The 288358-nt window shown below is 42.3% G+C and overlaps 1 protein-coding gene across 6 annotated transcripts; it reads left to right on the forward strand.

Annotated features, from left to right (window-relative positions):
- Positions 1-529: 529 nt before the first annotated feature.
- On the forward strand, positions 530-137978 carry CYLD (CYLD lysine 63 deubiquitinase). 6 transcript variants are annotated; one of them, XM_033941991.1, is made up of 18 exons: positions 14857-14928; positions 24312-24472; positions 26904-27561; positions 28839-29141; positions 32616-32721; positions 46470-46568; positions 63609-63725; positions 67522-67901; positions 73561-73726; positions 81887-82028; positions 82608-82730; positions 99797-99888; positions 102711-102777; positions 106248-106380; positions 110124-110232; positions 119816-119934; positions 127174-127390; positions 136560-137974. In XM_033941991.1, the coding sequence occupies exons 3-18, from the start codon at positions 27055-27057 to the stop codon at positions 136742-136744; spliced, it is 2865 nt and encodes a 954-aa protein (XP_033797882.1). In that variant the 5' UTR covers positions 14857-14928; positions 24312-24472; positions 26904-27054; the 3' UTR covers positions 136745-137974. The 6 variants fall into 6 exon arrangements, with proteins under 6 accessions (XP_033797884.1, XP_033797886.1, XP_033797887.1 ...); XM_033941993.1 differs by lacking the exons at positions 14857-14928; positions 24312-24472 and adding an exon at positions 530-641; XM_033941995.1 differs by lacking the exon at positions 24312-24472 and having other exon boundaries at positions 14782-14928; positions 67522-67871; positions 136560-137978.
- The last annotated feature ends 150380 nt before the right edge of the window (positions 137979-288358 follow it).

The raw sequence follows: 288358 nt of genomic DNA on the forward strand, positions 1-288358 counted from the left end.
ACATTTTTTTTTTTTTAGAAGTGTAGCTTTCAGAAGATCAAACAAACAGATCTTGCTGCAAAGAAAGACACAAAGATTTGAAAGACAGCCTGTGCCCCACCCTTTTATGTCACACATAACACTTAAATTGTGTCATTATGCTTTCTCCAAGGAGTTATCCCACTGTGCTGTACAGTCACTGAGCAAAGGAGAATTGGGAGGCAGACTGCCATCACACAAAACCAAAATGTTCTTTATGCTTTTTCTGCCCACTCACTTCAGCTCTACCAAGCTCTCTGGAAAGTCCCACAAATTTAAAGTGAGCCAGCTGGACTTTCCCTTGCCAAGGGCCAATGGCAACTGAGTCTACAGTTGGCACCTTTCTTACTAGATGGAATCTGGACTAGGGGTAGGTATTCTTAAGCAAGAAAGATAGGTTGAGTCAGGGATTGTCTTTCTGGCTGTAAATATGAGACAATTATTTATTTATAGTACCATCTTAAATTAGCAGAAGGGTTGTGCCTTTGTGAAGGGGAGAAGTGTTTACAGAGAAATGTGAAACAGCTGAGAAGGAAGAGTGATGGGCAGTTCTATGAAGGGCAAGAAGAGGATTAGTTTTAGACCTACCGGTAGAACGGAGCAGCAATGGTAAAAGACACAAGGTGAGCCACACTTTTCAAAACTCACTCTTGGATCAGTTACACCCACTCTTCTCCCCTCTCTCCCCCTCTTAGGATCCTCCCTTCAAAATGTGATTTAGACCTAACGCCTTTAACTGTATTCCTCTTCCTGAAAACGTCCAGCTATCGTTTTGATGTATTAGGCCCAACGTCTTTAATTGTATTCCTCTTCCTGGAAATGTCCAGTTATCTTTTTGTTGTAATCCGCTTAGAACTGCAAGGTACAGGCGGAATAGAAGTCATTAATGTAATGTAATGTAACATATTTGGGAAAGGAACAGGAGTGGTGGATCTCAGCCACCGTTGGCTAGAAATGAACAGATGTGGAGGACTAGCCAGAAAAAAAAATGTCCAAATTGCAGGAATGAATATCTCATTAGTTGGGTCTGACAGGGATGTTTAATTACACAGCATGGACTACTTTGTTGTCCTATTTTACTACTGGTTATGTGTAAATATATGTAATTCCTGGTGCCATGGTTCATTTTGCTTTAATGGTAATTAATTTTATATGAGTTTCTTTGAAAAGGAAGGTGTGCTCATTTTATACAGCATCATTGAGTAAGATTGTGATAAAATGTGAAACATCAGAGACAGTGAAATGCCAATAACCCAAACCCCCTACCCTCAGATTCCAATCCAGATTTCTGTTGATCAAAATTTAGAAGGGACCATGTACAGAAACTGTCAAATTTAGGCCATTAGTTACTGATCTACATCCCATGTTTGTGTGCTGTTTTACTGCATTAAAAACTTACTTGCAGATTAGTAAATCCCACCATACATGTTTTTGGTTTTGTAGGGATCAGAACATCACATTCTTGGCTGTGGCAGCACAAAGGATAGTGGGTCCAGATTGGGCCACTATCCTTTACTGGAGCTTGTGATTTTCCAAAAGTACCATCTATCTCCCTGTCTCCATTCCCTGTACAAAATAAGTTAACTTGAGTTCCCTTCACTCACACAAATCAAGGTATTCCTTATGTTCAGTAGAAATAATAATAATAATTTTTATTCTTATATACCGCCATACCCAGCGAGTTCTAGGCGGTTTACATTAACTAGATTAGGATCCGCATAGACATGTAGATTTACAACAAATTTATCGGATTTACAACAAATTTAGCCAAACTTGGCAGATGAAAATGGAAAATTTACAACAAATTTAGCCAAACTTGGCAGATGAAGAGGGAAGAATTACAACAAATTTATCGGATTTACAACAGATTTGGCCAGACTTGGTAGATGAAGAAGGAAGTGGGTAGAAGAAGCAGGGGGGGATAGGAGCTATCATGAAGGAGGAGAAGAGCCGGGTAAGGGGCCCTGAGATTATCTGAAGGGTTGGTTAAGGGTCTTGTTTGCTGAAAAGGTAGGTTTTGAGTGATTTTCTGAAGTCGAGGTAGGTGGGGGGGGGGGAGAGGGGAGGGGGAAGAAATACAGCTCCATGGTACCAGCAGGCCCCCAGTGGTAGTTGTATAGCACTACTTACTAGAGGCCTGACATTGCTATTTTAAAAAATTGAACTCCTGGAATAAGAGTAACTGTCACTTAGTAGACATAAGGATGTAGAGCAGGGGGTGTCAAAGTCCCTCCTCGAGGGCCGCAATCCAGACGGGTTTACAGGATTTCCCCCATGAATATGCAAGAGATCTATCTGCATGCACTGCTTCCATTTGATGCTAATAGATCTCATGCATATTCATGGGGAAATCCTGAAAGCCTTTCTGGATTGCGGCCCTCCAGGAGGAACTTTGACACCCCTGATGTAGAGGGTTGGAGGTTCCAGGCACAGACACTTTTTTAAAAGAAAGGATTGGGAAGTATAAGGTCCAGAGGAATCCCATTTTATTCAGACAGATGGAGCAGGCACAGACAACCTGGAATCTGGTTAGATTCTGACTTGTAGTACAGATTGCAAATTACAGCCTTAGGACACTCATATTTAAAACTTAAAATGATGGGTTAATTTTGTCCATATTCACCCAGCACTGATCTAGTGACAGTTACTCACACACTGGTATAATCTAATTTAAACTACTTGACATCATTAGCTATTTAGTCTTGCCACAAAAATTGCTTTGGTGGGTACAACTGTGGCCAGAATAGGAAAGTTGCAAGTGTGTCCTGTTTCATCCTTGAGAGAATCATTGCATGTGTGTAAGTGAGCTAACGTATTAATTTAAAATGATTATGTTGACATTTACATCATTAAATGGATATGTTCCCATGTGTTATCAACGCATGTGTCACTAAGGGCACATTTTAACACAGTTAACATGCACACTATTTTTTTTAATGTTTGTCTTCTTTGGCTGCTCTCACTGAAAAGTCTGGAATAAGATGCTTTGCATTTGCTAAGGACATCCATCTGTTAGCCAAATTAGGAGTAGAGAAAGCAAACAAACAATAAAAAACCCAAATTAGTGTATGGATTTATACAGATCCACACATTAATTTGAATTGTTGACTGTAGTAGAATGGTTTAACAATATTTGTTTGAATTAAGTTCACTAGAAAAAAGAATCTGGACAAGTTGAAGAAACGAGCCTTTAGATATATTACCAACAATAGATGCTACAATGATTGTGAATGTAATGGAAAATCTAGATATTTTGGTGGAAGCTGGAGGTGATTTTGCAGGCATCCTCAATAGATCAAGTGTCTTTTTCTGGTTATGGCATTCACAAACCATGCACATTTATTTTTAGAAAATCTTAGCACAGAAATGCACAATTTTGACAAAGACTGACCTCTGCTATTTATTCAAGGATCTTCTGAAGCAGTGATACATAAGACTACTCGCTCTTTTACAAATTTCACAATGAAGGAGCACCAACATAAGATTTTACCAGGTAACAGTGCGGTGCTTATGAACTATTTTGGCTAGTCTGCCCTGCAACAGAAAAAGGAAGCAAGTGACTATATTTACTGAAGCATTTGCTTCTTTTTGCCATTGCAGGGCAGTAGCATGATTCCCAAGGCTTGGTCTCATACTACAATTTTGTTTTTTGTATATACCCCTGATTTTGGCCCTTACTTATGCAAATGAGGTCTCACAATGAGTGCCTGCATCTCTTATGGGCTGTCCTTGTTGCAGTCTTTAGGATTATCTCGTATATTAGAGCCCTACCAAACCAGTCCAAGTGCATGAGAAACTACCTACCCGCATACGCTTATAGAGCAGACCTTGCTCTACAGATGCACAATGCAGCTTGTAGCAGTCCAGTGTTGTAACAAAGCAATACTTAAGTACATAAGTAGTCGCCTCCGCTGGGGCAGACCAGAGGTCCATCCTGCCCAGCGGTCTGCTCACGTGGCGGCCCATCAGGCATATTGCCTGAGCAGCGGTCCCTGACTAATTTTATACCTACCTCTACACTTATCTCTAAACCTTCCACTGCTCTTATCTGTACCCCTCAATCCCTTTGTCCTCCAGGAACCTATCCAGGTCTTCCTTGAAACCCTGTACTGTGCTATTTCCTATCACGGCTTCCGGAAGGGTGTTCCATGTGTCCACCACCCTCTGTGTGAAAAAGAATTTCCTTGCATTTGTTCTAAACCTGTCCCCCTTCAATTTCATCGAGTGACCCCTTGTTCTTGTGGTTTCTTTCAAATTGAAAAATCTGTCCTTGTCAACCTTTTCGATGCCCCTCAGGATCTTGAAGGTCTCTATCATATCTCCTCTGAGTCTCCGCTTTTCCAGGGAGAACAGCCCCAGCTTCTTCAGTCTGTCAGCGTATATAAGGTTTTCCATACCCTTAATCAGTTTAGTTGCTCTTCTCTGGACTCCCTCAAGCATTGCCATGTCCTTTTTGAGGTACGGTGACCAGTACTGTACACAGTATTCCAAATGCGGGCGCACCATAGCCCAGTACAGTGGCAGGATGACTTCCTTCGTTCTGGTCGAGATACCCTTCTTAATGATACCTAACATTTGGTTTGCTTTCCTCGAGGCTGTGGCGCACTGTGCCGACGCCTTCAATGTCGTGTCTACCATCACTCCCAGGTCTCTTTCCAGCTTACTGACCCCTAGCATTGATCCCCCCATTTTGTAAGTGAACATCGGGTTCCTTCTCCCTATATGCATGACCTTGCATTTCCCTACGTTGAAGCTCATTTGCCACTTTTTCGCCCATTCTTCCAGTGTCGTAAGATCCCTTTGGAGATCCTCGCAATCTACCGTGGTTTCAACCTTGCTGAATAGTTTGGTGTCATCTGCGAATTTGATGACCTCACATTTTGTTCCCGCCTCCAGGTCGTCAATGAATATGTTAAACAGGAGCGGTCCCAGCACTGACCCTTGAGGAACCCCGCTCGTGACCCCTTGCCAGTCCGAGTAGTGGCCCTTTACACCAACCCTCTGCTTCCTGTCTGCCAGCCAGTTTTTGATCCATCGGTGGACCTCCCCTCGCACCCCGTGATTCCATAGCTTCTTGAGCAACCGCTCATGTGGTACCTTATCGAAGGCTTTCTGGAAGTCTAGGTAAATTATGTCTATGGGTTCACCTTTGTCCACCTGGCTATTTACCCCCTCAAAGAGTACAACAAGTTTGTGAGGCACGACCTACCCTTGCAGAACCCATGCTGGCTCGACCTTAACTGTCCATTTTTTTCGATATGATCAAAGATGCTGTCCTTAATCAGCGCCTCCATCATCTTTCCTGGGACCGATGTGAGGCTCACTGGCCTATAGTTTCCAGGGTCGCCCCTTGAACCCTTCTTGAAGATGGGCGTGACATTAGCTATTTTCCAGTCCTCCGGGATCTCTCCAGTTTTTAGGGATAGGTTGCATATTTGCTGAAGTGTCTCTGCTATTTCATTCCTTAATTCCTTGAGCACCCTTGGGTGAATGCCGTCCGGACCTGGCGACTTGTCGCTCTTTAGCTTGTCTATCTGCCTGAGGACATCCTCCTGGCTCACCTCTAGTTGGACCAGCTTGCTATCTTGATCTCCATTTTCTATTTCCTCTGGTTCCGGAATGTTGGATGTGTCCTCCCTCGTGAAGACCGACGTAAAGAAGTCATTTAACTTGTCAGCTATTTCTTTTTCCTCCCTCACTACTCCCTTTCTATCCCCATCATCCATCATCATACTTGAATCACTTTGATCCCCTTAAAGCAGTGGTGTCAAACTCGCGGTCCAGGAGCCACATGTGGCCCACCAGGTACTATTTTGAGGCCTTCGGTATATTTATCATAATCACAAAAGTAAATAAAACTGTTTCTTGATCATATGTCTCTTTAGCTATAAATTACAATATTATTATTAATAATAATAATAAGTTTATATACTGCAATACCGTGAAGTTCTATGCGGTTTACAAAAGATTACAAGAGGTACAAATGAGTGACCTAAAGAGAGAAGAGAGTGAGAAATAGGTCAAGAAAATTGTTGTTGAGAGTGGAGTGCGGGTCAGTTGTCTAGGTACTTCAGGAATAGGTATGTTTTTAGTCACTTCCTGAATTCCTCGTAAGTGGAGGGCGAGAGCAATTGTTTTAGGTCTTTGCCCCATAATGCTGCTTGATGTGTGAGAAGGTGTTCGTAGTGTTTTTTTTAATTTGCAACCTCTGACTGGGAGGGAAACGAAGTTCAGGTGTGAGATTATCTTGTGTTTGTTGGTGGAGAAGGTGAAAAGGTCTGTTATGTATTTAGGGACTAGACCATATAGTACTTTGAAGCAGATGCAGGCGAACTTAAACTTTACGCGTGCTTCTGTCGGTAGCCAGTGCAACTGCCGGTAATAAGGAGTTACGTGATCAAACTTCTTTAATCCGAAGATAAGTCTGACTGCTGCATTTTGCACAAGCTGCAGACGTCGCATATTCTTTTGGGAAGTTGCTAAATAGACGATGTTGCAGTAGTCGAGTTGACTTAGTACGAGGGATTGTACCAGGATTCTGAATGCTGACGTATCAAAATATGACTTAACGGATCTCAGTTTCCAGAGAGTGAAAAAACCCCTTCTGATTAAGGAGTCCACCTGGTCTTTCATGGTTAGGCACTGATCTAGAGTTACACCCAGTATCTTCATGGTGGACTGAATAGGGCAACTAAGATCGTTGATGCTTAATGGGGTTTTGGTGTCAAACGGGTGAGGGGAAGCAATGAAGAATTTCGTTTTTTCTGAATTAAGTTTGAGCTTGAAGTCTGTCATCCATTGTTCCATCACGTTTATTGCTTCTGTTGTCTTGGGAATGGTTTCCGAGATAGTTAGCAAATGGGATGATAAGCATAAAGTCATCTGCGTAAATGAATAGTTTTATCCCTAGCTGGGTCAATTGCATGCCCAGTGAGGACATGTAGACATTGAAAAGCAATGGGGATAGCGGTGACCCTTATTAAGACTTAGCCAAAAGGAAAGATTTATAAACTTTAGAGTTTTACCTCATGCAAAATTGTCATTTCTTTAATAAGACATTAACTATTTTTTCTGAGGCCCTCTAAGTACCTACAAATCCAAAATGTGGCCCTGCAAAGGGTTTGAGTTTGAGACCACTGCCTTAAAGGGAATCCACCTCAGCTCTCCCAAAGGCAGGGATTCACAGCAGGAAAATACTACATAAATCTTTACATTAATTCATAAACTCTAAATTAAACCTGCCCAATCTAACACAACAGAGTACAGGTTGGGCAGGAGGAACTGGTTATGGTAGGATTCAAACAGTGCACCATCTATCACCATGTTCATCTTATAAGAACATAAGCATTGCCTCTGCCGGGTCAGACCAGGGGTCCATCATGCCCAGCAATCCGCTCCCACGGCGGCCCCCCAGGTCCATGACCTGTAAGTGATCCTTTACCTAAACCTTTTATTCCCTAATCATTTAATATTTTGTATAGTAACCCTCTATCTATACCCTTCAATCCCCTTCTCCTTCAGGAAATCATCCAAACCCTTTTTGAAACCCAATATCGTACTCTGTCCTACCACCTCTGGAAGCACATTCCAGGTGTTCATCACCCTCTGAGTGAAGAACTTCCTAGCATTTGTTCTGAATCTGTCTCCTTTCAATTTTTCTGAATGCCCTCTTGGTTTTGTTTTCCCCGCTAGTCTGAAGAATCTGTCCCTCTCCACCTTCTCTATGCCTTTCATGATCTTATAAGTCTCTATCATGTCCCCTCTAAGTCTCCTCTTTTCCAGGGAAAAGAGCCCTAGCTTCTCTAGCCTTTCAGCATATGAAAGGTTTTCCATGCCTTTTATCATCCTTGTTGCTCTTTTCTGGACCCTCTCGAGCATCGCCATATCCTTCTTAAGGTATGGCGACCAATATTGGATGCAGTACTCCAGATGCGGGCGCACCATCGCCCAATACAGTGGCAGGATAACTTCCTTCGCTCTGGTAGTGATACCTTTATTGATAATACCCAACATTCTGTTCGCCTTCTTTGAGGCCGCTGCGCATTGTGCCACCGCCTTTATTGTTTTATCCACCAAAACCCCCAAGTCCTTTTCTAGGTTGCCTTCCCCAAGTACCATCCCTCCCATTGTATAGTTATACATCGGGTTCCCTTTCCCTATGTGCAAGACTTTACATTTCTCTACATTGAAGCTCATCTGCCATTTATTTGCCCACTCACTCAGTTTGGTCAGGTCCCTTTGTAGTTCTTTACATTCCTCAACAGTTCTAACCCTACTTGGGGGAGATGATGGCAACTAAAGAGTACAGCTTACCTATGCCTTTATCCACTCTAATTCCAGCTGTTGGATAATCCCACTACACCAGGCCTTCTCAGCCCAGCCCCCTTGAGTTTTCAGGATATCTACAATGAATATGCATGAGATAGATTTGCATACATATTCATTGTGAATATCCAGAAACTTGATGGGACTTAGTGTGCCCCAAGGACTGGATTAAGAAGGCCTGTACTACACTTATCGAGGCCCTGATTGCCTGTTGCATGAGAAGATTTTGTGGACTTCCACCGGCCCTCCAAAACAAGAGCCCTGGTGAATTCTGACTTATAGGCTCCTCCCACTATGCTGCCTCCAGTGCTTGTAAATTAATGGAGGACGTTCTTCCCTCGGAAAAGTTTCACCCACATCAAATCACCCCTTCATCCTCTGGAAGCTCACTTTATTCCAGGTCCCATTTCCTGGTGGAGCTCCCCAACCTCCCTGGCTGGCAGAAGCCATTTGAAGAGTGTCCAAATCTAAGAAAAGACTGGTTCTCCTATGCAGTTGCAAGAATCTACGATGGTATCCATTTTCATGCTGAACTGTCCCTTAGACTGCACAGGAAACAATGACTCCTGCCTTGGGAACCTCCTTTTCCTGTTACTGACTGCTGCAGGGAATTTCTTTCATGCTCCCTGAGGTTTGTTACTGCTACTCTAAGCAGCTGTGGCAAAACTTGCATCTACTGGAGCTCCTCTAGTGGCCTCCACACAGAAAAAAAATGCTTCTTCATGATCTGGAAGAGAAACCATCTGCATGCTGCACCACAGTTCCTTATAAATGTCAAAATGTACAGCGCTGCGTACGTCTTTCAGCGTCATGTAAGTGATAAGTAGAAATAGAAGTAGTACTGGTAACTTCTAGTACACATAAGTGATGCTGACTTACCTCATGGCTTCCTACATCTGTTTCCTTTACTTTAGTTTTTCCCCTCTGAACTTTATTACTGCCAAGAAAAGAAAATTGAAACCCAATTCCTCCATTCTCCATTTCCTTCCTCTCTCACTTTGTTTGTTTTTTTAAATTTTTCTTTCAGGAGAGTTTGAGTGGGAAAAAAGGAATACAAACCTGTACTCTTCTGGGAATCAGTTTTTAATGCTGAAAGGCAGCAGCCTACCAGTCAGGAGCATGGCCCTCTCCTCATCCACTCTGTTGTGTTCCATTGGGAAGGAAATTCACACTCAGAAGTCCAGTCTAAACCAGTGCTACCTGATTCAGCGAAAAATATTTCGATTCGATTGGCCCTATTGAATCAATTTTTCAATTCGATTTCAATGACAAAGCTTTTTAAGTTTAAATATTTTATTTAACAAAGGCAATATGAATTCAGGTGTCAGAAGACTGCCTTCAGCTGTTGGGTCCCTCTGCTATCTCTGTATTGTTCCTCTCTTCTTCTCCCCATTTTGCTGTCCTCCACCAAGTCCATCCCTCCCCTCTCCATCATCTCCCCCAAGTCCATCTCTTCCTCCCCCTCCCCCTTAATTTTGTTGTAAAATTTGTTACTGGTGGCGGTAGCAAAATCTAGCAATCCACTGAGCTCTCCTGCCGCTCCTCATGGCATCTTCTCTCTACTGCGGCCCATCCTTAGTGACAACTCCCTGTTTCCCCTGGGGCGACCGCAATGGAGTGAAGACGCCTGGACTAGCAGTAGGGTAGCTGTGAATTACATTCACTACCGCCGCTTGGCAACAACTTTTGCATCGAATTAAAGGTAGATGTGGGACGGAGAATTAGATATGCGTTGTTGGGGGAGAAGGGTGACGGGATTGATTCTGGGAATGAGTAACCAGTAAAAAATAAAAGGCAAAAGAAAAGAAGCCAGGGAGATGCGAGTTCAACTTTCTGCCGATCAGTTCACACAGGCCTGCTCAGGTGTTCCCTTTATCAAAGTCCTTTTTTCTGATTAACTTCCGGTTTCACAAAACAGGAAGTTACATTAGATGGAAGGACTCCAGCAGAGGGAAAGCCCGAATGGGCCTCTGCAAAATAGATTGGCGGCAAGGGGCTGATGCTACTGCTCATGAATCAGCAAGTCCGTTTTTTTCTGGAAACAAATAGATTCAAATCAATTTACCTGAAGTGAATCAGTGAATCGAGTCAAATAAGGAATCGGGCACCTCCAGTCTCTCTGCTACTGCAGAGGCTGTTCATCTACCATTTACTGTAGAGAATGGTGGAAAACCTGCAGGTCCTATATATATGCATGGGGCAGATCTGCACTCCTATCATCTTCATTACATGCATATCTCTTTCATGCCATTCTAATTCATTGAGCGATCGAGGACTTGGACGCTGGCCTACCACATTGAGGCGCCACAGTGAACAAAAAAGTGATCAGACAGCTTGAACTCAATAGTCCTTTCCAAATAAAGGAGCAAGACCCTCCGGACACTGGAGCATGTGCTCATAAAAGTTGTGAACACCTAGCATATATAATCAGGAAGGGACATAACAGAACTGACATTCCAGTAGGGAGCAGGTGGGGTTGTGGACACGGGCGTCTCTCGCTTGAGAGGGAAGAAACACTAGCTGACGTTCCAGTGGGATTGCGGCATATACGCAGGCATGCGCTGATCACAGCAACAAAAGCCTGCCGGTTTGGGGGAGGCTTGAAATGGTGGCAGGACTAATCAGAGGGAGAGTGGTAGGACATCACAAGGGAGGAATGGTAGACTACAAAGCCTTGGTTTATATTTGAGTTACCATTTTCCCCTAAAAAGTGGGACAAAAATGGTACCCTGGTTTATATTCGAATATATACGGTACTTGTTTATTTATAATCCACTTTGAATTTAAAGCGGAGAACAAAAAAAGAGTAAAATTAAAATACACAGTACTGACTACACATATACAAAGGCTATCAACACAAACAACATACCATTCTAAAAGCATCATATAACAGACCTAAGTAAGACTTTAACGCAGCCACATAACCACATCACTATAAAACAATTTCATCTCGGGTATTTCATTTGATAAAATAGATGATGTTTCAATAGTTCTCATTTAGTTCCTCTTCACTCCTGAATTCCCCTCCCCTGTTCCTTCTCTATTCTCATGTACTGCTACTGAATTCTTCTCATTCTGACTATCCTTTCCCTCATTTATTCAATTTCTTACTCCATTTTTGAATTTTATAAGCAACCCAATTGACTTTATGTATACTGTGTATATATATGTAGGCTATCAAATGTAACTAACCTTGTGGGCCTAACCCTATACAGTGTTCTTCAACTACTGGTCCATGGACCAGTGCCGGTCCACAGAAATTTCCTGCCGGTCCACAGGACCAGCACGTGCATCAGGCCCAAAACAGTGTTCTTCAACCATCGGTCCACGGTGTGATCAATGCGGCGTTATCTTCAAGCCAGCTCCCTCTTCCTAAATGATTCAGTGCACAAAGCCATGGGCAGTGGCTCCTACAGGCATCCTGCGCCTGAACCGAAAGCCTTCTCTCTGACGTTGCAACGTCAGAGGGAAGGCTTCCAGATGAGGCACAGGACGTGCAAGGTGCAATTAGTACTATTATGGGGGTGGGGTCTGGCCCATGACTTAGCCTAGTGTTCTTCAACCGCCGGTCCACAGAATAATTATTTTATTTCTGCCGGTCCATAGGTGTAAAAAGGTTGAAAAACACTGCTATACAGAACATGTACAACCTGCAAGTTTTCCACCGTTCTTCAGTAAATGATAGACACACTGAGCTGCAACTGTGTATGAATAACCTTGAGATATGTCACAACATGCAGTTTTGTTTCACCACGCTTGCTCCTTTCATACTCAGGTAAATTAATGAACACCCCTCAGGTCTCCCAAATTTTGGCGCTTATCCCACATCTGTGCACAAACTAATTAGTTAGTGAGCTGTTAATAATTGTTTATTGGCACTCATTTGAAGTTATACATGGATCTACCTGCCCTGTCCTCTATCCTAACAGAGTTTCACCTACATTTTGGAGTACATAACTCAAATAATGGCATGGCCACAGGAAAGGCATAGGTGGGTCAGGGTCACTCCCAGAAATTAAGCAGAATGTTAAAAATAGGGTCATTTATGCACCCAACTACCATTAGCTGTGTGCCAGTATTTACACCAAGGGCTCCTTTTACATTAGGGCCTTAACGCCAGGGCTGTGAAGTCGGTAGATAAATGTTCCGACTCCGACTCCTCAGTTTTTTGTACTTCTGACTCCGACTCCGCGTGAAACAAGATCTTCATCCGCGTAAAAAGATGTTGTGCGTATGGTGGGAGAGCTTGGTTGGATGAATTTTTCGAGTCTACACCAGGTGATTTCTACGAACGAGGTATTGAAAACCTTGTTGAACATTGGAAATAAGTTGTAAACAACAAGGGAGAATATATTTATAAGTATTGGTGTTCTGAATTGTGCGTTGCGTGCCATATAGTGAAGCACGTGTTCATTTTGCGGTTACGTGAGGCACTGCATGCATTGGTCTTTATTCTTACAGTAGAGAAGTCATTAATTATAACTTTTTGTGAATTGGGACATTTAAACTTGCTTTTTTTTTAATTCCAATCTAAATTTAGTCGGAGTCGGTGCATTGTATGGCAACTCCGACTCCAGGTACCCGAAATTTCCTCCGACTCCTCGACTCCGACTCCACAGCTCTGCTTAACGCGCGGAATAGCGCACGCTAAATTGCCATGCGCGCGCTAGACCTTAATGCCAGCATTGAGCTGGCGTTAGTTCTAGAAGCGTAACGCGGGTTTAGCATGCGCTAAAAACGCTAGTGCACTTTAGTAAAAGAAGCCCCAAGTTTCAGCAGTGAAGTTGGTATGCCAAAATTAGGGGCAAAATCTATGCAGCTAAACTAGTATTCTGTAAAGAGTGCTCCACATAGCGAGCACATGCAAAATACTAGTTTAGAATGAATCTTCCTGGTGCCTACCTTTGGGTGCCATTTATAGAGCTCTCCCCATCACCAGAAACAAAAATTAAGGTTTTAATGTATTATAAACTAGACTTTAAGCCCGTTACATTAACAGGTGCTAGAGATGTCTGTCTGGGTTTTTTTCTTTGTCTCTCTCTCCTTGGACGCTGTCTGTCTGTCATTCGTTCTGTCTGTGTCTCTCCCTGGCCCCCTGCCTACCTGTATTTCTCTGTTGCGCCATGCCTGCCTGTATTTCCGTGGCCCCCTTCTGTGTCCCCCCCTTCCCAGAGCAAAGCATGATTGTTTTGAGCCCCCCCAGCACACCCCTTTCCCTCTCCCCTTATTGTGCCATGCCTGCATGCTCCGTGGCCCCCTTCTGTTCCCCCCACCGATGATTGCTGTCTGCCCCCAGCACACCCCTCCCCCAAAGCAGCCCCCTTTCCCTCTCCCCTGTTCTACCATGCCTGCGTGCTCCGTGACCCCCTTTCCCCCAAAGCAGCCCCCTTTCCCTCTCCCCCTGGTCCCCTGTTGTGCAATGCCTGCCTTCTCCATGGCCCCCTTTTGTTTCCACCCCCCCTCCCATTCTTTCTTCTCTCCATCTGGAGCTGGTCCTTTCGGCCCAGATCGTCGTGCAGCAGGCCCGGCATCCTGCCCCGGTACTGCTCGCTGTCGGGAAGGTGGAGAGCGGCCTTGCTCGCCGTCAGGAAGGTGGAGAGCAGCCTGCAAGGTTCGCTACAGCAGCTGGCGAACCTCAGCAGGCCGGTTTGAAGGGGAGCGGGAGGGAGGAGTCGCTGGCACATGCGCCTCCAGCTAGTGCAGGCGCCGTGAGGACTGCCACAGAAGCACACCTCACGGCACCAGGAATCACGCAGTTTCAACAGCGCATGCGCGCTTAGGGTTTTATATATAGAGATTGTTTCCTCAGACACAAACCAATAGTCCAAATATAGTCCATTTATGTGAAAAAAAAAATTACATAAATTCAAACATGCAAATTTTCAAACTGCTTATATGGACCCATAACACACAAAAAAAAGAAAAAACAGCCATTCTCAACGTGTTGGAAATAAATCGTTAATCACATTTTCCCAGAGGTGGTCACGAATTACCTTCAGTGCTGCTGAAACAGAAATTTCTTTGTCAAATGTGCAGGGACAACAAAAATAAAACGACAAGGCCTATTTACAGATTTAAAGACAGTAAACGTGGAGTCCGTGTAGGCGCACGTAAACTTGGGTGCAATGCAGGAGTCTAGAAAAACCTTTACAGGCACTGGTAATAATACCCTTTTCTGGCCACGCAAGGCCTATTGCGAACTGCGAGTCTGGACGAGCTTGCTCTTAGGGGGATTCCCCTTCCTCCGGATAGGCCTGGCCAGCCTGAACAAGAAACAAAATCAACTGATCGAAGGTCCTCTCTCTCATCAAACCTTGTTCTCAATCCCCACCTTCAAACTTGTCTCTGAGAGGCTATCGACTGCGGTTACCATTCACACAACTTGCCTTCCGCCTGCCCCCAGAGCTGTTTTTTATCACGTTCCGTCCCCCCCGACGCATTTTTTTCCTCTCTTTAACCGCCTCCCGTGACGCAATTTCCTTTTCCGGCGGGGCGGGACACGCCACGGGAAAGCTTGTTGGGTCGTCGCAGGCAACCTGCGTGAATTGCTACCGCCGCCGGCAACCTTAAAACATAAGTTCGAAGGTAGGACTTGGGGGGGTCTTGTTTGAAAAGGAGGGAGAGATGCCGGGCGGGGAGAGCGAAAGGGAGGGAGGCATGCCAGACCGCGGGGGATGGGGGTCTCGGGTCAGGGGGTCCTTTGGATGCGTATGAAGAGAGGCGCTCGGCGTGTGAAGGTAGAGGTAGCCAAGGGGTAGGGAACTCCGGTCCTCGAGAGCGGTATCCAGTCGGGTTTTCAGGATTTCCTCAATGAATATGCATGAGATCTATGTGCATGCACTGCTTTCAGTGCATATTCATTGGGGAAATCCTGAAAACCCGACTGGAATACGGCTCTCGAGGACCGGAGTTCCCTACCCCTGAGGTAGCCAAATGCGGGGGGCTTGGTATCTCTGGGGTTTTTGAGGGGCTGCGTGGGGGCCAGTTTTATAACACTCGGATTTCATTTATCTGCCTTCTGGGGGGAAATAAGTGCCACTTCTCCTAACTTGATGTCATTGTGGCTTTCCTTCTTGGCATTGATCTGGTCCCCCTTTTGGACTCTCCGTTTCTATGGACCTCACTGATCTTTATCATGGGGTTACTGCATTTTTGTTTCATTTTCTGTTTGCAGTTGTCTGTTCAACCATAGGAAAATTATCGTGTCACATAAAAAGATTACAAAATTTCTGGGTTTTGTTTCTTTACAGTGTGCTAGGCTGTGCCACTTCAGATTGACAGGTGACCCAGTCTGTGAATGGAGGTTTTTGACCATGTCTTGCTTTTTGCATTTTTTTTGTTTTGTTTTAAATGCACTGTTGTACTGTGTTTTTCTGTTTGAAAACAACACTACACCTGGAATGATTTAGTAGAAATTAGCAGGAAGCTGTTTCTAGCTTGAAACTGGGAAGGTTGGAAGCTAACCTTTTGGTCTAATCTTACTGTGGGTTTAGCACCTTGTGATTTTTTTTGGTTGTTTTTTTTCCATAAATTCATCTACATTTTCATTGGAGTTTTTATTTGAAAATTCTTACAAAATATTGCAGTTAAACATAAAAGGAAATAAAGTTGTTCCCTGATGTAGGGTGTTTCCTGTTTAGGAAGTAAACTTGCTGTGTAAAAATTTGGGGTAGTCCCTAGCTACGAAAATAAGCACCAACTGGGAAGCAGAAATTACTGTAACTTTCGAAAGGTAGGACTAATAGGTTAGTGATGGCTCTTCATTTGTGCTGTTTTAATAAACTCATATTCGGAAGTGGTGCTTTGTTAGGGCACTCAATTGATTGTCTAGGAATACAATGAGACAGAGAAAAAAAAAGAGTAAGGAGGATGTTGTTGGTCATTTGCAAGGATTCCACTGAATTAAACCGGAACATTAGTTTTCTGAGATAGTGTCACTAAAACCAATGCTGACAGCTTATCGGGACCTAGTGGTTAGAGCAACAAGCAGAGAACCATAGATGAAATTCTACTGATGTTCTTTCCGACCTTAGATAAATCATTTTAATTTATGTTTCTCTTTTGCCTTAAAGAGCAAGGGTCAAGATGGTTTACAATTCTAATATACATACACCCAATAAAAATTTAAATGTTGTAATGTTATGTGTGAAGTTTTCCTTGGTTCCTTTTCAGATGGTTTCCATTCAGTAACAAAAAGCCTAAGAAAAATCTAGTCTTCAACTCCAGCCTCCTATATGCTCACTAGCTTTCAAGTCCTGAACTAACAATGAGAAGACATGAGCTAAATAAATAATAAACATACTTCAACCTTCTGAGGTGCTGTTGCTTTATATTATGTGGAATCCAATGATCTGAATGAAGCACAGTTTTGGAAACGATGCTCAATTTTACTAAGGGCTCCTTTTACTAAGCTGCGTTAGGGCATTAATGCGTGGAATAGCGGGCGCTAGACCTTAACGCCAGCATTGAGCTGGCGTTAGTTCTAGCCTTGTAGCGCACAGTAATATCCTGCGTGCGCTAAAAATGCTAGCGCACCTTAGTAAAAGGAGCCCTAAACTGAAATGAGCGCCAAAGATTAAGGAGATACCCTGAAGAGGACAAAATTTATTTAAAATGATGTCACAGTTTATGTTTAGAGATAATAAACCATTAAATTATACCGTATTTGTAAAAATTCTGTATGATTAGAAGATACCATATGAACTCTACTCTTCACGAAATGTCAACAGGTCTGCATCTCCCTTTTGCTTTAAGTAACATGTTTTAAATACAGTATTAGTGTATATTGATAATTTTTTGCTAAATTTTCAATTTGTATACATCTAATACTACCCTTTCGCCCCCCTTGCTACTTGCACTTCTGAATCCTTGTCTATAACTTCAGGCTGTTTACTTACTTGGATTTGTTCATATTAAGTTATCATGTATCTGACGCTGACCTTGTCTTGCTCCTAGCTATTTTACGTCTTTTAGTTAATTTTTTGTTAACCACATTGAACTTCATGGTGTATCGTGGTATACAAATAAAAGTTTATATTTTGCATGAGTATTTCTTTGGCAAAATAACCCATACTTTTTTGTTTCTTGCTATTTCTCAGAGATGATAGATAAATTCCACCTAAAATAGTCAAGCATGATGCCCAGAGAATTTCTTTAAATATGTATCTACATCTGTTACTGAAAATTTATATAAATTTGAGCAGAAAGATATATGAAAATATATAGGAGTAGAAGAAAATAATTTAATTCAAATCATTGAGACAAGATCAATCTTAAAGAGCACTATATGAGATGGAAACTACACTAAATAAGGTACAAGCTGTCAATAATCTTACAGTCTCCTTGGTTTTAATACGAGACTAGGTTCATAAATAGATCAGTTGGATATAAGAACAAGAAAATACCTCCAGGTCCATGATATATTCTGTAAGAACCACTATGTTTGGTTGTTTATGAGATTCTTGATATATCGCCTTTCTGTGGTACAATCAAAAGAAGTTATCCAAATGAAATCAGGAAATGTCCCAATGAAAAGTCCAATCCAGTCAAAGGAGAAGGGACAGAAGGATGCTGGCACTCTTAATGTACAGGTACACATCTTGCCATAACCCCTGGTGAGGCCTCTAAAACACTCCCAAAACCTACTGTACCCATCAATCACCCCAATAGCCCTTTTCCTATAGGTGTCACCTGTATGGCAGTATAGTGGGTTTTTTTTGTGGGCTCACCCTTTCCACCACAAGTGTACTAGTTAGGGTGGCAAATGGGCTTGGTTCTCCTACTCTGTAGTCTACTGCACTGCCCACCAGGCTACTCCAGAGCCCTGCTTGCAGCTCTGCTAGTACTGGCCATAGTATCTGCTGCAGTTGTCATAGAGACAGATATGTATTTTTAATTGCCTCTTCCATAAAAGTATACAAAATGGCTATCATTCCCCTCAAGCTTTGCTTTTGTGACCAGGAAATTGATATTTTGAATTTTTTTGCAGGCGATTGGTGCCTACTGAACTAATAAGGGCCCCTTAGAGAAACTTCAAGAACTTTCTAGAACTTTTCATCAGTATAACTATAGAGATCTTAAGCCCACTGGTTCAGTTCAGTTCCAACTGTCTTAAGTGGTAATATATCAGTCTGCATTATTTTAGGTGGCATCCAGAGGCTGCAAACATCCGACAGATGCATTTCACTATGTATTTGGCCAAATTATCAAGACGAGGGAAAAAGTACTCCATAGGAGCATCTGCTAAGGCATATTTCGACATGCCTGTTGGGATCAAGACAAACTTTGGGCACCTCTCTTCACATGCAAGCACTCCCCTCCCCCCCACAAAAAAAACCCCAAACAAACTCTGGAAGGTAAGACAATTTTATTTCCCACTAGGATGGTGGAATTTTCTGCTATAAAATTTCTTAGAATGTTTAATTTTTGTAAGTATTTAAATTTTAAAATTTTCAATGTTATTGAAAATATATGTGACATATGTTGTGAGAATCTCGTGTATATTAGTCATAGGTGAAATAAATTGTTTTCATTAGCACAATTTCATTTTATTCCACAGGATGGTACAGAGGAGAAAAGAAGTTTGCTGCCCCAAGAATTTGGCGGAAACCTACTGACCACTCAAGCAACTGCTATGTCTGCATGATGGACCTTTTCAAACGTCGAACTGGCAAACATGCAATCATATATCTGGACATTGCCCTAAGCTCCTCATACCTACTTCCCCAGAGAGAGAGCCGCGGTCTTCAGAAGAGAGCAGCAAGTTAGAGTGAGGGAGACATAGATCCAGTTTACAATATTAGTGGTGCAGCCGATGAGAGAAACCAAAAAGACCTCAATGACTTGATAAGAGATCTTGGTCTCTCCAAGTCCAATGCCGAGCTTTTCCCATCTAGGCTCAAGCGGTGGAACTTGTTGGATGAAAGTGTGCAAGTCACAGATAGAGGAAGTGTCACCAAGCTTTTTCCACCTTCTTCCCATCAAGATGGGCTTTGCTTTTGCCACAATGTGACCAATCTGTTTGAGGCAATTGGATTTGCCTTTAACCCAAAAAAGTGGCATTTCTTCATTGACAGTTCATCCAGGAACCTGAAAGCCATGCTGCTCCATGATGAGAACAAGTACTCATCTGCTCATTAAGTGCACCTCACAGAGTATTATGATAGCATCAAGACCTTACTAGGTCTTGAAGTACGATGAGTAAGGCTGGGAGGCCTTCAGAGACTTCATAATGGTGGCATTCTTTATCTCCAAGGCGGTTTTACCAAATGTCTCTACTCTCTCTGCCTTTGCGACAGCAGGGACACAAAGACATACTACCAAGGGTGGGACTGGCCACAGCGAACCGAGTTCTCTATGGGGAGAAACAATGTCAAATGGGAACCACTGGTGGACCTCCAGAAGGTGCTGATACCACCACTGCACATCAAATTGGGCCTAATCAAACAATTTGTCAGCTCTAGATAAGGAGTCAGCAGCCTTCAAGTAACTTCAACATCTTCCCTAATTTGTCTGAGGCAAAGGTCAAAACTGGTGTCTTCATCGGACCGCAGATGAAGAAGATAATGGAGTGTAAGGAATTTCCCAAGAAGCTAACTAGGAAGGAGAAAGTGGCTTGGAACAGCTTTGTCACAGTGGTTTGGGGCTTCCCGGACAATCACAAGGCCGAGAACAACGTGAAGTTGGTTGAGAATCTGGTGAAGAATTACAGTAAAATGGGCTGTTGGATGTCTCTCAAAGTCCATGTCCTTGATGTTCATCTTGAGACATTCGAAGAGAACATGGGAGTATACTCAAAGGAGCAATGCAAGTGCTTCCACCAGGATATACTGGACTTCAAACGCTGCTACCAAGGACAATATAATGAGAATATGAAGGGAAACTACAATATAATCAGAAATCTTGAAAAACTACTCACTTCTTATGTGGTCATCTTTGTATAATTTCCATAAAAATACTTGTTAATTGTGATTTCATATATGTTGCTTTTTATAAATTTATAAGAATGAAAAGAAAAAAATTCACCCCTTGTTTTATTAAGGTACGCTAACCAATTTAGAACGCGCTAAACGCTAACGTGCTAGTCAGCGCACCTTAGTAAAACAGGGCCTCAGTGTTTTTACGTTTTAAATAGGTAAATTGCAAAGTTTTATGGAAATAACACATTTTCTAAACTTTTTAGACATGAGCAATTAGGAAATTAAACTTACTGCCCAGGAACAAAAATTGTGTTAATAGTGTTATTTGAAAAGGAACGGACAGCATAATTAAGAATATCACAATGTCTTTGTATGGGTTTGTGGTGTGATTCACCTTGAAAATTATGTCCTGTTCTGGTGATCCCTTCTCTAGAAGGATAGAACTCAAAAATGTTCAGAGAAGGACAACAAAAATAACCAAATTGAACAGAGTAACTTCTTATGGAAAAAAAAAGGCAGTTTAGGACCGTTCAGCTGGCAAAGGAGATGGCACTGAGAGAGGTTATGATAGAATGTTAAGTCATGAGTGGGGCAGAATGGTTAGAGGACAGGACTTTTGACCTTCAAACAATATTAAAATAAGAGACTGCTCCTTTTAATCTAGCAACCAGTAGAGCGAAAACAAATAGTGAAAAGTAGTTAGTGTGTTTTTTGTTGTTTTCATGAAGCTTGTGAAATCTGTTACCAGGAGGTGGTGTCAAAACTGACTGGGCAAGGTTCAAAAGACTTTGGACAAGTTCCTGGAGGAAACTTCTATAAAATATTATTAGCCAGGTAGATGGGGAAAGCCAGTGCTTATCACTAGAAAATGAGTTATAAGACATAGATCTACTTTTTTGGGGATCTGTGGGTCACTCTTGACCTGGACTTGATGGATCTTGGTTTCACGTGGCATGGCTTATCTTTAATTTCTATGTAAAAAGCAATACTGTATTTAATAGTGTCGTATGTTCCTTCATCCGCTTGTTTATCATCATTCTTGACATGTTTTAAAATCTATTGGATATGATATAAAAATTAGCCATACTAGCATTTTTGTGATTATGGTCAGACAGAAACTATTTAACCCCTTGTTATATTAATTTACTTTTACTATACTTAATAAAGCTGATATGTGTAGGGAGATATTGTAATGTTCTGTATGAGTGTACCTTACGGTGATTTGATTTCTGTAATGAATAATTGTGTGCAGAGTTTACCTCTCACCATCTACTAGAAAGATAAGGGCAAGCAATTCTTGACTGTGCAAGTGTCTTAGATTTTTATCTCAAGATAAAATTTGATACATTGTAGAACATAGTGCTTAAATTTTAATGAAAGATTGCCATGTAGAATAGCATTGTTTGAGTGTGTTTGTGTTTTTAAATGCAAAAAAGTAGGCACTGCCTAAAAGAGAAATCACTTCAAAATGAATTAAAGCAGCACTTTGTTCCATGGTATTCTGTTGTGTTTTATTAATCATGGGCTCCTTTTACTAAATGGCACTAGAGGTTTTAATGCAGGCCAGCAAGGTAAATGCTCAGATACTCATAGAATTCCTATATTGGACTATTTACCTTGCCGGACTGCACTAAAAACCTCTAGCTCAGTTTAGTAAAACCCAGTACTTAAATTGAAATTGTTGCTTTAGTGAGAAAAGATTTTGGGGTCCTTTTACTAAGGCGCGCTAGCTGTTTTAGTGCACGCTAATACATCCATAGACTATAATGGATGTGTTAGCGTTTAGCGCGCCTTACTAAAAAGACCCCTTTGTGCACTATGATATATAATATGATATATATATGATATGTAATATATATCATAACTTCCCCATTTGCTATTTAACATCTCCTTTCCATATTCTGCAGTTGCACTATGAAGTTAAAAAATATATATATAAAACTAATTTAAAAGAAGTTTGGTCCACCAGTCTGCACAGCATACTATACACATTCAGTTTAAAAGAACAATGAAATCCCCCCTTTTATTAAACCGCAATAGGGGTTATTAGTTCAGGGAGTCACACTGAATGCTTCTTACTGCTTCCGACGTTCAGAGTTCCTATGCGTGCCGGGAGCAGCGCGGAGCATTCAGCATGGCTCCCTGAACTAATAACCACTATCACGGTTTAGTAAAAGGGTAGAAGTGTCCAAAAAAAGTAATTAAAAATGAAACCAAAAAGTCTCAATTGCATGTCCTTGGACCCTTTGTCATAGTAAACCCAAATTAGCTCAATTTTTGTGTGTGTGTGTTTCACTGGTACCGTACCATGCTCAGCTTAGATTTAGAGCCTCTTTTAAAAAGCTGTGGTAGCAATGTTGCCATGATAAATACACAGAAGTCCATTCAATTCCTATGGACTTTAGTGTATTTACTATGGCAGCATCACCACCATGGCTTTGTAAAAGGGACCCTTAGGCCCGGATTCTGTATAGGATGCCCAACCCCTCCTGCTGGACTCCCCCAACGAACTTCCCACCACTACCGAAGATCGCTGGCAGGAGGGTGCCCAACCCCTCCTGCCGGCCCCCTCCCAACGAAACCCCCCCTCTGGGTTCACCTTGAAAGTTGGCCGGCCGGCAGGCCTGCCTCTGTCAAAATGAGGCCTCTGTCTGACCTATCCCAGAGGAGCCTAAGGTATGATTGCCCCTCTCTAGCCCATCCCAGAGGAGCCTAAGGCCTGATTGGCCCAGACACCTAAGGCCCTTCCTATGGTCGGGGCTTAGGCACATGGGCCAACCGGATTCCGCAGCTGATTTGTTTCAGTTTGCCATTGCTGCCATCCTCAGCTGCTCACACAGGGTCCAATTGCTCTGCGGGATCCAAAATGCTTTGGTTATACAGTATGGCTGTTGAGCGCATGGCGCTATCATGTAAAACCTATTTGGATGGAGTGGTCTCCACCCTTCTAAGATGTAGGAAAAAGGCAACTATAGCAGCATATGCAAAAGCCTGGAAGTGCTTCCAAACTTGGTGTGCTGAGAGGAGTGAGGACCCAAGCTCAGCACCAGTTTCTGTGGTTCTCACTTTCCTGCAGGAAGATTTGGAAAAAGCCTAGGCGGTTGGCTCCCTAAAGTTCAGATTACAGGGCTCTCCTGGTTTGGGCCTAGGATTAATAAGAGCACCATAGCTGCACATCCAGATGTGGCCAGGTTTTTGAAAGGCGCGTTGCGTTGTGCCTCTGCCCTCTGATGTGACAGCCTTTTCTGGCATGGAGTCTTAATCTAGTCCTCTGGGTACTATGAACCTCTGGAGCAAGCTTCTCTGATGGACCTCACCATCAAGACAGTGTTTTTAGTGGCAATTACCTCTACCTGATGAGTGTCGGAACTTCAGGCTTTGTCATGCATAGATCTATTCCTCAGAATTTCAGATTCAAGTGTAGTCTTATGCGCAGTCCCATCTTTCTTACCGAAAGTGGTTTCCAGCTTCCACATCAAACATTCTTGAAGCCCCTCTGTCAGATGCTCATTTGCCTGTTTACTTTCTCAAAGATGCTGGGAATTCCATACATCTTGTTTCTTTGCTTTATACCGCCTTGACAAGGAGAGAGGACACGATTGCCGCATTGAAGGAGCTAGGGGATCCATAAAATCTCCCATACGTTTAGTGCAGGTTGCATTCAAGTTGGTGACTTGTTTGTTTTTCACCTTATGTTTTGTAAATGGTTAAATTTTGTTTATTTGTTATATGTTTAATGTTTTGAGCAAAACAGACTTTCTGAAGGAGTGTGTGGCGCAGTGGTTGAAGCTACAGCCTCAGCACCCTGGGGTTGTGGGTTCAAACCGCGCGCTGCTCCTTGTGATCCTGGGCAAGTCACTTAATCCTCCATAGCCCCAGGTACGTTAGCTAGATTGTGAGCCCACCGGGACAGACAGGGAAAATGCTTGAGTACCTGATTGTAAAACCACTTAGATAACCTTAATAGGCGGTATATAAAATCCTAATAAAACTTGAAACTTGAAAAACTTGTGTGTCCCCGTACCTTTCCATATTCTGTTTCCTTTCCAGGGTTTACCAGCCTCTTTGGTACAAACTGAGACATTGGAGTACAGCCCAGAAAAATGGGAAGTGGAGCAAAACACTGCTAATGAAGTTCCCTACAAGAATTCTCGCGAGAAGGAATTGACTGCTCCACAGGTTCAGGAGTGGAGTGTAAGAAGATTACAGAGGTAAGAACCTAATCTTTCAGACAATTGTATGTGAAATCAGAAAGGTACATAAAAATGGTCAAATTTATAAAGGAAACTCCCACAACACTAGACTAAGTCAGACCTAAATCTAATGGAAAATCTATGGTAAGACTTATTTGCAGTCTACAAATGGTTCCCAGCGAACCTGAAAGAGCTTGAGTATTCTACCAAGAAAAATGGGCAATAAATGCACAATTCTGCTATGCAAAACTGGTAGAAGCTTAATCCTAAACAACTCAACTGTTATTATTACAAAGGCATATGCAATCAAAAGAACAAGATGGCGGCGGCGTGACCAGTCAGAATCAGATCTCCATCTTACCTTGCTATTTTCTGCTGGAAATACTTTTTCTGAGAGGATTTTGAAAATGCCCCATACTAAACGCAAGGGCGTTCTCCAGATGGACACTTCTATGCCTAGGCAATCGTTGATGGACCGATTTCTGATGAGATCGCCGATTATTACAAGAGGAGGGGGGACTCTGGCTGCTGTGGCTTTGTCAGAAGGAGCCACTGGAGCCTTGGGTCTTGAAATATCTTTGTCCCCCCTGCAGCTCGATCACTGCCAAATCCAGCGCAGGATGACATGGGACGTGAGAGTGCCGAGGTTGTGATGAGCCCAGTGTTAACATGTCGAGGGGGTTCCCGTGCAGACCAGGATGCCGAGTTAACATCAGAAGGAGCAGAGGGATTCGGCTCCTCGGCAGTGACTCTGGAAAATATTTGGAAGGCAATGCAGAGAATGGAAATCACGGTGACAAAATCAGCCAAAGATTTATCTAAAATTGTAAGTAAATTGGATGATTTATCCACATTCAGTACAAAAATTTAAACTTGAAACTAATACAAAATTTGAACAAGTTAATAAAGATATTTCTTCTAATCTTGAAAACCCTCTAAACCAGTGGTTCCCAACTCTGTCCTGGAGGACCACCAGGCCAATCGGGTTTTAAGGCTATGGAGCAGATTTGCAAGCCTATCACTTCCATAATATGCAAATCTCTCTCATGCATATTCATTAGGGCTAGCCTGAAAACCCGATTGGCCTGGTGGTCCTCCAGGACAGGATTGGGAACTACTGCTCTAGACAAACAATTGGATAAATCACAAGAACTAGATTTAAATAATATAACTGGAATTCTTGAAAATTCCCAGGTAGAAATTCAATATCGAGGCACCATGATGGTATCATTGGTTTTAGAGCAGGATTTAAACATGATTATGAGAACTTTTTTCCATTTCTCCCAAAGTTTATTTTTGGGAAGAAAAAATCTGGATATTTCCTGATGTTACTAAATCCACCCAGGAACAGAAGAAGTTGTTTCTGAGTATGAGGGAAGAAAATAAAAATGAGAGCCACTTTTCTTCTAAGCTATCCCTGCAAATGCTTGGTTAGACATGCTGGAATTAAATATGTATATTTTGTTCTGGAACAGCTCCACAGCTTTCTAGATACAAAAAAGTTTACCTAAAGGGCTGCAATGAAAAAATTTAAACCGGTATTACCACATTAAGCCTGTTTCTTTAAGTTGATAAATTAACATTGTTTGAGACCTCCTTGTCATTTCTATCTTGTTCCTCAAAGGGTAAATTATGGTGGTCTAAGGAAGAGTTATATATGATATTTCTTTAATCATATACTGCATATTTAGTCTGAAGGTTGTATTATTTACTTGCTTAATGTCTATTTTGCAATATATGTATTTTGTTTCTTCTCATTATTTCTCTGATTTTCTGTAACAAGAGGATTCTTGTGTTTGTATTTGAAAAAAGCATAAATAATGGAAAAAAGTTTTAAAATAATTATCTTTCATGGTGAAAGTGGAGGAGTAGCCTAATTGGGTTTGATTCCCACTGCAGCTCCTTATGACTTAAGGCAAATCACTTAACCCTCCATTGTTCCAGGTACAAAAATTAAATAGCTATCCCCCCCTTTTACAAAACCACAATAGTGGTTTTTAGTGTAGGCCGGTGCGCTTAATGCTCTGCGCTGCTCCCGACACTCGTAGAGTTCCTATGAGCATCGGGAGCATTCAGTGCGCCGGCCTGCGCTAAAAACTGCTATTGCGGTTTTGTAAAAGGGGGGCTATGTAAACTGCTTTGATTGTAACTTCCCTTTCCTAGTATAGGTTGCATAGATATGTGAAATCAACTCCTACTTTAATGCATTTTAGAATTTTATTTTTCAGACTGGAAAATGTACAAGGGTGTGAAGACCTATGCAAGTTATTGCTTATTATTTTTATTGTGTCACAGTCATTTTGTGCTCTGAATTAAGTTTTGTCCATTGATTAGGAAGAGATTTTAGAAACCAAAAAGCTGCTTGTCATTTTATAAAATTTCTAGAGAAACACCTGAGGAGAATGTGTTGTGTTTGGACTCATGCTGTGTTTTCAATTTCGCTTATTAGGCTGTCTGCTCTGATTCATCTCCCTACACAATGGGTGCAGAAGCTTCAGATTCAAATTCCAGATCTTCTGGCAGAATTAACTTTGGTCACTACCGCATCATTTTACAATTATCTCAAGTTTGTTGAATGATTCTTTTGAAGCAACAGCACAATGAATTCTGGCTTATGGAGTCAGGAAAAAAACAGTTCAGCCTATTGGGATGAGCGTATTTTTTACTTGCTTACACAAGAATGTAGTGTCATAGACAAACAAACTCAGAAGCTGGTGAAAGTGCCGAAAGGCAGCATAGGACAGTATTTCCAAGACCGTTCTCCTATGGGACATACAAGAAGTATCTCGTCTAAAGGCAAGAAAATTCAGATTGGACTGAAGCTTTTGGACCAGCCGCATGCTCTCTTATTAGTGGATGAGAAGGACATTATAGAGATCGGTGAAAAACTAGCAGAATTGCTTCTGGCTATTACTAATTGTGAAGAAAGATACAGTCTATTTAAAAATAAAGGGCGATTAAGTAAAGGGCTTCAAATAGAAGTAGGTTCCCCAGTCAGAGTTCTACTGAGACCTGGAGATGAGCAGTTTCCTGGAATTGTGCGTTACAAAGGACCTCTGTTACAAGAAAGATCCCTGTCTGGGATGTGGTTTGGTGTGGAGTTGCTGGTAAGAATATTTTTTTTATTCTTTGCCCTCATTTTGAAATATCTGCCAAAGGCCATTACATTTGCATTAATGAAGTCCATGGATCTATGCCTACAAATGGTTGAATCAACACAAGTTTGACGCTGCTGTTTAGTACTACCATTGCAGATGCATCTTTCATAAGCACATGATTAAAATCAATCAGGTTAATATTCAAATGGTGCATTCTGTGTGTTTAAAATGCTGGCTGTCCGTGTACATTCAGTGCTGCTATCCACAGAAGTGGTGATACTGAAGGTAGACATTCATTGGTGACTGGCACTAAATATATGGATAGTGCCAATATTCAGCTATCTGGATTGCTAAAAGGTTTACGTTAGGCAGCTTTTTTGCAGTCCTAACTTTATTTGCATAGCTATCTGGATAGTGGCTGAATAATACCAATTATTTGTAGGAGTGAAAAAGGTAAAATGTGAATCTCTTGTTCACTCTTCTCAAAAATACTAGGACTAGGGGACATGCAATAAGTTACTAAGTAGTAGATTTAAAACAAAGGGGAGAAAATATTTCTTCACACAATGTGTAATTAAACTGTGGAATTCGTTGCCGGAGAATGTGGTGAGATCAGTTAGCTTAGTCCATAGAAGTCCATAGGCCATTATTGAGATGGCTTGGGGAAATCCACTGCTTATTCCTAGGATAAGCAACATAGAATCTGTTTTACTACTTGGGATCTAGCTAGGTACTTGGGACCTGGTTTGGATACTGGGCTTGATGGATCTTTGGTCTGTCCCAGTATGGCAATTCTTATGTCCATGTACTGCCCTTACTCCATCCTTGCTTTGCCCCAGCACTATTTGGATCAGTCTAAGAATTTTCTGGGACATTTTATCTATATAAATAATTTTGAATACTGGGTCAAATGTGTATTGAATTTTACTTAAAATTTCCCTCCATTCATATCCCAGTAGTGGTGACTGAGACATGTCTGTATCTAGAACAGGGGATACTTTTGGTGTATTGATGCATTAATTCTTTTCTTTGGCCTATCTCTTTCTCCTCCTCCCACTGGACATATGCTTTGGTCATACAGACTTTTTCCAGGACTGAGGATAGAATGGAAAAAGAGGCTGAATCTTTAAGCACTTAGTTTAAGTAAGCAAGGGCTCCTCATACATGGATGACTCCTTATTTTTAATCCTTCACAATGGAAGTTTAGTAGCCATCCTTTGGTACTCAAAATAATTTGTTTGATTTCTAATGAGCCTTTTTATGTGCTTGTTTTTTGTTTAAAACAGGAAGAAGGTCGTGGTCAGGGCTTCACTGATGGATCATATCAAGGGAAGCAACTATTCAGGTGTGATGAGGAATGTGGAGTGTTCGTTGGCTTGGACAAACTTGAGCTGTGTGACGAAGAAGATGAGGATTTGGAGAATGATTATGCATCTCCTCTAGACGCAACACAGGTAGAAATACCACCATTAGACATTAACTCCAGGGTGTCTTTGAAAATTGGAGAAGGCATGGAATTCGGGACAGTTATATTCTGTGATGTCTTGCCGGGGAAAGAAAGCCTTGGATACTTTGTTGGCGTGGATATGGTAAGACATTATTTGTCTCACTGATATTTTTTGGTGCACAAGTTGCATATTCATTATGGATAAGAATGTGTATTTTGGCTTGATAGTGTGCCTTAAATTGATTTAGCATACACAACCATTTTACATATCGACTCCATCCTCCAATGATTTAGCCAAATTCTTCAGTTCAAAGGTAGTAAAATGAAGATCATCTTGCTCCTTTAAGCAAGACATAGTAATCCATGAACCACCACTTCAACAAAACAATATCCATGCAGATCAAGATCTTGCTCCTTTAAGAAAGACATCTTCACAATTTATTCAGTAAAGGCATCAATGCACTTATATTACAGTTTGATTTAAGCAGTGCCTTTGATCTGTTTGACCATAAAAAACTTCTGGAATGCCTAGATGGCATTGGTATCCATGATAATGTCTATTCATGGTTTCAGGGACTTTTGGAATCGCACACCTATCAAGTCCGAGTTAATGATGTCAACTCAGTAACATGGAAAAACCCTTACGGAGTTCCTCAGGGATCACCCCTGTCCCCGAAGCTTTTCAACATTTATCTCCTCTCGGACCAAGATTGTCTAAATTTGGAGTAAAATTGTTTTGTTATGCCGACAATATCACTATTATAGTTCCTTGTAAAATATCATTGAGTAACATAACTCATACTATCGAGGCTATTTTTGACACCATAGAGGCTTGGATGTCAGAATTCAAACTGAAGTTGAATTCTGACAAGACAAAATTTTTCTTTGCCTCTCCTCGGCACTCGTCTTATGATCCATTCATAACCATCCTATATAATAAAAGGCTAACTCACGCATGCGCACTCCTATTTGTGTGCTTCCGTGATTAGTAGTTCCGTGGCCACATGAGTGCGCATGCGCGAATCCCCAGCACTTCCCTACACTCGCCGGAAGGACTGGACTGTACGAGTCCCCAGCACAAGCGTGTGGCCGACCCAGGATCGTGAGAGGATGCACCGTGCAAAGTGCTGCACACTACTGGAGGGGGAGGGACATACTGGCACAAACCTCCCGCCAGAGAGGAAGGGCTGAAGCCAGCAACAGCAACGAATTGTAAACGCTGCTGTTGCCTGAAGCACCCGAGGCAGACGCTTCTCTCCCAGCGAGATGACTTTAATATCAAACCTCCCTCCAGCGTTGGTAGCCGCAACACGCTAAACAGGCTGCTTCGGGCTTTCTCCTGCAGTTGAGTCCCTCTGCTGCGTCACTGATGACATCATCAATGACGCGACAGAGGGACTCAACGGCAGAAGAAAGCCGCGAAGCAGCCTGTTTAGCGTGCTGCGGCTGCCAACACTGGAGGGAGGTTTGATATTAAAGTCATCTCCCTGGGAGAGAAGCGTCTGCCTCGGGTGCTTCAGGCAACAGCAGCGTTTACAATTCGCTGCTGTTGCTGGCTTCAGCTCTTCCTCTCTGGCCGGTCCTGCCTACTTCCTGTTTTCATGAAGACAGGACCGGCCAGAGAGAAAGACCAGAAGCCAGCAACAGCAATGAATTGTGAATGCTGCTGCTGACCAATGAAGTAGTTAAATGAGGAAAGGGAGCAGAGGGGGAGAGAATGGCTTGGAGGGAAGGAGGAAGGTATGCCAGACCAAGGGAAAAGGAAGGAGGAGATGGAGAGAGGCCATATGGAACAGAGAGAGAGAGGGCGGACACTGGATGGAAAGAGAAGAGAGGGGCAAGACAGAGGGTGAACAGTAGATGGAAGGGGTAGAGAGAGGGAGACACACCAAATGAAAGTGTGGAGGACAGGGGGAGCAGACGTTGGAAGGAAGTGGGGAGGAGAAAGAAAAAAGGCCACATGCAGGATTGAGGGAAGAGGATAGAGTTAGAAATAAAGATAGACGGGGCCAGGGAAAGACACAGACAGAAAGAATGACAGCGTCCAAGGAGAGAGAGACAAATTAAAAAAAACAAAACAGACAGACAGACATCTACTCTAGCACCCGTTAATGTAACGGGCTAAAACACTAGTAAATTCTATAAAATACACAATCCATTCCACTATTAAAATACTGGATGTTACTCTAGATCACAATTTAATTATGAAACATCAAGTTGATGCTGTGGTCCGAAAGGGTTTCTTCATGTTGTAGAAATTGCGCACACTTAGATCTTATTTCAATGCTTCAGCATTTCGATCTATGGTTCAGTTTCTGGTTTTGAGCCAGCTCAACTACTGCAATATAGTATATCCAGCGGGCTTCAAGAGAAACATTTCAAGATTATGTATTATTCAGAATGCTGCAATTAAACTAATACACAGCCAAAAGAAATATGATCATGCCACTCCTTTATATCAAAATTTACACTGGCTCCCTGTAGAAGCGCGCATTATTTTTAAATTGGGCTATTCCTACTACAAAGTCGCTACTGGACAAGCATCACAATATTTGACAGATCTATTTGGTTTTTCTTTCCAGAAGAACCCCAGAAAAATTCATGTTTTTTTTTTGTATTCCTACCAGCTAATGGCTGCAAATATAAAAAATTTCATGAGCGTCTACTCTCTTTTCAAACTGCTATGTATGATAGTGACGTCAGGCACTTGTTTTCCATGTCTCTTTCATATTTTCACTTTAGAAGGCAACAAAAACCTTATCTCTTTAATAAGTTTATAGGTAATTAGGGCTCCTTTTACAAAGGTGCGCTAGCGTTTTTAGTGCATGCACCGGATTAGTGCGTGTTATAGCATGCGCTACCTGAAAAACTACCGCCTGCTCGAGAGGAGGCGGTAGCGGCTAGCGCGCGGCATTTTAACACGCACTATTCTGTGTGTTAAGGCCCTGACGCACCTTTGTAAAAGGAGCCCTTAGTTTCTTTTCCATCTGCTTATTCCTTTATATTTTTTTATTGCTCCTTTTGTGAACCGCATTGAACTACCTGGTTATACGGTCTAGAAATTGGCTTATTGTATTGTATAACACTTATTGTTTGGCTACATACAGAAGGAGACCTTGGCTGTATCTGAATGGATTTAGTGATTTTGAAGCAAAGTATTGAGCGCTTATAATAGCTGGTACTGTTTATTTTTATTTCCATCTTTCCATGTGTCATGTTTTTACTTTCTCACACCAGATGGCATAACCAGTGAGTAAAGTTTCAAAGATTAATCCATAATGCTAGTCATTGGTCAGGGGAATGAGGGTTGCCACTTTTCCTTCCTGCCTTGGAGCTTATAGTATGTTGGTCCTGTAGGAGAGAAGAGACTTTAACTTTGAATCTTTTGCACCTTGATGGATTGCATTGTGGGTAAACCATGGAGCCAGCCTAAACTTGTTAACTTTGTGTTTTTCTAGATGTGTCAAAGTTGTTTTTTTCTGCAGGCATCTTCACTGCCAACAATGGTAGCTCTATGCATTTATTCATGTGGGTGTTTTTAAATTGTAATTGGGACAGTATATATGACAAAGCTTACTGTGTATGAGTTTTGTAAATGTACTTTATAAATCTGCAGGATAATCCTATTGGAAACTGGGATGGAAGATACAGTGGAATACAGCTCTGTAGCTTTGCCAGTGTTGAAAGTACCCTTCTTCTCCATATCAATGATATCATCCCAGGTATGAGTCTTTTAATTATTATTTAAATGTGTTGTGACCTGGGAGCCTATGGTTATTCTGGGCCAAGGACCATTTCTGGGGGCCTTTTGGAACTAGGGCTGTACAATTAATGTGTTAATATTTAATGCTGTTAATGCACCCCCCATCCCCCACACTCATCAGGAAGGGGCCAAAAGTTCTGATTGACCCGGATGCCCCATAGGAGGGTCTTCAGGCATCCGGGCCAATCAGAGCCTTAGGCCCCTTTCCGATGCATCTGGGGAGGGGCCTAAGGCTCCGATTGGCCCAAGTTTAAGGCCCCTCCCATCCCCGTAAGGAATTACCTCCATCCCCGCCCGTCCCCATAAAAAGCAGCAATTACTTCTGACAGGATCATCAATTCCACAGTTTCTTTTGTGTTTGCGCTGCTGTTTTCCTTGTGGAATCTCTGGTGGAACCCTTTTTTTGTTTTCTGTTCAGGTAATTAACTTATAAACCCCCTCTTTTACTAAGGCTTACGTGTCCATTATATTATATGGACGAACCCTGCTTCCAAAGCCTTCCATCCCCGTGGGAGTCCCGTTGGCTAGAAGGGGGTCCCTGTGGGAGTCCCGTGGGCCAGAGGGTTAGGGTCCCGTGGTAGTTCCGTGGGTTAGGGGGGTCCCCCGCGGGACCCACGGGATTCCTGCGATCCACGTTCCCATGCAGACCTCTACTCTGAACCTCTTTGTAGCTTGTTCGTAGCTGTGTAGAAACACCTTCTGCATTGTACAGTGGGGCTTTTCTTCCCTTTTATTCTAGATGTATTTTCTGTGAGTGTGAGGTATTCCCTTAGGTTTCTAGACTAGCTTAAATAGCTACCTTTCTTGTCTCCCTACCCCAAAGTGAACAATTGTGCTCCTAAAATGTGTGGTTTTATATAGCTGAAAACTGAAGCCCCCAGTTTATCCACAAAACAAATCTGGTATGGACACTAGCATATTTGAAGCCTTCCTCCGCAATGACTCATGTTCAGATTTCATTGTTTTTTGAAGAAACCTTCTCTATGGGCGAGGGAGTAATTTGCTTTCCATTCTCTTTCATATCTTAACTTCCCTCCTGGGACTGAAAATGAAGGCACCAATTACTGCCTACTTCAAATCAAAATGCATTTTTTAAAATAAAGTAATAAACCTATTTTAATACAAGCTATAACCCCACAGTTTAGATACTAAAATGTGCCTTGTTGTTTCTAACTGCCCTTTTTTTTCCAACAATAAAGAAAAATGTAAGGCATGGATGAAATGGAGCTTTTCAGGGACAGTAATCAATCAACCTCCTAAAGATTGAGCCTTTGTATTTAGTCTATGTACAGCAGGACTGCTTCTTTATAAATCGTTAGGTACTTACGAGCTTTATTTCAAAAAATTCTACAAAGAGAGCCAGCCAAATGGACTACTGAGAACTCTGTGCATAGTTCCTGAAATTGGCTCCTGCTCCATGGGCAGACAGGATCAAAGGGAGTGTTAATGCAATATTCACAGCCTCTGCCACCCACACCCCAGTCGAAGAAGAGGGATAGGAAGAAGGCAGTGTCAGCCAACTATCACAGTAATGACATCTACCATGTAACTTGAGAGCACACACACATGCCATGCCCTTCATTGAAGCATTGTCTCTGCAGTGGCTGGGGAATTGGGAGTGCAATAGGAGGGGAATTGGGCTTGCAAGTCTAGCAAAAGAAAACTAGGTATGTAAATTAAGGCACGTGGTGCATCATTCTTGTACATGAACTCCTCTGGCTTACATGACAATAAGCAACAGAAAGTTCTGCAAATCCAGGAAGTGGAAGACTGTTTTCAGATTTTCAATTATGACTAGCCCTGTTGATTATAACTGTTGATGATAGCGTTAAAAAGAAATAAATTTCCTGAGGCATGGATTCTCTCATGTATCTGTATAGCGTTGGGTATATCTAATAGTGCTATGCAAGTTAGTTGTGGATTGCCTGGGTAGGGAGAAAAACAGAATGTAGTAAATCGTTTTCATTGAATATTTCTCTATAAATACTCTCTAAACGTTGCACAAGATAAGTATACCGAATATACTTGAATATAAACAGGTAATCTTTTTCCACAAAAATAGGAGGAAAAAAGGTTGACTCGAAAATAAACCGAGGTTAGAAATTTGGGTATGTGAGTGCCATTTGTCATCCCCATCAGAACACCTGGCCTCAGTCACACATGCAGAAAACAGAAAAAAAACAACCCCTTTTCAGATACAAACCCACAAACTAAAAGTACTATTGTACACAAACGAAACCCTAATATGCCAGACTCTACACATAGTACACCACAAGAGAAATAGAAAGAAATGCATTTCTTCCTGAACAGTCCAAAATATAAAAACAACAGATGTAAATATTCAAAGTTGACATATTTCAATTACTAAATTGAAAGTAAAAAAACATTTTCCTACCTTTGTTATCTGGCGATTTTATTTTCTGATCATCTAGTTCCTTCTGTGCTCCTAACTCTGTTTCTAAGGCCTTCTTATACATTTGCTGTTTCTTTCTTCTCCTTCACTTTTTGCACTAAACAGTACTGATTATCATATTCAGTTTTCTTCCATTTTTTTTCCTCCATCTCAAATTTATCTTTTCAACTCTTCCCCTTCCCTTTGTCCATGTGCACCATCTCTTCTCTCTCTTCCCCTTCACGCCATCCATGTGCCACCATCTCCTTCCTCTTGCTTCCCACGGCCTCCCCTGTTCCTTTGCTGTGATCCACCCAAGAGGAATCAGGAAGTTGCTTCAGATGAGGGTGGACCGCGGCAAAAGAAAAGTACAGAGGAAGCCACTGTCTTAAGTACTCCTATCCTCCACTATCCGCTCTACCCTGCCCCAGTCTGACATTGCTCTTACAACCAGATTCTCCAGAAACCGACGCCGATGTTCTGTACTGGGCTGGTGAAGGGCCTTGAGCGTCTGCGCATAATCAAGGCTTGCTGGACTCCCTTTGAGAATCCCAGAGAGAGCGGGAGCCAGCAGGCCTTGAGAATGCGTAGACACTCAAGAGCCCAGCCTAGCCTAGCAAAGAGCGTCTGCTTCTGGAGCATCAGGACTGTAAGTGCAATATTGGTCTGTGACAGGGGGGAGTGGGTAGTGGAGGATAGGAGTGCCTTTCAACAGGAGTGCCGGTCATTGGTGAGATCTTAGTATAATGATTGTGGTTAAATTCCTATTTTGGTGTCATTTTTTGTTTCTTTTCACGGTTTGTCTACCTCTGTTTAAATTGATACACCTCAAAATACTCTCAGTAGCAGTGTTCAAACACTGGCACACCTTACTAGCCTGTTGCTTTCCATCAGATTACCTTGAGTGATGTCACAGAGCTGGCAAACATGTGACTCTAATGTCACAAACAATAGATTGTGGATTCCTTGAATGAATTATGCAGGAATCTCAACCTGGCAGCCAAGCAGAGTGCTTCTCATTTGAACTTCTCTCTGACCAGCAGTGTTTGGAATGCAGTGACCCCTTCCCTCAAATATCTCAGTATTTTTGAATGTGCTGTTGGCTTCTTAAAAAAAAAAAAAGGTAAAGTAGCTTTGTAAGGGAATAGCTCATCTTCTGTTATACATTTTTTAAAAGTTTATTTTTATGTCTGACATTGAGTAAGACTGGAAAGACTAATGCTGCATCAAGAAGGAGCATTACCACTATTTTTTATTTCAGGTCATGCGTTAACATTTAGATGAACTCAAGTTGCCTGCTCCCAGTTAACATAGAAGCAATTAGGGAGGAATTCATCAAGGGACGCTAAATGATTTAGTGCTTGCTAATGATTAGCACATGCTAAATGTTAAGACACCCATGGGAATATAATGGATGTCTTTGCATTTAGTGCTAAATTGGTTGGTGCCCCTTGATAAATTCCCCCCTTAGTACGAGAAGTATAATGTGCTAGTTGGCTAACACTTCCACAACCGTGCTATGTCTCCAGAGAAAAATTCAGTAATGTGCAGTCTAATGCATGGAAACGCTTAAAAGCAGCTGCACTGTAGCTTGAAGGGCTCCATGGTCTCATTGGTCGACTCTACCGGGCCATGGTACGCCCCATCTGGAATACTGCGTCCAGCACTGGTTGCCGTACATGAAGAAGGACACGGTATTACTTGAAAGGGTCCAGTGAAGAGCGACTAAAATGGTTAAAAGGCTGGAGGACCTACAGTGAGAGATTAGAGAAACTGGGCCTCTTCTCCCTTGAAAAGCGGAGACTGAAAAGGGGACATGATCGAAACATTCAAGATAATGAAGGCAATAGACTTAGTTGATAGAGACAGGTTGTTCACCCTCTCTAAGGTAGGAAGAACGAGAGGGCACACTCTAAAGTTAAAAGGGAATAAATTCCGTACAAATGTAAAAAAGTTCTTCACTCAGAGAGTGGTGGAAAACTGGAATGCTCTTTCGGAGGCTGTCATAGGAGAAAATATGCTCCAAGGATTCAAGATAAAGTTAGACAAGTTCCTGCTGAACCAGAAAGTACGTAGGTAAAGCTAGGCTCAGTTAAGGCACTGGTCTTTAAACCAAGGGCTGCCTCGTTTGCGGACTGCTGGGCACGATGGACCACTGGTCTGACCCAGCAGCGGCGATTCTTATGTTCTTATTTTTCTGGCTTGGGTTGATGGCTTACTGAATTAGATGAATACTTCTACAAAATATGTTAACTTTTTTGGTGTGTTATTCAAAACAGTTTAGAGCCAGGTTTTCTATATGCTTACCTACTTTTTTCTCATGTTCACATATGTGCAAAGTCCAGATACTTTTTACCTATGGACTTCATGTACATTTTCAGCATAAAATTCAGATGCTATCTTGCAGAGAGAGGGGGGACATGATCGAGACGTTCAAGTATCTTACGGGCCGCATCGAGGCGGAGGAAGATATCTTCTTTTTCAAGGGTCCCACGACAACAAGAGGGCATCCGTTGAAAATCAGGGGCGGGAAACTACGAGGTGACACCAGGAAATTCTTTTTCACTGAAAGAGTGGTTGATCGCTGGAATAGTCTTCCACTACAGGTGATTGAGGCCAGCAGCGTGCCTGATTTTAAGGCCAAATGGGATCGGCACATGGGATCTATTCACAGGGCAAAGGTAGGGGAGGGACATTAAGGTGGGCAGACTAGATGGGCCGTGGGCCCTTATCTGCCGTCTATTTCTATGTTTCTATGCCTTGAAAATTGGTAAGAAAAGTATCTGCATGTGATTGCCACTTCTTGTGCTGTGAATACCTTTTTTTTAATTGAAAAAAAATGCATGTACTTTTGAAAATAGAAAAGTACATGTTTATTTTAGTCTCCACCCAGACCCCACTTGCTGGGAACAAATAAAATATGGCTAGAAAGTATTTGCATAGCTATAGTTTGTGAATAATTCTTATCTACACATAGTTGGACAATTTTCTCAAAATGCCTTTCAGTGCATAAAGAACTATTATCTCCAAGGATGAGCAGGATTAATTTTTTTCATACTGATGGGAGATGTTACTGATGGCATCTCGGCTTTGGAGATGCTTCCCAGTGTTCTTTTCTCAAAGTGTTGGAAGTGCCTCATTGCACATCTACATATTTTCCTGCTGTCATTGAGTGGGGCCAGGTCAGTCTTTGTTTTTCCACAGAACAGTGAGGACACTGTGTCGGTGTCTCTTCTCACTTTGCGTGTCTTTTTTTTCTTCCTATAGCAGAAATCTCTTCATTATATTTTTTTAAATCAGCTTTTTGATATTTTATGTATTTTTTTCTTTATTTTTCATGGCTCACCAGGCCCTTTGCTTCTCAAAGAAGTTTTGCAAAAGCCATATTTGTTATTTTGATACAGAAGATCCCTGAAGCACCAAATGGCGAAACAGGGAATCCCTGTCAAATCTTGGAATGTGTACTAGTATGTTTGAGATTGGAGGAGTAAGCCATAATAAGAGTGAAGTCTGTGACACGTAAGAAGTACCAATAAAGCAAATTTCAATGGTAGGAGGTCCTAAATGCGGCAACTAAGAAGAATCAGGAATGTAAGCTAAGTACTGATTTTGAATTTTGGAGGACTGTGCACTATGTTCTGTCAGCCATCTGCATTTATTTATAGATTGAACCTGTAGATTTATGAACAGTAAATTATGGACCAGTACAGTGAAACCTTCTAATTAGTGAAATTAATGAAAAGAAGAGTGTTAGGAATAGGATTTTTCTGACCTATGAAGAACATCTGAGCTCTCTTTCTTCCATTTTTTTTCTTTGTCTTATTATTTTTGTGTGAATGTGTTTGCATCTTTGAAGATATTGATATAAGAGAATATGGAGTATGGCTGTTTAGTATTTACATATGAGTGATTTTGAAGAATCCTTGATATTAAAACTCATTAATTTTCCTGTGAAGTTTTGAATAATTTCAATTGCCCCAACACTGGATATATGTTACATCAGGGAGTGCTAGGGAGGTAAAATTCCTAGACGTCATAAATGACTGCTTCTTGGAACAACTGGTCCAGAAAACGACAAGAAGGGAAGCTATTTTAGATTTGGTCCTTAGTGGAATGCAGGGCATAGTACGGGAGGTAACTGTGTTGGATCCACTGGGAAACAGTGATCATAACGTGATCAGATTTGAGCTGATATCTGGAGTGACATTGCTAAAAAAATCTACTTTAGCAGCATTTAAATTTTCAAAAGAGGAAAATGGTTAAAAAGAAGCTAAAATAATCAGTGGCAAGGCATTTGTGTTATTTAAAAATACCATTGTGGAAGCTCAGACCAGATGTATTCCATGTGTCAACAAAGGTGACAAGAAGAGGAAATGAGAGCCAGCACGGCTAAACAGTGAAGTGAAGAGGCTATTGGAGCCAAAAAACATCCTTAAAAAAGGATCCAGATGAAGAAAAGAAGAGACATAAACACTGACAAGTTAGATGCAAAGCTTTGATAAAGAAAGCTAAAAAAAGAATATGAAGAGAAACTTGCTAAAGAGACAAAACTCATAGTAACAATTTTTTTAGGTATATCAGAAGCAGAAAACCTATGACGAACCTGTTGGATGATCAAGGAACAAAAGAGGCTCTCAGGGAGGATAAGGCCAAAGCGGAGAGACTAAGAATTATTTGCTTCAGTTTTTATGGAAAAAGATGTAAGGGATCTACCTGAACTGGAAATATTTTTCAAGGGTGATGATGCAGAGAAACTGAAATAAATTTCTGTGAACCAGGAAGAGTGATAAATCATCTAAACCGAATGGCCAGGGTACTGGAAGAACTCAAACATGAAATTGCTGACCTCTGTTAGTGATCTGTAACCTGTCGCTAAAATTGTCTGTAGTACCTGGAGATTGGAGGTGGAGATCCGGAAATTTGAAAACTTGTTAGCTTGACTTCAGTGCCGGGCAAAATAGTGGAAATAATTAGAAAAAATAAAATTTTGGAAAATGTCTTCCACTTCAGGTCACTGAGGCCAGCTGCATGCAGGATTTTAAGGCCAAATGGGATAGACACGTGGGATCTATTCACTGAGTTAGGTGGGGGAGGGTCATTGCGGTGGGCAGACTAGATGGGCCATGGCCCTTATCTACCGTCTATTTCTATGTGTCTATGTTTCTATGTAAACATGATGTATTGCAGTGTGGAGGGATCTTTTCTGGGGCCAATGCTATTTAACTTATTTTTAAATGATCTGGAAATTGGAATGATGAGTTAGGTGATTAAATTTGCAGATGATACTAAACTGTTCAAAATTATTAAAATTCATGTGGACTGTAAAAAAAAATTGCATGGAACTCCTCTCGTATGAGGAAAGACTAAAAAAGTTAGGGCTCTTCAGCTTGGAAAAGAGATGGCTGAGGGGAGTTATGATTGAAGTCTCAAAATCTTGAGTGGAGTAGAACAGGTACAAGTGGATCAATTTTTCACTCCATCAAAAATTACAAAGACTAGGGGACACTCGGTGAAGTTACAAGGAAATACTTTTAAAACCAATAGGAGGAAATATTTTTTCACTCAGGGAATAGTTAAGTTCTGGAATGCATTGCCAGAGGTTGTGATAAGAGTGGATAATGTAGCTGATCGTAAGAGAAGTTTGGACAATTTCCTGGAGGAAAAGTCCATAGTCTGTTATTGAGAAAGACATGGGGGAAGCCACTGCTTGTCCTGGATCGATAGCATGGAATATTACTACTATTTGGGTTTTGGCCAGATGCTTGTGACCTGGATTGGCCACTGTGAAGATGGGATACTGGGCTAAATGGACCATTAGTCTGACCCAGTAAAACTATTCTTATGTTCTTTTAAGTGTAGGAAGCACATGGTCTGGACAACCTTGGATGCTTTCAAAACAACATCTAGGACTTCTACCATAAATATAGAGTTGTGCAGACTTACCTTGATACATGCCTCAGATTTGGAATTTGTGATTTGGCAGAAGTTGGCAGACATTCTGTGCTGGGGTGATAATCTTTTCGGTGATGAGATAGAGGAGATTATGGGCTTTGTAAAAAATGTTCTGGTACCTTCAAATCGCTGTGCCAACCAACTCTTGACTCAGCCTCCACATAAAGGAGGACAGTGAAGAACCCACTACTCTCAAGTATCCCTCTCTTGACTGCTAAAAAACAACCCGGGGTCTCATTCCCACTCAAGGCAGTACAAGGACCCAGAAGTCCCTGCAAGCTCTCCAATCAAATCAACAGACAAGCTTTTGAATGGCTCCATGAGAGCATAGCTGCAATCCTAGTAAGTGTTCTGGCCAACCTTCTGGTAGGAGGGATGCTGAATTTTTTCCAAGAAAATTGGCACTTAGACCAGTAGGTTCTCAAAATAGTCCGAACAGGTTACACCCTACAATTGAAATCTGTCCCTCCAAATTGTCCTCCAAGAACATCAAAGTTAAGCTCTCAACACCAGGAATTACTTACAAAGGAGCTTTCATCCCTCTTAACAGGCCAATGCAGTCAAACCCATTCCACCAGCAGAGAGGGGGCAGAAATTTATTTCAAGTATTGTTCTGGTTACCAAGAAAACTGGGGGATTTCATTACGTCCTTGACCCTAAGGGCCCTGAGCAAATATCTGGCAAAGCAAAATTTCAGGATGGGTTCCCTGGGTACCCTACTCCCCATTATACTTTCTGGACTTAAAGGGTACATACATCCCAGTCACAGGAGATATCTATATCTTATTTACTGCCTTTTTGTTTTGCATCAGTATTCAAGTGTTCACAAAGGGCTAGATTCTATAAATGGCGCCTACATTGAGGATGCCTAGTGATACCTAACTAAAATCCACCTGCAACCCTAAATGTCTTAAATTAGTTTAAATGATGTGGTAATTGAGCACACCATTGAAGTTAATTGAAAAAACAAAAACAAATATGAGTTCTGTGCAGAACTCAGAGCAGCGCCTAGCAACACCTAAGTCCAATCCAGTCCAAGTCCTCCGACATCTAATGACGCCTACCTGAAAAGTAGCCATGGTTAAAGGCGGAGAATATGCGTGATAGATTTAAGTGAGTAAAACCTGGCCTAATATACTGACACCTACCCCTAGAATGCTTAACGATGCCTAAGTCTGCTTGACTTGTCGATCATAACTCCCAAGTCTCTTTCCTGGGAGGTCTCTCCAAGTACCTCCTCAGACATCCTGTATTCGTGCATGAGATTTTTGTTACCTACATGCATCACTTTACACTTTTCCATGTTGAACCTCATCTGCCATGTTGATGCCCATTCCTCGAGCCTGATTATGTCACATTGTAGATCTTCGCAATCCCCCTGTGTCTTCGCTACTCTGAATAACTTTGTATCGTCTGCAAATTTAATCACCTCACTCGTCGTACCAATGTCTAGATCATTTATAAAGATGTTGAAGAGCACGGGTCCAAGCACCGATCCCTGGAGCACCCCACTGGTGACACTTTTCCAGTCCAAGTATTGTCCATTTACCCCCACTCTCTGTTTCCTATGATTCAGCCAGTTTTTAATCCACGTGAGTATTTCACCCTCGATTCCATGGCTCGCAATTTTCCGAAGTAGTCGTTCATGCGGAACCTTGTTAAACGCCTTCTGAAAATCCAGATATACAATGTCGACCGGGTCACCCTTGTCTAGCTGTCTGTTTACTCCCTCAAAGAAGTGCAGCAAGTTCATCAAACACGATCTGCCTTTGCTAAAACTGTGCTGACTGGTTCTGACTGTGCTGACTGTGTCCATCAAGGTGATCAATGATGCGGTCCTTTATCAGCGACTCTACAATCTTTCCCGGATCCAATTTCCCCTCGAACCTTTCTTGAAGATCAGCGTACCATTTGCCACCTTCCAGTCTTCCAGAATTTTTCCCGATTTGATTGACAGATTGGCTATTAGTTGAAGCAGTTCAGCTATGGTCCCTTTCAGTTCCTTGATGACCCTCAGATGGATCTTTCTTGCTTCTAGGAGAGATTCCTCTAAGAGGTCCTATGGTTTCAAGTGGAGAAGGTTCGCTGTCTGGTGTAAGGGGAGGGCCTGTGATCCTTTTTTCCATCCTGCACAAAACCTGCTTGAAATCCTTCTACACTTGTCCGAGTCAGGTCTCAAGACCAATTCTCCCTAGTGCAATTGGAGCTTGTCATTTTTGTAAAAAAGATAAGTCCTTCTCTGCTCAGCCTTTAGTTGTTTATTTCATGAAGGGCTTGCCATTAATAAAAACTCCTATCAGCCCCCAAACCCCCCACCCCCGGGTCATGGGATCTTAATGTCCTTATCCAGCTGATGATAGCTCCTTTTTGAGTCACTTGATACATGACCTGAATTACATAAATGAAAGATCATCTTTTTGGTGGTGGTCAGTGAACTCCAGGTCCTAGTAACTGATATACCTTACAACAAGTTTCATTACAACAGAGTTGTACTGTGCACACATCCTAATTTCTTTCCTAAGGTAGTGTCAGAATGCCATCTTAATCAGTAAATTATTCTGCCATCATTTTTCCCTAAAGCACATTGCACACTCTGAACTGCAAGTTGACTTTGTCCTTCTACCTGGAGAGGATTAAAGCCCTTGGAGCTTTTTTGTTTCTTTTGACCCCAGTAGGATGGGAGGGCTGCTATCAATAAACATACTTTCCAGTTGGCTCTCAGATTGCACCTTCTTTACTTATGCCAAGGCTGAACTGACTCTAGAGGGTCATGTCATGGTTCACATCATTGCAACGATGGCTTTATCAGTTGCCACCTGAGACTGGCCTCCATAGATTTTTAGCGCTGCAGTATACTCTTCAGCCTTCACATTCACATTGCACTACTTTCCAGAACAAAATTCCCAGCGTGATAGTCAGTTTGGTCAGATAGTCTTTCAGAATTTATTTGAGTTCTAGAATCCAACTCCAAATCCTTAGGTGTGTTTATTTCCATTTCAGGCTGTTCCCCCCAAAATAAATGAAGAGAAATTTGAAAACAAAACAAAAAACCAGATAACCCCAAAATACTGCCAATTGCAGTTCTCATTTTGTCAATGTTCTTTGTCAATTGCAGGCCTCCTTTTCTTTCCCCTTTTTATTTCAGACAGCCTGGTAGCTAGGGATTCTGGTAAGTTTCAAGTTTCAAGTTTATTAAATTTTGATTTTACGCAATATCAAATATTTCAATGCGTATTACATAATTGAAATGTACAATAAAAAAAACTAGGGTGACAAATACAAATAAGACAAAATTATGCAGACTAATCATTATGTATTATTAATACAAACTGAAATAAGTGGGTAAAAAAAATGGAATTACAATTAAAAAAAAAAAAAAAAAAATTTAACAATTAAGGTTTATACATAAGGGTAGGGTAGGTGAGAAAAGTAATGAAGGAAAGAAAGAGAGAAAGAAAGGAAAAAAAAAAAAAAGATGTTTTGATCGAAAAGAAAGAAATGTAAGATTAAAAGAACTGTTATAATTTCTATGTTGATGTTCTGCATATTTGATTCCTAAAGGATAAATATTGTGTTTATTATCATTATCTATTTATGTATTGAATGTATCTCTATAAAGAATGCTTTTCAAACCATGTTTAAATTTGTCTAGTGATGTTTCGTTACGTAAATAAATAGGTAGATTATTCCACAGTTGAGGTGCTTGCACTGAAAATATAGTTGTTCTTCTTGTCCCAATTATTTTTAATGAAGGAATAGTTAGTAAATTTTGTTGTGTTGATCTTAGCGTCCTTAACGAAGAATAAGGGATTAATAGTCTATCTAGAAATAATGGCGCGTGTACTTGTTGGATTTTAAATGTTAGTAATGCAATTTTAAATGTAATTCTATGTATAATTGGTAACCAGTGTGCATCCTGTAAAAGCGGAGTAACATGGTCATATTTCTTTGAGTTTGTTATAATTTTAATGGCTGTATTTTGTATTATTTGTAGTCTTCTTATTTCTTTGAGTTATTCCACAGTATAAGGAGTTACAATAATCTAGCCTAGAAATGATCAGAGAGTGGATGAGAATATTAAGTGCTTCTGGTTTGAGAACTTTTGCAATTGATCTAATAAGTCGCAGTTTATTAAAACAGTTTTTGACAACTGTACTGATTTGATTATGATAATTTAGTTCTTGGTCCAAGGTTACTCCCAATATTTTTGTTTTATCTACATGTTGAAGGGGGATATTATTTAATAGTATCTGAGATGAAAATTGTTCTTTTAAATCCTTTTTCCAAGGGAAAAATATCACTGAAGATTTTGTTGGATTTAACATTAACATATTATCTTTAAGCCACTGACTTATTTGCATTAACTTGTTATTTATGATTGTTATTTCGTTTGAATCTAATGGATTTAAAGGATGAAGCAGTTGTATGTCATCTGCATATGCAAATGTTGAAAATCCAATAGATTGACTAAGTGTCAGTAGAGGGGCTAAAAAGATATTAAATAAAAGTGGTGAAAGAATCGAGCCTTGTGGAATTCCAAATGAATTGGTAAAATTATTAGATGTTGAATTATTAAACACTACTTTTGCTAAGCGATCTTGAAAATATGATTTAAGCCAATTAAGAACTTGTCCTGAAATGCCGATTGAAGAGAGTCTATTAATTAGTAAATGATGATCTATAGTATCGAATGCTGCCGATAAATCAAGTGAGATTAGAATTATTGATTTATGGTGATCTAAATCATTCTAGAACATTCTTTATCCAGCTTGTCCTTGAAGAAGACACTTACTTACTTGTAACATGTGTTCTTTGAGGATAGCAGGATGAATTAGTCTTACTATACCGCCTACCTCTCCTTTGGCATTGCATTCTATGAGCTATTGTACTAGACTGATCTGGTCTTGCAAGATAATGGCCAGGAAGAAGCATGCATGGGCGATGAGATGCTTCTAGAAAAGAACTCTGGGGAATGTCTTTGCACTGGGATCTGCCAGTAACGTCTTCCATTGGTAAAAATATTCATCCTGCTGGTCTTGGGCAGCACTTGCTACAGGTGAGCAACTTTGCTTTGCATGCAAGGCCCTCTAAAAGTTCAACAGGTAGACATTTTGGTTTTCTTTTCCTTCCCTTCATTTATATATTTCTTCCTAAACATTTTATTTATCACTTGTACTCTCATTTAATTATTGGAGGATTTTCTGATTTATATTTTGGAATTAACTTTGTAGCCAGTATTGATTCTCTTTCTTTACAGAGCTAGAATGGGTGGAAAAGAGGAAGGGGCTGGACTGATTTTCATTTCTATTCCTTACAAAACTGTTGCACCTTTTTTTTTTTTTTTTTTAAATCAAATATTCCAGAGGCTGTGTCACAAGAGCGGAGACCCCTGAAGCTTGCCTTTGCCTCAAGAGGTGGCAGTGACAAAGGTTTATCCAATCATAGTAAACCAAAAGCTACAGGTACTGGTTATTGCTAATAGTTATAACACTATTAAAAGATGTACAATGGCATTATGCAGTTTTTGTATGATCTATGCTCATAGGTGGAAGCAATTACATCTTTTTGAGAGCTGGTGTAAATGTCTGTGTCTATATTAAGTATACAGGCAGTCCCCGGGTTAAGAATGAGTTACATTTATAAAGCTGTTCTTGTCAGATTTGAATGTAACTCAGACCTTGTAGATTTTAAGATTCTTGCTGCTTGCTGACAAAAGGGCCAACTGTCCCTACCAGTGTTCCCTCTTAAGTTACAGCATGCACAACCACACACTGTTCTTAATGTGGCCATGCATCATTCCGGAATCTGCTGCAGGAGAACTGTAGGAGTCTATGCCACTGAAAATAATGCTCTGTGAAATCAAATGAAGCTGCAACCATGTTCGTAAGTATGAGTTGTACTTAAATCGGGCGTCTGTAACTTGGGGACTGCCTGTATATGCAAATTACACATTTTATAATCTACAGAGGTACTTGTGAATTAAGCCTGCTCTTGACTCATACTCTGCCCCTGTACATGCCTACCGGGAACATATGTCCCATCATGTTAACACGTGAATTTTACAACAGGCCATAAAAATTACTTTATAAAATTCCCTCTTTAAGGGGTAATTTTATAAGCTGCTCCTAGTTAAAGCTAATTTTAAGCCTACTATGGTAAAATTCTTCACTTCCTTTCATTTTAAAGAACAGAATGTCTGACATAAAAAAAATCTTTATTTTACATACACTTTACCTGATTTTCATATCCCAGATGGAAGGAGATGAAGACGCATGTTTTTGTTTTAAAATTATGTATGTAAATTATGTTAAACGTATAGTTTTAAATAGTATAAAAAAATTTTAAATAAATAAATCTGGTTTAACTAAATTCATGATCATTAGTATCTAGTTAAACTAGATTCATACATCTTCATCTGCTTCCATCTAGACATTGATTCCTCTTGACTGCTGATATTTTGAGATTTTGTATGTAATTGCTCGTGTAGGCCTTTTCTGGTATCGATTTTCTTGCTGCTGATACTTTGAGAATTTGTTTACCTATGTTTGTGTTTTTATTTTGTTTGTTAAACTTATGTATGTGATATCATGTAAACCGTTTAGGTTTTAAACGGTATATAAATTTTTAAAATAAATAGATTGATAAAATACCAGCAACTACTGTACAGACCTGGCACCTCTCCTTTGCTAAAGTTTAATTTGATAACAATGTAAAAACTACTGTTGCTACGTTAAATGACTGGCACTGAGATGCTCAATTCACATCTAATCAACTGGCAATTAAAAAAAAAAATGTCTTTACCTTCAAGTTAACTTTTCAGAGAATATGAGGAGCCTCAAACTAAAAAAAAGTGTGCTGCCTGTGAAAAATAGTGCAAAATTCTTGTTTTTCACATGAAGTGTACACTTGAGCATTCACTTCACAGTAGTAAATGTTCATGTGATGTTTGTTTCATATAAGCAAACTTTGCCATTAATTTGGATGTAACTCATGCCCTTATAAATAATTCAAAGTGGATAGCATTGAGATAGATTAGATATGTTTCTGTACACAAAAGCCAGTGGAGAGTTAGATCATTTAAAATCACAGAGATTTTTCTCTGGTTCTCAGACACCGCTCTATTAGGCTATTTCACCATGCCCATTAATGAGCTGCTGTAATGCAAAATCATGCAAAACAGCTAGTTTAATGCAAAAAAATCATAAACAAGTACACACAAAAAAGTCTTTGTGGACTCATGTTCACACACAAAAAAAATCTTTTGGAGGTGTAGTTACTTTTTCAGAGCTGCACCAAAACAATTAGAAGTCCTTTACTTAGGGGTCACTGCCATTTAAGTGGACCCGGCAGCCTTCCACTTTCTGTCAGACCCTATGAGTGAGTTAAGGTCAGGGGAAAGAAGGTGGGTCTTGCCCTCAGAATTATTGATGTAGAACAGGGGTGTCATACTCAATCATATATGGGGCCGAAATCTAAAACACAGACTAAGTCGTGAGCCAAATTTTTTATTAAGATACTTAGGTCCTCTTTTACAAAGGCGCGCTAAGCGTTTTAGCGCTGAATCAACACGTGCGCTAACCACTAATGCGTCCATAGGATAACATGCACACGTTAGCGTGTGATATTTACCATGCGCTAAAAAGCATAGCGCACCTTTGTAAAAGAGAGGGTTAGTCTTAGTAGAAGTATAGATCCTTCCTCACCCTGAGACACCATATCACACGCCATCCTCGTGCATTAATTATGTTCTGAAAATAACAACAAGCATAGTCAGGCACTTGTATGGAGAGCCCTAGCTTTTAAACTAGGACTGGGTCCTTCTGCCTACCAATGGGTACTGAGGCAGCACGGTGAAGCGCTTGGAGTGCTGCTGGGACTGGGGTAGCACATTCAGGCGCTTGGAATGCCGCTGGGACTGGAGCTGCATGGTCAGGCGTTTAGATGCGTCACAGCACCATGGGCCACATAAAACGGCCAGGCAGGCCTTGTGTTTGACATGTGTGATGTAGAAGATGGGGCTTCAAAAGGCAGCATCTTAGATTTTAGCCCTGCATTTGTACTGGGAGTGCAAATTATGGGGCTCCTGAGGGTATATATGAAGGCCACCTTGGATGGAGCTGGGCAGCTTCCAAATCAGACCATAAGGGACCTTTAAATAGGAGACACTACTATGTTTAAAGCCTCCCTTTTTTTTGGTACATTTTCACTTAAAGTGTAGCAATTTTTTTCAAAATGTTTTTTTCTAAACTTTAGCTGTTGGATATAGATGAACCATGTATTTGCAACATTTTAATAAAAGTGGATACTAACCCATGAACATTATTGTGGATTTATACACGTGGCATGAAATATGGACTGTAGGGCTCATATATCATGTAATAATTTTCTACCCAAGATCTACTTCAATTAATTACTTGATTAAATGGCAAATTATATTACAATTTTCAGCCTTTAAGTGCCTTAATAGTTATTTTTTATTTGATATTACCACCTTTCCTCCGTGGATATCAAAGTGGTTTACAGTATATTGAATAGTAATCAGGTATTCTAGGTATTTTCCCTTAAGTACTGTGCATCAGAAAATTAAAAAGTTGTTTTGGAACGTGGTGCTCGATGTATACATTAAAAAGAAATTAAATCTTTTGCCATTGAAGCATATACTACTACTACTAGTCATTCAGTCATGTCTGACCCTTAGATACTCTGTAGGCCAGTCCTCACCATGCTTCCCTGTTTTCCGTGGCTTCTTTCAATTACTTGATTTTCATTCCCGTGTCATTCTTGATGGTATCCAGCCAATGGGCCTTTTATCTCCCCTGCTTCCTTTTACCACTGACCATTCTGACTAGCAACTCCTTTTCTAGTGAATTCACCCTCATCACATGTCCAAAATAGGTCAGTTTCTGTCTGGTAATCTTGCCTTTCAGGGACAACTCTGGGTTTATATGATCAAGTACATCTTTGTTGGTGATCCTAGCTGTCCATGGGATTCGTAAGAGTCTTTTCCAGCACCACAACTCGAAGGCATCAATTTTTCTTCTATCTGCTTTCGTGAGTGCCTATGTCTTGCAGCCATATGTCGTGATTGGGAACACAACACAGTGGCAGTGATCAGTCTTTCTTTGATGGTGATTGAGACATCCTTTGACTTCCATATTTGGTCCATGCTTACCAAGGCTGTACGTCCCAGTGCTAATCGACGCTTGATCTCTGCTGTCGTTCTGCCACGGTTATTAATGAGGGACCCAAGGAAAATGAAACTGTCAACCACTTCTATTTCTTCATTGTTGATCTTTATGTGAACTTTCTTGTTGGTGGTAGTCATGATTTTGGTCTTCTTGATGTTCAGGTAAAGTCCCATCTTCTCGCTTTCTTCTTTGAGCTTCAGGATCAGCTTCTCAATGTCCTTCTTAGTCTCTGCCATCAGGGTAGTATCATCTGCGTGTATCAGATTGCTGATGGTTCTTCTGCCTATTTTCACCCCAACTCTTGAATCATCTAAGTTCAGCTTTCTCATGATTACTTCTGCATAGAGGTTGAAAAGAAAAGGAGAGAGTATGCATTCTTGTCTTGTACCCTTTTTGATCTTAAACCATTTTGTATCTCCATACCTGGTTCGCACTGTAGCTTCTTGATCGTAGTAGAGCAATGTGATTAACCTGATCAGGCGCGCTGGCACTCTTACCTCACTAAGTGCTTTCCAAAGCTTGTCGTGCTCAACACAGTCAAAAGCCTGGATATAATAATGAAGCACAGGTAGAGCTTCTTCTGGTACTCTCTCGCCTTTTCTATGATCCATCTCAAGTTTATGATTTGATCATGGGTTCCTCTGCCCTTATTGAACTATGTAAGAAACTCCTGAAAGTAAAGCCGGATGAAAAAATCAAGCACTCAGTTTGAATATACCCCAGGCCACCACCTAAAACTGCCACTGCCATTCAGTTAAATTTAAATTGATGAGTCAGTGAAGACATGTTCCAAATATATGACCCAAACAACTACATGACAAATTCTATTTAAAACTCTTGTGTAAACATTGTAATAATGAGCTGTCACTTGTAATACAAGCCTTATGTTAGGGAATTAGTAAAACTAGCTGACACTTACAAAACATTTGCTAGCCCTCCCATTTTGCCCCATCTCAAGCACTTTCTTCCGTTTTTAAAAAAAATCCCCTGCTCATTAAGTTCTGGCAGATTGTTTGAACTGGCTGGTCTCTCTGCCTCCCTGCAACATCCTCTTTTCTCCCATTCTTTGAGTCCTAAGGACATAAGAATAGCCATACTAAGTCAGACCAATGGTCCATCTAGCCCAGTATCCTTTTTCGAGCAGTGGCCAGTCCAGGTCACAGGAACCTGGCAGAAACCCAAATAGTAGCAACGTTCCATGCTGCTGATCCCAGAGCAAGCAGTAGCTTTCCCCCATATCTGACTCAGTTGGTTCCTCTAATTCTCTGTGGTTTCCACACACTACTTTTTCACTTTTTATCGCTAATTTATGTTATTTACTTAAACTTGCTCAATTATAAAGCTCCAAGCAATTTAAAAGAAAGATTATAAAACATTGTAAAAAAAAAAAAAAAAAGGATACAGTTTTCTCAAACATAAATGTGTCTCTCTTCTTTCTATTCACATGCAAAAATCTTCAGCATTGCAGAATCCCATCTCCTTTATTCTGAAAAAGTGCAAAACTTCCAATAGTGTAAGTTGAGATAGCTACTCTCTCTCAGAGCCAATACTTGTAATAAACCCTGCACATCAGTAGCTTTCACTAATGTTTAAGCGAAGATCAAAAAGGTTGAAGGCGAGCTGACAAATACCTTCCTACTTGGGGCCATAATGCCAATAGTGCTTCTCAACATTCATTCCTATCTGAACACCTGGCCTTAGTTATACTATGCAGAATATAGATGAACCCTATACAGGACCACAAATTAAAAGTCCTAATATACACAGCTGAAACCTATGATGCCAGACTCTGTATACACTACAGCTCTAGAGAAATAGAGAGAAATGCATTTCTTCCTGAGCAGTGCAAAATATAGACAGCAGATGTAAATTATCAAAACTTACACATTTCAATCACTGAATTGAAATTTAAAATCATTTTACCTATCTTTGTTGTCTGGTGATTTTATTTTTCTAATCATCTTTTCCCAAGCTCTGGCTGTACTGCCTTCTGTCTGTGCTCTTAACTGCTTCCAGGACCTTCTTATCTATTTGCTGTTTTTCTTTCCTTTGCTTACATCCATCCATCTTTCGCATTAACTTTTAACATTCAACTTTCTTCCATTTTTCTACTTCCTTCTCAATCTGTCTGCTTTTTCCATTTCTTCCTCTCATCTCCAACCTCGTCCCCCGCTCTCTCTCCTTCCCCAGAGATCTGGCATCTTCTTCCTCTTTCCTACCCATCTTTCTTCTTGCAGAGATCTGTCATCTTCTTTCCCTTTTCTCCCCATCTTTCTTCCCACAGAGGTTTGTCATGTTCTTACCACCCCCACCTCCATCAGAACCAGCATTTTTTGTTTCCGGCACTGCAATCCTTCACTTCTTGTACTGTGAGCAGTGTGAATGAAGTAAACACGCTGCCTTCGGTGGCCCCAGAAGCTTGCACAAGGACAAGAAGCAGTATCAGAGGGAAAGCTTCCTGGACTGCTGAAGGCAGCGTGTTTACTTAATTCACGCTGCCTGCAGCCCGAACAGTACAGGACTGCAGTGCTGGAAACAAAAAGTGCCAGATCCCAGTGGGGTGGAATTGGGGTGTAATATTCTGCACTGGCTGCCCCAGAGGTCTCGGAGGGCCGACATTGGCTTCTGGACCTTGCAATGAAGACCATTGCTTTACATTAATGGTATGCTAAAAACCATGCATTTTTAACCTATTAGGAAATAAGAGAATACCGTATTTTCACGCATATAATGCGCGCGTTATACGCGTTTTTACCTACCGCGCATACCCCTCGCGCGTTATATGCGTGAGCGCGGTATACAAAAGTTTTAAAACATAGTTCCCACCCCGCCCGACGCCCGATTCACCCTCCCAGCAGGACCACTCGCACCCCCACCCCGAACGACCACTCGCACGCGCTCCCACCCGCACCCGCATCCACGATCGGAGCAAGAGGGAGCCCAAGCCCTCTTGCCCGGCCGACTCCCCGACGTCCGATACATCCCCCCCCCCGGCAGGACCACTCGCACCCCCACCCCGAACGACCGCTCGCACGCGCTCCCACCCGCACCCGCATCCACGATCGGAGCAAGAGGGAGCCCAAGCCCTCTTGCCCGGCCGCCTCCCCGACGTCCGATACACCCCCCCCCCGGCAGGACCACTCGCACCCCCACCCCGAAGGACCGCCGACTTCCCGACAATATCGGGCCAGAAGGGAGCCCAAACCCTCCTGGCCACGGCGACCCCCTAACCCCACCCCGCACTACATTACGGGCAGGAGGGATCCCAGGCCCTCCTGCCCTCGACGCAAACCCCCCTCCCCCCCAACGACCGTCCCCCCCCAAGAACCTCCGACCGCCCCCCAGCCGACCCGCGATCCCCCTGGCGACCCCCACGACCCCCCCACCCCCCTTCCCCGTACCTTTGGTAGTTGGCCGGACAGACGGGAGCCAAACCCGCCTGTCCGGCAGGCAGCCAACGAAGGAATGAGGCCGGATTGGCCCATCCATCCTAAAGCTCCGCCTACTGGTGGGGCCTAAGGCGCGTGGGCCAATCAGAATAGGCCCTGGAGCCTTAGGTCCCACCTGGGGGCGCGGCCTGAGGCACATGGGCCCAACCCGACCATGTGCCTCAGGCCGCGCCCCCAGGTGGGACCTAAGGCTCCAGGGCCTATTCTGATTGGCCCACGCGCCTTAGGCCCCACCAGTAGGCGGAGCTTTAGGATGGATGGGCCAATCCGGCCTCATTCCTTCGTTGGCTGCCTGCCGGACAGGCGGGTTTGGCTCCCGTCTGTCCGGCCAACTACCAAAGGTACGGGGAAGGGGGGTGGGGGAGTCGTGGGGGTCGCCAGGGGGGTCGCGGGTCGGCTGGGGGGGCGGTCGGAGGTTCTTGGGGGGGGCGGTCGTTGGGGGGGAGGGGGGTTTGCGTCGAGGGCAGGAGGGCCTGGGATCCCTCCTGCCCGTAATGTAGTGCGGGGTGGGGTTAGGGGGTCGCCGTGGCCAGGAGGATTTGGGCTCCCTCCTGGCCCGATATTGTTGGGGAATCGGCGGTCCTTCGGGGGGAGGGATGTATCGGACGTCGGGGGGGGGGCATCAGGCTTTCAGGATGGGGACAGACCTTCAAGGGGGGACAGTGCACGGAAGTCAGGGGGGGTGAACGGAGAGTCGGGACAGCGCACGGAAAGTCAGGGCAGTGCACGGAAGTCAGGGGGGGGTGAACGGAGAGTCGGGACAGCGCACGGAAAGTCGGGGCAGTGCACGGAAGTCAGGGGGGGTGAACGGAGAGTCGGGACAGCGCACGGAGAGGCGGGGCAGTGCACGGAAGTCAGGGGGGTGAACGGAGAGTCGGGCAGCATGCGCGGTATAATCGTGAGCGCGTTATACCAAAGTTTTTGTGCTTATCATCGTGATTTCTGCGCGCTATACACGTGTGCGCGTTTTATACGTGTGCGTGTTATTTGCGTGAAAATACGGTAAGTGAGGAAGATGAATAATTTGTGGTTCACCTGCTTACTAGTGTTACACAAAGCAAAATCTGGTAAAGAGCTGACAAAAAAAGAGAAAAATATAAAGCCGAGTTCTCATCAAATGTATTAGATTTGTTACAACCAATGGATGTCAACTCTGTAGGCTCCAGAATGCTGATTGCTAAAGTAAGACCTCCTTTACAAACATGACACTAGAATCTGACAGTGCCAGAAGCATCCAGCTTTTGCTTTAATCACTTACTTGCAAATAACAGCCTGGTTCAGTAAGGCTTTTCTCTCATAGACAGAGGATGGGAGAAATGTCTTAGTGACTCATGCCCTTAATGTTCTTACTCATGAAAGCTAAAATGTGGTGGCTTATTTCTACTGGAGATCAGACCTAAATACAGAATCTTATCTTTCACTAATGCTCTTGGGACAGTTCTGCTCAAGGGAAAACCAAGATATTCAAATCAGACTGATGAAAGACTAAATGGGAAACTATGTGAGCTTGAATAGTAAATGTGCATAACTATTTATGCTTCTGTTTAATAAAAGTAACCTCAAATGCCCACAATCCAGGTTTCATTGGACAAGCATAGCTACATCCCTTTTGTGACTACAGCAGTAGCAGATGACTAGCCTTTATAAAAAAAAAGTAGTGTAGTTAGATTGTATGGACCTTTGGACCACCATCAGGGTAGAAACCTCCGACTGTTTTTACTTTTCGTCGGTCCAACCTTTATTATTATTATTATTAGTTTTTATCAAAATTTTTAACTAAATTTTTCTTAAAACAGTCAGAAAAATTTAGTTAAAAATTTTGATAAAAACTAATAATAATAATAATAAAGGTTGGACCGACGAAGAGTGAAAACAGTCGGAGGTTTATACCCTGATGGTGATCTGAAGGTCCATACAATCTAACTACACTATGATATGAGTATTTACTATAATTATTGTGAGAGTGCTTACTATAGTTGAAGAATGTCTACTACACCATGGAGTGTGAGTCCTTAATGTGAAATCAACTTAGACAATCACATTACATGAAACATCTGCATCAAGACATGCATCATCATTGAGGGAGCACAGTTCATCATCTCATTCTTGACGCTCCTCTCGACATTCATCGAACTCGTATCAATGATCGTCTCGGCGCTCGATGCTCTCATTGAAGTTCTCAGTTTGCAAAACCTGATGTTGAGTATGACTGACTTTTCTCTCTGCTCTTCCAACAACTATCCAGAGCTATCAGTGAATGAGTCTTAAGGCATATCCTTAGATCTCTCCCCTCCACTGCCACATTGGAGGTCATGAAATTCATCAGACAAATGAGGCAAGCTCTGCCAATAAATATAGAGTCTGAAACAGAGCCTAGAACAGAGCTCATGGATGCACTTGACTACAAAGAGTGGACTAAATACTGCATTAAGGTTCCTCTCCTTTAACTGGGAATATCTACTTTCCATCCCAGTGGCTCCACACAAACTGGACACTTTTTACAGAATCCAGTCTTGCTCTGCCTTTGACAAACCACAATTACAACACTAGTCTCTAGTGGTGGAGTCTGCCTTGAAGAGGGCACACAGTACCAGAATTTATGCCAGTACTCCAGTAAGAGAAGGCAGACACGGAATGTTCCAAAGCTCTATGCTGGCAAACAGAATATTAAACTTCAATTTTTTACTTAATATTTTATTTAAAATCTCTTATCCAAAAAATGTCTATGTATGACCAGTATATACCATCAGAGCATATCTCTTCTTTCCAACACTTGATGGACGATCTCCTGGAAACCAGAAAAAGCATGGTACATTCTACATTCGAAGCATTTAATATCGCCTCCTGCAGTCTCCATCGCTATGCTCAGACAAGAGTGACTAAGAATCTCTGATCTAGACGCCAGTGTTCAAGATCATCTTTCCAACATACCCTATACATGGGGATGATTTTGGGGGGACTGTATAGAGGAGACTATGCAGGAAAGTATCATACTGACTGCATGACTACTTTAACATAGTAACATAGTAGATGACGGCAGATAAAGACCCGAATGGTCCATCCAGTCTGCCCAACCTGATTCAATTTAAAAAAATTAAATTTTTTTTTTTTCTTCTTAGCTATTTCTGGGCAAGAATCTAAAGCTCTACCCGGTACTGTTCATGGGCTCCAACTGCTGAAGTCTCCGTCAAAGCTCACTCCAGCCTATCCACACCCTCCCAGCTATTGAAGCCCTCCCCAGCCCATCCTCAACCAAAAGGCCATATACAGACACATACCATACAAGTCTACCCAGTACTGGCCTTAGTTCTTCAATATTTACTATTATTTTCTGATTCTAGATCCTCTGTGTTCATCCCACACTTCTTTGAACTCCGTTACCGTTTTCCTCTCCACCACCTCTCTCGGAAGCGCATTCCAGGCATCCACCACCCTCTCCGTAAAGTAGAATTTCCTAACATTGCTCTTGAATCTACCACCCCTCAACCTCAAATTATGTCCTCTGGTTTTACCATTTTCCTTTCTCTGGAAAAGATTTTGTTCTACGTTAATCACTTTCAAATATTTGAACGTCTGAATCATATCTCCCCTGTCCCTCCTTTATTCTAGGGTATACATATTCAGGGCTTCCAGTCTCTCCTCATACGTCTTCTGGCTTAAACCTCCTACATTTTCGTCGCCCTCCTCTGGACTGCTTCAAGTCTTCTTGCGTCCTTCACCAGATACGGTCTCCAAAACTGAACACAATACTCCAAGTTGGGCCTCACCAATGACCTGTACAGGGGCATCAACACCTTCTTCCTTCTACTGGCTACGCCTCTCTTTATACAGCCCAGCATCCTTCTGGCAGCAGCCACCGCCTTGTCACACTGTGTTTTCACCTTTAGATCTTCGGCCACTATCACCCCAAGGTCCCTCTCCCAGTCCGTGCATATCAGCCTCTCACCTCCCAGCATATATGGTTCCTTCTGATTATTAATCCCCAAATACATTACTCTGCATTTCTTTGTATCGAATTTTAGTTGCCAGATATTAGACCATTCCTCTAACTTTTGCATATCCTTTTTCATATTTTCCACTCCTTCTTCAGTGTCTACTCTGTTACAAATCTTGGTATCATATACAAAAAGGCAAACTTTTCCTTCTAACCCTTCAGCAATGTTACTCACAAACATATTGAACAGGTTCGGCCCCAGCACCAAACCCTGAGGGACTCCGCTACTCACCGAGCGACTTCCATTAACCACAACCCTCTGGTGTTTTGTCTGACAGCCAGTTTCTAATCCATTTCACCACTTTGGGTCCTAACTTCAGCCCTTCCTAAATCTCATCAGTCCCCCTTACTATGTGAGACACAAATATCACCAACCTACTGTGTCCACTGTACCACCAATGCGGAGACGTTCCAGACAACAAAGGCAGCAGAAAACTTCCAAGCACCAGCAGTCCTCATAGAGAGCAAGGTCAGTATTTCTCAATGTTCCCCCTCAGACTCTCCCCATTGAAGGTCAGCTCACCCATTACCATCAAAGAACCATCATAACGTCTGATCATTTGGTCCTTCAAGTGGAGAGTTAAGTTCATTTACAGAAAAAAATGCCCTTCATTTACAGAAAAAAAAACCTTCAAACCACCCCCAAGAGAGTCTCTGTTCAGCTCCCAGCAAGGACCCTCCTTCATCAGGAGCTCTCAGCTCTCCTCCTCAGTGCCATAGAACCAGTTTCTCTGCAATAGAGGGGCCAAGGGTTCTACTCCAAATATTTCCTCATACTGAAAATAAGTGGAGGCATCCATTCAATTCTAGACCTCCAACTCTCAACAAATACTCGGTGAAGGAGAAGTTTCACATGGTCTTTCTGGGAACCTTATTACCACTATTAGAGGACAACTGACTCTGTTCTCTAGATCTCAAAGGAACGTAAACCCATATTTCTATCCTTCCTGCGCACAGGCAATACCTCCGCTTTCGAGTAGGAATGTGCCACTTTCAATACAAGGTGCTTCCATTTGATCTGACATCAGTACCCAGAGTATTCATGACGTGCTTAATAGTGGTAGCTGCACTCCTTCACTCATACGGTTTCTACGTATTACCTTACCTGGATGATCAAGACTTCCATACTTCAACAGGCTCAGCAAGCCATGAATGCAACAGTTCATAAGAACATACGAAGTTGCCTCCGCTGGATCAGACCAGAGGTCCATCGCGCCCAGCAGTCCACTCCCGCGGTGGCCCATCAGGTCCATGACCTGTAAGGTGACCGGCGTCTAAGCCCTTTTAATCCCCTTAGCCTTCTCTGTAAGCCCTTTCATAACTTATCTCTATCTCTACCTCTATCTGTATCCCTCAACCTCTATCTGTATCCCTCAACCTCCCGTCTCCTGGGATCCACAGTTATCTATGAGAAAGTCCACTTAGAACCCACTCAAACTAGAGTTCATTGGAGCCCTCTTGGATACAACAGAAACTCTTGCTTTCCTACCTCAGCAGACTCAATACCCTAATTCAGATTTGTATAAAGGTCTCTTGTCACCACATTAATACTGAGACTCCTCGGCCACATGGCATGTACAGTACATGTAACTCCATTTGTCCATCTACTTCTCAGAGGACATCAATGGGCACTTTCGACCCAATGGTCTCATGTCACCGGTTTACTATCCCAGTGGCTGAAAGTGACTTCACATCTCTGAGAATCCCTTCAGTGATGGTTATCACCGACCAATCTTTCCAAGGGTCTACTATTCCAAGTGCCACAATATCAAAAGATATTGATGACAGAAACATCCATGCTCAGATGGGGAGCCTACCTTGATGTTCTCTATACTCAAGGCTCCTGGAGCCCTCCTGAAAGAGCTCTCCGTATTGATCTCGAGCTTCGAGCAATCCGCAATTGCTCTGTACACATTCCAGGATTCTCTCCTCAATCAAGTAATACTCATTTGCACAGACAACCAGTTAGCCATGTACTAACTGAACAAGTAGGGTGGTATAGGGTCTCGCCTTCTCTGCCATTTTTATAAACGATATTGCTGAAGGGTTGTCGGTAAGATTTGCCTCTTTGCGGATGATACCAAAATCTGCAATAGAGTAGACACATGGTCTGAATAACATGAAGAAAGACCTGGCGAAACTTGAAGAATGGTCTGAAATTTGGTAGCTAAAATTTAATGTTAAGAAATGCAAGGTCATGCATTTGGGCTGCAAAAACCCGTGGAGACAGTACAATTTAGGGGGTGAAGAGCTTATGTGCATGACAGAAGAGCGGAACATGGGTGTGATTGTATGTGATGATCTTAATGTGGCCAAACAGGTTGAAAAAGAGATGTCAAAAGCTAGAAGGATGCTAAGTTTCATAGGTAGACGTATGGCCAGTAGGAAAAAGGAGGTATTGATGCCCCTGTATAAGACTTTGGTGAGAACTCATTTAGAATATTGTGTACAATTCTGGAGCCGCACCTTCAAAATGTCGGTCCAGAGGAAGGCTACTAAAATGGTATGTGGACTTCATCATAAGGCATATGGGGACAGACTTAAAGATCTCAATCTGTATACTTTGAAGGAAAGGCGGGAGAGGGGAGATATGATATAGACTTTTAAATACCTACATAATATAAATTTGCATGAGCCGAGTCTCTTTCATTTGAAACAAAACTCTTCAATGAGAGGGCATAGGATGAAGTTAAGAGGTGATAGGCTCCGGAGTAATCTAAGGAAATACTTTTTTACAGAAAGGGTGGTAGATGCATGGAACAGTCTCTCGGAAGAGGTGGTGGTGGAGACAGACTGTGTCTGAATTCAGAAGGGCCTGGGATAGGCATGTGGGATCTCTCAGAGAGAGAGAAAGATAATGGTTACTGCGGATGGGCAGACTAGATGGGCCATTTGGCCTTTATCTGTCATCATGTTTCTATGTTTCATATTTTTTCTTGGGCGATTCCTTGAAACATTTTCCTGAAATCAGTCTACCTAGCAAGAATGCCGAATATCTTAGCTGCCAAATTGAGCACTGTCCTACAACTGCACGAGTGGTCTCTCAAATCAATCACTTTACATCAGATCTTTGTGAATTGGGGAACCCCTGAAGTAGATATTTGCTTTCCCCTACAATCATAAACTTCCACTCTTCTGATCCGCAAAGCCCCCTTCCCTCCCTCAAGCTCTAAAGAGTTGGATGCCTTTCTCCTTGACTGGTGAAACAAGTTCCTTTATGCTTTTCCTCCAACTCTTCTACTCAAACTTTGCCAAGAACAAGCTACAATGTTTCTCATAGCACCTCGGTAGCCATGTCAACCATGGTTTCCTCTCCTTCTACAACTCAACGTTCAAGAACCCATCGCACTCAAATCTTTCCAATGTTGCTGACATAGAACAAGGGCTCTTCCTCCTTCCCAATCTATGTTCGTTAGCTCTCACAGCTCCCAACCAGTAAATGCCTTTGTACTATTGGCACAAGTGTCAGCTATCATTGAATCCTCTAGAAAGCCTTTCACGCAGCACTGCTATCATTTCAAATGGACGTGTTTCTCAATCTGATGTAGGATTAACTCTCTCAAGCTAGTCGCCTGTCCTCTCCCATTGGTCTCGGATTATTTTCTACACCTCTCTGACTCTGGACTAAAAACTAATTCAGTCAGGGTTCATTTCAATGCTATTAGTGCTTTTCATACTCCACTTGACTAAAAGCCATTGTTTGTATATCCTCTAATTTCCAGATTCATGAAAGGTCTTTTCCATACCAGATCTCCAATCAAGCCTCCACCTGTAACTTGGGACCTTAATATTATTCTTTTCACTCTGAAGCCTTCTTTTGAGCCATTCTCAACTTCATCTCGTAAACATCTTACTTGGAAGGTAACCTTCCTTATATCTTTCACATTTGCACTTTGAGTAAGTGAACTTCAAGCCCTTGTGTCAGATCCTACCTATAAAAACTTCTACCATGACAAGGTGGTTCTATGCACTCATCCCAAATTCCTTCCAAAGGTCCATAGTTCTATCTGTCTTCTTTCCAAGACCACATTCTAACCCTGATGAAGTGGCATTCCACACATTGTACTATAAATGTGCTTATTACTTGGATTGCACCAAACCTCACAGAACTTGTTTTTTGATCCAAACAAACATGGAGCTCCTGTCACCATTTATATGTGGCTAGTGGACTGTAACTCCTTTTGCTATGCTGTGGCTGGGCTGATGCTTGAAGGCCATGTCACTTTACATAAAGTTTGAACAATGACAACTTCAGTAGCTCATCTACGTTCCACTCCCATTGAGGACATCTGTAAAGCAGCCACCTGCTCCTCGATTCATGCAGTCACATCCCATTGTTTGGAGAATCGTTCCAGATAGAATGATTTGGCCAGGCAGTTCTACAAAATTTATTTTCCACTTATGCCAACTTCCCTCCAACCTATTTGGTTTCACCAGGCTCATGGTAGTTGTCAATAACCTTCTTTTCAGAGGCATGGCCATGGCAGCTAGGAAATCCCACATGTCAGAATAAACAGCCCTCTTGTCCTCAGATAAAGTATAGTTACTCACCTGTAGCAAGTGTTATCTGAAGACAGCAAGCAGATATTCTTCCAACCCTCCAACCTCCCCTAGTTGGCTTTTTAGTCTTATTACTGAACTGAAGATCCCATGAGCAGACATTGGGCAGGAAGGCACCAATGCATGTGTGGTATGGGCAGTCTCGAGACATTTAAAGTGACAATACACTTTTTGCACTGTCTGTGCCAGGCTCAATGGATGACCTCATAAGGCATATGAGGACAGACTTAAAGATCTCAATATATATATATTTGGAGGAAAGGCAAGATAGGGGAGGTATAATAGAGATGTTTAAATATCTACATGGCATAAATACGAATGAGGCGAGTCTCTTTCAATGGAAAGGAAGCACTGCAATGGGAGGCCATTCCCACATGCCTGTCCAATGCTTTCTTGAATTCAGACAGTTATTGTCTACCAAGAGCCTATTCCACGCATCTACCACTCTTTCTGTAAAAAAGTATTTTCTTAGATTACTCCTGAGTCTTTTACCTCTTAACTTCATCCTATGCCCTCTCTTTGCAGAGTTTCCTTTCTGTTGAAACAGACTCGCCTCATGCGTATTTATGCCATGTAGATATTTAAACATCTCTATTATACCTCCCCTATCTTGCCTTTCCTCCAAAATATATATATTGAGATCTTTAAGTCTGTCCTTATGCCTTATGAACCTTCCTCTGTGTATATCTTTTTGAAGTTGCAGTCTCCAGAATAGTACATAATATTCTAAATGAGGTCTCACCAGAGTCTTATACAGAGGCATCAAATCTCCTTTTTCCTACTGACCATACCTCTCCCTATGCACCCTAGCATCCTTCTAGATTTTGCCATTGCCTTTTCACAGTTTAAAAACCAATATACTATAGGAAATGTTGAAAAGGAAGTTTGCCAAGGATTTTTTAATATGTTTTGCAATGTGGTTTTTGTTAAACTTCAGTGAATGATAGCATTTGGAAATTTGACATCTTTGTGAAATAAAACAGGCAATGAACACAGTTGTAGGATGCATACAGTGTTAAGTATTATAATGCTGGGGTGTTGCATAAGTATAGACAGCTCACCAGGTCGTGCAGGTGCAAGACCGGAGGGTTAGGACATTGATGGGAAGATACGACTTCGATGAGAAACCTAGGGGGCAAGGGGGCCCCTTCTGATGATTAAGGCAGGTCAAGACCTGTTGGGTCGCCGTGGGGGCAGACTGCTGGGTGGGATGGACCTCTGGTCTGACCCGGCAGAGGCACTGCTTATGTTCTTATGTTCTTAATGCAATGTAATGACATTTAAAATGGTTGTACCCTTTCTGATTAACAGGATCTACCCCTGATTCTGGAAACAGAAGCAGATCTGAATTTTATTACACGTTGAATGGCAATTCAGTTGATTCTCAACTGCAGCTGAAGTCCAAAAATACTTGGTACATAGATGAAGGTAATAATAAACAGGATTTTCTACTTCGTGTGTGTGTATGTATATAAATTGGAGGCAGGTTATGATTTCTGAACGTCCAAGTCCACTGAAAATTTACCACCTCTTCTATTAGCAGCAAGAAGTACTGTAGCCGAATAGATCTGGAGGAGCAGAACTTCAAATTAGAGTGACTGCAGAAAGTTTGGGATATTTTTTAAGATGGCAAAAATAATTTTTAAATTATAAGATAAGGTTGTGAATTTACAGAAGATCAGGGCTCTGTTCTTCTGTTGTATGGAGTTGCAGCAGTCTTAAACAACAGAATTAATTTAGACAAATGGACCTGTTGAAAAAGCAGTCCGGCTGGCAAGATGTACACCGTGATTCTCCGGAGACAAGCAGAGGAAATGCAGGCACACTTGCTCGTGAAGTCCTTTGACTGAGCCTGCGTGCTGGTGCTCTCCCTTAGACTCAGTAGTTTGTTTGTTTTTTACTACTGAGCATGTGTGGACACCTTGCCTCTGGAGCTCCACCCTGTGGAATTCAGTTAATTCTTTTTCCAGATTCAGCACAGGTCGAAGCTCTCCTCTCTCCAAAAGGGTTTATTGCACTTTAAGTGCATCAGATACTGCAGGATCTACAACTTGCTAATTGACAAAAACCCCAATCAGTTTCAGCTGCATCTCGGCGGCTGGAATTAAAATACAGAGTAGAAAAAGTGCCTGGGCATGATTTCCAACAGCTCCCTCGTCATTCCATGGTATCTAAGTCAGCAATTCAAAAATCTAAATCCTCGAAGTCTCAGTTCAATACCCTTCCAGGGAAGGATCATCACTTTCTTGATTGTTGGACACAAGGTCTATCAAGGTGCAATGCTCACCTCAAAAATCATGGCCCATCAAATTCTACATTTTCAACACTCCATATTAGAACAATTGGACACAGCTTCGCCAGACGACATTCCTAATCTCCATTTGGAATCTATCAAGAATCAACATTCCATTTAACACCAACTGTGATGCCTATGATATGAGCTCCAGAATGGCTGCAATAGGCATTGCAGCTCGCTGCTCTGCTTAGCTGAAAGCCTCTGACCTCAGGGTAGACCTTCATGACAGGTTTGTAGATGTCCCATGTCTGGGAGATTGTCTCTTTGGTGAGAAAGTGAAGGCTACTGTTACTCAAATCACTGAAGATTCGACAGCCATGTGAGAACTCGGCCATCCTCAGGAACAGTCTCAACCTTTCTGCAGATCTGTTTTGGCTTTGTCATACAGAAAGTTTACCATCAACAATTTTTTCAACAGTTACTCCTTACACATCAATCAGTCCATAACACCATCATTTTTTTCCTCCTCCGCATCCTTCATAAGCAGAGCAGAGTCTACATACATTGGACTTTAAAAGGGTATTACTTTTCTACCTAGACAGCACTACGTCTGTCCGTACTACTAATCAACTCTTTGTTTCGTTCAATTTAGCTGCTCAAGGTAACGCAGTATTTAAACGGACTCTATCCTCGTGAATTGCTCATTGCATTTTTTTTTTTTTTTTGCTATGCTAAAGCTTGCTTATCTCCTCCTGGACAGATTGGAGCACATCAAGTACAAGCCATAGCTTGTTCAATTGCAAACTTGAAATCAGTCCTCATTCAGGATATCTGCAAAGCAGCGACCTGATCCTCCGTTCATTGTTTGGACCACAGTTCAGTGCAAGATATTAAATTGGGACAGTCAGTCCTCCATAGTATGTTTGCAATATAACTATTTTTTCTCCTCGCAATTTTTGGTTGAAGCTAGGGACTCGCCAGCAAGTGTGCCTGCATGTCCCCGGAGAAAGCAAAGTTGCTTACCGTAACAGGGGTTCTCCGTAGACAGCAGGGGAATGCAGCCACACTTGCTTGCCCCCATCCCCTCTATCACATTGTTACCTAAGCTAGTGATATAACTGAAGTCCAGGGGGTGGAGCTCCAGAGGCAAGGTGTCCTCACATGCTCAGCAGTAAACCCCCTCCCCCCCCAAAAAAAAAGAAAGAAAACAACTACTGAATAGGGGAGAGCACCTGCACACAGGCTCAGTTGAAGGACTTCACCAGCAAGTGTGGCTGCATTCCCCTGCTGTCTACGGAGAAACCCCTGTTGTGCAGGTAAGCAAACTTTGCTATCTGTGTTTATAAAAAGCACCAGGCAAAAATCTATACAAGTAAAATGGTCCAGCTGGCAAATAGTACAGCACAGTCCATATTAATGTGGTGGACAATAGCAATCGATTAGTAAAAGACCCAAAATTCAGCTAAGAAATATAGCAGCAAAGGTCAACGTCGATGTTGTGAACAATGGCAATGAGCAGAAACAAAATGACCCTATATGGTCCGTGTTTCAGCCAATAAAAAGGCCTTCATCAGTGGTCCTATGAAAATGTAGATGACAGTAAGCAAAATCATATTAAAAAGAAAAGGACAATATAGATTTGTGGGTATGAAGGATGTGATCGTAGTGAAATAGTGATGAAATCTTACATCAGAGCATGAAAATCCCCCCAAAAGTTGAAATGGTAAATGAAAAGTGAATTAATATAAACATGAATAAATTAAACTAATTTGCATATGTGAATACATGGTGAGATGATAGATTAAAGATGAATTAATTGAATAAATTAAACTCATTTTGAATACATATTTGTTTAGTTATAATGAAATAATCATGGAGGAAGTGAAAAATGAGGTGTATCTGTGTTAGGTAAAAAAATGTATGGTGAATAAAAAGAGCATGTGGTGAGAACATACGGATCGAGGAAAGAAAATTACATACCAAAGCTGTCCAGTGGAATAAGGAGTTAAAAGCTGCCTCGAAAAAGTAGGCTTTTAGCCTATATTTGAATACCGCCAGCTTAATTAGACAATTTAGTAGGGAAATCTGTTTGCAAGATTAAGTACCTCTAATCCCGAAGTGCCTTAAGCTGGTTGAGTTTTCATGATTTTTACTATAAATATGAATGAGATGTATTTGCATAAAGTGGAAGCAGTGTATGTGAATGGATCTCGTGCACCACCTCTCTCCTGACCTGAAACACCAGTGCAGCAGTGGTTTTGAGCCACAAATCCCTCCTCCCTCAAGTCCCCAAGCAGCTGAGATGTGAACCCCTCTTCCCTCCCTTCCCAATACACCAGTGTGGTAGCAGTCCTGATCCGCAAAGCCCCCCTCTCTCCCTCAAGCCCCAAAGCAGGCAGCGTCCTGAGCAACAAACCCCCTTGCTACCTTCCTCCCGCCCTTACCCGAAGCAACAGTCGGTCAGCAGAAGGCAGTGTTCAAAGCAGGCTGCTCATGGCCAGCCCAGGCAGGGCCTTTCTTCTGATGCGTCGGAATGACGCATTAGAGGAAAGGCCCTGCCAGGGCTGGTCACGAGCAGCTTGTTTTGAGCGCTGCCTCCTGCTGACCGACTGCCGCTTTGGATAAGGAAGGAAGGGAGTGAGGGGGGTTCATGACTCAGGACCACCATCTGCTACTGCTGCTTTGGGGCTTGAGGGAGGGAGTGGAACTTTGTGGCTCAAGACCACTGACGTGCTGGTACTTCAGGGAGGGGGAGAATTGAGATGTTTTAGACAAGGTTTCTAACATACTGTCAATCAACCAGAAAAACTGTAATCCCCATGGGTGCCGGATATCTGAGATTCTACTGTAATTAAATTTTCTCTTGAGATCTAATGCAGTGTCTGCATTATGTAGAAATTAGCTGCTTAGCTCTCTTTATATGTTTTAAGACATGACATTTTAAGCCTTTACTTTTTTCCCCCTTTCTTCCTCTCTGTGTATTTACAGTTTCTGAAGATCCTGTAAAATCTCTATCAGATGTATCTTCTGGATTTGGTCACTGTTCTCCACCCCTGCAACCTGCTGTAACAAACTGTCTAACCAGTGAGAACCGATACCATTCTCTACCTTTCAGCTTGTCCAAGATGTCCAGCACAAATGGGAGCATTGGGCATACTCCACTCTCCTTATCCGTTCAGTCAGTCATTGGCGAATTGAACAATGCTTCTATTCAAGAAAGCATGCCTGATCCTGTCCCGCTTGGCAACCTGCATGGACTTGAAGTTGGTTCCCTGGCTGAAGTGAAGGAGAACCCGCCGTTTTTTGGCGTGATCCGTTGGATTGGTCAGCCATCCGGGGTAAATGAAGTCTTGGCAGGACTGGAACTGGTAATTAACCTAAAGTGATCTGTGAAAATCTGCTGTTTTACTTAGAGCATTTTATCACAGGATGGATTTGGGGAATGATGCTAATTCAGAAGAAAAAGAAATATTTAAAGTTATTTTACAATGGTTTTTTATAGGTCACTGTCCCTTTTTCTGGTTTCTCTGTTAGCTATTTATGGCTGTAGAAGAAGAAGAGCCTGACTTTATAAAGTGATGAGCACAAATGTGGCTATTTACATCTTTATAACTCAGACTCCAAGTCTCTTTCAGATCTGACACCAAATGACATTTCAGGGGAATTTTGTAAATCGTTTGTACTGCATATACACCATCTGTGTAGTTTTTGTTGTCACTTAGCTATGTAATAATGCCATAGGTGTTCAATAACATCAACAATTCTCCTCCCCCACCCTTTGAAGTTAGAATAAAACATTTGGTCATATGTTTGGGTTGATATTCAGTAGGATATATCGGTTATGAGCGGCACCTGCCTGGATAAGTGTTCACCGGGCCATACCCAGATTTTAAGTAGCATTATCTGCATAATGCCTCTGAAAATCCTTCCTGGCCCTCCTGGCAATTTTATAATGGGGTGCTCACATTTACGTGTCACTTGAGCAAGCACACGTACACTTTATGTACCTTAGTGGCAGCAAAACACCTAAGTGCTATTCAAGGGTGTGTTGAAGTGGCATATTTAGTTAGTTTTATATACCATCAGCAAGCATAAAAACTTTTAAAGTGGTATGCATTCATTAAGGCATTCACCAGGGTGAAGCTGCCACCTACAAATGTAACTTGTACCCCTTGCTACATTTGGTGTTCACACTTATTCCGGGTCTATGGCTGTTGTGTCTGCAGGCACCTAAATGTAAGGTATGCTTAATGTGACCATTTATTTATTTTTTCCTCAAAACGGGACAAGACCCCCCTAGTATCTTTTTTTAATTACGGCGGCTGCCTCCTGTCCTGATGTCTCCGGCAGCGGCAGAACAGTGCACAAGGCAGGCGCGAGCTTTTTGCGCGCCTGCCTGATCCCATGCTGCTCACTGAATGGCTTTTGTCAGTTCTCGCAGGACTCGCAAGAACTGATGGCAGCCATTCAGTGAGCAGCGCGGGACCAGGCAGGTGCGCCGCTCTGCCGTTGCCAGAAGATATCAGGACAGGAGGCAGCTGCCGGGATTATAAAAAGGTCCCGGTGGGGGTGGGGGGCTGTATTCGCTATGGTACTTTAGCAGGCCCCTGAAGTGTTCTTCCCAGAAATTTTTTCCAGCCAGGTGGCACGAAAAAGTAGCCTGGTGGGGCGGGACAGGGAAATTTGGTGCTATGCAAATTACCCCTCTCTGCTTACGGTGAAGGAGTAGGAGTGGGGAATAGAGTTGGTGCATGGCCTGGAACACTATGAAAATTACCTCTCCCTGCTCATGGTGAAGGAATAGGGCAGCAGTGTCCAACCTTTTGGCTTCCCTAGGCCACATGGGACGAAAAAAATCTGGGGCCGCACAAACACTAACACTAGCTGATGAGAAAAAAAAAAAAAAAGTCTGAGCAGGTCCCAAATTTGCAATCATTAATATAGAAGAGGTACGTATCTAATAATAAACCTTCATTAAAGGGACACTGTGGAGAGGAACCCAAAAAAGCAATAACGCTTACCCTGACTGAGTGATCCTTCACATGCACCGCTGACAGTGGGAGCAGCCACAGGCTTCCGCATCTCGACTCTAATGAACAGGGATGCCTACTCCTGGTTTTCCCATTCACTTCTATTACAGCTACGATGAACCTCTTCAGAGCGGGGATGCTGCATCAGTTGTCAGCGGTGCAGGTGGAGGATCGTTCAGTCAGGGTAAATATTACTGCTTTTTTGGGCCTCCCACTTTGAGCTTAGGCTCCCTCAAAATGAACATCTTCCTGCTGTAGCTAGTAGAGATCCCCAAGCCTCACCAACTGATGGCCACCTCCTCCCCTCCAACTTCTCAAGTTCTGCAGCTGGCAGCAATATTGCAGAGCTGCTGCCTTCCCTCCTCCCTGCCCTCCCCCCCCAACCTTGGCTTTCCTGCATGCATGAAAGCAGTGGTAGCTTGAGGATATTGGCTGCAAAGCTTGGAGATTTTGGGTTGCCAGACTGGAGGAAGATGTCTTCAGGTGGCAGGGCTTGGGAATCCCCAATAGCTCAAGTATTTGTAAATTGCACTCAGGTGGGAAGAAACTTTGGTGCCCATCCACTAATTTTGGGCTCCAGTCCCTCCCCCAAATCAGCTGTATATGACTACGCCACTGACTACAAAAATAATTGTGATGCATATATCCCAAAGCTAACATATTCTAGTTAATAAATTCAAAATAAAAACAATTTTTTTCTACCTTGTCTGGCTATTTTGTTTTTCCATCATCTTGGTCCCAGTTTCTCTTACTGCTTTTTGTCTATCTTCAACTAATTCTCTTTCCAGTGGCTGCTGTTCATTTTTTTTCTCCTCTTGTTCCATTTCCTCCTTATGCTTGTCTCCAACATATTGATTTTCCCTTTCAGCTTTAACTTTTTCTTTTCTTTTTTGCCTCTGTCCACTCAAATCTTGCTCTTTCTTACCCTTCTTCTTTTTAAATGTTCAGCTACCTCTCAATTCTCAATCTTCTCTGTCCCTAGCTCTCCCATTTCCCATCTCACTCCTTTCCCAGCCTCTTATTTCCTGCTATCTACTCCCCATTACCACATTTCTACTACATACTCGCTGCTCTCTCATTCATCTTGTCGTCATCTCTCTTTTGACCTCATTCACATGGTTCACCACTTTCAGAATCCCCTTTCCTCTCTCTACTGGTCAGGCTATAACTCCCTGTCCCTTTCTTTCCATCCCATTTCTTATCCTAGCTCTCTTCCCTCCTGCCCTCCCATGGGTCCATCTCTCTTCCTTATCCCCATGGTCCAACATTTTGCTCCCTCTCTTTTCTGTTTTTTCTTCTTCCCTCCCCTCTTGATGCTGAACAATGAAATGAAGGAAAAAAAGAGAGATGCTGCATCTCTCTGCCTTCCATACACAGGCCTTAAATTTATCACTACTTCCCTTCCATCCCCAGATCCATCTTTTCTCCCTGTGTCTTCCCAACTGCCTCCCACCCCATCTCTCCCCCTGCCTCGTTCCCCCAGGTCTACCATTTCTCCCTTTCTCTTCCCAACAGTTCTTCCTTCAAGTATTTCTTTCCCTCTTCCTCCACACCACCCCTGGAACAACTTCTCTCCCTTCAGACCACTGCCCACCATCTCTGTCTGTCCTCTGTTTTTGGCCCCATAAGCTCACTCCCCTGCCCAATCTAGCACTTCTTTTAATACCCTCCACCCTCTGTAAAGATACCTTCAACAAAACCCCTCCTCAATATCTGAAGACCCTGAGAACCAAATGAAAACAAAAATACTGAGCTCCCCACCCCACCCCACCTACTCCCAATCAACAATTTACTAGAAATATCCCACCACATTGTGGCCAATCCCCGTTCCCCACCAACCTTAAATGCAACCTACCAGTATGAAAGTAAAAAATTAACATCCGGCCATCCACTCCGCTACACTCAATAACCACAAAACACCACATGATCTCAACTCAAACACACATCAGAAAAAATAGAAGCAAATCCCTGACATTAGTTCCAGAACAGGAGTAACAGCCAAAAATGTCCTGTAAAGCTGTCCATCAAGCTGGCCCCCTTCTAATGGTCTGTGCTCTGAGGCCGGACGTGCAAGTCAGCCATGGTGGTTCAAAAGATGGAAATCTCAAAGGCCACCACCCGCCGATGATTCCTGGACCCCAAATCTGGATCGCATCCTCCATGAAATGCACTGTTTTCAAAGTTCCTTTCAGTTGAAATAATAGTGCGAATGGATGGTGCCAGCGATAGCGAATCGCCTTTTTTCACAAGTACTTCAAAACTGGTTTTAAGTCCACTCTCCGCCTTAAAGTGACAGACGCCAAGCCGGTCATAATTTTTCCACTGAAGAGGGGATTGCACCCGAGCTTTAGCCATGACAGCCTCCTTGACTTTAAAGTTTTAAAAACAGGCGGCCTGTTAGCGCGTGACACTTGCAAGGCTCTATGAGCACGTTCTAGATGGATATCTTCAGGAGTATGGTCGAGGCCTCATCAGATATTAAGCAGCAAACTCGTGCTCCAAGGCTGTAAAGTGTGCGTGCTGGCTTCCCTTCTCTTCTCTACCCCCACCCCCACCCCCGGACATAACTTCCGGTTTTGAAGGGAAGCTGGCACGCACACTTCAGAGCCTCGGAGCACGAGTTTGCTTCCGGCTAAAATGGGAATCTCCAAGCCGGTGAGTTTTTTGTTTTGTTTTTTAAAGTTGAGCAGCAGTTGGATTCGCGATCGGATGACAGCTGGGTGGTCATCTAAATTAGCTGGGCGGAGCGCCTGGCTAAAAGGCCTTAGGGAGAACACTGCCCTGAAAACGGGCCATTTTGGTATCCTGAAGCTGTGCTTGGGGACAACGGGACAGGCTACCTAAAAATGGGATAGTCCAGTTCAAAACAGGACGTGTGGTCACATTAGGTATGCTGTTAGGTTACACTGGTATTCTATAATGGAATCTGGGTGTCCAGGTATTGTTAAAGAATAGGCATCATGTGTCTTGAAAGAGGTGCCCACTTACAGAATTACCCCCTATCCAGGTAGTGCCAGGGTACTCCAGGGCACAGTGTGGATGGAGTTTCTGGTTACTTAGTGATAATATTCAGTCCACTAACCAAGTAACTAACCAGATAAAGTTAAGGTAGCAAAAAATCTGTCTTGTCTTTATCTGGCTAATTCTCTGGATACCAGTTTGAATATTGCAGATACTAAGATAACGGCTGGTCATCAGGTTATACTTGGGTATTCATCACTGGCTGGTATCCAGGTATCAGTGCAGAATACCTAAATATAATAAAACTATAGTGGCCTGTGTTTAGATCAAACACTGACTGCCATGGCTAGAGCATGGGGAAAACATGAAAGTATAGCTGACCCTCTGGGTCCTAATATGTCAAACCAAGACTGACCCTACCAGTGAACAGATTTGTTTTTTTCACTTATTGCCCCATTGTTGGCCTAGTGCAGTGGTTCCCAAACCCTGTCCTAGGGGACCCCCAGCCAGTCGGGTTTTCAAGATATCCCTAATGAATATGCATGAGAGAGATTTGCATACCTGTCGCTTCCATTATATGCAAATCTCTCTCATGCATATTCATTAGGGATATCTTGAAAACCCGACTGGCTGGGGGTCCCCCAGGACAGGGTTTGGGAACCACTGGCCTAGTGGTAGAGCTGCTGCCTCAGCACCCTGAGGTTGTAGGATCGAATCCCAGTGCTACTCCTTGTGTCCCTGGGCAAGTCATTTAATCTTCCATTGCCCCAGGTACAAAATAAGAGTGACCACAAAAAGAGAGTATACAAGTTCCATTCCTCCCCCCCCCCCTTTTCAGCCCCTACAGACTTATGCAGATGAGGCGCTGCAGTGAGTCTCTGTGCATAGCTCCACACCCCTCTGTATTCTCCTTGGGCTTCCCCTGTGAAACATGGTGGTTGTTTTCAAGTGCATATTATGTCTAACAAAATTAAAATCTGTATTATCCTTCCCACCCTGCTTCTTGTGCTCCTCTTTCTCGTTTCTGCTTGCTTAGGAAGATGAGTGTGCAGGATGCACAGATGGCACCTTCAAAGGGACACGATACTTCACTTGTGCCCCTAAAAAGGCGCTCTTTGTTAAGCTGAAGAGTTGCAGACCAGATTCCAGGTTTGCATCCCTGCAACCAGTTTCCAACCAGATTGAGCGCTGCAACTCTTTAGGTAATCACTGGGTCCTCTGTTGGTTGATTTTCATTTTGGAACTAATTAAATTCTTTTAGATTATAAGACTTCCAGCATCAGAGAGAAATGTAATGCACCTTTTTTTAATAAACTATTGTCCCTGTACTACAGCCTCTGCAAGAGGCTATTGTTCCTGTACTACAGCCTCTGTTGCGTTTCAAATCTTTAGAATAGAAAATAAATTTAATATAATCTTGGTTTTTCCATTAACTCTGCTGAATAATAAATGTATCAAAATGTTTTTTTTCACTGTATCTTTGTCACAAACTAATGTTGAGTTCTAAAACCATAAAACTATTCCTTTAAAAAAAAAATCTGAAACCCAATTCCTATCTACATCTAAGGCAAATATAACTAGTAGGATAGCTTTAGACACGCAGGCCATGATGCACAAAAGGTTTCCTCGCAAATAAGAGTGGTTTTAACCAGTTTTATTTGCAAGGAAACTCTCCTGCTGATGCTGAAAAGGGTTCTCCATGGCTGCTACCGATTGTCATATGCTAATGCACTACAAGGAGCTCATTAGTATTATAATGAGCACCCCATGTAATGCACAGCAAAAAACCCCAGAGTTTTAATGACAGGATCTGATCTCTTGTAGCCTTACTTTTCCTGTCAATGCCTTAATGCTGATTGGCTCAGGCACTGACAGGAAAGTAAAACTTGACAGCTCAGGACCCCCCCCCCCAAAAAAAAAAAAAATTATTATTATTATTTTTTAAACGGTCCCTGATCCCTCTTTCCCTTTGTTTTCCTCCAGCTGTGCATAGCCCCCTGTCCCCTCTCCCATGACCTCTTGATGCTGGGAACCTATCATACCATACCCCCCCCCCCAGATGCCTTGAACTTTAAAAAAAAAATCCAGCAGGAGGATGCCCACTCCCTCCTGCCACAGGGTCATGTCACCCCCCCCCCCCCAATGCTGGGACCCTCCGACAATAACCGTGTTATTCTAACACGGTTGCTTAAATTGCTAGCCTATAGAGAAATTAATTTTCTGCTTCACATGAATAGGTTTAGACTTAGAAGTATATTTAGGTAGATAATATATTTAAAGAAAGTAACAAAGACTTTAGAAACATAGAATATGACAGCCTTCGGCCCAATAAGTCTGCCCACTCAAAGAACCCTCCCCCATAAGTTCTTCTTTGAAGTAAACCCACATATAGATCCCATTTGTTCTTAAAGTCAGTCACGTTATTGGCCTCAACTACCTGAAGTGGAAGATCATTCCAACGGTCAACCACCTTTTCGGTGAAGAAGTACTTCCTAGTGTCACCATGAAATCTCCCGCCCCTGATTTTTAGCGGATGCCCTCTTGTCGCCGTAGGTCCTGTAAGGAAAAAGATGTCGTCTTCCACCTCAATACAGCCAGTAACGTATTTGAATGTCTCTATCATGTCACCCCCCTCTATGCGTTCCTCGAGAGAGTATAGCTGCAACTTACCTAGACGTTCTTCATATGGGATATCCTTGAGTCCTGAGACCATCCTGGTGGCCATCCGTTGGACCGATTCTATTCTCAGCATATCCTTCTGATAATGTGGCCTCCAAAATTGTACATAGCACTACAGATGTGGTCTCACCATGGACCTGTATAGCGGCATTACTACTTCGGGCTTTCGGCTGATAAAACTTCTCTGGATGCAACCCAGCATCTGTCTAGCCTTGGATGAGGCTTTCTCCACTTGATTGGCTGTCTTCATATCCTCACTAATGATTACTCCCAGGTCCTGTTCTGCAACAGTTCTAGTTAAGGTCTCGCCATTCAGAGTGTAGGGTTCTGCATGGGTTTCTACTTCCAAGGTGCATAACTTTACACTTCTTGACATTAAAATTCAGCTGCCAAATAGTAGACCAGTGCTCCAGTAAAAGTATGTCCTGTGTCATAGTGTCGGGCACGGTACTTCTGCCCACTATGTGCATAATTTAGCATCATCATCAAATAATGCAGTTTTACCCCGAATTCCCTGAGGCAGGTCTCGTATGAAGATATTAAATAGGATTGGACCCAGGACCGAGCCCTGCATTACTCCACTGTGCACTTCTGACTTTTCAGAGGGTGTACCATTTACCTCCACCCTTTGATGTCTGCCACTGAGCCAGTCTTTAACCCATGCAGTTAATATTTCTCCTAACCCCAATGAACTCATCTTGTTCAAAAGTCTACGGTGTGGGACGCTATCAAAAGCCTTACTGAAGTCTAGATGCACTACATCTAGGGACTCTCCCTTATTTAGTTTTTTTGTTACCCAGTCAAAGAAGCTGATCAGGTTGGATTGGCAGGATCTCCCCCTTGTAAATCCATGCTGGTGGGGATCTCTCAATCTCTCATCGTCAAGAACCGTATCTAATTGGTGTTTAATCAATGTTTCCATAAGTTTATACATGATTGACGTGAGACTTACTGGTCTGTAATTTGCAGTCTCTAACCTGCATCCCTTTTTGTGGAGCGGAATGACGTTAGCTGTTTTCCAGTCTAATGGAACTTTTCCCTTGCTCAGAGAAAGATTGAAAAGCACGGCTAACAGCTCTGCCAGGACATTTCTCAATTCCCTAAGCACTCTGGGGTGCAATTTATCCGGTCCCATGGCTTTATTCACTTTGAGCCTTGACAATTCTTGGTAGATGCTGCTGGTGGAAAATTCAAAATTCCTGAATGGGTCTTCTGAGTTCTCCCTTGTTTGCAGCTGTGGACCGGATTCCGGTGCCTCAAAGGTAAAGACTGAGCAGAAGTATTTGTTCAGTAGTTCGGCTTTATTGGAGTCCGATTCTGCGAAGTTGCCGTCGGGTTTCCTCAGGCGCACTATCCCGTTTGTATTCCTCTTTCTATCATTAACATACCTGAAGAAGGATTTATCCCCTTTTTTAATATTCCTAGCTAAATTTTCTTCCATCCAGAGTTTGGCGTTTCTGTCCGCTTTTTTAACAGTTCTAGATTTCTCTAGATAAGCTTCTTTGGCTTCTGGTCATTGTGATTGCTTGTAGGATACAAATGCTCTTTTCTTCTGTTTTACGAGTTCTGAGATCTCCGCAGAGAACCATTGGGGTTTGTTATTTCTCCGCCGTTTACTCACGGTTCTTATAAAGAGGTTGGTTGCTTCCTTAAGGTAGATTTCAGAGCTTACCACATTACCTCCACATCATCTGTTGTGTCTTGGTTTTGCAGCGCCTCATAGACAAAATCTCCCATGCTCTTGAAGTCGATGCCCTTAAAGTTGAGTACCTTCGTTGACGTGTTCGACCTCGTGGATCCCTTCCTGAGGTGAAACCACACCATGTTGTGGTCGCTGGAGGCCGACGCTTCACCTACCGAAACCTCTGTGACACTATCTCCATTGGTGAGTATCGGGTCCAGAATCGCCTGATCCCTGGTGGGCTCCAGTACCATTTGTTTGAGTCGTGCTCCCCGTATAGAGGTTAGTAGCCTTCTGCTGCTGCTGGTCGTAGCTGAAAGTTTGTTCCAGTTTATATCTGGCATGTTGAAGTCCTCTAACAGTACAGTGTCTCCACGCAGATGATCTCGATATCTTCAATTAATTCTTTGTCTATGTCGTCCTGTTGTTTAGGAGGTCTGTATACATTGCCCAGATACAGGCATTTGCAACTTCCCCAGGCAAGGTTCACCTAGAGGGACTCCCCCATATACTTGACACTTGTGATTCTGATAACTTTGATCTCTTCCTTGATATATAGTGCTGCTCCTCCTCCGTTTTTGCCTTCTCTGTCTCGGCGGAGTAAGTTATAACCTGGTATAGCCATATCCCATCCATGGGAATCCGTGAACCAAGTTTCAGATATTGCCACCACATCCAGGTCGGCACTCCTCATCTCCGTCTCTAATTCCAGTATTTTATTGCCTAAACTGTGAACATTAATGCACATAGCCTTCCATACTTCGTGTTTGCCCGGTCTGCATATAGATTTTACTGCTTGACTTAGTTTGCCCTTTATTTCCCTGTTTGAGTTAGTTTGTCCCTTTTGATTTTGTCTGTCCCCTGCAGTACTGACTGCAGCGTAAGTACTTACCTCAGACTCAGTAATGGAGTAGTTACTTACCATACAGGGATGGTTACTTGCCACACTAGGATGAGAATGGGCTCCCTCCCCCAGCTCACCTAGTTTAAAGCCCTTTGGAGCAGGCGAGCCAGTCGTCTACAGAAGACATTCTTCCCTCTTCTGGTCAGGTGGAGCCTGTCCGATCCCTGTAGTAGAGAATGACACGGGGAAAAAATCTGTCCCCGTCACCGCCCCGTCACCGGCCCACCATCCTCTGCACCGCCCCGTCACCGCCGATCCCTTCACCGCCCCGTCACCGTCACCGCCATCCCTTTCACCGCCTCGTCACCGCCACTGCCATCCCATTCACCGCCCCGTCACCGTCCCCGCTGCATCCATATAAGCCTTTTTCCTTTCACTCCCTCCTTCCAATTTGAGCCGGGAACACTAGCGATCGCACGGTCCCCGCGGCCACTACCTGCCTGCCCGGTCGATCCTGGTGTTTGGCCGGCTCTCTCCCTTCTCCTCACCTTGGTTTGTGGGTTTTCTTTTTCGGCAACCTGCGCGCTTTCCCAGGGAGCCGCACATGCGCGGCTGCTCAGTGTTCGATCTTCTGCTCTGCTGCAACTTCCTGTTTCCGGTTGCGTCAGAGCAGAAGATCGAGGCTGAGCAGCGGCGGGTGTGCGCGGCTCTCTTGTAGCGTGCGGGTCGCAGAGGAGGAGGATCTGCGGACTGGGGTGAGGAGAGGGGAGAGAGCTGGCTGGACACTGGAATCGATTGGGCGGGCGGGTGTGAGCTGCGGGGACCGCGCGATCCTTCATGCCTCACTGCGGGGGACAAGACCATTCACCGCCCTTGAATGGCCTTGTCCCCGTCGCCGCAGCGACTGCTAGTTTTCTTCCCCGTTTTCGGCGGGTGACCCGCGGCTAAAATGCGGTGGCCGCGGGTAAACCGCCACCGTGTCATTCTCTACCCTGTAGTCCCTGAAGTGCCTCTCCATTGACCAGGAAACCGAAGTTCATCTCTCTGAACCATCCGTGTAGCCACTCGTTTGTCTTCTGGATACGATCTTCCCTGGCTCTACCCTTGCCTCTCACTGGAAGGATGGAGGAGCTCCCATTCACTTCAGCTCCCATTCACTTCAGCTTCTCACCCAGGGCTCCAAAATCTTTGGGTATCTTCTCCGGGGTGTTCCTGGGGGTGTTATTCGTCCCGACGTGGATAAGAAGCATTGGATAGTGGTCTTGGGGCTTGATCAATCTCCCTAGGCTTGTGGTCACATCCCTGATTCTGGCTCCTGGCAGACAACAAACCTCTCTTGATTGTAGATCCGGTCTACATATTGGTCCCTCGGTGTCCCGCAGCTGAGAGTCCTCAATGACTACCACTTTGCGCTTCTTTGGGGAGAGCTGGTCCGTTGCCCCTGGAGCCTGAGTCATCTGCTGGAAATCCTCTTGAAAGTCGTCCTGAAAGTCGCTGGCTGGTTCTTCCTGTAGAAGCTGGAACCTGTTCTTCAAGGTGATCTGTGGGGTTGATGTAAAGCTTCTCTGTTTACTTGAAGTAGGAGAAGGTCTTTTGTATTTGTAGATGTGACCAGCTGCCAGGAGTTGACGTCTCTAGCCTCTTCTTGCACCCCAGCCGTTGCTTCCAACGTTGCAGATCTGGTCAGTCTGGGTGTCCCAAAGATGGTCATGTTTCCTTGCGCATGCTCAGAGGCGTGGGACAGCTCTTGGAGGACGCCATCGATGTAGGCCTCATCTTCCCTGATGCTTCTGAGATGCTTCACCTCTTCCCTCAGGCTCATCAACTCATGCATGATGTCTCTGAGAATCTGTTGCTGGTCAACCACCTCCGTCTGTACTGAGACTGAAGTCATCTGATGTGGAATAACTTCAGTCTGCACAGAGACCTCTGTCATCCGTTGTGGGTATTCCTCTGTCTGCATGGAAGCTGTGGTCATCCTCTGGGACTCTTCGGTGACTGGAACGCCGATCTTGAATGCAGTCTTGTTGCTTCTAGTTCTTCCTGCCATTTATTTATTTATTTATTTTTTAGCTTCTCACTTGCTGGGTGTTGGCCCTGGTCCGCCTGCTAGTTGATTTGCTTCTTGTGCTCTTGGTTAGCCGGTAAGTGTAGCTGTCTTCTGTTTGGTGGGCCCGCCTACTTGCAAGGTGTTTGCTCCTATCCGCCTATTAGTTGACTGTGTGAGTCTGTCTGATGTTTGCTAGGTGTTTGCTCTGTCGCTTCTTTTTGCTTGTGTGTACTTGTCTTTGCCTGTGTTTCTTTGCTTGTGTTTCCTTGTCTTGTGTGTCTTCTGCTGCTATCTTATATACCTGTTGCTTTCTTGTTTGTGTGTTCATGTGTCTCCTCTTGGGTCTACCTCTTCTTTATCCTCCGGGCCTGCTGTTTCTTTGCCTTGCTCTAGCTTGTGTGTGTGTGTTCACGCTAATTCCTTACCTTGCTGCCTTTCCCTGGTGTCCTTGGAGGTATCGGTTCAGCCCTTCTCAAAGGCACTCTCGCTAAGGCGAGCGCCTTTGCCGATCTCCTTTACCACGTGCCGTTGGCTCCCCTCCTTTTAAGGGGGAGTCCGAGCTAAGCTGGTGCTGACGCGGTGGGGGTGGGCGGAGCTTCCTCTCGCCGCTGCCCCTGGCTCGCTGCTCCCTTGCCGGCTTTTCTCCCCTCCTTCTGCCTCCCTTGCTCTCCTCTTCCCTCTTCTCCTGGTTCGCCTCGGCTCTTCTCCTCTTCTCCGATCGAGCTGTGAGCTTGGACCACGCGCCGCGGCTCCCCTACTTTTAAGGGGGAGTCCGGGCTAAGCTGGTGCTGATGCGGTGGGGGTGGGCGGAGCTTCCTCTCGCCGCTGCCCCTGGCTCGCTGCTCCCTTGCCGGCTTTTCTCCCCTCCTTCTGCCTCCCTTGCTCTCCTCTTCCCTCTTCTCCTGGTTCGCCTCGGCTCTTCTCCTCTTCTCCGATCGAGCTGTGAGCTTGGACCACGCGCCGCGGCTCCCCTACTTTTAAGGGGGAGTCCGGGCTAAGCTGGTGCTGATGCGGTGGGGGTGGGCGGAGCTTCCTCTCGCCGCTGCCCCTGGCTCGCTGCTCCCTTGCCGGTTTGTTAGAGTCTATACTATTTTATTAAAACTTTAGATATGGTATATCGATACCTGGTACAAAGTTTGCTGAAACTTGATAGATTCTGAGACTGAATTTCAAAGGCTTTTGGATATTTTCTCACATCGAGGCCCTTTCAGCTAAGCTCTGTTAGGTGCTAACATGACAAAAATGGCTTAATGCTGGATGTGCTAAAGCATTCTGTTTTAGTTTTGCCATATCTTCAATTCAAAGTGCTTTAAATTTAATACAAAATTGTGCTCTTTGCAGCTCCCTTTGGAAGCTCCTTTAAAGTCCTAGCAGCAAATATAAGCTGCCTGTGGATTCTCTGCAGAAGTGATTGAATGTATTATAAACTTAAAACGGGAAAAATGAATCCTTCTTTAAATCTATGCAGAAAATGCAAAAGTTTGTGGAGCCTGAATATGTAAGCAACCAAAGAAGTGTAAAATTATTATAGAGGATAATATTTCAATTGCTGCTGCTTATTTTTAAAATAATTTTTTTGCCACCTGGTTATTTCACTCATGAATTGCAAATCTATGAACTTGAGTTGTTCTTTGAGATGCGAAAGTCTGCAACAAGTTGTATTGCCTTCATTGACTAGGTCACATTAGATAATTAGTGCAAAGGCTACACTGTCCATTACAGGACCTTTAATGTGGAATTCTGCAAACTGTGTCTACCAAGGACGTCTAAACCACACGTAACGTTAGGTGCACTTTGCAGAATCAGGGCCAAAGTATCTAAATACTGTTGTCAGCATTTAAAAAAAAATACTACAGGTTTTAAATATCGAGTCAAATGTTTTTCTAGGATAGTCAGTCATTTGTGCTGGCATATTTTTAGGTTTTTCTTTATTGTGGATGTGAAATTTTCCTAATGAGAGGTAACATGAACTGGAGACATGCACATTTGTGGTAGATATTAAAAAGGAAATAAGTATATAGAGGAAACATATGCACAAGGTAGTAGTTAGAAAACATACTGCAAAAAGTCTTTGTGGAAATTTTATTGTACATTTTTCTTCTTCACAGCATTTGGAGGTTACTTAAGTGAAGTTGTAGAAGAAAATACTCCCCCAAGAATGGAGAAAGAAGGATTTGAGGTGATGATTGGAAAGAAGAAAGGCATCCAGGGTCATTACAACTCTTGCTACCTGGATTCTACTCTATTCTGGTGAGTTTATAAAGCCAAGATTCACCACCAAGATTGGTGGGAGCTGTAGCAAGGATGGAAATCTCTGCCTTGGCAATGGCATGCATTTATCAATCTGTGACAGGAAACCATTATTCGCATGCATCTGTAAAAGACATAACTGAAATTGTTCCAGAACAGCTGCAGTGTGCTTAAAGAAAACCTAAACAATCAAACAAAAAAAAAACCCCAAACTCCTGCCTGTTCAACTTGTCATCTCTCCCTTTTACTTCATGCATCTTTGGATGGAAGGTTAAATTTTAAGTCCCGGTAAGGCTATGAAATTGTAACTCTGCAGAAGCGCTTAATTCAATTGGTTGGTTTTCATAAAGAACTAATGTAGCCAATTTGTAAATTAAGAAGATAATTGGCTTTCATATAGGCTGAGTATGCATTGGTACCCTGACAATCTGAACAAGTACAGACATGAAATTCAGAGGCTTGTTTGCAATATAGTTTTCAGACAGACCTGAGATGGGATATAACACTTGACAAGAAGTTTTATTGTGTGTCCTGCTATGTGGATTTCAGGTAAATAATGCAGCCTTTTTTTTTTTCCAGCCTATTCTCCTTCAGCTCAGTTTTAGACACTGTTTTGCTACGACCAAAGGAAAAAAATGATGTGGAGTACTATAGTGAAACCCAACAGCTACTGAGAACAGAGATTGTAAATCCTCTACGGATGTATGTACCCATACCAAGAATGTTTTCCCCTTTAACTGTACAAAGGTGTTTTATAGCATGCATTACTACTGTGAACCCCCTAGTAGTGGAGCATGGTATTACTACTAAGTGTAGAATGCATACTAGAGAATGACATGGGGACAAAATTTGTTCCCATCTCCACCCTGTCCCCTTGAGCTCGGGTCCCGTCCCGTCCCCGCAAACCATTGGAGCCCATCCACACAAGCCTCAAATAGTTTTATACTGAACTTATTTTATTAAAGTATAAAAAGAAACAATATTCTGTACAATTGTCATTTTATAAATCAAAGTTCTGGCTGCTGAACTAGTGAAAGAGATCTTCAGCTGGCAGGACTTTGTTTATAAATGTTTATCAATACAACTAATATACTACTTTATCCTAAAGCAAAAAAAAAGAAAATAAATAGAAATATTTTTTCTACCTTTGTTGTCTGGTTTCTGTTTTCCTCATCTTCTCCTCATTCAATTCCTTCCATCCATCCACTGTCTGCCTTCTCTCTGCCTCTTCCATATGCTCTGTTACTTGCTTCTCCCTGCCATCTCTCCCTCCACCCCCCAATTTGTCGGGCACCCTTCTTTTTCCCTCCACTCACCCCATAGTCTGTCATCTCTATCTTCTTCCCTTCCATCTTTCCTTCCTTCCCCCCAGGTGGTTTATAGATTCTCTCTCCTTCTTTCCTCCCCTCAGATGTGGTATCTGTCTCCCCAATCCAGCATGTGCCTTTTTTTCTTTATCCCCCCTTCCATCCAGTTCCCTTCATTGTCTGTTCCACTCTCTCCTACCCACTTTACTTCAGCGTCTTCTCCCCTCTCTCTCTTCCCCATTTCCCTTCAGCGTCTTCTCCTTTCTCTTCCCTACCTCCTCTCTCCACTTCCCTTCAGCACCCTTCGCGCGGTCCAGCAGCCCCCTCCCTCCTAACGATCGCCACCGTAAGGGCATCTCCTTCCCTCCCTTTCCCTCAACTTTGTGGCAATATTTAATTTACTCTCAACAAACAGCCGGAGCCTTGAAGTCACGTGCAGCTGCCGGAAACATTTCCTCAGACGCAACTTACTGTTTCCGGTTGCATCAGAGGAGAACTTTCTGGCAGCCACATGCGACTTCAAGGCTCCGGCTGCTTGTTGAGAGTGAATTAAAAATTGCCATGAAGGTGAGGGGAAGGGAGGGAAGGAGATGCCCGGACGACGGCGATCATTAGGAAGGAGTGAGGGGGCTGCTGGACCACGCGATCAGTGACCGTGTTCGTTCCCTCACTTAACTGCGGAGTCAAGGCCATTCACTGCTCCACAGGGCACCACTTTTTTCTCCCACCGTTTTGGTGGGATACCCTCGGCTAGCCACGGATAACAGCCACTGTGTCATTCTCTAATGCATACCAACACAACTCAATAGAAGTGCCACAGTTAGGGTCCCCAAATAACTCCACGCAACCAAGGGATTCAACAAGAAAAGAAGTATAATGTTGAGCAAAATTTTGCGAAGAGCACTAGATAAGCTCTTCAGGATAGGTACCAATTTGTAAGGCTGGATGGCAGAGATATGGCATTCAGTGTTGTATGGTTTAAAGGTCATAGAAACTTAAGTTAAATGCTACAAAACAAAAACTGTATCACATCTCCCTCTAAACCTGTATGACAACTAAAACACAATATTTCAACAGACCACATTCAAGGTTTCTATCCTCACATATATATATATATATATATATATATATATATATATATAGTGAAAGTCACCCCTTCTCATGTGGTGGTCACCTCTACATGCTAGGTCAATGGTTCGCTATCCACAAATACCCTCAATCACTCTACCCCCTTACAGGTGTCAGCAAATTCACATTCCACAGGTATACCTTAGGACAAATACACTACAATGCAGATTATTGTTAGCTTATATGCACAGATCTGAAGTGTGTCTTCCTAGGATGAGTGTGGCCTAGTATAGTACATGTATGCGCATGTAAATGTTGGGTACCATGATCCTTGGCGTCTATGTCTCTATCGATTTCTGAAGTCAGCTCATCGGCTCAGGAACTCTGGAGCACCTACTACGCTGAGTATAAACAAATCAATAAAGGAAAACCTTGATCAAAAAAAACAAACAGGGAACTTGGCAGAGAGAGGGCAGGCTGCCTAAATGCAAAAAAAATAAGAAAGTGGGGTTCCTAACTAGCCCACCCAACTGCAATATCTGCTATGTCCCTCTCAGTTGGCTGTTCCCACCCTTCCTGTACTAACATAGTAACATAGTAGATGACGGCAGATAAAGACCCGAATGGTCAATTAAATTTTTTTTCTTAGCTATTTTTGGGCAAGAATCCAAAGCTCTACCTGGTACTGTGATTGGGTTCCAACTGCTGAAATCTCCGTTAAAACCTACTCCAGCCCATCTACATCCTCCCAGCCATTCACGGCCATATACAGACACAGACCGTGCAAGTCTGCCCAGTACTGGCCTTAGTTCAATTTTTAATATTATTTTCTGATTCTAGATCCTCTGTGTTCATCCCACGCTTCTTTGAACTCAGTCACAGTTTTACTCTCCACCACCTCTCTCGGGAGCGCATTCTAGGCATCCACCACCCTCTCCGTAAAGTAGAACTTCCTAACATTGCTCTTGAATCTACCACCCCTCAACCTCAAATTATGTCCTCTGGTTTTACTATTTTCCTTTCTCTGGAAAAGATTTTGTTCTACATTAATATCCTTCAAGTATTTGAACATTTGAATCATATCTCCCCTGTCTCTCCTTTCCTCTAGGATATACATATTCAGGGTTTCCAGTCTCTCCTCAAACATCTTCTGGCGCAAGCCTCCTATCATTTTTGTCGCCCTTCTCTGGACCGCTTCAAATTTTTTTATGTCCTTCGCCAGGTATGGTCTCCAAAACTGAACACAATACTCCAAGTGGGGCCTTACCAATGACCTGTACAGGGGCATCAACACCTTCTTCCTTCTACTGGCTACGCCTCTCTTTATACAGCCCAGCATCCTTCTGACAGCAGCCACTGCCTTATCACACAGTTTTTCGCCTTTAGATCTTCGGACACTATCACTCCAAGATCCCTCTCCCCATCCATGCATATCAGCTTCTCTCCTCCCAGCATATACGGTTCCTTATGATTATTAATCCCCAAATGCATTACTCTGCATTTCTTTGCATTGAATTTTAGTTGCCAGGCATTAGACCATTCTCTAACTTTTGCAGATCCTTTTCCTTATTTTCCACTCCCTCTTTGGTGTCTACTCTGTTACAAATCTTGGTATCATCTGCAAAAAGGCACACTTTTCCTTCTAACCCTTCAGCAATGTCACTCACAAACATATTGAACAGGATCGGCCCCAGCACCGAACCCTGAGGGACTCCACTACTCACCTTTCCTTCCTCCGAGCGACTTCCATTAACCACCACCCTCTGGCATCTGTCCGACAGCCAGTTTCTAACCCAGTTCACCACTTCGGGTCCTAACTTCAGCCCTTCAGGTTTGTTCAACAGCCTCGTATGAGGAACTGTATCAAAGGCTTTGCTAAAATCTAAATAAATTACATCTAGCATATGTCCTCGATCCAGCTCTCTGGTCACCCAATCAAAAAATTTAATCAGGTTCGTTTGTCACGATTTACCTTTTGTAAAGCCATGTTGCCTCGGATCCTGTAACCCATTAGATTCAAGGAGGTACACTATCCTTTCTTTCAGCAACACTTCCATTATTTTTCCAACAACTGAAGTGAGGATCACCGGCCTGTAGTTTCCTGCTTCATCCCTGTGACCACTTTTATGAATAGGGACCATATCCGCTCTCCTCCAATCTCTAGGAATCACTCCTGTCTCCAGAGATTTGTTGAACAAATCTTTAATAGGACTCACCAGAACCTCTTTGAGCTCCCTTAGTATCCTGGGATGGATCCCGTCTGGTCCCATTGCTTTGTCCACCTTCAGTTTTTCAAGTTGCTCATAAACACTCTCCTCTATGAACGGCGCAGAATCTACTTCATTTTCTCATGTAATTTTGCCAGATAATCTCGGTCCTTCTCCAGGATTTTCTTCTGTGAACACAGAACAGAAGTATTTGTTTAGCACATTTGCTTTTTACTCATCACTCTCCACTTATCAGTTACCAACATCTTTTAGTTTAGCAATTCCATTTTTCATCTTCCTCCTTTCACTAATATATTTGAAAAAATTTTTGTCTCCCTTTTTTTACATTTTTAGCCATTTGTTCTTCCGCCTGTGCTTTCACCAGACGTATCTCTCTCTTTGCTTCTTTCAGTTTCACCTTGTAGTCCTTTCTGCACTCCTCTTCTTGGGTTTCTTTATATTTTACGAACGCCAACTTTTTCGCCTTTATTTTCTCCGCCACTAGTTTGGAGAACCATATCGGCTTCCTTTTTCTCTTGTTTTTATTGATTTTCTTCACATAAAGGTCCGTAGCCATTTTTATCGCTCCTTTCAGCTTAGACCACTGTCTTTCCACTTCTCTTATGTCCTCCAATCCTAACAGCTCTTTCTTCAGGTACTCTCCCATTGCATTAAAGTCCGTACGTTTGAAATCTGGGACTTTAAGTATCGTGCGGCCGCTCTCCACTTTAGCCGTTATATCAAACCAAACCGTTTGATGATCGCTACTTCCCAGGTGAGCACCCACTCGAACATTAGAGATACTCTCTCCATTTGTGAGGACCAGATCCAATATCGTTTTTTCCCTCATGGGTTCCGTCACCATTTATCTGAGCAGAGCCTCTTGAAAGGCATCCACAATCTCCCTACTTCTTTCCAATTCCGCAGACGGAACATTCCAGTCCGCATCCGGCAGGTTGAAATCTCCCAACAGCAGAACCTCCTCTTTCCTTCCAAACTTTTGTATATCCACAATCAGATCCTTATCAATTTGCTGCGATTGATTCGGAGGTCTGTAGACTACACCCACGTAGATAGAAGTTCCATCTTCTCTTTTCAAAGCGATCCATATCGCTTCTTCCTCTCCCCAGGTCCCTTGCATTTCAGTCGCTTGGATATTGATCTTTACATAGAGAGGTGGTACTCCACCTTTTTGACCATCTCTGTCCTTCTTAAAAAGATTATATCCCGGTATGTTTGCATCCCATCCATGTGATTCACTGAACCATGTCTCTGTGATAGCAACAATATCTAGATCTGCCTCTAATATCAGGGCTTGCAGATCATGAACTTTGTTGCTTAGACTGCGAGCATTTGTGGTCATCGCTTTCCAGCTATTTTTCAGCGGTAATCTCCTTTTTCGTATAGATTTTTGTTTCATTTCACTTTCCATTGCAATACTAAGAAATGAGTTGCTGATATTGTTTATGTTGCAATCTTTACTACTATCACATCTTTTTTTTTGCCGGGGGTGGTCTCTATAATTGTCCTTCATACATACACCACCCCCACCTTCTAGTTTAATAAATGCCTAGAAAAATATTGTCTAAATTTCTCTGCAAGGTTTCTTTTTCCTGCTGTAGTAATATGTAGCCCATCAGTGCAATATAGCTTCTTGTCCTTCCATGTATTTCCCCATCCTCCTATGTACCTGAAGTCTTCTTGATGACACCAGGCTTTGAGCCATCTATTAAAGTCCTCCGTGTTTTTCACTCTTTGCTCTCCCTTTCCATATGCAGGCAGTATTTCAGAAAAAGCTAAAGCCTTTACAAAAGGTTTCAAGCTTTCACCAAGCTCTCGAAAAGCTTTCTGTGCTACAAGTGTGGAGTTGTTGGCCAGGTCATTTGTTCACAGATGGATAACAACATCAGTGTTAAAATCCTTAGTTTCTTCCTTAATTATAGTCTGTATTTGTCTGGAACTTCTGGTAGCTGAGGATCCTGGAAGACATTTCACTATTTTGGTCTCCTCGCCTTGTGTTCCAAGGTTAATGCCTCTGATGATGGAATCCCCCAACAGTAATAGTTTTCTGGTTTTGGCTTTTTTATTTGTGCTTAGGGTGCCCTTGTTCTCTTGAATTACCTTCATTGGTTCCAGTCCCACCTCCTTTCTGTTTTCTTGAGTATCGCAGTGCACTAGTGGAGCGAAGGAATTCTGTAGAGGTAATATTAGTGAAGGTGGATGCTTCTGTGTTACATGTTGCAGTCTTCCTGAGCCTACTGTGACCCATTTATTCCTGGGTTGTTTTATTCTTTGAGGTAGAGGTGGTAAGTTTGTATGATTTTGTGTAGTGATGGAAGCTGCTTTAATTGTATTCAATTCCTGTTTAAGTTTGCAGAGCTCCTCCTTAATACTAGCAAGTTGAAGACAGATGGGGCAAGCCTTAAGCCTCCAAATAGTGTGTCTTGGAATTAAAAGCACCACAGTGATTGCATAGAATAAAGGTCATCTTGATTGGTTGTGAAGTGACTTGATTTGAGTAGTCCTGATTATTTGGGTCTCTATTTATGAAAAGTGGTCCCTGGGGGTTGGTGGGACTATAAGTCTTACCCTTATTCCTATGAAGGGAAAGAGGAAATAAGATTTAACAGAGGAAAGAGAAGGGTTTATTTTTTTTTTTGTTTTTCTAAGTAAGAAACGGGGAGGAGGCGAAGAGAAATTAAGCAGATATATGCTGAAAAACAGTGAAAAGAGCAGAATATGAAATGCTGAGTAACTTAGCTTTTAGAAGTTCACAGGGCAGCCTTGTTCACAGCACTGTCCCAAAGATAATTCAGTTAACCTTAGTAATAAATCAGAGCCCCTCCCTTGGCTAACTAGCACTAACCCCAGAGGCAGACTCTAAAGAAGGCTTTAAGCAGAGTTCTTGGTGGAGGGGGCAGGCTCAAAGCAAAGTTCTCTGAGGGCAGGCTTAAGGCAAAGTTCTTGGCGGAGGATTGGACGGCAGGCTTAAATCAAAGTTCTCAGAGGAACAGGATGTGGCTGCTTGGGGTCGCGTGGGCTTGTTCTCCTTTCTCCTCAGGGGTCTCATACCCAACTCCTCCCAGCTTCCAGCTGAACTCTCTCTCTCTCCCCCCCCTGTAGTGCAGGGTCCCAGTGGTCATCTGCAGCCCCCTCCTCTCTCTGTCCCTTCAGCTATTAATGAAGCAAACTGAAAAAAAGTCATTTTTGTTGTCTGCGCTAGAAATGAGCTTAAGCATGCGCGAAAAGGCTCACATAAGGATGCGCTAAGCACATTCTTTGCACAGCTTAGTCAGAGGACACTTTAGTTTGAACATATGTTTACTTTAAAAGTCCTTAGCAAAAATCAGCTGTTTCTTGCTGTTCTTGTAATTACATCTGCAGTATTTTAGGTGTATGTATGTGGAGAGAACAGTTCATTTTCAAAGATATTTTCACAGATAAAAGCAGTTTTTCCCCTGGAAAAAGGGAATTTGAAAACTAATCACACTCCCTTCACTGTGGGTAAAAGGTATAAATGCTTGCAAAAAAGGGGGTGAGGATAGGTCAATAGAATGAAAGTATGCATGGGGATTGTTTCCTCAAATTCCTGTGTATACTTTCTACAGAGGTATGCATGACTGCTTCTAAGCAATCACAAGAATATGCACCAAGATTGGAACCCTGTTCTCTTTCAGGCTGTGTTTTTGAAAGGGACGTTCTGCAGACCGTTTACCTTTTAAAAATGTGCTACAATCGTACCTGTGGAGCTGCAAGCCCCAGGAGCTGTCTAATTATTGCCACCTAGGGATTTTTATCATTCTTTGTAGGAGTTCAGAAGTTATAATTGAAACTTTGTTCTGGGATATGCAAGCTTGTTGATGAATATATATTTGTTTAAATACTTACGAAAAGTCATGCTTTAATAATTCAGGTTTCTGTGGTTTCTTGTGGAGTAGTTTTAGCATTAAGGAGGTAATTTTATAAGGTGGTGCCTGGATAAAGTACAAAAAATGTATAAAGGCAAAACACAACCAGAAGCAATTCTGTTAGTGCAGAAATCCTCAAACACACTTATTCCTGCTTCTAAAGGTGTAAACTGTGCATGTATCCCCAAAATTTGGCACTTGGTAAAACTTCTTTCAGAGAATTATTTCAAAGCAGTTGAGTGATAGTACTACACTGTCATGTAGAGACAAGGGTATTATGCCCGAGTCAGATTTTCCTTTCCAAGGGCTGGATGTAGATGTGGTAGTGGTAGCATTCACATCTCCTTGGAGAGGGCGATGGTGGAAGACTTCAGTCGTATCAGGTAGAGATGACAGCAAATGGCCAGGTTTAATGATCGTGATTGTTAAATTGAGCAAGGACCTTGGCGTCTAATCCTTACCTGAAGAACGAAGAGAGAGAGGGGACATGATCGAGACATTTAAATATATCATGGGTCGTATCGAGGTGGAAGAGGATATCTTCCGTCTTATAGGACCTTCTTCCACCAGAGGGCATCCGCTGAAAATCAGGGGAGGGAAATTTCATGGAGACTCCAGAAAGTATTTCTTCACTGAGAGGGTGGTCGATCATTGGAATGAACTCCCACGGCAGGTGATTGAGGCCAACAGCGTATCAGATTTCAAAAATAAATGGGATATTCATGTGGGATCTCTAATGAGGTAAGGGCAGGGGGTGGTGAGCAAAATCAAAGAGAAGGGTCAATAGAGTGGGCAGACTTGATGGGCTTTGGCCCTTTTCTGCCGTCATTTTTCTATGTTTCTATGTTTCTACCTGGGGACAATTGCTGCAGTGACTGAGCTGTCTTTGTTGAGAAGTGATAGAACACAGGAAAAAAAATCCCTGGACAGTTGCAAGTGAAGGTTCCTGGTTCCAGTTGTGTTGTAAGTTCAAAAACAGAGGAGGGACCTATGCTGCCATAAAAGTAAAGCTATATTGTGATGGAAAACAATTGCAGGAATGGGATGGAAAGATGAAAATGTTTTAATGCCCTTGTATCGCTCTATGGTATGTCTGCACTTTGAATACTGTGTTCAATTTTGGTTACCGCACCTCAAAAAAGATATAGCAGAATTACTAAAGGTACAGAGAAGGGCAAGAAAAATGATAAAAGGGTTGGGACGACATCAGCTTGGAGAAGAGATGGTTCAGGGGTGATATGATAGTAGTCTATAAAATACTTAGTGGAGTAGAAAGGGTAGACGTGAATGGTTTGTTTTCTTTTTCCAAAAATATTAGGAATAGGGGGCACGCTATGAAGCTACTAAGTAGTAGACATAAAACAAACTGGAGAAAATATTTCTCCACACAATATGTTACATTACATTACATTAGAGATTTCTATTCCGCCATTACCTTGCGGTTCAAGGCGGATTACAAAAGAATTATAAACGGTGGGTTACAATGGAAGATCATTTGTCATTTCTAGAGAGGTAAAGAGAAGTCCGGTAGTTTCAATGTGGTGGGAAGAGAGAGGGAGAAAGGACGGTATATGTGAAGTTAGGACTGTTTCAGGAATTTCTTGAAGAGTATAGTTTTTATTTCTTTTCTGAACATCTGGTAGTCTGGGGTAGTTATCAATAGATTGGAAATCTGGTTTTCCATTTTTGCTGCTTGAGTGGCCAGGAGGCCATCGTATAGTTTTTTTCCGTTTTACTTCTTTGACCGGGGGGGGGGGGGGTTATGAATGGGGTGTGTGTTTTTCTATGTCTGATTGAGGTGGTTTGGATGAGGCGGTTGTTCAGGTAGGTTGGGCTGTCTCCATTTAGGGTTTTAAATAACATATAGTAGAATTTAAATAGTATTCTTTCTTGTATTGGTAGCCAGTGTGAGTTGATATATGCTTCTGTAATAATGGTCGTGTTTCCTTAGTGAGTAGATGAGTCTCAGGGCTGTATTTTGGATAGTTTGTAGTTGTTTGGTCATAGTAGCCGGGCAGGGGAGGTAGAGGATATTGCAGTAATCTAGTAGACCTAGGATTGGGGATTGTACTATAAGCTGGAATTGTGTTCTTTCGAAGAATTTCCGGTCTTGTTTCTCATAACTGCGAAGGATTTCTGTATTGTTTTATTTATTTGCGTTTGCATGGTGCAGCATCTGTCTATAGTCATTCCTAGTAGTTTTATGGTGGTTTGGATGGGATAGTTGATTGAGTTGATTTCAATATTGGTTATGGTTGGTACTTTGTCATTTTCGAGGAGGATGAATTTAGTGGTGAAATTGGTTAACTTACCAGGGTTTAAAAAAGGTTTGGATAATTTCTTAAAAGAGAAATCCATAGGTCATTATTGAGATGGGGAAATCCATTGCTTATTTCTAGGATAAGTAGCATAAAATCTGTTATACTACTTGGGATCAAGCTAGGTACTTGGGACCTGGGTTGGCCACTTTTGGAAATAGGATACTGGACTTGATGGATTTTTGGTCTGTCCCATTATAGCATTTCTTATGTTCTTATCCATAGAACCAATTTTAGAATCCACATCATGAAATTTAATAACTGTTTGCTGAGAAAAACTACAGAGTTGTGGAATAGTAGTTCTTATACACTCTCCAGTCTTAACCACAACTTGCCAGATGTCTTTCAAGGTAGTTGTGTAATATCCTGAGGTTGATCAACAGTTTTAGTCAGATTGGGACAAACCTCAGTTGTTGGAAAATCACAAACAGCCTATGGCTTCAATGTACAAACATCAGTAGATATCTTGTCCATAGGGACAATGCCATCTTGGGAAGATGCCCCTATAGGACCAACTGGAGTAAAAGGAGGTGAAGGAGTAGATCATCCACCTTCACTCAAAGAAGCACCATATACAAATAGATTAAATTGTAGGCGGCAACTTCATCTGTACATACTTGTCCATAAGGCTCGTTGATTTAGGGGTACTTGTGCTTTTTATCTTCCCTTTCTGTTTAACCATTACTAGAAATTCAAAAAAAAAAATGCCTCGGAGAAGGGTAATAGATCAAACTTGTATATAATTTTGAATATTGATAGAAAGAGGCTTGTCACATCTTGTCCCAATGTATTGTCTTCTTCATACTAAAGGTAAACCTGAAGTCCAGGCATGCTTAGGAGACATGGTCCACAAGGTGATGTTCTTTAGTGCGAGTAGGCTCATTGGCATAATCAACAAATAACAACTCTCTGAAAACTTTGGTTTTAGCTCTCAGTCAAGAGAGGTTGAACATTTTCCAATTAGATCTTGTTTACAGGTATATTCCTTCAGTTGTTGACCCAAAGACACACTTTAAAAGGAATATAAAAGTGTCCCAAACAGTGTAGGGAACAAAGACTCATCTCTGTTTTACCAAAACACAATTTCAGCTCCTAATACAATCTCTAATCCTAAGTATCCTAGACTATTGCAACATCCTCTACCTCCCCTGCCCTGCAATAATGATTAAACAACTACAGACAATTCAGAATACAGCTCTGAGACTCATCTATTCATTGAAAAAACATGATCACATTACTGAGACATTCATCAATTCTCATTGGCTTCCAATCCAGGAAAGAATACAATTTAAATTCTACTGTATACTATTTAAAACTATAAATGGAGACAGCCCAACCTACCTAAACGACCGCCTCATCCAAACCACCTCTACCAGGCATTGAAAAACACACATCCCATTCACTTACCCCCCAATCAAAGAAGTAAAACGGAAAAAACTATACAACGGACTACTGGCCACTCAGGCAGCGAAGATAGATAACCAAGTCTCCAACCTATTGACAACAACCCCAGACTACAAGATGTTCAGAAAGGAAATAAAAACTATACTCTTCAAGAAATCCCTTAATAAAACTTAATACCATGATAAAGCTTAACCTCCCTCTTACCATCCCCTCCCTAACCCCAGATCCTACTTTTCCCTCTCTTGGAAACCTTCTCTGATCTAACGTTGTAGTAACCCTTCTTCCATAACTCTTTTTGTAATCCGCTTTGAACCGAAAGGTAATGGCGGAATAGAAATCTGTAATGTAATGTAATATAATATTGAAATTTATGAACCTGAGCCCTCATATTGGATGTGCCTTTATGATTTTATGAAAGACTAAATCAAGGTGATAAGCTTGGGCAGAAGGCCAGTCTTTTTCATCTGCTGAAATAGAGCCTTTCTGCTCACAAAGTTAAAGGCTTTAGATTGATGGTATTCTGTGCTCTCTGTACTTTACCTATAGTTTCTTTAGCTGACTACTAAGCTCAGAAGCCTAACTGTGACTTCTTTCAACAAGGACTGGGAATTTGTTCAGGACAATACATGCAAAGATTTTGTCAATCATGTTTAGGAGGAAGATATTACCTTTGTTGCAGTCACTGCTATCACTCTTGTTGTTACGGTGGGGTGGTAATGTTGCTATCCCTCATGTTTGGAGGAACTGTGCCTTCTTAATTTAAAAAATAAATAAATAAATAAAAATTCTATAGAGGTTAGTGAGGGTTTGCAAAAATATTTTGCTTTTTTCATTTTGCATCTATTTCATTCCCATCACAAATTTTACTTTACCCTCGCTACCTTTGTCGTTGGGACTAGATTTCAAGAACAACACATCTCTTCACAAAGAATGCATTCCGCAACTGTGGAATTTCATTTTCCACTGCACTCCTTCAGGATAGCATGTGCTGATAACACTCCAGTATAGAATACTCAGCAACCTAACACAGAGAGGGTAAAGGGAATGAGGAACATGTGGTTGTCAAGTATCATGTGTTTATATATAAACTTTATTTTGCTTAAGTGAGCTTATTAGAAACAATGCCCTTCATTCCCCTTATTTACTCTTTCTGTGTTAGGGCCTCTTTCAGTTAAAAGGAAGCTCTGGAATGAGGAGACATTGGCAAAGCTGAAAAAGGATTGACTCAGAAGTTATCTAAGGAAATGCTTCTTTATGGAAAGGTTGGTAGATAAATGCAATGGCTTCCCAGTGGAGGTGGTGGAAAGATTGTACCTGAATTTAAGAATGCACGGGACAAGTATAGAGGATCTGTAATGGAGAGGAAGGGATAGTAGAGATTAGTAGTTAGAATGAATAGCTCATATGGTCTTCATCTGCCATCATTTTTTTATGTTTGCGGAAAATATAATAATTATTGCATGAGTACATCTTGCTTTGTAAAGGAGAATTTCATTTTTCTCCTTGCATTCTATGCAAATTATGACTTCTTAGGAGTTTCTTTTCAGCTTTTGATTGTACATTTCCATTTTCAAATGTGAAGGGCTGTGTTTGTGACTGAGGTTGTCGGTGTGCATTTAGGGGCAAATTCTATAAAGGACGCCTAAAGTTAGGCGTCCATAATGTGGACGTCCAACAACTTAGACGTCTAAATAGATTAATAAGCACAATTAATGACTTTAACAAGCAATAATTGGAAATTAGACGTCCAGAATAGGCGACCAGAATTTCATAGTTGCCCATCGGAAAATGCTGCGCTTAACAGGATAGGTATGGGCATTGTTTTAATATGGACGTCCATTTATAGAATTGCATGCCACTCAGCGTCTTAAAACATCTGCATTCTCATCTAAAATGTAGGTGTTGCATAACCAGATCTACTTTTGGGCGTTAGTTGGGTGCTAGTTAGGCATGGGTTAGGCGTGCTGGAGGCATATAGATATAGTGGTATGGTTTTTGTTTTTTGTGGGTAAAGAATACTACAGTTTGATATTAAGGTTAAAACATATTTAATAATGCATTACTCAAGCAAAGCAAATGAAAAAATATATTGCATACTAAACCTCGTTCCCAAAAGATTTTATTTTTCAGGTGGTAAAGAGTACTCCAGTTTGATAATAAGGTTAAAAGATACAGTCAAACCTCGGTTTGTGAGTAACCCGGTTTGCGAGTGTTTTGCAAGACGAGTAAAACATGTCTCGCAAACCGAGTGTTGACTCAATTTGCGAGCACCTACCCTGAGAACCGGCATCACTCCCTCCCCACTCGAAAAGGCCCCCCCCCGCCCAACTTTAACTCCCCCCCCCCCCCCTGTCTGGCACCGGCACGCAGCCCACAGGACGTGCCGGTGCCGCTTGAAGATCTTCTTCCTGCCTCTGCCGGCTTTGAGCATGCATTTGCGCATGCTCAAGCCCTTCTAATTCTCCCTCTGTGCTTTGAGGAAAACAGAGGTCAAATGAGTTTTTTGGGAAAACAGCAGAGGAACTAGACAATTGTTGAAGGTACATGTTTGATATTTATCCTAGAGAAATGAGTGCTTGTGAATCAAGAAGATATAAGAGCATAAGAATAGCCTTACTTGGTCAGACCAATGGTCCATCAAGCTCAGTAGCCCATTCTCACGGTAGCCAATCCAGGTCACTAGTACCTGGCTAAAACCCAAGGAGTAGCAATATTCTATGCTACCGATCCAGGGCAAGCAGAGGCTTCCCCCATGTCTTAATAACAGACTATGGACTTTTCCTCCAGGAATTTGTCCAAACCTTTCTTAAAACCAGCTGCGCTATCTGCTTTTATCAGCACGTTCCAGATCTTAACTATTCTCTGAGTGAAAAAATGTTTCCTCCTATTGGTTTTAAAAGTATTTCCCTGCAGTTTCATCGAGTGTCCCCCTAGTCTTTGTAATTTTGATGGAGTGAAAAATCAGTCCACTTGTACCCGTTCTACTCCAGTGTGTGGCACAGTGGTTAGAGCTACAGCCTCAGCACCCTGAGGTTGTGGGTTCAAACTCTCATTGCACCAGGTACACTAGATAAGAGCTTGAGCCCACTGGGACAGAAGGGAAATATGACAAAGTAGTCGATTGTAAATACCACTTAGGATATAAGTGGTATATAAACAATTAAAAGATAAATAAAATATAATAGTGGTGTCATTTTACTGCATACAATTTTAATGTAAAAAATCTGCATAAAATCGCTGTTCTGACATCATAATGCTAAAATGTGATAACCCAACCCGGCCCATGTGCTTAAGATCCCGCCCACAGGAGGGGCCTAAGGCTCCTGAGCCTATTCTGGTTGGCCCAGGCGCCTCAGGCCCCACCTGTGGGCGGGGTTTGAGCCGCCTGGGCCATTCCAGCCCCATTCCTGCACTGGTTGGCCTGCCGGACGGGCGAGGAAGGGGGGCGATCGCGGTTTTGGGGGGCAGTCATTGGGGGGGGGTTGCGAGGGCAGGAGGGCCTAGGATCCCTCCTGCCTGTATTATAGTGGGGGGTGGGGGTTAGAGGGGGTCACGGGCCATGAGGGCCCTCCCTCCCAGCCCACCTCCCGCCCACCGCCCACCCTTTCCCCTCCTAAAAACGCCTCTTTTCTCTCTGTGCGTTTAGAGGCAGGGGAAAGACCTATGGGTACTTCGTCGATCAGGCTTTTTGATCATCCAAGTAGCCATTTGGCCACTTTTTAGACTTTTTTTTTTGATTATGTGCCCCCTATTCTATAAAGAAACATAGGGCTCTTTTTACTAAGCTGCGATAGCGGTTTTACTGTGCGCTTTGCGCATGCTAAATTGCCATGTGCACTAGACGCTAATGCCAGCATTGAGCTGGCGTTAGTTCTAGCCACGTAGCGCGGGTTTAGCGCGTGCTAAAATTCTGCATGCGCTAAAAACGCTATCGCAGCTTAGTAAAAGGAGCCCATAGTCATATTCTTTCCTTTAGAGAATACTAGTGTAACTCACCTAATTATGAGTTACGAGCAATAATGTCAACCACAGAACATGTATCTGTGTAAATTAGTATTCTGTGAGTTATGCATTTAAGAGGCACCCTGCCTGTGTTCCAACCATGCTGCATCCCTATTTATGCTCCCTCTGCAAATACGTACTATGTATAGTAAGTTAAGGGGGTATTTTCAGAACAGCACCTAAGTGGCCTTTATGTATTCAGGGTGTTGTGATTTCTTTTGGGGGAAGTTTTAACATTAAGGAGGTAATTTTGTAAGATGGTGCCTAGATGAATAGTCCAAAAAGGCAGTCCAAAGCTATTCAAAACATTTACGGGTATATCACATAGGTGTTAGAATTGCTAAGTTTGCTCTTTCGGTTCCAACTGTGCTATTTTTTTTTACAGGGAATTGTGCTACTTCCCAGTATGCCTGGGAATGGAGGGTGTTTGCTCTTACTGAGATGACACCAAAGTTAGAGTACAGTCAAACCTCGGTTTAGGAGTGCACCGATTTGTGAGTGTTTTGCAAGACGAGCAAAACAATTGCAAAATGGTGCCTTGGAAACCGAGCTTGACTCGATTCACGAGCGCCCCGTGATCCGTCAACCCTCCCCCGCAATCTGGCATCCCCCCCCCCTGCTCGTGTCGCCCCCCCCCTGCCTCGATCTGGCATACCCCTATCTGGCACCAGCACCAACGCACAGGACATGCCGGTGCCCGAAGATCTACTGCCTTCCTTTTGCTGGGCCTTGAGTATCTGCGCATCCTCAAGGCCTTCTAGTTTCATTCTCTCCGAGATTCTTGGAGATCTCCGAGAATCTCGGAGAGAGTGAGACTAGAGGGCCTTGAGTATGCGCAGGTGCTCAAGGTCCAGTAAAAGGAAGGCAGCAGATCTTCGGGCACCGGCATGTCCTGTGCGTTGGTGCAGGTGCCGATGCCAGATGGGGGTAAGCCAATGTGTTTGGGTGGGTGGGTGGGTGCGTGGGGGATGCCAGATCGCAGTGGGGGGAGGGGGGCATGCAAGTTGGGGGGGATTCCGGATCGTGGGAGGGATGTGGAGCAGCACCGGTGGCCTCAGAGGGGGGGGGGTTAAGGTGGAGCAGTGCCGCTGGCCTCGGGGGGTGGGGGTGGGTGGTAACGTATCAAGCGAGTTTCCCTTAGTTCCTATGGGGAAACTCTCTTTGATATATGAGTACTTTGGTTTACGAGCATGCTTCTGGAACGAATTATGCTCGTAAACCAAGGTTCCACTGTGTTCCTTTTTGGCAAGCAGTAAAAAAAACCCCAATCATTATTTGAGGAGTTTCTTTGGAAGACAGAGTGTAAGGTTTATATTGGTAAGGGGAGCAAAATGAAGGACTGGATGGGCCAGCGGGTAGAAGGATGAGGAGGGGATCTGGGAATGGGCTTTAGTAGGGAAGGGGGAGGATAGAGAGGGCCCTGGCTCTTCAGAGGAGATACTCTCTCCTTCATTGCCAGAGTAGAGGGAATCATCTCCTCCAGCTGTTTCTCTATTTTGGGGATCATCTGTACATTTCTTTGGTTTTCTAATAAGCACATATTTTGTCATCTAGATATGGATATGTATGTGCCACCAAAATAATGAAGCTGAGGAAAATACTTGAAAAAGTCGAGGCAGCATCAGGATTCACCTCTGAGGAAAAAGGTGATGAATTGTTTGATCTCGTTCTCATTTATGTGGCAGTAAAATCAAGTCACATTGATGTCTAATCTATAGCAAGACTATAAACTCTTTTGAGCAGGGACTGTTTCTTGTGTGGTAGTGCTATAGAAATAATAAATGTAGTAGTAATAATATTAATTAAAATTCAATTCTTACCCCCACTTTTACAAAGGTGCGCAGTGATTTTTAGCACGTGATAAATATTACACGCTAAACACTAATGCATGCATGTTATCCTATGGATGCGTTAGCGCACACGTTGATTTCAGCACCCGCTAAACACATGCTAAAACATTTAGCACACCTAGGTAAAAGGAGCCCTTAGTATTATGAATCCTCTAGAATTTATTCCATTCATTATTTTAAATTAAACAATTTGTTCTGAGCTTGTAGGCTCTAATTTCAATCATGTAGCTTGGTGTGTGACCTTGAACAATTCACTTTACCTCCCTGTGCTTCAAATTATGGTCCACTATACTAATTCACAATAAAGGAATTGCAAGCATTGATGTATATTAAACATCTTGTTTTTGAGTGGAAGTAGCTAATGTGTACAAACTAGCATGTGACATTTTTTAAACATGATCTATGCTAAAGAGGTAATGAAATATAGTTTTTTTACATATTAGTACAGAAAAAAAGTGCATGCAGTGTGGAGAGCTGTAGTTATGTTTTTATACCTTCATTTGTATTTTGCATCTGTGGTAATTTACATCTCATTAATGTTGGTCTTTAATATAAATGATAAAATTAATTTACACTTTCCTGATAATACCTTTTGTTTAGTGGCTCCTTGGATTGTGAATATATTTTATTCCGTGGACCTTTAAATTATGAATACTTTAGAACAGGATTACAATAAGCAGGAATAATTTTGCAAAGTATTTATTTTAAAAATTGAAATACCGTTTAAAACTAAACGTTTAAAACTACACAATGTTAAAATGACAACAAAATAAAAGCAAATACATAATAAAATGCTCAGATGAAGTAATATCAGTTAAGGTAATGCTTGTGATTGTTATAGTGAGAGAAAATATTTTGATAGACCAGGTCCAGAACTATTACTGCATGAGAAGTTACCGGCAACTCTAATGTTCTTTGATGTCACAATAGGAAATCAAGATGTCACTGTGCTGATTGGTGTCATAATTTTGTATTACTATCTCCTGGATACATCTATGATGATATGGAAGTTATTTTAAAAAATACAGTGTAGTCCTAAAACATACCTTTTAATAGAATATAATTTCTTATGGGAGAAGCCAAATTTTGAAACAATTTACCTGGATAATAAGCATTTTATTACATAACTCAGAAAATTGCTCACCCTTGTTTTAGCAAAATATGCATGTATTACTTGAGAGAGTATGCACATTAATTTTCCCACACATCATGTGGGTAAAATGTGCTTGAAAAGTAAAAACAAAAAACAAAGTGCAAGTAACTGTTTGCTTTGTACCTGTGTCAGTTTTCATCATGAAAATATTCATCCTTTCCGCACCAGATCAGTTTGGACACTGTTGGTTGTGCCCATTAATCAGTGGATAGAGACAAAGAAAAAAAAGAAATCCTGCATGCCTTGCCCATTAACGAGTGCCATGAAGCTGGTCAATAAGCACAACCCACATGTTCTAGACTAGTCTAGTGGGACTCAAGGAAAGATAATTAGCAGGTAAGACCTGATTTTTTTTTTTTTCCATTTGAAATTTGTGCAGTACCCATGGGTAAAAAAGTGGTGCTCTCTTTTCCCAATATGGACAGTGTGAAAATTGGCTCCAGACATTTTATTTATTTTAAAAATTTAGGAATCGCTTAAATCTTAAGCGATGTACAAAACATTTACATCCACAATTTCAAGCACAAACAAACATTATAAAGTGCAGTAAACAAATAAGTCTTCCGCACAAATTTCCTCAATACAGAATTCTTTAAATCTTAAAAGACATATGATCTTTGCATAATCCCATTATACCTGGAATTGAATTCCAGAAATTCTTACTGAAAAAAATAAGAGTTGAAGATCAACTGAAAGAGGCAAGGCCTATAAGGAATGATACAGTTAATTCTCAAAGCACCTACTATGCTACTGTCACTTTAAAATTGTGCATTGCGCCAGATGACGTATGAGGAGAGACTGGAAGCCCTGAATATGTATACCCTAGAGGAAAGGAGAGACAGGGGAGATATGATTCAGACGTTCAAATACTTAAAGGGTATTAACGTAGAACAAAATCTTTTCCAGAGAAAGGAAAATGGTAAAACCAGAGGACATAATTTGAGGTTGAGGGGTGGTAGATTCAGGGGCAATGTTAGGAAATTCTACTTTACGGAGAGGGTGGTGGATGCCTGGAATGCGCTCCCGAGAGAGGTGGTGGAGAGTAAAACTGTGACTGAGTTCAAAGAAGCGTGGGATGAACACAGAAGATTTAGAATCAGAAAATAATATTAAAGATTGAACTAGGCCAGTTACTGGGCAGACTTGTACGGTCTGTGTCTGTGCATGGCCGTTTGGAGGAGGATGGGCAGGGGAGGGCTTCAATGGCTGGGAGGGTGTAGATGGGCTGGAGTAAGTCTTAACAGAGATTTCGGCAGTTGGAACCCAAGCATAGTACCGGGTAAAGCTTTGGATCCTCGCCCAGAAATAGCTAAGAAGAAAAAAAAAAAAAATTTAAATTGAATCAGGTTGGGCAGACTGGATGGACCATTCGGGTCTTTATCTGCCGTCATCTACTATGTATGTTACTATGTTACTTTGTTAAATGATGACTGCAGTTTCTAATCCAATATGCATTTGTATCTAGATCCTGAAGAATTTTTGAACATTCTGTTTCATCATATTTTAAGAGTGGATCCTTTGCTGAAAATAAGGTAACAGTTGTTGCTCATAACTGGAAATCTTACATATGCACGGATGGTTATTTTCCTTTTGGGCTATAATTATAGTTTGTTTTGTGTTTTTCATTTGGTGATATTCTTTTGTACTTGGCAAGTGAAATGTTTCAGATTTTGGTAAAAGAGAACATAACTGTTGTGTTAAACCAATGACAAGTTTTTCTGAAACACAATAAAAGCAGACAGCTCCCTGAAACTGAGCTTCAAGAGTGAAAAATAATTTCTGAGGGCAAACAAGATGACAGGTTCTTTACATCTCGGTGGTATGATATCATCCAAAGAAGCCTGTGCAGGGAAAAGTTTTTACCCACTTAGGGCTCCTTTTACGAATGTGCGCTAGCGTTTTTAGCGCATGCTACAATGCCGCACATGCGCTAGACGCTAATGCCTCCATAGAGCTGGCGTTAGTATTTTCCATGTAGCGTGGGGTTAGCGCGCGTGGCAGTGTAGCGTGCACTAAAAACGCTAGCGCACCTTCGTAAAAGGAGCTCTTAGCTTTTGGAAGTTTATGTGAGATTCACCCTGCATGTGTTACACTTCCTCCCCTGCATTGTTATATGAGATCTCATCAGTTGTCTTATTTCTGTGTTGTTTAACTTGTAATATTTCACTCTTTTGATGTGTATGTAGGTGCAGCCTCCTACCCCTCTTTGCTTCTTAGAAACATAGAAATTGACGGCAGAAAAGGGCCATAGCCCATCGAGTCTGCCCATACCAATGACCCACTCCCTGATTCTTACTCTCCTAGAGATCCCACATGAATATCCCATTTTCTCTTGAAATCTAACACGCTGCTGGCCTCAATCACCCACTGAGGCAGCTCGTTCCAATGATCGACCACCCTTTCGGTGAAGAAGTACTTCCTAGCATCACCCCGAAATTTCCCTCCCCTGATTTTCAGCGAGTGTCCTCTGGTTACCGAGGGTCCTGTAAGACTGAAGATATCATCTTTCACCTCTATACGCCCAGTAATATACTTAAAGGTCTCAATCATGTCCCCTCTCGCTCTTCGCTCCTCCAGCGAGTACATCCGCAGTTTTTTTAACCTTTCTTCATACGTGAGATCCCTGAGCCCCAAGACCATCCTGGTAGCCATTCGCTGAACCGACTCAATTCTCAACACATCTTTTCGGTAGTGTGGTCTCCAGAATTGAACACAATACTCGAGATGAGGTCTCACCATGGATCTGTACAGTGGCATTATGACCTCAGGTTTACTGCTGACAAAACCCCTACGGATACAGCCCATCATTTGTCTTGCCTTGGACGAAGCCTTCTCTACTTGATTGGCAGCCTTCATATCATCGCTAATGATCACTCCTAAATCACGTTCCACCGTGGTCCTGGACAAGGTTTCACCATTTAGTGTGTAAGTTCTGTGTGGATTTTTTTTGCCTAGGTGCATTACTTTACATTTTTTAGCATTGAAGCCTAGCTGCCAAGTTGATGACCACTGTTCAAGCTGTCTTAGGTCCTGCGTCATAAAGTCAGGCACACTGCTTTTGCCAACTATGTTGCATAGTTTGGCATCGTCGGCAAACAGTGATACTTTTCCTCTAAGTCCTTGGGTCAAGTCTCCTATGAATAAATTGAATAGAATCGGCCCTAAGACGGAGCCTTGAGGTACTCCACTCATCACTGCTGACGTTTTCGAGGGGGTACCGTTTACCATCACCCTTTGAAGCCTACCATCTAGCCAATCCCTTACCCATGTAGTGAATGTATCCCCCAATCCCATCGATTTTAGTTTGTTCAACAGCCTGCGGTGTGGGACGCTATCAAAAGCTTTGCTGAAGTCCAAATATATCACGTCAAGGGACTCACCGGCATCCAGATGACTGGTCACCCAACCAAAGAAGTCAATCAGATTAGATTGGCAGGACCTTCCCCTGGTAAATCCGTGTTGATGTGGATCACGTAAATTTTCTTCGTCTAGAATTTTGTCAAGTTCCTGTTTGATCAGTGTTTCCATGAGTTTGCACACTATGGATGTAAGACTCACCGGTCTGTAATTTCCTGTCTCTGTTCTGCAGCCCTTTTTGTGGAGTGGAATTACGTTAGCTGTTTTCCAGTCTAGGGGTACTTTTCCCGTGCGCATGGAAAGATTGAAGAGTACGGATAGTGGTTCAGCCAGAACTTCACTCAGCTCTCTGAGTACCCTGGGGTGTAGATTGTCTGGCCCCATGGCTTTGTCTACTTTGAGTCTTGAAAGTTCGTGGTAGACGCTACTAGGTGTAAACTCGTAATCACGAAACAGGTCATTTTGGCTGTCTCTTATTTGTAGTTGTGGACCATCTCCCGGTGCTTCACAGGTGAATACTGAGCAGAAGTATTCGTTTAGCAGTTCTGCCTTGGTAGTATCAGATTCTGCGTAGTTTCCATCTGATTGCCTAAGGCGTTCTATTCCATTTTTGTTTCTCTTCCTGTCGCTAATGTACCTAAAGAAGGATTTGTCCCCTTTTTTAATGTTCCGTGCTAGATCTTCCTCTGTTTGAAGTTTGGCTTCCCTGACTGCCTTTTTGACAGCCTTAGATCTGGCCAGATAGTCTTCTTTTGCCTCCCTTTTCCCAAGATGTTTGTAGGTGATAAATGTTTCTTTTTTCATTTTAATGAGGTCCGAAATTTCCTTGTTGAACCATTGTGGTTTTTTGTTTCTCCGGCGTTTGCTTACTGTTTTTACGTAGCGGCAAGATGCTTCGTTCAGGATGTATTTTAGATTTGCCCACATAGTTTCCGGATTGTCAGTTTCTGCATGGTTTTGCAGCTCTTGATGGACAAAGTCTCTCATGTGGTCAAAATCTGCCTCCCTAAAGTTGAGGACCCTCGTTGCTGTGTTTGATTTAGAGAAGCCTTTCCTGAGGTTGAGCCATACCATGTTGTGGTCACTGGAGGCCAGCGTGTCTCCCACTGATACTTCCGAGACACTGTCTCCATTTGTGAGTACCAGGTCCAGTATTGCTTTTTCTCTGGTGGGCTCTAATACCATTTGTTTGAGTTGTGCACCCTTAATGGAGGTTATTATTCTTTTGCTACCGCTCGTAGTTGCTGAGAGGGTGTTCCAGTCTGCATCTGGCATGTTGAAGTCGCCTAACAGTACTGTGTCACCATGCAAAGTGATGTTCTCTATGTCCTCAATCAATTCTTTGTCTTTGTCTTCCTGTTGTCTTGGAGGCCTGTATACCACACCGTAGGCAAGGTTTTCAGCCACTTTGAAATCTCCTTTTTTTCGTTCTTCATCTTTACTTTTTGCCGCTTCTCTTTTGGTGGTTCCTAATTAATACTGAAATACAGTATAAAGCAAGTAGATTTTTGTAAAACCTCAAGATTAATAGGATGATTATAAATTCCACAGGAAGTGATCATTTATAGAAGTATAGGGAGTATAGAGAGCAGAATTAAGGGTGTTAGAAATTTCCTTCAGAAAAGTCTTTTTTTCAATTTTGTAGGTCAGCAGGCCAAAAAGTGCAAGACTGTTACTTCTATCAAATATTTATGGATAAAAATGAGAATGTTGGTGTACCCACAATTCAGCAGCTGCTGGAATGGTCTTTCATTAATAGCAGTTTGAAATTTGCAGAGGTTAGTACAATTAGATTTATTGCTGTTGGTCTAAAATGTATGTCTTTGTTTTTGTTATAAAGAAACATAACAGTAAATTTGCATACTAATTGTATTGTCTCTTTCATAGTATATCTGTTTATAATTTTCTGTATTTTTAAGGCACTCTAGATGAGGTAATGGCAAAAGTACTAAAATTGAAATTGTGCTTCTTTAATAGATTGTCTTAATTGATTATTGGAAAGGTAGGGGAAGTTGGATTGCCCTATTATCCCTGTCCTGGGTGGGTGGAGAGAGTTATAGTTTATCACGCTGTCATCAGTCTTACTTTCTTGAATGGCGTGTTGACCTAGAGAATATAAATACACTTGAAAAATTCCATCAGTACTGATTCAACAAGACAGACGAACATGAGTGTTCTTGAAGAATCTGGATCTTTAAGCATGAAAACTTTTTTTATTAATGTACACTAAGAAGGAAGCGCATGAATTAGCATGTGGTAACTCTTAATATGCAGCCAGGGAACCATCACTACCTTGGCATGACAGCACTAATACATGTGCTAACTGTATGCCCTGATATGGGACAGGAAATTGATACGGAATGGGTATGGACTGCAAGTTGCATTTAACGAATGATTACAGCTTCATTGGCTTCCTATCCGAGTTAGCATGCTTTGTGTTTAAAACTTTACACAGTTTAGCTTGAGTCCAATGTATTGGTTATTTCTTCATCTGGGTACAGCTTCCATGTCAGATCTCCCCATGATTAAAGATTTAAATTCTAAGAAAATTTGGACTAGTTCTTTTCCCTTTCAGGCAGCTTGTTTCTGGAATGATTTACTTCTTTTTATTAAGCAGCAGCCTCCCCCTCCCCCTTTTTTTAATACCTGAAAACACTTTTATTAAAATGTTTAAATCTGTATGGTTTATGGTTTATTTTCAGTTTTATTAATATTTTGTGATTCACAGATTATAGCTGGTTAATCTTTTGTAAACTTCTTTGGACCCATTCTAGGAATGAGGTATCACTAAATGCTTGGATTAGATTAGATAACTCTGTGCTATCACTGGTGCAGCTAGTACTGAATGCTGTTACATCCGCTTATTTCAGAGGCAATAAGGAGGGCAATTCTATAACATTGTACCTAAAATCATGCATCTGAAAGGTGTGCAGTAGGAGCCTTCTGTGTCTATAAGGGTACCTAGACACCTACTTTTCTTCATAGATTACTAGCTTAACTGGGTATATAAGCACCTACATGTAGGTGTGAGCACCTATGTTGGCTATACACAGAGCTGGTGTAAATGCAACAGATACTTGTGTAACTTATAACATTCTCTAAGTGGGAACTTAGGGCTAGATTCAAGCAAACCGATCATGTACCTAACTGAGACTAGCCCTAACTGTGTACGTTCTGATTCAGCACGAACTTGTCTAACTTTGTCTTGAATCCCTGGAGGGTGTTCTCCCCTATGACAGATTTTGTTTATAACCAAACACAGAAAAAAGCCTAAAAGGGAATTTGCGATTTTCTGTTATAACCTAACATTTGCCAAAAATTGCCCTTTCCTCGGCTCTGATGTCAACCAGCAACTGCTATCACAGCCAGGTGATATCATTGGAGCAGCAGCTGAGTTTCTCGTCTTACTTTCTTCTCACCCCTTTCTGCTGTTTCATCAACTCTGCCACCAGCACTGTAAAGAATTTATAACTCGAATAGGCACTTCCTGTTCTTGCATTTTAAAGCTTCTTGTAGTATGGCTACAGCAGGCTTCTGGGAGGGGAAAGGAGCTTTTGCTGATGTAGGAGGTTAGGAGGGGGAGAAGAATTGGGTTATTGCTGATGGGAGAGAGCCCCCTGATACAGGGATGGAGGACACTTGCTCATTTTGGGGGGGGAGCTGGGTGAAGGGGGCTTATGGTGATGCTAGAAAAACAGGTGGCTGATGGTGATGCTGTAAGAAGGAGGACTGATTCAGTTGGAAAATGGGGTCTTGAACTGGAAAATTGTATTCTGGCAACTATTTTTTGTGTGTAATTCCCTATTTTTTGACCCTGGGAAAGCACCTACCTAATTGACTGAAAAATAAACCCCTAAAATTCCAAATCATAAACAACTAGAGCTATAAGCCCTAAATAAAACACCCAGTTTTCTGTTTAGGGAATATAGTGCTGCATACTAGTGTTACATGCCTGAATGACTACTTCACTTTTGCAAGCTTTTGATCTTAAATTGGAAGGAACTCTTTAAGCTTAGATCATAAACAATGTAAACATCCTTTTAAAAAGGTAATGGTTTATTTTGCATAATATACTGTTCTTTTTTCGAAAACAGCAGAGCAGTTTACAATTTGGCTAACAATCTAAAATAAAATCTTAAAAAGAAAGGAGCACCAAATTATATAGTACAGATAAGTTACTAGGGAGAAAGAAGCTAAAAAGAAAGGAAATACATACTGGAGACAACAAAGTTGATCCTCTAGGCCAGGGCTGCAACCCATTTGGGTTTTCAAGAGCCCCACAATGGCCAGTGGATTGCGCTAATGTCTCTTTCAGAGCCCTGAAGCAGCGATCTATATCGCAAAATTATAACACCCGATTCGGCTAGAGCAATGCCTGATTTGAGCTACAACGGAATGCGTTGTGAGTCTTTTATTCGTGGTGACAGCGAGAAAGTTCACAACCTGGCAGTACAACATTCAGATTAGCGTTTGTTTACCTTCATTTTTTGCCCAAGATCGTGGTTTTGCATGTTCCAGCAGTTATTTAAAGTAAAGGAGGTTTTCTATGGCCAATGATAGAGGGTTGTTGGGGAGCCAGTACGTTTGAACAGCTCCTTCCACCATAACCTTGGTGTAGCTATGCTCACCATCACTTCTGAGGTCTGTTTCCTCTTTTTAAAACAGCACAAAAATATATAACCCTATGGATAATAGCCAATACTATCCAAGAAGTAATAATGATGAAATCCAATTGAACAATTGGCTAACACTCTTAATCCGTTGGACGGAAAGTCTGAACTGAGAAAAAAATAATAAATAAAATAGAAAAGGTTCTTTAAGTAATGGACATCAGTATGAGCCATAACTTCCTGTTCATCCATCAGGGGCTCATACTGATGTCCATTACTTAAAGAACCTTTTCTATTTTATGTATTATTTTTTTCCCAGTTCAGACTTTCCGTCCAATGGATTAAGAGTGTTAGCCAATTGTTCAATTGGATTTCCTCTATTTAAAAAAATATTATATGAAGGTAAAATAATTTTGTGTTTAGATAGAATTATTTGGTAACACACTCAGAATTAGATATCTGGAGTTTGTGCATTGTAAGATCTATTTGCATGCACTACCTCCATCCATACAAATAGACCTCATGCAAATTCATTCTGGAAATTGTAAAATCTTCTCGACTGGTTTTCAGCTGTCAAAAACTAAGGACTCATTTTATTGAAATGCGCTAGTGTTTTTAGCGCACGTAGGAAATTACCGCGCGCTACACCACATGCTACGCTTCTAGAGCTAACGCCAGCTCAATGCTGGCGTTAAGGTCTAACGCGCATGGCAATGTAGCGCGCGTTATTCCGCGCGTTAAAAGCCCTAGCGCATCTTAGTAAAAGGAGCCCTAAGTGTGTGGGCTGCTGTTTTATAAGGTGAATGTACTGGTAATTGCTGTAAATATATCATTTTTACCACTGAAAGATAACTGCTGAATATATTTTGAGTGTACATTTTTTTAACCACCATAATTTGATTCTCTCTTAGGCACCATCTTGTCTGATAATTCAAATGCCTCGTTTTGGAAAAGACTTTAAAATGTTCAATAAAATATTTCCTTCTCTGGAGCTAAATATAACTGATTTACTGGAAGACAGTAAGTTTTATAGAATACTTATCTTTTTTTTTTTTTTTTGAGTTTAGTGTGTGCTCTAGACCCTGCTAAAAGAAGAGCTCACTTATAGTTAAAACTCTTCTTCGCCATGGAACTGATTCTCATGAAGCTGGTGATGTCGTTCTGAATTGGTTTTCTTACAGGAAATGTTACCTGTATTTGACAATTCATATTGGCTTTTGGAGTGGGTAATATTTCAGTCTGTTCAAAATTTAAAAATGTGAATAGATGTTACATTCTCTTTTATTTTTTAATAGAAGGTAAACAGAGGTAAATCAGAAAAACAAAGTAAATCTCACTTTTCTATGTGTTCACATTTGTGAATTAAAACCAGAGCAGTATCTCTTAATCTTTTGTTTAACATTAAAAGAAATCAATAATTAAGATGCTTTGGAAAGGTCCAAAAGAATTAGGGTTGGCCCTGGTTAATAATAGGAACTGTTTTTTAATCCTGTCAGTAATGATTAGTTTCTCTGGGGAGTGCAGCATTAAAAATGTTCCAAATGTTAGAACTTTATGAATGAGCAGACTGAGATATTGCACAATAAACTTAAGAGACTTCTAAGATGGACAGATCTTGGATATGGAAAAGGACACCTTTATTTAGTGATGACAAGTTTTAGATGCTGAAAGCTATGTATGGTTGAGTTTTAGAAGTATGCCGACAGTAAAGGAATTGGAGTGGTACTTGAGTCACCCAAAATCAAAATGATACTCGCTGACAGAGCATTAAGTGGAACACTGTGTCAATAGACTTACAAAAGTTCCTTCTGCAGCACTTTGTTCCTGCTGATAAGGAGGTGGAGCAGTTCTGGTGGATTCCATCTGTCAAGCCACTGACAAGGAGCCCAGGACTAATGCATATCTTGTACCGCCTCTTCTATCTGTAGGCAGGATGGCAGCAGGCCTTTAGATAGGAGACACAGTGAAAGCACATGTACACAGTTCCATTGACTTCTGCTGCCCTTCTTCACTAGCATATACTTCTGAATAAGAAGAGGGAGAGGAGTAGCAGCTGAAGTTAGGAAAACATATTTTCCATATCTTTTGACAGTCACACTTTTACTGAAGCCTAAGGGAGGAGAGAGAAATTTGAATAAGAGGAGAAACATGAGTTAGATGGGGGGGGGGGAGAGGAAGGAGAGATGCAAGAGAGGAAGGTGAATAAATGGAGGAGAAAAAGTAAATTAAAAGTAACCAACTAGAAATGTCTAAAGGAGAGATGGAGAAAAAAATGAATTGAGAGGTATAGGATATTAAAAGATTTGATAGAGAGGAAAAGGAACAACAAATGGAAGGGGGCAAATAAGAATGATGGTAGACATAAATTGAGGTAATAGTAAGAACAGATGATCTACTATATGAGCCAAGAAATATTTAATTCTCAATTAGTTGAACAATGCTTGTGGTACACATCTAAGAACTCAACATATTGCATTAAACATTATATTAATAGTAATTTGTAAACGGCATAATACCAGCCAGAGTACAAAGTGGTTAACAAAAGAAAGACTGAACAACCATCAGGAAATCCGTATCCAACTATTCACAAGCAGTAAAGTGTCAGTAGCAGGCAGGGAAGGATTCTGCAGGCTCACTCTCATGATCCTTCTCCCTCGTCTGGCTAATACCTTCAGGAGATCCCAAGTACCTCCTCTCATGTTTTAAAACCTAACCTTTCTCCTTCATTTTCTCTGTCTTGAAAGAGTCAGACTAAAAGTAAAAGAAAGGCTCCTAAGACGTAAACATTTTACCTCTAAAGCAACCCTCCATGATACCCCCTATTCTGCTCCTCAGAGAGGAAATTACTCCTCAACAACCTTATGTACCTCAGTCAGTCTCATCTTTCTTTCTCTTGTTATAACTGTTCTTACAGGATAGTGCCTCACTTCTTCAAACAAGTTCTACACTTCTGCCACCTTCTTTATCAGTATAACAAGCTCCTCTTTGGGCAGACTATCTCCCTCAGACCACCCAGCCAGGATCTGTCTTGTCCCACCTTCAGATCCTCCCCAGGATCCAGATTAGGGTCTTGCAGCATCTCTCTGTACCTCTCTGCTCCATCTTTCAACCTCTCCAGGAGGATGGTCTGATCCTGAGCATGATCTTCCATCAGAGCAAGATCCGCCACCTTCTGATCAGCCTGCTGCTCAGAAAGAAGACTTGGGGATCTATTCATATCCTAAGTTTCTACAGAAAGTTTCCAACTTTCTCAGTCTTAATCAAAATGCTATATCTGCATTTCAGGCCATTTTACAGCCCTTTCAAGCACCTTCTAAAGAGTTTTTATTGTGCTTCCAGTATATCAAATCCTTCAGGACCTGGAACTCTCCAACTGACAAAAACCTCAGTTGATGTCTACTATCTCTAAGTGCCTGGAACTCAAATACAAGGTACAGGGCCCAATTCAATATGCTGCCAGGAAAGGACTGCCCATCTCCTGGACTCAGTGGCACATCAGCTTCAAATTCTACATTTCTAGCATTCTATTTGCCAGCAGCTTTAAAATGCTTTGACAGATTCTGCAGCAAATCTGCATATTGCCTTGCAGGAGTCCAAATATCACCTTTTTAAATCTAACTGTGATGCATATGATAAGATCACCAGACCAGCAGCTGTTACCATTGTGACCTATTTCACAGCATGACTCAAGGTTCCTTATCTTAGAGAAGACCTCCATGCTTAGTGGATGCACCTTACCTGGGAGACAGCTTGTTTGGTGACAAAGTGAAAGATGCAGTCTCGCAACTAAAGGAAGATTCCACAGCTATTTGGAAACTTTCTGCTCATCTTGTTGATTAGTCTCAATAATATTGCAGAAATCCTTCCTCTACCGCTTACCCCATGACTTATCAGTAGTTTTTTTAGCAGTACTATCCTAGATGGCGTTTTACTCCTTATATTATTATTCAATATTTTCCTATCCCCCTTACTAAGTTTATGTCAATCTATAGGCTTTACTACTTTCTCATACGCTGATGATATCAAACTTCTACACTCCTTAAATCCAGAAAATAAAGAAGAAATAATTGAGATTAACAGAAAGTTAGTGGAAATTAAGCAATGGCTTAATTCTAATATGTTAGCCCTAAACATTCAGAAAACTAAAACTTTACTTTTCCCGTGGAAAAAAGACATAAGTCTGATTACCCCATTCATCCTAGATAACATGCATCTAAAGTTGGTAAAATCTCTGAAAATATTGGTTGTCACTATTGATGAAAGGCTTTCCTATCATGAACATGTAAGCAACACCATCAAATCTTGCTTTTATAGGCTACGAATGATTCGCTCAATTTCTAAGTTTCTTGAGCCAAAATCACTCAACATACTAATTCATTCCCTAGTTATCACTAAACTCGACTACTGTAACTCTTTATTAATAAACATTACACAAAAAGAAAAGAGGCGTCTTCAGATAGTCCAAAATACCGCCATTAAATTGATTCACAATGGCAAAAAATACGATGTTACCCCCTTTTTGATCAAATCCCACTGGCTTCCAGTTAATCACCGCATTACTTTCAAAATCTTACTTTTAGTATTTAAAACTTTGTCTTTCAATGAACCTCAATTTATTAACAAACTACTTATTCCTCATAATACATCACGCTCCCTTAGGTCCATTAATCAAAACTTATAGCAATTCCCTCATTGAAAGTAATTGGAACTCGTCAACATGACATGTTCTCAGTAATGGCTCCGCAACTATGGAATACCTTACCTCAATATATAAGAGAAGAAAATGACTTAAGTCGCTTTAAAGACAATCTGAAGAGTTTTCTTTTTAAAGACGCTTTTAATCTTTAACTATGCTTAAAGTTCATTTTAGTCCTTTCTTAATTTTTACTCTCCCCCCTATTGTTCTTTCCATTCATGTCTTCTCTTATATTCTAATAAATACAATTGTAGTTCTGCCCTTCTTACCTTATGTATCTGTTAGTCTGTAAGTTTGTCAGTTAAACCCATTATATTTAATGACTAAATTGGTATATGCTTATACCTTTTTAAAATTTGTAAATCGCTTAGTAAAGTAAATAAGCGATTCATCAAGACAAAATGAAACTTGATAGTAGAACCAACTATCAATGTAGTCAATTGTAGTCTTATTCCAAAAAGCAGTGTCCAAGAGAAAGAAAGCAAATCTCAAGCAACCAGATGCCTGATCTCAAATCTGACCCCAGTTTTTGACAAATAACCAGTAAGAGGCTGGCTCAGTTATTTCCTCCCTGCTTGGCAAACCATCTTGATGGATAACTGGTTCCTGAAAATAATTTCACAGGGATATCATCTCAACTTTCTTTCAAGAATTCAAGTTTCTTAATTGTCTCAACCTTCCCATACCCTATCCTCCACATTTTGATACTTGCAGACTATCTCATCGCATTCAAAATAATGCAGTAGAAAAAGTGCCCGATAACAGCAAAATATGGGTTTCTTTTTTTTTTTTTCTTTATAATTTTGAATACTTTACAATATCCAACAAATTCATAAGAAAAGGAAAATCACATAAAACAATACATAATCAAATCATACATACAAAGCTCCTTTCAAGCCCACATTAATGGGAGTATATCTTGCTATTTCTAATAAAATAAAGTTCAAGAAATATAAAGGATAATGATTCTTGGTTCATAATTAACGAATCCTGAGTCATTCCTTAAACTGGGATACCATTATATTAATTCTCCTCATATTCCTCAGTAAGGTGAAACAAATCTCATTTCTATTTCTTTTCTCTTGCAATTAAGAATTGTTGTAGTTGTATTGGATCCCAAAAAGAATATTCGATATCTTGTAATTTAATCATACATTTACAGGGAAATTTCAAATAGAAGGATGCATCCAGTGCCAACACTCTTTCCTTCAATTTCAAAAATTCTTTCCTCCTTAACTGTGTGGTTCTGGATACATCCGGAAAAATCCTAACCACATCCCCACAAAATTTAATTAACCTGTTTTTGAAATAAAGTCGCATTATCAACATTTTATCCATCTCGCTCATGCATGTTATTACCAGGGTGGACCGAGTCTGAATCACATCCTGAGTATCTTCTAAGAATTCAGTCAAATTTACCTCAGGTGTGGTCAGATGGTCCACCTCCTGGGCAGATTCAAGTTTTTTTGGAGGAATATAATAATAATTATTTATTGGAAAATTCTCAGCATTGGTCATTCCCAGTACTTCTTTAAAGAATTTCCTTAATAAAATCTCAGGTGACAATAAATGAGTTACTGGAAGATTGACCAAGCGTAGATTTTTCACTCTATTCATGTTCTCGATAGATTCAATTTTAGAGTGTATTACTGTTGAATCTTTAACAGTTGATACAGAGACAGCTTGCAAATTATTACATTGATTTTCCACCACATTTAGTCGCTTATCCAAACAACTTAAGTTAGCATCCACATTTTCAAATTTAGAAGAAACTGACTGAGAAAAATCTCCCATTTGCTTCATCGTTGTCCTGAGAAACCCTTCAACTCTGGATATACCTAACCATAAGTCTTTTAATGTAATATCCTGTGTTTCCTCTGTTCGTGTGTTTTCATCCACTCCACCAGTAAATATCAATGGTTTAGGTACTTCAGCATATACTAATTTACTTAAGTGGGTAGATGAAACCAGTTGAGCTTCGGATGTAGTGGGTGTTATATTCCCACTATCACTGGGTACCGGATGAAGGGGAGGGGTACGATTGAGTGGACTTATTGAGGCTCCTGACAAGGAAGAATCTACATTTGGTGGTGCCACTGGTGGGTTATCAGAAAATAATGATAAATGTCTATCCATTGGACCTGATACCACTGGTGTAGAACTTTTAGGTTTTATCTTTCTTTTTCCCATATTTAAACAGTTATATGAAAGTTAAATGAAGACTTTTATATTACCAACCGGCTTCCAGCTCCCGGGCTCCTCGTGGCTCCCAAGGGGCCTGGCGTGCCCCTTAGGGCACGCCCCTTCGGCCACGCCCTGCGGCGGCGGCAGCTCGGTTTTAAAACGTTGGAGACGACCCGGTGACGTCAGGGGGACGGTCCGTCTCTGTGAGTGCCTGTCAGCGAGGGAAAAATTGGCCCAAACCGCTGATGCAGGAGGCCAGGAACCAGCTCCAAATCCCCTCCGGTGGTATCCTCCAAGGGCAAGAGGCTCCCGAATCAGCCGCGGCGGCAGCTCGGTTTTAAAACGTTGGAGATGGACCCGGTGACGTCAGGGGGGTCCGTCTCTGTGAGTGCCTGTCAGCGAGGGAAAAATTGGCCCAAACCGCTGCTGCAGGAGGCCAGGAACCAGCTCCAAATCCCCTCCGGTGGTATCCTCCAAGGGCAAGAGGCTCCCCGCAAAATATGGGTTTCTATTCCAATTTTTTCCTAATCCCGAAAGACTCAGGACCTTTGTCCCATCCTAGATTTCTGTTCTCTCAACACCTGCCTCATGCGAAAAGAAATTCAGAATGATCTCACTTCCATCTATACTCCTTCTTTTGAAACCCTGATCTCACTTCCATCTATAGCAGCAAAACTGGACAGACAACTCACCAATCTGCTGTCATTGACCACAGATTGCAAAACCTTAAAAAAGAAACAAAAACCCTACTCTTCAAAAATACATAAAACCTATACAACACAACCAGATTATCTCAGAAAAAAATAAATAAAAAATGTTCAATCTACTCATGTATTTCCAAATATCATGACAACTCATATGCTATCTGCCTTATTTATTTAGCAATATGACAACTCTTATGTAATCCGCCTTATGTATTAGCAGTATCATGACAATGCTTATGTAATCTGCCTTGAACCACAAGGTAATGGTGGAATAGAAATCACTAATGTAATGTAAACTATACTCCCTCTTTTGAAACCCTGATCTCACGTCCATCTATACTCCCTCGTTTGAGACCCTGATCTCACGTCCATCTATACTCCCTCGTTTGAGACCCTGATCTCACGTCCATCTATACTTCCTCTTTTGAGACCCAACGACTGACTGGCTGCTTACACCCACATCCCCATTCATCCTACTCACTGACGATTCCTCCGCTTCAAGTTTTTAAACCAAGTAAGACAACAGTGAAATGAATTCTACTAACCGCTAGACAGCCTTCAACCAGAAGATCCTACCAATCAAAATGGACTTGATTTTCTCATTTGCCATCTGTCCAAGACCAGAACATAAGAATAGCCTTACTGGGTCAGATCAATGGTCCATCTGACCCAGTAGCCCATCTTCATGTTGGCCAATCCAGGACACTAGTTCTGGCAAAAAAAAACCAAATAGTAGCAACATTCCATGCTACCGATACAGACTTACCTGCTAATTCATGTCTCAAGACAAATTCAGTCCAATATCATTTATCTGCAATATCAGCTTATCACAACCCAGTGGATAGTAAGCCAATCTCGCAACTTTCCCTAGTGGCATACTTTGTAAGGGGCTCACCAATCTCTGCCCTCCCATTCGGGACCCACCACCACCATGAGATCTCAACATTGTACTGGATCTCCTTATGAACGTACCTTTTGAACCACTGTGCTCTGCTTCTCACAGCCACCTGACATGAAAGACAGTTTTTCTCACAGCCATTACGTCGGCAAGATGCGTTGGTGAACTTCAAGCCCTATTAATATACTACCCTTACATGCAGTTCTTCCCAGCTTTGCACACACCCAAGTTTCTTTCCTAGGGTAGTAATGGCCTAGCTACCCTGGGTAGGCCCACTCTTACTATATGGTGATTCGTTGTAGGATGGACTGGGGAGGGCATCAATGGGAACTCCACTAACTTGGAACATGAGGATGTTACTGGCCAGACTTTACAGTAGATGTCCTGCAAACAACAGAATGGTTGGATAGGCTGGAGTGAGCTTAGATGGCAACTTCATTAGTTGGAACCTAGAACAATACCAGGTGGACTTTAGTCTATGGCCAGAAATATTAGAGAAGAGAAAAGTAATTTAATCATGTATTTTTAATGAGAATAACTAATAGGCAGGCTGGATGGACCATTCAGGTATTTATCTGCCATCATTTACTATGTTACTATCGGAAGCTAAGCAGGGTCAGGTCTGGTTAGTACCTGGATGGAAGACCACCAGAGAATACCAGGTGCTGTAGACTGAAAGGGCCCTAGGTGTGGCAGCAGCAACATAGTGGAGCTGCGCACTTCATGGGAGAAGGCAATGGCAAACCACTCCTGTACTCTGGCATGAAACATGTTGCCAGGGGTCGGTGGCTGACTCGGTGGCATAATCCATCCAATCCATTTTTGCTGCGCCCTAAATCTCTTCCCAGACTGTCCACAAACTAGCTAATTTTGCCATAAGCAGTTAGTGCCACCAAATGTCCCCTCTATCTGGTTAAGTGTCACTGAATATTCCTGGATATTCCTGTCAAGCAATTTAAATGTTTAGGTACGTCCTTTGGTCTTTTAAACGTTTTTGAATTTGATCCCTTAAATACTAAAAATATAATACAAACAAAAGTGAGTTCATTTCAGATAGATGTAAAAATAACTAAGAAATTAAGAGACTCTGTTACCAACATGTATTAAATGGTTAAGAAGGGAAGTAGTCCAATCTTCACTGGCTCCCAGTGATTTCCAGAATCCATTTCAAATGCTCCTGCCTGGCTTTTAAGATCATTCACGGCATCCTTCCTCCCCTAATCCCACTATCCTTTAACTCCTCGAGTCCTGACTCCACCAGACCCGCCCAAAGATATAAACTATCCTTCCCCTCTCTACGCAGTATTCTCTATGCAGGTAAACTGGGAAAATCTCTTCTCTTCAAAATCACAGGTCTCTGGAATGACCTTACTATCCCGTTGCGAAACCTGGGCTCTCTCCAACTATTCCGCAAGCAACTGAAAACTTGGCTCTTCTCTAACATGTAATTCTATTTTCCCCCTTACTCTTCCATTCTATATATAATCACATGTAAACCTTTTCCTTTCTCTTCTTATATTTTAAGTTCTTGTAAACCGTGCCGAGCTCCACTTCCGTGGAGAGGATGCGGAATATAAACTTAAGGTTTAGTTTAGTCTGCTGCATTAACTCTCAGCTGATGGTTTTACAGGTAGCATGCTGATTCCTGAGGAAATTGCATATAGGATGGGATGGGGAATGGGTGTGGACTGTGCTTTGCAGTTCATGCCCAGTAACTTGTATAGCAGATAATGCGGGACAATTACCACCATCTTAGTAGGCAGTTTAACATGGTGGTAAGTCTGTTTTACTATATGGGAATAAACTGGTCAAACCCCCAACAGTACTTCAGAGGGTCTGCAGTTATCACACATTACATTTCGCAACTAATATGCAGTACCTGAAATATTTACTAGCAGTTTCCAAGGTAATGGAAACAAGTTTATCAGCACTTTCATAACAAATGTATACTAATTAACCCTTAAATATATAAAAGTTACTATTAGCTAAACCTGGATGGTGAAATTTGAAAATGCATTAGGTTTGTTCCTAGAATTGCTGTGTATGCTGTGGACAGTGAGACTTTGAACAATCCAGCCTGCATGTTGACAGTTTGCCTTTGTTTTTCTCTCTGACATTTAGCTCCCAGGCAATGTCGAATCTGTGGAGGGCTTGCAATGTATGAGTGCCGGGAGTGTTATGATGATACTGACATTTCTGTTGGAAAAATCAAACAGTTCTGTAAAACCTGCAACACACAGGTATGTTTTCACATTTTTCAGAAAGGGGGTTGCAGAGCCCCTCCTTTGCAGATACTTTATAGAGGTGGCATGCAGAGCCTGCAAAACTCTTTGATTCCAAGCACAGCAGTTTATATTCTTTGCTTGTCCAGCTAAAAGCATCTGCCCAGCTCCTTGCCTGCTCCCTCCATTCCAGCCTTGGTCTTTTCCAACAATGTAGCTCTTTTGGCAAGTAAGGTCTCATTAAAGACCCGATTTAGGATTTCAGAATTTTTTAATTTTCTGAACACAAGGAATATCTTTTATTGGAGGAGATAGAGCAATACATTAGTTTTGGGGAGCCTGAAACTAGGTAGAGTTTAAACATTAGAGCACCCATCTCTCCGTATACCTTCACCAACTCCAAAAAAAACAGAAATTGCAAAATAGTGTAGGATAGAGACCTAAAGCAATGCATCAGTTATTTAGCCTGACCATTTAAACATTAACATATGTGGGGAGATCAGTTTTCAGTGTGGGTCTTGCAAGCTGAAAAGGATTCAGGTCCCAATTCCTGCCCCATACTTTCTCTGTCTCTGTCATATGTAAGTCAGGTACCTGGGGACACATCTTAAAGACCAGAAACCATCTTTCAAATATGTCCGTCTTTTATTATGAGTTTCACATATTTATACGAATCAGGTTTGTCAGCATGTGATGGCATGTGACGTAAATACAAACCATATATGGAAAGTCACATGAAACTTTAAACACATCAGCATTTTTCCTATCTAGAGATTGAAGTCCAAAAGGTAAGAAAAAGCCTTGACCAGCAGAGCTTCTTAACTAAATCTGTCTGTAAATACGGCTTAACAAAACAATTGAATTCACTTCACTACAACTCTGTTTAAACATTCATGTCAAAGAAAGAAAGACAAACATAGATGTCCTTATACCATCTTCAAAGAAGGGAAAGATAAACAGGGCCTACCTTTGCATCTTTAAACAACATATGCCTAAGGACACTTACTAAAGTTCTGATACGTGTCCGTTCAATTCCCCTCTTACGTCATGTAAATGACGTCACAAATACACAGCATGAGCTGGAAGGGAGTGATACTCTAGGTATGTCTCTCAAGGAGGGGTCTTTTTAGGAGCTGTAGTACGAATAACACAGTACATGAGCAGTCAAGACAAGAGTGCAAATAATAAGAGATTATGCATTCAACTAAAGTGCTGATCCCAAGAATTAGATAAATCAGAGTTACATTTGAACTCAGCAAAGAGGTCTGCTAATTTCTGAATGTCCATAGGAGGACCTATATTGTCAGAAAGAAAAGTACAACAGCATAAAATACTGAGGAGAATTTTTCAGAATTCTCAGCTAGAATCATATCTAGGGCCATATGATTTTGAGAACCATCTGAGAAGTGGAGCCTAATTGATCAGTAATACTTTGCAAGGCGTTCCTAGAATAGTTCACAAAGCGTTGCTGATTATAATAATTTTAACTAATCCGATCAACATTCTTATTAATAGTAATAAAGGGAATAAGGAACTCAAACCCAGCCTTAACCTGAGCTCGGGCCTTAAATTCATCTGGGACCCCTCTTGGGACCCCTATAGCATCTATGTATACATGTGATCAGATTTATATCAAGACAAAAAAGAGAAAAACCATGTGAATAGGAAGGATGCCTTTCAGAAAGAATATGCAGAAGCATAGTAACCTTAACTAAAGTGCACTGGCCTATCCACTGGCTGGGTAGCTTAACAGGGAGCCAAAAGTCTCCATAAAGCCAGTAAATATCAAATCTGATGCAGCAACAATGGGGCATACCTATGAGCCAAGACAGAACAATAACCTGGGGGTAAATTACCTACAAAACTATCCTGTGTCAGATTAGAAACATGACATGTGTAATTGCCCTTATAGATGGTAACAGCAATATCAAGCTTTTGCTGTCCTGGCAACAAAGGGTATTTAGAACACTGCAGTGCACAAAGAGGATAGGTAAATAACCCAAAAAGGCATGGTTGGATACCAGGAGGGAGGTCCAGAGGTTCGGTTCCTAGATGGGGTCTAGCTTGAGCACATATGTAACAATTACTCTTATTATGTTGATCAGCAGTGAATTTCATCCATTCTAACCAAAGGTTATGTTCTGAAAACCCTACCTCAACAGCCACAATATCTTCAAAAGTGGGATTGGCAATAGCCATCATGTCAGTAAGTTTATTGAATGTAGGGGCCAGTGGGTTAGTATTTTTTGAGGCCCCCACAAGATGGCGGGAGAGGATGAGTGGAGGTAGATAGATCCCGTAAGAAAACTGATTAGTCGGATAGCTAGACCCACCCTTAAACCACATGTCCATAATGTACATACCTTCATCAGTAGGTCTAGGGTTGTCAATAGTAAGAGAAAGCTTAATAATTTGTGCAGGAACACTTTTCCTATAACAGTGTCCAACCTTATGAAGGGCCATACAAGTAAGCAGTGATTTACCATTTTGGTCCACTCTTTTTCAGGGTATTTTCTAGTTTATAAGCCCAGTCAGTATTAATATTCCACCCTACCACTCCCCAGAATGCACACTTAACCCCTCAACGTGAGTCAGTAACATATACATATATGTCCTTAGTTTTAGGAATCTCTGAGGACCAATGGCACAGCCTTGGGATATCAATTGATGAACAGTCCACAATGTCACAATACTCAAAGGAGAAGGTGGCAACTTGCACACTGCTGGAATTATACCAAAGGGTAGCATACTATCGGTCTTTTCTGGATTCCAATTGAAGGACAGCCTTTGCGAGGGAGTAGTCCAGCTTGACGTCGTGTTCGCAAAGAGGTGTCGGGGGTGCTGTTTACAGCAGGAGTGTCATTTACAGATGGGTATGGGCAGAAAGTGTCGTGGACCCAGAACACATCATCCCTGTAGACCCAGTTAGAAATGATCCATACAGGGAGAAAAACTAGCAGCAGCGGTGCCAGTAAGAGAATGATAAAGTTGGTAGAATGCTGCAATGAGATCATTATGTTGTTCTACTGGAGGAGGTGAAATCTGCGCAGGGAAGACTTGCTTCTGGGGTTTTAGGTTAACCCTCTTCAAGCGACTTGCGTGGATCCAAACAGGAAACTCCTCAGTGAGTGCAGCGGGCCTGGTCACAGCGATCACAGTAGTGGGAAGGCCAAAGGGGAAATCCGTCTGCTTCCGATCCTTGGAAAGCTGCTGGATAATCACCAGGCTGGAAAAAATGGGTAGGAATCTGTGGAGAGAAAGGAGAAGTGCAAGACACGTTTCTTTGAACAAGCCCTAATATTTCAATTAGCTTTTAGACGTATTCCTCCTGTATCAAGGGAAAATCTACCCATGGGGCAGGGAAAGGTCATCCCGTGAGAATCTCAAAGGGAGAGCAGCCAGATGTCTGTGCATACAGAAAGAGATACTTGAAAAGAAATGCTTGAAAAGCATTCCAAATATCATTCAGCAGCTGTACTCCAATGTGATCCAAATAAGAGATAGAAAACAAGAGAAGCCATGTTGCCTGTACTGAACGTGGCAACATGCAACAATACCAATTCATTCACTTAGCATAGCCATGGCAAAAGAGAGACAATACTCACTTACTTAAGGTTCTTAATTGAACAATCCAAAAGGATATGTTTTTTCGTGCTTCATATAACTATTATGCACCTCAGAGAAACCATACTGATGTACTGAATGTATTCAGAAATGTATATTGAATGGATCATATGTAGGGAACACCACGAAATAAACGCTGTATAAAGTAAAACTTTTTCTTATAACCCCTAACTAAACTATATTCAGAATATAAAAGCTAAAAGTAAAAGAACATTGCGCAGTTAGGCTAGTAAGAAGTGGAAAAAGAGCTCTAAAAATGGCCAATATTATGTATCCTGGGGTACCCACTAAACTAAGACAAGTAGACATGACACAGACAAAACATAAAGTTTTAAGCGTGGAGCTATTACTCCATCTGTCAAGTGTGCAGGGCTGAATTTAACTCTGCAAATAAACACATTGATATAAAAAAACCAAAACAACAAATAATGTATATCATAACCATCTCATATTTGGAAAAAGGCATAAAGCTAATGTCTCTTTGGAGCGTCTCTATCTCTGCAGTGATAAAGAGGACCCGTGGAAAACATTAGAAATATCTGTGCCAAAACGGATCTGGGATGGCTATGTATAAATCCGGAAAAAACATTTTAAATTAGCAACATCCTAATTTCAGCTAAAACACTAGAAAGGAATTGTATTTTCCAATTTATTTTCAATTCACAACCGTGCCAGCTGTAATTATTGAGCTATATATATCTCTGTATCAAGGAGCAAAAGGTCAAGAATGAAAATATCACTAGCAAGAAGTTAAAATGTCGAGCGAGCACTACGATAACCAATACCATGATATTGGGCAATGAATAAGGGAGAGCTAGCAGCTGGTATCCAGGGTTTCCCCTCTTTGCACCAAAGTCCGTCTAAAAGGGCGGCTTTGGGCACCTGCCAAACGCCAGGCATCAAATTCAGAGGAAGCTGTGAAAAAAGAGAGGAAGAGAATCCTGTTCACCCGTGAGACCCGAAAGCCCATTTAAAAGAAGGGCTTGAACATCGTGAAGAGTGTGAAGGGTAATGGGGTGACCTAGGATCAGAGAAGTAACCATCTCTACCACAATAGCACAAGCAGCCAGGGCTTTCTTGAACAGGAGTGACTATAAAAAAAAGGCAACACAGCGTAATTTACCGCCATGTTCTCCCTTCATGGTGTTACAATAGTCCCAAACAAAGAGATAAAACATGTGGGCATAAGCAGGAAAACCCAAACTTGAGCTAGAAACCAAAGCACATCTTAAATGTCCAACATTTCATAAGTCCATCTGATAAGAGCAGTCATTTCAGAAACCAGGGTCTGTCTCAAAATCTGGTCATAGAAGGAACAAGCAGAGATCCATTGGCGGCAGTGACCAATCATAGCAAGAAAAGTAAGCATGTCTTTCTTGGTAGCTGGGCGGGGCCGACCCAGAATAGCAGCAGTGCAGAAAGTGCAGATTTTCCTCTGACCATGAGACAGGACAAAACCCAGGTATTTCACTACAGATGTACACCAGTGCAGTTTATTTCATGACACCTTGTGACCACACACAGACAACCATTATAAAAGGTACAAACTATCAATCGGATAGGTCTCCTGAATTATGGAACACAAAAAGTTGTACAAAATAAGAATAGGACCATGAGGGGCAGTGCATGACTTGTAGAATAGCCCGAAGGACATTCCACACTAGGTATACTGTTGCTTAAAGGTGAAGGCAAAAAAAAGAGCTGAAAAGCCTCACCAAAGGGACTAAAATAAAACATTCTTTAGGACAATGACAGAAAAAAAATCATTGGCTGCCGGTGGAATGGTGGAAGAAACATAAGGGCAATGAGAATTACCAAAATATTAACAGCCCGAAAATCTAGGACGAAACAGGGAATGCCATCAGCTTTGGCAACAAGAGCGATGGGCGTATTATAAGAAGAGATGGTGGTTTTGATAATGCCGGAGAAAAGTCAAGAGACAAGCAGTGGAATCTCACCTTACTGCTTTATAAAACCAAGAATGAGTAATTTCAAAGAAGCACTATAGGGGGTCAGTGGAAGCCCAAACAGAGAAGTCTGGGGGAAGGGACAAAAACATTCATGCACAGACCCTGATAATGAAAGCAAAGAACAGATTAGCTTTGCTCTGCACAAGAAAGAAAACCTTTAAAACGGAATTTTTTCTTTTTCTTTTTTTTAACTACAAGGGAAAGATCTTAGACTGATTCAAACAGCGCATTCAATTCATTCCACATAACAGCATGTCCTACCTCAGTAGTAAACATTGGTGACACAGAAAGATGGGAGCTGAAGGAAAAATGTCATACACACACACAGCCGTACAAGTCTCATTTGTCTAGGAGTAAGTGCCTTTATGACTCATTACAAAACCCATATAACAATGCAAAAATATTCGCTTATCTTACCTTATAAGCGAGGTACAGTAATAAGAGACAATAAAATCTTATACTCTATAAAAGTTTTAACCTTACAAATGACAGAGTGGGCAGGGGGGTTCTATAAATAATTTCATTCTTCCCGAAAGAATGGCAGCTGCTTATATATTCATGAGGGGCGCTTACCGAAAGTACCCCGAGATTTTTCCCAAAAAAACTCCATAATAGAACCCAAAGCTTGAACTTAAAATAAAGGGTTGGGTACAGGTCACCACTACCCAGTGAGTATTAAAGAACAGAAAAATTCAGAAATACTCACAAATATAATCTTCAAATGAAATCTTCCCTACAGAGTTTCTTTTTGAAATGCCAGTGACCTGCAATGCTCCTTGTTTTCTTTTTGGATTCAGCAAAAGGTTTGCAGGCTAATTGAAAATTATCATGCTTAAATTTCTTGGCCTGTCCCCACAATGCCTCTATACCTGTAAGGTGTAGCTGGGTTTAAGAAAGGTATGGGCAAGTTCGTGGAGGAAGTCGCTATTTGCCCTGGATCAGTAGCATAGGATTTTTCTACTGTGTGGGTTTCTGCCAGGTACTGTGACTTGGATTGGCCATTGTTGGAAACAGGAAACTGGGCTAGATGGACCATTGGTCTGACCCAGTATGACTGCTGTCATGTTCTAAGATCCTACGGCAAACTTCTGTTTGCCTCAACAATTCCTAGGCAAACTGCTTTCATATTTCATAGCCATTTAAATTATGTTTAATAATTTTTGGAATAAAATTATGTCCAAGTTAAGAATAAATTTGAAGTCATATAATATATTTAAATTGAAAATGTTTTACAACTTTGTCTTTTTTTCCGTGCACGTTTTATTTTTTTTGTTTGCTTTTGCCTGATTTATCTATGCTTCCATTCCATCAGTATCCTTCTTTCTCCTTCTCTTGATCCATCTGTACCCCTGACACCGACTCTTTCATGTCTTCTCTTTTCACCACATTTGTTATGGTCTCTTATCTGTCTGAGACCCCATCAGTCTTCCTCTGTGGTATTATGTTTCTTATTCCTCCATTTCTAACTTTCCAACTCCTGCTTCTCACCCTTATTGCCATGTCCAATCTTCTGCCTTTTAGCATCCTACCAGTGTCCAATTTCAACTCACCCAGCCCACTGTCGAGCTCTCACCCTATTCACATTATCTTCTATGAGGCAGTGGTAATGTGTGTATTTGTGGACAAAAAGAATGAATTGATTATTCCCTTTGATATTCTTTAGGTACACCTGCATCCCAAGAGACAAAGCCACAAATTCAACCCAGTGTCACTTCCAAAAGACCTGCCAGACTGGGATTGGAGGCATGGCTATATACCATACCAGAAGATGGAACTCTTTGCAGTACTTTGTATAGAGACAAGTCACTATGTAGCATTTGTTAAATATGGAAGAGATGACAATGCCTGGCTCTTCTTTGACAGCATGGCAGACCGGGATGGTAATTATCTTTTGAGCTGCAGTTTATGAAATAATGTAGTTGCTGTGTTGGTCCATTTGGATATGTAACAATAAATGTTCACACAACAATTTATAAAAAAAATTATTAAATAAATGTAATACATTTCTGGCTAAGCATTAGAGAGCTACAGTGTCTTTATTAGTCTTGCCACTCACTGTCTTATTTTCGGGAAAACATGGTAATAATTAACAGTGTCTTATATTAATTTTGGGCCCAAAAAACGCACTAGCCCCCTGTTTTACTAAGGTGTGCGCTAAGCAGTTTAGCGCGCATTTAGCATGTGCTAAATCTTCTCATGCGCTAAATGCAAATGCATCCATATACTAACAAGCAGGCGTTAGCGTTTAGCGCATGGTTAGCTCATGCTAATATTTAGCGCGCGCTAAAACGCGTAGCACACTTTAGTAAAAGGAGCCCTAGATCTTATTTTTTGGGTAGGTCTTATTTTTTTCATGTACAATAATCATCTCTCCCTTCCTCTCCTCCATTCTAATTCTTCCTCTTTCCTTTCTCTCCCCCATATGTGCAGCATCTTTACTCCCCTCTCACCCATCCCCTTGTGCCTTCTGCAGCATCTTTCTATCCCTCCCTCCCTCCCTCCCATTCCCCTGTGCAGCAGAACCCTTGCACTGTGCACAGCATCTTTCTATCCCTCCCATCCCTTGTGCAGCAGAATCCTTGCCCAGCTTCTGTCCCTCCCTTCCGTACAGCTGCAGCAGAACCCTTGAGAATCCCCCCCCCATGCAGCCGAACCGCCGCTGACCATCTCATCCTTCCATTTCTCTCTCCCTTCCGAATGCCTCCGACCCCCTGCTGCCTGCAGTTCTGCTTTAGCGGCTAGGTCTATTCAGGCTTCTTTGCTACTACAGGCCTTGGGGGAGTTTTTTGGCGGGCTTTTCCTTGGTTTTAGCAGGAAGCTCCACTATTTAGCCTGTGGCCTCAGGTGACCTCCCTCCTGTTTTAGAGAGACAGGAACAGGTCCTAAATGTTTCTCATGCTAATGCAGTGAGTTGCTGCGAAGGGGTTTTGTCCTTGATTTTGTTTGTTAGCCTTGTATAAGGCTTACTTGCAGGAGGCTAGGGGTCCTGCTTCTTCCCCGCTGGTCTTTGGTTTTTCAGGGTGGGGGAGGGCATTTGCCTTCGATGTCTGCCCCCATTCAGCCCCTCTTGGCATCTGCTCATGTCCAGCCCCCCTTCGTCCAAGTGGCTGCAGGTTTCTTGGAACAAGGATTTTTTATTTGCGGACTCGGTTTCACCTGATGAGGACTTGGACCTTTTGGTTGATCCACAAAATATTCTTGGGGAAGAGGGGGTGCAGATGATGTGGATGGTTGTTTTTCTGAGATGCTGGTGGACAAGGATGCTTCGGTTGTGCACATTTTTCACCGGGAAAAAACTTCAGGAGCTTATTCTTCAGGTTTCTTTGGTTTTGCATTTTAGGAGGAAGCTAAGCACCCCCCCCCCCCCCCCTTGTGTTGTGGATTTGGTCAGCCTCCCGTTCTTTTCCTATGCATCAGGATATTTGGGATGTGGTGCGTGCACAGTGGAAGACTCTGGATGTGCCTTTCTGCTTGGCACAGTCCATGAACATTCTCTATCCCATTCTTGATGGGGATAGGGATAACTTTAAGTCTCCTGTGGTTGATGCGGTAGTCTCAGTTATGGCACATAGACATAAGGTTCCAATTGAAGGCGGTTCAGTTTTGAGAGACTCCCAGGATTGTAAGATGGAGTCTCTTCTTAAGCATATAAGAACATAAGTAGTGCCTCTGCTGGGTCAGACCAGAGGTCCATCACACCTAGCAGTCCGCCCATGCGGCAGCCCATCAGGTCCAGGACCTGCATAGTAATCCTTTATCTGAACCCTTCAATCCCCTTTTCCTTCAGAAAATCATCCAATCCCTTCTTGAAACCCAGTAGCGTACTTTGTCGTATCACACCCCTCTGGAAGAGCATTCTAGATGTCCACCACCCTTTGAGTGAAGAAGAACTTCCTAGCATTGGTTCTGAATCTGTCCCCTCTTAATTTTTTTGAATGCTCTCTCATTCTTGTAGTTTTTGAAAGTTTGAAAAATCTGTCCCTCTCTACTTTCTCCATGCCCTTCATGATCTTGTAAGTCTCTATCATGTCCCCTCTAAGCCTTCGCTTCTCCAGAGAGAAGAGGCCCAGTTTCTCCAACCTTTCAGAATATGAAAGGTTTTCCATACCCTTTATCAGTCGCGTCGCTCTCCTTTGAACCCTCTCGAGTATCGCATATCCTTCTTAAGGTACGGCTACCAATATTGGACGCAGTACTCCAGATGCGGGCGCACCATCGCCCGACACAACAGCAGGATAACGTCTTTCGTTCTGGTTGTGATACCTTTCTTGGTAATACCTAGTTTTGAGATAGCTGCCTTGGTTGTCCAGGCGGTGATTTGTGGTTGTCTGATAGCCCAATCTTGTTCCGGTGGTATGAATAGGTTCTACGCTATCTAGTACGGCTTTTTCGTCTGAATTTGTCATTCTAATGTGGAAAACCTTTCAGGAAAGCTATTCTACGAGGTCAAAGATGAGCTGCGCTTCGGACACTGCACTTGAGGGCACAGCCCCTCTGGGTACATTTATCTCGCGGTCTAATGGCTGATCAGGGCCTAGGAGATAGTTTGGATGGGGACACAGATGATAATGAGTCTCTCACTGTTCCCTTATTGTCTCAAGATGCACCTCTCATTTTGGGGGACACAAGCCAACTGTCTGGTGCTTTGGATCCTGTTTTGGCTTTGGATCCTGTGGATGATCCCATGGTCCTGGGCTTCTTTAAGCCTACTGTTCTGCTGGATCTTATTTCGGAGTCCCTGCACAAGCTGACTTTAGACTCTCAGCCAGTTCCATCTACTTCCTCCTCTCTTATGAATGGAGTGAGGGTTCAGTCATTTTCTCTGGCATACGGACATTAATGTCTTAGTCACTGAGCAGTGGAGTTCTCCAGAAGGGTCAATGAAGGTTGCAAGAGCCATGCCTTGGCTGTATCCTATGACACTAGAGTTCCAGCAACTTTTTACCCAGCCTAAAGTGGATTCCTTGGTTGCACAAATTACTAAGCACACCTCTCTTCTGAGTGAAGGTGGTGTAGTGTGCAAGGATATGCAGGACCACTGTGTTGATGTAGTCCTCGAGAGGCTTTTCGAAGTGTTGGCATTGGGATTCAAAGTGGCTTCAACAGCATCCTTTGTGACACGTGCCTGTCTTTCCAGGTTACGTACTCTGGAATGCGAGAGAGAGGAGCCTGTACATCATCTCCTTTTGTCTGGAGTGGATTATGTGATGGATGATCTCTATGACAGTATTCGTGTTATGAGTAAAGTATCCACTTATTCTATCTCTGCCCACAGAATGCTCTGGATCAGACAATGGGCTGGAGATTCCACCTCTAAAACTACTCTAAACAGACTCCCTTTTAAGGGGCAGCTGGTTTTTTTTTTAGAAAGGGTCTGGATGATCTTATGACTTGTGTAGTAGACCATTGACCCAAGAATCTGCCTGATAGCAGACCCAGAGCCTCTAGAGATTCTTCCAGAATTTCAGGCAGAGGTTTTCTGGAGTCAGATACACCCCATGTTGTTCCCTCAATCAAGAAATCGCAGTGACTCTAGGTCGGAGGTGGTCCCTCTCAGGATAGGGGACTGGCACACAGACTTTCTTCAAGTGTGGGTTCAGACATCATCCAGAGTGGCTACAAGCTGGAGTTTGTCAGACTTCTAACAGATTGGTTTATGGACTTTCTCATGGGGCACCTGGACAAAGTGGTCCGAGTGCAAGCCACTATGTGCAGGCTGCTAAAGATTCAGGCCATAGAGCTTGTGCCGCCCGAAGACTCGGGCTCAGGCAGATACTCCATATACTTCATCATGCCAAAGAAAGGCTCCGATAATTGGAGACCCATTCTGGACCTTACGTGAATGCAACACTCGGAGTCCTGCGTTTTCACATGGAGATGGTTCAGTCTGTCATAGTAGCAGTGACTCCAGGAGAATTCCTAGTCTCTCTAGATCTGACAGAGACCTACTTCCAAATTCTCATTTTCCTCGACCACAGACAGATCCTCAGGTCCTGGAACAGCATTTCCAGTTCTTGGCCCTGCCCTTTGGCCTGGTGACAGCTCCCTGCACAGTCACCAAAGTGATGGTGGTGGTGGCAGCCCACCTGCGAAAGATAGGTTCATCCCTACCTGGATGATTGGCTGATCCAAGCTCCCTCATTGGCCGAGGGTCGGCGCACAGTAGATCAGGTGATTCGAGTCCTGGAAGATCTGGGTTGGATTGCAAATTACTGAAAGAGCCATTTGTCTCTGACAAATGGATTACGTGGGGGGGGGGGGTCTTGTTCGACACAGCTGCAGGCTGTGTCCATCTTCCAGAGGCATGCAGACAGAAGCTTTGTTCTCAGATACAGTGCCTTCTGATCAAGCCAGCTCCATCAGCGTGGGAATATCTTGAAGTTCCATGGAAGCAACGATAGATGTAGTTCCTTGGGCGAGCGCCTACATGCCTCCCCTCTAGTAAGCGTTACTCACACGTTTGTCTTCGCAGTCAGACTCGTTACAGATGTCTTTACCTTGGACGCTGGAGGCCCGGGCCAGCATGGAGCGGTAGCTCTACTCTCAGTCCCTTACCAAGGCCATGCCCTTTCGCATAGCATCCTGGGTAGTAGTGATGACGGATGCCAGACTCCTCGGCTGGGGAGCTCATTGCAACTGTCGACCGATTCAAGCCAGAGGAAGTGGTTGATTAACAGGCTGGCGCTCTGAGCCATTCAACTAGCTCTGGTGACATTGCAAAAGTCTCTGGAAGGCCAGGCAGTCTGGGTCTTTTCAGACAGTGCTATAGCGATGGCATATGTCAATCGCCAGGTTGGCACCAAGAGTGTCCAGCTCTGTCTGGAAGCTCACCTGCTCGTCACCTGGGCGGAACGTCATCTGCAGGTGCTCTTGACAGCATATATAGCAGGAGTGGACACTATTCAAACAGACTTCCTCAGCAGACCGGCCTTGGATCTGGGTGAATGGATACTGTCGGCGTCAACATTTCAAGCATTGTTCGCTGCTGGGGTCGGCCACAATTCAGCCTCATGGTGACGGCAAAGAACAAAAAGTGGAGATTCTTCAGTCAAAAATCTGAGCCTGGAAGCGCGGGCCTGGATGCTCTGGTTGAGCCATGGCCAAGGAAGGGCTGTGGCTCACTGGTTCAGCTGCTGCCTCTGCACCCAGAGGTTGTGAGATCAAATCCCAGTGCTGCTCCTGAGCAAGTTATATAATCCTCCAGTGCCCACCACTTTGAATGTCAGCTTTGAAATGCCAAAGTGACAAAAAGGTGGTATACAAGTCCCCGTCCCCGTCCCCATTCCCTTTCCTCCGTGACCCATGATAGGCCGGATCCTTCAAAGGATTGCAAGTCATTCAGAAAAGGTCATTCTAGTAGCCCCAGACTGACCATGAAGGCCAGATCCTTCGAAGGATTGCAAGTCATCGAGGAAAGGTCATTCTAGTAGCCCCAGACTGACCATTCAGACCGTGGTACGTAGATTGATGTGTCTTTGGTCGGGTTCCAGGGTCAGACTTCAGGTGAATCTAGATCTTCTTTCTCAGGGTCCAGTGTTCATCGAAGATCTGGATCACTTTGCTCTTATTGGCATGGCTCTTGACTGCGAAACATTAAAACGTAAAGGGTAGTGAGCAGTGATCATTGCCACTCTCCTCAAGTTTAAGAAGCTCACTGCGGTTTCAGCATATGCTAAAGCATGGGAGACTTTCCAACATTGGTGCATCTAAGAAACTGTAGAGCCGTTTTTAGCTCCAGTTTCTGTGGTGTTGACTTTCTTCCAAGCCGGCCTTGACAAGGGACTCATTGTGGCTTCTCTTCAAGTCTAAGTTGCAGGGCTCTTTTGTTTTAGGGCTCGGTACCACAGATCTACTTTGGCATCTCATCCAGACATAGCCAGATTTTTGAAGGGTGCACTGCACTTCAGACCTTCAATCAAAGCCCCGTTCCCTTCATGGGATCTAAAGGTAGTTCCAAGGGGTCTCAGCCAAGCTCCGTTCGAGCCACTGAAGGAGGCATCACTGATGGATTTGATGTTCCATATGGTTTTCCTGGTAGCGGTGACCTCAGCTAGACGTGTCTTGGAACTCCAGGCTCTTTCTTGTAGGGTGCCTTTCCTTAAAATATCTGACACTGGAGTTTCTTTGTGCACTGTTTCTTTCTTCCTACTGAAAGTGGTTTCGGCGTTTCATGTCAATCAGGAAGTCCGATTGCCTGCGCTCCAGTCCACAGGTTCCAAGAAACAGGATCAGATTTTGAAGAAGTTGGATGTGAGAAGAGTAGTTCTTCGATATCTGGAGGTCACCAATAAGTTTAGGCTCTCTAACCATCTTTTTGTGCTGACTCATCCAGCTAAGCGAGGTGCTTCAGCTTCCAAGGCCATGATTTCCAGGTGGATCCATAGGGCCATTTCATCAGCATACATTGTTTGTAGAGAAACAGTCCCTTGTTTCCATTAAAGCACATTCAACCAGAAGTATGGCTTCGTTGTGGGCTGACACTAGAGTGATCTCTCCAGTGGAGATTTGTAGGGCTGCTTCAGGAAATTGGACTTCTGTCAGACTTATTTGATTTTTTTTCCAGTTTATGAATTATTTTAAACTTTATTCCATTGTTTTTACCCCTATTCTTTTTATTTTATTAACTGAATTTCCCTGAATTCTAATGTTTAACGGTATCTCTCTTCTATTCTTTTTTACATATTCCTTTAATTCATTTAGATATCATTTACATAGATGGTGCTCCTATCTGTAAAGTTAGGAATTTCTATGAAATATTCTACATGCTTCTCTTCTCTCCATAGTCCTCCCTACCCTCTTCTAACTCCTTCCTCTGTAATGTTGCCTAGAGCTTGTATAGGTATGTGCGACGCACAAATGGAAGAAATAAAATAAATAAATAAAATTTGCTCCATTCTACATACATTTGCTAAGTTTATAGAGTGGATGTGGCTGTACAGGAGGACTCCTGCCTTTGGGTTCTCATTGCTACGTGCTGGCACAGTCATCCCACCCTAGATTTCTGGGACTGCTTTTATACGTCCTGCTTGTCCAAAATGACACACCTATTGCACTGGAAAAAAAGATTAGGTTCTTGAATAGCTAATATATTTTCCAGTAGATAGGAGTGTTATTCTGGACCCCTGCCCTGTCATTCCTGCATCTGCCTACTGTCTTATTCCGATTATTTTCCAAGTCTGTAGCTTGAATGTCAGTCATGCAGAATAATATGTTTCTAGCATCTGTAGGGGTATTACCTGAGCTGCTCTGATGCTTCTGTTTGACATACTATTGCTGTTGGATTGTTCTCTGTTCATGTCTTATTTGTTTAAGCAGAACAAATTTATTTTGTTGAGGATGATTTCCCATATCCTTACTTCACCTACTTTTGCTTGCCTGGGGACTAACTATAGATAGCAGTAAAGCTCTCAGTGAATTAGGAGAGTTACAGAAAAAAATCCAGAATGGATTCCTTCTGCAGAGGCTCATGACCTGGGGGAGATAACCCACTTGTCCAGAATGAGACACCTATCTACTGGAAAACATACAGTATTAGCAAGATAAGAACCAAATTTCTTTTTCTGCACTTTCACCGCTAGATCTAAGCGGAATACAAATTATTACGTGCATAATAAAATTAAACGGACAAACAAAACTTACAACAAAACTAAAAACATCACTGAGCCATGGCTCCCTACATGTAAATACATCTAAACATATCAAAATAAAGTGAATGTAATTATAAATTATTCATCAAAAAATAGAAAATATATATAATAAAATATGTATTAGAGTGCTCAGTGTGAAATCTTATTCAAAACCAACAGGTTTAAGGACTAAAGATGTATTGTAACTACATCATTGCACTCACCTGCCTACCTACCCTTCAATACTGGTTAAATCAAATCTGACTCAAAAGATATCAAGCAGTGTAAAAAGTACTTAGCTGGATCCTGAAGAAGATGAGATCAGATGATAAATACAAAGTCCAATGTTGTTACACTCATCTTCACAAGATGAGTGTAACAACATTGGACTTTGTATTTATCATCTGATCTCATCTTCTTCAGGATCCAGCTAAGTACTTTTTACACTGCTTGATATCTTTTGAGTCAGATTTGATTTAACCAGTATTGAAGGGTAGGTAGGCAGGTGAGTGCAATGATGTAGTTACAATACATCTTTATTCTTTAAACCTGTTGGTTTTGAATAAGATTTCACACTGAGCACTCTAATACATATTTTATTATATATATTTTCTATTTTTTGATGAATAATTTATAATTACATTCACTTCATTTTGATATATTATAAGTTAGGTGAATTTATGAATATAATTTTTCTCCAATTTATTTATTGTTTTGAATACATCTAAACAGCCACATGTTCTTTATTCAATTATAAAGTTATTAGTTGCATCATGCTTTTCTTGAACCAAGAAACAGGAAAACCATTTAAAAAAAAGAATAAATCTGACCTTAGAACTCAATGTTGTTTGGAATATCAGAACAGAGAGTGAATTCTAGAGAGCACTGGAATTGTTAGAACTGGAATGCTATGCCTTTTTTTATTTTTATTAAAAAGCGGTAAGTGCTAACACACACCTATTGCACTTTAAAAAGACTTACCAGACTTACCACTGGATATGTGCTGCCATCCTGTGGTAAATTTACCTATCTGTATAATTTTTCTTAATTTTGTCTAAAGGGGCATGTTGGGGGTAGAAAGTAGGTGGGACGGAGATAATCAGTGTGTGAGGCATTACCATGTGCTAATTGATTAGTAAGAGGTTAACACGTTGACCCATACTGCCTATAAAATAGTTGCTGGTAAAGGCTCAAGTGATAACTCGTTTTAATGGCCACACAGCATTGACAAAAGTAGCATGTGGCCATTAATTAGGAACAAGGGAAAGGCAACCGTTTTCCAGTCATGGCATAAGTGCATGGGTAAGACATGTATAAGCGGTGTGCACTAAGGCCACTTTAGCCACAGCTTTAATAAATGGACCTCTTAAGTCTGGGGCATTATATAAAGAAAGCAATCCTTTTTTTCTTGTTTTATTATTAGGAGGGCAAAATGGTTTTAACATTCCACAAGTTACTCCATGTCCAGAAGTGGGAGAGTACTTGAAAATGTCTCTTGAGGAACTACATGCATTAGATTCCAGAAATATTCAAGGATGTGCTCGAAGACTCCTATGCGATGCTTACATGTGCATGTATCAAAGTCCAACCATGAGTTTGTACAAATGAATATGAACTGCTGTCTTTTGATAGAAGAAAATGTATGCACATTTCTAATACACTAGAAAGTCTGTTCTTGTTGCATTTAAATAATGCAGTTTAAAACATGTTATATATTCAGCTCTGTGGTTGAAATGTTTAATATGTATTTTTGCACTTTAGGAAGTATTAATTTGTTATGTTTGTTTTGAACAAAATGTAAATTTATTACTAAAAAGAGTAAACTTTTTAAGATAAGTGCATTGATCATGTATTGTTTTGTTGTGTAATTATGAAAATTAAATGTAAAATGTAAAATTTTCTTTGTCTGATAATGTATATCTTTAAAACTGCATTATACATTCAGAATATATATATTTTTCTTTAGGCCAGGAATATTGTTTTTGTCTAGTATGTTACAGTTGATTTCAATAAGAGAAATATAGGAAGTCTTTTGTACTTGGTGAAAGTGATGGATATAATGTAGTCAGAATAATTAGATCCTACTAATTTTATTATTTCTTAATTATCACTTGGATTAGATAGATTATGTGAAGCAGTTCAAGCAATGACTTATCTTCTGCCTTGAAATATCTATAAACCTTAAAAAAATTTTGTAAGAAGAAACCTTGGGGGTCCCTTTTACTAAAGTGCAGTAAAATACTGGCTTTGTATGTTCTAATGCTGGCCTTAGCCGTGCACTAACCCCAGATTTAATGCAGCACTTCATAAGGCATTTATTTATGTGCACTAATGTCAGTACATGGTACCTGCAAAAAATGAATGTGGGAGCTCCTGCGTTAACCCTGCATTATTCAGTTAGCATTTACTAATGTTAATGTGATAGCTGGATAGTAACGGAAGATAAAGATTTGAGCAGTCCACCCAGTCTTCCCAATTTAATTGTCTTTTTTTCTTTAATATTTCTGGGCAATAGACTGTAGAGGTCTGCCTGGTACCATCTTTAGGTTTCCATTGCTGGAGTTGCCATTGAAACTCACTCCAGCTCACTGGAGCTTCCATCAAAGCCCTCCCCAGCTCATCCTAAACCAAATCACCATTTGTAGTGCAATAGGTGTGTCATTCTGGATGGATGAGTAATCAGTGGTGTAGTAAGGGAGGGTGGTCTGCCCCAGGCGCAGTCTTGGTGGGAGCGCCGGCACCCATGTGCGCCCCCTACCTTTCCCTCATTCTTTTTCCCATAAATGAAGTTATATATTTTATTGTTGTTTTTAAATTTATTAGATTTTATAATATAGAAAAACATTCATTTATACGTTCTTTACAATAAAATTTAATTACATTCTATGAACACCCCTGTGACATGCTTACTCCTTACTTCTTGTTACTATATTTCCTTCTGTCCAACACAATCAATGAATTTTTTTTTTTTCGAGTCTCTGTTATGATACTATGTATCTTTCCCATGTTTCATGTAAACACAAAAGTCCATTTTTCAATTAGTATCCTTAATAGTTTGTCGCTGTTTTTAAATCTGCTTGTTGTTAGTTCAGTTCGACATCAGCTGTTTCACCTCTTGGTGTCCTCAGGAGCTGAACTAAATCGTGGGTTGTTCAAAACTGGCTATATGCCTTATTTTCTTGTCGTATTGCATACCGACAGATAGTCATGATAGGTAACCCTATTTTCTGGAAAGACCATTAGTGATGGTGGTGCCAATAGGGCTACCATCTATAAACAAGAATGGGATATTACCCGCCCGTCCAGAATGACACACCTATTTACTAAAACAAGATATTAGCAAAGTAAGAACCTAATCTCTTCATATGGAACACAGACCCTATAGGATTGCCCAATCCTGGCCTTAGTTTGTTTTATACTATTAATTTTCTAATTAGAGATCCTCTGTGTTCATCCCAAGCTTTATGGAAATCTGTCATTTTCATTTCCACTACTTCCTTCAGGAGGGTATTCAGGCATCCACCACCTTTTCCATAAAAAATAATTTTCTTAATATTACTCCTAAGTCTGCCACTTCACAACCTCAATTCATGCCTTCTAGTTTTAACATTTTCCTTTCTCTGGAAAAGATTTGTTTCTATATTAAAACCTTTCAAGAATTTAAATGTCTACAATATCTCCCTTGTCCTTCCTGTCCTGTAGAGCAGTGGTTCCTAACCCTGTCCTGGAGGACCACCAGGCCAGTCGGGTTTTTAGGATAGCCCTACTGAATATGCATGAGAGAGATTTGCATATAATTGAGGTGACAGGCATGCAAATCTGCCCCATGCATATTCATTAGGACTATCCCAAAAACCAGACTGGCCTGGTGGTCCTCCAGGACAGGGTTGGGAACCACTGCTCTAGAGTATATATATTCAGATCTTCAAGTCTCTTCTTGTACATCTTTCAGGTGGAGCCTCACCAATGACCTATACAGGGACATAAACACCTACTTTCTTCTGCTAGTTACGTCTCTCTCTATACATCCCAGCATCCTTTTGGCTACAGCCATCATCTTGTCACACTGTTTTGTCGCCTTCAGATCCTTAGACACTGTCATCCCTAGGTCCCTCTCCCTGTCTGTGCATATCGGCCTGTCACCTCCTAGAACATATGGTTCCCTCAGATTCTACTCACCAAGTGCATCACTCTGCACTTCTTCGCACTGAATTTTAGTTGCCTAACATTAGAATTCTCGTTCTCCACCCATAATATTTTTTTAAAATAGGTAAACATACAGAATACAGCAAGCTAACGGGCAAAATGCCACAAAATGCTTTAATGCATTTTGCAGTAGCCTGTTGGCATGTGCTAACCTCAAGCTAAGGGCTTAATACTCTTTTCTTGTAAAAGGGCCCCTTAGTTAAGGTATGCATCATTTATTTATTTATTCAATTTTCTATATCGTTCTCCCAGGGAAGCTCAGAACGGTTTACATGAACTTATTTAGGTACTCAAGCATTTTTCCCTTTCTGAGCTCACAATCTATCTAACATACCTGGGGCAATGGGGGGATTAAGTGGCATGTCCAGGGTCACAAGGATCAACCTGGGTTTGAACCCACAACCTCAGGGTGCTGAGGCTGTAGCTTTAACCACTGCGTCACTCTCCCCTACATAACATAACATAAGAATTTATAACATAACATAACAAGAATTTAATTCTAGACCGCAAATACCATAGAGTTCTATGCGGTTTACAAAAGATTAGCTACAATACATAATTTGAATAGACAGAAGAATTAGTCTTTAAAAGTTGAAAAACTTCAGGAACAAAAAAGTCTTAAGTTGTTTTTTATAATAAAGATAGGAATTTGATTTCGATAACAGCTGCTTAAGCTCTTTATCCCATAGTGCCATCTGAAAAGACAAAGTTCTATCATGGTTTCTTTTGTATCTACAGCTCTTGACTGGAGGGAAAACAAATAAGGCTTTAGTACTGCTTAACTGATGTACAGAAGAATGGCAAAACAAATCAATCAGATAGAAACCCAAATCCATTGCTTATAGTAAAGGCATCCTCTACAGGCAACCAATGCAATTCATGATAGTAAAATGTAATATGATCATATTTCTTCAATCCATAAATGAGTCTGACTACTGTATTTTGAATTACTCGCAACTTTACATGATTTTTCTTAATACATGCTACACAAAAGATGTTACAATAGTCTAAATGACTAAGTACCTGAGACTTTAAAGGCTGAAAAGTCAAAATACTTTCTAAGTGTACGAAGTTTCCATTTTTCGGTCCACAACATCCACCTTATTCTACAGGGTAAGATTCTGATCTAGAGTAACCCCCCCAAGTTTTAATTGTAGGTTGAATGGAATATTGAGTGTTTTTTAACTTGATAAATGTTCTGGACATATCCTTATCCAAGGAAGTGAAAAAAAAATTTGTTTTATCCGAGTTAAGTTTTAATTTGAATTTTCTCATCCAATCTTCGATCATTGCAAGTATTCCTTCAATAATATGAATTATTTTTGAGATAGTAGACGAACAAGATACATCCTCCAAAGAACATCAGAAGTGATTTACAAGAAAAGTCTCTGAGAATATATAGGAAGAGATCTATAGGTATGTGTCACCAGACCAGCTGCCATTTAGCTTCAGTTCTGGCCATGATTTGAAGAATGTTTCAATGGTAAATCATTTGTTTTCTTTATTCTCTCCTTTAGGGATAGGTACTAATGTGCATTAAGGGAACAATGATTTTTGCCAGATAACATATGCATATGTTAAATGTCAAAATCGTATTATTTTAATGCAATACAAACTATAACAATGAGATGCAAAGCATGCAAACCACATCAGTATAATGCAAATTGAATAATGTGTCCAACCTTTTGGCTTCCCTGGGCCGCAATGGCCAAAAAAAATGTTTCTGGGGCCGCGCAAACGCTGCAGCAAGACAGAGAAGGGAGCTGGCAAGACAGTAAACACCCAGGGGCAGCAGAGGAAAACACTGCATCGCTCTCAACCAGGGCCACACAAAATACTTCACGGGGCCACATGCAGCCCTCGGGCCGCAGGTTGGACACCCCTGAACTTGTATTTAACTTCACAAGCTGCATTATTGCTGGAAAAATATTGTTTTTGAGCTGGCATATTTTTTTATCCAGCAGCACTAGTTCAATAATTGCCCTACTGCTTCCGGTTGCTATTTAAAGGCACTGGTGTATTAAAACAAAATAAATAAATATATATATATATATATATATATATACAGTAAAACCTTGGATTGCATGTAACTTGGTTTGCAAGTGTTTTGCAAGACAAGCAAAACATTTGATTAAATTTTAACTTGATATACAAGCAATGTCTTGCAATACAAGTACAAACGGTATACACACATCACAACTGAACCAATGGTTCTCTCTCTGACACTGCAAGAATGTAGTGACTGTTCTAAACATGCAAAGTCTCGTAATACGGATACATACACACGTCACATCATCACAACAGAGCTGATGGTTCTCTCTGACACTGCGTGAGTGTAGTGACTGTTCTAAATGAGCGAGGTCTTGCAATGCAAGTAATATAACATTTTGTATTAAAGTTTTTGGGCTATGGAACAAATCATCTGAGTTTCCATTATTTCCTATGGGGAAATTTACTTTGATATACAAGTGCTTTGGATTACAAGCATGCTTCTGGAACGAATTATGCTCACAAACCAAGGTTTTACTGAATGTGTGTAGAGATAGATATATACACATACACACACACACACACACATATATATATATATATATATATATATATATATGTATATATATATATATATATATATATATATATATATATATCTCACCCCCTGATCTCCCAGTACAAGGTTCTCCCTGACACTGGGGCATCCCTGGTATTTAGTGGGAGTCCACAAGAGCAATTTTCCAATTGCTCTTGTACTATAGGCTGCCACAAGACTAGTGGTAGGGAACATCAAGCTCCATTTTGATGCCAGAGGCTTAAGGGACAGGAATGTTTAAGGAGACCTTTTGTGCCATCCCTAACTCGAGACAAGGGCTGGCCCTAGGTGGAGATCTGCTAAGTGTATCAGTGATTTTTAAAATTTTTATTTATTGGGATTTGGCTCACACCTTTTTCAGTTCTATCTCAAGATGAGTTACATTCAGTATACATTTGCCTGTCAGTGGAGGGCTTACAATCTAGGCAATGGGGGTTAAACAACTTGCCCAAGATTACAGGGAGGAGTTGTGGGATTTGAATCTTGGTTTCCCTGTTTGTCAGTCTTTATTAATAGCTCCTGGCTGTTATATTATTTACTGGTAACTATGTCAAGGAAAAACAATAGAAGGTAGAGGCAAAAAGGCTTAGAAAATTGGCCTGTTTTAAATTTTTTGTTTGTGCAAAATTGATGGACTCATTGCTCTGTTTTTGTGAATATGGTAATGTAAGAAACTGGTTTCATGTGAAAACAAGTGAAGACTGATCATGTTTATGGGTTTCTATCTGCACAAAGAGTTCTATACAAAACAATACAAATGTCAAGATGAAATTTGAAGAAATTAAAACGTCAATGCAAAAGATGATGTAAATGTAAAAGGAAATCAGTTATCTGCTATTAAACTTAGCTAGCTCAGATTTGTATACAGCAGAATGTAAGGAAAGCCTGTCAATATCATTTTGACTTAATGAACAAAAGAGTACTGTAGGACTAAAACTCTCTTGACACATTTCATCATAGAGATAATGAATTTTTCATCTTATTAACAAAAACTGAAAAATGTTTTTAAATTTATTTTATTTTTAAAGAAAACTTTTATATATCACTGTATTGAAAAGTGAATCAGTACTGCTGTTTTATCGACTCTGATGGAGACTGTCTAAAGGCAGAAGCTATAATTAACAGTCCTATTTAATAGGTTTATGTTGTTTTTTTCTCATTGGAAAAATTCATATAAATTTTTTTAGGCCTACTAGTGCTATATTTAACTTTTGTTTCTAGTGCAAAAGGCATACGAGTCTTGAACTAGTGGGTTATTCTCCTTTACGTGTGAGTTTGTAGAAGGCATAATTTATCTTTTTCTCTCAGCTCTTTCTCCTGCATCTCTGGGCTGTGCCGCATCTCAGTTTTTCACTTTTACAAGTGAATTGGAAAGTGTCTTTCTGATTTAGATTTTTCATTTTCGGGTCTTCATCTGAACTGTGAGGTTTGTGGTGCTCCACAGGTTCCCAGTTTGACTGGGACAGCTCTGCCTGGGAGAAGACATAGAATCTGTGGTCAGAAGTCTGTAGTCAGGAGGGCAACCCTTTTACAGGGAACCTGCCTGGCCAGCCTGCCCTAACATTTTGCTGGCTCAGGGACCTTCCCCTGGGAGCACAACTCGCTCCTGGTTTATACTGGAGCTTGAGCACAGGCAGTTTGGCCCCGTGCTGGTCTGGAGTGCTTTAGAGCAGTGTTTCACAACACACGATATGCATACCCCTAGGGGTATGTGGTGCGGGTCTCCCACCCACTTTCCTTCAGTGGAATGCCCCCCTCTGCCAAAGTTGACCTGGAAAGCTTTTCCTTCCAATGTCGGCGCTGATGTCGGAAGGAAGCCTTCTGGGTCAGCCAGGGTGGCCTCAAAGTCCAGTAAAAGCTAACTCCAGTGATGAAGAGACCTCCGTCTTCTGCCATGCTCCCATTGCCTGTCAGGGAGACCAGAGTCTATACAAGCCTGGTGCTAGCATAACCAATGCCTTCAAGTCTATCTACTTGTGAGGCCCTGTTGGTAACGCCCCTTTGATGCAAACGTGTCAAAGTGGGTGGAGCTGGCAGGTCCTTTCCGAGCGCATGGACATGAAGGCTCATCATTGAAGTTAGTATTGGTGCCAGATCCTGTGTGGACTCCAGATTCTGGGTCAGGCAGTGGTAGGGCAGAAGAAGGAGAAAGGTTAGAGGAGGATAAGCACTGGACTTGCAGGGAGGGAGGAGAGAGGGAGCGATGTTGGACTGAGGGATGTGGGGAAATGAAAGCTGGTAAGGCTGGCTGGTTGGCTTGCTGAATGGATGGGTGTGGAAAATTGTTGGACATGGATGGGGGAGAAGGGATATGCTTCTTATGGGATGGATAGGAAGGGAAGAAAAGAAGAGGAAATGCACATGGATGGAGAGGATGGAAGGGGAACTGAGAAGAAAGGGAAGATATGCACATGGATGAAGATGAAAAGAAGAGAGAAAGGAGGTGCACATGGATAAAGTGGAATGGAAGGACATAGTAGATGCATATTGCTGGAAGGGAAAAGATGGAGAAAGGGAGGGGCATATACTTGGGACAAAGAAAGGAGGGAGGGAATAGAAAGGGAGAATTGTTTGGCATGAGTGTAAGAGGGGAAGAGATGGTGCACATAGGGAAAGGAAGAAAGGAAAATTGGGCATAGAGAAAGAGAGGAGTGAGGTAGAGATCCAGGGGGAAGAGAAGAATGAGAGAAATGTTGGATATGGTCGTGGAGCGGGAACAGTGGGGCAGATTGAAAGGGATGCAAGGGGGAGAAATGTTGGACAAAGTGGAGGAAGGAATGGAGGGAGAGATGTGGCATGTGCTGGAGAGGGGTGATAGAAGGAAAAATGTTGGATATGGGGCTGCTGGGTAGTGGTGAAAGATGCTGCACATGACCCGGGGGATGAAAGAGGGAGAAATGTTTGCTGTGGCAGTAGAGTGGATTGGAGAAATGCACCCTAGATATATCTCTCTCTCCACTCCCTTTGCAACAAGGGAGGGAATGAGAGAAAGACGGACAGTGAGAGAGAGAGGGAGACATGTTGCCAATGGGGGTGGAGGAGAGAGGAAGAAAAGTTGGACTCATGGAGGGACAGAGAGAGATGTTGGTTGGGGAAGGAACTGAGGTCCGGAGGAGAGGAAGCATGCAGGAGGCAGAAAGAAAGATGTTGGATGCACAGAAGGAAGTGCACCCAGAGACTAAAAATCACCAGACAACAAAGGTAGGGAAAATGATTTTATTTTCAATTTAGTGATCGAAATGTGTCAGTTTTGAGAATTTATATCTACTGTCTATATTTTACACTGTATTTGCCTATTTTTTGTAGCTGTTCCTGAGGTGACATTGCATATTTTAAAATCATCTGCCTTGACCTCTGAAAAATCCCCAAATATAAATGATAATTAACATTTTCTCTGCGTTCAGTGTGCTTTGTGTTTTTTTTAAATTTTATGGTTACCATTATGTATTAAGATTATATTGTGTGTATATGAAAAATGGATGGAAGAAATTGCATTACAATTAGTACTATTATTATGGGGGTTGAGTCAGGGGCTTGGATGGGTATGGGGTGGAGCTTAGGCGGGGTTACTCAGTTGATATTTATTAGACTTAGGTGGTACTTGGCTTGAAGAAGTTGAGAAACACTGATCTACATGATAGTAATAGATTAAGCAGAAACACATTTCCAGAATAACAAATTAAAACACATTTCCAGATAACAAATTAAAACATCAAGCAAGATGAATTCTTGTAAATATAGGCCTACAAATGAGCCGTACCACATATGATGGAATTAAATCATGCAATATCTTAAAAATTAAGCCAATTTAAACATGATGTGAGCTTCAACCAGGATCCCAATGTAAAGCCTCATAAAAAGGAGTCCAACCACATTTTTTGAACTAACATGGAGTTGGGGGTGCTATGTTCTAAATGGGGATACTACATGAGACAGTTCATTCGCAAAACGTGAATTCATGTTGGAGTCACGTACAGTCTGCTGACTAAGATAAGCTATTGAATGCATGAAGTTACAATATTTGGAGTAAAATAAAGGGTGACCAATTTTTATTAATATTGTACTCTCACCTAGAGTTTTGATAGGCATGAAATCAAATTTTAAATAAACTATGAAGCTATGAGGCTGAATATAGGAGTCCCTATATCTAAACTGCTGCACAGTCTCGTATGTCCAAGTATTTAAATCTACTGTATAATCTTTTATGTCCAATTCACTCCATTGTGAATGTTTACTTGTAAACCGTTCTGAGCTACTGGGAGGATGGGATAAAAATTTAAATAAATAAATAAATAAAAGCATTAAACTATGGAGATGATTCTGCCAGACCCAGAAAGCAGGTGTGATCGGTTGCATCCAGACACTGAGGATAACCTTCTTACCCAGAACTGCAGCTCTGTGAATCAACGTCCGATGCCCCCTAGCAGCCACTCAAAACGATTCATAATGATCCAAAAGGAAGCCAACCAGGGACATCGGAAGAGATTGACCAAAAAGGCACTCCAAAAATCTCAGGACAGCCCTCCAAAAAGCTTTAACTTTAGGGTAAGCCCAAAAAGCACGAAAGAACGAATTGCATCCCTGCTGACATTTTGAGCACAGCGAAGAAGGGACACCCCCAACCCTATGCCCCTTTTCTTGAGAAAAATAAGCACGAAACATCACTCGATATTGACACTCCTGAAGTTCAGCACTAAGGGAGATAGAAGATATACAATTAATGAGGGAAGAAAAATCCAAAGACTTGACAGGTAAACATAGAAATAGACAGCAGATAAGGGCCACGGCCCATCTAGTCTGCCCACCCCAAAGACCCTCCCCTACCTTTTTCTGTGAATAGATCCCACGTGTCTGTCCCACTTGGCCTTAAAATCAGGCATGCTGCTGGCCTCAATAACCTGAAGTGGAAGACTATTCCAGCGATCAACCACCCTTTCAGTGAAAAAGAATTTCCTGGTGTCCCCGTGCAGTTTCCCGCCCCTAATTTTCCACAGATGCCCCCTTGTTGCCGCTGGACCCTTGAAGAAGAAGATATCTTCTTCCACCTCGATGCGGCCTGTGAGATACTTGAATGTCTCGATCATGTCACCCCTCTCTCTGCGTTTCTCGAGTGAGTATAGCTTTAATTTATCCAGCCTTTCCTCGTACAGGAGATCCTTGAGTCTCGAGACCATCCTGGTGGCCATTCTCTTGACCTACTCAAGTCTCAGCACATCCTTACGGTAATGCGGCCTCCAGAATTGCACACAGTACTCCTGGTGGGGCCTCACCATGGATCTATACAATGGCATAATGACTTCAGGCTTATGGCTGACGAAACTCCTGCGTATGCAACCCATGATTTGTCTTGCCTTTGATGAAGCTTGCTCCATTTGATTGGCAGTCTTCATGTTCTCACTGACGATCACCCCTAAGTCTCGTTCTGCTTCAGTTCTTGTTAGGATCTTACCATTTAGGGTGTAAGTCTTGCATGGATTTTGGCTGCCCAGATGCATGACTTTGCATTTTTTGGCATTGAAGCTGAGTTGCCAGGACCAAGACCAGTGCTCCAGTAGTAGTAGATCGTGCATCATGTTGTCGGGCATTGAATTTATGTCCGTTGTGCTTTTGCCCACTACATTGCCTAGTTTGGCGTCATCGGCAAATAATGTAATTTTACCTCCCAGCCCTTCTGCTAAGTTTCTTATAAAGATGTTGAATAGGATTGGACCCAGGACCGAGCCCTGCGGCACCCCACTGATCACCTCCCCCAACAACAGCCCAAGTCCTCATATGTCTTACCAGGATAAAGTGTTGTCAAAGTGCCAAGCAACTCAGATACTGAGAGGACCTCATCCTGAAACTGGTCAAAAAAGAGGCGAATGTTCCGACAAAGCCAAGGATCCCATGTAATGCTGGATTTGTTTATACGCAAATATGCCTCCAATACCGGATGAGTGAAGGGCAGGAAAAGAAGCCCAGGGTCTTTAGTGGCCCTCCAAGTTCAAGAGATGCCTGAGAAGCCGCACACCAGGCCGGGCCCAAAAAGTGAACCAAGGATTATCCCTGCCAGGAAGAAATGGAGGACTATCCCGTATAGGCAACTGATCAGACACCCATGGGTCCCCTCCCAATAATTGGACCAACGTCCTCCAGCAAAACCTCCAGGACCAAAGAAGAATGCTCGACCACACTTCAGAAGGTAAAGCTGAATGTTCCTTCTAATCAATAGGTTAATATTAAAAACAGTTTCTAAAAGGTATATGAATTTTGAAATGCTCAGATAATGTACTGGCTAGAATAAATCATTTAAAGAAAAAAAATGATAAATCATAAAATATTATTCCTAGGATTTAGAATTGATGTATGAGCTCACATACTCATGGCATTTACCCCATAGAAAGTGAGGTAAATGCTTGGAAAGGAGGTGATGGAGACAAAAAGTGTATATGAATTCAAGAAAACTTGGGACATTGGATTTCTAGGGGGGAGGAAGGGATAGTAGATGGCATGGATAGGCAGATTAAATAGGCCGTATCGTCTTTTTGTGCCTTCATTTTTCTCTCTGTGTTTCAGATAGCTTCAAATGAAGGTTCATGTTGCCACAACTTCTAACAGGGGGTGATTTTATAAGTGACTTCAGAATCTACAGCAAAGTTTTATGGCTGGTAGGCTAATATATAAAAGGAAGAGCTAAAATAAATGTGCCTTGATAGGATAAGTACAGAGAGGTATAACAAGCTACACTCACTTTAGCAGCCTTTTAAATATCATTCCGGAGAAAACACCCACAAAATTTACGCCTTAGACACATAAAATAAACTGGCAAATTTGTGTGAGTGCAAATCTTGCCCAAATCCCATCCCCACCTCTGATCTTATCAGATAAAATTACATATATATGGCATTTGAACATAAATTCAGTTCTCTATAAGCCTGCTCAATTTTGTAGATGATCATTTTTGGATGTAAAAATGCTAATCATGTAGCTGCAGCCTTATTTTCTGTTGTATCCAACTTCTAGGGGGCACATGGGTGGGTTAGGGGTTGGCTAGGAGTTGGCTAGTGGGTGCAGTACTAAGAATTATGGGCCTAACTGCAAACAGCTAGGCATGCACACTTACACCAGCCTTTGACGTGGGTTAAGTGCTCATGCCTAAGGTTAGATGCAAAACTCTGAACTTATACTAGAATCCCATAATGGCAGTTCTGAGTGGAACTGCCGCATGAATCATCCTGGCTCCAAAATTTGGTGTCATTTATCAAATGTACTCCTTTTTAACTGCTTTGCATAATTTAGGACAAGGGCCTATAAATATTTTGTCACTGACTCTTCTGCTGCATTATTATACCTGGTTTACTATGAGATTATTAAAATTAAGAGTTTTTGATGGCACCAGACACTTGATGACTGTGAAGAATTATGGTTTGGTAACTCAGACTACTGTGCTAAGTGACTAAGAACTGAACTGTACAAACTTTCTGTGCAGCAGCTAATATGGTTTTGTAATGTACAGTTCTGCTGGCTTAATGTCCATACCTCAGAGGCATGGTTAATGTGCATCTTTCCAGGGTAACGCAAACCCATCCAAGATCTTTTCCTTACAATGAATAAAGCTGCATGTCCACTCTTTAACCTAAAGTGCCATCTTGTGGCTCAGTTCATTCATTCCCTGTTAGCAGGTGAATCCATGCAATGGACAAAAAAAAAGTACATTATTTTACGGCCAGGCTTCACAAATAATAATGCGCTGGGATGTTAAAAAGCAAAATAACTTTGTTGCTTCTTGATTTGGTTATATATTTAATTATAAAGCACATTAATCAGTTCAAGTTTCATAATATAATATACAAGCTGAATAGTGCACACTTATAACGTTATGAACTGGATTGTTTCCTCTTTCCTCCATTTCCACATTCAAACATGTGTTTGGGGGAATTGGGTGTGAAGACAAATGGTAAAATGTTTATCACAGAACAAGCAGGCAACGTATTCTCACAGGTGAGCGATGTCATCCACAGAGCCCGGTTTGGACAGTATTAAAGTGTACTGTCACTTTAAAAGGCTCGAGACTGCCCATACCGCACATGCACCAGTGCTCTCCCACCCAACATCAGCTCATGGAACCATCAGTTCTTAGTTTTCCATGAAGCTAAGAAACTGTATTTTTTGGAGTCTATCCAAGTGTGTCAAACTTTTGACTTTTTTGCCTTCTCTCTCATTTTTCCTTCATTATTTTAATGTTTATTGTATCTCAGGTTAAATTTTTTTCAATTAAAAAAAAAAGTTTGGGGCCTTCAGGCTGGCAGTGTTTATCCCTTTTAAGCTTAACATTTTCTCAACTCTTCCTGACTATTGAATCTTTTGACCTTACATCAGTGGTGTTGCCCTCCGTGTCCAAGGCTCCAAGTGACTTTAAAGCTGTGCACCTGGTGTAATCGTACCATTTCAGCAACTGACACATATAAATGGTGTGTACAGTGCCTAGGTCCAGAATACCATGAAATAGTGAGATAGGGCTATGCCCTCCAATTCCATAAAAATACCTCCAAATGATCCTCCAAGACAGTCAATTTTCAACTACTAACAGAAGATCCTCCTTCAACAGGAGCTCTCAGCCCTTCTCTAGCTCAATGCCATAGAACAAGTTCCCTGCAGGAGAAGGGCCAAGGGCTCTATTTCAAACATTTCCTCATACCACAAAGGACCGGAGGCCTCTGTCCAATTCTAGACCTCTACGCTCTCAACAAATATTTAGTGAAGGAGAAATTTTGAATGGTCTTTCTGGGAACCCTATTAACTCTTAGAAAAGAATCGCTTGTTTACCCTTTCCAAAAATATTTATTTATTTAACACATTTATATACCACCTGAAATCTAGGCGTGACTAGGGGACATGCAATGAAGCTACTAAGTAGTATATTTTAAACAAACTGGATAAAATATTTCTTCACTGTCTGGAATTTGTTGCCAGAAAATGTGGTGAAAGTAGTTAGCTTAGCAGAGTTTATAAAAGGTTTAGATAATTTTGTAAAACAAAAGTCCATAAGCTATTATTAAGATGAACTTGCAGAAATGCTCTACTTATTTTTAGGATAAGCTCAAAAACAGTTTTACTCTTTGGGATCTTTCCAGGTACTTATGACCTGAGTTGGCCACTATTGGAAATAGGATACTGAGCTGGATAGACCTTCGGTCTGTCCCAGTATGGCAACTCATGCTTTTAAGGAAAAAAAAAAAGGGAAAGAAAAATATGAGACAATAAACGTCTACAATTACCTTTTAACCTCACATGAATCCTGCATGCCTAGGTCCAGTTTAGTGTCTTTACATAATGAAAAATAGTTGCCTGCCTCTCTTTTATATATTTTGAGAGCAAAAGGAAAGATCTGAGATACAAATAGCACCCATGTCCAAATTATAGCAAAGATAGCAACTAACATGGCACACAGCCTTATGAGTTCCTTAATATAGTTTTTTTCCACCAGCATTCACAGTGATCTTTATTTAGCATGTATGTATATTTAGAAATTTGGTTACCTTTCTTTTAATTATCACAATATTATGTTACTGAACATTTTGCACCTCCCTGCTAAAAAAATGCTGAACTAAACCGAATTAGTACAAATTCATTGAGTACAAAATTGTTTAGTTTGGGAGACCAAGAGAGGGAGAAAAAGAGCTAAGAAACGAGCAACAGCAGAACTAGATAAAATATGTTATTACAGCTGCATGCATATACCATCCAATATGTGAACAAAAGCTATTTATAATAAATCTATGTTAACATGAGGCTATCTCTTTTCTTAAGTGCTTATCATATCCTGCTGAGAAAGGATAAAAGGAGAAGGTAACCCACTGTGAGGAACCAGGATCTATCACTTAGAGGACAGAACAAACTCTGAAATCATTAGTAGAGTTAGATTCTGACATTTACAGGGGGGTAAAAAACGGGAATATTTTGACCTATTACTCCTGTAGTAAGTGGCAAACACACATAGCTTGAGAAACCCATGCCTATTGCTTTCCCTAATATCTCTCCAGGAGGTTCAATATTTTTTAATGACTGAAAGGCATCTAAAATCTTGCACTTTCTTTGGTTTCCCATTCAAAAAGCAGTCAGTCATTCAAGAGAGAACCACTGTTCTTGCCCAGCATATACAGTATACAGCATTTTTTTAGAATGAATCTGAACAAGTACTGCATAACAGGTACCAGTACCATTGGTTGTACTTATGAGAGTCACAGGACCATTGTGGAGTCCCTTTATGGTGGTGCAGAAGTGGGCATATGGATTCTGGAGAAAAGGGAATTCTTGGAGGGTTTTATAACCTTTGTTGAAGCGGCTGTGAATTTCATCTAAAGATGATGCTGTTAGGGTAGACCAGGCTAAAGATTTTTATTTAGTTTATTTTTTTTCTCTGTGTTTTGGTGAATTTTCATTTTGTTCAAGTCTTTCATTTCAGTGTGTCTTATTGCTAAATAGTATGTGCTATTATTTGTTTACTAGTGTTTAAGCCCATTACATTAATGGGTGCTAGAATATATGTCTGTCTTTCTTTCTTTCTGTCTCTCTCCCTCCCGCTGTCTGTTTGTCTTTCTTTCTGTCTGTCTCTCTCCCTGGCCCCCTTTGTCTGTCTGTCTCTCTCCCTGCCCCTGTCTCTTTCTTTCTGTCTCTCTCCCTCCCGCTGCCTATCTTTCTTTCATTCTCTCCCTCCCTCCCGCTGTCTGTCTGTCTTTCTTTCTGTGTGTCTCTCTCCCTGCCCCCTGTCTGGCTTTCTATCTCCCTGGCCCCATTTGTCTGTCTTTCTTTCTGTCTGTCTCTCTCCCAGGCCACCTGTCTGTCTGTCTTTCTGTCTCTCTCCCTGCCCGCTGTCTTTCATTCTTGTGCACTGCCTGTCTGTCTTTCTGTCTCTCTCCATGGCACCCTGCCCGCCTTTCTTTGTCTTTCTCCATGGCCCCCTTCTATCTCCCCCCGAAGCAAACCAAGATTGCTCCCTACCCCCAGCACACCCCTCCCCCAAAGCAAAGCAAGTTTGCTCCCTGGCTCCCTTTCCCTCTCCCCCCTCCACTTCCATGTGCAGAAGCAGCATCTCCCCCACTTCCCTGTGCATCAGCATTCCCTCCCCCTCCATTTCCCTGTGCAGCAGCATTTCCCTCCCCACCCCACTTCCCTATGCAGCAGCAGCAGCATTTCCTTCCCCTCCATTTCCCTGTGCAGCAGAATTTCCCTCCCTCACCCCACTTCCCTGTGCAGCAGCAGAATTTCCCTCCCACCCTTCCCTGTGCAGCAGCAGCATCCCTCCCCCTCCATTTCCCTGTGCAGCAGCAGCAGCATTCCCTCCCCTTCCATTTCCCCATGCAGCAGCATTTCTGGCTGGCTCCCTTACCCTTGCCAAAGTTATTTTTTAGTTTAAAGCTGCTGCGGCGGCTCCTCTCACAATCCACACCTGCGTAGGAAGCCTTCTCTCTGACGTGACATCAGAGAGGCTTCCAATGCAGGTGCGGCTCATGAGAGGAGCTGTGGCGGCGGCTTTGAACTTAAAAATAACTTTGGCAAGGGTAAGGGAGCCGGCCAGACCGTGGGCTGCAGAACAGTTAAAATTTAATGCAATGAAATATAGAGTTATGTATTTGGGAAGTAGAGATTTAAGGGAGCCGTATGTGCTAGGAGGTAAGAGCATGATATGCACAGTCAGGGACAGGGATCTTGGGGTGAAAGTATTTGAGAATCTCAAGGCATCAAAAAGAGAGGCTCAGTAGTGCCCTCCTCCCCAGAGTCAGAATTGTCCCAATTAATTTCCAGCCTCTTTCCCACCAAAATTTAAAGTTGTGAACAATGGGCTTTCCCACCAAAATTCAAATTTGTTTTTTTCTTGCCAAAATTCAAATTTATGACCAATACCCTTCCCTGTCTCAATCACCTCATGCCCCAGCCAATCAGGTTTGAGGACCCACTATATATAAAGATAACCTGCAGACCTCACAGCATACCCTGAAGAAAACCACTGCATGATGGCTGAAATTTTGGTTCTACCTACCCAGACGCAGCAAGACCCAGAAATCTCCCTTTTTAACCTTTCACCTACTCTCATCTCAAAATGTAAAATGTTTCAGTTTTGAGAATTTATATCTGCTGTCTATATTTTGCTCTATATTTGTCTATTTTTTTCTATAGGTGTTACTGATTGCATATTTTAAAGTCATTTGTCTTGACATCTTTGAAGAACCCCCGAATATAAATGATAATTAACATTTTCTCTGCTTACAGTATGCTTTGTGTTTTTTTAATTTTGTGGTTACCATTATGTATTAATAAGATTATATTGTGTGTATATGAAAAATGGATGGAAGAAATTGCATTACAAGTAGTAGTATTATTATGGGGTGGAATCAGGGGTGGAGTTCGGGCAGGTCTGGGGTGGAGCTTTTGGGCCCCCCAAACAAAAAAAGCATTCCACTGCCTATGCCCTGGAGTCCTGCAGAGCTTGCCTGTCCCTCACTACTGAAAATGTGACAGTGAAATAGTATCCCCCACTGGCAGGAACTGTAGATGGAGGACTCTTGCTCAGCTTAGAGGGAACAGTAGTGGGGGCTGATCTAAAACCAACATAAACTATTGCCAAAAAATAATAGGGACTCATGGCAGCATTTTAAAAACACAAGCCAAAACTCAAGGCAGCAAAATATTGTGATTGGAAAGCTTTTTAAGTCCTTAGTAAAGGTACAACTACCCCTATTCATTAATAAAGAGTGGAATATTGCAGATCAATAATGGAGTCTTTTTCTAAGCTGTGTTAAAAGTGGCCTTAATATGCCCTTACATGAGTCTTTCCCCCATGCTAAGGCTATTTTTATCATGTTTGTAAAAATGGCTTTTTTTCGGGGGAGGGGGGTGCATTAATGGCTCCTATGTTATTTGTTAGTAAACAGCAGTGTAGATGGGCTAATGCAGGAACACCCACTCCACTCTTAACACAACCTCTCAAAAAATAAAAAAAAACTTTTTAGAATGCAGTTAGTGCACACGCATTTCAAAGTTACTGCAAGGTACATGAGCACATCCTACGGTATTCTTTTTTTTTTTTTTTGCTGTATTGAGTGCACCTCAACATCTTGCGCAGCTTAGTCAAAGGGCCTCTATATTGTGTACAGTGCACATCAGTTAAGCGCACGATTCGGTTATCTGCACCTGACCACCACGGTCCCGTTTTTGTTTTTTTTTACATTAAAGTCGATGGACGTAAACTCTGGATATTTGCAATTCTGATAAGCACACAATCCGCTTATGCTCATAGTTCCCTCCTCTATTCTTTCACGTTATGTTCACTCCGGTTAAAAGCAATTATTTTCTGACGTGGATGAGCCACGTGTTTTGGAACAGTAGTCTAGGCCTGGCCACAGTGGCGTACCTAGGGGGGGAGGTCTTCCCCGGGTGCACGCCCCAAGGGAGTGCACAGGAGAGAGCTGAATGGGGATGACGGGGGACCCGGGGGTTAAATACAACTCGAGCTGCGAGGCTCATCTTCTGTTGCTACCTGCCCTGCCACGCACACATAGCCGACCGGAAGTCTTCCACGATGTCAGCGCTGATGTCAGAGGGAGGGCAAAGCCTGCCCTCCGACGTCAGCGTTGACATCGGGGAAGACTTCCAGTCGGCTATGAGTGCAGGGCAGGCAGGAAATAGAAGATGAGCCTTGCGGCTTGAGCTCCATTTGGCTGAGAAAGTTGCTAAGATGAGGGCTGGGAGGCAAACGCGGAACACAAAAGGGGGAGGGAGTGCATTTTTGGACACAAGGCATGAACTTGGGAAAGAGGATGGAGGAAGGGAGGGAAAGAGATGCTGAGGTGGGGGATGGAATGCGTTTTTGGACACAGAAGGCATGAACTTGGGAGAGAGGATGGAGGAAGGGAGGGGGAAGAAGTGGGGGAGGGAGTGCGTTTTTGGACACAGAAGGCATGAACTTGGGAGAGAGGAAGGAAGGGAAAGAGATGGTTGTGTACACGGGGAATGGAAGAAGGGAGAATTTTTGGTCATAGGGAGGGAGTGAGGTACAGATGAGAGGAAGAAATATTGTGGTGGAATGGACAGATTGAAATGGATGCAAGAGGGAGGAATGTTGGACATAGTGGTGAAGGGAATGAAGGGAGAGATGTGGCATGGTGCTGGAGAGGGGTGATAAAAGGAGAAATGTTGGGCATGAGACTGGTGGGCAGGGGTGAAAGATGAGAAAGGGATAATTGGAGGACCATGGTAGGAGGAACCAATGGACAGCAACAGAAGAATTTACAGAAGATGGGAAAGCGGAAAAAAGAAACTGGGACCAATTTATGGAAAAATAAGTCTCCAGACAACAAAGGTAAAAAAACAGAATTTATTGACTAAAATATGTTAGCTTTGGGAAATGTATATAGCAGATGTCTTTGTAATGTGTTTGAAAGAAAAGGAAATGCATTTCTGATTTTATTTCTACAGTGTTGAAGTACTTGCTGACCCTTGCTGTGACTGATGGGGATCCCTAAGCACCGCCAGCAGAGGACCTCCTCTAGAGATGGCCAGAACTCCCCTCCACCAAGCACAGCAGTCGCTGGCAACATCCATGAGCCACTGAGGTGCCAGCAACTGTGACTGCTGCCTGCCAAGCTTGGCAAAAGGGATCCCCGGCCAACTGCAAAGAAAGTCCTCAGCTGACAGCTTGGGGGTCCTCATCATCTGAGTATTTATATTTTATATTTACATTAGAGGCTCTGGTAGAAACCCGTTTAAAAAGTATGTATTCTTCCCAATTAATATTTCCAAATTAATAAAGTGTCTTTGCTTATTTGTAAATGGGTCTCTACCAGAGCCTTTAATTCACCTCGTGCTTAGACTACTGCAACGTACTTCTCTCGGGCCTCCCACTTGCCTGTCTCTCGCCTCTTCAGTCTGTTCAAAATGCTGCTGCATGACTCATATTCTGTGAGAGCTGCTATTTTCACATTTCCCCTCTCCTCAAGTCGCTTCATTGGCTCCCTGTCCATTTCCTAATACAGTTTAAAGTCTTCTTGCTGACTTACAAGTGCGTTCGCTCTGAAGCCTCCCCCACCCCCGATATCTCTCCTCGCTTATCTCCACCTATGCTCCCCCCCCATAATCTTCGCCCCTCTTATCTGTACCCTTCTCTTCCACTGCCAACTCCAGACTCCATCTCTTCTTTCTTGTGGCACTGTATGCCTGGAACAGGTTGCCTGAATCAATACATTGTGATCCGTCCCTGTCTGTTCAAATCCAAGCTAAAGGCCCACTTTTTTGAAACTGCTTTCACTATATCCACTATAATCTTCCCAACCCTGAAATGTCCTGTCTAAAATTTAGATTGTATGCTCTTCTGAGCAGGGACTTTCTATTGTATGTTAAAATGTACAGCGCTGCGTACGCCTTTCAGTGCTATAGAAATAATAAAGAGTATTACATTATAGCGTACTGTGAGTTTTCATGACTACAAAGTGGTACTCCGATGAAGCGCACACTCTGTTTAAGCCAGGGGTGTCCAATGTCGGTCCTCGAGGGCTGCAATCCAGTCGGGTTTTCAGGATTTCCCCAATAAATATACATGAGATCTATATACATGCACTGCTTTCAATGCATATTCATTGGGGAAATCCTAAAAACCCGACTGGATTGCGGCCCTCAAGGACCGACATTGGACACCCCTGGTTTAAGCGCACGTGGCGATCTGGTCCGAAGGGCTTGCACATAAGCGGAGTTGACTGTCTTCCCATTCTTGCATTGCTTATGCGCAGAAGCCAAAAGCTGTTCCTTGAATTGTAATGAAAAGTTAACCACACTAATAATAATAAAAAGCCCCTAATGAACAATTCCAGGCTTGTGCAGTTAATTGTTTCCGTTAAGCATTACTTTCATTTGCGGAATATGAAAAAATGTTCTGCACATGGAGAGTATGGTGCATGTCTAGTTAGTAAAATTAATTAAAATCTCATATAAGGCATTAAACTAAGTAAATTTAATTAATAACTAATTATTTTAAAGTTCTGAGGGCATTAGTCCACACTGGAAAGGAAAGCGAGAGGCTGCACATATTACTGAACTGCTGCTGTGCAGCTTTGATATACATAATTAATTATGAAAACATAACAATGCTTCCCCAGTAGCACTTTAAGTGCCCAATTATTATCAAGTCTATTTTGTACTCATTGCAGAAGCATTGATCCTTGTGAATTCATTTGCATGCATGTAGATATCACACTTGCCTTCCATACAAGTGCTACTATAACTCATCATTAAACATAAGTTAATGGGCCCTTAGGGCTCTAGTCTGATTGCCTTTGTACTTATGCAGACATATTGTATCTTTATTTTCTAGTTTCTCCCTATGTAGCAGAACTAGGCTATTGGTTATGGCGTTATGCAGTGTGCTCAACCCAATGAACCTGAGAATTGTAGTGTGCAGTGGCGCACCTAGCATATGTGACACCCGGGGGCCATCATTTTTTGACATTCCTCCCCATCTGTATGAAAAAACATGATTTTTAGTAACAATCCACACGTCACACATGAATACCTAGGAAAAGGCAGCATCTTACATACTGCAGTGAGCAGTACATCAATAAACCCATTGTAAAACTAAACAATCCTACACAGTCAATCCTAACAGAAAACCATGTATTTTTGAACACACAGAACACAGAAAACACCTTTGCCTAGTATGTAATCACAAACTAACCCCTCCCCCTTTTACAAAACTGTAGTGTTTTTTAGCCACTGTGGTAACAGCTCAGGTGCCAACGCTAAAAAACGCTCTACAGTTTTTTAAATGAGGAGATAGAATAAAAATACGTAGACAAAGGTTAAAATGAAACCCCAAGAAGCTGGACTCTGCATACAATGCAACATCACAGAAACAGCGATGCATCTCATCTAATGCAAAAAATAAATAAATAAATATAATTTTTTTCTCCCTTGTATTCTCTGGTTTCTGCGTTCCTCATCTTTTTGTCACTCTCTTCCTTTCATTAACTGTCTACCCTCGCATTGCCCCTTCTATATGGCATTTTCTCTCTTTTTATTCCCCTTCCAGAAACTTTATGCCTCCCCCTTCCATCTCTTCCATCACCCCCATTGGTCTGGCATCCATCTTCTTCCCTTCCCTCCTCCAGTGGTCTGGCATCTCTCTCCTCTCCTCTTCTTCCCTCTCCCACATCCTCATGGTCTGGCATTTCACTCTCTCCTCTCCCATCCCCCTATTCCATCCCCCTATTCCATCTGCCCCTTTCTCTCCCTCCAATCCAATTCCACGCAGTATCCTTCCCCCTTATGTCTCTTTCCCCGCAATTACATCAGCATCTGCCCCTTTCTCTCCCTCCACCAGCTTCCATACCACCCTGACCCCTTTTCTCACCCTTCACCATGATTCAATACCACCCTGACCCCCCCTTTCTCACCCTCCACACTCTTCCATAACACCCTGATCCCCTTTCTCACCCTTTACCATGTTTCCATACCACCCTGACCCCCTTTCTCACCCTTCACCATGATTCCATACCACCCTGACCCCCCTTTCTCACCCTCAACACCCTTCCATAACACTCTGACCCCCTTTTTCACCCTTCACCATGTTTCCGTTGCACCCTGACCCTCTTTCTCACCCTTCACCATGATTCCATACCACCCTGAACCCCTTTCTCACCCTCCACACCCTTCCATAACACCCTGACCCCCTATCTCACCCTCCACACCCTTCCATAACACCCTGATCTCTTTCTCACCCTTCACCCTTCCATAACACCCTGATCTCTTTCTCACCCTTCACTATGTTTCCATACCACCCTGACCCCCTTTCTCACCCTTCACCATGTTTCCATACCACCCTGACCCCCTTTCTCACTCTTCACCATGTTTCCATACCACCCTGACCCCCTTTCTCACTCTTCACCATGTTTCCAAACCACCCTGACTCCCTTTCTCACTCTCCACACCCTTCCATGACACCCTGATCCCTTCTTTCTCACCCTTCATCATGTTTCCATACCACTCTGACCCCCTTTCTCACCCTTCATCATGATTCCAGACCACCCTGACCCCCCTTTCTCACCCTCCACACCCTTCCATAACACCCTGACCCCCCTTTCTCACCCTCCACACCCTTCCACAACATCCTGACCTCCTTTCTCTCCCTTCACCACCCTACTATGCTCCTTTCTTTCTCCATCCCAAATCAGCAAGGTCCCGCGATGACTGCTTCTGCTCCGGATGGAAGAGATAAGTGACATCGGAGGGGGCTGGGCCAGCAGATGCAGGGAGTTGTGGCAAGATCCCGCGATGACTGCGGCTGCCGGCCACCCCCCCCCCCCCCCGACGTCACTTACCTCTTCCGGTAGATGACGCATTCATCGTGGGACCTTCGTTCACTACAGTGCGGCTGCCGACTCTGCTCTATTATAAATACAATGATGGCTCCAGTCATGCATTGGGCAGGAACTGCCCAAGGTTCAGGCTGATTTTGTAAGGGGTTGAGGAACAAGATACATTATTGCCAATGTTAGATGGATATTGGAGAACAGCAAAGAATGCTAAGGGTTCCTATGCCTTTGCTACTTTGACTACAGCAAGGTTTTTGACTCTGTGGATCACAATAGACTATGGAGAGCATAGTGCAGGTGGGAATACCCAACCACATAGCTCAGCTGCAGTGAGAACTGAATATGAAAACACTGATTGGTTTCCAGTAAAACGTGGCACCAGGTAAGGATGCATCTTGTCACCTTACCTGTTTGACTTGTATGGTGAAACCATCTTCAGAAGAGGAAATTTGGAGGAAGAGAGTGTTGGTTTCAAAGTTGGTGGTCAAAATGTGAACAACCTGCACTATTCAGATGATACAAAGCTCATCACCAGCAGGGAGGAGGACATGCTGTATCTGCTGAGAAAAGTCAAAGCCAAAAGTCATAACATGGGATTAGAACTGAACATAAACAAGATGAAGATCATGAACATAGAAAATGATGAAGTTTATGTGCTTGAAGGCAATAGAATAGAAGTTGTAAAGGATTTCAATCTCCTGGACTCTTTTGTAAACAAAGAAGCCACTAGCAGAGAGGAAATACTCTGCAGACTAGTATTTGGTCACTCTTAAATGAAGGCTCTCGACAAAGTATTCAAGGGCAAAGAGGTAACACTCCAAATGAAGATCAGACTTGCCCATACACTTGTCAGTGGTCAGTTATAGATGCAAAAGCCTGGACACCATGGAAATGAAAGAAAGAAGATTGACTCATTTGAGCTTTGGTGCTGGAGAAGGATTTAAGCATGCTGTGGACTGCCAGAAGAACTAACAAATCGATTCTGGAGCCCAAATAATGAAGTTACGACTGTCTTATTTTGATCACACCATCAGAAGAGAGAGAGAGATCACTGGAGGACATGTTTGGGAAGATCAAAGAAACCAGGAAAAGAGGGTGAACTGCAATCATATGGCTGGACATGTTGAAAATAACCATGGGGATGATGCTGGAGGACCTTTCCTGACTAGCACAAAACTGATTTCTTTTTGGATCCCCATTTTATCAAGTCACTAGGACTTGAGCACGAGTCAATGGCGTCTATCAACAATTACCACCTCTGGAATCCTTTTGAAAAATCGGTGTCACCAAAATCTGCAAAAGAGTATTTTTTATTGGATATAATTAATGAACAGATTGGATGGACCGTTCATGTCTTTATCTGCCATCAATGTACTATGTTACTATGTTTTTTATATTTTAAATCAAAAGATATAGTTAATGTGTACTTTGAAAAGTAAGAACCCAGAAGCTGAACCAAAAGGAAAAAGCTCTACAATTGGAACTAATGCTCAAAACACGCTTGTCGGATAATTCTAGGAACTCGTAAAAGTTGTCTTTTACTTTCTGTGGTTTTTTTTTCATTTTATCCTTTGCATTCTATGCTAATTCTCTTTCTATAGGCAATGTACTTGGGTGGTTCAAACTATCCTCTAGCCATGCTAATGGTTAGAAGGTACCTTCTTGAGGGTACACTTTCAGTACCACTCGCTGGACAGCAGAAGCTGCCACAGTATCAGTGGGCTCTTCTGCTCCTCCCTAGATATGAACAAATCCACCTCTAAAATATTCCCAGGTATTACAGGCCCTGAAGGGCAGGTGATTTGCATCTATGTTTCTTATACCATAATACACAGTATTATGAGCCACAGAGAAGGTGCTTTGAACCTGCATATAAAATTCTAAAGTGAAATTTAAACATTTGCATTTGATTTCTTTCTTTATTAAAAATGTTATATACTGTTTATACTGACTAAATAGTCAATTCAAAGTATTTTACAATACACATCCATAATTGCAATAATATTACATACACAGTTTCACATAAAATACCAATTAAAATTTAGCAACACTTCTCCCCCCAAAAAAAATCTTCACTAGGGTCTAGCTGCATAATATCAGCAAAAATACCTGAAAAATTCAACACAGATTTTGTTGAAAGGTGACTTAGTTTGCCATAGGCTTTGCTACTTTGGTAGTATACACAAGTATTTATAAACTAGGAGATGTTAGACAGGGTCACTGCATGAAGTCTATTACCTATTCTTTTGTGCTAAATAAATATGTGAGGGCACATAACAGAAGGGTAATGCAAAATAGATTGAAGAGAAATATTAATTAGAATAAGGGTTTAATGCATTGTAAACCTGTAGTGTGAATCCATATGATCTTTTGGATTCATTTGTATGTATACCAGCTGTTTGTAATTCCTAAATAACTTTGTCACCTGGAAAGATTTGCTCACCTTTGGGCAATAGCTCTGAATTCATCCATATTATCACATATTCTAAATTTGGATGCCACAGTCTGATTTTATTTTATTTTATTTTTTGCTGTATCTATGTGTTAGTCATTGTTGAAATAATATATACTTTCTTTCCCAAGATAACATCAGTACATAAGATATATTTAGATAGACAAAACAAAGAGAAGAACTCTCTGGAGATTCCAGGATCGAGGAAGGAGCAGTGACAAACACCATGAGATGATGGACAACTCAGGGATTCACCAGGATTTCAGAATAAAACTGTTTATTAATATCCCAAAATTGCATGATGGGCCAATACAGCTATGTTTCAGCATAAATACTTGTTCCAGGGATCTTCAAATTACACAACATACGTAAGAACATATTCCATTTTAAAAATGGAAAATAATCAATAAAAGACCATATACGAGGACAAGTAAAAAAATGAAAGGAAATTATGAAATTATGCAATAACCAGAGCAGAGCTAGAGAAATACAATATATATACTCATACATTGCCTGTTGGATAGTTTATCCATACACAGTGCAGCACTCAGCCTTTAGTCGTGTGGCAGCCACAAAGTCAGAAACATGGACGTTCCATTGCAAGATTGCACCATCGAAGAACAATGTGCCGTAGTGTGCTTTCTTTGGGCAGAGGAAGTGAAATTTGTGGAAATTCACAGTCTGATATTGAGTCAGTATGAAGAGCGACACGAATGATTAAGGGCATGGAAAACCTTTCATACACTGAAATATTGGAGAGACTGGGGCTCTTCTCCCTGGAAAAGTGGAAACTCAGTATGAAGAGCGACACGAATGATTAAGGGCATGAAAAACCTTTCATACACTGAAAGACTGGAGAGACTGGGGCTCTTCTCCCTGGAAAAGCGGAGACTCAGAGGAGACATGATAGGGACCTACAAGATCATGAAGGGCATAGAGAGAGTAGAGAGGGACAGATTCTTCAAACTTTCAGAACATAAAAGAACAAGAGGGCATTAGGAAAAGTTGAAAGGGGACAGATTCAAAATGAATGCTAAGAAGTTTTTCTTTACCCAGCGTGTGGTGGACACCTGGAATGCGCTTCCAAAGGGCGTAATAGGGCAGAGCATGGTACTGGGGGGTTCAAGAAAGGATTGGACAATTTCATGCTGGAAAAAGGGATAGAGGGGTATAGAGGGCTACTGCACAGGTCCTGGACCTGTTGGACCACCGCATGGGTGGACTGCTGGGCACGATGGACCTCAGGTCTGACCCAGCAGAGGCATTGCTTATGTTCTTATGTAGCACCATGAATCAATGAAAGGTTTATGAGCGGGTAAAAAGATTTAAAGCAGGAAGAACAAGTGTAACTGACAAAGGTTGTTCTGGACGCCCATCAACATTGTGCACACAAGAACACATTGAAAGAGTGGATGCCTTGATTAGAGAAGACCGACGGATAACAGTGTCTCAGTTGGCTGCAAATTTGGATATCAGCTATGGATCTGCATTTGCCATAACGAATGATGACTCAGGATAAGGGATGGGTTCCCAAACAGCTTACTGATCTGCACAAGCAACAGTGTGTGGAGGTTGCGACCCAGTTCCTGAGAAGGTATGAAGAAGATCCGAGTATTCTGCAGAGAATTATCACTGGTGTCGAGAAATGGGTACATCGCTACAACTCAGAGAGCAAAAGACAAAGCATGATGAAGTAAAAGAAGAGCGGCTCACCTGGCTTCTGGAGCAACCAAAAAACTTCTCTGCAGGAATGCAGAAGGAGGGTGAACGACACAACAAATGTGTCGTCTTTCATGGAAAAGTGATATGTTCAATTGCTAACAGCTACTTCTATTAAAGCCGTTAAATCTATTTTGCCTTTACTTTTTGATTTACCCTTGTAGAAACACAAAATCATGGCAGCAGATAAAGACCAAAGGGTCTATCCATCCATACCAATTACTAAGCTCTGCAATCTCTTCCACTCCCTCTAAGATCCTTAGTGCTAGTCCCTGCTTTTCTGAATGCATAGACACAACAAAAAAGATCAGAATGTGGTATCCAAATTTGGAATATGATGATTTCAGAGCTATTACCCAAAAGTGAGCACATTTTTCCAGGTGACAGTTATTTAGGAAATACAATCAGCTGGTATACATGCAAATAAATTCAGAAAGTCATATGGATTCACACTGCAGGTACAGTAGTAAGGAAGGAGATTTGAAACAACCAGGACTTCACTGGTATCTTAAATTTCTGCAGCAAGGCTTATACAGTCTAAAGGGAGAGAATTCTATAACTGGGGGCCAACATATCTAAACACAGAATGTTGTGCAGTATCTGGGTGTAATTGATGGTGGGAAAGAATAAATAATAAGGCCTTTGGGGAGCAATGCAAGGCTCATGCTAGAGTTTAGGTAATTAAAAGCATAGAGATTGCAAAAGAAGGCCAAGAAGCAACTCCACAAGGAGCATCTAGAGCCACAACAGCAGGAAGAGAAAGAGTTGCCCCTGCCTCCACCAGAGGAAGAACATGAACCGCTCCTGCAGCTGGCAGGGTGGGCAATCTCTGTCCTGGTGTATGCAAATATATGTATCCCACAACAAAATTGAAAAATACAACCCCATGTATAATAATACAAACCAAAAATGGAGTGGGGAAGGGACACAGTCAACCAACTTCAAGGACAATCAATTTATTGAAAATATATACATAGCTAAAACATATATAATATATACATGAAATGCTTGCAAGCCTGACAGAGAGTCTTTTAATCCTTTTTTTACTGGGCCCCAATATGGTCCGTGTTTCAGCTTGAAAAGTCTTCCTCAGGGGTTTATGAATGAAGCCCAGTAGATGGCGCCAAAGTACAGCTTATAAAAACAAAAAGGAATGCTGCGAGATTCTACATGAGCTGAATGGCATCGCAGCTCATGCGGAATCTCGCAGTGCTTTTTTGGGGGAACTATGTTGAGTAGCAGGATCCTGACTGTGTATTGAGAGCATTCCTTTTTGGTTTTATAATCTGTACTTTGGCGCCATCTACTGGGCTGGTTTAAAAAAATGCACTCTTATTTTTTAAAGAAGACCAATCAAAAAAATATAGGGATGACCTTTATATGGCAGATTAACTCTTAGCAGTTGTATCACAAGACTACCACTAAAAATCATTGGTGTAATTTGGAACCCAGAGCAGTGCTGGGGTGGAAACAGAGAGGGTTCACTCCCACTTCTGCACACTAAACTACCAGTGGAACCCCAAATTAAGTTCTGGATAGTCAGGGTATGATGTGTGTAGGGAGAGGGTATATCATGATGGGTTGTTGTATAGGGAATGCTTATCAGGGTTGAGGGCTTGTGTGTCTGAGGTGGGGGGAGGGGAGGGAGGATTGGATTGGTGAGGAAGTTTGGATTACATTGCTGTGGTTTCTTATGATGTGTGTTGGGTGGAGGGTAGTGCTGCCCAATTCAGAGAAACATTTTTTGATTCGATTTGGCCTATTGAATTGATTTTTAGATTCAATTCGATTCACTTTTCCTTCCCAAACGGGCTTTTTTTTTTTTTTTCAAATGGCCTGGAGTTTTTATTTTGTAGCCTTTCACTCATCAACCCCGCCCCCCCCCCCCTTTGCCCTCTCCAACCCCACACCAGTGCTATGGAGTACACAAAACAACAAAGATTTTCCTTTCTCAGTTAGGTCTAGCTCATGCTCGCTGTCTAACACCAGCTCTGGCAGGATACAAATTTCAAGTCTGACATATAATCGCAAAACAAAAAATAAAATTATTTTTTCTATCTTTTGTTATCTTGTCATTTTATTATTCAAATCATGTTGGTCTCAGGCTCTGGTTTCTGTTTGTCTTCTATTAACTTGCTCACCAGGGTCTCCTGCCTAATTGACATTTTCTTCTTTCTCCGTGCTAACCATTAATATTTCATCTCTGGACCTTCCCTTTCACTGCTATAGCCAATATTTCAGTTTCTTTCCTACTGTCTACCATCTCTCTCTCTCTCTCTCTCTCCTGCCTTATGCCCTGGGTCAAACCTATCTATTCTCCTCTATGCAGCATCTCTCCCTTCCTCCTCTCCATTATCATGTACAACATTTCTTTCTCTCTTCCCATGCACCATCTCTTCCTGCCCTCCATCCTATGTCCAACATTTCTCTCTCTCTTTCTTTTCCATGCAGGCATGTCTTCCTCCCCTCCACCATATGCATGATTTCTCCCTCTCACCCCTTTCTACCTCTTTGTTGCATCTCTCCATTTATCTCCTCTACCCCATATCCAACAATTCTTCCTTTCTCCTCTTTCCCCCACATATGCAGTAGTTTCCCATCTCTCCCTTCCATCCCCCTCAGCAGCAGCCTTCCATCCCTCCTATTCTCCTGTGCAGTACTTTCCAATCAATAGCCACCCACCAGCCCACCATGATACCTCAACTTTCTGGCCTCCAAAGTAGCAGCAGCAACAGTGAACAGGCTGCTTATGGCCTGCCCGCCAGGGCATCCCTTTGCTGCGTCATCAGTGATGTGGCAGAGGGAAGGCAGGAGCAGCCTGTTCACTGCCTGCTTCTGTCACCGCTTCTGCTGCTTTAGGAGACCTGGATGTATTTCAGGACTCACTGAATCGGTGAATTCAATTTTTTTAGGAATATGAATCGATTCGAGTCAATTCACCAAACTGAATTGGTGAATCATTTCAAATCGGTGAATCAGGCAGCACTAGTGAAGGGCAGATAATGGTGGTGGGGCTATTGTTAGGGGAGTTGCTGTCTAGGGGATGCTAATCAGGATTGAGGGTTTGGGTGCCCGAGGTGGAAGGAGGATTGGATTGCATTGCTGTGGTTTCTTCCAGGCAGTTTAATTTTGTGCTGGTTCCTTCCATAGGTCTAATGGCAGCCTAACAGCGGGATCTGGATAGGCCCTGTTGTCCGCCTATATGCTCACATCCCCATCCTTTTTACCCTAATGTCCTTCCCCACTCCTCTTTTACCACAAACGCACTACAGTCTTTTGATTGTAAAAATTAGCTGCAACTCAGTTTATTAATCCAAAACACATTAACATATCATAACTGCAATTAACATCATAACCAAAGAGCTCCTCCTGAGCTACCAAAATACATAGTTCAGTGCCCTCGACCCCACCACCTCAGCAAGGGTCCGAGGGGTGGCATGTCCCTCATGCCTCTTTTATCCGGGTCACCTGACCCACTAGGCACGGCTCCCCACTGGCCCACCACTCATCACCTGATGAGCCCATGACCCAGTAGCTCGGGAGATCCGCACTCAGCTGCCAAAATAATGGGCGGCCAGGTGGGAAAAAGCCGCCCTGGAGGATCCTGGAAGGAGCTGAGTCCTCCAGGGTCCTGGCTTTAAAACCTCATTCCCGCATGTTTCCTTGCCTCCCACCAATTTAAAAATTGCCTACATTGACGGGCCCACCACCCAATCCTCACGTATTTACTCTCCCCCCCTCCCCACCTAACTAACCTAACAAACCCTGGCTGATGGGTGACACGAGGGCCAACTGGCCCTGTGTTATATTCCACCCATCGACACAGTGGTCTCGGGCTCCCATTTCTATAATCTTAGTGCTACCCATGGAAAGGCTCCTTCTGCTTTAAGCCAATGATATGGATGTTCTACAGATACCTCGAGGGCAATTTCAGCCAAATACGCTGGTGACTGTATTGGTTTTGGGGAAAAGTGGATTCTATGCAAACTGTGATCATTTTTATCTCGGTAGCAAAACAATTATTTAATATGTTATTGGACATGAAACATTTGACATAAAAGTTGAATATGAGAATGATAGAGACTATTTGAGAAAAATTCCAATGCACTCACTGAAGTTTGATGTGGATATGACAAACTGCAGAAAGCCACCTGCTGTAATTTCTTATGAGCGGGCAATTTCAAATGAAATTTAATGTCAGTTTGACAATTTCTAAAAACCCTGCCCAGACTTTTAGCGACATTGAAGGTGGGCAATTTTTGGACAGCAGCTGCTCATGATAAAATGCTTTTTTAACAGCAGAAATCGCTTTGACAGTTGTCCACCCTGCATATCAAGCTGTAGCATCGGTCACTATTTTTTTAAAGTCATGTTGAAAACCCCTAAGCATTATGTAATGTATTTAATTATACATAGATCCGTAATGCTTGTCTAATCATACAACTGTGTATGCAGAATGGGATATTCTAAAGTAATAGCCTCATTGTTTCTAGCTTTAATTAAAGCTGCTGCAGATTATTTATTAAATAATCAGCCTCATCTCCACTAGGAAATAAAAAAGCTTTATAAAGTGAAATTATATATTATTGCAAGTAGAGCGCAGCACAACTGCTAACAACAGGCATTAAACATGCAGAAGTCAAATTGTAACATAACAGAAAGCTGTCCTCTATGGTAAGAACTCTGTGATAAATAAATTGCTGTATATTACCCAGCCTCATTCTTCACTTGCCAATTCTGATGCTATTTTCATTAGGTCATGTTACCATCCATGTCATTTCATACTGAGGTGCAGTATATCACAACTGGAGGTAGAGGTGCTTGCAGCAAACACAAACGAGCTTGTAATGGTCCATCTGCTTTGATTTTATTTAGTGATCCCTCAAGGGCTAGGAACTGGAGTGAGAATAACAATGCTTCAACCCATCTGCTATTGTAGTATCAGCTCCAGTTGAATTATCACATGCTCTGAGTGGCTGGCATATGCTGTGACATAAAGCTACAAGAAAGTGATGCTAGCCAGCTGTTGGGTTGACAAATACTTTTCAACCAGTCATTAACTTCAGTTCAATAATCAAGGGGAAACCAAGAGAAAAGTTTTTGTTTAAGCATTAGCAATCAAGAATGCAACAAATAGCAAAACAAAAGCATCGAATTGCTGAAGGTCTGAGGAGAATTTTGCTTGTGTTAGATATCTCTAGCTGCATCTGTGTCATTCCTAAAAAAAATAAAATAAAACTATATATATATATAAATGAAATAATGGGAATTTATAAAAAAATATGCAATGTTAATTGTGCTACGGCTCTTCTACTAAGTTGCAGTTAGTTATTAGTGGATGGTCATAAAAAAAAATTACTGTGCGAGTACTTTCTAGGCAGTAGTATCGTATTTTCACGCATATAACGCGCGCGTTATACACGATTTTACAAACCATGCGTGTTATACATGTGAGCGCGTTGTACACATGTTTTTTTTCCATTCGAATCCGGCATTCCCCCTGCGAACCGGCATCCTCCCCCCCCGCTCCCGTCACCCCCCCCTCCCCCGCGATCCTACATCCCCCCCAGCACCGCAAAGACAACTCTTACCCGATTGGGCACCGGCACCGGCACCAGCACCAATGCACAGGATGTGCCAGTGCCAGTGCCTGAAGATCCTCCCTCGTTGGTTTGGCTGGTCTGGGCGGTGCGAGAGAGAACCTCCTTCTTCCTGTGCCAGGCTGGACTAGGCTTTGAGCATTTGCGCATGCTCAAAGCCTTCTGGTCTCGAGACCAGAAGGCTTTGAGCATGCGCAAATGCTCAAAGCCTAGTCCAGCCTGGCACAGGAAGAAGGAGGATCTCTCTCGCACCGCCCAGCCCAGCCCAGCCCAGCCCAGCCAAACCAACGAGAGAGGATCTTCGGGCACTGGCACATCCTGTGCATTGGTTCTGGTGCCGGTGCCCAATCGGTAAGAGTTGTCTTTGCGGTGCTGGGGGAGATGTAGGATCACGGGGGAGGGGGGTGACGCGAGCGGGGGGGGGGGGAGGATGCCGGTTTGCAGGGGGAATGCCGGATTCGAATGGAAAAAAAAAATGCTCTCTCGGGTAAGCGAGCGGGGGGGAGGATGCCGGTTCGGAGCAGGCGGGAGGAGGTTTTAGCATGCGCGGTATACGCGTGTGCGCGCTATATTAAATTTTTTAACATAAATTTGTGTTCCCCGCGCGCTATACCTGTTTTACACGGGTGCGCAGTATATGGGTGAAAATACGATAATCCTCTAAGCACATAGTAATAATGTACAGTAGCTGTGCTAACTTAGCCCTCCCCCCTTTTTACTAAACTGTGATAGCAATTATTATCGCAGGGAGCCACGCTGAATGCTCTGCGCTGCTCCTGATGCTCATAGGAACTCTATGAGCATCAGGAGCAGTGCGGTTCCCTGCGCCAATAACCGCTATTATGGTTTAGTAAAGGGGGGAATAGCACAGGAATGGCCACAATATGCTCCCCTGACATGCCCCCTCCAAGAAAAAAAAAGTACTTTTAGCAGGTAGTTAGCGCTTGCCAATTTGGCAGCTATTGCAGGACACCTGAGCATGTCATGGTAGTGTTTACCGCAGCTATGTATAATGGATTCCTACCCCCCTCCTTTACAAAGCCGTGCTAGTGTTTTTAGTGCCAGCCGCCACGGTAAGAGCTCCAACACTCATAGAATTCCTATGAGTATCCGAGCTGTTACTGCCATGGCTAGTGCTAAAAATGCTAGCGTGGCTTTCTAAAGGAAGGGGGGTAAGTAAAGAGATGCTGCCTGAAACAAGAAGCAAGCTGGAATAATATGCAAGGATACATTTAGAGCAGTGGTCTCAAACTCACGGCCCACCAGGTACTATTTTGAGGCCCTCGTTGTCCACTCCACAAGTGTCCGGCAGTCACTGTAACCTCACGCAAGCGCTTTCCTGCACGATTGCGGGGTGGAATCCAATCACGTGCAGTCGCAGGAAAGCACTTGCATGAGGTTACAGCAGTGAGGCGGGTGATGTTCCAGAACGTGCAGCTTGTGCGTGTGTCCTACACTAAACTAAACTAAACCTTAAGGTTGTATATCGCATCATCTCCACAAAAGTGGAGCTCGACACGGTTTACAGGAATTAATATAGAAAGGAACTCCAATGGAAAGAAGAAGAGCTTAGTAAAAAGAAAGAAAGAGGGACTTAGTATAATGGAGAGGGAGGGAGTAGAGAAAAGCCAAGTTTTCAAATGTTTTCGGAAGCGTTGGAGGGAGGTCGAACTCCGAAGAGGGGCAGTAAAGCTATTCCACAGCTCGGTGATCCTGAAGAGGAGGGATGTCCCAAGTTTTCTTGTATGGGATATGCCTTTTAAAGAGGGGAAGGATAGTTTGAATTTTTGAGTGGATCTGGTGGAGTTAGGATTCGAGGAGAGCCAAGATAGTGGAAAAAGGGGAGGAAGGATGCCGTGTAGAGACTTGAAGGCTAGACAGGCGCATTTGTAGTGAACCCTGAGGATCCTGTGAACCCTGGGAGCCAGTGAAGCTTAGACAGAAGCGGGAAGACGTGGTCGAATTTGCTTTTTGCGAAGATTAGTTTAGCCGCGGTGTTCTGAATCCACTGAAGTCTGAGAAGACTTTTCTTTGTTAGGCTTAAGTAGATGGAGTTGCAGTAATCCAGTCTGGATAGAATAATGGATTGAACGAGGACAGCGAAGTGTTGTTGATGGAAGCAGGATCTTACTTTCCTTAAAACGTGAAGATTGAAAAAGCATTTTTTTACCAAGGAGTTGAGGTGATCATTGAAGGACAGTGTAGAGTCAATGATGATTCCCAGAAATTTGCTTGAGTGCTCAAGCTGCAGTTTGGTGCCAGAGGCTAGTGGGATGAGGGTGTCCTGTGCTGGAGGAGGTGAGAGCTATGTGTAGCTGAAATTATCAGAAGCAATTAAAGAAAGATTTATAAAATAAGGGCTCCTTTTATCAAGGCGCGCTATGGGGGGTTAGCACGTCGGACATTTCATCACGCGCTAACCCCCGTGGCAGCCTAAAATCCTAACACCTCGTCAATGGAGGCATTAGGTACTAGCGCGACAGGTGGTTTAACGCGTGGTATTCTGCACGTTAAACCGCTACCCCGCCCTTGTATAAGGACCCCTAAATCTTTCCTTAATTGCTTCTGATAATCCACGTTTTGGATTTGCAGGTATTTGGAGGGCCGCAGAAAAAATAGTTAGGGGTCCTTTTACTAAGGCATGCTAGCCGATTTAGCATGGGCTAAATATTAGTGTGGGCCAAATGCTAACGTGTCCATAGAATCTATTGGACACGTTAGCATTTAGCGCACGCTAAATAGACTAGCACGCTTTAGTAAAAGGACCCCTAACTATTTTTTCTGCAGCCCTCCAAATACCTGCCTACAAATCTAAAATGTGGCCCTGCAAAGGGTTTGAGTTTGAGATCACTGATTTAGAGAATGAAGTTGGGATTTTAGGCTGTTGGCTGCAAAGGAACTAGGGTACTTCCATGGCAGTTTTAATATCCAAGTTTAATAATAATTTGATTAATCGCTTAATCTAAATTCTAAGTGATGTACATGTTAAAAAAATTACAAAATAAGGGGGATAATACAATTAAAAAAAAATAAAAATAAATAAATAAATATAAAAAACAAAAAAACTAAGACTAACAAGACTATTGACAAATTTGACAAAACTAGGAACATAAGGGAGGAGATGGGTAAGAATTACAATTTGTATAAAAGTTGAAGAAACAAATAAGGGGGATACATAAGGAAAGGGAAAATAAAAAAAATTACTTCAATAAAGTTGTAGAAAGAAAGATAAAATTAGTTCAAAGATTAAATGATTAGTTTATAAAGGCATCTTTAAAGAGCATAAGATACATCCATTTCAAAAGAATCATTTAATTATTTCCTAAAGTTTTAAAAAGATTATCATAGGGACATCTGTACTAGGGTGTGGCAAGCAGTCAATGTGAGATCTGGCACTTATTAACCATTAATACTAGCCTGCTTTAATGCCTAGCCTGCGTTGAAACAAACTGTGCTTTAAAAGTCTGGTGCTAACCACTTTGTAAAAGAGAGTGGTGGCTGGGCAGGATATGGACAGAGACTGGGAGGGGACTGCACATTGCAGTCAGTGTGGGGTGGGTAGTGCAAACAATCAAATGTGCAATTAAGGTTTCAAGGTTTATTAAAAATTTGATGAATCGCCTATCAGAATTCTAAGCGATGTACACATACTTTAAAATGGGGGAATACATGACTAGACCAAGCTACAACAAGACGGACAAACTGGGAACACAAGGGAGAGGGATGAACTACAATGTAGTCAAAGAAAAGAGCATAGTAGGAAAAGACAAAAGGGAAGGGGAGAGATATTCAAGATTGCCTTTACATAGTTCAAGAAAGTAAAAGAATTAGTGCTCGAAGGCATCTCTACATAAGAAGCTTTTTAAAAAAATATATAGCATTTTTATTAAGGAGTCAAGAGAACAGGAATAACACAATTAACAAATATATGAACTAGAAAAAAAATACAACAGGTGCTAACAGCATCATATGTGATACATGTAATAAAGAGCAAGAGGAGCTTTTTAACGCTGGATTCCTCCCTACGAGGGTAGAGAGTTCCAGATAAGGGGTGTAGTAATAGGAAATGACGTTGTACGGCGGGTGTGAAAAGTCTTAAGAGAAGGGACAAAAAGTAAGTTTTGCTGTGAGGATCCAAGAGATCTTGAGGGAGCGTGTGGGATGAGCAATCTATGAATAAAAGCAGGTTGTCTAACTTAAAGTGTTTTGACTGTAAGAAGGGCAATTCTAAATGTAATTCTGTGAGGAATGGGAAGCCAATGGGTGCTTTTAAGCAGGGGGATCACGTGATCATATTTTTTTGGAACTGGTGATAATTTTAATGTAATGTATTTTGAATGAGCTGGAGCCGTCTGAGTCGATTTTAGAGATAACTAGTGAAAGGATTAAGATGTTTAAAGAAGCTGGCTCTAGAAGATGTGATAATGACCGGATCATTTGGAGTCTGTAGAAGCAGTGTCTATGATATCTATCTATGATAACGCCCAAGATTTTAGTCAATGATACCTCATTGATTGGAGAGTTGTCTATTGTAATTATAGAGGATAACTGCAAGCCCTCTTTCCAAGGAAGAAGGAGGCAGTTGGATTTAGAAGCACTTAGGGACAGCATAGTAACATAGTAGATGACGGCAGATAAAGACCTGAATGGTCCATCCAGTCTGCCCAACCTGATTCAATTTAAATTTTTTAAATGTTTTCTTCTTAGCTATTTCTGGGCAAGCATATTGTCATTAAGCCAGTTTTTAATGTTTAATAGTTTGGCGTAAATGTCTTGGATTTCGTTCCTGTTTGTGGGATCGATGGGGTTAAGAAGCTGAATATCATCAGCATAGGCAAAACATGTAAAACCAATAGATTAGCATAATGATAGAAGATAGGCCAGATATATGTTAAACAACAATGGTAACAGAATCAAACCCTGTGGGATGGGCCAACTGAAGTGTTAGGCCTCCTTCCCAGTGCATCCTGGGATGCGCTGGGAGTGGCCTAAGACTCTGATTGACTAGATACCTAAATCCTCTCCCAATCAGGGCCTTAGGCTCCTCCCTGGTGCATCCCAGAATGCACTGTGAAGGGGAAGGTCCACCATTTTGCAGTGGCGGGGTGTATTCTTCCCTTCAGCCGGTTCTTCATTTTAAAAGGTACGGGGGGAGTAGAGGGGGTTCTTCCTGTTAGGGGGATGTCAAATGGGGTCTCCAGTTGGATGGGGGGCCCTGGAAAGGGGGGGTGGTCAGTGGGTGGCTGCCTGCCAACTTGGGGATTCCCTGCTGCTGCCACTCAACGGTAATGCAATTTTCTAAACAGCGCCTGTGACATGGATGCCGGTTAGAGAATTAGGGTGGTTAGGCAGGGTTAGGTGTCTGTCCATTAGGACAGACACGATTCTGTATAGGATGCCCATATATGATTCTCAAAAGCCGCTTAGGCAGCTGCTGAGGCCGGGCGTCCTATACAGAATCAGGCCTATAGGGTCTGAAGTAAAGTGCATTAGGGAACATATCAGTGGAGAATCTGTAGGTGGAATACTGGACACACCCTCTTCAGTTACTGCAGGGCCTTTGCACTTAACAGGCATTAAGAGAAGACTCTAAAGCTCTTTAGTAAACACGCCCCATTGTGTATACAATGATGGGAATGGTGGACACAGAATATAGAAGCACAGAAAAAGCTCATACAGCCCATACAGTCGTTCCATCTAAACCTCCCGGCCAGCTGTGCAATTCATTCCTCTCGGAGGTGTTCCGTGCTTTCCCCCAGCTTTCTTGAATTCTGTTCTCACCACCTCCACTTGCAAGCTGTTTCATGCATTCACTGCCCTTATTGTAAAGAGCTGTTTCCTTCTTCAGACTACAATACAGAAATAATTTATGATTTGCTTATTTATTTCATTTTCTATGCCGTCCTCCCCAAAGAGCTCAGAACAGGTTACAGGCTAGTTTTTTTCTGGTATAAGTTTTTATCCTAACTCGACACATATTATTCCCTCATTTTCTGACTATAAAAGCCCCTATGAATGAACAGAAATTATGTTTTGAATGGCAATTTAAAAATCACAATAGAACTAATGTGACTGAGATTTTGGCAACTGTACCCTAAATAATTACCCTCTTTATGATAAAACATTTCATACTATGATGTCTTAAAATATGTACAACACATGCAATTGTACCGGCCTAGTAGTTAATTATTTATTTAGATTTAGTCAATACCTTTTTCTGTAGTAGCTCAATGTGAGTTATATTTGGGTACTCTAGTGTTTCTCAACTCGGTCCTGGAGTACCCCCTTGCCAATCAGGTTTTCAGGATATCCACCATGAATATGCACAAACTTGACTTGCATGCACTGCCTCCGTTATATGCAAATGTCTTTCATGCATATTCATGGTGGATATCCTGAAAACCTGACTGGCAAGGGGGTACTCCAGGACTGAGTTGAGAAACACTGCTCTAGGTATCTCCTTGTCCCCAGATGGCTTGCAATTTGTAACTGATGACATGGAAGGTTTCAAGTTTTAAGTTTATTAAAAAAAATTTTAAACCGCTTAATCAGGTTCCTAAACGGTGTACAATATAAAATTTACATAAAAACATATAAAAAATCGGGATACTAGATAAAATCTAAAACGCTTAATAAGACATATAGACCAACTTCAAACAATAGGAAAAGAGGGGAAGAACTACAATTGTAAAAGAAAAGTGAAACAAAAAAGGAAAACACAGTGGGTTAGGGTAAAAAGTAATAATTTTAAGTTTTTTGTCCTTAAGAGGACAGTTGTTGTCCAAAGGCATCCCAGAACAAGAATGTTTTTAATTTTGCTTTGAATTGTTTTATTTCGGATTCATTGCACAAATAGTTAGGCAGCGAATTCCAGAGAGGTTAAAGTCTTGCCCAAGACCCCAAGAAAAAGAAGTGAAATTTGAACTGGGCTTCCCTGGCTGACAGACCAGTGCCCTTCTAGGGCCACTTTAACCAACTATAGGGCCCTGAACAAGCTGCTAAGGAGCCACTGACTAGGCTGCATCATTGATGGCTCTGACAGTTCTGTCCCTGATAAACAGAAATGATAGGAATGGCAGCGTCATCGATGACCCTGCATCTTTATGCTGCTTTTATTTCACTGAGAAGCAGCAAGTCTTGTGGGAAGGTGAGTAGTTATGGAAGAAGCTGGACCAAGAGAGAAGAAGGGAGGAAGCAGCTAGACAAGAGTAGGCTATGAGCTCAGGACTACTATACCAAATTATTTAATTTTTCTAGGTGCTGGTACTTATAAAGGGCCTACCTTAGAGGATGGGGTTATTATCTATGAATCTCCCCCCTTCTCCCAATTACCAGCAGCAGAATATATAAAAGGACTATACAGTACAAATCATAAAAACTTTGTCAAAGCTGAATATACTCTGCAAACATTTTTGCAGTGAAATAGTGACCCCCGACCCTGTACACTGGACCATGTTTCCTCCCGTACAGTATAAAATATAAAGACAGCAAATGTAAATTCTCAAAACAGACATATTTCAATCACTGACAAATTCAATTTAAGTGTGTCAATGGAATTTTACATGGAATTTTTTTGCCTTTATTACCTCTATCATTTAACTCTCTTCAGTTTTACATTACCAGGAATGCACTTACATTTAAATTGCTCTTCCCTTCTGTTAAAGGGATTAAAACCCTGGGTAAATGATCACTTTCCTTATCCTATTCCTTGGTAAAAGTTTAGAACTATCTTCCCTCGATTATCATTATCTCCATCACTTTTTAGGAAAAAATCTGAAAACATCTCTTTCAGAGATTCTTAACTGAAGACTGATCTAATTTATTGAAAATTTTTCTATTACCTTCATTATTGTTTTATATTATGCTCTTTTAAATCTTTGTTAACCGGCTCAAGTCCTTGCTGGAATGATCCGGTATATAAGTTGGAAATTAAATTAGATTAGAAATAAAATTATTTTTTCTACTTTGTTGTCAGGTATTTTTCTGATCATGTTGGTCCTAGTCTTTGATTCTGCTTCCCTCTATCTCTGCTCTTAACTCAGTTTCCAGAGCCTTCTATCTATTTGGTATTTCTGTTCGCAGTGCCTTTCTTCTTCACTTTCTGTCCTCCATCCATCTTTGGCACTGATCTTTTACATTCAGATCTCTTCCTTTTCTCTGCTCCCTACTCAAATCTAGTTACACATCTCTTCCTTTCCCTTCTCCTCTATTCCTTTCCCCTCCATTCATGTACAGCATCTCCTCCTCTTCCCTTCACTTTTATTCATATGCAGCATTTACTCTTCCCTTCTGCTTCTGCCGCCCCTTGCTGACATACCTCTGAGTCTCAAACTATGGGAGTAACAAAAAGGAACCAGGCCCAACATCGGTGATAACTTAAGTTCTAAGGAGTTTTCAAGCCCATATGCTTGTGAAGGTCATGCAGGGATGCATCAAAGAGGATGGGACTTTTTCACTGATCTCAGTCCAGATTCGTAGACATGGCATCTGCAGCAGAAAGGAAGTGGGAGAGGTGTTTAGTCATGTAATCTGATGGCTCTTCATGTAGGGGCCTGGAGCAGCTGCAAAAAAGGCCCCAGTTCTAACCACTAAGCTACTTCTCCACTCCAGCAAGCTGTAATCTGGGAAAGCCAGCAGGGCTGGGCCTAACACTAGACAGACTAGGCCTTTGCCTAGAATAGAACTAATTTGGGATTGCTGCTACTTTCTATCAGGTTAGCTCTAAGAGAGGCCTTAATTACCTGGGCCAATCAGAGCCTTAGGCTCCTTCCAGGGAGTGGGCTTTCTTGCTACCAGTGTTTCATTTAAGGTATGGGGTTGTAGGGGAGGATCTGGGGTATCCGGGTGGGGTGTTGGGGTTCAGGGGGTATTAGAGGTGTTGGGGGTTAAGGGGTATCAGGAGGGGATGCTGGGGGTTCAGGATGGAGTGTCAGGGAGTTTGGGCATCCCTCCTACTTCTCTTTAATTTAAAAGTGTGTGTGGGAGTGGAGTTCGGGGGGAGGGGGGGAAGGATCTAGGTGGCCGAGGCAGGGAGGGAGTGTGCTTCCTTTCTGCCAATTTTTGTTTAAACTTCAGGGACCATTGTTGGGGGGGGGGCAGGCACAACTTTTTCTTTTTTAATGGGTACAGATGTTGTACATGTGCAACACATGCACATATCTATGCCGATTAAAAAAAGAAAAAGCTGGCTTTTAAAATGTTACCGGCACCTCCAGACCTGCCAGAGATTTCGGAGTGTTAAGAACTGGTTATTCATTTTGTGTATTATGTGGGCATCAATTGGTGTGCTCATTTTAATACCGATGAGCTCATTGTAATGTATTTACAAATGATTATTGGAGGCTGCTGTAAACCATGGAAAAGACTGCGATTTGTCATTTTGTGTATTGATAGTTAAAATACTTCCACACTAAACCTGTCAAATTTGGTTTAGCGACAATCATCAAATGCACAGTGAGTTTTGTGCATCCAGACCCCAGTTCTTAAAGGTAGGTACAAAAAACAAAACATAAACCCTGCTGACTGGAGAGAGAGTATCCAGAATATTTAATATTTCTTTTACATACTTCTGGAATATTGCCAATGGGGACAATAAATTGATCCAAGAGTCTAAGGATCAAAAATCTTAACTAAACTAGATTTTTTTCCCCTACTTTGCTGTACTGAGCAAAGAGATTTTGGTTAGTGTGTCCCTTTAGTTGCCATATGTGGAGCAAAATATATTCAAAATGTTTTGGACAGTATCTTGAATATGAACAAATATAAGGAACACTTCACAGTAAATAATTCATCAACCTATAGGGGTTGATGTTTCACACCATAGTCTAGACATCTCTAACCAGCTTAAAAAAAACGTGTGGTAGACAACTAGATGAATCAATATTAAAAGAGGATGCCAAATGCTTTAAATGTGTTAAAATAATTATGAATGCATACATGAAAGAGGTAGTCCTGGCTACCAGCAGAATCAATTCCAGTGTCTAAATATTTTGTATGAATCTCTTCTATGATAAGTTATATCATTTTGGCAACATCAAAGCTCTTCCTCAATTTGTCTTTGTGATGGCTTTACTGTTTCGACCCCCCCTCCCCCCCAGATACAAGCCAAGAATTTTGAGCACTAAGGGATGCGGATGGCTCAAAGGAGGCCTTGATAACATTTGTTATAACAACTACTGTAGATTCATAATGAAGGTTCTGGGACTTTTACTGGACTTGAAAGAGACTGTTAGTTATGACAGAACGTCACTACAGAGAATGTTCTAGTTATTTGTTGCATTCTTGAGTTAAATATTCGTTATGTCTCTCTTAGAATACAATAGAAACACAGAGTAACAAGTCTAGTAGCCTCGTATTACTTATTGTACCAAAAAACCTGTGGCTGCCAGCTGCCTGAGGTATTATGATCCCCTGGCTAGCGTATGAATTGTTGATTAGATTTGCCTTTTGAATCAGCTGATTACCATGAATAATAAGGCAATGAGCCTGTCAGCATTTTGACTTTAACTATAACTGTTGCAATTAATTATGGGTTTAATTAGCGCATGAGCCAGGCAGTTCAGAATATAATACAACATAGTTAACAGATGACCCTGCAGCTGTAACATATACAGGACATGGATATAGATAGTTATTAATAAATTGCTTCTTTTCTTTAAGGTCATTAATTATACAAATTAGCAGGCACTACATAATCAACTTAAACTGTATAATTTATGATAATTGATTTCATTTTGACTGACCACCAGGTCGACTTTCCAAATGCCTAGAGAAGAAAAATAGCCCTATTAGGGTAAATTTAATCCTAAACATTGCTAATGAATCCTATTACTTTAAGGTCATATCTAAAGCTTTTGTTAATTGTCAGAACCATTTTAAATTGATTAGAGTTAAATTAAATCAATGTAAAGTTTAGAGAAAACAATATTTCTAATGGATGAGGCCATGCTGACCTCAAATAAACATATTTATCAACCGATTCTAGTGAGTGAGAAGGCTAACAGCTGAGCTCATAATTCACAATTGTCTATAATACAGGAAATGTCACTATCTGGGCAATGAGTTAAGTCAGGAATAAACCTGTTGCATGTAGTTTTCCATTGACCAGGTAGTTTGTTTATGATGGATAGAAGCCCTATACAAATATTACTAAATTAAACAAAAACTAAACAAATATTAGGCAAACTTCCTGAATATATTTAAATGAAACATTCTGAGCAGAACAATAGTAGGCATCATGTGATATGCCAACAGACAACATACCAGAAGAAAACCTGAACTTTTAATACCTTATTGAAAATTTTTCACATTTTCATATTTTGGAGGGCAATTTTAAAAGCCATTTACCTACATTAAACAATGGTTTGTATTCAAAAACGGTTTGTTATAAATTAGCTCAGTTGTACAACCCCCTAACACCCTCCCTGCCCCCTACCTTCTTCACGAAGGCCGGTTGGCCCGCATCTTCAAAATGGCAGGCATTCCCTTTATTGGTGAATCATGGGATGCCCTGGGGAGGAGCCTATGGCTCTGATTGGCTCAGATGCCTAAGGCATTTCTCCGGACGACCTTCATGAAGAAGGTAGGGGAGGTGGGTGTGTTGGGGGCATGGGGGTGTGTGTTGGGGAGTTGTATGATGGCAGCAGTGGGAGGGAGTAGACATCACTTAATCCCTCCCCATTGCCCCAGGTACATGAGATAGATTGTGAGCCCAACGGGCGTTCTGAACGCTCTTGGGCGAACGGTATAGAAAATTAAATAAAAAATACATGTGTATGCCAATCTGTGCATGTAAAAGCTGTTTTCATTTATTTCATTTTATATCCTGTCCTTCTCAATGAGCTCAGAACGAGTTACAGGTTAACATACATAAGAATAGTCAAAGTGGGTTACAAGTTGACGTACCTATAATACACTTTGCTCATCCTAAATTAACACATAGTTGATGTACATATAATACAGATTGATCATCCTAAATTTACATATACAGTGTGAATGCTTCTAAAATAAGGGCCTAAATCTAATATCGCTGTGACTACTAAACACTAATTAGAACTTTATTGGCAATATAAGCAGACATCATTAACTGAGTGAGATGGAGAATGAACTGTCCCATTACCTGAAGGAATTGTCCTTGGACAGGGTTACAGTACATCGAAAGACAGTCTTTGAAAAGTTTGCAATGCTGCTGTTTGTGCCAGCGGCACTGCTCTATTCCCCCCCCCACGAGAACCGGCATTGCTCCCCCCGAAGGCCCCCCCCCCCCCCGCCGCGATCTGAAGTCCCTCAGAATCACCAAAATCCCCTTCTTACTTTCATCTCGGCCTCGGCACCAGCACCAGCATGTCCTGTGCGTTGGTGCCGATGCGCGAAGATCGGCCTCCTCTTCTTTGCTGTGACTTGAGCATCTGTGCATGCACAAGGCCTGCGAGTTCACGCTCTCTCCGAGATCTCCGAGAACTCGGAGAGAGCGTGAACTCGCAGGCCTTGAGCATGCACAGATGCTCAAGGCCCAGCAAAGAGGAGGCAGATCTTCAGGCACCGGTACCAACGCACAGGATATGCCGGTGCCGGTGCCGAGGCCGAGATGAAAGTAAGAAGCAGGTTCAGTTGGGTCTGGGGGACTTCAGATCGTGGCGGGAGGGGGGGTGCCGGATCGCCGGGGGGGGGGGGGGGGCGCTCGTAAATCGAGGCACATTCGGTTTCCGAGGTGTCGATTTTATGATTGTTTTGCTAATCTTGCAAAACACTCGCAAACCGGTGCACTCGTAAACCGAGGTACCACTGTACTAACAAATAAACAACTCCCCAAACACATAATTAAATGTAGCTTTTTTGAAAGCATATGTGGAAAATTGCAGAATGATTGCTTTGTCTGTTGCAGTGCCTTTCCTGCAACATGTAAGAAGCCCTCCATGAAGCTATGAAGTCTATCAAATATCCTTGACAGCAGTCCACGACTCCTCCAGAATGAACGCAGAGGGACTCAGGAGCATCAAATGCAAGAGCAAGTCACAGTGCTCTTAACATTTCTAAACTAGCCCAAGGAATGAGTCCAGGCCCAGATTTTCCCCAAAGAAGGAAGCTCCCCAGGGCTGCAGGCTGAAAGAGATGCCTCTTTCACTTTGGAAGCAATATCTTCTCACAGGAATCACTCATCCTGATCAGTAGCCTTGCATCAGAGCCATGCCCTTACAGAGAGAGAGGCTTGTTGGTCAGCAGCCTTCTGAGCAATGTAAGCTAGAAATGGTGTGAACCCACCCCTATACTTGTAAGTGAGTGGGTTTGATGGAGCATAACCACTTGCCAGAAAATGCCATGGGACAGAGGAGGAGGTGCACATTTCAGCTTGGTGCATGCTTCTATATCTATACCACTTTAGTCCCCTACAGGCAATCCAAAACAGTTTACATAAACAAGAGTGCTTCAATTGTAAAATAACAGGCACACTCGAAGCTGACCTACTCCATTTTTTGATCTCTCTGTGGAGAAGTAAAAGCTGCAACACATAGCTAAAAATAACACTCCATCTCAACAAAACTATATTTATTTATTTAAAACATTTATATACCTCCTGGTGTCTCAGCGGTTTTCATGTAACAACATACATAATAATAAACATGAATCATACAATTGACAGATACACAGCATCCTGAAGCACCCACTCAACCCCCCCCCCCCAAATTATAACCTCAAAAACTTCAATATCATCAAAAAACAAAATATAACTGAAGAACCAGAGCAAATTCAAAAGAACTAGATCAAAAATAAGCATCTACAAACAGCTTAGTTTTCAGCAATTTCTTAAAGCTGTAATGATCAGTACATAGCCTCAGTTGACCAGTAAGATTGTTCCAAAGAGACATGCCCGCAAGCGAAAACATTTTCAGTTTTGTTGCCACATATCTTACATTCTCAGCTGTCTGAGCTACTAATCTCATAGCCCCCCTCCCCCCCCAGGTCGCAGTGCTCTATTCGGTCTATAAACCTCCCAGAGAAACTGAAACCAACAGGGTGCAGATTGATACAGGATCTGGTGCACCAAAGATAATACTTTGAATTGAATTCTATGTTCAATCGGCAACCAATGAAGGCTTTTCAGTATGGGGGTTATATGTGTTGTTCTTGTAACCCTACTAATCAGCCTAGCTGCTGAATTCATTAATATCTCTAATGCGTTCAACTTTGTCTTAGCCAATCCTAGAAATAATGAATTACAATAGTCCAATCTAGTTATTAACAAACATTGGACTACAGTTCTAAACTCACTAATTGTCAAAAGTGATTTAAGCCTGTACAACATTCTAAGTTGGGCGTAGCCTTTCTGAATAACATTCATTACCCCAAAGTCAAAGCTGAGTCCCAATAACATTCATTTCCCCAAAGTCAAAGCTGAGTCTAAACAGACTCCCAAGATCGTAATTTGCTCCTTTACCTTTATCCCTAACTGACCCTTTGATGTAATTTCAACCACCATAGGCTATGGCTTTTCAGAAAATGCTGCAATTTTAAAACACCCTAAGTCTATATTTCTATATCTGTATGGTATGACTATACTGTAAAAGCTGAAATTATACCTCTATGTACATCAAGTTTGTTTTCCCAACCAAAGTTTGTCCTGCTTATACTGTGTAAGTACTTTTGAAACCAGTCCTGGGCTCCTTTGAGAGGACGGGCTAAATAAATGAATAAATAAATAAATTTGTTCACCCATGACATCCATACCTCTAATCACATCAGTCTCATCCTCTCTCCCCACTATCATTAATTTTGTTTTATTCACATTCAACCTCAATCCATGTTGTGACATCCACTCACACACCTTTGTCATACATTAATTTAATCTTATCTCAACACATATCAAATCCCCGTCAATAGGGGGAAAAAAGAGGATGTCATCAGCATAGATCCTATAGTGAACCCCTAAGTGCTGAAAGACCCGCCCAAGAGATGATATAAATGTCGAACAGTAACGCTGACAGGGCTGAGCCCTGGAGCACACCTCTACAGATTATTTTCTTCTTTGAGATATTTTGTCCTCCTCTCACATAAAAGGATCTTCCTATCAAATAGGACGAAAACCACCCCCACTTTTCCCTGAATACCTAAACTCTTCAATTTAGAGAGCAATACAGAAAGATTGACAATATCAAAGGCTCCAGATACATCAAGTGAGATTAAACAAAAAGAACTGCATCCGTTCAAGCCTTCCTCCAGTGTATCTAATACCGATAGCAATGATAACTCAACACTATGTGCTTTACGGAATCCATACTGAAATGAATCCAAATAGTTAATTCCCTGAGCATACTCTTCCAATTGATCTAACACCAATTTTTCAATAACTTTCCCAATAAAGGGAACCACTAAAATAGGCCTATAACTTGACATTTGCGCAATGTCAGTCACCTTAAATGTAGGCCAGCATTTTACAGGCCTACAATTAAGGCATGTGACTCACGCCTACAATAAGCTCCTAGGCACGCCTGTAGATGCCTAAGGTCACTTATGGTGTAAACCACGCCTGCGCTGGCCTTAGGTGTCCAAAGGCATGCCTAGATGTCTCTGTACGCAAATGCCTACATTGTTTAAGCTGGGTTGTCTTTGTTACAAAGTTGTGTATGGTATTGCTCCAAACTATATGACCAATGGATTTCTCATAGCATTCCATATAGGAGAGAATCACATGCATTGTTTAATTTTCCATCTGCTCAAGGTTGTAAGAGCAAGAAATCCTTGGAACATATACTAATATTTCAGGCTGCTTTCTATGACGGGGAATTTAGGCCACTGTTGTGTAGTGCTTGCTCTTACAAGCACTTTAGAACTCAATTAAAATCATCCTTAGGTTATGTTATTTTTAATCTTTTGTTCACCGCATTGAATTTACGATTATGCGGTTTATAAGTACGATGTTATGTTATCGATTTTTTTTTTTTAGAAACCATGCATCCCAATTGATCCATTAGACAGCGGTAGGATGCTTACTGCTGCCTACAATCGGGACACCATTTTTAGAATCAGGCCTTAAATGCTCATACATTGGGTTTTTAAAAAAATTTCAGAAAAGCTTTATTAAGAATATCATAAACCGTACACAGGCTGATTGACAGCAATAACAACTCACAATCTTGATAAGAATGCACAACGGAAACATCCAAAGTCGGACTTAGACATCTTATCAAAAATGCCCCTGTACGTAACTCTGTAGTAACAGAAAGGGACAATGGGCAGACTGGGGAGATCTTGCTGTCCTTAATTGTCATCAGATTTTATGCTGCTTTAAATACTTCTGATCTCCAGATGACCTGCATAGTTTGTGAAGCCACATTCAAAAGCCCTTTCAAGCTCCTCTTTTTAAATCATTAATTAAATGTGTGTACTAATCTATATGTGTAAAATATGTCTTTAAAATGTATAAACATTTTACAATCATCTCCCTAGCCTAACTGAAAAAAAAATACATAGTTATATGAACAAATTAGCCATATAACTTGAAAGGGTTGGCAGCCAGCTGAATATTACCATTTCTGCTTTTAAGACAAGGTTTACAAGTCTGGAGGAAAGAAGGCTCTCTTGTGTTATTGTACAGCATCCATTTAAAAATGTATTATTTAGGATTGGGAGTGGGCGAGGGGGTAGATAAAGAACTTTATTGTTTCATTTCATGAGAATATTTTTTTTGCCAAGCATGAGGAAAATTGCTCTTCTAACCTCTTTTCAAAATGTAATAACTTTGCGCTCAACCAACCACTGTAGGCCCTGACTGGACTCTAAATTATTACTGATAGATGAAACATTTCTTTAACAAAACTGAGTCCTTTTAATATCCCCCATCTCTGTTATTAAATGGACAAATGAATTTTACTTGGAACATAACATGATGCATTGTCTGAAAATTGCCGGTATGAGCCGAAGTTGGCAGGTACTTCCTTGCTTTCCTTGTTGGTGATTGTCATTTATTATATATTGTACCTTTATCTGTCAAATGCTGCTGAGCTGTATATTGATTTGTGACTGCTGCAAAGGAAAGGTCACTTTGATCAGCATACTGCAAAACCAGAAAAAGTAGGGCTCTGACATTTCATTACCTGGGGGGGGGGGGGGGAATAAAAGAGACTAAAATAAATAAGAATATGTTTGAGAACAGAGCACTTCAATATCACAGAGCATGTAGTAACGGTAATTATAAAAGAAATGTGGTATTGAGGTTAAGGAGAAAAAAAAAAAACGAACAGACAGGTTTTCTTACCAGGACTATTCTTTACATGAATGATGCTGTAACATTACAACTGGGATCTTCTTGAAGGATTGCATTCATTAGAAATCAAATACTTTGGAAATTCTTAGACTCCTATGTTAGTTCTGTTTCATAGACACTCCTGTCTTTCTCTCTTTCTCTTTCTCTTTCTCTCTCTCTTTCTCTTCTTCTCTTTCCTTTCTCTTTTCTCTCCTTCCTTCTTTCTTTACTGTTTTCTTATAAGCAGTCCAAGTACTTTGGATCTCTTAGAAGATTTCAAACCTAATTACAGTTGATTGTAGTTACTGCTGTGTTACACTAAGTGTTATTAGTTTCGAGATCCCGGTGTCGTACATGTATCTGAATGTATATTTGGACTGTATCTTTTCATAAAGCTTAATAAAAAATATTGAACTAAAAAAACAAAAAAAACAAATTAAATAAAAAATAAAAAAAAATAAAAAATAAAATAAAATAAAATAAAAACAAATACTTCTACTGCTCAAACCAAGCTTTTTAATGATCCAAATTACTCAGGGAACTCTTTACCAAACTAATACAGATGCGCTCATGGAATCTGGTTTCTCATCTCTTTCATGAAACAAAACACCCCTCTCTCTCTCTACCTCTGCCTCAGATTATTTATTTATTTATTTAAAAGTTCAGTCAAACCTTGGCTAGCGAGTAAACATGGTGTGCGAGTGTTCTGCAAGAAGAGCAAAACATTTTTTTTTAAATTTTAACTCGATAAGCGAGTGTTGTCTCGCAGTACGCGCACATATACGTGCGCCACATTACATCGCTGAGCCGCGGCTGAAAGTATTACAAGCACCCGCAGTTCAAGCGCGCACAACATACGTACATCTCGCGCTGAGCGTGGCTGAACGTAATGAAAGCATCATACCCAATTCACCCGCAGTTCAAGCGCGCTATATAAGTGTGCATATCAGGAACGCACAGTACAGTATTTTGTATAAAAAGTTCTTGGGTTGTGGAACGAATCGTCTGAGTTTCTATTATTTCCTATGGGGAAATTCGCTTTGATTTGTGAGTGCTTTGGATTACAAGCATGTTTCTGGAACAAATTATGCTCGCAAACCAAGGTTTGACTGTACTTACTGTAAAACCCATCTGAACAACTTACAATAAAGCATAATTAAAAAACCCCCAAAAACCAACAATTACCGTATTTTCACGTAGATAACACGCACCCGTGTAAAACGTGCACACGGGTATAGCGCGCGGAAAACACAAATTTATGTACAGAAATTTTTATATACTGCGCACACCCGTATACCGCGCATGCTGCCCGACTCTCCTTTCGCCTGCCCCGACTCTCCTCTGGAGACCCCGACTCTCTTTTCACCCACCCCGACTCTCCTTTCCCCCTTGAAGTCCTGTCCCTACCCTGAAAGCCTGATGCCCCCCCCGACGTCCGATTCACCCCCCCCACAGGACCGCTCGCACCCCCACCCCGAAGGACCGCTCGCACGCACCCGTACCCCCACCCTGAAGGACCGCTTGCACCCCCACCCCGAAGGAGCGCTTGCACTCCCACCCCGAAGGACCGCTCGCACCCCCACCCGAAGGACCGCTCGCACCCCCACAGCCTACCCCCCTCACCCATGGAGAAGGTGTCTATCTTGTTTCCGGATGCCAGCGAGCCCAGCTGTTTCCTCTTCCGGCGGTCCCCCCCTTCTCTGAGCCCTGCTGCGCTGCTTCCTCTTCCGGCGGTCCCGCCCTTTCTCTGATGTCAGAGAAAGGGCGGGACCGCCTGAAGAGGAAGCAGCGCAGCACAGGGCTCTGAGAAGGGGCAGGACCGCCGGCAGAGGAAGCAGCTGGGCTGGCATCCGGAAACAAGGTAGACAGCTTCTCCATGGGGGAGGCTGTGGGGGTGCGAGCGGTCCTTCGGGGTGGGAGTGCGAGCACTCCTTCCAGGTGATGAATCGGGCGTCGGGGGGGGGGGGAACTATGTAAAAAAAATTTGTATAACGCGCTCACGCGTATAACGCGCAAGGTTATGCGCGGTTTGTAAAAACCACGTATAACACGCGCGTTATATGCGTGAAAATATGGTACAATACAGTGCCAGCTAAACATCTTTTATAACTCATTAGCCTAACACCTAACCTCTGCATAAGCACTCTTTTTTTCAGGTCATAAGAACATAAGAATTGCCATACTGGGACAGACTGAAGGTCCATCAAGCCCAGTATCCTGTTTCCAACAGTGGCCAACCCAGGTCCCAAGTACTAGATCCCAAGTAGGAAAACAGATTTTATGCTGCTTATCCTACATACTACCTCAGCTTTACAGATGTGGTAAAAATACTTTTTGTCAAATATTAAAGCATGCAAAAAGTCTCCAACATTTTCAAATTCTTCAACCCCCCCCAAAAAAAATAATAATAATAATAAAAAAAATCTTAACTTATCCAGAAGGGATAAATTCAGTAGAGGGAGCCTTAAGACGCAGAGTGCTAAGCATGAATTCTATAACTGCGGTTCTGCATGGATCAGATCAAGAGATGTTAAGGAGGGTAGAAATGGATGTCAGAGGGATCAGATAAAAGGACATAAGGACAAGGACCATTCAGGCAATGCTACAGAAATGATAAGTAGTACGGTAGTAGTAATTGCAGCTGTGTCACCTGCAGTCGTGCACCTCTCCTCTGACCTGCTCAGGCTATGCCAGCTCCTGGCCCTGCCTGTATTAGCTGCTTGATGTAGCTTAGAAGTGACTTTTATACAGCAATACAACAATAATCCTCTCTAGCACTACCAGATGTACGCAGTGTTGTACAGAGTCACAAAGAAGACAGTCCCTGCTTTAAGGAGCTTACAATCTACACAGACAAGACAGACAAACAGGATGTCATGGATATAGTTAAGGGGAACAGTTACCGGTAATCTGCTGGCTGGGTTGGAGGGCAAAGGGGAGTACAGGACAATCAAGACATTGTGACGTTACTGATGAGGTTGGCTCTTATTGGTGGAATGAGGCTTCCCAAAGACTGAAACTCTTCACACTACTACTACTATGAATTATTTCTGTATCACTACCAGACACACGCAGGGCTGTACAGAGTCACAAAGAAGACAGTCCCTGCTCTAAAGAGCTTGCAATCTAAACAGACAAGACAAACAAACAGGATGTCATGGATAGAGTTAAGGGGAATGGTTAATCTGCTGGCTGGGTTGGTGGGCAGTGGGGAGTACAGGACCATCAAGCCATTGTGACATCACTGATGAGGTTGGTTCTTATTGGTGGAATGAGACATTATGACATCACAATATCAGCTCTGCTTCTCAAAGACTCTCTTCACACTACTACTACTATGAATTATTTCTATAGTGCTACCAGATGCACGCAGCGCTGTACAGAGTCACAAAGAAGATAGTCCCTGCTCGAAAGAGCTTACAATCTAAACAGACAAGGTGGAAAAACAGGATATCATGGATACAGTTAAGGGGAATGGTCAATCTTCTGGCTGGGTTGGTGAGCAGCGGGGAGTAGGGTTATGGATTGGAGGCTATATCAAAAAGGTGGGTTTTCAGTCTGCTTTTAAATAATAATCTAATGTGGCCAGTGCAACTGCTTCAACCATTCTTCCTCTCTATCCTTCTAGTCCCCTGTTCTCATGCTAAATTGTAAAGCTCTGTAGAGGTGTGCATTGATCAGCGGTAAATCCTAAATAAATGAATTTCTCAAATAATCCTCTGGAAAATAAGTATGTATTTGATACATCTACTGCAACTGACTATAGATATTCTTAGAAAGCAAGTTTATTTGAGTTTTCATAGTTATGTGGGAAACAACATAAACCCCCAATAATTTCAGTTCACTGCTAAATAGGATTTGATGGCTGGCTATTGTTGGAAATATAGGTGCAAACGATAAGGTAAATTACAGTGGTCTAAGGGTAATAAGCACCTGCTTTAAAGGTCTAGACCAGAGGTGCCCAATACGTCGATCGTGATCGACCAGTAGCTCAGGAAGGCAATGTGAGTCGATCGCGGAGCCCATCCCGGGCTCCGTGATAGACTCGTGTTGCCGTCCTGATCTACGGGCTGATCAGCCTTCCTCTCCAGTGTTCTCCCTAGGGCCTTTTAGCTGGGCGGTTCGCCCAGCTGTCATCTGCCGCTGCTGAACATTAAAAAACCCCATAAAAAACCGGCTTGGAGATTTCAGCCCGTAGCGAACTTATGCTCCGGGCTCTTCTCTTCCCTCCGAAACCGGAAGTTATGTCCGGGGGGGGGGGGGGGAGGGAGAAGGGAAGCCGGCACGCACATGTTGAGAACCCTGAAGCAAGCGTTCGCTACGGGCTAATGCGGGAGACAGGACAGGTTAGTGAAGCATTTGTTCTTCTTCCTGCCGGGTCCTGTCTACTTTCTGTTTCCGCGAAGGCAGGACCCGGCAGCATTTCCCCCAATAGGTTGATCAAGATTTTGGGCTGATCAGCCTTCCTCTTCCCGATGGCAGAATTGATGTCGGGGAGAGGAATGCTGGTTGGCCGAAGCAGGGAGAGCTTGGGGCCTGTTATTGATGGCGTTTGGGTCCTGGAGAAAAAGGGCAGGCAGGGAGACAGAAGGAAAGAAGAGAAACAGAAAAAAAAGAAAGGGAGGCAGAGAGAAAGAAAGGGCAGGGAAAAGGAAGGAAAAGTTGGGGGAAGTAATGAGGTCTGGAGGAGAAAAGCATACAGGCTAAAAGAAGGGAAGAAAGATTGGATGCACAGTCAGAAGAAGAAAGTGCAACCAGAGACTCATGAAATCACCAGACAAAGTAGGAAAAATGATTTTATTTTAAATTTAATGATCAAAATGTGTCTGAATTTATATCTGCTGTCTATATTTTACACTAAGGTCCCCTTTTACTAAACCACAATCGAGGTTTATAGCGCAGGGAGCCTATGAGTGTCGAGAGCAACTCTGGGCATTCAGTGCAGCTCCCTGTGCTAAAAACTGCTATCGTGGTTTAGTAAAAAGGGAGGGGGGAATATTTGTCTATTTTTGTATGGTTGTTACTGAGGTGATAGTGCATAGCGTCATCTGCTTTGACCTATTTGAAAAACCCTGGAATAGGAATGATAATTAACATTTTCTATGTGTACAGTGTGCTTTGTGTTTTTTTTTTAAATTTTATTGTTGGTAGATCATTTTGACTTGGTCATTTAAAAAGTAGCTCGCAAGCCCAAAAAGTGTGGGCACCCCTGGTCTAGACTATATAAAGTATGCTGGCATAAGGAAGGATGTGCTTAGTTCTGAAAATATCATTTATTGGTAATATAAATATACATATACTAGTGTTTAAGCCATTACATTAACAGGTGCTAGAATAGATGTGTAGAATTTATTTATTTCTTTCTCTCTCCCTGCCCCGTCTTTCTTTCTTTCTTTCTTTCTTTCTTTCTTTCTCCCTGCCCCGTCTATCTTTCTTTCTTTCTGTCTCTCTCTCTGCCTCCATCTATCTTTCTTTCTGTCTCTCTCCTTGCCCCATCTTTCTTTCTTTTTCTCTCTCCCTGCCCCCTTTCTTTCTTTCTGTCTCTCTCCCTGCCCCTGTCTTTCTTTCTTTCTCTCTCCCACTGCCCCCTTTCTTTCTTTTGTCTTTCTTTCTGTCTCTCTCCCTGCCCCTGTCTATCTTTCTTTCTTTCTGTCTCTCTCCCTGCCCCCTATCTGTCTTTATGTCTTTCTTTCTTTCTTCTATTGGCTCCCGGTGCTATCCATCACCAGGGCTGCTGCCACTGCGCTGAAACACTTCCTTGCTCGGCAGTTCCTCCCTGAGACGCTTCCCTGCTTGGTGTTCCTCCCTACTCGGTGGTTCTTCTACTGCGCATGTGGAGGCATGGAGGCACAGAGTTTCAAGTGCGTATGCACGGCTAGGTTTTATTATTATAGATAAGGTACATGTACTGTAATAGAAACATAGAAAATGACGGCAGAAAAGGGCCATAGCCCATCAAGTCTGCCCACTCTAATGACCCACCCCCCCTTGGCTTTACACCCTTAGAGACTCCACGTGGATATCCCATTTTCTCTTAAATTCTGACACGCTGTTGGGTATAAAATATAATAACAGCTCAGCTCAGCTAATGATTCTTTCCTAGTACCCTCATTAAAATTCATTTATTCAAGGAGGGTTGTGAATTTTTCTGTTACAGTCCCTCAAATTTGGAATTCACTCCCGATCAACATAAGAGAAGAAAAATTACTCAGCAAGTTTAAAAGTCTCCTAAAAAGTTGGCTTTTTAAGGACGCTTTTAACTGATTCATTTAGGGGTCCTTTTATCAAGCCGTGCTAGCGGGGTTAGCGCATCGGACATTTCATCATGTGCTAACCCCCGCGGCTGGCTAAAAAACTAATGCCTGCTCAATGCAGGCATTAGCGGCTAGCGCGGCAGGCAGTTTAACACGCGGTATTATGCACGTTAAACCCCTACTGCAGCTTGATAAAAGGACCCCTTAAATTTTATGATTTTATATTGGTCTAGGAACACTGCCAAGTGAAAATTAAATGGGAAACATTCCCTAACCTCTTGTTTCATTAACTATCCCTTTTTATTTCTTTTTAAATTCTATTTAAGCCACTTTTTTTCGCCTCCCTTTCTCAAACGTATTATTTTAATATAATTAGTACTAATTGTCCTGTTTTTTTAAATTTTTATTTTAACTCAATTTTTAACTAAATGTAAATCGCATTGGATTTGGATTTTGTGATTAAATTAAATATTTTAAATAAACTTTAATCTTGATAAAACAATAATGTTGCTATTGAACAAACAAAAAGTGAAACTTAAAACCATACATCAAGCACTTTGCAAAGGAAATCCCATCTACTTTACCAAAGAACCTTAGGCTATAAACCACTAGTCTTACTTCTCGGCAGGTCGACAGTATTCGCTACAGCAGCCATGATGGATAGTTTTCTCCCTCTATGGAGCTCCAAACTGATTTATTCCTGAGCTAGCTCCTGGGGAACCCTTGGGATGATGTGCACAAGAGTTCTAATGAGATAGTTTTTACAGAGATGTGGACCACTATCAGTTTCTCTGGCATCTGAGAGAAAGCAAGCTTGATCCGCTGATTGATAGAGTTGTTTCTGTCTTGGTCACTTCTTACTTTCTCTTAAAAGTGGCTCTGCTGCTGCTCAGGCATGTCAGTGTAGACCAGCCACTGACCTGTTCAGTGGTATAGCAAGGGTGAGAGGCGCCCCTCCCCCACCCTCATCTCTGCCCCGATCCCCCCCGCCGTGCTCATGCCTCTCCTTTCCTTCCCCCATACCTCTAGTTGTTCACTACCGCGAGTAACAACTTCAATGTGCTCCTCTTCCTCTGATGTCACTTCCTATGCACGGCACCCAGTAGAGATGTCAGCGGGAGAGCTGACACATTCGTGAGGAACACGTTAAAAGTTGTTGCTTGTGGTGGTGAACACCTAGTTATGGGGGAAGGGAACACATGCGTGGCAAGGGAGGGGAGGCGTGGCTTGAGAAGAGGTGGAGGGGGCAGAAAGGAGGAGGGATGCTGGTGCCCCCACCAACATGGCACCCAGGGTGGACCGCCCCCCAGATCCCCTTACTACGCCACTGCCTACATTTTGGCACACCATGGTTTTGCGCTGGTACCGTAACTGAAGCGCGGGGGAGAAAAATGTGCTGACAATTGCACGCCGACAATCCCATGCAGGACTTCTGCACACGGCCTTACAACAGTTCCTGTTAACGCTCTGAGGAGGGGTGTGTGTGTGTGGGAATCCCCCCAGTAAACTTACAAATGTTCATGCTTCCGTTGGGGGTGTGTGTGGGAGAACCCCTCATTGCAGTGAAAACTGAAGTTTTTCTTCATTTTTGGGTATTCGACAGTTTTCAGTGTAGTGGAGAGGTTTGCCTCCCCCAACGGGAGCACAAACACTTGTAAGTTTAGTGGGAGGTTGCCCCACACCCCCCCCTCAAAGCGCTAACAGGAAGTATTTTAAGGCGGAGCGCCTAAGTCCTGTGCGGGATTGTCGGCACGTTTGTGTCTCACGAGGTTTTGACATGTCACTTTTGCGCTAGTATTCTGTAATGGCTTAGGCACATCTAAGTGCTGTTAAAGAACTGGCGCTAAGCGCATCCCATTGCGGCGCCTACATCTTTGCTCTTTCCATTATACGTTTATCTTTCCAGCCTCCTATATTCTTGTTTTAATGTTTGTAACTGCAGAGTAAAACTAAGAAGAGTCTCTAACCTTTGATATCCTTTTCAATTTCAAAGGAGCTTATCTCATCTAGTACCCTCACCTGTGCTTCTTCCCGGTCATTTATAAATTTCTCACCTAGTTTTTTTCCTTCATATCTCAGTTCTTGGGCCACTGCCTACCAAAGTTCATCTGCATTTAGAGGCGGATTCAGTAAATGGCGCCCGAAGTTAGGTACTAAAGAGATCGTCTCTAAACGAGCATTTGGCAAAGGGCGCATACCCTTTGTAGAATCCTAGCTGACTATGGATCTCACAACTCACATTAGGCTCTGGATTTAAACCCACTGAAGCACGGAAATGACATCCCATAACATTGCACCTTACTTCTGGGAACCCTCCCTGATCCACCCTTTTTCCTCCCGTAGCTCTACCCCTTTTGAGTTGCACACATAAAATTTAGATGCGGATGTTATAGAATATAACTGGGGCAGATGGGTGCAAATGCAAATTGATGTCAATTAACTCTAATTATTGGTAGACAACTCATTAATTTGCACATGCAATTTGCCCTGGGTGACATAAATTTTAGGTGTGTAAATTTGGGAAACCTCTATAGAAGGAGATTACTCTCAATTCTCTCTGTAATCCTTTCTCTATTCCATTGCCAAATTTAATGTGAAATCTACCGTATTTTCGCGGATATAACGCGTGCGTTATATGCGTTTTTACGTACCGCGCATACCCTTCGCGCGTTATATGCCTGAGCGCGGTATACAAAATTTTTTTTACATATTTCACACCCCACCCGACGCCCGATTCATCATCCGGAAGGACGCTCGCACCCCCACCGCTCGCACCCCCACCCCGAAGGACCGCCGACTCCCCGACAATATCGGGCCAGGAGGGAGCCCAAACCCTCCTGGCCACGGCGACCCCCTACCCCCACCTCGCACTACATTACGGGCAGGAGGGATCCTAGGCCCTCCTGCCCTCGACGCAAACCCCCCTCCCCCCAACGACCGCCCCCCCCAAGAACCTCCGACCGCCCCCCCAGCCGACCCGCGATCCCCCTAGCGACCCCCACGACCCCCCCACCCCCCTTCCCCGTACCTTTGGTAGTTGGCCGGACAGACGGGAGCCAAACCCGCCTGTCCGGCAGGCAGCCAACGAAGGAATGAGGCCGGATTGGCCCATCCATCCTAAAGCTCCGCCTACTGGTGGGGCCTAAGGCGCGTGGGCCAATCAGAATAGGCCCTGGAGCCTTAGGTCCCACCTGGGGGCGCGGCCTGAGGCACATGGGCCCAACCCGACCATGTGCCTCAGGCCACGCCCCCAGGTGGGACCTAAGGCTCCAGGGCCTATTCTGATTGGCCCATGCGCCTTAGGCCCCACCAGTAGGCGGAGCTTTAGGATGGATGGGCCAATCCGGCCTCATTCCTTCGTTGGCTGCCTGCCGGACAGGTGGGTTTGGCTCCCGTCTGTCCGGCCAACTACCAAAGGTACGGGGAAGGGGGGTGGGGGGGTCGTGGGGGTCGCCAGGGGGATCGCGGGTCGGCTGGGGGGGCGGTCGGAGGTTCTGGGGGGGGGCGGTCGTTGGGGGGGAGGGGGGTTTGCGTCGAGGGCAGGAGGGCCTGGGATCCCTCCTGCCCGTAATGTAGTGCGGGGTGGGGTTAGGGGGTCGCCGTGGCCAGGAGGATTTGGGCTCCCTCCTGGCCCGATATTGTCGGGGAGTCAGCGGTCCTTCGGGGTGGGGGTGCGAGTGGTCCTGCCGAGGGGGGAGAAGAATCGGACATCGAGGGGGGGCATCAGGCTTTCAGGATGGGGACAGACCTTCAAGGGGGGACAGGACTTCAAGGGGGGACAGGCAGACCTTCAAGGGGGACAGGCAGACCTTCAAGGGGGGACAGGACTTCAAGGGGGACAGGCAGACCTTCAAGGGGGACAGGCAGACCTTCAAGGGGGGACAGGACTTCAAGGGGGGACAGGACTTCAAGGGGGACAGGCAGACCGAAGGGAGTGAAAAAGCTATAAAATAAACCCACTAGCGTGTCAATGTGTTGAGAGGAAGAGGTGGTCTGGGAAATTCTGCTGAGAAAACTCCGGGTCGGGACAGCGCACGGAGAGGCGGGGCAGTGCACGGAAAGTTATGGCAGGTGAACGGAGAGTCGGGACAGCGCACGGAGAGGCGGGGCAGTGCACGGAAAGTCAGGGCGGGTGAACGGTGAGTCGGGGCAACCAGAGGAGAGTCGGGGAGGGCGAAAGGAGAGTCGGGGTGGCCAGAGGAGAGTCGGGGAGAGCGAAAGGAGAGTCGGGGTGGCCAGAGGAGAGTCGGGCAGCATGCGCGGTATACCCATGAGCGCTGTATACAAAAGTTTCCGTACATACAAGTGTGGTTTCTGCGCGCTATACCCGTGTGCGCGTTTTACACGGGTGCGCGTAATATCCGCGAAAATACGGTAATAGATAATGACTTCCCTTTTTTTTAGTGCTGTACCCACAATATTAACTGACTTTGTTAATGCGTCTAACTGATGTCCATCCCTATGCGTCCTGCCATCATTTACTAAACACCGATGGATCTAAAAAAATCTTAGAATGCTATTACATCTTAGGATGTCCGATTTTTAGATGAAGACTTAAGCTTCTTAACAACACTGAGTGGCAGTTTTGAAAGGCGGTCCAACTCAGAATGTGGACATCTAAATCAGAACATCACAGCCTACTTTAAAATATGGGTGAGATAAACTGGAAAAGTCCAGCATCCATTCCACAAACCAAATTATGAACAGTGAAAACATAGGTCATGACATCTGTGTGACCATTTTATAAGATGGATAGTCCTTGCTGTCACACAGATGTTCTTAGAGAATACAAGGGTAGATAATGGTTAGAACTGTGAGTTGAGAATTAGGATACCCAGGTTCAAATCCTGCTTTGGCTGTTCAGTGATTTTTTTTTTTTTTTAAATTAGAAACATGACGGCAGATAAAGGCCAAATGGCCCATCTGGTCTGCTCATTCACAGTAACCAGAAAAATGCTTACTATTCCTGAATGTTCACCACTTCAATAGTCTTCAGGCTTTCAGGTGTCTTATACATTCAAGTACAACAGGCATTTTTCTATCTCTGGAGGGATCACAATTTATTAAAAAAAAAAAAGAGCTAAAGTAGGATATGAACCTGGGGCTGTTGGTTCTCATTTCACTTTATTAACCATTAAGCTATTTCTCAATTCTGTATACTGTTCTGTTCAGAATGTTCGTAATATTTGAAGCTGTAGGGAGAATGAGAGGGCACCCTCTAAAATTGAAAGGGGATAGATTTCGTACGAACATAAGGAAGTTCTTCTTCATCCAGAGAGTGGTAGAAAACTGGAACGCTCTGCCGGAGTCTGTCATAGGGGAAAACACCCTCCAGGGATTCAAGACAGTTAGACAAGTTCCTGCTGAACCAGAACGTACGCAGGTAGGGCTAGTCTCAGTTAGGGCTCTGGTCTTTGACCAGAGAGGCGCCGCGTGAGCGGACTGCTGGGCATGATGGACCCGGGGTCTGACCCAGCAGCGGCAATTCTTATGTTCTTATGTCATAGTGTTAGGTATTCCTAGCTAGTTTCACATTCAGGGGAAAGGGAAGTAGATAGCAACCACTGAGGGGGTTAAGTGGGTATAGTACCTTAATCCCTCCAGTCGACAGCTACTCAATCAGTGCTTTACTGTAACCCGGATGAGACAAGAACTATGTCTAAATAACAACATCCATCTTTTGAGACATGGACATCCCTTCTCCTCCTGTGTTCAGAGTTGGAGGTCCATATTTTGGGCCTTCTCTAGTACCATACAAAACATACTTGGATTGTGTCTCCTTGCCGTGATGTTACTTTGAAGAGATTTTATTTTTTTCATTTATATGGTGCATATTGCCACAAATCTTATTTGTATTGTTCCCCATGAATCTTGGTACAGAGTCGTTTGACCTCCTGAGACAGGCGTACTTTTCGCCAAAACATGGTGCTGTGTTGGGTGTCCTGTACGTGCTTGTTCCTGGGGATTTATACAATAAACTGTTGTCCCTGGTTATTCTCCTGGCTCTTGTTGGAATCCTTTGTTCAGCCCTACTCTTTTTCATTGATTTTCTCATCGGGGGGGGGGGGGGGAGGGGGATGGTGGTGGTGGTGGTTTTTCTCTGGGTTCTGTTTCTGGTTAAGAAATGCTGGCCAATAAAAACAAAAATGCTGGTCACCATGGGCTGAATATTGAGGGGAGGGGGTTAATTAGTATATACATTGTGTGTTCAATCTGATTTATTTTTTCTTTATTTGTTATGTTAAACGTACATTAGTGCTTAATTCAACTTAATCAAAAAACTTTGCAATATAATATCCCCATTAGCCAATTTTTACATATACATTTATGCTCATCAGTGGTGGACTTTAAACAACAAGCAAAAGATATGGGGGTAATAATAATAAAAAAAAAATCTAAAAAGTGTCCTAAATGGCTACTTGGACGATCAAAAAGCCTGATCGTCCAAGTACCCATAACCAAAGCTGGTTTTTAGACGTATCTAAAAACAGCTTAGGCCTTTCTCCTGCCTCTAGACGCACAGAGAGAAAAGAGGTGTGTTTAGAGGAGGGGAAAGGGCGGGCAGTGGGCGGGAGGTGGGCCGACCTACACCTAGGCGTACAAGAGGTATAACCAAAACATTTACAGGTTGCCTAGTCGGCACTTAGACCTTTTTGACTTAGACGTAGTCATACCAGGTCTAAGTGCCGAAAAAGGGGCCGCTGAGCTGATGGCCGCTGGCGCCATCAGTTCAGCGGCCCGGCAACCTACCCACCGCAACCATCGCGGCAGGAGAGATGCCTCATCTTCCCTACTGCGATGCCATCACTCCTCTACCCGAACTGCCGCGACCCGCGGCAGGAGAGATTGGGCGTTTAGGCAGAGGAAGGCCATAATCAAAACAAGGACGTTTGTTTTGGTTATGGACACTTTCCCTGCTTCTGCGTTGAACGTTTAAGGACTTAGGCCAAAAGGGGACTTAGACGCTTTTTTTGATTATGCCCCTCCACATGTCTGATATGTCTTTGAGATTTGTACAATGTGGATACCCAAGGACAGTTATTAAAAAGTGTTTTAAGAGAGCTCTGTACACTCATAAGGAGCGGTTGCAGCCATCTCTACAACAACAAAAAGGCATTTTTGACAGATATTATGTGATCAATATGTGGAAATGGAAGTACATATTGAATTACGGTTACCATATGGCGCCAGAAAAAGGAGGACAGATTGAGCCATCCAGGTTTTACTTCCATTGAAAGCAATGGAAGTAAAACCCAGATGTCTCAATGCATCCTACTTTTTCTGGAGCCATATGGTAATCCTAATTCTGTATGTACTTCCATTTCCATATTGATCACATAATATCTGTTAAAAATCATGCAAAAAGTATTGGAGCATTTTGAGTGTGCATCCTCAGTTATAGGAAATATCTAAATTTGCATTCCGTAGGTGGAGAAATATAGGAGAAATACTATCATGCCCTAGTTTAAGGGCTGCTTTTACAAAAGTGCGGTAGCAGTTTTAGCGCACACTTAGCGTGCGCTAAAATGCCGCACACGCTAGCCCCTACCGCCTCCTTTTAAGCAAGCAGCAATTTTTCAGCTAGTGCACGCTAATCTGGTGCGTGCGCTAAAAACGCTAGCGCACCTTTGTAAAAGGAGCCCTAAATACATCGTTAGAGTCAGGTCATTAAAAATGTGGGTTATGTAAGTATTGTTTGTGTGCTGTGGAGATAAGCAATTTGAATATGTCCCATTAAGAAAAATTATTTTATTTGAAACAATGAACTGATTGCCCTTGTGGTCTTTACTACGTTGGCCAAACACATCATTAAATAAAGATTCGTAAAGCAGAACATATCAGTAGTATTCGCACACAAAGAATGGAGGCCCCTTTGACAGAGCACTGGTTGCAACATGGTCATCAACTTCATGAACTGCGATATATGGTGTTGCCACAAGTAATAATGTTCTGCTAGCCACTAGCACATACTCAGTGATTCCCCAAAGAATCCAGTGCCTCCTGCTTTATAGCAGAGGAATTCTTTGGGGGGTGTCACATATGATTCAAGTAATAGAAATGTTGGAACATTTAATGTGCTATAATGGTCCCATTATAGTTATTGTACCTTCGTTTATTCAAGTGTAACACACTAATCACTCCTAAAAATAGGCTAATGCTAGATCAAGAAGGTCTATGCTGGTAATATTTGAAATGGAGACTGTGGATCTCAAGTGCCCGCAGCTATTTTGCCGTTAGAACAGGTCTTGGCTGGTAGCCTGCATGCAGGCTATCATCGGTCCAATTTGTCTTTTTTTTTCTTAATTTTTAATCTTATTTTGTATAAAAACTTTTACTGTTATTCTTTCTTGTTTTTCAATTGCATTTGCCTCTAAGGGCACCGATATCCTTGACATTACATAGGTTACGCATATATATGTATATTTGCTCTCTTATTTAAGATTTTATCTATGGTCTTTAGCTCGGGTATAGTGTTCTACCCGGCCGAACAGAAATAGTACGACGGAAGATCTCCATTTCACTCTCACTTTGTAAAAAGAGCTTCTTCAGGAAAGAGCATTATGCAATTGCAATTATTCTAAAAGTAAAAGAAAGAAACAATATAAATTAGTTGTGAAGTAAATCTATAATTTTTTTATTTTTTATGCTTTTTTCTTAATTCAAGACCTACTCGTTCTTGCTATCAATGAAGACTCTAGGGGGCCGCCCGTGGGTGCGTTATTTCCTTTTGGTTTAAATTGATTCCATTGCATTTCATTTCTTATCAGATTTTTCTAAATACATTAGAGTTAAAGGACTTGTATATCTTAAATAATTATTATAAAAATCTATTTATTGAGACACAAATACTGGTGGAGGCTGTTATCGAGGCTAATTCTTAGTAATGATAATCTTACAGCCCTTCATATTGAACTTTTAATGCTTTCCTATTGAAGTAAAACTTATTTTTATAAAACTGAGAACTCTTCTATAATATTGCCTACCTACCGTTTAGTATAACCTCGGCATATTCTAGCCAATAGGAGAACCTCAGTGTATTCTGGCCGTTAGAAAAAATCTTCTGAATCACAAATGGATCGAAGCCCTATATAATCTAGTTTTAAATGCGTTCTTCATCATTTCTGATACGAATTCGCCGGAAGTGATGTAGTAATTGCATACTACCTTTGAATTTTACCTCTGCGTTTCAGAAGAACCAAAATTAAAACATTAATTTGGTATTATGGGTAAATGTATGTTTCTCTAACAAATTTGAACACAATTGAACTTTTTCGCATGCCTTATGAATACAATAAAAATCGAGTGCTTTAAACGTTAAAGATGTCCCGTCATTTGAGTATCTCATTAGTTATACAATCACACACAGATTGATAACCTTCCTATAATAACATCCCATTCATAAAGTTTCATTAAATCATTAGTTGTTTTTAGAAAAAGATCTGCTAATTGATTGTTGTGTTCAGTCCTTTGGGTTGTAAACTATGTAGGCGATCTATCCATTTTTGTTCTATTTGTAGTAATATTTTTCCCCTATGCCCCCCTCTTGTGGATTTTGGAACCTTGTCAATGATCATACACCATAATTGTTCAAAGGAATGATTGTATGTCAAACAGATGCTTCTTTTCTTTTTAAATGTAAGCAGGATTTGTGTTCTGTCATCCAAATTTTAAATTGTCTAGTTGTTTTTCCTATATAAATTTTTAAACTTGGACACTTAATCATATATATCACATGATCAGTTTTACATGTGGTTTGATATCTTAAGCTATATACTGTATGATTTAAGGGATTCTCAAACGATACCCCTTGCATTGTAAGAAGGAATTTTTGGCATCTCCCACATATTGAGTGGAACCCATTAAATATGTCCCTTTTCTGAACATCTGGTTTTAAACTCAAATACTGTATTCCTTTAAATTATGTGATCTAGAGCAGTGATTCCCAACCCTGTCCTGGAGGAACACCAGGCCAATCGGGTTTTCAGGCTAGCCCTAATGAATATGCATGAGAGAGATTTGCATATGATGGAAGTGATAGGCATGCAAATTTGCTTCATGCATATTCATTAGGGCTAGCCTGAAAACCCAATTGGCCTGGTGTTCCTCCAGGACATGGTTGGGAACCACTGATCTAGAGTATGCCAGCCATAGTTTGACATTTTCAAAGCAGGGATTTCTTTGAACTATCCTCCAATGATGATATCGTATGATGTTGGAAATCTGTTGTGATTCTACATTGTATCTAAGGACACAAGTTTGGTATTCTTCTGTGGTTTCTGTAATGGTTGATTGTATATTTGATTGTGTGGATCTCACCGATCCTTCTGGTCTCGTGGTATTTAATGCTGGCTCAATTGTCCGCGGTTGCAAGAGCCACTCTCGATGGTTATTCTTTGCTCTACAGTAAGATTTCTTTAAGACTTTTTCTGGTTAACCTCTGGTTTTAAGGTCTTTTGCTAGTTTATTTGCTGATCGTTTAAAGTCCTCTGTATGAGTGAAGATGCGTCTAAAGTGCAAAAATTGTGCCAGTGGTAAACTATCTTTTAGAGCCGATGGATGGCAACTGTTATATTGCAATAAGTTTGTTGTATCTGTTGGTTTAACATACAGTTTTGACTCCAGTTGGCCTTGTATTTTACTGATCCATGTGTCTAAAAAGTTTATGCCTTCTGATGATTGATTAATTGTAAATTGTATGTTATTATCTCTGGTATTTAACCAATCTACAAACTGTATGAGCTGATCACTGGAACCTTGCTATAATAAGAATACATCGTCAATGTTTCTTTTCCATCCCTTAATATATTGGGTCCACTGGTTCATTTTTAGAAAAGTTTCTTCATAGTGTTTCATATAGAGGCACCTGAAGCCTAGGTTACTTACAATAAAAACATCCAAAATTATTAAACAATCATTTACAAAAAATCCCAAAACAAAACATCAATTACATAAATAAAAATAATGAAACATCTTTGGGATCAGCATAATCCAAAAATCTTCCTAAATACAGAAAGTCTTCATTTCAGTGAAATTCCCAGACAATAAAAGGAGCTTTTAATAACTTTCTAAACCTCAACCCATTATCACAAATATGTGGAGGGGCATAATAAAAAAAGCGTCTAAGTCCCCTTTTGGCCTAAGTCCTTAAACGTTCAACGCAGAAGCAGGGAAAGTGTCCATAACCAAAACAAACGTCTTTGTTTTGATTAAGGCCTTCCTCTGCCTAAACACCCAATCACCACTACGTCTAAAAGTACACCCACACCACGTTTACACTTTTCAGCCATAATGAAACAAAAAAACGCCTAAGCCCCAAACGTCCAACAGAAGAGCTTTTAGATGAAGGAGGAGCCAGCCCTTCGCCTAAAAGCTGGATTCTGTAACCGGTGTCTGCCAAAAACAACACCGGTTACAGAATCCCTCTCCCACAGCCATCCAAGCAGGAGGATGCCCAAGCCCTCCTGCCATGTCAAACCGCGACCCCCCACCTCCCGACAACATCGGGGCAAGAGGGAGCTCAAGCCCTCCTGCCCCGGCCAACCGCGGCACCCCCGACGATATTGAGGCAAGAGGGAGCCCAAGCCCTCTTGCCCCGCCGATTAACATCGGGCCAGGAGAGAGGCCAAGCTCTCCTGGCCCCGGCGACCCCATACCCCCACCCCCCACTACAATATGGGCAGGAGGGATCCCAGGCCCTCCTGCCCTTGACAGAACCCCCGATTGCACCCCCACTGACCCGCGACCCCCCCAGCCGATGCCACGACCCCCCCAACCCCAACCCCCTTCCCAGTACCTTTTTTTAAGTTGGCCAGACAGACGGGAGCCAAACCCGCCTGTCCGGCAGGCAGCCACCGGCAGAATGGGGCCGGATTGGCCCAGCCGTCCCAAAGGCCAGCCCACAGGTGGGGCCTAAGGCAACTGGGCCAATCAGAATAGGCCCTGGAGCCTTAGGCCCCTCCTGGGTGGGCCTTTGGGACGGCTGGGCCAATCCGGCCCCATTCTGCCGGTGGCAGCCTGTCGGACAGGCGGGTTTGGCTCCCATCTGTCCGACCAACTTAAAAAAAGGTATGGGGAAGGGGGGTGGGGTGGGGGGGTCATGGAGGTCGGCCGTGGGGTCGTGGGTCAGTGGGGGGGCGATCAGGGGTTCTGGGGGGGTGATCATTGGGAGGAGGGGGTTCCGTCGAGGGCAGGAGGGCCTGAGATCCCTCCTGCCCATATTGTAGTGGGGGGTGGGGGTAGGGGGTCACCAGGGCCAGGAGGGCTTGGGCTCCCTCCTGGCCCGAACGAGTAGCGGTGAGGGGGTCGTCAGGGCCAGGAGGGCTTGGGCTCCCTCCTGGCCCGAACGAGTAGCGGTGAGGGGGTCGTCAGGGCCAGGAGGGCTTGGGCTCCCTCCTGGCCCAATGTTAATCGCGAGGGGGGGGGTGATGGATCGCAGCAGGAGAGATGCCTCATCTCCCCTACCGCGATGCCATCACTCTCCACCTAAAGTTAGGACAGCCTTTTTTTTTTGGCTTAACTTTATATGGTTGCTCAGCTGGTTAATAGACTGAAAATTACCACTAACTGGCCAAGTTGCCACTCTGTCATGTACTATTTTTTAAAAATAATTTATATTCCGCATATCCTACAATTCTAAGTGGATTATAAATTTTTCAGGTACTCAAGCATTCAGGTTCAGGTACCCACAAACTAGCCAGTTTTGGCATGGGCAGTTAGAGGGAATATTTAGCAGTGCTGTCCGGTTAAGAGCCACTGAATATCTTTGGATAGCCCACCCAAATGATTTCAATGAGAGGTTTCTGGCCATTTAAATTGCTTTAAATATTGACCCCTAAGTGCCACCCACTCTTCCCTGTTATTTGAGCACCCCTGCCCTCTGTATTCCTCTTGAAATGTTCACTGGCATGAGTGGCATCTTCTACCTGCTGCTTGCGTTGATGTCGGCTCCCTTCTGACATCACATCCTGGTCCCTCAACCAGGAAGTGATGTCAGAAGGGAGCCAGCGCTGGTGTGAGCAGCAAACATTGTACTGGCAAACATTTAAAGAGGTATGTGGGAGTGGGGGAGTGGGAGGGGGCGGAGGAGAGGCGCCGGTGCCCTCTATGAAGACGGCACCCAGGGCGGTCTGCTCCCATGTTCCCCCCTTTACTATGCCACTGGATACAACAGATGTTTTTTCATAACAAAAGCAAAACATTTAAAGATGATTGGGGAGGTGATTAAATGTATACTGGATATATGATTTCAAGAAGGGGAAATCTGGAAAATATAATAGATAATCCATTCACAAGCTTCATCCAGACCCCATAAGTGATAAAGGGGCATAGCTATAAATGTAGGCTCATGCTGTTTTAGCACAGTTCACTATTTAAGCAATGAGACCTAGTTACCAATAACTGGGGTAATCAGTATCTTAACAGAACTTCACATTTATAACTGCCCCCTAAAGTGGCCTGCAGCCGATAAACTGTTGATTTACACACCTATTTTTCCAATTTTATAGAACTTACATGTGCAATTTTCATGGCAATGGAAATATTACTCATGTTAACTTGAAAAGGATGCAGATGGTAGTTAGTATTGACATAAGGCAATTTCCAGCACTTTCTCTAAAAATATGCTTACAGCAATGCTTTTTATGTATGTAATTTTTTTCCCCTTTTTATATAAAGACATGTATTAAATTGCATGGGAGAAAAGCGTTTTCATTACACACTAACCCCCCTCCCCAACACACACACATATGCATGAAAACAAAACTGGACATTACCCAAAAAGAAGTTTTGCCAGCAAAGACAATTAGCTTTTGTCACTTTAACAATAGATTGAGTAGCACATTTGAAATGCAAGCATATCTTTTATTCCTCTGCTCACCCTTTGAGCTGATAAACTAGAACAATAGGAAACAGCTGGGATAGGCAAACATTTTAGCCTGTATTTTGGAAGCAAGAAAGGAATGCGATCAGTGGAAGTCAGCTCACATCTTCTGCCTTGGGGGCAGTCAGTGTTTGAAAAGTGCTATCCATATTTTTAAATCAAACATTCCATATTTATTAATGTGCAGCTGGTCTATTGTGCAGCTCTTCCCTTTTCTTGCCGGTCCTTCACCATGATTGTCAGGCTAACATTATTCTACAACTGACAAGACTCCGTGGAAGAATCTACTGACACCCAGCCTTACTACGAATCATTCAGATTAATACTGTTTGGTTTGGGGTTTTTTTTATTATATTTATTATTAGGTCTGTGTGGCGTGGCTGCCATCTGTAATTCAATTTCCAGGAGAGGGGGAAAAAAAGAAGGCATTGTTATGTCAGGTTGATTTTGTGCACCTGTGATATTCAGCCTATGGCAGCAACATGCAGGCTCTCCGTTGGGTGAGCAGCCTCTGAAACATGCCATTTGTTTGTTAGAAAAAATGTTTGAGCAAATTTAGTTTGATAGTTCATTGAGATTAAACTTTCATTGGATTTCATCAGTAGCAAAGGTTGGGCTGTTCATTAGTTGGGGGTTTGGCCTTGTCAATTTCCATTGACGGTTGGCTAAAGAGATCACTTTATCATCATTTGTCTACTGTGGAGACGGTTTTTATTCGACCTAGATTCCTCCTGGGTCACAGCTGTCATAATTTCACAGAATTTGTGACATAGAATCTAATCCTAGAATTCCCCTCCGATTAATTGTCTAATACAGTAAATTAAGTTTCCCTGAGTTCTATGGATGCAAATGAAAACATGAAATGTATGACAAACATAAAATATATGAAAAATATGGCCAGATCTACTTAAAAGATCTTTTCCTCATATTGTGGCATTATGTTGTATTGTAAAGTGTTCTGTAGTGTTTTAAAGAAATAGTATATAGAAATAGATGGAACCCAACAGGAAAAAAACAAAACTAGCTGAACTAGAAAACAATCTTTTATTCTCAGGGCTATCGAATGGGAGAAGACTTTATCAGTAAATATGGTGGGTGCTTTAAAACTTTTAAGCCCACTGGTGGCCCCTCCAATTTCTATGGTACCCCACATTTTTTTTGTGTGTCCTTTTGAATTCCTGTGGAGATTGTCCCTCCTGTCTGCTTTTGCTTCAGTTCAAAATGGAAAATAATCACTCAGTTTGAATAATCAGATATAGACATCATATACAACTGATAGTGAATTAGTATGCTCAGAGATATGAAGGTGATAACAGGGAACACCCAACACTACCACCTCACCACCCAATCATCGCATAATTCAAAGCACCAGCTGTAAGGGTCTTACACTGTTATGTATATTTATCTACGTGCACACAGTTACCGTATTTGAAAATAACAAACGCTATATAAGTGTTAGTCTGGTAACGCAAAATTATCTTAGGCTTGCGGGTTCCGACATGACACAGACACGTTTCGTTCCTGCCTCAGGGAACCAAAGAAGAATTCACAAGAGAGCTCAAAAAATGCAAGCGTTATGTAACTCATACATTTACCGTATTTTCACGCAAATAACACGCACCCGTATAAAACGCGCACACGTGTATAGCGCGCAGAAATCACGATGATAAGCACAAAAACTTTGGTATAACGCGCTCACGATTATACCGCGCATGCTGCCCGACTCTCCGTTCACCCCCCTGACTTCCGTGCACTGCCCCGCCTCTCCGTGCGCTGTCCCGACTCTCCGTTCACCCCCCCCTGACTTCCGTGCACTGCCCCGACTTTCCGTGCGCTGTCCCGACTCTCCGTTCACCCCCCCTGACTTCCGTGCACTGTCCCCCCTTGAAGGTCTGTCCCCATCCTGAAAGCCTGATGCCCCCCCCCGACGTCCGATACATCCCTCCCCCCGAAGGACCGCCGATTCCCCAACAATATCGGGCCAGGAGGGAGCCCAAATCCTCCTGGCCACGGCGACCCCCTAACCCCACCCCGCACTACATTACGGGCAGGAGGGATCCCAGGCCCTCCTGCCCTCGACGCAAACCCCCCTCCCCCCAACGACCGCCCCCCCAGCCGACCCGCGACCACCCTGGCGACCCCCACGACCCCCCCACCCCCCTTCCCCGTACCTTTGGTAGTTGGGCCAGAAGGGAGCCCAAACCCTCCTGGCCACGGCGACCCCCTAACCCCACCCCGCACTACATTACGGGCAGGAGGGATCCCAGGCCCTCCTGCCCTCGACGCAAACCCCCCTCCCCCCCAACGACCGCCCCCCCCAAGAACCTCCGACCGTCCCCCCAGCCGACCCGCGACCCCCCTGGCGACCCCCACACCCCCCTTCCCCGTACCTTTGGTAGTTGGCCGGACAGACGGGAGCCAAACCCGCCTGTCCGGCAGGCAGCCAACGAAGGAATGAGGCCGGATTGGCCCATCCATCCTAAAGCTCCGCCTACTGGTGGGGCCTAAGGCGCGTGGGCCAATCAGAATAGGCCCTGGAGCCTTAGGTCCCACCTGGGGGCGCGGCCTGAGGCACATGGTCGGGTTGGGCCCATGTGCCTCAGGCCGCGCCCCCAGGTGGGACCTAAGGCTCCAGGGCCTATTCTGATTGGCCCACGCGCCTTAGGCCCCACCAGTAGGCGGAGCTTTAGGATGGATGGGCCAATCCGGCCTCATTCCTTCGTTGGCTGCCTGCCGGACAGGCGGGTTTGGCTCCCGTCTGTCCGGCCAACTACCAAAGGTACGGGGAAGGGGGGTGGGGGGGTCGTGGGGGTCGCCAGGGGGATCGCGGGTCGGCTGGGGGGCGGTCGGAGGTTCTTGGGGGGGGACGGTCGTTGGGGGGGAGGGGGGTTTGCGTCGAGGGCAGGAGGGCCTGGGATCCCTCCTGCCCGTAATGTAGTGCGGGGTGGGGTTAGGGGGTCGCCGTGGCCAGGAGGGTTTGGGCTCCCTTCTGGCCCGATATTGTCGGGAAGTCGGCGGTCGTTCGGGGTGGGGGTGCGAGTGGTCCTGCCGGGGGGGGGGGGATGTATCGGACGTCGGGGAGTCGGCCGGGCAAGAGGGCTTGGGCTCCCTCTTGCTCCGATCGTGGATGCGGGTGCGGGTGGGAGCGCGTGCGAGTGGTCGTTCGGGGTGGGGGTGCGAGTGGTCCTGCTGGGAGGGTGAATCGGGCGTCGGGCGGGGTGGGAACTATGTTTTAAAACTTTTGTATACCGCGCTCACGCATATAACGCGCGAGGGGTATGCGCGGTAGGTAAAAACGCGTATAACGCGCGCGTTATATGCGTGAAAATACGGTAAATAACAACGTATTCATTGATAGAGAAACAGCCTCCTGATACAATATGAGTTGTTATTTAAATGTATGAGTTGCATAACGCCCACATTTTTTGAGCTCTCTTGTGAATTCTTCTTTGGTTCCCTGAGGCAGGAACGAAACGTGTCCGTGTCATGTCGGAACCCGCAAGCCTAAGATAAGTTTGCGTTACCAGATTAACACTTATATAGCGTTTGTTATTTTTCAAATACGGTAACTGTGTGCACGTAGATAAATATACATAACAGTGTAAGACCCTTACAGTTGGTGCTTTGAATTATGCGATGATTGGGCGGTGAGGTGATAGTGTTGGGTGTTCCCTGTTATCACCTTCATATCTCTGAGCATACTAATTCACTATTAGTTGTATATGATGTCTATATCTGATTATTCAAATTGAGTGATTATTTTCTATTTTTGCTACGATTCTCTGATCACTCTACTTTCAATTTTTTGGAGAGTCTTTTTGCCCTATTTGATTATTTGACTCAGTTCAAAATGGAGCAGGTTGTGACCAAATGTTTGTACGGTCTGCAAATAATTGAGGGACAATTTTAAAAGGCATGTACAAAGAAACCTGTGTATACAGATAGACAGACAACCCTTTCTCAACAGATACTATTGCTTCTGTAAAGTGTGTCTAATAAAGGGTACAGGGACTAGGACTTGATATACCACTTTTTCTGTGTAGTTTACACAATCGAAGCGGTTTACATGAGTCAATGAAGTATTAAATGACTTGCCCAGGGTCACGAGGAGCTGCAGTGCGAATCAAACTCCCAACCTCAGGGTGTTGAGGCAGCTGCTCTAACCACTAAGGGGAAGATTCTCAAACTTTAACATTGCCTATAAAGCGATCATTAAACCTGCTCCAGCCGGTTTAGCACGCATGTATTTTAGCAATGGATTATCAAAACAGCTTACCATGGTCTTTTCCAAGCTTCCTAGCGGTCTCTGATTCTGCCATGCAAATGGGCTCATCAATATTTAAACAAGTACTCCGGGTGATTCTTCATCATTGCCAAGTGATTCTCCAAGTGCAGTGTCTGCTTTTGGTGACCACAAATCAGTGACTGGTCCGGGGGTGTCAGTACTTTGCCTGCACTGTGAGAAGCGCATCTCTGGCGTGTAGCTCATGAAAAAAAAATTACAAGATTCACATAATTTATAGTAGCTGAATTTTTTTTATGGGGGGGAGAACAAAAGCATACTTCTTGAGCGCATATTCTTCACACAACATGTAAAGGAGAATGTGGTGAAATCAGTTAGCTTAGCAGGGTTTAAAAAAGGGTTGGATAAATTTCTAAAAAGGAAGCCCATAGGCCATTATTGAGATGGTTTGGGGAAATCTACTGCTTATTTTTTTAGGATAAGCAGCATAAAATCTGTTTTACTACTTGGGATCTAGCTAGGTACTTGGGGCCTGGGTTGGCCACTGTTGGAAACAGGGTACTGGGCTTGATGGACCTTCGGTTTGTCCCAGTATGACAATTCTTATGCTCTTTTTTTCCTACATGTTCAGTACTAGGGCTTTTAACCACAATTCATAATTAGTTTGTGCCTTTCTTAGTGACTCCCCCCCCAATAAAAAACCCCACAAAACAAAACATGTAAAGGGCAATTCTATAACATTTATGTGCCAACTGTGTGCCTAAATTTACAGAATACTGACATATAGGCCCCTAAGTGTACACTTACCCTTGAAAATATCATTTGGGTGCCTAGGTGGTATTCTATAAAGAGATGCTTAAATGACATTGCATATACTATATTGATAAGGGGAGTGTTTATATGAGTGAAACACAGGAAAGCAGACATTTGAGCAGGCATCTTACAGAATCCTATAAGTTGACCCCATGCCTGCTACAGTTAGGCAAAAAAGCACTTTTATAAGTCGGACTTGACACAGATCTGTGTTTCGGTGCAGAGGTGCCTGCCTCTAAAGTAAACAAACCAAATCAGTTGGGTGTGGATACCAGTGCACAAAAGTTCATGCAGACACTTTACAAGATGTCTGAACAGCAGCATTTTTGGCAATACAAATGCCAACCTATTAAAATATTGTATGCTGCAATTGAATTGCAGGTTTCCAAAAAGCATAAGCACAAGAAGCAGCAATTCAGTTGCAGCATATGGTATTTTACCAGGCTGGCATTTGTATTATTAAAGATACTGCTCGTATGTCTTGTATAATGTCCACATGAACTTTTGCGCATTGGTATCCATACCTAGTGTTGGTCAAAGTACTTAAGTAAAAGTAAAAATACATCTATTTTTTAATACTTAAATAAGAGTAAAAGTACAGAGAAGAGCACATGAAAAACTTTACTTAAGTAAAAAAAGTTATTGCCTATTATAAGGGAATCTCTATCTGAAACACTTGACTTCCGCGTAGTGAAAAATACTTTATCATCATCTTTGTCAATATCATCTACCTTAGAAGCAGTGTGGTGTAATTCATCACATGCTTCTTCATTTTCATCTTCATTATCATCATCATCCAGGTCAATTACAGGGAAGGCTTTCACAAAGCTAGAGTCATTGCCTGTTGGTCTAACAATTTTTCATTTTTAATGGCAAACTCTGAATATCTTTGAGGACTGATGCAAGAACATCAAATGCGTGGGAACCCTTCAGTCTTGGGGACAGACAAGCAGATTTCCTCTGTAAAGACTGTCAATCCAGTAGAGGGTCATTCTAAAATAAAATTTTCATTGGAATGACCAGTAGTCTATTGTGGTAGACAAGCATGTTCACCTAGAATTGGGAAAGGGATTGGGACATGCATCCTGCCTTTCTGTAGTTTTACTGCCACAAAGTCCCTAGTTATGTCTAACACCAGCTCTAGCAGGATACATATTTCAAATCTGATATATTCTAATCACAAAATAGAAAAAAATATATATTTTTTTTCTACCTTTTGTTATCTCATCATTTTATTTTTCACATCACATTGGTCTCAGGCTCTGGTTTCTGTTTCCTTCTGTCTGCTTTTAACACACTCATCAGGGTCTCCTGGCTATTTGACATGTCTTCTTTTTTTCATGCTCACCATTCATCTTCCATATCTGTTTACATTCTTTCAGCATCTTCCTTCTCTATGTCTCTTATACATCCCGTTCTAGTATTTCCCCTATGCCCATCTCCCTGCCTTTATCATCTCACCATTCTATGATCCCTGCCCTTGTATATAGTATCACTCTTCTATATCCTTATGCCCTCCCTAAGTCTAGCATCATCCTTCTGCATTATTCTCTCTGTGTCCATATACCTTCCTATGTTTGACATTACCCCTCTGTGTCCAAATACCACCCCCATGCAGCATTCCCCTTTTTATCCCTGTTTCTATGCTCCCATCCATACCCACCTTCTCCACTCTTTTTATATATCTCCCTGTGCCCAGTTTCTCCCCTCTCTCACACTCTCTATTTCCCATTGCTATGTTCAATATTTTACTCACTTTTCCTTCATCCTCTTGGTTCAGCTTTTCTCGTTTCCTTCACTACAACTACTGTTCACCGAGTCAAGCCTTGTTTCTCATGGATGACTTTGTATATAAGTCCAAGATTTAGTTTAGTTCCCTTCCCTTCTCTCTCCTCCTCCCTGTAGGTCAGGCACTTCTCTCCCTTCCCTCTAGCCTTCTTCCCTTGGGCCCAACCCCTTTATCCTCTCCCTTCAGTGCCCAAGTGTGGGTCTGGCACCTCTTACTTCCCTCCAGCTCCAGTTCCCCCAACACTTGGTCTCAGCACCTCTTTCTCTTCCCTCACCCCAATTCTCAGACTAGATCCAGCTCCTGTCTTCCCTTCAGCTCCAGCCAGTCCAGCAGCCCAAGTAACCCCTCCCCCCCTTTGCGTGTGCAGTAGCAGCCCCCCACTATTGCAGGTTCAGCATCCCTCCTCATGATTGCAGGTCCAGCAGCCCCCCTCTCTCCCTCCCGATTGCCAGAAGTTACATTGGAAGGATGGGCTCAGCCAGAGGAAGGTTCCGGAGCAGGCTTACAATGTTGCCTTTTCAATTGATGAAGCTTCTAAGATGCTGGTAGGCCCAGGGAGGGAGGTGCAAAGGAGCTGACCTGGTACAGGTTTTTTCTAATGTTGTTTGACCCATGATCGGGAGGAAGGGGGGCTGTTGGACCGGTGATCAGGAGGGGGGAAGAAAGGAAGGGGGCTACTTGACCCGAGATCGGGAGGGGGGCTGCTGGCTGAGAGGGGAGGGGAGGTGAGGTGAGGAGGGATGCGACTCACAACAGTCATCCTTTACTATGGGAACAAGGTCCTTTACCACTCCCACGAGGCAGTAAAAAGCATTGTTCCCAAATCTGCAGCAAATGGGCTGAACTTTTCCCCATTCCTGCGGGTTTGCCATGGATTACTGCGGGAAACAGTCACCGTGTTATTCTCTACTCTGTCCCTCTCTTTGCTGACAATTAACAATATGTTAGAATTTTGCAGCCCCAAATGTCCACTCCCAGCTTTAATACAGGCCTTCAGCCACTCTGGGACAGCCTTATTGATCGGTCCCTGTGGCAGGCTATCCCAGATCATCTGTAGCACTTCTTTGAGTTCAGCGATTGTTTGCGGCTTTGGGTGGAGCTTGTAATAGGCCTCCAACATTACTCCCAGACAAAGGTTTATGTCACTGTGACATCATTAACAGTATACTGGTACCCCCCGTTTTTTAATTTCAAATAATGGTAGTATTATAGGGCACATATGAACATGTGAAAGTCTCTGGGTGGTCACGCTAAAAAATTTGTAGCTTCAAATTATTTAAACATAATCTCATTCCACTTGGCATGTACACATAAAAACAGAAATACCTGTAAAATTTCACATTGAAATTCCAATCAGTTGCTGAGGCCACTGTGAGACACTGGTTCCAGAAACAGCCATACTTTTTCACTGACCTTGCTCCTCCTCTTTTTTGGTGAGCCCTCAGGTGCTATCTACTCTCCTTTCTTTCCATTTCCTTCTCAGTTCCTTTTATTGGTAAATATTTTCTCTTTCTCCTCCTTTACTCCTGCTTTGCTGTTTTGTTGAAAGACAGATAAGCAATTACTAAATCATCAAATTGGGCTGCAGTTCAGATGAGTTATTTTACCATAACTTGTGCTATGTTTTATGGTTTATTCACATTCGAAATATCGACACTTCCAATACATCAGTGATTTACATTAAATAATAAATAATGAGCCCTAGTTACTAATAACCTGTTTTAACAGTAGTTCAAATTGATAGGGGATCCTTTTACTAAGCAGCAGGGAAAGGTGGCCTTAGCTTGTGCTTACGTGGGTCTTTCCCATACGCTAAAGCTATTTTTTTCTGCAGCCATAAAATGGCTGATTTTCTGAATTAATGGCTGATGTGTTCTATCTCACTCCCCACTCGCAATTCCTTTTTGTTCCCCCATGATATAGGACTTTATATCTATATACTTATATATGTATTTTAACCTGAGTTTATATGAATAAAATTTGTTTGTTCCAAGGCTAACGTGTTTTATCCCATTCCCCACTCGCAATTCCTTTTTGTACACTAATTTTGCCACTAGCACACAGCCATTAAAGAAATTAACACATGAGCAATTACTGACACCTATTTGAAGGCTAATCCTGCACAGTAATGTAACTTCACTAACTGAATCATGCTGTCATGCCCACTTTCCACCCTAGACCAGAGGTAGGCAATTCCAGTCCTCGAGAGCCGGAGCCAGGTCAGGTTTTCAGGATATCCACAATAAATATGTAGGAAATAGATTTGCATCTCAAGGAGGCAGTGCATGCAAATCCATCTCATACATATTCATGGTGGAGATCCTGAAAACCTGACCTGGCTCCGGCTCTCGAGGACTGGAATTGCCTACAGTTGCCTATCACTTAACCAATTTCTAATTCTGTCGACCACCTTGTGACTTGCATGAAGGCTGATGAGCTTAATTGTTTGTCAAGTCTTTTGAAGGAAAATCTGAAGCAGATTTGGTTTCAGAACTGCTTTTGAATTTTGAAAAATCTGTGACAAGTTGCCCAAATCATTCTTTAGTGTGGTATTATTTATTTTCTGCAATCCCAAGTGGATTTTTCAGACTCACTGCAGATTATCAAAATTCATTCAGTTTCTTCTAGATCTTAGAGTGAAATTAAAATGTGTTTTAAAATGCAGCTAGGGGGAAAACTAATAAATAAACGCATCTCTTGCCATGAGACTGTGAGAAACCCTTCCTGATTTTACTTGATAACTACAATTGAGAAAAGCTAATAGTTGATCTGTAACTAACAAGAGTTCCTAGTTCTAATTTCAGCTGAGTTGTTTCTTCACAAAGCTAATACTTATCAATGTATTTAAAATAAGCTCAGAAAAACTTAGAGCAAAAGACAGCCAAATAGTCTAGAATTATTGCATGCTTTTTTAAATACCCTTGTTTCATAGACGAGAAACTTATGACTACACTTCAGCTGTCATAGGTTTTCAAGGTTATACTGATAACCATGAGCCACCTATTTGTAATCTGTATCACAACACATTGAGAATGCAAAAGACCCTTAAATGGATAATGATAAGGTTTCATGGCAGTGGAGTTTCTTGTGTTATACTAGTTTTATCATACGATTTCTTAAGCAAAGTATGAATATGCAAATTTCTTGTGCCATTGACTTGTTCCAAAATAGTAGACATTATGCTTGCATCGGGGTGATTCAGTGTATAAAATTGATTAATATTTGTTTTCAAAATGACATGCCATGATGTATGGATCCTCTTACAACTTAAATTAATACCTTAAAAAGATGAATGGCCTCTACAGAAGATGTTAAAGTTCAAGATGAGGCATTTGCATATTTATATTACTGCGAACTGATAATAATTGTTAAAACAGAATGTAATGTGGTTCGTTTTTCATTTTAATCTGGTTGTTCTCCACTGCAGGACCTCATTAACTTCCAGCAACTAGCAGTGAACTATCATAGCCAGTAAAACTGCTCTGTTTTGTGTTTATGAATTTCAACACCAATCTCTTTTACTATTCAACAAGGAATATCTTTCATGCTTAAGTCCACTCACATAGGGTGAATCACGAAAGCAAATAGCAGTCAGAAAAATAAGATTCTTATGGATCCATAGTCAATCCCTATCTAGGTTATACACCTTTAGAACAAGTTCTTACTATTATCAGCAAGTTGTTTTTAAAAAATGCATGATCATACGAACATACTCATATTCTATATCTCTTTCAGCAGTGTTAAAATTTAGAACAGGAATGTATCATAGTGCTACAGAAAATTGATAGTAAATTATAATTAACAGGTAAAATGTTATTTAGCAATATTGTTGTATTAATTATGTATTGATAATGTATGTGATTATGTTGTGTTGTATGACAAAAAACCACCATTGGAGGTACTGAAGTAAAAATCACACACTAAACACAAATTACAAGAGTAATTATAGTGTGTTTAGTGTCTGATTATATTGTGGCCATTATAATTAAACTGCTTTTTGGGTAATTGGCATTGTATTGTGGTATGATGTTCAAAGGCTGATAAAGCAGACATCCAAATGGGAGTGTTCGAGCAGTTAATGGTTAATGTAACAGGCTGTGATTCTGGTGAACTGGGTTCAATTCCCACTGACCTTGGGCAAACTCTCCACTGCCCCAGGTACAAAATTTAGGTCCTCTTTTATCAAACTGCACTAGATGTTTTTAGTGTGGGCTAAAAGGTAAGTGCTCCGACGCTCAAAGGAATATCCCTGTAGATAGACGTTCGATTAGAGAACTCGCTTGAAAAATTTAAAGCCAAACTTAAAACCTTCCTCTTTAAAGATGCCTTTATTCTTTAGTATTAGCTTCATCCTCTTAATTCCTTGATTCATGTGAAGCTTTGAAACATCTAATACTTCTTTTGAAATTATTCCCCTCCTAATGTTTTTCCACTCCCCATTTACCGTCCTTTTTTATTAATTTTACATCGATGTATTTTAAACAACCTTTACCTCCCCTACTTTCCTTCCGTCTCATGTACGTTAATCCGAATTCATCTAGTATTTTTAATATTTGATAAAATATTGCTTTTATTTACCTATTTTAATTATCTCTTACAATCTTTTTATATTGTACACCATCTAGACATTAGTTTTGCTAGACGGTATGTCAAAAATAAAGAAACTTGAAATGATTCCAAGAGGTGAGAGGTAGCATACCATTTATTGAAATTTTCAACCAGAATGATGGAATAGGGTCAAGATAGCATGTTATAAGTTTCATAGATGAAAGAGTCTTTGATAAAGAAGCCATAGTTTGAAACTTGAATATGTTCCAATTGGGAGGTTCCCTGAAGGGTCAGAAGGCTAGATACACTAAAGCCTCCGATCATTGCTAAACCAGTTTGACCGATCGTATTTGCCAACCCGATGATCTAAACAGTCTCAATGTGTGGTTTTCCATATGGTACTACATTCTCTGATTCTGGCATGCAAATGAGGTCATTAATATTAAAATCAGGCATCCGATCGATGCCCTAAACTTGCAAGCCAGAATTGGATCAGTTGGACAGACGGGGCTGTTGCTCACTGGTTGAGCTGCTGCCTTTGTAAATGGAGTAGATTCTGCACCGTTCACGGAGGAGGGTGTTTATGAGCAACTTGAAAAACTGAAGGTGGACAAAGCGATGGGACCAGACGGGATCCATCCCAGGATACTAAGGGAACTCAGAGAGGTTCTGGCGAGTCCTATTAAAGACTTGTTCAACAAATCTCTGGAGACGGGAGTGATTCCTGGGGATTGGAGGAGAGCGGATGTGGTCCCTATTCATAAAAGTGGTCACAGGGATGAAGCAGGAAACTACAGGCCGGTGAGCCTCACTTCAGTTGTTGGAAAAATAATGGAAGTGTTGCTGAAAGAAAGGATAGTGTATTTCCTTGAATCTAATGGGTTACAGGATCCGAGGCAACATGGCTTTACAAAAGGTAAATCGTGCCAAACGAACCTGATTGAATTTTTTGATTGGGTGACCAGAGAGCTGGATCGAGGACATATGCTAGATGTAATTTATTTGGATTTCAGCAAAGCCTTTGATACAGTTCCTCATAGGAGGCTGTTGAACAAACTTGAAGGGCTGAAGTTAGGACCCAAAGTGGTGAACTGGGTCAGAAACTGGCTGTCGGACAGACGCCAGAGGGTGGTGGTTAATGGAAGTCGCTCGAAGGAAGGAAAGGTGACTAGTGGAGTCCCTCAGGGTTCGGTGCTGGGGCCAATCCTGTTCAATATGTATGTAAGTGACATTGCTGAAGGGTTAGAAGGAAAAGTGTGCCTTTTTGCAGATGATACCAAGATTTGTAACAGAGTAGACACCGAAGAGGGAGTGGAAAATATGAAAAAGGATCTGCAAAAGTTAGAGGAATGGTCTAATGCCTGGCAACTAAAATTCAATGCAAAGAAATGCAGAGTAATGCATTTGGGGATTAATAATAGGAAGGAACCGTATATGCTGGGAGGAGAGAAGCTGATATGCACGGACGGGGAGAGGGACCTTGGGGTGATAGTGTCCGAAGATCTAAAGGCGAAAAAACAGTGTGACAAGGCAGTGGCTGCTGCCAGAAGGATTCTGGGCTGTATAAAGAGAGGCGTAGTCAGTAGAAGAAAGAAGGTGTTGATGCCCCTGTACAGGTCATTGGTGAGGCCCCACTTGGAGTATTGTGTTCAGTTTTGGAGACCGTATCTGGCGAAAGACGTAAGAAGACTTGAGGCGGTCCAGAGGAGGGCGACGAAAATGATAGGAGGCTTGCGCCAGAAGACGTATGAGGAGAGACTGGAAGCCCTGAATATGTATACCCTAGAGGAAAGGAGAGACAGGGGAGATATGATTCAGACGTTCAAATACTTAAAGGGTATTAACGTAGAACAAAATCTTTTCCAGAGAAAGGAAAATGGTAAAACCAGAGGACATAATTTGAGGTTGAGGGGTGGTAGATTCAGGGGCAATGTTAGGAAATTCTACTTTACGGAGAGGGTAGTGGATGCCTGGAATGCGCTCCCGAGAGAGGTGGTGGAGAGTAAAACTGTGACTGAGTTCAAAGAAGCGTGGGATGAACACAGAAGATTTAGAATCAGAAAATAATATTAAAGATTGAACTAGGCCAGTTACTGGGCAGACTTGTACGGTCTGTGTCTGTGTATGGCCGTTTGGAGGAGGATGGGCAGGGGAGGGCTTCAATGGCTGGGAGGGTGTAGATGGGCTGGAGTAAGTCTTAACAGAGATTTCGGCAGTTGGAACCCAAGCACAGTACCGGGTAAAGCTTTGGATTCTTGCCCAGAAATAGCTAAGAAGAAAAAAAAAAAATTAAATTGAATCAGGTTGGGCAGACTGGATGGACCATTCGGGTCTTTATCTGCCGTCATCTACTATGTTACTATGTTACTATGTTAGGTTGTGAGATCAAATCCCAGTACTGTACTGCTGTTTGTGACCCTGGGCAAGTCACTTAAGCTTCCAGTGCCCATCACTTTGAATGCCAGCTTTGAAATGTCAAAGCAACAAAAACAGTATATAAGTCCCCATTTCCATCCCTTCTCCTTTTTTCATTTTTTTCTATGGGCACAGATGATGTGTGTATGTAACTCTCAACAGTTACAGTGTTTTGGCTTTTCATGGCAGCACTGCCTACCGTGCTGCAGTTCCCACATCAGCTGCCTAATGTGGCTTAGTAAAAGTGCCCCCCCCAACTGATGTATTTCATGTTGATTTCAGTAGGGTGTATGATTTTAATGATACAAAGTTTAAAAGCAACCTATTTTTTTTTTTCAAAGATTTTATTGGTTTTATACATAACAAAGTACACAAATGATAACCAAGACTTGATAGAACCTAGTCATACAAGTAATGTAAGCAATAATCTTGATAGTATTCCAGCAATAGTACAACAGGTTGATCAACGTCTTCCTTATACAAGGAAGTCAGCACAAGTTTCATCAGTAGAGTTTAAGCACAGTAAAATGAAAGAAGAGTATTTACCCAGTGAGATCCATGAGACGGCACCATTGGTACCAAAATGAAAAGTAGTGTTGTTGTGAACCTCTTTGACATATGACATTCTGAATTTCATCGGTCCAGATTGCAATATAAGTTAACAGAACTCCATATCTTGAGGTAAGTATGAATAGAATTCTGTTTTTCTGATATAACGCTTTCATACTTAATAAACATATCATATTCTACCGTGAAATATGTCTACTTTAGACAAATCTTTCCAACTGAAAATTCTAATTCTAGGACATCGTGGCCATCTCAAACCCCTACCTGAACACAATTGTTCACTTACTCAACATACTGTTATTTCTGGCTATTAAAAACAAACTGCAGTATGTTTTATGCTTGGGAATTGAATCACAAAAATGCAGTTATAGTTAAGAACATAAGAACATAAGCAGTGCCTATGATGGGTCAGATTAGAGGTACATCATGCCCAGCAGTCCGCTCGTGCGGCGCCCAATCAGGTCCAGGACCTGTATAGTAATCCTCTATCTATACCCTTCTATCCCCTTTTCCTTCAGGAAATCATCTAATGCCTTCTTGAACCCCAATACCATACTCTGTCCTATCACACCCTCTGGAAGGGCATTCCAGGTGTCCACCACACTTTGGGTGAAGAAGAACTTCCTAGCATTGGTTCTGAATCTGTCCCCTCTCAATTTTTACAAATGCCCTCTCGTTCTTGTAGTTTTGAAAGTTTGAAGAATCTGTCCCTCTCTACTTTTTCTATGCCCTTCATGATCTTGTAAGTCTCTATCATGTCCACTCTAAGCCTCTGCTTTTCCAGGGAAAAGAGTCTCAGTTTCTCTAATCTTTCAGCATATGAAAGGTTTTCCATACCTTTTATCAATCGGGTCGCTCTTTTCTGAACCCTCTCGAGTATCGCCATATCCTTCTTAACCAATATTGGACGCAGTACCCCAGATGCGGGGGCACCATTGCCCGATACAACGGCAGGATAAATTCTTTCATTCTGGTTGTAATACCTTTCTTGATAATACCTAGCATTCTATTTGCCTTCTTAGAGGCCGCTGCACACTGTGCCGATGGCTTCATTGTCTTGTCCACTATTATCCCCAAGTCCTTTTCTAGGGTACTTTCACCCATTACCAGCCCTCCCATCGTATAGCTGTACTTTGGGTTTCTGTTTCCTACATGCAAGACTTTACATTTCTCTACATTAAACTTCATCTGCCATCTCTTTTCCCACTCTTCTAGTTTGTTCAGGTCCCTTTGTAAATACTCACAGTCCTCTTTAGTCCCAACTCCACTAAATCTGTGAATTTTATTACTTCGCACTTTGTCCCTATTTCTAGATCATTTATAAATACATTGAACAGCAGCGGTCCGAGTACAGACCCCTGCGGAGGTCAGAGGAGACCAAGATGGTACCTAATGAATAACCACCATCTGAGCTGTCTCTTGCAAAGGACTCTAGTAGCAGAATGGACAAGGTGGAACTTGAGACAGTCTCTGTATCTTGTTGCAGGAGCATTACAAGCAGGTACACAGAGCAGCAAGGATTGAGGAGGTGAAAGACCCTTACATCATTACAAATATTTATATTTAGTTTCAGTTTTCAAAATGTTTCTTCTCTGCCTTACTAGTCACACTGGGACAGACCGAAGGCCCATCAAACGCAGTATCATGTTTCCAAGTACCTGTCAGAAACCTAAAGAGTAGCAACATTCCAGAGCTGAGATTGTGATATCATAATGCCTCATTCCACCAATGTCTAAGAATCAAACTCATCTGTGATGTCACAGTGGCTTGATTGATCTATACTCGGGTCACATAAGAACATAAGAATTGCCATATTGGGACAGACTGAAGGCCCATCAAGCCCAGTACCCTGTTTCCAACAGTAGCCAATGCAGATCCCAAGTACCTAACTTGATCCCAAGTAGTAAAACAAATTTTATGCTGCTTATCCTAGGAATAAGCAGTGGATTTCCTCAAGCCATCTCAATAATGGCCTACAGACTTCTCTTTTAGTAAATTATCCACACCTTTTTTAAGGGCCACTAAGCTTACTGATTTCACCACAGTTTTTGGCAATAAATTACAGAGTTTAACTACACATTATGTGAAGAAATATTTTCTCTGGTTTGTTTTAAATCTACTGCTTAGTAGCTTCATCACATGTCCCCTATCATGCATTTGCATAAGGTGTAAAATTCTCATATGGATGTACTTTATCCCTTTTTGTGAGTGTCTGTTTTCATCTTATTCATCTTTGTAGCAAGTGCTGCAGTTATTAAAATACCAATTCTCATATTTATTGTCATTATGACATAGGAGCGTGCTGAGATCGGGTGGTAGTCAAGAATTGGTTGACAGTCTATAATGGCCCTAATATGTGTACTTGGAATGTCTCATTAAATATTGAAACTGATAAAGCCTGGTAAAATCTCCCGGCTGTGAAAATTAATTCTTTCCTCAGGGACTAAAGTATTTCCATGATAACATGCAGAGACGGTGGAAATACCGTAGTCCCTGAGAAAAGAAAAGCTCTGCAAAAATGGAGAGCTCCATTGGACTGCAACCACCAACATTACTCACAGATAAGTGTTGTTTATTGAGAGTTTGCTTGAACATGATTTTTGTGATACTTACATATTTGGCCCACATGAGATTAGATTTAGGCTGGAAGCATTTTGAATTTTTTCAGATTGGAATAGAAGACAGTTTTTGTGACACTGTTATTGAGAAAGACATGGGGTAAACCTCTGCTTGCCCTGGATCGGTAGCATGGAATGTTGCTGCTCCTTGGGTTTTGACCAGGTACTAGTAACCTGGATTGGACATCGTGAGAACAGGCTACTGGGCTTGATAGACTATTGGTCTGACCCAGTAAGGCTAGTCTTATGTTCTTATATTTATCACACTAATTCACTATATTGCACAGGTTAAAGGAGGATTTAAAGTGATGTGTGCAAGCATTTTTGAAGAGATGCATTCTAGTGGCCAGTTTCAAACGTAAACTTAGAAGGTTTTTGTAGCTTTGTTATACTGAATATTTCCTCGTAAACAACTTCCAGTCTTCCAGTTCTGCTTTGTTCTGCACAGGATTAGTTTTTGTATGGTTGAATTATAGAATACAATCAAACCTTGGTTTGCGAGCATAATTCGTTCCAGAAGCATGCTTGTAATCCAAAGCACTCATATATCAAAGCACATTTCCCCATAGGAAATAATGGAAACTCAGACAATTCGTTCCACAACCCAAAAACTTTAATACAGTATTATACGTACTCGTTATTGCAAGACTTCACTCGTTTAGAACCATCAGCTCAGTTGTGATGATGTGACGTGTGTATACTGTATGTACTTGTATTGCAAGACATTGCTTGTATATCAAGTTAAAATTGAATCAAATGTTTTGTTTGTCTTGCAAAACACTTGCAATCCAAGGTTTTACTGTATTAGAATACTTTTGTAGATTTACACCTAACTTTAGGTGCAGGCATCTACTTATGTCAAAGACAGGTGTAAATGCTTGTGCTTAGCTATTGGTAGAGAATAACACGAGAATAAATTTTTCCCTGTTCCTACAGGAACTCAATTTCCTCATCCCGTCCCTGTAAGTTTTGTTGCTCTCCCTGTCCCTGTCCCATTCCTGTAAGCTCTGTCTTAACCGCATAAGCCTCGAACACTTTTGATTTTAAAGTGTTTGAGGCTTGTGAAGATGAGGACGGAGCTAAGGCATTGATGGAATGAGGCATTATGACATCACAATCTGAGCTCTAGAATGTTGCAACTTAAGATTGTAAAGTGTTTGAGGCTTGTGCAGGTGAGGACAGAGCTTAGGCATTGGTGGAATGAGACATTATGACATCACAATCTGAGTTCTAGAATGCTGCTACTTATGATTTTATAGTGTTTGAGGCTTACGCAGATGAGGATAGAGCTTGCATGAATGGGGCAGGGGCAGGAAAAGAACTCACCAGGACAGGACAGGAAAATGAGTTCCCGTGGGGATGGGGAAAAATTTGTCCCTGTGTCATTCTCTACATGGAAGAACAGTATAGAAAACTGAATAAATAAATAGTATGAAAAATTTCAGCCTCTGATAACCAGCCTCTGATAGCTGGTATTGTGACATCATAATGCCTCATTCCACCAATGAATAAGAGCCAGCCTCATCAGTGATGTCACAATGGCTTGACTGTCTTTTACTTGGCTCACTTTCACTACATTTTGATTTCTAGAGTGGTGCAGTATAGAGAATGACAAGGAGGCAAATTTGTCCCCGTCCCTGCAGGAACTCAATTTCCCCATCCCATCCCTGCAAGTTTTGTTGCTCTCCCTGTCCCCGCCCCATTCCTGCATGCTTGTGTCCTCATCTGCACAAGCCTCAAAAACTTTAAAATCATAAGCGTTCAAGGCTTATGTGGTTAAAGCAGAGCTTACAGGAATGGGGCAGGGGCAGGAAAAGACCTCACAGGGATGGGATGGGAAAATGAATTTGTCCCCATGTCACTCTCTAGCTATTGCAAGCAATAGTCTATAACATGCTCCTAGGCGTATCCTTGACCCACCCATGCCCCTCCTACAGCCACGCCCCCAAGAAGTCTACTTTGCAGTCCTTATGGTTAAACTCCAAGATTCAAATAGGCGGTGCTGGGATCGCTTGGAAGAATTGGTTGCAGGCAGGTATTCGGACATTAGATGACGTTATGTCTAATGGAAATCTGCTTGATTTTTCACAATTGCAACAGTCATTTGGAATTTTAAAATCTCAACAATATAGGTGGTTGCAGTTGAAGCAGGCTATTTAGAGTGGGTTCCCTGAATGGAAAAATTTTTAAACATATTTTAGCCTGCAAATCCTTTGCTACCAAACTGATTTAGTAGGTCATCAGGCTGCTCAGTGGTACAAATTGATTTCTGGATTTTTGAATAAAAAGCCAAAAAATAGTCTTAGAGACATCTGGAGCATCGAGATAAAACAGTATAATTCTGTGTCTCATTGGCCATGAATTTGGACTTGGAGATTGAAATGTACAGCAACAGCATCTATGAGACAAACATGGTTATTTTTGTTACATAGGATTTTCTGGACTCCAGTTCGATTAAATAAAATAGATAGTTCTAAGTCTAATAGATGCTGGCATTGTCATACTGGTACTAGGGACTTTGGATCATCTGTTGTATTTTTGTCTGTTTATATTAATATATTGGAAGTCAATTTGGGGACAAATAAATTTAGTACTAGATTCAAATGTTCCAATGTCATATGAGGCTATAATTTGTGGAATAATTTTACACATGAAACCCACTCTAGATAAATATTGTCGTCTATTTATGATCCTAACAGGTATAGCCATTCAATTGATTACAAGTAATTGGAAAAACCATGATAGAATTAATTATACATTTTGGTGGGTGAATATGTGTACTACATACAGATATGAACGAATTAGCATAGAATGTAGGGGTTTTAGTGAGGTATTTAATAAAATTTGGAGCCCATTAACTAAATTTGTAAAAAACATAATAATGTATTTTCATCATATCTCTTCTTTTCTTTGGTTTATTTATCTTTACACATCCAGGGGGGTGGGGGGTTGGAGGGAGGGGAATAAATATTGATAGTGATATTTGGGTAACTTTATTCTTTATTTGTATTGTATATTAGGATATATTATGAAATTATTATATGCAGGAAAATGAAATTATTGAATGATATTTATGTTACCTGTATAGATAATAGTGTAATATGTGGAATATCTTTTGTTCTTTCATTTGTATGACACTGTTTTTGATTAAAAATCAATAAAGAATTAAAAAAAGAAAAAAAAGAAAATGATCGCACGGCTTCTAGAACAGTGACTAAGGTCAGTTGTGTGTGCAACTACCAATTGGTGCCAATTAACAGCAATTAACACAAATTGAAGCCAATAATTGGTTGTAAACTCCAGTTAGCAGCAATTATTAAATAAATCTGCATGCGTAGTCAACCTGATTTTAGATAATGTGAGCCCAAGTTTGCACACTTTAGCAAAAGGGCCGCTGAACTGTTAATTTTTGCTTTCAAAGTATCTTAACTTTTCTAAATGAACACTTGTTTTATTCAGTGGATAAATGCTTTTATATTTTGGGTGACTGAAAGAAATTATCGGCATGATATCAGCTTTCAAAGGCTGTACATCACCTATATGGATCTCACTGGGACCAAACAAACTGATAGAATGGTAACTAATTTCCTTTTCAGCTTTATAACACCACATTGCTCTCATTTTAAATGTATAACATTCAGTAATACATACTGTATATCCATATTTCTCTCAAACATATAAATCTTGCAGAACACTTTGTATTATAATCTTTGAGACTGCTCCATCATGATTGCCTTAGAGACACACTCACATAGAAACAATCAATAGACACGTTTGGGAATCGTGGGATGCTGTGTTGTGTGTTACAGCATTTGATAATATCAATCATAATTGAGTTAGATGTAATCCATCTGAGTTTCAGTACATTGGGGTCAGCAGGGGATGCAATGCCTCACTTCACATCAATTACCACATAGAGTATGGAGGTGGGAAGCAATTCCCTTGGATGGTTTACCTCTATAAATAATTATACACTGATGATAGTAGAGCTGGCTCTTGGGCACAGTACAAAAATCACGATTTTCATTTATGTAACTCTTGGTAATGGTTAGCACAGTCGGCTTAGAGCCTGAATTATTTTTCTGTCCTATGAAGTCTTATGTATGTGTCTAGCCTATAGGAAAAACATTCCTAATTTTGCTGCCTAAAAATATGATTGCATAAGTAATTTTAGGAAATTTTTCAAAATGAAGCTATTTTCTATTATGACCATAAGGTGGTAAGAAGGATCTATGTTTCATTATATTGGGGGGGTGGGGGTTCTGCATTATCATTTAGGGGCCTTTTAACTAAGGTGTAGCAAGTGCTAGCACATGCTTACTGTTGCAATGGCTTATTGTGGGACGCACTCAGGCATCCTGTGGAAGTTTCAAATCGGCGTGTACCAGCTGTGCATAAATTTTAATATTTTGTTGGAGGAGGTGTGTCTGGGGGTGGGGTGGAGAGGAGAGTAGGTGTTCCTGTGCTAATCAGTTAACAAATCAGTTAAGACACTCCTAAAAACATGCCCTCTCTTTTACTAAGCCACGATAGAAGTTTCTTCTGCAGCTAAATGTTCCGACATTCTGACGCTCATAGAATTCTTAAAAGCATCAGAGCATTTAGCGCTCTATGCTGCGGTAGAAACTAGAGAATGACACGGGGAAAAAATCTGTCCCCTTCACCGCCCTGTCCCCGCCATCCCCTTCACCGCCCCGTCCCCATCCCCGCCATCCCCTTCACTGTCCCCGTCCCCGTAGCATCCACCCGTCCCTCTCGCCACCTCAACGCCCTTCAGCGGCTCGAGAATCTCCCTCCATCCCCCTTACTTTCATGGCGCTTTACTAAAGAAACTTACTGAAGCCGGCGAAGCCTGCCTGCCTGCAGTCGTGTGTGTGTGGGTGGAAGCTTCTCTGACGCAACTGGAAGTTGCCTCAGAGGAGAAGCTTCCACCCACACACACGCGACTGCGGGCAGGCAGGTTTCGCCGGCTTCAGTAAGTTTCTTTAGTAAAGCGCCGCAAAGGTAAGGGGAAAGGAGGGAGGGAGATAGATTTGCCCATAGGTAGGGAGGGAGGGGGCCGCGTGTGATCGGTTACCGCGCGCCTTCCCTCCCTTAACTGCGGGGATAAGGCCATTCACCGCTCCGCGGGGCGGTGGATGGCCTTGTCCCCATGCCCGCAGTGAGCACTTTTCCCCCCCACCATTTCTGCGGGTTACCCATGGCTACCCGTGGCTAGCCACGGTTAACTGCCACCGTGTCATTCTCTAGTAGAAACCTCTAATGTGGCTTAGTAAAAGGGGTGGTTGGTTATTTGAAAATGCCTTCTCTCCCTTATTTGGCTCTGGGTTTTTCTCTCGGTGGTCCTCAGTACCTGTGTAAATGCTTGTTACGGGTTTTTTATGACTGGAGTTCTTTTCCATACTTTGTTTTCTTTAGATTGCTAACTGCTTAGTCCCGTGGTAAATGTTTCTGCTGTGGCCTATGAGCGTCAGAGCAGCGTTGAAGCATTTAGTGCTCTGGGACGCAGTAGAAACCTCTACGGCTTAGTGAAATAGGGCCATAATAAATTGTGAAATAAAATTAAAAAATAAATCCACATTACTACATGCTAACTAGTTAGTACAGGACAATCATGCAAGCCCCTATCAGCTACAAAATAAGTGTCAGTAGGTGCTCACGTGGTAATTATTTTTAACAATGTCCAATAATCACCCTTACACTTATTTTCTTTAAAAAACCCCAACAAAAAAACAGCCTTAAAATACTCAAAAACCAGATTCCATTAAGTGATATAGCACTGCAACGGTTGCCAACGAGACCATCATTGCCTTCATAATCTCATACCACCACACCAAATTAGATATACTCTATGAGCGGATACTAAACATGTCATAACCACTTATCTGAAACTCCTTGGTGTTGATACCAATTTCTGGCAACCGCACCAGGCTGCTTTTAAAAAAAATAAGTGTAAGGGTGATTATTGGACATTATTGTTGACATCACCAGATGACAGCATTGTTTCCTACTAATTAGTTTGTTGAATTATTTTTAACAGCAGCATGCTAATGATGCCATTAGTGCATGGCCATTAATAGCAAAAATAGAAAATCAGCCATTTTCCATCTGTGGTAAAAAAAAAAATGGCCTTAACACTCCACATAAGGGTGCATAAGGCCACTTTCTACTGCAGCTTAGCAAAATACGTATAATTTAGTTAAAATATAGATTTTGTCTTGACACAAAACTTCTGAATGATATGCAGTAACCCTTATTCTGTCATGCTAATGTTTCTAATCTAAAAATATTTGAAGGCATAAAGTATTACATAATGAGGGTAGCTTTGACTGACAGTTTTAGAATTCAGGACTGTTCATTGTTTGACAATTAATACCTTTGACTTAATCTACTGAATGCTATTCTTATAACTTTGTCCCGGCAAGCCATATGCGCCATTTTCCTACCATGATTATACTATGTCAGGGTGCAATCAGCATTTAGCACTTGTTTATTTGATTTTTATTTTGTATTATTAGAAGCACAAGCTCTGTAACCTCTCTCAAGGGTTTTCTGCAAGGTTAAAATTTGCTGGTACTCAATTTTCCAGAGTGCAATACCTCTTTATAATAGAGTGTCATTCTCTATTATGTTGGCCAAGCCAGGTCAGCGAATCAAAATACAGCAGTCCAAGCTTGCTCCAAGAAGTCTGCTTCCTGTGTGATAAATGAGGCAGTCAGATAGCAAGCAGAAATCTTAGGGTTTAGGCATCAGCCAGATCGAAGTGATTGTGTTTGAAAAGGTATCAAAAGGAATCAAGGTTTTTTATTCTAGATTGAACAGTGTGATATTCATCTAAGCTAAAGATATCAAATTGGATACTTCTATTTATTCAAGATAACAAAAAACCTCTAGAAATGTAGGGTTCTATTTACTAAGCATTTTTCCTGTAGACACAGGCCTAGATTCTCAAAAAGTCACGTTAAAAACAGATGGGCTGCTGTCAAAGCTGATATAGTAGTGATTTTAAAAAAGCGAGTCATTCTCTAAAAAACACTCATGCAAATGAGGTCGGTGGAGAGTAGCAAAGATTCGCTAAATTTGTATGTACCCATCACTCGTGATAGTGATGGGCACATGCGCACAATAAGTGCAAAAAAATCCCCCCAAAACCCCCAACAAGAAATTGAGCTGCTGAAGTCAAGCAACCCTCTACCTGACAGTGGGAGAAATGCCCACTCTTTCCCGCCACTGAACAGCACCCTCCCATGGCAGCAGGAGAGATGCCCACTCTCTCCTGCCGCCACGCAACCCCTCATACCTCTGATGACCCCTGCCTTCTCTCCCTTACCTTACTTAGATGGCTGGCTGGAGGGATGCCTACTCCCTCCTGTCAGCAGGCCCGCCTCTTCAAAATGGTGGGCCTTCCCCTCCCTGGTGCATCCTAGGATGTACCGGGAAAGGTCTTGAGGCTCTGATTGGCCCAGGTTGTTTAAGGCCTCTCCTATGGGAGGGGCCTTATGTGTCAGAGCCTTAGGCTCCTCCCCAGATGCATCAGCAACGAGCCTAAGGCTCTGATTGGGCCAAATGTAATCCAATTCCAAGGCTCTGATTTAATCCAATTCATCTCTTTAGGGCCCATTCTGAATGTCCTCAGTTTATTTATCAATCACCTATGTGGCACCATGTCAAAAGCTTTGCTAAAGTATAAGTATGCTACATGTAGCACCCCTCTTATATCCAACTGTTTGGCCACCCAGTCAAATAAATCAATCTGACAAGACCTGCTTCTTGTTAAACCATGTTGCCCCGGGTCCTGCAGTCCATTCAATTCTAGAAAGCACACTATCCTCCGCTTAAGAAGCATTTCCATTAGTTTATTCACTACCGATGTCAGACTAACCAGCCTGTAATTCCCAATCTCCTCCTTACTTCTGTTTTTGTGCAGAGGGGCCACATCCGCCCTTCTCCAGTTCTCCAGGACCACATCATACTCTAAGGAAGCATTGAAAAGATTAGACATATGAGCCTCCAGAACCTCTCTGAGTGAGTTCCTTGAGTACCCTCGGATGTACCCCATCAGGACCCATCACTTTGTCTATTTGTAATTTAGCTAGCTTCTCACAAACACAGCCTTCTGAGAATCTCTCCCAATCTACCACACAACCATTCCCATTTGCACTTATTTTCTGCAGTCCTACCCCTGGTCTTTCATCCATGAATACAGACAGAAATAATTGTCAAGCAGTTCAGCCTTATCCTTATCTGTCTTATCTGTCTTATCATTCCCTCTGTAATTTCACCACCTGAGCACTGTGTAAAGATGTGCCTTCTTGTCCAGTTTGCCTGTCCTGACTAGATTGCAAGTAGAAGGAGACAGAGGGTAGTGGTAAATGGAGTTTGCTCAGAACAAAAGGATGTTGTTAATGGAGAGCCACAGGGATCTGTCCTTGGGTCGACATCTTTGTGAGTGATATTGCAGAAGGACTGTCTGGCAAAGTTTGTCTTTTTGCAGATGATACCAAGCTCTGTAATAGGGTAGATACCCTGGAGGGATTTGGCGAAACTTGATGAATGATCTAGTAACTGGCAATTAAGATTTAATGCTAAGAAATGCAAGGTCATGCACTTGGGCTGCAAAAATCCAGAACAGTATAGTATAGGAGGCAAAGTACTTCTGTGTATGAAAGAAGAGTGGGGCTTGGGAGTGATTGTGTCTGATTTTTCAGGGAGGCAAAATAGGTAGAAAAGGCGGTGGTCAAAGTCAGGAAGATGCTTGGGTGCATAAGGAGAGGAATATCCAGTAGCAAAAGGGAGGTGATAATGCCATTGTATAAGTCTTTGGTGAGGCCTCATTTGAAATCCTGTGTACAATTCTGGAGACTGCACCTTCAAAAAAGATATACAGTAAATAGGATGGAGTTGGTACAGAGGGCTGTTACAAAATTGGTTTGTAGTCTTTGTCGTGAATCATATGGGGACAGACTTAGAGAGAAGGGAGAGAGGGGATATTGTTTATTGTTTGCTTCTATACTGCTGCTAATGCTGTAATGCTAATGCTGTAATGCTAATGCTGTAATGCTAATGCTGTAATGCTTCTATACTGATGCTAATTCGGAGCGGTTTGCATGAGCTTCTGTAAAAGGTGTTACAATACTTGAGCTTCTGTGGAGGTGTTACAATACAGAGTTACAGAGAGCTTCTGCAAGGTGTTACTATACATGGGCTCTATACAGAGTTTACAGGGGCGGTGTTACAATGCAGAGTTATTAATACCAGCATAAATATGGCATCAATGAATCAATCATTCTACTTATGTTACCGGCACATCGATCGTCCTACGTATATCTATATGTTCATACCAAATCAATCGTCCTACCTATCTTTACATCTAATATTAAATTTACTATTGCAGCTAAGCACACAATATTTACATATTTCCTAAGGAGTTTGGCCTATTCAACTAAATATAGTTTATATACATGTATCTGCATTGTGTTTTATCTTTGAAGTATTATCTTCCTCAGCCTATGGTAGAGATGTATAAATATCTCTATGGTGTTAATGTACAGGAGGTGAATCTTTTTCAAAGGAAGGAAAGCTGTGGAAGGAGAGGACCTAGGATGAAGAGGTGATAGCCTCAGGAATAATCTAAGGAAATATTTCTTTACAGAAAGGGTTGTAGATGCATGAAATAGTCTCCTGGTAGAGGTGATGGACACAAAGACTATTTATATTTAAGATATCATGGAACAAGCATGTGGGGTCTCTTATGGAGAGGAGGAGATACTGGATGATGTGAATGGGCAAACTGGATGGGCCATTCGGCCTTTATTTGCCGTCATGTTTCTATGTTTCCATTGGTGCTTAGCAGGTAGGGGAATTATAGAGGAAATGATAAAACAGATATTGGTGCTTATCAGGTGGGTTGGAGTTTGGCATTGAAATCAGCTTTAAAGAAGTGCACTATGAGTCTGGATTTGAATACTGCCAGAGACAGAGTTTGATGCATCAAGTCAGGCAGTTTGTTCCAGGCATATAGTACAGCAAAGTAGAAAGGACAGAGTCTGGAGTTGGCTGTAGATCAGAAGGGTACAAATAAAAGAGACTTACCCAATGAGCAGAGTGCCCAGGGGGTGGGGAGGAGTATGGGGGGAGATGAGAGAGGAGATATACTGAGGATCTGCGGAGTGAATACATTTGTAGATCATTAAGAAGAGTTTGAACTGTATCTGAAACAAATAATACAATTGTATAGACCACTGCACCAATTGAGATCTGACAAGGATACACATTTATCTGCTGCAATTTATGCTGAGATAATAGAATGTGCTTTTTCTGTGGCAGGCCCATTATTATGGAACAGGCCCCTTGAATATATAGATTTCTCTACAACTTTTCAATAGTTTAAGAAAATATTGAAGACACATTTGTTTCTGCAAGCTTTCATTAATGCCTAACAATTGAGAGTAATTAATGATGCAGATTTCTTGTTCATACTTTTTTTGTTGTTGTTGTTAGTTGACATTCTGTCCTTGTTCTTATTGTAAACCGCTTAGTGTTAGATGGGATATAAGTTTAAAAAAATAAATAATATAAATCAATCAATCTATAATAAGCCTGTAAAAATATGCGCGATGACAGGATGGCATCCATTTTGCTGGTAGGCATGTACAGGGTTGGAATCGGTAGTGGGTTCAGTAGAAGCACATCTATGAGGTGGGAGAGGAAGAGATGGGGGTCTTCTGCCTACCCAACTGGGGTCCAGGCCTGCCCAAAATTGGGTGTCTGGCTACACTCAATGGAGTTCACAAATATGTACATAGATTATAAAACAGGCTAATTTATTCACATACTTAATTAATCTATGTAAGACCTTTTATACCTGTTTAAGAGCAGGTGTAAATGTCTGTGCCTACAATGTAGGAAGAATATCTTTCCATTCTGCTAATATTAAAGACAAATAAGTTTATAAAATAGTGCTTTATTAAGTACCTACTTCCTCAAACCATTCCTTTATTACCCTCTAACAGCTTACATTAGACCAGGGGTTTTCAACCCAGACCTCAGGACACCTAGCCAGTCATCTTTTCAGGATACCTACAATGAATATGTATGAGACAGATTTGCATACAATGGATATCTTGATAAGCTAGCTGTGTCCTGATGACTGGGTACTAGGTTGAAAACTCCTATTTTAGAATGAAGAGATTGGGAGCCGGGGGAGGGGGGGGAGATAAAAAACATTTGCCAATCTCTATGTTGTGTTTGTGGAAATATTACAAAAACTGCAGCAATTAAACACTGTTCTAATCAAAGCCATAGTTTTAATGGAAGTTGCTATGAGTCACAGTCAAATCAATACTGCGTCTCCAAGAAGCCATAATGCTGAGTGAATGACATCTATGTTAAGGCTCCAAGTACAGTATTTTTAATGTACTGCTTTAGCTCAATAAACCCCCCGCCCTCCCCCTTTTTACACAACTGCAGAAGCGTTGTTTAGTTCAGACCAGCGCGCTAAATGCTCCATGCTGCTTCCAGCACTCACAGACCTCTACAAGTGTCGGAGCAGTGCAGAACATTCAACGCATGGGCCTGTGCTAAAAAACGCTTTTGCGGTTTTGTAAAGGGGGGAGGGGTAAGATAGCAAAGACTACGAACATAGGATCCTACAGACCCTCTTCTAGAGAAGATGAACAATTTATTGGCTTCAAGTCAATAGCGATAGTTCAGAAGAGAATCTGAACAGAAAATTTGGATTCTAACAGGAAAACGGCAGCACTTGAATTCTACAGGAGGAGATATAGAGCTCAATATTCAATGATTTATACTTCTGACTTTGAGAGTTATGCCACTACATTTGTCTTTTTAGAAAATTTACTAAGGCCGAGCAGTGGCATAGCGAGGGTGAGCGGTGCCCGAGAACAGTGGTGCCCACTCTCACCTCTTCCCCGCCCTCCTGCTGCGCACGCGTGCCCCTTCCCTGTACCTGTTTATCTTTTGGCACCAGCAGCCACGAACTTTGCTGCCCGCGTCAGCTTTGGCCTTCTCTCTGCCGTCACTTCCTAGGCACGGGTCCAGGAAGTGATGTCAGAGAGAGTGCCGAAGCCGACGCGGGCAGCAAGTTAGTGGTTGCTTGTGCTGAAGTTAAAAAGGGAAGGAAAGGGGTGTGCGGGCAGCAGGGGGAGGAGTGAGAATGGGGGGAGGGGGAGAGCAGGAGAGGTGCCCCAAGGAAAACCGTGCCCAGGGTGAACCGCCTCCCCCTCCTTCTTAATGCACCACTGAAGCCGAGTACCTAAATTTGAGCTCAAAATTTCACTAAACTAAATAAGGGCAGATTTAGGACAGGAAAAAAGTTAGGGGTGTAGAACTAGTTTTCAGCTATAGGCTCATAAATTAGCCTAATAAATCTAGGCAAATGAATAGCAGCCATAAATTTATAAGCCCTAAGAAGAGAATTCATCAAAGGGCCCTACCGATTTAGCGTGTGGTAACTGCATTAACGTGCGATAATGATTATCGTAGCTAAATGCTAAGAAGCCTGGTACATTCCCGTAGACGTCTTAGCGCTAAACACATGCTAATTATTACTGTGAACTAAATCAGCACCCCTTTATGAATTCCCCCCTTACATGAAGGTGAATTATTAGCTGAAAATAGGGCATAAATTTGCAAGCTCAGCTTTTTTGGGGGGCTATCAGGCCTTTCACTTTTTTCAGTATTTAGGAGGGGAAGTTATCAAGCTGTGTTAGGGCTTAAAGTTGCATTATTTGCCCTTAACCTGACTTAAAGGGTCTTAATGCAGATTGACTAAATTTTCTACAGCAATATTTAAATTGCTGTGGATAATGCCTGTTTTGCATCTCATTAATATATAAATTCCATAACATGACTTGCGGTGATACACTGCAAGTTATGTATGGCCTTTAAATCACATTAAAATAATCTCAGCTTTCAGTGCAGTTTGATGCTCCTGGGCTGGCAGAGCAGCCCCCATCCCCAGCTTAAAGCCCCCCCCCTTAAAGGCTCTAGTCCAGGGCTGCCCAAGTCCGGTCCTCGAGATCTGCTGTCAGGCTAGGTTTTCAGGATATGCATGAGAGAGATTTACCTGCATTGTCTTCTTGGTATGCAAATCTCTCTCATGCATGTTCATTGTGGATATCCTGAAAACCTGGCCTGCCAGTAGATCTCGATGACCGGACTTGGGCAGCCCTGCTCTAGTCACTCTTTGGCTACAGATTCCCAAGATCCCCCCCACCCACCAAAGGGTCCTAGATCTCTAAAAGGGCCTACTGTATCAAGCATTGATGGTCCAGGGGGGTCTTCAGGCAGGCGTGTTCTGAAAATGCACCCCTAGCAGTAGTCACTGGAACAACGCTACTTGTGAGGTGGCATGCAAATAGCGTTTTTCTTTTACCACAGGATTCAGCAACCTGTGGGACCAGAATGCCTCAGATTGCTGAATCCTGTGGTAAATCAAGGTGCAGTAAAAGATCACCTTTCTTCCTTACTGCATCTAGCTAATTACGAGTATTTACTAAGCTGTGTTCAGCACAAATGTGCACCCAACAGCAAACAATGTACTATTGAGGGACACTCCACAGTGTGACGTGGTGCCACACAGACAAGCCCTGAAGCCCATTAAAGCCCTGTGGGCTTTGGGGCAGTTACCACAGCAGCCTGCACTATTGGACTTTGTTAAAGAGGGGGTAAATTGCTTTAATTGGCTTAATTGGTGCAGTAATTGATTATGCCATTTAAAAACCAATTAAATTCTCATAAAAAAAAAAAAATAGGCGCCTGGAGGTACCTAAGACACTAGGCACCATGACTGCATGTAGAGGTAGTGTGGTTATGGACAAAGTTGACATTAGGCGCCACTAGGCGTGATTCTCCATCAAAGGTAGGTGCCGGAAATGTAGGCCTTTAAAACCCTGACCTACATATATGGCACCTACCTTTGACGGAAGCTGTGATTCTGCAAACAGAGCTATAACATGATTGATACGCAGCCAGCACCATTTTTGAAGGCACTAGCCGATTACGGCACAGTTTGCAGAACCTGGTCCTCGGTGTCTTAATTATAATGAAGTTGAAAAACAGCACAAATAATCCAGTCTTGCAGAAAAATATCAAAATTCCTTAAAGCTTGAAAGCCCTGTATTTTGATGCAGCGGGAGAGATGCCCATTCTCTCTGCTGCATCACAACACCCCTTCCCTGCAATGGCGGCGAACACAAGACCCCCCCCCATCCCGGAACGGTGGTGACACCCCCCCTTGCAGTAGGAGAGATGCTCACTCTCTCCTGTTGCACTAAATTCCCTGCCGTGACCCAACCCGCCTGCACCCCCCCTCCGCTTCACTAACTAAACTCCTTGCCATGATCAAAATCAACAGAAACCTTTCATAAAAGCCTTGTATTAACAAAAGTATAAACAAAATTTGAAAATCAGTAGAAAACTCCAAACAGTATTGATTTTGGAGCATTTTTAAATATATTAATATGTTGATATTTTAATGCTATTTCTGCTAATAAAATTATTGTTTTTGTATGAAGGGATTTCTATTGATTATTGTGCATTTATTTCTTCAAGATTTGTTTATTTGTGTTTGTATTCCAAAATGAAACAATTTACTACTGGGTTCAAATTAGCACGAAAACCCAGAATTATGAAGAAGGGAATGCTAATTTAGCAATTCCCGATCTCTTGGACAGTTTTTATTCGAGAATACTATACCATCCATTGCATAATACTGCTTTCTTGTCTGCAACTGCTTCTGCATTTTGATTGAATAAGCATACAGATGCCCTCAGGTCAGAATAGGGGGATCTCAGCATTTCGTGTCATTAACATGCCAGGGGTCATTAATAGCAGACGCTGAAAAGAATGCCTGAATTAACTGAAATGATGAGACACAGAGAAGAAACTCCCGGAGACCCACTGCATTATGTAGTTCGGTCAAAGGAAAGAAACATCTTTGGAGCCATGGTAGCAATATAACGCTGCATAAAAAAAGTCCATTGTAAAATGATGAAAATCCCCCCCCCCATTATAATAGACCTGTGGATGGTCATTTCTAGAAGCGTACAATTTTTGTAAAGCTACCCCAGCTTCCACACCTCCTTCATGCAGCTGTGTTTGCATTTTGTTGTCAAGATCAATATGTTGAGCGGAGCCATTCGTGTTACCTAGGGTGATTAAATAACTTCATGTCAAAAGAGACAAGTGGAGCAGTCCTGGCTTTATCCCAATAACATCTAAGGAGATTTAAGGGTCTATTTACTAACTTGTGCTAAGATTTTGCAACTAATGTGTGTTAATAGCCAAAGTTAAGTCACATTAATTGTAAAAATTCTGCAGTAATTGTTGGGACATTCTTAGGGAAAAATATCTCCAAATGGATTAGTTCTGTGTATACCATGACAGTAATGAGCCTTAGTCTTAAACCAGGGTAGAGGGAGTATACGGTAATCCCAGACTCTTAAATTTACTGATAATGCTTACCACAGTACTTGTTTTGTGCCACAGAGAGTTGCTTTCTGGAGTTCATGAGATAGTAACATAATAGATGACGGCAGATAAAGACCCGAATAGTTCATCCAGTCGGCTCTTCCTGATTCAATTTAAATTTTTTTTAAATTTTTCTTCTTAGCTAATTCTGGGCAAACATCCAAACCTCTACCCGGTACTGTGCTTGGGTTCCAACTGCTGAAATCTCTGTCAAAACTCTAGCCCATCTACACCCTCCCAGCCATTGAAGCCCTCCCCAGCCCATCCTCCCCCAAACGACCATATACAGACACAGACCGTGCAAGTCTGCCCAGTACTGGCCTTAGTTCAATATTGACTATTATTTTCTGATTCTAGATCCTCTGTGTTCATCCCACACTTCTTTGAACTCCATCACCATTTTCCTCTCTGGAGCGCATTTCAGGCATCCACCAACCTCTCTGTAAAGTAGAATTTCCTAACATTGCTCTTGAATCTACCCCTCAACTTCAAATTATGTCCTCTGGTTTTACCATTCCTTTCTCTGGAAAATATTTTGTTCTACGTTAATACCCTTCAAGTATTTGAACATCTGAATCATATTTCCCCTGTCCCTCCTTTCCTCTAGGGTATACATATTCAGGGCTTCCAGTCTCTCCTCATACGTCTTCTGGTGCAAGCCTCCTATCATTTTTGTCACCCTCCTCTGGACCACTTCAAGTCTCCTTACGTCCTTCGCCAGGTACGGTCTCCAAAACTGAACACAATACTCCAAGTGGGGCCTCATCAATGACCTGTACAGGGGCATCAACACCTTATTCCTTCTACTGGCTATGCTTCTTTATATAGCCCAACATCCTTCCGGCAGCAGCCACTACCTTGTCACACTGTTTTTTCGCCTTTAGATCTTCAGACACTATCACCCCAAGGTCCCTTTCCCCGTCTGTGCATATCAGCTTTTCATCTCCCAGCATATATGGTTCCTTCCGATTATTAATCCCCAAATGCATTGCTCTGCATTTTTTTGCATTGAATTTTAGTTGCCAGGCATTAGACCATTCCTTTAACTTTTGCAGATCCTTTTTCATATTTTCCACTCCCTCTTTGGTGTCTACTCTGTTACAAATCTTGGTATCATCTGCAAAAAGATCAACTTTTCCTTCTAACCCTTCAGCAATGTCACTCACAAATATATTGAACAGGATCGGCCCCAGCACCAAACCCTGAGGGACTTCACTACTCACCTTTCCTTCCTCCGAGCGACTTCCATTAACCACCACCATCTGGCGTCTGTCCAACAACCAGTTTCTAACCCAGTTTACCACTTTGGGTCCTAACTTCAGCCCTTCAAGTTTGTTCAAGACCCTTCTATGAGGAACCGTATCAAAGGCTTTGTTAAAATCTAAGTAAATTATATGTAGCTTATGTCCTCGATCCAGCTCTCCGGTCACCCAATCAAAAAATTAAATCAGGTTCATTTGGCACGATTTACCTTTTGTAAAGCCATGTTACCTCGAATCCTGTAACCCATTAGATTCAAGGAAGTACACTATCCTTTCTTTCAGCAACACTTCCATTATTTTTCCAGCAACCGAAGTAAGGCTCACCGGCCTGTAGCTTCCCGCTTCATCCATGTGACCACTTTTGTGAATAGGGCCCACATCTGCCCTCCTCCAATCCCTAGGAATCACTCCCGTCTCCAGAGATTTGTTGAACAAGTCTTTAATAGGACCCGCCAGAACCTCTTTGAGCTCCCTCAGTATCTGGGATAGATCCCGTCCGATCCCATCGCTTTGTCCACCTTCAGTTTTTCAAGTTGCTCATAAACACTCTCCTCCATGAATGGCGCAAAATCCACTCCATTTTTTCGCATTACTTTGCCAGACAATCTCGGTCCTTCTCTAGGATTTTCTTCCATGAACACAGAACAGAAGTATTTGTTTAGCACATTTGCTTTTTCCTCATCACTCTCCAGATATCGGTTCCCAGCATCTTTTAGTTTAGCAATTCCATTTTTCATTTTCCTCCTTTCATTAATATAAAAGATAAAGTCTTAGGACCCCCTTTTATAAAGCAGCGGTAGAACATTTTAAAGTGGACCAGCAAGGTAAATTCTCCAACACTCATTCAATTCTTATGAACGTCAGAGCATTTACCCTGCTGTCCCACATTAAAATGCTCTACTGCAGCTTGATAAAAGGAGGCCTTAGATTCTGAAGTTTTGACTAATTATCGTCCAATTATATGTTTGAGGTTTTTAGCAAAGATTTTGGAGAAATCAGTATTGCAGCAATTGCAAGATATTTTGGATGAGCATAATGCCTTATATGGTTTTCAATTTGGCTTTAGACCGAAACATTCCATGAAAACATTGATTTGGATTCTGTCACAGCAGGTTTCAATAGAGGAGAATGTTACAGTAGTTTATAGTCTTTTTGTATACTGTATACTAGGGGTTTTGGGGCTTGCAAGCTACTTTTAAAATGACCAAGTCAAAATGATCTACCAACAATAAAATTTTTTTAAAACACAAAGCACACTGTATGCGGAGAAAATGTTAATTATTATTTATATTCCACGGGTTTTCAAAGAAGGCAAGGCAGATGACTCTATGCACTATCACCTCAGTAACAACCATACAAAAATAGACAAATATACCCCCCGCCTCCCTTTTTACTAAACTGCGATAGCAGTTTTTAGCGCAGGGAGCTGCGCTGAATGCCCCACGCTGCTCTCGATGCTCATAGGCTCCCTGCGCTAAAAACTGCTATTGCGGTTTAGTAAAATAGTGCAAAATATAGACAGCAGATATAAATTCTCAAAACGGACACATTTTGATCACTAAATTGAAAATAAAATCATTTTTCCTACCTTTGTTGTCTGGTGATTTCATGAGTCTCTGGTTGCACTTTCTTCTTCTGACTGTGCATCCAATCTTTCTTCCCTTCTTTCAGCCTGTATACTTTCAGTCTGTATGCTTCCTTTCTTCCAGACCTCATTCCCTCCCTCAACTTTTTCTTCCTCTCTCCCTGTCCTTTCTTTTTCCTTGCCTCCCTTTCTTTTTTTCTCTCTTCATGCCCCCTTTCTTTCTTTCTCTCTGCCCTCCCCCAAGCCACTGATGCAGCCATCGGGGAACAGGCCCCCAAGCTGCCGCCACCACCATTGGGGAACAGGCCCCAAAGCCACTGCTGCCCCATGCTCTCCCTGCTTTCCTGCATCGGACTGACTAGCATTCCTCTCCCTGACGTCAATTCTGCCTTCGGAGAGGAAGTTCTGGGCCAGCCAGGCAGCGATTGGCTGGCCCGGACGTTCCTCTCCAACGGCAGAATTGATGTTGGAGAGAGGAAGGCTGATTGGCCTGGTAGATTGTGAAGGCAACTCGAGTCTATCACGGAGCCCGGGATGGGCTCTATGATTGACTCACTTTGCTTTCGCAATCTACCGGTCGATTGCGATCGATGTATTGGGCACCCCTGCTGTATACAGTAAGTCCTGAAATTTTATTGAACTGTTTGGACTCCATTGGTATTTCTGGGATGGTGCTGGAGTGGTTTAAGTCATTTTTGGTTGGTGTTTGTTTTGTGTTTAGTAAAGGGTTGAAAAGTCTGATTAGAAATACATGCTTAGAAACAGCTCTGTCAGTTGTTCTTTTTAATGTTTATCTCCTTCTCTTTTGCGTGTTTGCCCAACTTGATGATCATATACAGAAAACATCCAATTTTATTTTCCTGTTGGTGAATCTGTACAAAATGCTATTGATTTTTTTGAAACTATGCCTTCAGGTATAATAGTTGGATGCAGGATAACCAATTGAGATTGAATACAAAGAAGACCCAAGTAGATTGGACAACTAAATTTGGGTTTGGGAGTGAGCTTATTCCTATTCTTAGAGAAAGCAAATATTTGGGTGTTATCATGAATTCGGCACGGTTGAAGAAAGCCTTTTGAAGTTAAGACTCAGGACCGGATTCTCAAAACTTTAACATCATCGCTAAACTGTTTTACGGCATTTTGGCCTGTACATAGTTTAGTGGCGGATTATAAAAATGGATTATCTCTGTCTCTAGCAAGGTTTCTAACAGTCTCCGACACTGACATGCAAATGGGCTCTTCAACATTGAAATGAACCCTCTGGAGGATTCTTAAAAAATGCTGAGCCATTTTCAAAAAGTGGCATCAGCTTTTGGTGACAAAAAAAGTGACTGGACCAGCAATGCCGGTCAGTGTCAGAGACTACTAGAAAGCCCTGTATTGTGATGCAGTGGGAGAGATGCCAATTCTCTCCTCTGCATCACAACACCCCTTCCCTCCAGCGGTGGTGAACACAACCCCTCCCCCGAATAGTGGTGATACCCCCCTTGCAGCAGATGCCCACTCTCTCCTGCTGCACTAACTAAACTACCCGCCGTGACCTGACCCCACCCACCCCCACAGCAGGAGAGATGCCCACTCTCTCCTGCTGCATTAAATAAACTCCCCACCACAACCTGACTATTCCCCCTCCCCACAACAGGAGATTGGCCCGCGCTGCTCCCGATGCTCATAGGAACTCTATGAACGTTGGGAGCAGTGCGGGCCATTCTGAGTGGCTTCCTGCACTAGAAACTGCTAGCACAATTTCGTAGAAGAGGGGGCTAGATTTAACTGTCTAGATTGAAGCCTATTTTCATCCCCAACCTAGCCTGCTAAATCACAGGGAAAATCAGCTTATGATAGCTTTTAAAGCACAGGCAACTATCTTGTGTTCTGCAGGACCATCAAGATGGATGGAGTTTTGATATATGTATAGTATTACCTTTCTGTACTTACAATCAAAGCAGATTACATATAGAAACATAGAAACATAGAAATAGACGGCAGATAAGGGCCACGGCCCATCTAGTCTGCCCACCCCAATGACCCTCCCCTACCTTTTTCTGTGAATAGATCCCACGTGTCTATCCCATTTGGCCTTAAAATCAGGCACGCTGCTGGCCTCAATAACCTGAAGTGGAAGACTATTCCAGCGATCAACCACCCTTTCAGTGAAAAAGAATTTCCTGGTGTCCCCGTGCAGTTTCCTGCCCCTGATTTTCCACGGATGCCCCCTTGTTGCCGCGGGACCCTTGAAAAAGAAGATATCTTCTTCCACCTCGATGCGGCCCGTGAGATACTTGAATGTCTCGATCATGTCACCCCTCTCTCTGCGTTCCTCGAGTGAGTACAGCTGCAACTTATCCAGCCGTTCCTCGTACGGGAGATCCTTGAGTCCCGAGACCATCCGGGTGGCCATTCTCTGGACCGACTTCAGTCTCAGCACATCCTTACGGTAATGCGGCCTCCAGAATTGCACACAGTATTCCAGGTGGGGCCTCACCATGGATCTATACAATGGTATAATGACTTCAGGCTTACGGCTGACGAAACTCCTGCGTATGCAACCTATGGTTTGCCTTGGATGAAGCTTGCTCCATTTGATTGGCAGTCTTCATGTTCTCACTGACGATCACCCCTAAGTCTCGTTCTGCTTCAGTTCTTGTTAGGATCTCGTCATTAAGGGTGTAAGTCTTGCATGGATTTTGGCTGCCCAGGTGCATGACTTTGCATTTTTTGGCATTGAAGCTGAGTCGCCAGGACCTAGACCAGCGCTCCAGTAGGAGTAGGTCGTGCATCATGTTGTCGGACATTGAATTTATATCTGTTGTGCTTTTGCCCACTACATTGCTTAGTTTGGAGTCATCAGCGAATAATGTTATTTTACCTCGCAGCCCTTCTGCCAAGTCTCTTATAAAGATGTTGAATACGATTGGGCCCGGGACCGAGCTCTGCGGCACTCCACTGATTACCTCCGTCATTTCGGAGGGGGTGCCGTTCACCACTACCCTCTGAAGCCTGCCTCCAAGCCAATTCCCAACCCATTTTGCACCTTGGGCAATGGAGGGTCAACTGACTTGTCCAGAGTCACAAGGAGCTATGGTGGAAACTAAACCCAGTTCCTTAAGTTCTCAGGCCACTGCATTAACCATTAGGCTATTCCTCCACTCAGTAGTGAGCTTGGTGGATACTACCCCCCACCCCACACCCACCTTTCCATTTCCAGGAATGACCCATGGTGATTTCTGATGTCTAGTGGGATGACGCTGGATGGGAGGGTGCATCTGAACCAGGGAACTTGGGGGCACTCACAACTGGGGCGATCTGACATCTCTTTCTGCAGATCCCAACTGAATATTAGCCAGGACTTTTATAAATGCTGGTGGCCAGTGGGAGATTGTCAGTGCTGGTGCCTGGTCATGGCCAGATCTAATTTATCACGGACTTACCTTACACAATCACAGACGGGTATATCATGGACTTACCTTACACAATCACGGACGGATCCAGCTTTTTGAATTCAGATAAGTTGGACCTTACTTGTGTATTCTTGTATTGAACTTTAAAGATATTTATCGCTACTTGTGACTTCGACACTTTTTTCTTATTATTTACACATTCTGAACTTTGAGGATACGCTGAAAGAAGGAGATGAATGAGTTTTTTGTTACATATCTTTTCACTTTTTTATTCATTTAAGTTTTTTCAAGCACATTTCAGCACTTAAGAGACAATATGATGTATTGGGCGAATTCATTTGGCCTTCAGTAGCCATCATGAAGTTGTCAGCCCAGGGGATGCTGTCTAAGAGCATTATATTATGTTACAGTTCCCTGATACTGAAGTCTCTAAAGTTTTTTTCTTCATAGATTTTACTTTTGTAGTTTTTTCTCTATAGGCTTTACATTTATAGTCTTTTTGAGTATTTCTGTTTTTCTTCTGTATTTACTTATTCATCTTTTCCCTCTTTCTTCAATTTATGAGTAGAGGTGTCCTCCTCTCCTCATAATTTTGCCGATTTTTTTGAGTTTTCAGATCTAATTTAGCCAGTGATAGTCAGAACTTTTAAAAAAATGCTGACTTCTGTTACCGATGGTGGTCGGTATATTAAAATGTAAATAAACTTGGAAACTTGGAGTATCAGGTACAAAATAAATGAATATTCAGTAGATTATAGTAAGCTCAGAAAAATTGCTAGTGGATGAAGTACTGCTCTTAGAGCTGGCCTCAACAAATTTTCACTGAATCTAGGAGCCTGTGGCAGAAGCTTCGTTTGCTTCCTCTTCACTCCGCAGCCAATGTTGTTCACAGTGAGATTCGAGTGTGTGTGTTGAGGGCAGGGAGCAGAATTCCTTCTGGGATCAGCAGCAGCTCCTTTAGAAACTGATTTACTAAAGATCTTTTTTTCCATTCTATGACTGAAAGTTTAGTAAATCAGTCCTTTAAGGTTCTACTGGCACATCACAGTCAAAAAACAGAAGTTTCCATTCCAGAAGAATCTTGTCAGAGATATGACACCCACCCGAAAAGTTAAGCATAGATAATGGCATCTCTTTCATATGTTATTGTCCTACGAGTCCTAACTTCTCTACCCCAAACCCCCTCTCTCACCTTCACCCTGTCTCTCATTCTCTCTCTCTCTCTCATATCCCCCCAGGCTTCATCTGTCTCTCACTCTCTCACAACACCGTAGCCATCATGCAGTCTCTCTCTCATATACACACCCAGCTTTCATGAAGTCTCTCTCTCCCTCAGAGCCCTCATCCAGTCTTTCTCTCTCTATTGAATCCTGCCTTTGATTTCCCTCACCTTGCTAGCTGCAATGAAAATAGTACATTTTCTTTTTACCCACAGCAGTTCAGCTTATTCTAAGCTTGAGCCTTGCAGTGCAGGAAGTTGGGCTGAACTTCCTGCAAAACTTGAAACCGCAAGAGTACCTGAAATTCCCATACCGCACAGCTCACAGTGAGCTGAACCACTGCAGGGCAGACATTCTACGAGCAGATTCTGACACTCTTTAGTACAAGGGCTCCTAAATTTCCCCCTCTTTTGCTACGCCCGACAGTGTGGGCCAGTGCGGTGAATGCTCTGATGCTCATAGGAATTGAATGGGTGTCAGAGTATTTGCTGCGTGACTTAGTAAAAGGGATCGTTTGTAATTAAGCTGGCAGAGAAATGTGAAATGGATCTCTTAATTTATTTGGTGATAATCCTTAGTACATAGGCCTCCATATGTTGTAAAGGAAAATAATTTGTTTTGGATGTAGCTATCAATTAGGAGGAAAGAGATAAATGTTTTAATGGAAAACGTTATCCAGTTTTGTGGGTTTTCAGTTTTCCTTCAAATATAAAGTCAGGATATAAAGCAGAATTTAATATTTTGACAATGCAGGATGGTATATCAAGCACTATGCGCCTGATTCTGTATAGGATGTCTATATTAGGTGCCACTAGGCGCCCTAATCAAGGATGCCTAGCAACACCTAACTTTGGAATCTGTGCACATCTTTTTTTTAGTTGTCTTAATTGGCATGGTAATTGACCGTGCTAATTTTCAGCCAATCAAAAAAAAAAAAAAAAAAGTTACATCACCAATTAGGAGTTCCACGCAGAACTCTTAGGATGCCTAGGAATGCCTAGGTTGAAGCACATAATGACGCCTATCTGAAAAGTAGGGGTAATTAGGGGCAGAGAATAGACATGGTTGACTTAGGCATCTGTAGGTGTCTGAGTTAGGTGTGGTAAATTAGGCTAAGTAAATCTGGCCTAATATACTGGCGCCTACCTCTAGAATATCTAGCGGTACCTAAGCACGCCTAGGCTACACTAGGCGGGATTCTATAAAGGATGCCTAGCTGTTGATTGACAACTGCACTGAGTGGCACCTACAAATGTAGGCGTGCTTAGGTGCCATTTGTAGAATCTGGCCCTATAGTTCTATCTTTCCATTATAATAATAATTATTATTATCAATTATTTCTATAGTGCTACCAGACGAACGCAGCACTGTACAGAGTCACAAAGAAGACAGTCCCAGCTTGAAAGAGCTTACAATCTAAACAGACAAGACAGACAAACAGGATGTCATGGATACAGTTAAGGGGAACAGTTACCGGTAATCTGCTGGCTGGGTTGGAGGGCAAAGGGGAGTACAGGACAATAAAGCCATTGTGACATCACTGATGAGGTTGGCTCTTATTGGTGAAATGAGGCATTATAACATCACAATCTCAGCTCTGCTTCCCAAAGACTGAAACTCTTCACCCTATTACTATTACTATGAATTATTTCTATATCACTACCAGACACACGCAGCACTGCAGAGTCACAAAGAAGAAGAAACAGTCTCCGCTTGAAAGAGCTTACAATCTAAATAGCCAAGACAGACAAACAGGATATCATGGATACAGTTAAGGGAAATGGTTAATCAGTTGGCTGGGCAGTGGAGAGTAGGGTTATGGATTGAAGGCTATATCTAAAAGATGGGTTTTCAGTCTGCTTTTAAACAAAGTAAGGGAAAGGGCTTGGCAGACAAACTCAGGTAATTTATTCCAGGCATTAGGGGGCAAAGTCTGGAATTGGCAGTGGAGAAGTACTACATATTGTTGTGTGGCTTTTGATGTGTTGTAGTTATACCAAATATGTATCACTTATTCTCCAGAATCTGGACAGGTCGACAGATCTTTGGAGAATCACAATTAAAACAGCTATTTTTGCAATTAAAACTCTGTTTTCCAACATCTAAATATATATATATATTAAAAAAACCAGTTGTGAAATATGCTCCAGGCCACCCTATTTGCTCATTGGTTTTCCGTAGGTTGGTAATTTCATCTGTTACCCTAACACATAAAATAATTTTCACTGCTCCTCTAACAGTTCCATCTATTTGCAATGAGCTGACCAATCAAGATTCAAGTTTCAAGTTTAATTTAAAATTTGATTAAATCACTTAAGCTTCTAAATGATGTACAAAATTTAAAAATAGCTACAAAAATTAGGACATAGAAAACAATTTTTATAAAATCACAAACTAAATACAAACAAACAGAACCAATAAGTGAGAAGAGGAGACCAATATAGATGGGGCTAGGAAATAAAGATAAAAAGATAGGATGAAAAGGCGAAGGGTGGCTAATCATTATTCGACAGATTACTGATTTAAGTGTGTTTAGGAAAAAAGTTGAAAGCTCGTTTTTATTCAGCCAGGCAGAATATGATGGCAATTCTAATTGCTTATTTTGTTTTACACACTGATTTTATTTCTGATGTTTGTTTCATTTGTTTGAATTTATGATTGTATGCTGTATTGCTTTATGGCACGTGTATTTAGTCTGTTAAGAGAAGCTGAACCTTGAATCAGTAAAAATAAAGAAAGAAATAGCCAGGCCTCTGAAGAAATACAATTTCTGGGCCAAGCCCCCAGCCTTTTAACATTCAGATACTGTTGCTAAGATTTCCCTTGCTTGTTTCCAGCTGGCAGCCCTGTGGGTAACATGACAATTGTAGCAAAGCTGATTGGGGTCATGTGTGAGGGCACTGGGATCAGAGCCAAGGTCACGTCCAGCCTCCTACATCTCTAAGCACTCCCAGGGAGAATGTAGCTACAAATCTCTGGCATATTGGGAAATGAGGGTGGTAAGAACCAAGGTCAGTGGCTGCAGTGTATTTCAAATAGTCATGGGACCTGGGGCCAGTGATCACTTCTTAACCTGCGGCAGATTTATTGAACGAAGCACAAAAAAAAACCCTGAACTCGACCACTTCAAGGAACCTAAGCCCTGAAATTCTTTCTTTAAAGAACCAGTAGCAGTAATAAAGATATTACAGAGTATACATACGAGAAGAGGGCAAATAAGGTTTACAGATAAGGTCAGTAAATCAGTTATTTTTTGCCATGTTAGTAAGTATGATAAGGTTAGGTATACGGAACTGCTCTTAGCTCTATCTGCTTTCGCCTCTTGGGAGTTGAACCATAAAAAGGAAGTAACCATATTAAAGAATTTATTTTTAAAAGTTTTGAAGATTGGTGAATTTTGAACGATGATAGCAATCTTCTTAGCACTGCAGAAGACAGAGAAAAGGTGGCGTTGTTGCGTGATCACCATGCGGAATATGATAGCAGAGCTAATTTAAACTGGGATTTCTGTCAGTCTTGGTGCACTTTGGAGAGGTTGGGATCAGGTTCTGGAACAGTTGTGGCTGGTGGAGTGATGAAGTACCCGATGACTGCTTGTAGCCCCAGAATAGATTACTCTTTTCCCTTTTGGCTTGCTATATCATTTATAAAGTGAAAAGGGTGACAAAACTAGCAGGATAAAGGGAAGAAAAAAAAAATCTACCATATACAGCTAAGCAAAAAAGGTTTGCATGAATCATAAGAACATAAGAATTGCCGCTGCTGGGTCAGACCAGTGGTCCATCGTGCCCTGCAGTCCGCTCCCACGGTGGCCCTTAGGTCAAAGACCAGTGTCCTAACTGAGACTAGCCTTACGTTCCAGTTCAACAGGGATTCAAGACAAAGTTAGTTCTAGTAGTGTCTTGGGTGTTTGAGGTCTTGGTAAACACATTTATTAGCTGCTAAACAGTTTGTTCATATCAAGTTACATGTAACTTTTAGGAATGCCTACAACCTGCCCCCTTCTCCCTTTTGAGATTCACCTAGTAGAATTTACATGCATCACTTTAGAAAGTCGTGCGTGTTAATTCTAATTAGTGCTAATAATTGGTTGTTAATTGGCAATTATTGGCACTGATTGATTTGATCAATTAAATTGCATATGAAAATTGGCAATGCAAACAGATTTGCACATGTAAATTTGGTTGCTGTATACAGAATCCGGGTGATAGTCCAGGTTAGAAAACAACTAGATGAGCTATTAAACCAGAAAGCAGAATGAAATATAAATTTTCAGAGGTATCCTGTGAAGACTGTTCAGATAGGGAAATAAAACAGCAAAGTCATTGGCAAACCTGGTAAAGCCGGATAGAACAAAGCAGAGACAAAATATAATGATGGTCAAAAGAGAGGAAGACATTGCAAACAGCTCTTAGACTTTTGGAAAGGCCTGAATGGGAAAGGCCAGAAATTTGCGAAGCTAGGGAAACATTTTTTTTTTTTTCCATGGATTTAAGAAATTACAGAGTTTACAGTAGATTATGTCAGAGTGGAATAGGCCTGTTTCAGCAGAGGAAGTCACATTGCACTGAATATCTAGACCTAATTCAGCCTGATAGGGTCAACATTGACCTCCTCTGGCTCAATCACCTCATCGGTTGTTTTTTATTTCTCTAATTCAGTAAAACCTTGGTTTGCGAGCATAATTCGTTCCGAAAACATGCTTCTAATCCAAAACACTTGTATATCAAAGCAAATTTCCCCATAAGAAATAATGGAAACTCCACAGCCCAAAAACTTTAATGCAAAATACTGTATGTACTCGTATTGCAAGACCTTGCTTGTATATCAAGTTAAAATTTAATAAAATGTTTTGCTTGTCTTGCATACCAAGTTACTTGCAATCCAACATGGGAAACAAAAAGAAACTGGGTAGGCGAGTTGGATGCCCCATATGCAACTGTAGACAGAGAGAAGTAGCAATATTACTTCACAAATGAGTAGCTTTTGAATTTCCCAAGTAATCTCTGCTTTTCTTGCATACCAAGTTACTTGCAATCCAAGGTTTTACTGTAGTTTCTTTTTTATTTTCACTTGGCAGGATTATCCTGCACCTTTGAATTTCCAGTTCGATACCTCTGCCTTTACAGTGACAACGCTTGGTCTCAAAATCCACAAAGGACGATTCCCTGTGTAATCCTGAGCCTGATCAGTAAATGTTGCTGATGTGCAGTGATTGGACTTCCTCTCATGCACTGAACTGTGAAGCATCAATCAGCAGCAAGCTTTAAACTTCTATTTGAATGCCATGTTTTCATGTCGTTTTGATAATAATGCATATTGAAATAGAACTCTGAAACAAAGTGCCAATTTTGCCGAGAGCTTTTCTTTTCCCACTCTCACTGTAGCTGGAGGTTTCTTAGTTACTACCAGCTGAACACATCATCTCTGTGTCATGCGTACAGCAGTCATTGGTTCAAAGTGTCAAATCCCTGCCTGGATCCAAACCAAGATTTTTAAAGGTACACGTAATGAGTTTCTATAGTGCCAGTGAGCATAATCCAAGAGGCACAATAATCTGTTAGCAAACTGTAATTTACAGTATATTTCCTCTTGGTATGGTGACATGCAATACTTTTCTTTACAGTTTTACACAATTCCAAAGTTGTTTTTCTAAAATATGTACTTTCAATTCGCAAAAATATGAAAACATTTATGATGTTGTTCAGAAACAGAGTCGGCTATTTTTGAATACACCACTACCAACACAAATCACCCTGGCACTGAACACATGTGTAAGGCACTGAAAGGGGTAAGGCAGGGGAGTCAAATAAGTCTAATTTGATGGCAAATGGCTAGCAATTGCTCTATATACCATGTTTCCCCAAAAATAAGACATACCCCCAAAATAAGCCCTAGCATGATTTTCTGGGTAGGTCTTAACGTAAACCCTACCCCATAAATAAGCCCTAGTCCCTGGATTCGCCAGCAGCAGCACTTCCGCCTCCCCCCCTCCCCTGCCTCCACTCCTGCCATGCAGCTGAACCCCTGCTGACTCTCCCATCTTTCCATCTCTCCCTCCTGTCTGAACCCCGTCGACCCTCTGAACGCAAGACCTACTACCTCCCTCCACAGTGCAGCGTCAGCAGCACTCTAAACAGGCTGCTTCGCGGCCTTCTCCCGCCGGAGCATTCCCTCTGCTGCATCACTGATGAAGTCATCAGCAACACAGCGCACGGAAGGACCCAGCGGGAGAAGGCCATGAAGCAGCCTGTTTAGAGTACTGCAGACGTTGCTTTGTGGAAGAAGGTATGTAGGTCTCGTAGTCGGCGGGGTTCGGATGGGAGAGAGAGATGGAAGGATGGGATGGTCAGCAGGGGTTCGGCTGCATGGTGTGGGGGGGGGCAGCTGCTCAAGGGTTCTGCTGCAGCTGCATGGAAGGGAGGGATAGAAGCTGGGCAAGGGTTCTGCTGCATGAGTAATGGGATGGAGGGATAGAAAGATGCTGTGCACAGAGCAAGGGTTGTGCTGCATAGGGGGATGGGAGGAAGGGATAGAAAGATGCTGCAGAGGGAAGCCACAAGGGGATAGAAGAGAGGGGAGGAAAGATGCTGCACATGTGGGGGGAGAGAAAGGAAAAAGGAAGAACTGGGGTAGAGGAGAGGAAGGGAGAGATGATCATTGTATATGAAAAAAAAATAAGACTTACCCTGAAAACAAGACCTACTGTGATTTTTTGGGCCCAAAATTAATATAAGACACTGTCTTATTTTCGGGGAAAGACGGTAGTCACAGCAGTGACTCATTTCTTATACTTAGAAACTTGGTAACCTAGTAGTTGCTGACAGATAAGGACCTTCTGGCACACTCACCCTGGCTGCCCCTTAATTTATCGGGCAGCTAATCTACTGCCGTCTGTATCTTGGCATTCAACAGAAAACAAAATGCAGTGACAAGAGACACTTTGCGTTAAAAGTCCAGGGCCCAATTTTTACATATACAGTATTTATATTTTCATATTGAAGTCTTACAATGCTTGTTACAATTATATTCCCTGTTTTTAGGTATGCTTCACCCAAATGCCAGCGCCATCTGATTACTTGTCCATCAGTACACACAGGCACAAAGATAGACACACAGTCACAAAGGTCCACATACACAAAGACGCAGAGACATAAAGGCACACACCATGTGATAGTGCTTATTCAGGAGGCTCCATCCGTCTGTCTCATTCCTTGTCCATCAATATACATAGGCACAAAAAACACATACATACACATAGATATAAACACAGGTGCCATACACAAAGACATACTGTAGAGGGGCATTTTCGATATGACGTCCAAATCCGAGTTTAGATGTTTTACAGAAGAAAGATCCAGTAGCAAACGTCCATTTTCAAAACTGCAAAACATCTATTCAGTTTTCTGATAATGTGCCTTGTGTGTTTATCCTCTGTGCGTCTATCTTTTCGAACCATTTTTGAATTTAAGAAAAGCCACATCCAAATGGAAAACAAACTAAGCCAGCCATTGGGATATAGGAGGGGCCAGCATTTGTACTAGATTGGCCACACAGACATCCCAGCAGAGCAGTGGGGGCACCAAAGGGGGCACTACAGTAAACTTCATATAAAGGGTTCCAGGTACACATCTCACCATAACCCCCTTATAGTGTCTGGTGAGCCCTCCAACTCCCACCCAAAATCTACTGGATCCAACTGTACAGCATACCAATAGCCCTTATGCCTGCAGGTGGCACCTATATGTAAGTACACTTCCCCCTCAATATTCATGGGGGTTAGGGGCAGAGCCAGCCAGCAAATATTAACAAAACGTGAATAATTTTTAGGGCTGACGCTGACCCAACCCCACCCACCTCCTTCCTCCTGGACCTCTCCCCCGCCTCTCTCCTGCCTCCAAGACCTCTCCCCCACATCCCTCCTGCCTCCCAGGTCTCTATACAGCTTACCTGGTGGTCTAGCGGTAAAGTGGGGCAGAAGCGCTCTTCCTATGCTCCTGCCCCATGCAGAGCCGTCTATAAAAATGGCTGCCGTGAGTTCCCACTGTAGTGAGACCATGGGAACTCACGACAGGCAGGCATTTTTGTAGACGTCTCTGCATGGGGCAGGAGTGTAGGAAAAACACTGCTGCCCTGCTTCACTGCTAGACCACCAGGTAGGCTGTATAGAGGCCCGGGAGGTGGGGGAGAGGTCCGGGAGGCAGGAGAGAGGTGGGGGAGAGGTCTAGGAGGCAGGAGGGAGGCGGGGGTGGGTCAACATTGGCCCTAAAAGTTATTTGCATATTTTAAATATTCACGGGCCAGCTCTGTCCCTAACCCCCGCGAATATTGAGGGGTAAGTGTACTTACATATAGGTGCCACCTGCAGGCATAAGGGCTATTGGTATGCTGTACAGTTAGATCCAGTAGATTTTGAGTGGGAGTTGGAGGCTCACCAGACACTATAAGGGGGTTATGGTGAGATGTGTACCTGGAACCCTTTATATGAAGTTCACTGTAGTGCCCCCTTTGGTGCCCCTACTGCTCTGCTGGAATGTCTGTGTGGCCTATGGAAACTGGTGAGCTGTCTCCTCCCTGGTGTACCATGTGATGTATGGGGAGGAGCCTAAGGCCCTGTTTGGCTCAGACACCTAAGACCCCTCCCAAGAGCTAATCAGGGGCTTAGGCTCTTCCCTTTGTATCCCAAGTGATGCACAGGGAGAGGCCTAAGGTCTGATGTCTAGGCAAATCAGGACCTTATGCTCCTCCCCATGCATCACATGGTGCATCGGGGTGGGAAAGGCCCATCATTTTCCACGGGCAGGGCTTGGAGCTTGAGGCACATGCTTCCTTCCAGCTCCCAATGTCTATCAAAGGTATGGGGGAGGGGTTGGGGGAGTTTCACTGTTCCACAGTTGTCCAGATAATCAGCCAACAATGATCCAGTTGGTAATATTAACTGACTTTAGTGCATCTAGCCCTTAATTAACAGGCTAAATCGGAGAAGCCCGAGGCGCTTGAGCCAATCAGGGACTTAGGCCTCTCTACGTGCATCACGTGATGCACTGGGGAGAGTGTCGTTGCGAAGAGAGGAGGAGCAGGAGGTGTTTTCAGTACCTCCTGCCCCCAACTCTAAGGTATAGGGAACGGGGGCCTGGAGGGGATGGGGGCCTCTGGTGGTAGGAGGGAGTGGGCATCCCTTCTGCATTGTTCTTCGAGGGGGAGTCTTTCCTGGAAGGAGGGAGTGGGCATCCCTACTACTGTTTTTTCCGGGGAAGGGAGTGGGTGTGGGCGTCTTCATGGCAGGAGGAAGTGGGCATCGTTCCTGCCTTTTTCTTCAGGGGGGGATTCCCTCCTGCCATCTTTTTGGGGTTCAGGGGGATTGTGGCTGAGAGTGCTAGTGCAGGGGGGCTTTTTTAATGGGACAGATGGTTCGTGTTTAAGTCGTGCAGAACATCTGTCCCATTACAAATTAAGCAGAAGCCCTGACAGCAATGATAGGAGGCTGCTTCCCCTGTCACTACCGTTAGGGCTCTGCGCATGTGTCAATTGCTCACTGAGCGACTGAGTTGGTGGGTTTGCATGCAAATGATTTGCACCTCCATGCACATCATTTGCATGCAAACATGATAGTGATTCAATGGCTGTTGGAAAATTGGCCAGAGAATCGGCCAACAGCGATTGAGTCACCATCTTTAGTGAATCTAGCCCCTAGTGCAAAGTGCATAGTTAAAAGTGGGCATGGTTAGGGGGTGGATCGGCATGTTTTGAGTTAAGTGCCCTTTTTTGAGTTGGGAGCTGTTGGGAGCCATTGGAAGCTTGACTTAAATGCATGTATTTAGGCCAGGAAAACCCTAGCATATATATATATATAATCAGGCCCTAATTCAATAATAACAATTGTGCATCAAATTGCTGTTAATATAACATGTCAGTCTGCATGATCTAACTTTAATCATGTGCAGCCAGTGGTGTTGTGAAAGTGAGAGGCGCCCGGGGTGGTAGAACCGCTCCCCGCCCTCTTCTCCACCCCTCTCTCCTTCCCCGCACCCCCTCCCCCGCTATGCAAGTGTGTGCCCCTTTCTTTCCCCCGTACCTCTTTAACTTCCCCGGCGCGAGCAGCATTCTTGACTTGCTGCCCGTGTCTGTGTTGGCTCTCCCTCTGACATCACTTCCTAGGCATGGGTCCAGGAAGTGATGTCAGAGGGAGAGCCAACGCTGGCGTAAGCAGCTGGCTGGAGTTGTTGCTTGAGCCAGTGAAGAGCTAAAGATATGATGGTAGGGGTGGGGGTGGGGTGGAAATGAAGGCATGTTCGTGATGGGGGGAGTGGGAAGGAGCGAGGGAGTGATTATGAGGATGGGTGCTGGCACCCTCATGAAGATGGCACCCGGAGTGGAGCCCCCATCCCCCCTTACTATGCCACCATGTGCAGCTACATAAAGCTGGCAGTTGCATGTATATATGATAAAATTCCATAACTTCCATGAGCAACTGCAAGCAATGCCCCTGATCAGCCCATGTGCAGGCCCCCTTTCTCTTTGTGCGCTATAGCATTTAGATGCCAGGCCTATGGACCATCACCTTGGAGCAGATGCATGCATAACTACAAATGAGTGCCAATTGGCACCAAGTAACACCACTTATAAGCTATTATTAGTACTGAAGGCCAAATGGCACCTAATGTAACAATTAAGTTAAGCACACAGCTGGCACTATTCTAAAACTTGCACATCTAAACAGTGGCATAGCAAAAGTGAGAGGCGCCTGGGGCGGTGACACCCCTCCCCCGCCCTCTTCTCCCCCAACCTCCACACACTCCTTCCCTGCCTCTTCCTGCCATTTATGCACCACTTCCCTTCCCAAGTACCTCTGTAACGTTCCTGGCATGAGCAGCAACCCCCAAGCTGCTGTTGTGCCAGCGTCGGCTCTTCCTCCGATGTCACTTCCTAGGTGCGGGTCCAGGAAGTGATGTTAGAGGAAGAGACAACACCTGTGTTTCAGCAGCTTGGGGGATGATGCTTGTGCCAGGAATGTTACAGAGGTATGGGGAAAGGAAAGTGGCCCATTTGCGTGGCAGTGGGGAGATGGGGAAGGAGTGGGGGCAGGAAGACAGGGGGGGAGGCAGACAGGTGTCTGTGCCCTCACCAAGATGGCATCTGGGGCAGTCCACCCCTCTCACCCCCCCTTTACTATGCCACTACATCTGAATAAGCACACTTACCGGAAATTTGAGTGCCCAACTTTAAGCGGGTTATAGTGCAATTTGTCTATCCTAAATTAGCATACACAGAGGTTCTAGTTTTACTACACATTTCTTTCCCATCATATGGCAATTGGCAGTGGAATTAGATGAAGAGGTGAGTTTTCATAGTTTTCCTAAAGTTCAGGAGCCCTTTGAGGGATCTGATCTGATCAGTAGGTTGATATGAAATGGGAGTGGGATTGTTGTCTGGCATTTTGCAGCTGAAGGGCATGACCAGAGGGTGTTTGGAGGCATGTTTCACCCTGGGAGTGGAGTGGTCTGTTCGGCACATATAGAGGAAGCTGGCTTGACCTGTAGCCTGGTGCCATGTTGTGTAAAGATTTGTATGCTAGCATCAAGCCCTTAAAGATGTGGAAGGGCATAATAAAAAAAAAACGTCTAAGTCTCTTTTTGGCCTAAGTCCTTAAACATTCAAAGCAGAAGCAGGGAAAGTGTCCATAACCAAAACAAACGTCCTTGTTTTGATTATGGCTTGCCTCTACTAAACGCCCAGATCACCACTATGTCTACAAGTACACCCCCACGACGTCTACACTTTTTGTCTATAATGAACTAAAAAATGCCTAAGCCCCAAACGTCCAACAGAAGGGCTTTTAAGCGAAGGAGGAACCAGTCCTTCGCCTAAAAGCTGGATTCTGTAACCGGTGTCTGTCAAAAACAACACCGGTTACAGAATCCCCCCCCCACCATGATTCAGGCAGGAGGGTGCCCAAGCCTTCCTGCCATGCTGAACTGTGACCCCCCCCCCCCCCACCGACAACATCGGGGCAAGAGGGAGCCCAAGCCCTCCTGGCCTCGGTGACCCCCCCCCCGACACAAAGGGGCCAGGAGAGAGCCCAAGCTCTCCTGGCCCCAGCAACCCCCCCCGACACAATGGGCCAGGAGAGAGCCCAAGCTCTCCTGGCCCCGGTGACCCCCCCCCCCGACTGGATTGGGCCAGGAAGGAGTCCAAGCCCTCCTGGCCCTGGTGACCCCCTAGCCCCCACCCTCACTACAATACAGGCAGGAGGGATCCCAGGCCCTCCTGCCCTCGACACAACCCCCTCCCCCCAACGACCGCCTCCCCAGAACCCCCGATTGGCCTCCCCCACCGACCTGCAACCCACCCGGCCGACCCCACGACCCCCCTTCCCCGTACCTTTTAGTTGGCCAGACGGACGGGTGCCAAGCCCGCCCGTCAGGCAGGCCAGCCGAGTCAAGAATGGGGCCAGATTGGCCCAGGCGGCAGAAACCCCACCGACAGGTGGGGTCTAAGGCACCTGGGCCAATCAGAATAGGCAGGGGAAAGGCTTAAGCTGTTTTTAGATACGTCTAAAAACCAGCTTTGGTTATGGGTGCTTGGACGATCAGGCTTTTTGATCATCCAAGTAGCCATTTAGGACACTTTATAGACTTTTTTTTTTTGATGATGAACCCCACAGCGTTTAGTTATGGGTAGCCAGTGAGCTGCTGATAGAGCCTGGGAGACAGGGTCGGGGGCATGAAGATTCTTTAGAAGTCTGCTGCATTTTGTGCACGCTGAAGACACGGTATATTCTTTGCTGTGAGTCCGATGAATAGCGCGTTGCAGTAGTCCAAGCGGGATAGGATGAAGGCATAGAGAAGTTGAGCCAGATTCAGAATTATGTCAAATCCTTGTGACCTTGAGCAAGTCACTTAATCCTCCGGTGCCCACCACTATGAATGTTGGCTTTGAATGCCAAAGCCACAAAAAGTCCCCATTCCCTACCCTGTCTATAGTAGCATTATCTGTTCTACTTCACAATTTTTCTGGAAAAGCCATTTGTTGAATATACACTCCCCATCGACACTGGGGAGTAGATAGCAGCCATTTGTGACATCACAAACTCAAGCTGCGCTTATCTGAAAAGAAATGCCTACTCAGGTTGCCACCATCCCTTTATGAACACAGAGGCAAAACAGAGAAAGCCTCTCTGGTATTAAAATACATAAACAAAATGACATAAGATCTGGTTCTTAAATACTACAGAGAGAGAAAAATTAGGAGGGTATAAGCAATTCAAGAGGGCTGCTGGAACTAATCCTCCTTTCCATTTTCTCCTTTACTTGTCTCAGCTGGAATAGTTTTACCTCCTACTGGCTCACATTGTGATCTTAGCTGCTGTGTAAAATGCAGCTGTTTTACTGTTTTTTGGTGTTTTTTTTTACTTAGGCACCTGTCAGCCTTCTGCCCTTTTGTGATATGTAGGTGACTTGTTCATACACATGTCGTTGAGCCTCTTACAAGAATGGGCCTCAGCTCTGATCAATGACTTTAGCACTCTGCAAGGTACTTATATCAATACAGCCATTTAAATGAAAATGCTACCATTTAAAACCATCTGTCTGAATTTGTGGAATATTAAATCTATAAATCTCCTGCAAAACAACTTTAAGTTTTCAGTTTGCATTCCTTAAATATCTCCTGGACCTTTTTGCTCTCCTTTTTGCTTCTTAAGATGTCATTTTATCATTTTAAATTTCATTTAGGGCCTGAATTAATCAGGCTTGTTTTAGACCATACTTTGGAAAAACCCAGCTTGAGCTGGTCAAAAGAAGGGATTTCACAGAAGTTACCATAGCTGTGGCACTATTTTGCACTAAATTCCACTTTAGTACTGATGCCATGCTATTGAGGGTGACTTTTCCTGTTTTCAGTAAATGTTATTGAATAAAACAATAGGGGGTCCTTTTACTAAGGCATGCTAGCCGTATCAGCATGCGCAAAATATTAGCACGCGCCTAAATGGCTAACGCGCCTTAGTAAAAGGACGCCTAGGTAGCATTTTAGCATTCGGTCAAAAGGTTTTACTGGCGTACATGGTGCATGGGGTTTATTACACAGGATCCTAGGTTTCTCTGTTCTTTTATGATTTTGAGGTTCATGATACAAAAAAGCCAGCAGACATCCAGCCAACCAAATGACTGACAAGTCACTGTCTAATCCCTGTAAAGTGTTACACTGAATGCAGAATGACAGATGGATTGTTCCATTGTGTGACCTGGAGAACACTTCCTCAAGCCCTTTTTTTTTTTTTCCAAATGAAAAATGAAAGAAAAAGCTAAACAAAGTGCTTACAAAATTAAATTAATTTATAGGATGTATATCCTGCCTCTCACAGGAAGTTTTGAAGCCGGTTATAAAATGTTAAGGTTCATAAAATCAGTATTCATTGCTCTCGGTTTCTATCTCACTATCAGTTATTTCTCTCTCACTGTAGTTCATCACTTGCAACACCAATAAAAATACTTTTATGAACGCATAGCGCGGGTTTTAGTGCCGGCAGTGGCGGTAACTGCTCCGACGCGCGTAGAATTCCTAGGAGCGTCGGGGCAGTTACTGCCGCTGCGGTTCTTAAAACTCTCTTGGGGGACCAGCCAGTTGGGTTTTCTAAGATGAATATGAATATGCATGAAGCAGATTTGCATGCCTGTCACCTCTATTGTATGCAAATCTGTCTCATGCATATTCATTAGGGATATCTTGAAAACTTGACTGGCTCAGGGGTCCCCCCTGGACAGGTTCAAGACCCACTGCTCTATTTTATTTGATTTTGTGGTTGTACTGCTTAATTTGAGCTATAGAAAATGTACTTATTTTGCACCATAAGAGGTGGGTGGGGACTGGAATTTTTGACCTGTGATCCTTTTTTTTTTTTTTTTCTCTTATCCAAGTTGTTGAAAATGCTTTGAATTCTGAATGTCACTGAATATCTAAGGTGTGGCTGTTATAAATTTTTCACATTCAGTTCCATATTTTTATTGGTTTGCATCATATAGGTCACCCACATTTTGGTTTACAAATGCACTTGTGATGCAAAAACTAAATTTGAATACTGAATGTAATACCTTTTACCAAGAGAACAGCAATAATCCTAAAAAGGGGATGAAACTGGCAGTACTTTCAGTGAAAAGCTTTGAATTGGGCAATTGGTCATGTGCTAGAAGCAAGGAATTAATTCTTTGGGGGCTGGCAGAATGCATTTGAAGTTAGAAATCACCCTTCCTCTACCAATTTAGAAGCATTCTTTCTTCAGAATCCAGGGTTCAACAAACAGTCCAGCAACAATGGATGCTGGCTTCTAAATTAAAGAACAATGGGCATTTTAACATCCAATCATTTGATCCTTTGAAGTATTTAGATCATTTAGGTCTGTCACAGGTACGGGTTACTTTGTCATTAATTATAATCTCTGAAGATGTATACATATCACAGCCAGTGAGGTTGTCTAGTCCGGTTAGTTTAACAAGCCTTGGTATTAATGAGATTGCTCTGTAATTGAACCTTTTCATGGGTCCCTTGGTAATGAAATTATGCTAATCCAAATTTGCAACCACAAGGCATCCATCATACTTGATCAAACAGTGCACATCAACCGTGATATGTTATGGGCATAAACATTCTGTTAATTATAGCAGAAATGAAATGAGCGAGCCCTATTGTTTCAGTTTGGCTCCCGTGTGTTGGTGTGTCTTGTGAGGACCGAGAATGTGGCTGAGGTCTGCCACTATGTGGCAGCATGGCCCAGTTTACTAAGCTCCAGATAACTTTGTAATAAAATATCTCAGGACCTGACATACTCATGGGCGTTGAAACTGTAGTTGAAAAAAAAAAAAAAAAAAGGAATGGTATAAATTTCATCCCCTTATATGACTCAGTGTTGTAGTAAAGGTATACTGGCATTGATCACTTCCATATGCTAATGAAAACCACTGAGCGTTGAAACATTAGCAAAGCACTGGAGGAGGGTGGATGGGAGAGACAATGTAGTGGCAACCAGACACAATTCTCAACCGAACTGTGGTCGCCTCAGAAATGCTGTGTGAGTTGGTTCCACCTGGTGCACCATGCCCACAGAAAAGGTCAGTGGGTACCTAGCATCATGTGACAGGCATTTGTACTAGGCAATGTGACACATCATCATTCCCAAGAAATTACATGGCAGAATATAATCTAGCCTCTTAAAACAACTGCTATAACTGCACCAGCTGTGTAAACAAATTATAAACGTTGTGTCTCTGGCTTGATACATCTATGTTATCCAGCATGAACCCCTGAATATACGAGTTAGCAGAGGGCATAAACAAAAAATATATAGGGGGTCAATATTTAATGGGCAGGAGAGGGTCATGCTCGCTTAAACCCCACTCAGTAGACCGTCTCCAATTATTCAGTAGCACTTGACCACGCTGTTGTGGCACGGTGACTGTTGTGGCACTGTGCGGTTAATGCTGGTACACTCCATGGACAGAGTTGTCGACAAGCTGGCTGTTATGCAGGCACTGGCCACATTCAATGCCACAAAAGGCAGTCCTATATTGTATTTGCCCACTTAGCTCTGCAGGAGAAACAAGTGGCCTAGTGGTTAGAGCTGCTGTCTTAGCTCCCTGACATTGTGAGTTTGATCCCAGCCTACTCCTTGTGGCATTAGGCAAATCGCTTAATCCCTCCATTGCCCCAACTAATGCATTTACATTACATAAACATTTATTTATATACCGCAGTACCTTAGGAGTTCTATGAGATTTACAAGAGAAAATTGAAACTGTGACAATAAAAGCAAATGACCTAGAAATTACAAAAATTTCTTAAATAAGTAGGTTTTCAATAATTTCCTGAACAGCTGGTAAGAGCTAACTAACAGATTTACAAACTCTTTATCACAAGAAGTGGCCTGAAATGATAGGAGTTGTTGAAAATAGCGCTTGTATAAATGACCTTTTACCGATGATAAAGCAAACAAATTACAATTACATCTTGGGCATTGTGAATTAACATAGTAACATGACAGATAATGGTCCATCCAGTATGCCCAACCTAATTCAATTTAAATTTTTTTTAATTTTTCTTCTTAGCTATTTCTGGGCAAGAATCCATAGCTCTACCCGGTACTGTGCTTGGCAACTACTGAAGACTCCGTAAAAGCTCACTCCAGCCCATCCACACCCTCCCAGCTATTGAAGCCCTCCCCAGCCCATCCTCAACAAAAAAGGCCATATAAAGACACAGACCTTGCAAGTCTGCCCAGTACTGGTCTTAGTTCTTCAATATTTACTATTATTTTCTGATTCTAGATCCTCTGTGTTCATTCCACGCTTCTTTGAATTCCGTCACCGTTTTCCTCTCTACCACCTCTCTCGGGAACCCATTCTAGACATCCACCATCCTCTCCGTAAAGTAGAATTTCCTAACATTGCTCTTGAATCTACCACCCCTCAACCTCAAATTATGTTCTCTGGTTTTACCATTTTCCTTTCTGATCCACAAAATAATCAGGTGCTAAACCATGGAAGACTTTGAAGCATATACAACCAAACTTAAATCTGACTCTGGCCTCGACTGGTAAAAATTGTAGTCTTTGGTAATAAGGTGTGACATGATCTGATGTTTTCAGATTGAAAATTAATTGGACTGCTGTATTTTGTATGATGCAGAGTCTATGAAGATTTTTCTGATAACCTGCTAAGTAAACTATATTACAGTAATCCAAAATACTTAGAATTAATGACTGTACCAGATTAGATTGTGAGCCTGCCAGTACAAATAGGGAAAACACTTAAGGGTACCTAAAGGATCTGGCCAATCAGAGTCTTAGGCCAATCCTAGTGCTTCACAGAATGCATTGGGAGGGAGGCCTGTGTTGGTCCAGGATACACTGGGAAGGGGAAGGCCCACCATTCTGTGGAGGTGGGCCAGCTGGTTGGAGGGAGTAAGTATCCTCCTGGCCAGCCTAAAAGGTATGGAGGGGGGATCAGGGTGGGCTTTGGGGGTGTCGGGGTGGGAGCAAGTTTTCAGGGAGCGGTTCTGGCAGGAGGGACTGGACATCCCTCTTGCCATTGATCTTTGGGGAGGTGAGGGTGGGGTTTCCAGTAGGAGGGACTGGGTATCCCTCCTGCCGGTGATCTTCGGGGGATGGTGGCAGGAAGAATTGGGCACTTTTCCTGCTGTGAACATTTGGGGAGGGGGGTTCAGGGGTTCTGGAACGAGGGACTGGACATCCCTCCTGCTGCTGACTTTGCGGCTGGGGGAGGGTTCTTGCCACAGCTGCTGAGCTGATTGCGGCAGGGAGATTCTCTTGCCACGATCAACTCAGTGGCAACGCGATTCTCTAACCGGCGCCTGTGACATGGACACCTGTTAGAGAATCAGGATAGTTAGATAGGGTTAGGCTGGACAGATGCGATTCTATATAGGATGCCCATGTGGGATTCTGAAAAGCCGCTTAGGCGGCTGATGAGACTGGGCGTCCTATACAGAATCCAGCTCTTAGTAACTTTTGAATTCTTATTAGTGGTGGCTTATACTCTGGTAAGAGGATTCTTTTTCTTGTTTTGAAATTTTCCAGTTGTTTATAATTTGTTCTAATGTTTTTATAGCTTGATTGATACGAGGATAAATCAAAAAGTAAAGGCAAGACATATTTAATGACTTTAATAGAAGTAACTATGAACATATCACTTTTCCACATAGTCCCCATTCAAGATGACACATTTACATTACGTTACATTAGTGATTTCTATTCCACCAATACCTTGCGGTTCAAGGCGGATTACATAAAGGTTTTCAAGAGGTTACAAGAATTGTGACATAGCATAAGAGATGTCATAAGAGTTACATAAGAAATTCCCAAAGAGCTGTCGAGATCTTGAGGTGATAAATGAGGGTAATTAGAAGCATATTAGAATTTGTTTGGTAATATAGAAGCATATTAAAGTATATTAAGTGTATAGAGTGGGTAGGTGGGGTTTGGGTAGGAACTGGTTGTCTTAAATAGTTTTTATGTATTTTTTGAAGAGTAGAGTTTTAGTTTCTTTCTTGAAGGTTTTGTAGTCTGTGGTCAATGACAACAGAATGGTGATTTGTCTGTCCAGTTTAACTGCTTTGGTGGCTATTAGATTGTCATATAGTTTTTTTCGTTTGACATTTTTGGATGGTGGGTGTGTGAATAGTGAGTGGGTTCTCCTGTGCCTGGTTGAGGAGGATTGAGTTAGTCGGTTATTCCAGTAGATTGGACTTTCTCAATTAATAGCCTTGAATAGTAGGCAGTAGAATTTGAAGTGTACTCTTGCTTGTATTGGGAGCCAGTGTGAGTCATGGTATGCTTCTGTGATGTGGTCATATTTTTTCAATGAGTAGATGAGTCTTAGGGCTGTATTTTGTTTTGTTTGTAATTGTTTTAACATGGTCGCTGAGCATGGGAGGTATAGTACGTTGCAGTAGTCTATTAGTTCAAGGATAAGAGATTGTACCAAAAGTTGGAATTGTTTCCTGTCGAAGAATTTTCGGATTTATCTTAGATTTCTCATGGTCACGAATTATGCTTTTATTACTTTGTTGATTTGTGGTTGCATGCTACAGCCTCTGTCAATTAGTACTCCCAGAAGTTTTAGTGCAGTGCAGACATGAAAACTGCCAATCAAGTGGAGAAGGCTTCATCTAAGGCAAGGAAGATATTGGGTTGTATCAATAGAAGTTTCGTCAGCCGAAAGCCTAAAGTCATAATGCCATTGTACAGGGCCATGGTGAGACCTCATCTGGAGTACTGTGTGCAATTCTGGAGGCCACATTACAGTAAAGATGTGCGCAGAATTGATTTGGTTCAGTGGATGGCCACCAGGATGATCTCGGGGCTCAAGGGTCTCTCGTACAAAGAGAGACTGAACAAATTGCAGCTCTACACTCTCGAGGAACGTAGAGAGAGGGGAGACATGATCGAAACATTTAAGTACCTCATGGGACGTGTCGAAGTGGAAGATGATATTTTCTTTCTCAAGGGACCCTCGGCCACAAGAGGGCACCCGCTCAAACTCAGGGGCGGAAAATTTCATGGCGACACCAGAAAGTATTTCTTCACAGAGAGAGTGGTTGATCATTGGAACAAGCTTCCAGTGCAGGTGATCAAGGCAGACAGCGTGTCAGACTTTAAGAATAAATGGGATACCCATGTGGGATCCCTACGAGGGTCAAGATAAGGAAATTGGGTCATTAGGGCATAGACAGGGGGTGGGTAAGCAGAGTGGGCAGACTTGATGGGCTGAAGCCCTTTTCTGCCGTCATCTTCTATGTTTCTATGTTTCTAATGGGGTATGAGATCGAGTTTATTATTAGATTCGTTAAGGTAGGAGTTTTATTGTTTTCTAGGAGGATGAAGTTTATTTTCTCAGGGTTTAGTTTTAATTTGTGCTCTGTCATCCATGTTACTACTGTTTCGAGTGTTCTGTGAATTGTGCTTGTCAAGGTGGGTTCTGGGTGGTCGAAGGGGAGGAGAATAGTGATGTCATCTAGGTAGGAGCTGAGGGAGGCTACGTATATACTGAATAGTGTGGGTGATAGGGTACCTATGCCATCTCTCCACTTTAGTGCTGCAGCTGCACATCGCAGAAAGCAGCAGTGGCAGAAGAAACAGGGCAGAAAACAAGTTCCCTGGGGAACTCCACAGGGGTTGAACCATGGTTCTGATTTTTCTTGCTTTGTTTTAACCCTGTAGTTTCTGGATTGTAGGAAGCCTTTGAACCATGAAAGTACCTTGCCTGAGATTCCTAAGGAGTCTAGTGTCTGTAGGAGAATGTCGTGATCAACCAGGTCGAAGGCTGCAGAAAGGTCTAGTTGTATGAGCAGGATTTTCTTGCCTGTACAGAGGTGTTGTCTGGCAGTGTCAATTAGTGTTCCTAATAGGGTCTCCGTGCTGTAGTTGGCTCTGAAGCCAGACTGTGTGGGGTGGAGTAAGTTGTGTTTATCTAGGTATGAGGTTAAGGTTTTGGCTACGAGGCCTTCCATCAGCTTGACTTACAGTGGGATTGAGGCTATGGGTCTGTAGTTGGATGGTTGGTCGGTTGCTCCATTGGGGTCTTTTAGTATCGGAGTTATGATGATTTCGCCTCGATCACCTGCACTGGAAGCTTGTTCCAATGATCAACCACTCTCTCTGTGAAGAAATACTTTCTGGTGTCGCCATGAAATTTTCTGACTTCAGAGAAAGGGCGGGACTGCTGGAAGAGGAAGCAGCGCAGCGCAGGGCTCAGAGAAGGGGCAGGACCGCCGGCAGAGGAAGCAACTTGGGTCACTGGCATCCGGAAACAACAGTAGGCAGCTTCTCCATGCGGGAGGAGGAGGGGGAGGGGGGAGACTGTGGGGGTGCGAGCGGTCCTTCGGGTGGGGGTGTGAGTGGTCCTTTGGGGTGGGGGTGCGAGCGGTCCTTTGGGGTGATGAATCAGACGTCGGGGGGAAACTATGTAAAAAAAAATTTGTACAACGTGCTCACGTGTATTACGCGCATGGTTATGTACGGTTTGTAAAATCGTGTATAACGCACGCGTTATATGCGTGAAAATACGGTAATGCCTTCCTCCGCGGGAGGAGAGTGAGGTTTTGTGTTTTAAAAAAATATATCTTTATTCATTTTAAAGCTAACAGTAAGTGCAACATATTGTACAGACATTTTACACTTTAAACAGCACTTAAATTCAATCAAATTATATTTCATAACAAATACATGTCTCTTCCCCCCCTTTTATACATAAAAAAATTGCAATCAATTAAATTAAAGGTATTTCTCCACCCACCCTGGACGTGTATAACCAAAGGGCAAAATCAATAATCATTCCTTACAGAATTTTGTCAATGGTTCCCAAACATCCTTAAATTTCCTATAATGTCTCAGTTGTATGGCAATCATACATTCCAGTTTAAAAGTGTGGCATAAAGATTCCCACCAGAAATTATAATTTAACTGGTCCCAGTTTTTCAAAATAAGTTGTATGGCAACTCCTGTCATGATAAAAAGAAGTTTGCTGTTATGGGAAGTTATTGGACTTTCAGCCATCAATGGGACATCCAGTATTCTATTAATTTGACCCTAAATGGATCGCCAAAATCTAAATATCAAGGGACAATCCAGTGTCCCTATATCGAGATGACAGTGCCAGCATCTATTTGACTTATCTATCTATTTGACTTGTCTATTTGAACTATCTACTTTTTGTAATCTAACCGTGGTCCAAAAACTTCTATGTAACAAACCAAAAACAAGTTTGTCTCATAGATGCTGACACTGTACATCTCATCCTCCAAGTCCAAATTCGTGGCCATTGAGACGCAGAAATCTGCTGCTTTATCTCAATGCTCCAAATGTCTCTAAGACTAGTTTTTGATTTCTTATTCATATAACCAGATATTAATTTATACCACTGGGCAGCCTGATGCCCTAAGAAATCTGTCTGGAAGCATAGCACTGGTAAGCTATACTAATTTTTTAGATTTCGCCAATCAGGGAACCCCTTCTGAATGGCTTGCTTCAACTGCAACCATTTATAATTTTGAGACTTTGAAATACCAAATGATTGTTGCAGTCATGAAAAATCAAGCATTTTCCCATTTGATATAACATCACCTAGTGTATGTATACCTGCTTGCATCCATTGCTTCCAGGCGATCTTAGACTCGCCAATTTGAATCTTGGAGTTTAGCCATAAAGATTGACACGTAGACTTCTCTGTTGGAATATTTGTTAAGCTGTTAATAAATTTCAAAGTTTTCCAGGTGTCAAATAAAATACTATTGTCCTTAGTATATCTGGGTAACTTAATACTTAAATCATGACACAATCACATTGGAGACATGAGTTGCCATTCTAAGTAAAGTCAATCAGGAAGATGTTCCATGAGCTCAGGAATACCCTGATGCAGTATATAGGCCTGATGGTACCTATAAAAATTGGGAAAATTTACCCCATTCTAAAAAACAAAAATTCAATAAATAATATAAAAGTGCACTATTCAGTGGTACGTATCTGTAAAGGATATCTGCAAATTGGGAAGTCAGTTTATTTCAATAGAGATGTTATGCTAAATGTTGAAATAGCACAGATGAACTTAATAAAGAACATGCAGATAGGGACAACTCTAGCCTACCAATTATCATCTACTACTATCAAGTTCTGACTCAAAATCATACTTTAAAATTTATGGATGGGAATGCCAGAATTTTGAGAAATAAGATTGATGAGTTAGGCCCTTGCTTACTAAGCAGATTACCATGTCGGCCTACGTTAATTGCAACGAAGCCCACTGAGAATTAATGGACTTTGGTGCCGTAACTGCGTGGCAGTTGCAAGCACAGCTTTGTAAAAGGGGGAGGGGGGGAGAGTGTTAGAAAACAAGTGGGCTTTCGCAAAGCACTGCTGCCAAGCAGTGCCCGCTAAATGCCAAGCCACCCATAGGAATAGAATGGGTGGCTTGGCATTTAGCATGCACTGCTTGGCAGTGCAGCTTTGTAGAAAGACCCAATAGAGAGCTAAAGGATGATAAAAACTTTATAGAGATTTCAGAGACCTGAAGCAATGAGAATAACACATTTGACACTGCAATACAAGGAACAAACAATTTAATGAACTTGGGGCAATGGGGGGGGGGGGGGATTAAGGCCTAGGTTCACTAAACTCACCGATCTGGGCGATCGGTGGCTGAATCTTGCCGGGCGACCGATTCACTACAAAGTCCCCATGCAAATGAAGTGATCGGACGCGCGCCCCGCAGCGACCCCCACGGATCGCTGCAGAGCGATCCAGATGCATGCGCGGCCCATCCTCTTTACCTGTAGATGCAATCCACGCATGCGCTTGCTCTCCGCACAAGCTTGAGGTCAAAACGAAAGGGGGAGGCATGGCTGCACTCGCTGGCCCCCAGGAGTGGACTTCAGGAATCATTTCAACGGAATAGGACATGCCATAGTGCAGCACCGCTTTAAATTAGTGGGTTAAAAGTACGAGCTCACAGAAAGGCAGGGAGATTTCAGGGACAGTAAGCGACTGATCCTCAGCAGCCGCTTCATTTTGGATCGGCAAAAGCCCAATCGGTGTTCCTTCTTCTGTTTAGTGAATCGCTGCTATCCTACTTATGCATGCCATTTCCCCTCGTTTGCATGTGCGGATTGGATATGGATCGCACAGCTGTTTAGTGAATTGGGTCAGGAAACGATTGCAAAATCCTCGGTACACGATCAGTAGGTTTTGTGAATCTAGCCCTAAGTGTCTTGCCCAGGGTCACAAGGAGCAGTTTAAAGTTGAACCCACAACCTCAGGGTGCTGGGGCTGTAGCTTTAACCACTGTGCCACACTCACATTCCAACAAACTCTCACTGCTAATCAACATAATCGCTGACAGTCCCCTCAGAAAATGGAGCGGGCTTAAGTAAAAAAAATTCACTCATATGCCCTATCACTGCCTTCCCAGAGGTTCTTTTTTTGGGGGACAATATCTATCACTAGCACAGGCCAACAAATATATAAACTTAGCAGTAGACTGCTAAATCCATTAAGCATCACTAGTTTCACTGACTAAACCAGGAGAGAGAGATTTATAGGGCAGAGGAAGTGACGCCTAATTAGACTTCATGTAAAATCTAGATACTGCAATTATGAGTGCTGAATAAAAAGTGGTTGTTACTTAGGACGGTAGCCTAAGCACTACAGATAATTATTTTAATTATTGTGCGTCTACTGATATCAGATATGAATCAACATCACAAATAAATGTTGTAAATTTTCAGCAGGGTGGCCTTCAGGGTGCTTTTCAGAAAACCAAATAATAAAGGTTAATAGGTTTATAGCTGATTATTCATAGGAGCCCTTCGCAGCACTGTCCGTTGGAAACTACCTACAATACAGCACAGCAGACCAGAAAACACTTAAGGCTCCTTTTACTAAGCTGAGCTAGCGGTTTTAGAGCACGCTGCATTGCCGTGCACGCTAGATGCTAACGCCAGCATTGAGCTGGCGTTAGTTCTTGGCACATAGGGCGGGGTTAGTGTGCGGGGCAATGCAGCGCACCTTAGTAAAAGGAGCCCTTAAAGGTGACTGAGCAGTAAAATGGCTAAATGTTTTTTCCTCAAAACAGAGATTACATTAGTATCTTTCATAGCTGTTTATTTATTATACAGATGGACCTGATATTTAGATTTGCATTCAGATTAAAAAGAGGGAACAGTTATACCCTGAATTCTTTTTGAGGCTAGTCTGAATATTTGTAGGATTGAAGAGTTGTACTATCTGAGACTGCACTGCATACCTTACATCTTCAAAGGTTAACAGACACCCACATTTAGGAATAAGCCGGTCAATATTCAGTTCTTCCTGGACATGTGCTGGCCAGGATCTGCATAAGGGGAGCTTATATGTTCCAATAAAATATACAGGAAAAAGAAAGAAAACTTTGCAATTGCGATTGCAAAAATCTTATCTGGATCGGGACTTTCAAATATTCTCTGTTTGTGCTGTCTCTGCCCAGTCCTGGCAAGAACAGGACTGAGCAGAGACAGCACAAACAGAGAATATTCAAAAGTCCCGATCCAGATAAATCTTTTGCAATTTTTTGAATGATTTGGACAGCTATTATAAAGGATTTGAGTAGCTGATGTAAAGACAGCTACTAAAGTTTACATTATTAATAATTAGGTCGGGACAGGAGGTTTTTGAGCCGGTGAGGTTTTTACCCTTTCTAGTACGTCTGCTTAATACAAATATCAGCAGCATACGGGGTTCTGAGGCTCTTATCCTCCTTGAGTAAATTGATCTTTAAGCAGATTGAAGTAAAGAAGATTCTCCATTTTTCAGAGACATAAACAGAATTAAAATTGTTTCCAGGGAGGTATTGGTAGTAGAGAGTTTATATATTCCCTTTCCTGGCTCCCTCAAGCAGTTCTAATGCTCTCCTCTCAGCACCTGTAAGGAATTTTGATCTCCCTTTCCATTCCCCACTGACAGTTTTGACCCCATCCAGGCCCCCTAGCAGTTCTGAACCCCCTCTAGGCCACAACAACAAAGGAGGACCCAAATTTCCACAGGAAAAATCAGACAATCCAAACAAAAAAGGCTGTGGAAATACAATGTTCTTTACGCTTCCTGTATTCAATAAAATCCTTTAAGACACAATGTCCACATTTGTCATTTGAGGACCCAACATGGGCCGTGTTTCGGCAAAACGCGCCTTCCTCAGGGATACAAGATATTATTTAAGCAACCTCATGCAAATGTGGGATAGCATAAAGGGCTTGGCAAATCCAAGCTGAAATCCACCTGAAAGGCATAAAACCTGATCCCCCTCCAGGCCTTCCCCCCGGGATAGGGTTACCAGATGTCCTCTTTACAAAAAGAGAAAACTTGGCCCTGCCACATTCTACCCCACCCCGCCTCCACCCAGTCCTGTCCCAGCCACACCCTTATTCTGCCCCCAGCCTCACCCCCACACTAACCTTGTGTTTCCTTCCCTGAGCACAAGACCGCATCTAGAGGGCCTCTGTGCATGCATGGATGTTGATGTAATGACATCACACTCATGTGCACATGCATGTGATGTCATCACGCCTCGAGCCCAGGACCTTCCAAAACCTGAACATACTGTCGACAAATCTCTTCCTACTCTGGGCCATGACACCATTAACATTTCTTTTTTTAAGTTCAACACAAGTTTTATTGAGTTTTGTGAGGTATACATACCAGACCATGAGAAATCAGAAAGTAACATTCAGAAGAAAGTACAATTCAGGGTACATTCATCAGCATAAGACAAATAATGCATCATGAGTAAACTAAAGGTTTAGAAATTTCTTCAACGTTTGGATGAATAAAGAAATAAAGAAATAAAGCCTCAGAGTGATATCAACATAGGTGATTGTGAGGAAAAGTCATTATGTGTAAGTAGTTCCAGAGTGTACAAAAGGTCAATTATCAGTGTAGTCATAAATGGGTTTCCATATGTCATAAAAGCGAGTAAGGTTTCCATTCTTTTCAGCAAAGACTTTCTCAAATTTAGCTGTGATACACAGCGTATTCCACCATGTATGGTAGTTGGCTTGGGATAAATCTTTCCAGTTGTATAATAATGTTTGAATAGCTATTGATAGCATTATAGTCAGAAGAGTGCCTTCAGTTGTGGTTAATGGTGTTGATAGAGCCTGGGTTCTTAGTAGTAGAATAAGGAATGAGAAATCCTCTTTAATGTTAAGAATAGTACATATTGTGGTCCATACTTTGTCCCAGTATAGTTGAATGATGGGGCAAGATACTAGAAGGTGTTCAAGGGTTCCCTCTTGTTGCAAACACGACCAGCAAAGTGGAGATGTTTTGGGATCTATTCTATTTGATAATACAGGAGTCCAGGTCGCTCTATGATAAACAAAAAATATGGATTGAAGTAAGGATGCTGACTTGATTGATTTAAAAAAAGTTGACCACATTTCGGTCCAGTCAATGGCGTCGGAGGGTAGCTTGAGTTGATGTTGCCATTTGGTCTCGAGTTCTATTGGACCATTGAAAGATGATTTCTGTAGTATTTTATACCATATAGATGCCCGTAAGGATGTAGTATATATCTTAGCCAGGGTGTTATTTAAGCCAGAGTAGTCTGCCATCTGTAAAGCACCAGGTAGGGAGTGTTTGATGCAATGTATAAGTTGAACCCATCTGAAGTACTGAGTGCTTGGCAGGCCAGTCTTGGATGTCAGTTCCTGAAATGATAACCACTCTCCATCTTTCATAAGATCCTGTACTGACCATATTTTATGGTTTTGCCAGATTTTCCAATCTATTACCGCATTCTGTATTTTGAATCTATCATTGTTCCATAATGCATGTAAATTGGAGTGCTCCCATGTCATGGAGAAAGTGGAATCAACAGCTGTGATGGCCTTTTTATATGCCTGTAATATGAGGTCCCGTTTATCCTGTTTGGTCAAATCTGTGCCTGCCAGATAATAAATTCGATGTTCGCCATATATTGCTTTCTCCATGTGTAGCCAAGTGGGAGGATCAAGATCTCGTGATCCGTGGTGTCCTTCTGACCACTGTCGCATAATAAATGCTTGATGATAATGAATGAAGCTAGGAAAATTTACTCCTCCATGTGATCTGGGTGCCTTTAGTTTTGAGAGCGCTATGCGAGGTTGTTTACCATTCCATAAGAATTTCGTTAGTAAGGAATCTACCTGCTTATAGAAGGACGATGAAAGATAGATAGGTAGCATGCTCAGTACGTAGTTGACTTTGGGAGCCAGCATCATCTTTATCGACTCGAGTCTGCCCCACCATGTTAACGTCAGTGGCGACCATCTATTAATATTGGCTTTGAGAGTGTCCAGTAAGTATTCCTCGTTAAGATGGATAGTGTCCTCCAGTGAGGAACCAAAATGGACACCTAAATATTTCATGGAAGAGGCCACCCAATGAAAACCATATTTAGAGGCTTCAAATTCAGCCGCAGGACAATTTATCGACATAATCTCAGATTTGCTCTTGTTTAATTTATAACCAGACACCACGGCATATTCAGATATTATGGATACTAGATGAGGCATTGATGATGGTGTAATGAATAATAGTATATCATCTGCATAGGCTGAGATCTTGAATTCACGCTCGTCGATTTTAAAGCCGGATATATGCTGGTTGTGTCTAATTCGTTGCAGCAGAGGTTCAAGTGCCAGGTTAAATAGCAAGGGCGATAACGGGCATCCTTGACGCGTACCCCTGTTGGGATAGAATGCAACAGATGGTGTTCCGTTAATATACGTCTTGGTGGTAGGTTTGGAGTATAAGACCTTTATTTTTGTAATGAAAGCATCAGAAAGTCCATACCACTTCAGAACTTGAAATAAGAAAGGCCATTCTATTCTGTCAAAGGCCTTCTCAGCGTCTAGCCCAACTGCCATAATCTCTTGGTCTTGACTGTGAATATGAGATAATACTAGGGCAAAAGATCTAGTATTGTCGCTGGAAAAACGGCCAGTGACGAAACCACTCTGATCTGAAGAGATTAATTTAGTAATAACCTGTTGAAGTCGACCATTAACATTTCTTGACATTTATTCTTACCAAACACCTGGCCCTGGTCACACGTGCAGAACACAGATAAACTCTAGGCAAATACAGGACCACAAACTAAAAGTCCTAATATATACAAACGAAACCCTAAGATGCCAGGATCTGCGTGCAGTACAACACCAGAGAAATAGAAAGAAATACGTTTCTTCCTGAACAGTGCATAATATAGACAGCAGATGTAAATTCTGAAAACTGACACATTTCAATCATTAAATTGAAAATAAAATCACTTTTCCTATCTTTGTTGTCTGGTGATTTATTTTTCTATTCATCTTTTCCCAGTCTCTGGTTGCTTTCTGTCTGTGCTCTTAACTGTGTTTCCAGGGCCTTCTTGTTCATTTGCTGTTTTTCTCTTCTTCTTCATTTTCTGCTCTACATCCATCTTTGGCATTAACTTTTAACATTCAAATTTCTGCCATTTTTCTGCTATCTTCTCAAAATCTACTTTTCCATGCCTTCCCTTCCCATCTATCCATGTGTACCATCTTCTCCCCTATTCCTTTCTATCCATAAACAGCATTTCTTTGATTTTCGTACCTTACCCACTCCTCCCATCCCTATGTATCATCACCTCCCTTGCTCTACCCTGCTCTTTCCTCAGCCCTTCCATCACTATACACCATGTCCTCCCCCCTATCTCTGTGTACTCTATCCTTCTCTTTCCCTCTCCTATAGTCTGATATCTGTCTTCCCTCTTTCCCCCTACAAGCTTTCTCATCTCCTTCCCACAAGCTGGCATCTCTCTCCCCTCCTTACTTTCCCTTCTTCCCACTTTGTGGTCTGGCATTTCTCTGTCTTTCCCTTCCCCTCTACCTGCCTTAATCAGGAATCCCTCCCTCCCTCCTTCTTCTTTTCCCTGGTCTGACATCTCTTTCTTCGTTCCCCCTCCCGCTTCCCCATCCAATGGTCTGACATCTCTCTCCTTCCCTTCCCCTTCTCCTGTGGTCTAGTATCTCTGTCTGCCCTTTCCCTTTCTTCCCCTGCAGGTCTAGGGCATAAGAACATATGAACATAAGAAATGCCTCTGCTGGGTCAGACCCAAGGTCCATCGTGCCCAGCAGTCCGCTCACGCGGTGGCCCAACAGGTCCAGGACAAGTGCAGTAATCTTCTATCTATACCCCTCTAAACCCTTTTCCAGTAGGAATTTGTCCAATCTTTTCTTGAACCCCAGTACCGTACTCTGCTCTATTACGTCCTCAGGAAGTGCATTCCAGGTGTCCACCACACGTTGGGTAAAAAAGAACTTCCTAGTATTCGTTTTGAATCTGTCTCCTATCAACTTTTCCGAGTGCCCTCTTGTTCTTTTATTATTAGAAAGGTTGAACAAGAGGGCACTCAGAAAAGTTGATAGGAGACAGAGAAATGCCAGACCACAAAGTGGGAAGAAGGGAAAGTAAGGAGGGGAGAGAGATGCCAGCTTGTGGGAAGGAGATGAGAAAGCTTGTAGGGGGAAAGAGGGAAGACAGATGTCAGACTATAGGAGAGGGAAAGAGAAGGATAGAGTACACAGAGATAGGGGGGAGGACATGGTGTATAGTGATGGAAGGGCTGAGGAAAGAGCAGGGTAGAGCAAGGGAGGTGATGATACATAGGGATGGGAGGAGTGGGTAAGGTATGAAAATCAAAGAAATGCTGTTTATGGATAGAAACGAATAGGGGAGAAGATGGTACACATGGATAGATGGGAAGGGAAGGCATGGAAAAGTAGATTTTGAGCAGTACTGGGGTTCAAGAAAGGATTGGACAAATTCCTACTGGAAAAGGGTATAGAGGGGTATAGAGAGAAGATTACTGCACAGGTCCTGGACCTGTTGGGCTACCGTGTGAGCGGAATGATGGGCACGATGGACCTTGGGTCTGACCCAGCAGAGGCATTTCTTATGTTCTTATTCCCTAGACCTGCAGGGGAAGAAAGGGAAAGGGCAGACAGAGATACTAGATCACCTTCTCTTTCCTCTTCTCCATCTCCGCAATCCAGCATCTTTCTGGATCCAGTGCTTGCTTATTTGATGCTGCTGTAAACTCTTCATGTTGTTGGTAGCCTGAGTGAATTCAGTGACCCAGAAGCTTTTTCTCTGCAGAGATAAAGTTCCCCGGTCACTGAAGGCAGCAAGTTTAGTTCACTCATGCTGCAGATGGCACAAATAGTTATAGCAACACCAGGTGAGCAAGCACAGGATCCTGAAGGGGGGGGGGGAAGAGGACTTCAGATAAGTGCATGTGGGGGAGGGGTGAGGAGGAGAGGGAGGAGAACTCCAGATAGGTACGCGGGGCGAGGAGAACTCCGGATAGGTGTCCAAGTGTAGGTTTACTAGATGTCCAGTTTCCCCGGACAAAAGTTCTAAAATTTAAAAGCTGTCTGGACTTGCGACAAAGTCTTCAAAAAGTGAACAGGTCTGGGGAAATCCGGACATCTGGTAATGGTAGATATGGGAAGTTCTGATCCCACATCTAGGCCCCCTACTTGTTCTTGTCCTTTGCGGGTCCTGGTTAAATATGGCCAACACAACCTCTAGCAGTAGACTTGCCCCTCTGGATCACCGAGGCAGTTCCAATTTCCTCTTCTACGGTTCCCTCTAAGCTGAATGGGAGTCCTCCAGGTGCACTGCTGCTGGGAGTGGGATGGTGCTTTGATATTGTGTTCTCAATTGCTAGAGACAGGCAGGTTTCTTGGAGTCCTGCATTGCTTGCCTGTCCCTCACTATTGAAAATGTGATCGTGTGAAATAGCACCCCCCACTGGCAGGACTGTAGATAAAATACTCCCACTCAGCTTATAAGGAACAGCACCTCCCACCGATTTCCAAGTCACAGCAGGCCCCGCTTCTAGAAAGAAATCAGTCAAATTTCAAACAGGTTGGACTTGATTCTGATTAGCTAAGCTAATGTAAAATAAAAATATGAAAGTTCAGCCTAAATATGGAAAGAGTAGAATATTGCTTACTCATCTTTATTGCATATGTTCCTTAGTATATTATCCATACGAAGGGACTTCATTTAAATCTATGGACCCCTTTTGCAAAGTCATTACTTCCAGAATGGTTGCATGAATAGCCCAAATGCAGTGAGAAGTTGAAAGCACAGCAAGAACCAGAGCAAAGGTGCATGTATGGTGCCAGCTAGCAGCAGAAGTTTAAATGAAGTGCTCCAAGCAAATTGAGAAGAATGGAGAGATCTACTTCAGAGAACATGGGAACAGTGATAAGTGAACCTCCTTCTTCCCTAGATCCTCTTGCACAGGCAGAATATGCTTGGGTTGAATTTATGACACCGGTGCCGCTATTAACATCTGTCATGTGGTCTCTGGTATTTTCTCCATTTCTAGTTAGCCATGGAGGTGGGTGTGTATTGATGGGATGCTGAAATGGTAAAGTTGCTGAATGGTTGCAGTCTGGAGCCTTCCAACCTGCTCAGGAGTAGAGGATGACATGGGGACAGGTACATATGGTTAACCGTGGGGTGGGGATGGGGACAGAGGCCAAGGGGATTGGGCAGGCACAGGAACAGATCCAAGTGGACAGGGACAAGGGGAAGGGTCTGGGATAGAGATGGAGCTGTGGGGATGGGGCAGAGCAGGCAGCGATGGGGACATTGTCTGAGGGGATGGGGCAGGGATGGGGGAAAAAACTGCTCCACTAGAAATAAATACTCAAGGATTAGGGCCCGAATATATCCCTTATTCACTCAAAAACAAGCCCCACATGGACAAACGACACACACACCCAGCAACACTACAAGGCCTTACTTACAACCCACAACATTCACACTCCCTAAAGAGAAAGGGGAGTGTGAATGTTGTGGGTTGTAAGTAAGGCCTTGTAGTGTTGCTGGGTGTGTATATCGTTTGTCCGTGTGGGGCTTGTTTTTGAGTGAATAAGGAAAATACTTTGCCCCGATATCATTCTCTACTTAGGAGTTCTGCCTGCCACCATTTGCCATTTGTCTGTTGACTTCACTCAGGTGGAAGAATTGCTACAGCACAAAGAAAGGGACTGTATAAACATGAGTTGTCTGAAGACCAGAGTGGGAGTGGTGATAAGGCAGGAGGTCCCTCTGGAATGAGAAGAAACAGGAGCTAGAAAGTATAAATTACATGGTCACTCTCTTTGCACTGAGTTCCTCTGGTTCCTCCCAGGGGAATCAAAAAAGGATGACTTCATAATAAAGTTCTCTTAGCTTTGTAGAAGTGCTTTACTTAATTTCATCTTAGTAAAAATGGACTTTATGTGGCCTGAGAAGCTATGTTTTAATTTTAAAGGTTAATCTAGTTTAGAACTGGATTAGTGAAAGTTCAGTTCATTAATCATGGCTGTACCAGTTTGGAGCAGACAGCAATTTCAGCCCATGGAATGATAGCTTAGCCCTCCATAATTAACGCAGACACATTTATCTTGGGTGCTTACTCAAGTGCCCATTTGTCACAATTCTGCGACACCCATTCCCAGGTAGGTCACTTCCTTCTCTTTACTGAAGAGTCAATAATTGATACGTTTAGATAGCCTTCTCAGTAGTTGTACAACGTGTCTCAAAGGAAATTGAAACATTTGTACATCCCCTTTATTTCAGCATATCTGTGTCACAGCAGTAGAAAAGGATAAAATTTTTGAAATCAGAAAAAGGTTTTCAATATAAGGCAAATCTGCCTCTCCAAGCAAGGGGCTACTGGTTACCTACTACACTAAACTTTATTGCTTAATGAAAATATGGTTATCGTATATGTACTCCATTAATATTATTTTTGTTTTGGATGGGGGTGATTATAAGGGGATGTTTATTCCTTTTATTAAAATTCTATACTTTCCCATTGTAGCATATGAGACAAAGTAGCTTGATTTTCCCTACAGGTCAGCAGATGGGAGATGGAGAGGAGGCTAGAGTATAGAGTGGACTGAACTATTATAGTCTGGTTCTCAACTCTCGATTCACAGAAGTGGGAGAGACTAAGGCATGGTTTAGTTAGCTCATAAAGAATTCTAGTTAGTTCAGAATTGGAGCTCCAGGGGAGTGCTATCAGATTGCGCTGGATTTGAGTCTTTGGAAGAGCTGGAAAGCAAGGAGGAGGGGGTGATTGTTGTGGCGGTGGGGGGAGGAGGGAAGTACAACATAAAAGCCCAAGGAGTTATCTCATTTTTTCTGGGAGCAGGTATCTCTGGAGCAGGCAGTTGGTGGCCTGCTTGTTCCTAGAATTTGCCAGCCACGAGGACAAAGGGACCTGAGAAAGATGATATCTGTGTGTGGTTTGGAGTCTCTGCTTCAGTAAAAGCAGAGTTTTCAGAGGCCCCTTCTGTCTTAGCACCAGTCTAGAGCTGTATTTACAAAGGTGTCTAAGAACATATGAACAGCCTTACTGGGTCAGGCCAATGGTCAATCAAGCCCAGTAGCCCGTTCTCATGGTGGCCAATCCAGGTCACTAGTACCTGACAAAAACCCAAATTTCAGTGCTTCCCTCATATCTTTCTCAATAACAGACTATGGACTTTTCCTCCAGGAAATTGTCCAAACCATTCTTAAAATCAGCTACGCTATCTGCTCTTACCACAACCTCTGGCAATGCGTTCCAGAGCTTAACTATTCTCTGAGTGAAAAAAATATTTCCTCCTATTGGTTTTAAAAGTATTTCCCTGTAACTTCATTGAGTGACTCCTAGTGTTTATAATTTTTGATGGACTGAAAAATTGACCCATTTGTACCCATTCTACTCCACTCAGGATTTTGCAGACTTCAATCATATCTCCCCTCAGCCGGCTCCTTTCCAAGTTGAAGAGCCCTTAATCTTTTTATTCTTTCCTCAAATTAAAAAGGATAAACTTGGTCACCCAGTACTGCCCAGGAAAGATTCAAAACTGTGGGGTATCAGGTACCAAAAAGTGACTTTTGGGGAGTCAGGAGGCTCAAAGAAGTGAAATAGGTGCTCCATTATAAGAGAAAAGGTATAGAGAGTCCCAGATGTGTGTGGAGGGAAGGATCAAATCCATTTTCAGCTTTCTGTGTAGATGTGCTGAAATATTGTCTTGAAAGCTGTACCAATCATTTTTCTACTTTGATGAAGTGTTTAGTAAAATCGTTTTTTTGCTTTGGAACACCACATACATATCTGGAGTATCTCCTTTAAGTAGTGCATGGCAGCTCTCATGGTGGATTATCCCTTCCTCTGTCAGGAAATTGATGCCAGGTTTTCGCAGAACTTCAACAGAATGGGAGCCTGAAACCTGTGAACCTCCAAAAGGGGTTACAATGGTAATATGTCCCTGAAATAAAATACTATTTGACTAAGAATTCCTGATGCATGGCATGATTTCTTATGTGAAAGCACTTGTTGTAGTGTCATTCTTCAATCACAAGTCAGAACTCACACAGAAGACAAAAACTTCCACAAACAGCAAAGCAATGCAGACAACAGCATAAATGATGGAGAAAAAAAACACCTAGAATAGATGATGTTCAAGTAAGTAGATTTATTAATGCAAAAACTGACTTCACACAATTCGTGTTTCAGCTACACACGGCCTGCCTCAGGAGTCTGAATCTGAAGTATAAATAGAAACTCAAAAAAACCTGACATCCAATTGAGGAATAAAATCACTGAAACTGACAGTGTCAGGTCAAAAGCACGCCGGGACAAAGGCACGCGCAGACAATTGAGCACAGCGCGGAAGTGCACGCCACAGAAAATTACTGTTTTTAGGGCTCCGATGGGGGTGTGTGTGTGGGGGAACCCCCCCCACTTTACTTAATAGAGATCGTGCCACGTTGTCGGGGCGTGGTGGGGGGTTTGGGGGGTTGTAACCCCCCACATTTTACTGAAAACTTCACTTTTTCCCTGTTTTTAGGGAAAAAGTTAAGTTTACAGTAAAATGTGGAGGGTTACAACCCCCCAAACCCCCCACAACGCCGGCGCGATCTCTATTAAGTAAACTGGGGGGGCTCCCCAACAAAAACCCCCGTCGGAGCCCCTAAAAACTGTCATTTTCTTTGGCGCGCGCCTCCATCTTGCGCTCAGTTGTCGGTGCGTGCCTTTGTCATTCACGGGGTTGTCTATGAACCGAAACTGACATGCTCTCACCAAGTGAAGTGTCCACAAACCATCTGAAGAATGAAGTCCCAGGAGTCAGTGAAAGAGAAATGACATGTTTTTTGACATTAAGAACTCAAGTCTCTAAATTAGTGTTTCTCGACATAGTCCTAGAGTACCCCTTTGCCGGCCAGGTTTTCAGGATATCCACGATGAATATGCATAAACTTGATTTGCTCACACTGCCTCCATTATATGCAAATTTCTTTCATGCATATTCATCGTGGATATCCTGAAAACCTGACTGGCAAGGGGGTACTCCAGGACCGAGTTGAGAAACACTGCTCTAAATGACACCTAAATTTGGGTGCCGATAAAAACTAGCCCTAAGCACTATTCTATAAATGGTTCTTGGCGCCAGGATCCACACCCAGTTTTAGGTGTGAGGATTTGCACCAACTGAAACCTGATGTAAATTCTTACAGCTAAATTAGGAGTGGATCCCCTGAATATCTGTAACACCGTGCTCAAATTCCAGGAATGTGATCCGCCCAAGCCCTTCCTATGACTTTGCTCCCTCTCCAGCGTCTGAAGATGTTTGAGCAAATTGTAATTAATGCCAATAATTGATTATTAGCATCTAATTATCAGTACTAATGGGCTCATATATCAATTAAACTGTGTGTGCAACTTGCAAGCACAATTGTGAACACCGTATATAGAATTAGGGCATTAAAGTGGGATCGTGAGAAGTATAGCATTGTACAAAAAACATCTCTGATTGGAATCCTGAGCATTTCTATTGTTATTTCCATTACATAAATTGCGGTAGCAGATTATTTATCACTCACTTGGCCAACGTGAGTTGTCTTGACATTTGACACTGTGCCAATGCATACTTGTGGAAATTTTAAGTGTTAACCATTAATTATCTGTGAAGTATTTTTCCCCCTGACCATGCCTTCTTGAGACCCTGGTTTTAATGAAATTAAACAAAATAAAAATGGGTATATTATTTGCAAGCTATGAACATCTATACGGCGCCATGCCTCACTGGTTTCCAATACCACCTCATTCCTGAGACAACCAGAAAAAATGATGCAATTTCATCCTCTGAACAATGTGGTGCAACAACAGGACAAAAGAGACAAGATATTGCAATCCAAAGGTCAGCGACCCAGCCTCTTGTATAATTATACTGTTTCATTTATATCCATCCAGCCTGTCTGCGCTGTCAGTAAACTAGAGACTAAAAATAAGACAATCCTTACTTCTCATAATTTGCACTTGATCATTTAAGATAAATGTCATATGGCAAAAAAATAAAAACTAAATAAAAGATCATCCCAAACTGCAATTTATTCGGGGTGCAACATGATTAAAAACAGTGGTCTCTGTTTACTAAGCTGTGATATGTTGACATGCATTAGGGTGATTTAATGAAAGGTATATAATGCTAACTCCATTCTTCTCAATGGGGCCTATTTACTAAAAATTCACTTTACTTTAATTAACTCTCCCGAATGTGTTAACATATTAATGAGGCTTAGTAAATAGAGATCATATTTGGAAGCTAATAAATGTGATCTAACCATTGAAATGACGGAATATTCTGATATATAGTACATAGTCTGCTTTGTACAGTTGTAATGGAAAGATGGAGTATAAATGAAATGAATATAAACACAAATATCACAAGCTAGATAACATTATTTTGGATGATTAAGGGGCCCTTTTATCAAACTGATGTAAAAAGTAGCCGTAGCATGCTCTTATGCAGGTCATTCTCACTTGTCAAGGCTATTTTTGCTGCTGGGATAAAATGACCCATATTCTTACTTTTGGTTTAATGGCCATGTGCTAATTTTGCTATTAGTGCATGGGCATTAAACCAGAAAAGGTTCATGCGCTCAGCATGCACTAATTGGTTAGTGAATCACAGTGTAGCCACATTAATGAATTAGCACCGAACACATCCCCACTCTGCCCCAGATATGTCTCCCCTGTTCCCCCAAAAAAGTATTTTTAGTGAATGGGTACATATGCACATGCCAAAATTACCGTTGGACACCTCAGTGGCTCCGCACAGTATACCATTTTTTTTTTTTTGCTGCAGTTAGCTCACATTTGTACTTACCACAGCTTTGTAAAAGGACCTCACAGAGCCAGTTTGCATTGCTATGCTGGGTAAATCACATCTACCTCTCAAACGGTAAAAGTACAGTGGTGCCTCACACAACGAACTTAATTCGTTCCAGGAGCAAGTTTGTTATGCGAAAAGTTCGTTATGTGAAACGCGTTTTCCCATAACAATACATGTTAAAAAAAATAATTCGTTCTGTAGCATAAAATATGCTAAAATGACATAAAAAAAGATAAATTTTTTGTTATTATTTTTATTTAGATACATCTAAAAACATAACTGTTTTTTAAAACAACACACATTTTTTAAATTTAAAGACAGACTAAGTAGAATCTAATTTTACAGTGAGAGAGGGCAAAAACTGGGACTTAACTGTTCATTTTTTAAATGCCTGCATGGTTGAAAATGTTGTCCATTTCCTTGGGCAGATCATTCTGTCTATAATACTAGTTTATACTTATTACAAAATGGTCTTAATGGATAAGCTTTTTTTTTTCCTGTTTCTTTCAATATGTAAACAGAATGCCAATGGTGAGAGAGAACAAAGCTGTTATTTTTCTAGCATCGGGGAAGCGGCGAGAGTAGCTCCGCCCCCCCCCAACGCATCAGCAGTAGGCGCCGGGCCCCTGCGAGCCGACGGTCCGCCACTGCACAGGGAGCCAGGCGGAGAGAGGGCAGTTAAGCGCAGTGCCTGCGCGGAAGGATGCAGCTCGGGCGACTTCGTTGTGTGAAACAAAGTTCGTTGTAGGAAGCAAGACATGAAGTTCGTTGTGCGCAGCGTTCGCTGTGCGAGGCGTTCGTTATGCGAGGCACCACTGTAGTAGCTTGTGGGAGACAGCCCGCCTAAGTCCTGTGGTTGGCAGTGAGCCTGAAAATTCAATGTCAGGCTATTTCCGGTGACCAGCATTTGAATATCCAGGTTTGTTTTTTTTAACCTATAACTTAACTGGTTAAGTCGATCAGTTAAGTTATAATGAGCAGTTCAATTTGCCCGCTAACCTTAGCCACTCAGCACTGAATATTGCCGGTTATTATGCAATATAGCTGGTTTTAAATATTAGGGCTCCTTTTTCAAAAGTGCGTTAGGGCTTTAACGCACGGAATAGTGCACACTGAATTGCCGCGCGTGCTAGACCTTAACACCAGCATTGAGCTGGCGTTAGTTCTAGAAGTGTAGCGTGTGGTAATGTCCTACGTGCGCTAAAAACGCTAGCGCACCTTAGTAAAAGGAGCCCTTAGATGCTAATGGCAAATATTTAGTGGTCATTTCTGACCAGATAAATAGCTTAGAATATCGGGGTGGGGGAAGAGATAATGGCTACTGCGGATGGGCAGACTAGATGGGCCATTTGGCCTTTATCTGTCATAATGTTTCTATGCTTCTATTATATAAAACTTCATTCACTTTTCCTGTGGGTAGCTGTAGTCTTTCGTCTGTCTTAATTCCCTAAAGGGCAATTTTCAAGGGGATTTGCTCAACACATATAGTAGATGTGTAAGCGTATGCACAAAATGATGAAATGCTTCTTGGAATTTCAGTTTGTCAAAGTATGTATGCGTAAATGTTCATTTCCACACAAATAGAAGGTGCAAATATATACAAATAATTTTCTCAAATCACTTAGGGGCCTTTTGCTAAAGTGTTAGAAAATTTGCAGTTAGCACATATTAGTTGCAAAAATTAATATGAGGGCAACTGCAAACTCTCAGTGATACACGTTGGGAGCTTGCCTATAATCTAAGCATCTTCCCATACAGTAAGGACTAGATTCTGTAAATAGCGCCCACATTTGGGTATCGAAAAAAATTAGCACTGAGCGCTACTCTATAAATGGTGATCTGAGCTGTCTATAGAGTAGTGTCCAGTGCCAGGATCCATACCTAACTTTGGGCATGAAGATTCACCTGAAACCTAGTGTAAATACTCACATATAATTTAGGTAGGGATCCCTCAAATTATTTATTTATTTATTCAGTTTTCTGTACCATTCTAGGTGGAGTTGAGAAGAGAGAGTATTCCAAAGTTTAGGACTTGCAAAGCTGAAGACGGTGGAGTGAGTCAAGTCAAGGTGAATCATGAAAGGGGTGGGGGGGGGGGGGGCCATGCTTGTTGGCTCGAGTTTGTAGAGCAAAGGATTCTGGGAGGTACATGTGAAATGAGTGAACAGTTGATGAAGTGAGAGACACTTTTCTTTGGGGAGTGTGACTTGACGTCCTCAGAACCTACTGTAGTTTCGTTATATTTGCACAAATACAACAAATCTTTGCATATGGACAGATGGAATGGTGGACCTTCCCCAGCAGGTGCTATCACTTGAGTGAAATGCCCCTAAAACTTGGTGTGGGCATTTGTGAGACCTCATAAACCAGTAGCTCTCAAACCAGTGTTGGGAGAGTACCAACCAGTCAGATTTCTAAGTTTTGTACAATGAGGTCAGTATTCAAAAGCACTTAAGTTGTTTTGCATAAGTGCATTATAAACAAAATGCCTGGGGGCTAAACAGATAATTTTGGACAAATAAATTTTTATATGACTAAAGTTATTCATCCAAAAAGGAAGTTGAACTTTGGGGCGCTGCAAATATAGCATAGTTTAGGCATGCGGAAAGTGGAATTCACACATACAAGCCAAGATGTGGAAAATTCCCTCTACCAAGCTAAAATACGTGGCTCCACATCTCCTTCATTATGACGGAAATTGAACAATGGACCACAAACTTT

This window comes from Geotrypetes seraphini, chromosome 4 (genome assembly GCF_902459505.1).
Source record: "Geotrypetes seraphini chromosome 4, aGeoSer1.1, whole genome shotgun sequence".
Taxonomy (NCBI): Eukaryota; Metazoa; Chordata; class Amphibia; order Gymnophiona; family Dermophiidae; genus Geotrypetes; species Geotrypetes seraphini.

Excerpts from the sequence above, each read along its gene's own strand:
- CYLD (XM_033941993.1), top strand. The coding sequence starts at position 27,055 with ATGAATTCTGGCTTATGGAGTCAGGAAAAAAACAGTTCAGCCTATTGG. Across the intron at positions 67,902-73,560 it reads TCTTGGCAGGACTGGAACTG|GAAGATGAGTGTGCAGGATG; the intron begins GTAATTAACCTA and ends CTGCTTGCTTAG. Across the intron at positions 127,391-136,559 it reads CAGCATGGCAGACCGGGATG|GAGGGCAAAATGGTTTTAAC; the intron begins GTAATTATCTTT and ends TTTTATTATTAG.